General features: G+C 44.0%; 3 protein-coding genes across 5 annotated transcripts; 2 read left to right on the top strand and 1 right to left on the bottom strand.

Annotated features, from left to right (window-relative positions):
- Positions 1-105,562: 105,562 nt before the first annotated feature.
- LOC143172102 (protein fem-1 homolog C-like) lies at positions 105,563-127,530 on the bottom strand. Of its 3 annotated transcripts, none has more exons than XM_076361355.1 (3): positions 127,497-127,530; positions 125,742-126,465; positions 105,563-107,303 (listed from the first exon to the last, which is right to left on the bottom strand). In XM_076361355.1, the coding sequence occupies exons 2-3, from the start codon at positions 126,283-126,285 to the stop codon at positions 105,994-105,996; spliced, it is 1,854 nt and encodes a 617-aa protein (XP_076217470.1). In that variant the 5' UTR covers positions 126,286-126,465; positions 127,497-127,530; the 3' UTR covers positions 105,563-105,993. The 3 variants fall into 3 exon arrangements, with proteins under 3 accessions (XP_076217470.1, XP_076217468.1, XP_076217469.1); XM_076361353.1 differs by lacking the exon at positions 127,497-127,530 and adding an exon at positions 127,338-127,446; XM_076361354.1 differs by lacking the exon at positions 127,497-127,530 and having other exon boundaries at positions 125,742-126,476.
- Positions 127,531-152,128: 24,598 nt separating this feature from the next.
- Positions 152,129-206,322, top strand: LOC143172031 (geranylgeranyl transferase type-1 subunit beta-like). Its single transcript, XM_076361251.1, is given in 10 exon segments — positions 152,129-152,237; positions 153,117-153,840; positions 178,530-178,597; positions 188,758-188,909; positions 191,601-191,733; positions 193,576-193,621; positions 200,765-200,949; positions 201,223-201,331; positions 205,616-205,747; positions 205,750-206,322. Coding segments are annotated over 9 exon segments (1,416 nt in total). The 5' UTR covers positions 152,129-152,237; positions 153,117-153,296; the 3' UTR covers positions 205,797-206,322.
- Positions 206,323-214,753: 8,431 nt separating this feature from the next.
- LOC143172020 (geranylgeranyl transferase type-1 subunit beta-like) lies at positions 214,754-283,253 on the top strand. Its single transcript, XM_076361235.1, is given in 11 exon segments — positions 214,754-214,766; positions 214,856-214,905; positions 226,292-226,410; positions 255,482-255,549; positions 265,690-265,841; positions 268,533-268,665; positions 270,508-270,553; positions 277,697-277,881; positions 278,155-278,263; positions 282,547-282,678; positions 282,681-283,253. Coding segments are annotated over 9 exon segments (954 nt in total). The 5' UTR covers positions 214,754-214,766; positions 214,856-214,905; positions 226,292-226,328; the 3' UTR covers positions 282,728-283,253.
- Positions 283,254-288,358: the final 5,105 nt, after the last annotated feature.

Genomic DNA, 288,358 nt, shown 5'->3' with positions numbered 1-288,358 from the left:
ACAACTTATCATTAATGAAGCAAACTTATCAACAATATAACAGCAGATATACTTATGATAGATTACTTATACGAATTTATATAATATTGATATGAAGCAAATTAGACAGATTTCAGAAGGAGCCAAACCATCCCAAAAGGGGGACACACACAACAAACCTATCACTGAGGGGGTCCCAACCATCCCCAAAAGAGGGGAGGACAGACTGAACCAACAAGATAACAAACAATCTCACTTCAAAAATGATCCATGTCACAGAATCTGGAGTCAGCCAGGCATCCCTGGTGAGAGTCCAAGATCTTGTAGACAGTTCGTGCAGAATTCAACTGTGAAGTTCTGAGAGAGAGAGAGACTCCATTTTGGATAAAAATTAAGTCCTTTTTCTAAGAGACATAAGAGCACATAGGACATCCTACTTCGAGCAGCCAATAGATGCTGTTAATTTCCATTTTTCACCTGGAACAGACAATAGATGATGATGTTTTCTGTTCTTTCAGAGCAATTTTATTTTTCCAGACTGTTTTCCACCTTCTCAGATGATAAGTTGCTGTTACAGTCCCTTGTTTTTGCACTTATCGGTGGTATCTCAGGATGTCTCCTGTTTCTAGGTACCCCGGCTGCATTTCAAAGAGGCCATCTGCACTTTTCAAGGATATTTCTGGTTCACAGGCCTTTCTCTGTCAGTATTTTTCAGCAGACAATTTCTTCTGTTCAGTACCTTTCCCCTTCTAACCTGGCCGCCTTTATGGCTGCTTACATCACCCTCTCAGAATCCAGGTACCATCTCAGCAGGGCAGTGTGAAAGAATGAACCATGAAAGTATAATGGCAGTCAGGATGTAGCAGCACTGTCAGAGCTCAGTAAGTCAACTGATTTCCCAAGTATGGCCTCTATAAAATGTAAATACAATTAAATAATTTTTAAAAACATATGTATATTGAAGTATGAAAGGAAAGTATGCACTGGAGCGAAGGATGGCAGCAGGGCACTTGAAGTATAATTGCTGTCAAATTTTATTTAATAATTTATTTCTCTGTTTAATTCACAGATAGCTGCACATAGCGATTCTAAGGTAGGTTTCTGAAAGATCAAGGCAGATCTATTATTTGCCACAAAGTACTCAGATTTTATTTAAAGAAGGCTTGTGGCCCTATAGGCTGTGTCTAAACTCACCAGTCAGTGTGCCTTATATCTGTATGCCAGAGTTGATCTTTCTCAGTTGTCCAGATGAGGGAATCTGTGCAGAAGGCGTTCCCACTTCTGTCTGGCTTGCCTGCCCAATTTTCCTTCTGTGGACCCTGTCCCGGGATCTCAACTTAATTCAGAGCCAGGAGGTAGTGGGAACATGCCTATGTTTGATGTTCTTGGAAGTGCTGCTGCATTCACCAATTTATAAGTAACCATAAAGTCCTGCAGTTTGTAGGTCAATCAGCACTGAATTTGCTGCCTACTGCCAGTGCTTCAGCAGGGCTATTCCTGTTGGTGATTATGTTGGTGCAGCCTCCCAAGGAGCTGAATGCAGGGGCTGAGAGCTACACAAGCATCATACATTGCTGCCTTGGGGGCCTGTGCACAGTGGGAGATGTTTGAAGGACCTGGCCCGCATTTCCCTGGAGAAAATGCACTGAAAACTCTCCAGACTGAAGGGAAAAGGTGTTTTAGGTTCTCATATCTATATTCCCTCCAGTACAGAACTGTTCCCTTCAGTATGTTAGTTATATATGATATGATTTGACCAATCCAGTTTTAAATGACTCTGTCAATGAGCTTCCACAAGTTATAAATTATTATCCCAGCTTAACAGAGCTTCCCTAACAGGATATTATTCTTGATGTTAAGCATGCATTTTCCTTTGTTCATTTTCCTTCCCATTTACCGCTGTCTAAATCTTGTGAAATTCTTCAATTCCTCTATTCCATTCACATACCTTTAAAAAGTTCACTATTCTCCTTACCCCCCCCGCTTAGTTCTAATTTTGCATTTATACATATTTAGGTCTTTTAATCTTTCTTCAAAAAAATAATACTAGCAGTTAGTTAATAATTTTGATTGCTCTTCTCTAAATCCCCTTCAGTTTGTTTTCATCTTTCCGTCTCTGAGGTTTGCAGAAACATAATCGGCAGCCTGTGTGCAGTCTTGCCAGTGCTGTATACAAAGGGACAAACAGCAGCCCAGGTTGTGATATATTGTTTCTGTATGTACAACCACAAATTGCATCGGTTTTTCTTTCTTGTTACTAAAGGACTGTGGTGGTTTGACCTTGGCTGGCTGCCACAGCCCCACCCAGTCACGCTCTCACTCCCCCTCCTCAACAGGACCCAGTGAATATGTTTTCTTACCAAAATTCATTCTAAGTATTTGATGCAAACTACAGGACTTTTCAAATGTTCTCACAGTTTTGAGAAAATTCAGAATCTTCCCTAATGAATTATTATATTCATGCAATGCCAAGGAGGTTAAACAGGAGGTCTACTATGTTCTGTGTAGTGGTATCAGTGTGTCTGATATGGCTATGTCCCTTCCCAACCTCTTGCCCACCCCCAGCCTACTGGCCTTTTGGGGGGGCAGGGGTTGGAGAGACAGCCTTGATGCTGTGCAAGCACTGCTCAGCAATAGCCAAAACATTGGTGTGTTATCAACACTCCTTTAGCCACAAATGCAAAGCACAGCACCATATGGGCTTCGATGAGTTATCTCCATCCCAGCCAGACACGGTACAGCTCTGAGTGTTTACATTTTTGTTAAATGCATCTTGCTACTGGGATGCTACAAGTAGGAAGTAACTAACAGTCTTCCCTTTTAGTGTTTAATAGTCTTCCTTTTTAGTGTTTCACTTACCGTCAAAAGAGCAATGATTTCATGCAACTAATTACTGCAGTAGAGAGCCAAGTAAATTAAACCAACACATTACATAAATAAAGGACTAGCTTTTCTTATCCTGAATAATTTTATTCTCATACATTCCTTTTTGGAACTGATCAGTAGAAACTTACTGAAGCTCTTTTGTGCCAAAAGGATGGATTTCTTTTATGAAGACGCTGTAGGTTATTATTTCATCAAGAGTACAGATCTCCTGTTATTCAAAAGAAAAGTACTCATCAATAATTAGAGTCTGTTGTATAAAGATATCACTGGTGCTGACAGAAAGCGAGTGTCCTCCAAGACAACTTCATGGGAAGAAGTGACACTTCACCGTGTGACTAATTTCCTAATTAGCAGCTGACAATTTTTTAATTAACTGATCAACATATGCCCATTCTAAAATAAGCGACTGCTTATCACTAATATCATTAATATCACTAGAGATAAGCCTGGGGGCAGCACGCCAATGTTTGAGGGATGGCGTGCTAGCGAGATCCTTCAGTCTGCCATCTCAGTGGAGGTAGGGGATGGAGATCCATGCGGCAGCAAAGACGCAAGGGTTATTGATGTGTTAGAAACCACAGAAGTGCCTGAGAACGGTCACATTAGGGCTTCTCCCCCAAAACAGGAGGAGTTGGAAGCCACTGTGCAGCTGGAAAACTATGATATAGTTGCAATCACGGAAACATGGTAGGATGACTCACACAACTGAAGTGCTGCAATGGATGGCTATAAACTCTTCGGAAGGGTGTCATGGTTTAACCCCAGCCAGCAACTAAGCACCACACAGCCACTCACTCTATTCTATAACCAGCTGGGAGAAGTCTCACAATCACTAGTCCTTGTTCTCATGGGGGACTTCAACTTACCAGATGTCTGCTGGAAATACAATACAGCAGAGAGGAAACAGTCTAGGAGGTTCCTGGAGTGTGTGGAAGATAACTTCCTGACACAGCTGGTGAGTGAGCCAACTAGAGAAGGCGCCCTGCTGGACCTGTTGTTTGCAAACAGAGAAGGACTTGTGGGTGATGTGATGGTTGGAGGCTGTCTTGGGCATAGCAATCACGAAATTATAGAGATTTCGATTCTCGGAGAAGTAAGGAGGGGGGTCAGCAGAACTGCGACCTTGGACTTCCAGAGGGCAGACTTTGGCTTGTTTAGGGGCCTGGTTGACAGAGTCCCTTGGGAGGCAGTCCTGAAGGGCAAAGGAGTCCAGGAAGGCTGGACATTCTTCAAGAAGGAAATCTTAAAGGCGCAGGAGCAGGCCATCCCCATGTGCCGAAAGACGAGCCGGCAGGGAAGAAGACCGGCCTGGCTGAACAGAGAGCTTTGGCTGGAACTCAAGAAAAAAAAAGAGAGTTTATGACCTTTGGAAGAAGGGGCAGGCAACTCAGAAGGACTACAAGGATGTCGTGAGGTTATGCAGGGAGGAAATTAGAAGGGCCAAAGCCCAACTAGAATTGAATCTGGCTGCTGCCATAAAAGACAATAAAAAATGTTTCTATAAATACATTCACAACAAAAGGAGGGCTAAGGAGACTCTCCACCCTTTATTGCATGCGGGGGGAAACATAGTGACAAAGGCTGAGGAAAAGGCTGAGGTACTTAATGCCGCCTTTGCCTCAGTCTTTAATAGTAAGACCAATTGTTCTTGGGGTACCCAGCCCCCTGAGCTGGAAGACAGGGACGGGGAGCAGAATGAAGCCCCCATAATCCAAGGGGAAATGGTTAGCGACCTGCTACACTATTTGGACACACACAAGTCTATGGGGTCAGATGGGATCCACCCGAGGGTACTGAGGGAGCTGGCGGAAGTGCTCACCAAGCCACTTTCAATCCTTTGTCAGCAGTCCTGGCTAACCGGGGAGGTCCCAGTTGACTGAAGGGTAGCAAATGTGACGCCCATCTATGAGAAGGGCCGGAAGGAGGATCCGGGGAACTACAGGCCTGTCAGTCTGACCTCGGTGCCAGGGAAGGTTACAGAGCAGATCATCTTGAGCACCATCATGCAGCACATACAGGACAACCAGGTGATCAGGCCCAGTCAGCATGGGTTTATGAAAGGCAGGTCCTGCTTGACTAACCTGATCTCCTTCTAGGACAAGGTGACCCGCCTAGTGGATGAGGGAAAGGCTGTGGATGTTGTTTACGTGGACTTTAGTAAAGCCTTTGACACCATTTCCCACAGCATTCTCCAGGAGAAACTGGCAGCTCATGGCTTGGACGGGCCTACTCTTTGCTGGGTAAAGAACTGGCTGGATGGCCGGGCCCAGAGAGTTGTGGTGAATGGAGTCAAATCCAGTTGGCGGCCGGTCACAAGTGGCGTTCCCCAGGGCTCAGTATTGGGGCCAGTTCTGTTTAATATATTAATGATCTGGACGAGGGGATGGAGTGCACCCTCAGAAAGTTTGCAGGCGACACCAAGTTGGGCGGGAGTGTTGATCTGCTCGAGGGTAGGAAGGCTCTGCAGAGGGACCTGGACAGGCTGGATCGATGGGCCCAGACCAATTGTATGAGGTTCAACAAGGCCAAGTGCCGGGTCCTGCACTTGGGTCACAACAACCCCATGCAACGCTACAGGCTTGGGGAAGAGTGGCTGGAAAGCTGCCTGTCGGCAAAGGACCTGGGGGTGCTGGTTGACAGCCGGCTGAACATGAGCCAGCAGTGTGCCCAGGCGGCCAAGAAGGCCAATGGCATCCTGGCCTGTATCAGAAATAGTGTGGCCAGCAGGAGTAGGGAAGTGATCGTGCCCCTGTACTCGGCCCTGGTGAGGCCACACCTCGAATACTGTGTTCAGTTTTGGGCCCCTCACTACAAGAAGGACGTCGAGGTGCTGGAGCGTGTCCAGAGAAGGGCAATGAAGCTGGTGAGGGGTCTGGAGAACAAGTCCTATGAGGAGCGGCTGAGGGAACTGGGGTTGTTTAGCCTGGAGAAAAGGAGGCTGAGGGGAGACCTCATCGCTCTCTGCAACTACCTGAAAGGAGGTTGTAGCGAGGTGGGTGTCGGTCTCTTCTCCCAAGTAGCAAGTGATAGGACAAGAGGAAACAGCCTCAAGGTGTGCCAGGGGAGGTTTAGATTGGATATTGGGAAATATTTCTTCACTGAAAGGGTTGTCAAGCATCGGAACAGGCTGCCCAGGGAAGTGGTTGAGTCCCCATCCCTGGAGGTATTTAAAAGACGTGTAGATGTGGTTCTTCATGACATGGTTTAGTGGTGGACTTGGTAGCGTTAGGTTTACGGTTGGGGTCGATGATCTTAGAGGTCTTTTCCAACCTAAATGATTCTATGATTCTATAATATAAAAGTTGGATCCTGATATTTATAGGTTACTCCCAGTTAATATAAAAGGGAAGCCCTATGAGAGCTGTAGAAAGCTTGTGCAAGACTGATCACCTACATTTGCACACAAGTGTTTGTCACTGTGTGTGCAAGTCTCATATTTCCATGTGCCTTTGTACCCTGGCCTGCACATGTACCCGATTACTATGTGCATTTTTCAGTGTGGCTTTCAGCTGATGTTTTTTCTGAATATTCCATTCAGGTTGTTCAGTATCTATGTAGGTATAAATCAAGCTATGTGTGTAGTTTTACCCAGGAATGCCCATATATTTATCTGTATATTAAATGTAAAACACGCTAAGGTAAGTTTTGCTTTATGCCACATGAACAATAGTCTGTATAAACAAGCATGTTCTGATTTAAAAGTAGACTGAAGAGCTTGGTTGAATTCAGTCAGTCAATCCTAACAGACTCTCTTTATGCAGCTGTGGCTTTTTACAAACTTTCTGCATCATTTAAGTACCATATAAATATAATTTACTGAGAAGTATGAGGGGCCATAAGCCATGGAACAACTGAGGAGATATAAATAGAAAACTGGTCTTCAGAAGCCCAAGCTATATTAGACTGGCTTCTTCTCTTCCTGAAGCTTGGCAAGTGGAAACTCTCCCAGAGATTTATTCCCATGGGGGAAAGGGAGGTGGGGAGGAGGGGCAGAACTGAGTCCCTTATCAGGAAGAAAAATACTTGAGAAGGAGCCACAAGAGCCAGAAAACTAGACCTACACACCAGCCCTGTCTGCTGCTTCTTTCATTTCCTCTGGCCTTTTCACAGTGCGGACACTTCCCGTGGCTGCTGGGGAGAACTTGGTCTGTACTGCTGCCACATCTGCAAGCAAGTCACAGGTGCTCATGGGGTGAAGGTGCGGGAAGGTGAAGGTGCCGCCAGCACCGTCTCCTGCAGAGTGCCCTGCGAGGCCAGGGAGACCCAGTGCCCTCCTCCAGAGAGCCAGAAACCAACCAGAGGAGAGGACTGGGTGACTGACAGAGACATCTTTTCCGGCTAACCTCTGAAATCCTGCCCTCCCTTGTCTGCCCCTCTCCACCACTGCATCTGGCACTCAGACCCCAGTCGACGGGGTTGGGCAAGGTGCCACTGTTGGTTCAGTCAGGTCCCAAAAAATGCGTGGGGCTTCCCAGTGCCACCAGAGTATAAAGCAGCCTCGAAAACATACAAAAGCAGCTAGTGCTGGCTTTGAGGGAGAGTTTATTAATTGTGGGCTAAAGCTTGCAGTTTTTAATTCTGAGGAGTTGTAACTGGTGGGCCAGGGAGTCACCCTGAGCAAGGTCCGGTTAGAAAGGTAACCATGAGCAATAGTTTGAGCCCACCATATATGAACCTAGCTCCAAGCTAAGCCATATATATGGTCTGTCCTAAAACTCTGGATGTTTTCCATTTGTAACAGAAAGATAGTGTGTTGGGCAATGCTAAGGTACCCCTGTCCAACATAAAAAGTTGGGACTTAGATAATATCAAATTCAGCTTTCTGCAGAGACAACTTCACAGAAAACTTGGGGAATCATTAACCTCTGAGACATCAGTCATCTTCCTTACAGCTAGCTAATGGTGCTGTTGTAAGATCGTGACTTGAAAAGAGGAAGCAGTTGAGACTGAACCACTATGCCAAGTGGTAGTGACACTGTGCTTATTAATTCCACATGTGGAAAAAGCATTTCTGCCCCTCCCACCTCCTCAGGAAACGCTGCATAAGGGATTTTACTTCTACCCAAAGTACTCAATGTGATATGAGTGGGTCATTAACATCTGCTTGCTCAGTCCACCCCCCAGTGGGATGAGAGAGAGAATCAGAAGGGAAAAAGTGAGAAAACTTGTGGGTTGAGATAAAGACAGTTTAATAGGTAAAACAAAGCTGCACACGCAAGCAAAGCAAAATAAGGAATTCATTCACTACTTCCCATTGGCAGGCAGGTGTTCAGCCATTTCCAGGAAAGCAGGGCTTCATCATGCATAATGGTTACTTGGGAAGACAAATGGCGGGAAGGGGACGGTATCAGCAACAGCAGCAGCTGTCTAGTGCTGAGAGGACTGCGAGGCTTGTGAGGCACCCGGGGGCAGGAGGGGGCGTGTCTGAGGGGGTTTCTGGGCCCCCAACACTCTTGGGCTGTCTGTGGGGGAAGGACTGGGTGGCAGGCGACAGGTCTCACTAGAGGGATGGGTGAGAGATGGGTGGTGCCAGCTTGTCCCTGCGGCCAGTTCAAACCGCGAGAAGCCGCATATAACCGGCCCCTAGGGAGCGCCAGTGAACAGGGAGTGGTGTTGGCAGGGTGCATGGGAACAGCTGCGCACTCTGCCCGTTATTGAGCTGCTGCCTGCTCTGCTCACCTTCCGGCTTAGGCTGCAGCCCTGATGGTCACCCCAGCTAGCTGGTGGCTGTGCAAGCATACCCAGCAGCTTGAGGTCTCCAGGGAATTAGAAAGCCTTATTAGGCAGTGCTTTGAGGTTGTCAGAAGCATGGTGGTAGAGGCTAGGCAAGGATTGTGCTCTGCAGCAGCCAGGAATCAGCTACCTAGCCAGGCTAGCCTGGGATGAGTGGAGGCAGCCACCCAGACAGGGCTTCCTATTAGGGAAGCTGCTGTCCAGATGGAGGGCTGCAAAGACTGCACCCCCCCACCTCCTGGGTGGAGGAGGATACAAGCTCCATCTGTGTAAGGTGTGCTCAGGTGGAGTCACTCAGGAAGCAGGTGGAGTAGCTGCAGGAGGAAGTTAGCAGGCTATGCTGTATCAGGGAGGGTGAACAAGAAATAGATAGGGTATTATTTGAGACTTTGCAAGAAGAAATACTAGGTCCCCGTGACACTGACCTCCAAGGACTACCAGACAAAGAGCTTTAACAGTGAACAGACGGCACGTTGGAGAAGGAGGTGCCGTGGTCTCTGGTAACCCGTGGGAACAGGATGTCACTTCACTCCCCTTCCTCATATGTATCAACCAGCAACAAATATGAAGTCTTGGCAGTGGACGAAGCCAATGAGCAAGATTCACAGGGAGAAACTGCACCAGCAGCACATACTAAAAGCTGCAAAAGACATACTAAAAGCCGCAAAAGGAAGCGGCGAGTGCTAGTAGTGGGTGACTGCTGAAAGGCACTGAGGCACCCATCTGCTGGCCTGATATACAGTCAAGGGAAGTTTGCTGCTTGCCAGGAGCCAAGATCTGGGATGTCCCAGAGAGACTGCCACAACTGGTTAAAAGCACAGGCTACTATCCCCTACTTCTTTTCCACATGGGCACCAATGACACGGTAAAGCATAGCCTGGGTAAGATCAAGCAGGACTTCAGAGCCCTGGGGGCCCAAGTGATCTTCTCTGTCTTGCCAGTCAGGGATAGAGGTGCAGGGATAGTCGACGCATCATGCAGATCAATACCTGTCTTTGTAGCTGGTGACATCGCCAGGGCTTTGGTTTCTATGATCATGGGGCATTCTTTGATGAATACAGCCTATTGGGGAGAAATGGGATCCACCTATCTAGAAGAGGCAGGAGAATCTTTGCTAGCAGATTGGCTGACTTAGTGAATCGTGCTTTAAACTAACAAACTTGGGGAGGGGGAGTGTCCAAAACTGACACACCTGCATATTCATAAGCAACAGGTTGGATGAGCGCACCTAACAAGAGTAGTGAGGAATGCTCCCCAACCCTCTCCAAAGGCAAGAACCCTAAGTCCAGCCACCTCAAGTGCATGTACAGCAATGCACATAGTCTGGGAAAGAAACAGGAGGAACTGGAGCTCTGTGCCCAGCCTGAGAGTTATGATGTCATAGGAATCACAGAAACTTGGTGGGAAAACTCACATGACTGGAAGACCGCAATGGATGGCTACAAACTCTTTTGGAAAGATAGGAAGGGAAGAAGAGGAGGTGCAGTTGCACTTTATGTAAAAGAGAAATTTTAGTGTATGGAGGTCAGCTATGGAGACCGCGAAAGTTCTACTGAATGCCTTTGGATCAAGATTAGAGGGACCGTCACTAAGGGGGATCTTATGGTAGGTATCTGTTACTGACCTCCCAGTCAGGACGACGAGGCTGACGAAACCTTACTTCAGCTGCTCAAGGAAGTCTCAGGCCAACAGAACCTGGTCCTCATGGGAGACTTCAATTGCCCAGACATTTGTTGTGAAAACAACGCAGCAGTGCACCAGTCATCCATCAGGTTCCTGGAATGCATTGAGGACTGCTTCCTGCTACAGATGCTGGACATGCCAACTAGGAATGGTGCATTGCTAGATTTACTGCTCACAAACCGAGAAGACTTACTTGACATCATAACTACCAATGGTAGCCTTGGATGCAGCGACCACAACATTGTGGAGTTTAAGATCCTGCTGAGCACACTGAAGACCAGCAGTAGGACAAAGACCCTGGATTTTAGAAGAGCCAACTTCAAGATGCTCAGAGCCCAGCTGCGTGGGATTCCATGGGAAGCATCCATGGAGGGCAAAGGAGCTTGTGAGTGCTGGGAGTTATTCAAGAACAGCCTCCTGGAAGCACAAGAACATCTCCGTCCCCTACAAAGGGAAAGGAAGAAGGCGGAACAAGAGACCACCCTGGCTTAACAAAGAGAATTTGGGTGTGCTTAAAAGCAAATAAAGAAGCATACCGGCTATGGAAAGGCGTCCAAATAGACATCAAGGACTACAAGAACCTTGCTAGGGCATGCAGAGATGCAGTCAGGAAGGCTAAGGCTCAGCTAGAACTGAAATTGGCCAAAGATGTCAAGTACAACAAGAAAGAGTTCTTCAGGTACATAAGCAATAAGCAGAAGCACAGGGAAGACAGAGGCCCATTGCTAAACAGGGCAGGGAAAATAGTCACTAATAATGCTGACAAGGCAGATGTTCTCAATACCTTCTTTGCCTCTGTCTTTACCGGCGTAGCTGGACCCCAGATCACAGGATCAAGTAGCTACAGCAACGCATGTGTTGACCCACCAGTAGTGGAGGAAGGGCTGGTCTGCGGCCTCTTGCAAGGGCTCAACCCACATAAATCTATGGGCCCAGACGGAATCCACCCCAGGGTGTTAAGAGAAGTGGCTGACGTTCTTGCCCAAGACCACTGTCTATAATCTTTGAGAAGTCGTGGAGATCAGGGGATATCCCTGATGGCTGGAAGAGGGCAAATGTCATACCCATCTACAAGAAGGGCCCAAAAGAAGGCCCGGGAAACTACAGGCCCATTAGTCTTACTTCAGTCCCTGAGAAAGTAATGGAACGAGTCCTCCTAGAAATTGTCACAAACCAAATGAAGCAGGTGACTGGGAAAAGCCAGCCCGGATTTACCAAAGGCAAATCATGCCAGACTAACCTGATCACCTTCTACAACAAAGTAACGTTTTCTGTTGACATGGGGAGAGAAGTGGATGTTGTTTATCTGGATGTCCTGGTTTCGGCAGGGATAGAGTTAATTTCCTTTCTAGTAGCTGGTACAGTGTTTTGGATTTAGGATGAGAACAAAGTTGATAACGCACCGATGTTTTAGTTGTTGCTAGGTAATGCTTACACTAGCCAAGGACTTTTCAGCTTCCCATGCTCTACCGACTGAGAAGGCTGGAGGTGCACAAGAAGCTGGGAGGGGGCACAGCCAAACTGGCCAAAGGGACATTCCATACCATGTGACGTCATGCTCAGTACATAAACTGGGGAAAGCTGGCCGGGGGGGCCGCTGCTCGGGGACTGGCTGGGCATCGGTCAGCGGGTGGTGAGCAATTGTACTGTGCATCACTTGCTTTGTGTATTATTATTATTATTATCATATTATTATTATTATCATTTTATTTCAATTATTAAACTGTTTTTATCTCAACCCACGAGTTTTTCTAACTTGTGCTCTTCCAATTCTCTCCCCCATCCCACCGGGGGTGGGGGGAGTGAGCGAGCGGCTGCGTGGTGCTTAGTTGCCGACTGAAATTAAACCACGACAGTCCTCTTCTGGCGCCCAACGTGGGGCACAAAGGGTTTGAGATAATAACAGGTTAACCGGAGTGTATTAAAGAACTTATATCTGTTAGTAGTTGTGGGTCACAATGTTGGTTTCTCTGTTCTCGATATTGATTTGTATAATCTGCATCGCGCTCTTTTTCCTGCTGTACATGTTAAAGATTGGTGTTGGGTTTTGCAGTTTGCTGTGGTCTGCAGTGAATAGTAATGTCTCGCTTGTGAGGTTTGTTTTTAGAACATTGACCTTGACGTTAGTGTGGTATGTAAACTTCGCAATGAAGCCATTACTGTACCATGGATACCATTTTGTGGAGACAACTAGCAATTGCATAACTTTTCTGAGAGCTTTTTACAGAGGAAATACAGAATGGCAGGGTCACTACCTTCTTCTATAATGTTTCCTCCTTCATTACAGTAATTTTTCAGTATTTTGAACAGCCTTGGGCAGTTAAGATACTTCTGTTAATACTTCTTGGGAATATTGTTTTGGTTTTGTCTAAAGTTGGTAAGCAATTTAAGAATATCATCCAGAGATCTGCCCCAAGGCTGAATAATTATGAGTGGCAGGGTGTGTGGGACAAGATGGGCAAGTACCTAGGCCAATGGGCACCCCCAGTGTTTTGGAACTTCACCCCTGAGCAAGTGCAGAATCCTGAAAAGTTAGTAGAATATTTGGAAAAAGTATGCTGTCACCCTGGCAACTCCAGAGAGATGCAGATCATTGCAACGTGCTGGGGCCTAGCCCATGCCTACCGAGCCCTGTTCAACACCATTCAGTACCCTCAAAGGGAAGAGAAGGTCTCTGGCTCTGACAGTAAAACGACACGCACTGCGGCCACTCAGACCTGGGCAACGCGCCCTGCGGCCACTCCGACCCCAGCGACATGCCGTGCAGGCACTCAGACCCCGGCAACAGGCCCTGCAGCCACTCCGACCCCAGCAACATGCACTGCAGCTACTCAGACGCCGGCAACAGGCTCTGCGGCCACTCAAACCCGGGCAACACGCACTACGGCCACTCCAACCCCGGCGACAGGCTCTGCGGCCACTCAGACCCCGGCGACATGCACTGCAGACACTCAGATCCCGGCGACAGGCCCTGCGGCCACTCCAACCCCGGCGACATGCACTGCGGCCACTCCAACCCCAGCGACATGTACTGCGGCCACTCCAACCCCGGCAACAGGCCCTGCGGCCACTCAGACTCCGGTGACATGCACTTGCACTGCGGCCACTCCAACCCCGGCAACAGGCCCTGCGGCCACTCAGACTCCGGTGACATGCACTTGCACTGCGGCCACTCCAACCCCGGTGACACGCACTGCGGCCACTCAGACCTGGGCAACGCGCCCTGCGGCCACTCCGACCCCAGCGACATGCCGTGCAGCCACTCAGACCCCGGCAACAGGCCCTGCAGCCACTCCGACCCCAGCAACATGCACTGCAGCTACTCAGACGCCGGCAACAGGCTCTGCGGCCACTCAAACCCGGGCAACACACACTACGGCCACTCCAACCCCGGCGACAGGCTCTGCGGCCACTCCAACCCCGGCGACATGTACTACGGCCACTCCAACCCCAGCAACACGCCCTGTGGCTGAACCAAAGAACCAGCCTGTGCCGGTATCAGTCGCCCCTGTACACAAGAAGAAATTTTGGAAGCGGAAGTCGGCTCGTTTAGTAAGGGAGGAAGAAGCTTCTTCTCAAAGGGAGCCAGAGGAAGAAGTATACGAGACAGATGACCCTAGAGAAGGGCCATCACGAGAACAGGAGGAGGAAAGCCGGCCGCTGATCGGGGAGGAGGAAGAGGAAGAACTCATAAACGAGGCAGTGACCACCCGATCTCTATCCCTGAGTGAGCTGCGAGATATACGAAAAGATTTCAGCCGTCGTCCAGGTGAGCATATTGTCACCTGGCTGCTCCGATGCTGGGATAATGGGGCCAGTAGCCTGGAATTAGAGGGTAGGGAAGCCAAGCAGCTGGGATCCCTTTCTAGGGAAGGGGGCATTGATAAAGCAATTGGAAAAGGGACACGTATCCTCAGCCTTTGGAGGCGACTCTTGTCAAGCGTGAAGGAAAGGTATCCCTTTAAGGAAGATGTCATATGTCGCCCAAGCAAGTGGGCCACCATGGAGAAGGGTATCCAGTTTCTGAGAGAATTAGCTGTGCTGGAGGTGATTTATGATGACCTGAACAATAAACAACTATCCAAAGATCCAGACGAAGTCAAGTGCACACGACCCATGTGGCGGAATTTTATAAGGAGCTCACCATCGTCATACGCCAATTCATTGGCAGTGATAACCTGGAAAGATGGAGAGGAACAAACAGTGGATGAATTGGCTAGTCAACTCCGGCAATACGAGGAAAGTCTTTCTTCCTCCCTCGTCTCGGCTGTGGAGAAACTGTCCGAAAAACTGTCCCGGGAGATCCAGCAACTCAGAGAGGATAGGTCCTACTCCTCACCTGTACGGACCAGTATCTCGGCTATTAGAAGTAAGCGTTCTTTTGCTCAAGAGAGAGAATATAAAGGGTACACACCACGGGGCACCCTATGGTTTTATCTGCGTGACCACGGAGAGGACATGAGGAAGTGGGATGGGAAACCTACTGCAGCCCTAGGGGCACGGGTACGCGAATTGCAAGGGAAAACAATCACAGAAAGAGGTTCTTCCAGGAAAATTGCTGCTCCAGTTTCCAGCGGGCAGTTCCCCAGACAGGGTAGAAGGGCTGATCTTACTCTTGATCTTAATGAAGAAACTTCTGACTCGTACGTACAAGAAATGAGAAATGAGTACTGTGATGAGGATTAGAGGGGCCCTGCCTCCAGCCAGGGGGAGGAAAGGGACAACCGGGTTTACTGGACTGTGTGGATTCGGTGGCCTGGCACATCAGACCCACAGAAGTATAAGGCTCTGGTAGACACGGGTGCACAGTGTACCCTAATGCCATCAAGATATATAGGGGCAGAACCCATCTGTATTTCTGGGGTGACAGGGGGATCCCAACAGCTAACTGTATTGGAAGCCAAAGTGAGTCTAACTGGGAACGGGTGGCAGAAGCACCCCATTGTGACTGGCCCAGAGGCTCCGTGCATCCTTGGCATAGACTACCTCAGGAGAGGGTATTTCAAGGACCCAAAAGGGTACCGGTGGGCTTTTGGTATAGCTGCCTTGGAGATGGAGGAAATTAAACAGCTGTCCACCTTGCCTGGTCTCTCGGAGGACCCCTCTGTTGTGGGGTTGCTGAAGGTCGAAGACCAACAAGTGCCAATTGCTACCACCACAGTGCACCGGCGGCAATATCGCACCAACCGAGACTCCCTGATTCCCATCCATAAGCTGATTCGTCGACTGGAGAGCCAAGGAGTGATCAGCAAGACCCGCTCACCCTTTAACAGTCCCATATGGCCAGTGCGGAAGTCTAATGGAGAGTGGAGACTAACAGTAGACTATCGTGGCCTAAATGAAGTCACGCCACCGCTGAGTGCTGCTGTGCCAGACATGCTAGAACTTCAATACGAACTGGAGTCAAAGGCAGCCAAGTGGTATGCCACAATTGATATTGCTAATGCGTTTTTCTCAATCCCTTTGGCAGCGGAGTGCAGGCCACAGTTTGCTTTCACTTGGAGGGGCGTCCAGTACACCTGGAACCGACTGCCCCAGGGGTGGAAACACAGCCCCACCATTTCCCATGGACTGATCCAGACTGCACTAGAACAGGGTGGAGCTCCAGAACACCTGCAATACATTGATGATATCATCGTGTGGGGCAACACAGCAGGAGAAGTTTTTGAAAAAGGGAAGGAAATAGTCCAAATCCTGCTGAAGGCCGGTTTTGCCATAAAACAAAGTAAGGTCAAGGGACCTGCACAGGAGATCCAATTTTTAGGAATAAAATGGCAAGATGGACGTCGTCAGATCCCAATGGATGTGATCAACAAAATAACAGCCATGTCTCCACCAACTAGCAAAAAGGAAACACAAGCTTTCTTAGGCGTCGTGGGTTTTTGGAGAATGCACATTCCAAATTACAGTCTAATTGTAAACCCTCTCTATCAAGTGACCCGGAAGAAGAACGATTTCAAATGGGGCCCTGAGCAACGACAAGCTTTTGAACAAATTAAACGGGAGATAGTTCATGCAGTAGCCCTGGGGCCAGTCCAGGCAGGGCAAGAGGTAAAAAATGTGCTCTACACCGCAGCCGGGGAGAATGGCCCTACCTGGAGCCTCTGGCAGAAAGCACCAGGGGAGACTCGAGGTCGACCCCTAGGGTTTTGGAGTCGGGGATACAGAGGATCCGAGGCCCGCTATACTCCAACTGAAAAAGAGATATTAGCAGCATATGAAGGGGTTCGAGCTGCTTCAGAAGTGATCGGCACTGAAGCACAGCTCCTCCTGGCACCCCGACTGCCGGTGCTAGGCTGGATGTTCAGAGGGAGGGTCCCCTGTACACATCATGCAACTGATGCTACATGGAGTAAGTGGGTCGCACTGATCACACAATGGGCTCGAATAGGAAACCCCAGTCGCCCAGGAATCCTGGAAGTGATCATGGATTGGCCAGAGGGCAAAGATTTTGGAATATTGCCAGAGGAGGAGGTAACGCGTGCTGAAGAGGCCCCAATGTATAATGAACTACCAGAAAATGAGAAGCAATATGCCCTGTTCACTGATGGGTCCTGTCGTCTTGTGGGAAAGCATCAGAGGTGGAAAGCTGCTGTATGGAGTCCTATGCGACAAGTTGTAGAAACTGCTGAAGGAGAAGGTGAATCGAGCCAATTTGCAGAAGTAAAGGCCATCCAGCTGGCTTTAGACATTGCTGACCGAGAAAAGTGGCCAGTGCTCTATCTCTGTACTGACTCATGGATGGTGGCAAATGCCCTGTGGGGGTGGTTGCAGCAATGGAAGCAGAGCAACTGGCAGCGCAGAGGCAAACCCATCTGGGCTGCCGCATTGTGGCAAGATATTGCTGCCCGGGTGGAGAACCTGGTTGTAAAAGTCCGTCACGTAGATGCTCACGTACCCAAGAGTCGGGCCACTGAAGAACATCAAAATAACCAGCAGGTGGATCAGGCTGCTAAGATTGAAGTGGCTCAGGTGGATCTGGACTGGCAACATAAGGGTGAATTATTTCTAGCTCGGTGGGCCCATGACACCTCAGGCCACCAAGGAAGAGATGCAACATATAGATGGGCTCGTGATCGAGGGGTGGACTTGACCATGGACACTATAGCACAGGTTATCCATGAATGCGAAACATGTGCTGCAATCAAACAAGCCAAGCGGTTAAAGCCTTTTTGGTATGGAGGACGATGGTTGAAATATCAATATGGGGAGGCCTGGCAGATCGATTATATCACACTCCCACAAACCCGCCAAGGCAAGCGCCACGTGCTTACAATGGTGGAGGCAACCACCGGATGGCTGGAAACATATCCCGTGCCCCATGCCACCGCCCGGAACACTATCCTGGGCCTTGAAAAGCAAGTCCTATGGCGACATGGCACCCCAGAAAGAATTGAGTCAGACAACGGGACTCATTTCCGAAACAACCTCATAGACACCTGAGCCAAAGAGCACGGCATTGAGTGGGTGTATCACATCCCCTATCATGCACCAGCCTCTGGGAAAATTGAACGATACAATGGGCTGTTAAAGACTACACTGAGAGCAATGGGTGGCGGGACGTTCAAACATTGGGATACGCATTTAGCAAAGGCCACCTGGTTAGTCAACACTAGGGGATCTGCCAATCGAGCAGGCCCTGCCCAGTCAGAACTTTTACGTATTGTAGATGGGAATAAAGTCCCTGTAGTGCACATAAAAAATATGCTGGGGAAGACAGTCTGGGTTATTCCTGCCTCAGGCAGAGGCAGACCCATCCATGGGATTGCTTTTGCTCAAGGACCTGGGTGCACTTGGTGGATAATGCGGGAGGATGGGGAAGTCCGATGTGTACCTCAAGGGGATTTGATTTTGGGTGAGAATAGCCAATGATTTGAATTATGTGATGTTAAGTACTACTTATAGTTATAATAGTTATACTAATAATACACAGATATACTAATCATACTAATAATATTATATGCCATACTAATGTTATTACAATAAGAATCACCCAGACTAATGAAGAATAACTTCAGTGAAACCAAGCAAAGCACAGTGATGATGGTACCAGAACTGACTTCAACATGGAACAATCCAACACCACATACCATCTCCATTTTTCCTGCCCTGGAAGATTATTATGACAGATGGAGCCCGAAGTCATGGACTAAATGAACTCACCGAACGTTTTAGAGGGATGGCCCACAGACGAAGGGAATGATATCTCTGTGTGTGTGTGTGTGTGTGTATATATATATTAAAAAGGGGGTGGTGATTAATGAAAATGTACTGGAAAATATGAGACGAGCATGACGCAGATGGTATAGAATAAGGGGTGGATATTGTCCTGGTTTCGGCAGGGACAGAGTTAATTTCCTTTCTAGTAGCTGGTACAGTGTTTTGGATTTAGGATGAGAACAAAGTTGATAACACACCGATGTCTTAGTTGTTGCTAGGTAATGCTTACACTAGCCAAGGACTTTTTAGTTTCCCATGCTCTACCGACTGAGAAGGCTGAAGGTGCACAAGAAGCTGGGAGGGGGCACAGCCAAACTGGCCAAAGGGACATTCCATACCATGTGATGTCATGCTCAGTACATAAACTGGGGAAAGCTGGCCGGGGGGGCCGCTGCTCGGGGACTGGCTGGGCATCGGTCGGCGGGTGGTGAGCAATTGTACTGTGCATCACTTGTTTTGTGTATTATTATCATATTATTATTATCATTTTATTTCAATTATTAAACTGTTTTTATCTCAACCCACGAGTTTTTCTAACTTGTGCTCTTCCAATTCTCTCCCCCATCCCACCGGGTGGGGGGGAGTGAGCGAGCGGCTGCGTGGTGCTTAGTTGCCGACTGAAATTAAACCACAACACTGGACTTCAGCAAAGCATTCGACACTGTTTCCCACAGCCTTGTCCTGGACAAACTGGCAAGATACAGACTGGATGGGTGGTCTGCGAGGTGGGTAGGAATTGGCTAACAGGCCACACTCAGAGGGTGGTGATCAATGGTTTTTACTCAGGCTGGCAGCCTGTCACAAGTGGGGTCCCCCAGGGAGCAATACTGGGCCCCACGCTGTTCAACGTCTTCATAAATGATCTGGATGATAGGATTGAAAGCACCCTCGCCAAGTTTGCTGATGACACCAAACTGGGTGGTGTGGTGGACACTCCAAAAGGGAGAGCCATCTTACAGAGAGACCTGGACAGGCTGGAAGAGTGGGCTAGCAAGAACAGTATGAAGTTTCACAAAGACAAGTGCAAAGTCCTGCACCTGGGTCAGAATAACCAAAGAGCCCAGTGTTGTCCCACAAGCGGGGTCCGGTATCCGGTGTGCAATAAGCCAATCTTACACACAGAGCCGAGATATTTATTTAGCTCATGTTTGCGCAAAGATGGATGCTAGGTGGTAATTCCACAAAGCTAGCACACCACACAAAAGAACTACAGCATATTTATATTGTTACATGATTAGTAAAAGCCTGCCTAAGTTCATGCTCATTGGTTAGTTGTGTTCAAATTAGCCTCGCTTGCCATGTAAATTAGCACGCATGCTCCTTGCAGGTGTGGGGGGGCAAGTCTTTCCAGTCTTGAATTGAGTCGGTGGTCGCGATCTCCCCCTGCCACCTTTACCTTTCCCCTAGTTACCACAGTTTTTTGCTGACTTCTTGTTTCTTTGGCAATCATCTAGCCTCTGATGCCTTCTAGGGCAGGATGTTCCCCTTTTATCAGTCTTCTAGTTCTTCTTCAAGGGCATAGTTGTTGTAAGGCATGCATTGTTTATACAAGGTAATCAGGCTAGTACAATGAAGACTACAGTCTAGGTATTAACCCAAACATATGGCTACACCAGTACAGGCTAGGATCTGTGCGGCTGGGGAGCAGCCTTGCTGAAAGGGACCTGGAGGTCCTGGTGGACAACAAGCTGAACATGAGTCAGCAGTGCACCGCTGCAGCAACAAAGGCAAATCGCATCCTGGGCTGCATCCGCAGGGGCGTTACTAGCAGAGATAGAGATGGGATCATCCCACTCTGCTCAGCGCTTCTCAGGCCGCACCTGGAGTACTGTGTCCAGTTCTGGTCCCCACAATTCAAGTAAGATGCAGACAGACTGGAGAGGGTCCAAAGGAGGGCCATGAAAATGATCAAAGGGCTGGAGAACCTGCCCTATGAGGAAAGGCTGAAGGAGTTAGGTCTTCTCTCCCTGGAGAAGAGAAGGCCCGGGGGGACCTCATCACAGTATTCCAGTACTTAAAGGGTGGTTACAAAGAGGACGGAGGCTCTCTCTTCACAAGGAGCCACATGGAGAAGACAAGGGGCAAGGGGTACCAGTTGCACCAGGAGGGGTTTCATCTCGACATAAGAAAGAAATTTTTTACAGTGAGAACAATTATTCAGTGGAACAACCTCCCCAGGGATGTGGTAGAGTCCCCCATCTCTGGAGGTTTCTAAGATGTGATTGGACAGGGTGCTAGATAATCTCATCTAGGCTCCCTTTCCCATGACAGTTTTGATGAGATGATCTTTCAAGGTCCCTTCCAACCTGGGCTATTCTATGTTTCTATGAAATGCTATAACCCTGAATGCCCCCCGCTTCCTCCTTCTTTCCCCCAGCTTTTATTGCTGAGCGTGATGTCATATGGTATGGAATATCATATGTTGAAGCAAGGAAGATGTACCCTTGGTGGAAGAGGATCAGGTCAGGGAATACTTAAGCAAACTGGACATACATATGTCCATGGGCCCTGACGGGTTGCACCCACAAGTGCTGTTATAGAAATATCAGATTCTTTAGTGGCTGAGAAGACAGTAAATTTTTCTTTGTTCTGATACCAAAAATACCAGAAGGCATTCAAAATTTCCGTGGATCAATAGAACAAAAGATTTTTTTTTCCTGTTTTTTTTTTTTGTTTATTTCAAACTAATGTCCCAAATCTTCCAGCCTAACCCAGTGTCCTGGATTCAGCTGGAATAGAGTTAATTTTCTTCCTAGTAGCTGGTACAGTGCTGTGTTTTGGATTAAGGATGAGAATAATGTTGATAACACACCGATGTTTTAGTTGTTGCTAAGTAGCGCTCACACTAGTCAAGGACTTTTCAGCTTCCCATGCTCTACCGACTGAGAAGGCTGGAGGTGCACAAGAAGCTGGGAGGGGGCACAGTCAGGACAGCTAACCCAAACTGGCCAAAGGGATATTCCATACCATGTGACGTCATGCTCAGTATATAAACTGGGGGAAAGCTGGCTGGGGGGGCTGCTGCTCAGGGACTGGCTGGGCATCAGTCGGCAGGTGGTGAGCAATTGCATCGTGCATCACTTGCTTTGTATATTCTTTTATTATTATTATTACTATTATTTTATTTCAATTATTAAACTGTTCTTATCTCAACCCACAAGTTTTCTCACTTCTACTCTTCTGATTCTCTCCCCCATCCCACTGGTGTGGGGGGAGAGTGAGCGAGCGGCTGTGTGGTGCTCAGTTGCCAGCTGAGGTTAAACCACGACACCCAGCTTTTGACCTGTATATATTTTGTATTAATAAAATAAAATAAAATAAAATATCCCTAAGTCTATTAACTTTAATCAAAATCAGAATATGTATTGGCATTGGGGTGGTACTCCATTTTTCTCCTTCTCTAGACACAGACACCTGTTCAATTAGTTGACGCATCATATACTTCATAAGCAGTGTGCTCTGAACAACAGAGCAAAATGCATTTCTAACAACTAACCACTTCTACAAAAAGTTATAATCAATCAAGATTGACAGAAAGAAACAAAGTTAAGCCATATTTATGTCACTTACAATGACAGTGTTGTCTATTTCACTTTAGCACTCATTTTAAAACTGGCAGCATGGTTTGCGATTCATACCCATACTCCTGTCACATAATCACATAGAATCATAGAATGGTTTGAGTTGGAAGGGACCTCTAAAGATCATCTAGTCCAATTCCCCTGCTCTGGGCAGGGACATCTTTCACTAGAACAGGTTGCTCAAAGGCCCATCCAACCTGACCTTGAACACTTCCAATGATGGGGCGTCCACAACTTCTCTGGGCAACCTGTTCCAGTGTCTCACCACCCTCAGCGTAAAAAATTTCTTCCTTATATCCAGTCTAAAACCTTCTTTCAGTTTAAAACTGTTGCCCCCTGTCCTGTCACTACAGGCCTTGGTAAAAAGCCTCTCTCTGTCTTTCTTAGAAGCCCCCTTTCTATATTGAAAGACCACAATAACATCTCCCCAGAGCCTTCTCTTCTCTAGGCTGAACAACCCCAACTCTCTCAGCCTTTCCTCATAGGAGAGGTGTTCCAGCCCTCTGACCGTTTTCATGGCCCTCCTCTGGACCCGCTCTAACAGGTCCATGTCTTTCTTATGCTGAGGGCTCCAGAGCTGAATGCAGTACTCCAGGTAAGGTCTCACGAGAGCAGAGTAGAGGGGCAGAATCACTTCCCTCGACCTGCTGGCCACGCTGCTTTTGATGCAGCCCAGGATATGGTTGGCCTTCTGGGCTGCAAGCGCACATTGCCAGCTCATGTCCAATTTTTCATCCACCAGTATCCCCAAGTCCTTCTCTGCAGGGCTGCTCTCAATCAATTCAGCAGCCAGTCTGTACTGATACTGGGGATTGCCCTGACCCAGGTGCAGGGCCTTGCACTTGGCCTTGTTGAACTTCATGAGGTTCGCATGGGCCCACTCCTCAAGCCTGTCAAGGACCCTCTGGATGGCATCCCTTCCCTCTAGCGAATCAGCTGCACCACTCAGCTTGGTGTCATCTGCAGACTTGCTGAGGGTGCACTCAATCCCACTGTCTATGTCATTAAAGAAGATATTAAGAAGATATTAAGATATTAAGAAGATACAGGCTTGGGGAAGAGTGGCTGGAAAGCTGCCCAGCAGAGAAGGACCTGGGGGTGTTGGTCGACAGCCGGCTGAACATGAGCCAGCAGTGTGCCCAGGCGGCCAAGAAGGCCAATGGCATCCTGGCCTGTATCAGAAATAGTGTGGCCAGCAGGAGTAGGGAAGTGATCGTGCCCCTGTACTCGGCAGTGGTGAGGCCGCACCTCGAATACTGTGTTCAGTTTTGGGCCCCTCACTACAAGAAGGACGTCGAGGTGCTGGAGCGTGTCCAGAGAAGGGCAACGAAGCTGGTGAGGGGTCTGGAGAACAAGTCTTATGAGGAGCGGCTGAGGGAACTGGGGTTGTTGAGCCTGGAGAAAAGGAGGCTGAGGGGAGACCTCATCGCTCTCTACAACTACCTGAAAGGAGGTTGTAGCGAGGTGGGTGTCGGTCTCTTCTCCCAAGTAACTAGCGATAGGACGAGAGGAAATGGCCTCAAGTGGTGCCAGGGGAGGTTTAGATTGGATGTAAGGAAAAATTTCTTTACTGAAAGAGTGGTTAATCATTGGAACAGGCTGCCCAGGGAAGTGGTTGAGTCCCCATCCCTGGAGGTATTTAAAAGACGTGTAGATGAGGCGCTTAGGGACATGGTTTAGTGGACATGGTGGTGTTGGGTTGACGGTTGGACTCGATGATCTTAGAGGTCTTTTCCAACCTCAGTGATTCTATGAAATAGTACTAGTCCCAGTACGGACCCTTGAAGGACACCAGTCGTTACTGGTTTCCACTTGGACATTGAGCCATTGACTGTGACTCTTTGGATGTGGCCATCCAGCCAATTCCTTATCCATCTAACAGTCCATCCATCAAACCCATATCTTTCCAATTTAGTGACAAGAATGTTGTGGGGGAACACACCAAAGGCTTTACAGAAGTTCAGGTAAATGACATCCGTAGCTCTTCCCTTGTCCACTGATGCAGTCACTCCATAATAGAAGACCACCAGATTAGTCAGGCATGATTTGCCCTTGGTGAAGCCATGTTGGCTATCTCTAATCACCTCCCCGTCCCGCATATGTTTCAACATGTCTTCCAGGAGGATCTGTTCCATGATCTTACCAGGCACGGAGGTGAGGCTGACTGGTCGGTAGTTCCCAGGGTCCTCCTTATTACCCTTTTTAAAAAAATGGGCATGATGTTTCCCTTTTTCCAGTCACTGGGGACTTTGCCCGACTGCCATGATTTTTCAAATATGATGGAGAGTGGCTTGGCAAGTGTGTGTGTGTGTACATTTTCTTTAATCTTCCTTTTCTGACCAATGTACTTGTAGGAGTCCTTCTTATTGTTCTTTGCATCCCTTGCCAAATTCAGCTCCAACTGTGCCTTAGCTTTCCTGATCCCATCCCTACACATCTGGGAAGTGTCCCTATATTCTTTCCAGGATACATGTCCCTGCTTCCATTGCCTATGCATTTCCTTCTTACACTTTAGTTTGACTCAGCCATGCTGGTCTTCTGCCTTCCTTGCCTGATTTCTTACACATGGGAATTGAGAGCTCTTGTGTTCTAAGAAAAATGTCCTTAAAGAGCTGCCAGCTCTCTTTTGCTCCTTTGTCCCTGAGGGCAGTTTCCCAGGGGGTACCATCCATTAACTCCTTAAACAACTGAAAGTTTGCTCTCCTAAAATTCAGGGTCTTGACTCTACTCTTCACCTGGCCCATATCCCTCAAGACTGTGAAACCCACCAGGGCATGAACACTGCAGCCCAGGCTGCCACCAATCTTGACCTCTCCAATAAGTTAATCTGTGTTGGTAAGCAACAGGTCTAAGTAATGCTTCTCCTCTGGTCAGGCTGTCTATCACCTGGATTAAGAAATTATCCTGGAGGCGCTCCAAGAGTCTCCTGGACTGCTTACAGCTTGCTGTGCTGCTTTTCCAGCAGATGTCAGGGTAATTGAAGTCCCCCAGCAGGATCAGAGCCTGCGAGTGTGATGCTTCCTGTAGTTAAAGTAAGAACGCTTCGTCAACAGGCTCCCCTTGATCAGGCGGCCTGTAGTAAACACCAACCACAAGGTTTCCTTTGTTGGCTTGGCCCCTAATTTTTACCCATAAGCTCTCAACCTGTTCATCACTGTTTTTCAAAGACAGCTCTATGCAATCAATCCATTCTTTTACATAGAGGGCAACCCCCCCCTTGCCTGTCCCTTCTGAACAATTTATAGCCATCAATTTCAGCACTCCAGTCATGTGATTCATCCCACTGTGTTTCAGCAATAGCTATTAGTTCGTAGCTTTCTAGCTGCACAATGGCTTCCAGCTCTTCCTGCTTGTTACCCATACTGCGTGCATTGGTATAGAGGCACTTCAGCTGGTCTGTCAACCATGACACCTTTTTAGAGGAACACACCCTAATTCCTTTTAGGCATTTCACAGGTGTTTCTCTGTTGGTTCCTAATACATCAGAAGCCCCTGGCTCTTCTCTGTTGCTCAAAATTCACTCCCCTTTCCCCACTAAACTTAGTTTAAAGCTCTCCTTATAAGTCTGGCCAGCTCGTTGGCAAAGACCCTCTTGCCTCTCTTGGTCAGGTGAATCCCATCACATTTAATTCTATTTAACCACCTACATACAGTGACTTAGTTTTCCCTTTTTTTGTTTGCTCTTTCATGCCTCACCTAGGCTCGTGTGGTCCTAGAGCTTTTTTAAAATGGCAACAAGATACATTTGATTTATTTACTTATTTATAAATCACATTTATAGACTGCCAATTGTTCCTCAAGTTCAATTCACAGGCATTTAACTTTACATTGTTAGCCTGGTAATATGCTGTCAGAAAAATCTAACTCTGCTGAAAGTATAGCAAACATGTCAAACAGGAGGGATATATTTCACAGAAGCCGCACAGAAAACAACACAGAGAAAGTTTGGATGTACTCACTTTTTATTCATCTCCTAGCACATGGGGCCCTGCACCTACAGCGAGGTCATTCACGTGGTAAATCCCAGGTCTGGAACTCCATCTCAGAACTACCTAAATTACTTATTCACATCATTCTGCGTCAGTAGTTACCGGTGTTTCTGCTATGACATAGCATATACTCTGAAAACCATCTACTGTCTCCTTAGCTGAGACAAGTCAAAACGTAAGCTCTAAGTATTCTCCCTTCACCTCGCCTGCAGAGCCTAAGGCAGTCAGCATCCTTGGAGCAGCACCCTACAGCTGTGTGTCAGGGGTGTGGGACATCCTGACCAGAGACCAGACTAGTGCACTGAATGGTAGCATTTCCATGCCTCATCTTTCATCATCCACCAGGTTCTTCCATTCTCTGCTTTGTACAGAAGACTTTTCTAGTCAAAGAACTTCAATGGAAAGTGTCAAGAACTTGTGAGCTTGTCAGCTTTTCTGTCCCTAAAATGTAAGAATGTAGGAGTATTTACTTAATTGAAGGGAGCCTTACCATAAGATTGCTCAATTAGTTTGGCTTTCATATGCAGATGAGATTCAAAAGTTGGTTTATGTGAATACTCTGTCATGGAAGATCAAGATCACAATGAACAAGTCCTATAGACCAGGCACCGGGAAAAGGTTATTATCCAAACCCAGGCGATCAGATATTTTCACTAGCAATTTCAGCCCCTCCAACAGCTCAAGCCAAACCACGTAGGCCTTGGACATCTAGACTAGGACCTTTAGTTTTAAACAGTATGAGAAATTAGAGCACTAGTCTGATTTTGCCTTGAATAGCTGAAATCAGAGAATGCTGCACAATGCACCATCCAGTCACTATGGTTTCATTTCCAGATGCAAGGCATTGCAAGCAGCAAGCCCATGGGACACAAAAGCACGGACCTTTGTGGCATAGCTGTGTATCCAGCAGGAAGGGAAGCCATCTTTTAGGTCCCTGAAAGGAATGACAGGAAGCGCTTGTGCAGCTTTGAGATTTATGTATCCAGTATGAGTAAGGAATTGAGAAGGACAATATATGATGTTACTTAGAGATTTGCCCAAAGAAAGGTGGAAAAAAAGCCAGATCCAGACATGACCGTTTGATCTACAAGCTGAAAAGTATTGCAGAGCCACAATAAGTTTAACAGATAATTCCAGAATATAACTAAGATACCTACTTAAACATATTGCCTTATTTTTAAGCAGCCAATGACGAAACAAAAACAAAAACAACCTTTCAATACTACAAAGAATTCATAAGACAAATAATTTTAGGGCTAATCTTGTATGGAAGAAGGTGCCAAAATGTTAAAAAAATATAAAAATTACAGATAAGAGAGCAGCCCAGGAGATTGGCAGAACAGGTTTCAGCAAGCCGATCTGGACTGCTCTGCTACAAAAATAATGCTGGAGATTTCTCTCCACTAACAGACATATCCTATTTGAGTGACTGACTTGTTTATACCTTGACTAATGAATTGAGATGTTGTCCCAACTGAAGACTTAAGAATTAATTCTTAGTCCCCCCAGCAGCCAGCACCAGTCACATGGGCTGTGACCTGCAGTCTTGCTCCAGCCGCCAGTGCGGAGCCCCTCACTCACTTCACTCATGCTCGTCCCTCCAGTAGCTGTTTTTTTGGGACACCCCATTCCCACCCCAGTGGCTGGCAGCTGAGACCTCACTCGCTCCAGTAGCTTACATCATAGGCCAGGGGCCCCTACACCCCCGATCTGACTCCAGTAGCTGGCACCAAATCCACTCACGCCAGTCCCCCTAGTAGCTGGCACTTAGTCCTTGCAGCACACATACACACAGGATAGACAGTGCAATTATGCAGTGAGATAGTTAAAGGATTTAATAAAAAGATAGAACAGACTGCGGTGATCAGGTGCAGGGCTCAGTCAGACAAGTGTATTGACTGGCCCCATTTTACACACAACCAGTCCCTTTTATATCCTTTTCTGTCTGTTCCTCCTTTGTTCCTTCCCTTATTCCTTTCCCCTGCACATTCCCTCATCTGTTTGCACAGTTCCACCGACCCCCTCCTCTCCAACATCCTGGACCCTCAGGTTTGCGTCCTTATCAGTTGCAAACTCCCATTTTGCCTGTGGTTTCTTGATAGCTCATCAATTAGTGTGACTGACCAGGTTTGTTTCCTATCTTTGTGCCCATTATGTTTGCCTGTCAGGTTTGTGTGCCTGTATGGTTTTTTTATGGCTTCCCCCCTTTCCTTAGTATCCCATTTGACAAGGTCCTTGATCAGATAATCTTACTGAAATAAACATGACCACATGCCACATATCCTTACCAATTAGTGTGACTGACTTGGTTTGGTTCTCTGCCTCCCTTATTGTTTGTCGGTCAGGTTTGTGTCTCTGTATGTTCCTGTTTATGGCTTCCTCCTTTTTCTTATCTCCTTTTGCATTGAAAAGGCCCTTCACCAGATACCCTTAAAGGAGCAGACATTCTCTCTTTCCACATACCCTTACAGATTATACAGCAGTTAGAGGAATTGAGGAGAGGTTAGAGGAACTAGAGTAAATCTATGCTCTGTAACAGGTCAGAGAAGATAGTAAGTAGCTGAGAAGCTAACAAAAGTTTGAGCGTTACAATTCTAACAGCATGATATAATTAAGTAAGGCAAAATATTTTAAAGAGAAATGCAAAACCACCATCCATAAGTATAGAAACACCTAAACTCTGCTCAGATTCTGTCCAGCAGGGACCCATTCAGGACACAAAGACACTCCAGTGCTTTGGGTGTCAAAAAGAACATTGTGGCACTAGGAACTTCGGTACACACCAAATCTGCACATTGCATGTGAACTCACCAGTTGTCTCTCAGGTTTTGTGAGCCATCTCCTGACTGAGGATTTTATATGAGCTCTACCTGGTATTCCTGCTCATACCATGACATTCAGCAAAATCTGTCTGCTTCTGCTCATTTATAATAGACCTCTGACGTTCTCATCATTACTGCCTGCAATACTGGTACTAGATGGGTTTCATGAGATCTTGCACGTAGAGAGGAAAAGGCTTCATTGAAAGCAGAAAGACAAAAAAATCCCCCAACAGATAAGCTCCGTTTCAGTACTATACTATGGAGATGGTACTAGAAAACTGTATAGACTAGAAAACGTGTGTGACAGGCACCTTATTATAAAAAGAGCTTTCCTAAAGCACCCAGAAATAATAGGTGGAAAGGTGCTCCTTCCAGCCTGGTGAAGCAGCTAGAAAATGTGCTCAGTTACGAGAGCATGTAATGGAAGTGTGTGAAGCTTTTGACTCTTGGGCTGCACAAGGACTTGAAGCCCTGTTCACCATGTTGAAATATTTACAGAGATACAGCAGACAGTGAACTGTTCTGTGCATGTAACCTAGGGCCCCCATTTGTTTGGTATGAAACAGGTACGGTGGCATCCTCTAGCAGTCAGAACAGTTCATTTGCCTTCAGGAAGTATCTGGCCTTGACCTTCTTTGCCCTGCTACAAAAGTGAGACTTTACAGTGGATCAAAGAAGCCTTAAGAAAATCTCCAAGAGGCATCCATTCTGATTTTACCTCATCATTACAATATGATCCACTGCTATATGAAGTAAATACCCAGTTGATATAATTTTAGGGTACCATCTTGTTATCCTGCACGTGCCTGTAAGCCACATGATATTATTATACTACCCAGGTGATAGAAAAAGACAGAACACATACAGAAGATTTTTTTTCTCCCCTAAGTCCAATTTCTCAATACAGTTGCTGCAGTTGTATTTCAGCTCCCACTGAAGAGAGGAGACTCTAAGTGAAATAATTACAGACCTTCTCTGAGTAAGCCAACCTTCTAAAGCACAGAAAATACAGCAGAGCATTCACTGATTTATCTGTAGTGAAGAGAAGAAGCTGAGAATATACTCAGGCAAACCCCTATCTGTTTCCTTCTCTATAGTCACTTGGAGGAAATTTTTTTCCCCCACTCTATTTTTCTGTGGTTTATGTTAGCATTGCTAAACATATGGTGACCCAGTATTTATCTCAGTAAGTAGCTCTGAGACCTTTGTGATTTTTACCACTTCCCTCTAGGAATTTTATAGATCAAAACAGATTGTTACAACCCCAGTGGATTTCAGTTATATCAGAGGCCCATTGCATTCCTCCCTCTCACTTGCAACCACTAATTTGATTAACAAGAAACGCTCTGTCATAAAATAGCCTGAAGAGTAACATTGTACTTTTGCAAAAGTAGGAATTTGACATACTGTTTTGTATAAAAGAACTTCCCAATGTCACACTAGCTTTAGTAAGAAAAAAATCATAATCTATCAGTCCCTTCTGAAAAGAAAGCTTGTATGCCTATATAAAATTCATTAAAATTAACTGATGACTCTTTACACACTTTGTGTGACACGTATACATACATGTGGCCATCCAACTAAGCAGTGTGTGGGAGGCTTATCCTTTGCTCAGCCCCCAAGTTTACCACAACAGTTTGTGTTAGGTATGCTCTATGCAAAGAAGAAATATTCAACTCAGTACGAGGGTGGCTGGGTGAAATTCCCAAACTTGAGTTACCCAGAGGTTGTATGAAGTTACCAAATGGATGATCTGGCTTCCATCTTATTTTCTCCCCCTGTCCTGTTGAGGAGGGGGAGTGAGTGAGCAGCTGGGTGGATGTTTGGCCCTTAGCCAAGGTTAACCCACCATAGTCACCTAAGGAACTTTCATACCCTTTGTCTAGTCTACAGAGAAAAAAAATCAGTGTTTCTGAACTTGTGTGTTGGGATAGCAAGTTAGCTCTTTTAGCACAGGTGGAACCACAATCTTTTTTAAAAAGTACTTTAGTTGATCCAAGTAGGTTCTCAACTTCCCTGGACACCCTTCAGGATGGTGTTGGGGAATTTTTTTGTACCCCTCGAGGCGAATTAAACACACGTTTGTGCTTAAATATAAAAAGATTTAATGAACAATGCATTGGACAGAGTCCTACTGCCATAAGCGGTTCTACAAGGAGTCTGCAAAGATGTGGCATGAGCCAATTTCTTATATACACTTACACCTGCACTTATCATGTGAGCGTCAGCATGAGGCACCTTAACCCGGTGTTTGGTTCTGTTTACCAAAAGTGGCCCCATAGCACTCAAGACAATACTACGGCATTTCTTATCTCATCAGCAAGGGAAACTTCACTCCCTTGCAGGGAATCATTCTGTCTCTGGCATTCCTGCTTCCAGCCAGTTTAATCCCTTCTGCAGTTGGGCCTTCTTGCTCTCCATGCCAGATCATTCCTTGGTCAGGAATTACCACTGCTGAGCAGTTACAATTCGAATTTCCCCTTCACCCATCACCAACAGGCTTTTGTGGATGCCAGCTTCGCGGGACTGGTCGTTGCTGCCCTGCCGCTTCTGTACCTGGAGAAGCTAGCCTCCTTGGCCAGCCACTGCGGGAAAGGTGAACACTCAGAAATAGCTCCCAAAAGCTGCCTAAAGTGTAAAGCTTGCCAGATGAAACTTTGAAGCTTCCAGACAAAACTTCCTACTCCGTTCTAGAAGAGACAAATGACAACAATAATGCAATATAATCAACTCCATACTCCTCCTAGCTCTGTGCTGTGCAGGGCTGGTAGAGAAGGGTTTAAAGTGTTGTTCAGCCTTCTTCTCTACTCAGCATGCAACCTTTTTGCTGAAGTGACGAGCCAGAGTACCAGTTATGGCAGCTTATGACATGAAATGGCAAGTACTCTGTTGGAGCTTAAATCGACCCATCATTAAATCATCTCTCTCATTAGCAACTGAGTAATTTCACAGAAGTCTCTAACTGTCCTTTGAAAGGGATAAAGCACTCATTAATATTAATCATAGCAGGATTAAGGTAGTGACATAGAGGTGAAAGTCTTGGAACCCAAATTCCAGCTGCTGGAACTTCCACTACTCCCATGTGCTCCACAAGCAATAGTGCTATTTCATGTTCATGCTCTTTACAATTGCTCTTTAATATCTGTTCATTAAGATATATTAAGTAACCCTGAAACAGCTGCAGTACGAGTTGTGCTGCTTCAAACATGAAGTCTATTACTGAAATTGTTCTAAGTTTTGATTAGGTTTTTGACACTGGATCAGCTAATTAATGAAAAAAAGAAAAGAAGCACATTTGATGTTAGCTTAACAATACCAGTCCATTTTTTCCATCCTCCTATTATTCCATTACTTTTTCCTCTCCAACACATGCGCAGTTCTTTTATTTGGGAGGAATTAATTTGTGAACAAAAATGCTCAATAAAAAGAGCGTTATTATTCAATTATTTGAAAGAGCATTATTTATTATTCAATAAAATGAACCCACCACAACTGATTTCTTGAAGTCCTTTACTGTTGCTTGCTGTGAAAATCCTCTTACCATGCTATTATGTGAAACTACAGAACAAAATACCCAACTTTCTAGTACTATTATTTTTTGTCTCACTGCCTACAAACCCCCTTGTAGGAAATGTCTCTTCCTTGAGGTAAAATGCTCTCTGTAACAGTTTCACAGCAGTATAAACAACCTTTTTAAGATGCAGTTCTTAACACAACTGATATTACATACAAAAAGGAAGTTTACTTTTTGCAATTTCAATGACTTCAGTAAAGCTCAAGTTTTTTTTCTTTCATATAAAGTATTGCATGTACATATGCATGCATGTATATCTGTCTTGTTATATTCACATACACTCACAATACAAATATACTGTGGCCCAGATTTCCCATTGCATATGTTTGAGATGATCACTTTGCTCAGACCCTAAACAGAAAAAAAAATTGCACACACCCACCACTGTATCCTGTTAGTCACCTACACAAAAGACTTTTTACTTGTTGATCACATCAGCTGTCTTCTAACCATTAATCCCTCTCCCAGGAAAACTACTGAAAGACATAAAACTCTATATTAGCTTCAGATGATAAGAAACCAGAGCAAAAAGTCAACCATAAAATAACAACAGCTAGAGAAACACACCCAAGTTCTTGGGGGAGGAGGGGGAGAAATGAAGACATACTTTGAGACTGATTTTAAAGCTGGAGTTTAAGAGGGGCAAGAGACCTTTTAAAAGGCTTTCCTGGACACGGGATGCCATGGCAACATCATCTGCTGTGGCTGAAGAAAGTTTTGACTCTTACAGTGGGCCTGGGCCCCCTCCTCTACCAGAGGGGTAAAACTGCCACTGTTGGTGTCCCAGGCACCAGTGATCTCAGGGTCAACAGCACTGTCATAGAGGTGAGTCGGTGCTCCCTGTTACTTCGTCCACACAACCTCCGCAACCATAAGTAGCCCAGGGATAATATCCCACAGGAGTGGTCTTGCCTATTGCTAAGGAGTCTGGGTATCACAGCAAATACACAGAAGTATGTCAGTTTGAAAGAGAAATGAATTACATTTCTCCAGCTGGTTTTGGTTGTTTTATTAATCTCCGGTTTGTTAGGGTTTAAAGACTATATTTTAGGAATTTCTATAGGCTCCTTAGAGAGGGACCGGTGGACAGAGGAGAGCTAAGTTGGTCAAAAGTGTATAACGAGTCCTTGCAGTACCTGCTGGAATAGCCCTTCTATATTGGAGTATTAACTATACATGACCACCTATGTGCGAGTATACTCATGCTGGTCCTTAAACGATACATTTTGGTTTGTGTTTGAATTCAGAGCTTTCCTAGTTGAGACCACTGCCGGGAATAAACACATCAGCAGCTTTGTGCCAGCATACAGATCCTGCTGGAAAATAATTTCAAGATTGGTCAGATTTGTAAAACAACTGAGCCACAAACTCTGGAATGAGCTTGTAGGAAGTGGAGATGCCCCAGCCACTGGCCCCTGCAGCAGCAGTTCTGGAATTAAGCCATGAATGCCAGCAACTGCACATCCCATTTGGCAAATGTATACTGTAGCTTGTGAAAACGTGAAAAACATGTTAGCCTCAGACATAGCTGCATGTGAAGAAATTGCAGGCAAAGAGCTTTTGATGCAGCAGTTTTTAAGTTATCATTAATACAATAACATTTATTCTGTCTCCATTATATCCAGAGCTCATATTACAAGGAAGCTTTTGAAATGCATTTAGGCTGTTAAATTGTTACATTAAAAAGCAATGCACTAATAAAATGCTTATTCCAGTACTCTGTACATTAATGCTTTTTTTAAATAAGGATTTGCTGTGTGCTCAGCACTGATGCTGTATAAAATGTCTAGAAAAGGATTTAGTAACTGGTTCCCAAGGAGTTGTGGTAATTTTCTTTTTTTCTGCTGTCACCTTCCTATCATTCCACCAGTTGAGTCCTCTCTAAAAAGTAGGACTATATTGTATCCAAACTGCACTGCAGGAAAAAGATAAGCAGCTGCTTTGGTTAATAAGAACTGAAATGCATGGGATTTTCTGTTGATATAGAAGATTTTCTTTCTCATCTTTTTCTGGGCAAAAAGAACCTTCCTAGGTATATGACTTATATTGCAGGCAAGAAGGAGTGGTTTATGGTCAGTAGTCCCCAGGAAAATAACGATGACCCCACCATTCACAGGGTTGTCCATCATGGAACAAAGTAGAAACATGAAATTACCACCCCTGGTTTCTTAAAAGAGTGCAAATGGAATCAGGACTCAGATGAGCTGATGATACTCCCAGTTGTATCTGGGCCTCGAATACAGCAATGCATAAAATTAAATAGAAGTTAAGCTGAGAAAGAAGGAGAATGAGAATAACTATTTATGCAACCATTAAGGAATATTACTATGATACAACTAATCAGATGCACCTCTCTATTTCAGCAGGAGGAGTATTTAAAAAGGAACTAAAAAATGCTGTAGAAGATATGGAGAGTAGGATATGTGCTGCATATTTGATAAGCACAGAGAGTAGAATCAGACTGAAAACCCATCTAATCTTTCATTTTCCTTGAACCAGAACTAAACCAGGCACTATTATTTTAAGGTCTTTTTTAACTCAAATTATTACTGAATAAACGTATTTTTAAACAACATGGTGTAACTATAAAACTGGCATCTCCTATGAGGAATGACTTAAACATGCAGGCACAACCTCTTCCACTCTTCCTTTGTCCACTGCTGCTCCACTCTCCTCCTGACCCAGTGATTTACCAGCACATGCCACATACACCCTCCTGTCTTACACTGTAATACAGTGTCCCCCTGAGACATTAGCACAGACCTGATCAGAATGAGCATTTTTCTGTACTGGCCAAAGATTAGCCCCAGCTAAAGTTCTTGGGTTTGGAGAGGCCCTGCCATGTCTGGCTCTCGCACTCCTACTGCAGACCACTGCACACAGTTAACCTCAATATCCCACACACACCTGACTCCCCTCCGGCTGCCCCCAACACTGCCCCGCTGCTAGCACATGAATGGCCTGAGCTGGCTTCCCCCCAGCTATTCTGTGTAAGGTTTAGGAAGGTGGGGAAAAGCTACTGTGCTGGAAATGTGATGGGGCCTCAGCATTGGTGGCTCACGGCTTAGACAGGTGTACTCTTCGCTGGGTCAAAAACTGGCTGGACGGCCGGGCCCAGAGAGTTGTGGTGAATGGAGTTACATCCAGTTGGCAGCCGGTCACGAGCGGTGTTCCCCAGGGCTCAGTTTTGGGGCCGGTCTTGTTCAATATCTTTATCGATGATCTGGATGAGGGGATCGAGTGCTCCCTCAGGAAGTTTGCAGACGACACCAAGTTGGGCAGGGGTGTTGATCTGCTCGAGGGTAGGAAGGCTCTGCAGAGGGACCTGGACAGGCTGGATCGATGGGCCGAGGCCAACTGTATGAGATTCAACAAGGCCAAGTGCCGGGTCCTGCACTTGGCTCACAACAACCCCATGCAATGCTACAGGCTTGGGGAAGAGTGGCTGGAAAGCTGCCTGTTGGAAAAGGACCTGGGGGTGCTGGTTGACAGCCGGCTGAACGTGAGCCGGCAGCGTGCCCAGGCGGCCAAGAAGGCCAATGGCATCCTGGCCTGTATCAGAAATAGTGTGGCCAGCAGGAGTAGGGAAGTGATCGTGCCCCTGTACTCGGCAGTGGTGAGGCCGCACCTCGAATACTGTGTTCAGTTTTGGGCCCCTCACTACAAGAAGGACGTTGAGGTGCTGGAGCGTGTCCAGAGAAGGGCAACGAAGCTGGTGAGGGGTCTGGAGAACAAGTCTTATGAGGAGCGGCTGAGGGAACTGGGGTTGTTTAGCCTGGAGAAAAGGAGGCTCAGGGGAGACCTCATCGCTCCCTACAACTACCTGAAAGGAGGTTGTAGCGAGGTGGGTGTCGGTCTCTTCTCCCAAGTAACTAGCGATAGGATGAGAGGAAATGGCCTCAAGTTGCGCCAGGGGAGGTTTAGATTGGACGTGAGGAAAAATTTCTTTACTGAAAGAGTGGTTAAACATTGGAACAGGCTGCCCAGGGAAGTGGTGGAGTCACCATCCCTGGAAGTATTTAAAAGACGTGTAGATGAGGCACTTAGGGACATGGTTTAGTGGGCATGGTGGTGTTGGGTTGATGGTTGGACTCGATGATCTTAGAGGTCTTTTCCAACCTTAATGATTCTATGATTCTATGATTCTATGATTGGGGCAAGGGAGGGGGAAAATGGCTCTGAAACCCCAATGTGGCTGGAGCATTGTGCTCCGTGCCTGCCCCCATTGCAGCACCCTTTCCAGTTTTAGGAGTTTGTGTTTTCCCATGTGAACCACTTCAGGGTTCCCAGACTGGTTACCACACTGCTATTAATTTGCCAGAGCTGAAATAATTTCAGTCTCAGCTGACCCAAAAACTTCACTGAAAATGTTTCTGTTCAGACTCTGTCCTTGGTAGAGAATGTGCGCAACAGGCTGGGGGGTGTGTGTGGAGAATTTTATAAGTAACCAAAGTGAAGCTCCCACAGAAGCCATAGATACTTTCTGGGATACATTACAGAGTATACTCAATGAGGATGAGGAACCCAGTGCTAAATATAACAACAAATTACTACTCATTTGGCAGAAAAGGTTCCTCCACCAGTTTTACTGGCATAAATACTAAAGATGTAGGAACCCATTTGTCCTGATTTCGGCAGGGATAGAGTTAATTTCCTTTCTAGTAGCTGGTACAGTGTTTTGGATTTAGGATGAGAACAAAGTTGATAACACACCCATGTCTTAGTTGTTGCTAGGTAATGCTTACACTAGCCAAGGACTTTTTAGTTTCCCATGCTCTACCGACTGAGAAGGCTGGAGGTGCACAAGAAGCTGGGAGGGGGCACAGTCAAACTGGCCAAAGGGGCATTCCATACCATGTGACGTCATGCGCAGTACATAAACTGGGGAAAGCTGGCCGGGGGGGGCCGCTGCTCGGGGACTGGCTGGGCATCGGTCGGTGGGTGGTGAGCAATTGTACTGTGCATCACTTGCTTTGTGTATTATTATTATTATCATATTATTATTATCATTTTATTTCAATCATTAAACTGTTTTTATCTCAACCCACGAGTTTTTCTAACTTGTGCTCTTCCAATTCTCTCCCCCATCCCACCGGAGGTGGGGGGAGTGAGCGAGCGGCTGCGTGGTGCTTAGTTGCCGACTGAAATTAAACCACGACAGTCCTCTTCTGGCGCCCAACGTGGGGCACGAAGGGTTTGAGATAATAACAGATTAACCGGAGTGTATTAAGGAACTTATATCTGTTAGTAGTTGTGGGTCACAATGTTGGTTTCTCTGTTCTCGATATTGATTTGTATAATCTGCATCGCGCTCTTTTTCCTGCTGTACATGTTAAAGATTGGTGTTGGGTTTTGCAGTTTGCTGTGGTCTGCAGTGAATAGTAATGTCTCGCTTGTGAGGTTTGTTTTTAGAACATTGACCTTGACGTTAGTGTGGTATGTAAACTTCGCAATGAAGCCGTTACTGTACCACGGAGATCATTTCGTGGAGACAACTAGCAATTGCAGTAACTTTTCTGAGAGTTTTTTTACAGAGGAAATACAGAATGGCAGTGTCACTACCTTCTTCTATGATGTTTCCTCCTTCATTACAGTAATTTTTCAGTATTTTGAACAGCCTTGGGCAGTTAAGATACTTCTATTAATACTTCTTTGGAATATTGTTTTGGTTTTGTCTAAAGTTGGTAAGCAATTTAAGAATATCATCCAGGGATCTGCCCCAAGGCTGAATAATTATGAGTGGCAGGGTGTGTGGGACAAGATGGGCAAGTACCTAGGCCAATGGGCACCCCCAGTGTTTTGGAACTTCACCCCTGAGCAAGTGCAGAATCCTGAAAAGTTAGTAGAATATTTGGAAAAAGTATGCTGTCACCCTGGCAACTCCAGAGAGATGCAGATCATTGCAACGTGCTGGGGCCTGGCCCATGCCTACCGAGCCCTGTTCAACATCATTCAGTGCCCTCAAAGGGAAGAGAAGGTCTCTGGCTCTGACAGTAAAACGACACGCCCTGCGGCCACTCAGACCCGGGCAACGCGCCCTGCGGCCACTCCGACCCCAGCGACATGCCGTGCAGCCACTCAGACCCCGGCAACAGGCCCTGCGGCCACTCCGACCCCAGCAACATGCACTGCAGCTACTCAGACGCCGGCAACAGGCCCTGCGGCCACTCAAACCCGGGCAACACGCACTATGGCCACTCCAACCCCGGCGACAGGCTCTGCGGCCACTCAGACCCCGGCGACATGCACTGCAGCCACTCAGACCCCAGCGACACGCCCTGTGGCTGAACCAAAGAACCAGCCTGTGCTGGTATCAGTCGCCCCGGTACACAAGAAGAAATTTTGGAAGCGGAAGTCGGCTCGTTTAGTAAGGGAGGAAGAAGCTTCTTCTAAAAGGGAAGCGGAGGAAGAAATGTACGAGGCAGATGACCCTAGACAAGGGCCATCACGAGAACGGGAGGAGGAAAGCTGGCCGCTGATTGGGGAGGAGGAAGAGGAAGAACTCATAAACGAGGCAGTGACCACCCGATCTCTATCCCTGAGTGAGCTGCGAGATATACGAAAAGATTTCAGCCGTCGTCCAGGCGAGCATATTGTCACCTGGCTGCTCCGATGCTGGGATAATGGGGCCAGTAGCCTGGAATTAGAGGGTAGGGAAGCCAAGCAGCTGGGATCCCTTTCTAGGGAAGGGGGCATTGATAAAGCAATTGGAAAAGGGACACGTATCCTCAGCCTTTGGAGGCGACTCTTGTCAAGCGTGAAGGAAAGGTATCCCTTTAAGGAAGATGTCATATGTCGCCCAAGCAAGTGGGCCACCATGGAGAAGGGTATCCAGTTTCTGAGAGAATTAGCTGTGCTGGAGGTGATTTATGATGACCTGAACAATGAACAGCTATCCAAAGATCCAGACGAAGTCAAGTGCACACGACCCATGTGGCGGAAGTTTATAAGGAGCTCACCATCGTCATACGCCAATTCATTGGCAGTGATAACCTGGAAAGATGGAGAGGAACAAACAGTGGATGAATTGGCTAGTCAACTCCGGCAATACGAGGAAAGTCTTTCTTCCTCCCTCATCTCGGCTGTGGAGAAACTGTCCGAAAAACTGTCCCGGGAGATCCAGCAACTCAGAGAGGATAGGTCCTACTCCTCACCTGTACAGACCAGTATCTCGGCTATTAGAAGTAAGCGTTCTTTTGCTCAAGAGAGAGAATATAAAGGGTACACACCACGGGGCACCCTATGGTTTTATCTGCGTGACCACGGAGAGGACATGAGGAAGTGGGATGGGAAACCTACTGCAGCCCTAGGGGCACGGGTACGTGAATTGCCAGGAAGAGATGCAACGTACAGATGGGCTCGTGATCGAGGGGTGGACTTGACCATGGACACTATTGCGCAGGTTATCCATGAATGCGAAACATGCGCTGCAATCAAGCAAGCCAAGCGGTTCAAGCCTCTTTGGTATGGAGGACGATGGCTGAAATATCAATATGGGGAGGCCTGGCAGATCGATTATATCACACTCCCACAAACCCGCCAAGGCAAGCGCCACGTGCTTACAATGGTGGAGGCAACCACCGGATGGCTGGAAACATATCCCGTGCCCCATGCCACTGCCCGGAACACTATCCTGGGCCTTGAGAAGCAAGTCCTATGGCGACATGGCACCCCAGAAAGAATTGAGTCAGACAATGGGACTCATTTCTGAAACAACCTCATAGACACCTGGGCCAAAGAGCACGGCATTGAGTGGGTGTATCACATCCCCTATCATGCACCAGCCTCTGGGAAAATTGAACGATACAATGGGCTGTTAAAGACTACACTGAGAGCAATGGGTGGCGGGATGTTCAAACATTGGGATACGCATTTAGCAAAGGCCACCTGGTTAGTCAACACTCGGGGATCTGCCAATCGAGCAGGCCCTGCCCAGTCAGAACTTGTACGTACTGTAGATGGGAATAAAGTCCCTGTAGTGCACATAAAAAATATGCTGGGGAAGACAGTCTGGGTTATTCCTGCCTCGGGCAGAGGCAAACCCATCCGTGGGATTGCTTTTGCTCAAGGACCTGGGTGCACTTGGTGGATAATGCGGGAGGATGGGGAAGTCCGATGTGTACCTCAAGGGGATTTGATTTTGGGTGAGAATAGCCAATGATCTGAATTATGTGATGTTAAGTACTAATTATAGTTATAATAGTCATACTAATAATACACAGATATACTAATAATACTAATAATATTATATGCCATACTAATGTTATTACAATAAGAATCACCCAGACTAATGAAGAATAACTTCAGTGAAACCAAGCAAAGCACAGTGATGATGGTACCAGAACTGACTTCAACATGAAACAATCCAACACCACATACCATCTCCATTTTTCCTGCCCTGGAAGATTATTATGACAGGTGGAGCCCGAAGTCATGGACTAAATGAACTCACCGAACATTTTAGAGGGATGGCCCACAGACGAAGGGAATGATATCTCTGTGTGTGTGTGTGTGTGTGTGTATATATATATATATAAAAAAAAGGGGGGTGGTGATTAATGAAAATGTACTGGAAAATATGAGCCTTGAGCATGACGCAGATGGTATAGAATAAGGGGTGGATATTGTCCTGGTTTCGGCAGGGATAGAGTTAATTTCCTTCCTAGTAGCTGGTACAGTGTTTTGGATTTAGGATGAGAACAAAGTTGATAATGCACCCATGTTTTAGTTGTTGCTAGGTAATGCTTATACTAGCCAAGGACTTTTTAGTTTCCCATGCTCTACCGATTGAGAAGGCTGGAGGTGCACAAGAAGCTGGGAGGGGGCACAGTCAAACTGACCAAAGGGACATTCCATACCATGTGATGTCATGCTCAGTACATAAACTGGGGAAAGCTGGCCGGGGGGGGCCGCTGCTCGGGGACTGGCTGGGCATCGGTCGGCGGGTGGTGAGCAATTGTACTGTGCATCACTTGCTTTGTGTATTATTATTATTATCATATTATTATTATTCTTTTATTTCAATTATTAAACTGTTTTTATCTCAACCCATGAGTTTTTCTAACTTGTGCTCTTCCAATTCTCTCCCCCATCCCACCGGAGGTGGGGGGAGTGAGCGAGCGGCTGCGTGGTGCTTAGTTGCCGACTGAGATTAAACCACGACACCATTGTAATGGGGAGGACAGTGGGAGGGGGGGGTAATTAATTTAGGATCAAGCAGATCCTTCAGCATCTTCAGAGTCTGAACAAAATCATGCTTTTTCACACTAAGACAGGAAAATGCCCAAGCCTCAGACAGTCTTTTCAATGTAAAAAATGCAGAGGGAAAAAAGAAATTATTTATGGCAAATGATTCTTAGAAGAAATAGATGCATTTCTATAGAAATAAAATGTTATTGCTAATGATTCCTACAGGAAAGCATATATACAGCAACTGGTTATGAATGGCATGATTTACTGAAGGAAAAAAGCTTAAAGAGGAAAAAGTTTCCAGGACATCTTGTGTCAGAAAGATGGAGTATCTTTTTGCAATTGGAAAACAAATCCTGAAGATGAAACTAAATCACTAGTACTGGTATTTGTAATGTAGTTGGCCAATGGCTTAAGAAACCTCAATTCTTGCAGTGGGATTGGAGGAAAAAATATGCAGAAAACATTGTGCAAAAATGTCAATGGCTCCATGAAAACACGTGTACTTGGTTGAAGTTTTTAAGAATATTTGGCTGGCTCATATCCATGAGCCAGCAATGCACCCTCACAGCAAAGGCGGCTAATGGTATCCTGGGCTACATTAGGAAGAGCATCACCAGCAGGTCGAGGGAGGTGATCCTTCCCCTCTACTCAGCACTGGTGAGGCCACACCTGGAGTACCGTGTCCAGTTCTGGGCTCCCCAGTACAAGAGAGACATGGAGTTACTGGAGCAAGTCCAGTGCAGGGCCACAAAGATGATTAAGGGACTGGAGCTTCTTTCATATGAGGAAAAGCTGAGAGAGCTGGGGCTCTTTAGCCTAGAGAAGAGAAGGCTCAGGGGGGAACTTATCAATGCGTATAAATATCTGATAGGAGGGAATGATGAAGAGGGAGCCAGACTCTTCTTAGTAGTGCACACTGACAGGAAAAGAGTCAATGGGCACAAACTGAAACACATGAATTCCATCTGAACACAAGAAAACACTTGTTCTACTGTGAGGGTTGTTAAGCACTGGAACAGATTGCCCAGAGAGGTTGTGGAGTCTCCATCCTTGGAGATATTCAAAATCTGATTGGACATGGTCCTGGGCAGCCTGCTCTAGGTGACCCTGCTTGAGCAGGGGGATTGGACCAGATGATCTCAGGAGGTCCCTTCCAACCTCAACCATTCTGTGATTCTGTCTTGTTTGAAAAAAGTAATTTTCAGCTCATTTATGTTAATGATGAAAAAAGGGAAGACTTGAATATACACTTACATGGTTTCACTGCTACTTCTCTGCCTTCCAGTGACATATTGCTCTCCTTGTTTAACAGCCATTTTGTTCAAAGGAGAGATATATGTATCACATCCTTTCATGGAGGCCTTGTTTCTGCTCCTTCATATTCTTGATTTTAGAACTTCTAAAATTAAACTTCTAATGGAAGTTTTGGAAGTACATGTAGAAGTTATATGAAAATATGCATATTTTATTCACTGTTCAAAGATCCAGAAGGGCCAAAGTTTAATTTTCTTTCATGAGAACTCTTCAGTGGGGAAGATTGTGCAGAAAAGATGAAGTTATGTGTCTGCTCTATTCCATAGTGCCTGAGAGTCTCACAAAGCTTCACTACTCTCTCTCAGGAAGTTTGCTCTGTTTGCCTTCTGTCAACATGCAATGCAAATTGGCAATGCTTATTCCTAGTCTGTGTATAGTTGTAGGCTAAAATAATAGCATGCAGGCCTGAAAAACAGGAAACCTAATTACTAGAATGATGTGATTAAAATAATAAGGTGATTGAGAGTGCAACTAGTAAACAACTAGATAATAGACCAATGAGAAGGATGTCTGGAGTCCATCAAAGGACTAAAAGAGGCCTCTACAAGACACCTGTGGTATTGTATGATAAATACATCCAAACATAGTACTCAAAGATGTATGGCATGAACTGAACACATGGTGCTGCTAATGACAGGTGCTTGAGTACATGCTTAGAACAAGGATAAAATAATTACCCAGTTAAAAATGTGTGCTAAATGCACAATAGAAGATAACAACCAAAAGGCATGATGTAAAGCATAAGGGATTGATCAAACATAAGTCCTAGTGAGCCAATGATGTGAGGCTCCTTCAGTAGCTTTCATGTCATTGTATCAACACCTGGATGCTGTTAGTGAGCTCTGACTAAGAAGAACTTGAGGAGAAATGGTTAATTGTAAAGTGCAATACATTATACTTAGTATGTCACTGTTCTTTCTGAGCAAGATGCCCTTTATGAGAGGAATAAAGTTAACATAATTTATATTAAAAATTATTATTATTATGGAAGAGAAATCAGGGCAATTATTTTTATTCATGCCCATATTCTGGCAATGACAATTTAGTTTTCTAATGCCTGTGGGACCCTGCTGAAGAGCTCTAAATGGTATTATCAATCATGCCTCAGAAAATCAGTACAGCTCACACACCAGTAGCATGCTGGCAGGGCAGCAGCAGAAAGAGAAACAGGGAAGAGCCACTTTAAATCATACACCCTTGTATGTTGCTTTTCCTGTTCCAGGGTAGTTATCAGTGTGCTAAAGTCAATGGGGTTAACTCAGAGATTAATTTAGCCTATTATCTGCAGAACTTTTCAATAACCTTGTTGTTGCTATCACTTTATCGCCACTTGAAGACATTCATGGCATATGGGATGTACTAAACACACAAATCCTTCAATTACTCACCAAATGCTGTGAAACTTGTAGGTGGCTTGGCACTCAAGCACTTGCAGCTCCTGATTACTAGCAGAATGCCATGTATGAGCCCACAGTGTACTTGAGAAATTTGTAGCATAATTAGCATGGATTGAGAGAGTTGAAATATTTCAGATTTTTCCATAGGTCTATCACTAAATGTATATTAGGATCTGAGTGCATAATAGCTAGTTCTGAGTGTGTTTATAATATCAGGTCTTCAGCTCTTTAAGGCAGAGCCCATCTCTTACAGTGTGCTTATATAGCTCCTAACAAAAACAGACTCCAGACACATATGGGCTCCCAAGTCTCTAGCTATTGTAAAGGAAATAAATCAATTCATAAAACACAAGACTGTCTTGTCAGAGGAGGCTTTAAATAGATATATTAACCTCTGAATAAAATATTATATTGATTTAAAAATGTGTAAACAGAAGCTTATTTAGATTTCATGTTGAGAAATCACCTTTGGTAAGATATACAAAGAGGAATATAGTGTATGTTAGAACTCATGTCAAAGAATTATTTAGGAAGTCCTGACGGGAAAAGAGATCATATGAACAACTGGGAAAGTGTCATAAGAAAGCAAGGGGAATATCCTGCAATATAGGTTATGACAGCTGGGACCGAGTATATTATTTCAGATCTACTTAAATTGGCTCAAGATAGCTTTGCCTCAGACTGAACTAGAAAAATAAATTGGGAAGGAGCTGCTTCCCCAGCTCAGAAGAGGGTGGGAAAAGCCAGGTGGCTTGGAATGTGCAGAAGGTATTTTGGGAGTTATGGATTAGAAGCATATAGAATTCTTGCTGCTGTGTCATATTGCAGGGGCAGTTGCCATAGTACCATTTGCTGCTAAGAACATATTTCTATAACGTAGCGGCAGGTCAAAACATTTATAAGAGGATTTTTCAGAGCCAGTTCAAACATAACAGTACCCTGCACACAACTGCTGAGAAGCATGAGATGTAACTCACATATGCCAGCCCCAAACTAGAATTAGGTTCGGTAATTTTGATGCAGCCATATGGTGTTAGACATGAGGTTCTATAAAAATCAAAAAGTAGTTTGCAACATTTAGTCCATCTCACCTGTACCTTATTTTGGGAGACAAAGAAAACAGAATTTGGACTGTGAAGCACCCTGTTTTAAAACAGAAGCTTTTGCTTGTTAGATTTTGTAGAATAGTAGAACAATTAAGACAAAACAACGACCTGAAACTATTTTCCCCTCGCCCACCAATTTTTCTGTCTTAGGGAACCTGGCAGCTTTCTGTGCTCCCTCCAATGCAGAAAAGAGATTTCAGAGTCCCAAAGCAGGACCTCTGCCCTCTCCACAGCTGTCTTCCAAACTTGACTGGCAATTCAGCTGCCAGGCTGAAACCAGCAAGGCCACGATCAGAAACAGGACAAAAGCACTGTGACAAAACTGCCCCTTTCGGGCACAGAAATAACTTGCCCCAAAACAGAGCTTTGGAAGTAGCTGAAAGTAGTTTGCCTAACTGAACTTGCATTGTGCATTAGTGCATCGTGGGAACTACTATTACTCCCTCAGTAATTATCAGGTAGAGTTACAGAGATGTTGATCAGCACAAAACTGTTCCCAACACTGCAGGGAACCAGAACCTGATCAGGGAAACACACTGCTAATATTTCATCCTCTGCAATGCAATGGGCCCACCTTCACTGCCTCACCTATGTTTGGCTGTGCAGCCCAGACTGTCAGGGGGAATTCTGCACAACCATTTGGCCTGATTTGGAATGGGGTTGAAAAATGAAATTCAGGCAATTCTTCAGGAAGAAAAAAAAGGAAGAAAGAAAGAAAAAAAAAGATGATGACAGACTCCATAAAAATGACCTCTTTGTGTCACTTAGGACACTTGTGACATGAGACAGTATTCATTAATGAGAATTGCAGTGTAATCCCTCATCATACATTTGATTAAATCCAAGTGACTTACTCTGGTGACAGGCAACCTGTAGGCAGAGGATACTCGCTCTTGTAACTGTTCACTCAACTCCTGCTGAGATTTTGGCTAACACACAGCTCATGCTAAGGCCTGATGTATGCTGGGAGCAGCGCCATTAGGTCAAAGCAAAGGCAACACATAGGCAGGACAGGTGGCCAGAAAGAGCTAAAAGGCCATTATGCAGCCATTATCACCTGCAGCTTGCTGTCTCCTGCAGCCATCATCCTTGCATATTGGTTGTCTGGCAGTTTCTTCAGAATCCACTAACTCATGGAAATGGTATAGACCAAACTTCCAAGCTGGAAGGTATAAATACTTCAGCTTACCCAAAAAGCTTTTGAAGTGGATCCAACAGCAGCTGGACTGCTGAGGCTTTGGTGCTTCCCGGTGTGATACAGGGGACGCCCGCACCGTGACAGAGGAGGAAGGATGAGCACTCTCACCGTCGGCTAGGTAACTAATTCTCTCTCTTTTATTTTTTCTTATAAGTGCATGGATTAAGAGTTACGGGTTATAAGTTTTGAAACCTTATGACTTGAGTGGTGAATAAGTGAATTCATGTGATAGACTAGTCTGGGCAAAGGTGATTGAGCCCGTTTGTCCTGTTTGTTGTATTTCTTAATGAGCTCATGAAATAAAGTTTAAATCACATAGTACGTTGTCCTGTAAATTTGAGAGATCCAAACAGACTGCGACAGCTCTTTCTTAGCAATTCTGGGGGATTATTGTGTTTTAAAGAAAATATCAAAGAATGGGGGAACAGAGTGAGGAAGAAGGAAAAGGTAACCACAACAGTTTGTCATCTTTAGGGGATATCAACTAACCACACTGACTCTCTGGAAAAATGCTAATCCACTTTCTACCTCTTAGCACTACTACAGAACAAGTAACTTGTTCTGTGCAGGGTATCTGCTCTCACTAAAAATCAGCATTTTGAAACTTGGGTGCATAAAATAAATGAGATGGACAGGGGCTTAATACTGACCCCCCAAAAAACAACAGGGAATTTTTAAAAGTCACCAATGCATAAATATCTTCCTCTTATTCCTTTCTTCCGTGCTTGAACCACACACAGCTTCCCACAGCATTAAGCACAATCAAAACCTTTTTCTACTTCCTCACTGACATTCACATGAAGATGTTTGATGACTGTATGCATTAATTCCATGAACATCTGTATGCTGCCTTCTCTTTCTATTTCTGTTCCACCCACACTTTTCTATACCAGCTAATCTTGGATTCAATTTAATCTCTTCATTTTAGAGATGGATTTAAGCTGGACTGCAGTACCAGCCATCTATGTTCCTAAAAAATTTCCCATAAAGATGTATGAGAAGCCAAAGTGGGATCTAAACAGGTCCTTAAGCATTTGTGACGTAGTGCTACTAATACTGGAGTGAACAGTTATCAGCTTATTGAATGAGATGCTCAGGAGGAAATCAGAGTATGCCATTGGCAAAAAATACAGCGTGACTTCCTCTTACCACAGTCTAACTTATCAGCCCAATAAACAAGCATGATTCTGCTTGTGCTGACCAATAACTAGGATGCTTTTGATGGCACAGCTCAAAAATAGAAGTCAGTCAACACAGTCAATGTGGGGATTTCTTATTATTTGGAATGCCCCATAAAAAGTTAATCTTTGAAGTCATGTAGGAGGAATGTGAAGAAACATGGATCCCCTCAGGATATGAAGCCCTTTGCCACTGTGCAATAGTATGAAGGTTTAAGCAAGCTGGGAGCAAGCATACAGGAAGTGGGTAGGAGTAGAACACTAAAAAAAGTAGTAGGAATAGGATGAATCCAATTGGGTCATTTCTCCCATCATGTTTGATTTGGGCCAAAACCAGTGCATTATCTAGAGCACACACTTGTAGGAGGGAGGACTGTAGGCAGAAAGGAGACACCTGCTAATCGGAAACATGCATGTAATTTATAACTGAAAAAATCAGTTTCAGCTATTTGTGAGATAGGATCAGGAACCTGGAAAGCCACACTTCAGCTATTAGTACGCTGGGTTATTTACAGTACTTCCTGCATACAGGTATGCTAGATGTCACAGTGTTAAAACGCTTTAGTATAAAGGCAGACAGCATCCCCATACTGAGCTGGTAAAGTTCAAACACTTTGCAAAACTTTACTACTTCCTGGCTCTGAGGGCAGTTCAGCTGGCACAAGGGTACCCTGGAGGCCTTGGGCAAAGCCTCCTCCTAGGCCCAGCACTCTGATTCCTGCAGGAACTGCCTAACATCGCCTCTCAGCGATGTTCAGTCAGGAGCCCCAGACAGAGCTGGCAGGGCTCGGTCACTGCTTGGGCACCAATCCTGTTCTGCGTGAAAAGTCAGCATAAAGCTGTTCTTTGCTAGATGTGCTCGTGGATCCTGGAAATCTGCTGCATATCAATGAAAAAGTGTAAGGAGACATGAGAAATGCAGCCAGGAGGAGACCAAGAAACAAAATAGTAGGTAGCTTTATAAACCTCCTGCTGTGGTGGGTTGACCTTGGCTAGCCGCCAGGTGCCCACCAAGCTGCTCTATCACTCCCCCTCCTCAGCTGGACAGGGGAGAGAAAATATGACGAAAGGCTCGTGGGTCGAGATAAGGACAGGGAGATCACTCAGCAATTACCATTATGGACAAAACAGGGTCGACTCGAGGAAATTAATTTAATTTCTTGCAAATCAAATCAGAGTAGGGTAATGAGAAATGAAACCAAATCTTAAAACACCTTCCCCCCACCCCTCCCTTCTTCCCGGCCTCAACTTCACTCCCGAATTCTCTACCTCCTCCCCTCAAGCAGCACAGGGGGATGGGGGAATGGGGGTTGCGGTCAGTTCAACACACGTTGTCTCTGCTACTTCTTCCTCCTCACGCTCTTCCGGTGCTCCAGCGTGGGGTCCCACCCATGGGATACAGTCCTCCACGAACTGCTCCAACGTGGGTCCTTCCCACGGGGTGCAGTCCTTCAGGAATGGACTGCTCCAGTGTGGGTCCCCTGCGGGGCCACAGATCCTGCCAGAAAACCTGCTCCTCCATGGGCTCCTCTCCACGGGGCCACAGGTCTTGCCAAAGCTTGCTCCAGCACAGGCTCTTCACAGGGTCACAGCTTCCTTTGGGCGCATCCACCTGCTCCAGCGTGGGGTCCTCCACAAGCTGCAGGGTGGATATCTGCTCCACCATGGACCTCCATGGGCTGCAGGGGGACAACCTGCATCACTATGGTCTACCACAGGCAAGAGGGGAATCTGCTCTGGTGCCTGGAGCACCTCCTCCCCCTCCCTCTCCACTGACCTTGGTGTCTGCATAGTTGTTTCTCTCACATATTCTCACTCCTCTCTCCCAGCTGCTGTTGCGCAGCGTTTTTTCCCCCTTTCTTAAATATGTTATCACAGAGGCGCTACCACTGTCGCTCATTGGCTCAGCTTTGGCCAGTGGCGGGTCCATCTTGGAGCCAGCTGGAACTGGCTCTATCGGACATGGGGGAAGCTTCTGGCATCTTCTCACAGAAGCCACCCCTGCAGCCCCCCACTACCAAAACCTTGCCACACAAACCCAATACACCTGAAAAGACTCATTTTGAGGTAAGGTTTAGCTTAGATTTCCTTTTAGGCAGACCTGTCCATCAATACCATGTTTGAGAGTATTTTAATAGCCTGGGACTGATTTGACTTATAGATTGATATTAAACCTGCAGCTATTCTGCACAAACAGAATTCTCCAGTAAATGTTCTGTCTTTCTTAGGGACACAAGATTTGCTATATCTCCTCCTTTCCCCCAGCAAGCCTGGGAACATACCTGCTCTCATGGTTGCAACAAGATGGGAGGAGAGAAGGGCCCCGGCACTATCCCCAGCCCTTCTGGTGGGGGCATCCTAACACAGAGTTGAAGAGCCTCTCCTGCATCCTTTGGGTTGGTGGGCTTTTTGCTTCTCAGCTGGTACCTTTACTATAGTTTACTAATAATATTTCTTTATACAACTAAGGTACTGTGAAATTTAATGCTCATGTTGCAGGAAATTTAGTGATAATGCTACAAATTATCAATATATATATTCTGAGTCATTGCCTCTTGTTGTGGGTTAACCCCGGTGGGCAGCTAAGCACCACACAGCTGCTCGCTCACTTCCCTCACACAGCCCCGGTGGGACAGGGGAAGAGGAAAGGAAGAGTAAAAGAAAGAAAACTTGGGGGTCAAGATAAAAAAAAAAGTTTAATAAGTGAAGGATAAGTGGAAGTAGAGAGAAAGAAAACAAAACAAGTGATGCAAAGGCAATCACTCACCACCTCCCATGTGTAGACCGATGCCCAGGCAGTTCCCAAGCAAATGATGGCTAACCTCCCTAAACCCCCCCTCTTTTCCCTTTTTATTGCTGAGCATGACATTATATGGCATGGAATATCTCTTTGGTTAGTTTGGGTCATCTGCCTGGTTGTGTGCCCTCCTAATCTCTTGTGCACCCCTAATCTATTTACTGTGGGAGCAGAGTGAGAAACAAAGAAACAAAGGCCTTGATGCTGTGCAAACACTGTTCAGCAATAGCTAGAACATTAGTGTGTTATCAGTATTGTTTTGGTCACAAATCTAAAACAGCACAATAAGAGCTGCTATGAAGAAAGTTAACTCCATCCCAGCCAGGCCCAGTACACCTCTCTAGAAATGAAAGGGTCATAATGAAATTTGGGTCATAATACGACAGAAACTTTTTTTTTCCCCTGATGTCTGAGATCAACTGAATGTATACACATGCAGAAAAAATAATCTTCCAGATTAAGTAACCAACACCCCTCATTCCACTGTAACATCAACTACTAAAATACTTTGCCCCTTACTGGGGTGCCATACTTCCTACCTCTTCAGTCTTTGCCATTGATTCCTCATCCAGTTTTCTCCCCACGCTTTTGCTGTTTGTTGTTTTTTCTTCCACCTGTCCTCCCTTGTCACTTTCAAGCTTTCTGTACTACTCAGAAATGTCGAAAGTTAACAGCTCCATCCCTATCAGTTGTCACTGTCTCTTTTTCCAGTCACCTGTCCCAGTTTCTGTGTATACCTCATATTGAATTAGTAGTGGGGGGGAGATATTAATCTTGGAGATAGCAATGGTGGAAGCAATTGAATTTGCAGCCATTCCCTTGGCAGACCAAACTCTGTGATACGATGCTTTTTTGCCTGATCTATGTAAGGCAATTAAAAAAAAAAAAATCCCAAAAGTCATGTCTGTGAAAGAGTACCTTGTGCATTTCTTCTTTGAAGGACTGTCCACGAGCCTTATCTTCTCAAAATCTCTAACTGTGAAGTGAATCCTGGAAATGTGAAAGCAAAGCACCAGGAAAATAAATGTTTAATAGACATAAACAACATCTAAGCTGTCACTTTTCAGCTTTGGATGAAATCACATTTGGACCTAAGTGCCCAAGGCCCTCCAAAAGCCAGAAGCCAACCAAAGGGAAACACTCAAACAGGGAGGAGATTAGGGCAGCTGCCTCCACAGGCAGCTTGCTCAGAGAGACATGAGATAGAAACAAGGACAGACAGGTAGGCAGGAGCTTGCCATCCAGGTCAAAACCAACCTGGATTAGCAAGCATATTTCTCAAATCACACAAGATGATCTTGATTTTGTTCCTTTTCAGGAACAAAACAGGAGGATTGCCAGAGCATGATACAAAACCTGTCTGCCAAGACTGGCATTTGAAATAAAAAGTGTACTTCTTAATTTTTTTTATTCTGTCAAAAAAAAAAACCAAACAAAAAAAAACCAAAAACCCAGCCACCATACATGACAACAAACAAGAAAACACAAACTTCTGTTTCAGTTCAGTTTTTCCCATTTCTTTTCAAGCTGGTTATTGGAGGCAGTGCCGTTAATGTGGCTCTGCTCCTGACACCCTTGCGCAAGAATGGAGTTTTCCAGCCTCTCCTCTCACCATAACACACTACTGAGTGGCACAAGAGCCATTGCCCTGGATCAGTCTGAGACAGTAGGTAGTTTTAACCTTGATTACCCAAATCCTAAATAGAGCCTTAAATACAAGGTTTGAGGGTTTTTCACTGAAAAAAAAAAAGTGTAGTATGGTAAGAGAAAAAGCCTAGAATATAACCACTTCTTTATAAATTATAAGAATACATAGATAAAAACGTAGTAGAGGACAATAGCCTTCTTAGAGTATTCTATAATATGGTTTTGAAAGTACAAATAAGACTCCCTATTAAGGCTGAATGGAAATAGTATAGACACGTTCTCTTTATGTTTGCTTGGTAGGAGTTGAAAAAACTAAGATTCCTAGCATTTTTCATAGTAGCCCTTTTCACATTTTTATGGAGTTTTGCTTGGTTAATGGGCCCAAATCAGGCCCAGAGCGCAAATTAAGTTGACCAGAATTTCAGTCACTATGCTGGCTGGTGGGCCCTGGGCAAATGCTCTTTTCAAAGAGCCTTCAAAAGCAATGAGAGTCATATCCTGGCAGCACAGAGACTCCATAAGCAAACACAGCAGTTATGCACTTAACAATTGCTCACACACAGCCTTGGACATTAGAATCCAACTTACTGAAGTGGCCCTAAGGTCATCCCCTATGCTTTTTTTTATATATATATATATATATATATATAAAAAAAAATAAGATTTAAAAAAAAAACAAACAACTTTCCAGCTGGATAGGCACCAGCAGCTTCCATTTCACACGTCACCTCATGAAAGCACCACCATCCATGCAGTCATTCCCCCTTACTCCTCTGAAGAAGAGGCCGGGGCACTCCCGGGACAGCATTATGAGCTGCTTAGATGTGAATCCATCAGCGGTCCTTAGCAAGAGGACTTGCCATAAGATGGCTGCATGCTGATCACAGGATCTTCCAAGATGGCCCAAACATGAGGCCTTGGTTTGGCTCAGTGCCTCCATGCAGAGACTTGGGCTCAGATGAGCATGGAGACAGCAGGAGATTTCCTGGCAAGTGCCCTGGCCCTTGCCCTCTCTCAGCCGCTTCCCAAGGCAGCTGACACTTGAATCTCGCTGTCTTTGCCCATCAGCCAGGATACTTCCCCTTGCAGCCCCTGCGCATTTCTGGGATGTCACCAAGCCTTTCATGTGTGCCTTGCGATCCCATCACATAGGGGAACCTTTGCTTAAAGCTCTGGCGATCCTCGATTTAAAACGGTCTGCTGGCAAAGAGGACAGCTATCACACATGCATGAGTCCCTCTGGGATTTAACCTACAGGGTCCTCAGATACTCAGAAAGCTCACCATCTTAGGACAAAGGACACCATTCCCTTTGGCGACAGCCCAGAGAAGAAGCAACTGTCAGCAGCAAACTTTTGTTTTCTAACTTGGGCTGGAAAGAAACACAGTTTTGGCCGCAGCAGTCCCCAGCACAGCCATTGGCATACTTGCTGAGATGGCAGACATCACAATGCTGATTATAGACCTACTTGCATGATGGGATTCAGCCCTGCTGAAATGTAGATGCTAAAGCTTATTAGCTTTAGTAAATAAGCTTATCATAGAATCATAGAATAGTTTGGGTTGGAAGGGACTTCTAAAGGTCATCTAGTCCAACCCCCCTGCCATGGGCAGGGACATCTTCAACTAGATCAGGTTGCTCAGAGCCCCGTCCAACCTGACCTTGAATGTTTCCAGGGATGGGGCATCCACCACCTCTCTGGGCAACCTGTTCCAGTGTTTCACCATCCTCAGCGTAAAAAATTTCTTCCTTATATCTAGTCTAAATCTACCCCCCTTTAGTTTAAAACCATTCCCCCTTGTCCTGTCGCAACAGGCCCTGCTAAAAAGTTTGCCGCCATCTTTTTTGTAAGCCCCCTTTAAGTACTGATAGGCTGCAATAAGGTCTCCCCAAAGCCTTCTCTTCTCTAGGCTGAACAACCCCAACTCTCTCAGCCTTTCCTCATAGGAGAGGTGTTCCATCCCCCTGATCATTTTCGTGGCCCTCTTCTGGACCCGCTTCCAACAGGTCCATGTCTTTCTTATGCTGAGGGCTCCAGAGCTGGACGCAGTACTCCAGGTGGGGACTCACCAGAGCAGAGTAGAGGGGCAGAATCACTTCCCTCGACCTGCTGGCCACGCTGCTTTTGATGCAGCCCAGGATACGATTGGCCTTCTGGGCTGCGAGCGCACATTGCTGGCTCATGTCCAGCTTTTCATCCACCAGTACCCCCAAGTCCTTCTCGGCAGGGCTGCTCTCAATCCCTTCATCCCCCAGCCTGTACTGATACTGGGGGTTGCCCTGACCCAGGTGCAGGACCTTGCACTTGGCCTTGTTAAACCTCACAAGGTTCACATGGGCCCACTTCTCGAGCTTGTCCAAGTCCCTCTGGATGGCATCCTGTCCCTCTGGTGTGTTGACCACACCACTCAGCTTGGTGTCATCTGCAAACTTGCTGAGGGTGCACTCGATCCCGCTGTCTATGGCATGGATGAAGATATTAAACAGTACCAGTCCCAATATGGACCCCTGCGGGACACCACTCGTCACCAACCTCCATCTGGACATTGAGCCGTTGACCACTACCCTCTGGATGCGACCAACTAACCAGTTCCTCACCCACCGGACAGTCCACCCATCAAATCCATACCTCTCCAGTTTAGAGAGAAGGATGTTGTGGGGGACCGTGTCAAAGGCCTTACAGAGGTCCAGATAGACGACATCCATAGCCCTTCCCGTGTCCACTGATGTAATCACTCCATCACAGAAGGCCACTAGGTTCGTCAGGCAGGACTTGCCCTTGGTGAAGCCATGCTGGCTGTCTCGAATCACCTCCCTGTCCCCCATGTGCCTTAGCATAGCTTCCAGGAGGATCTGTTCCATGATCTTCCCAGGCACAGACGTGAGACTGACTGGCCTGTAGTTCCCCAGGTCTTCCTTTTTTCCCTTTTTAAAAATGAGGGTTATGTTTCCCCTTTTCCAGTCAGTGAGAACTTCTCCGGACTGCCACGACTTCTCAAATACGATGGATAGTGGCTTAGCAACTTCATCCGCCAGTTCCTTCGGGACCCGCAGATGGATCTCATCAGGTCCCATGGACTTAGAATCATAGAATAGAATCATAGAATCATTAACGTTGGAAAAGACCTCTAAGATCATCAAGTCCAACCGTCAACCCAACACCACCATGCCCACTAAACCATGTCCCTAAGCGCCTCATCTACATGTCTGTTAAATACTTCCAGGGACGGTGACTCAACCACTTCCCTGGGCAGCCTGTTCCAATGTTTCACCACTCTTTCAGTAAAGAAATTTTTCCTCATGTCCAATCTAAACCTCCCCTGGCACAACTTGAGGCCATTTCCTCTCATCCTATCGCTAGTTACTTGGGAGAAGAGACCGACACCCACCTCGCTACAACCTCCTTTCAGGTAGTTGTAGAGAGCGATGAGGTCTCCCCTCAGCCTCCTTTTCTCCAGGCTAAACAACCCCAGTTCCCTCAGCCGCTCCTCATAGGACTTGTTCTCCAGACCCCTCACCAGCTTCATTGCCCTTCTCTGGACACGCTCCAGCACCTCAATGTCCTTCTTGTAGTGAGGGGCCCAAAACTGAACACAGTAGTCGAGGTGCGGCCTCACCAGTGCTGAGTACAGGGGCACGATCACTTCCCTACTCCTGCTGGCCACACTATTTCTGATACAGGCCAGGATGCCATTGGCCTTCTTGGCCGCCTGGGCACACTGCCGGCTCATGGTCAGCCAGCTGTCAACCAGCACCCCCAGGTCCTTTTCCAACAGGCAGCTTTCCAGCCACTCTTCCCCAAGCCTGTAGCACTGCATGGGGTTGTTGTGACCCAAGTGCAGGACCTGGCACTTGGCCTTGTTGAACCTCATACAGTTGGCCTCGGCCCATCGATCCAGCCTGTCCAGGTCCCTCTGCAGAGCCTTCCTACCCTCAGGCAGATCAACACTCCTGCCCAACTTGGTGTCGTCTGCAAACTTCCTGAGGGTGCACTTAATCCCCTCATCCAGATCATTGATAAAGATATTGAACAAGACCGGCCCCAACACTGAGCCCTGGGGAACATCGCTCGTGACCGGCTGCCAACTGGATTTAACTCCATTCACCACAACTCTCTGGGCCCGGCCATCCAGCCAGTTTTTGACCCAGCGAAGAGTACACCTGTCTAAGCCGTGAGCTGCCAGCTTCTCTAGGAGAATGCTGTGGGAGACGGTGTCAAAGGCCTTACTGAAGTCCAGGTAGACCACATCCACAGCCTTTCCCTCATCCACTAGGCGGGTCACCTGGTCATAGAAGGAGATCAGGTTGGTCAAGCAGGACCAGTGCTGGCTGGGCCTGATCCCCTGGTTGTCCCACTCATGCCTTGTGAGCGCCCACAAGATGAACTGCTCCATAATCTTCCCCGGCACCGAGATCAGGCTGACAGGCCTGTAGTTCCCCGGATCCTCCTTCCGGCCCTTCTTGTAGATGGGCGTCACATTGGCAAGCCTCCAGTCGTCCGGGACCTCCCCCGTTAACCAGGACTGCTGATAAATGATGGAGAGCGGCTTGGCGAGCTCCTCCACCAGCTCCCTCAGCACTCTCGGGTGGATCCCATCCGGACCCATAGACTTGTGAGCGTCCAGGAGGCGTAGCAGGTCGTTGACTGCTTCCTCTTGGATTATGGAGGGTTCATCCTGCTCGCCATCCCTGTCTTCCAGCTCGGGGGGCTGAGTACCCTGAGGATAACTGGTCTGCCTGTTAAAGACTGAGGCAAAGAAGGCTTTAAGTACCTCAGCCTTTTCCTCATCTTCGGTGACAATGTTCCCCCCCGCATCCAATAAAGGATGGAGATTCTCCTTGGCTCTCTTCTTGTCATTAATATATTTGTAAAAACATTTTTTGTTGTCTCTAACGACAGCGGCCAGATTGCGTTCTAGCTGGGCTTTTGCCTTTCTCATTTCCTCTCTGCATGACCTAACGAGATCCCTGTACTCTTCTTGAGTTGCCTGCCCCTTCTTCCACAAGCGGTAAACTCTCCTTTTTTTCCCTGAGTCCCAGCAAGAGCTCCCCGTTCAGCCAGGCCGGTCGTCTTCCCCGCCCGTTCTTCTTACGGCGTATGGGGACAGCCTGCTCCTGCGCCTTTAAGACTTCCTTCTTGAAGAAGGTCCAGCCTTCCTGGACCCCTTTGCCCTTCAGGACTGTCTCCCAAGGGACTCTCTCAACCAGCGTCCTGAACAGGCCAAAGTCCGCCCTCCGGAAGTCCGTGGTTGCGGTTTTGCTGGCCCCCCTCCTTACTTCACCAAGAATCGAGAATTCTACCATTTCATGGTCGCTAAGCCCAAGACGGCCTCCGACCACCACATCTCCCACCAGTCCTTCTCTGTTTGTAAACAGCAGGTCGAGCGAGGCACCTCCCCTGGTAGGCTCACTTACCAGCTGTGTCAGGAAGTTGTCTTCCACACACTCCAGGAACCTCCTAGACTGCTTCCTCTCTGCCGTGTTGGATTTCCAGCAGACGCCCGGGAAGTTGAAGTCCCCCACGAGAACAAGGGCTAGCGATTGAGAGACTTCTGCCAGCCGCTTGTAGAATGCTTCATCCGCCTCTTCATCCTGGTTGGGTGGTCTATAACAGACTCCCAGCAGGATATCTGCCTCGTTGGCATTCCCCCTCATCCTTACCCATAAACACTCGACCGTATCATCATCACAATCATTGAGCTCTAGACAATCGAAACACTCCCTAACATACAGGGCCACCCCACCGCCTCTCCTTCCTCGCCTGTCCCTTCTGAAGAGTCTATAGCCATCCATTGCAGCACCCCAGTCATGAGAGTCACCCCACCATGTTTCTGTGATGGCGACTAAGTCATATCTCTCCCGCTGCACAATGGCTTCCAGCTCCTCCTGTTTGCCGCCCATGCTGCGTGCATTGGTGTAGATGCACTTGAGCTGGGCTATCCATTCCGCCCCCAGCATTGGCATGCCACCCCAGGCTCATCTCTAGTGAGCCTGGTTTTATCCCCTTCCCCCTTCAAACCTAGTTTAAAGCCCTCTCAATGAGCCCTGCCAATTCATGAGCAATGATCCCCTGTGAGATAGCTGGACTCCATCTGTCGCCAGCAGGCCCGGTGCCGTGTAAACCTCCCCATGATCAAAAAAGCCAAAATTCCTCCGATGGCACCAGCCCCTGAGCCACGTGTTGATCAGGTGCGTTTTCCTGTTCCTTTCAGTATTCTTCCCTGCCACTGTAGGGATTGAGGAAAACACTACCTGTGCTCCTCATCCTTCAGCCAGTCGCCCCAGTGCCCTGAAGTCCCTTTTGATCACTGCAGGACTTCTCTCTGGAACCTCATCACTGCCAGCCTGTATAACCAACAGTGGGTAGTAGTCGGAAGGCCGTACCAGACCAGGGAGCTTCCTAGTAATGTCTCTGACCCGGGCCCCAGGGAGGCAGCAGACTTCGCTGTGGGATGGGTCCAGTCGGCATATTGGGCCCTCAACTTGTGCACCTTCAGGTGCCTTAGATGGTCTCGAACCTGATGTTCTCCCACAGTGGGCGGCTCTTCATTCTCCCAGTCCTTATTAGCTTATTAGCTTAGACTAAAGATTATCTCAGTTAATGATTTGCAGAAAGAAGGGCAGCCTTGATCTCCCTCAGGAACACAGCAGGAATCATTAAGTTGGAAATAGCAGCATAGATGCAGTAAACAAGCACATTAAGTGCTCTTCCTCTTATCGCCAGTGCTACCTACCCAGCAGAAGGGGTGTTTCAGGCACCTGACATCCATGCAAGCTCTAGACACTCAGTTTCCCCTCTTGCAGCATCATATCACCACCTGTGCTCACAAGGCCAGCACAGACTCTGTGTAAACCCAGTTTTACAGATTCTGACCAGGAGGGAGAAGAACAAGCAAGCGAACAAATGGGCAAGGTTGCTATTGTAAATATGAATGCTGTGCACTGCTATTATGTCCTTGCAGTGTGATTTCTCTGTTTCTATGCAGAACATATCTTATGCTATTGTAGTCACAGAAGTTTGTAAAAAGCTTTGTACCAGCACATGCTGTATACTGGCAGCTAGCAACTTTGGAAAGTTGAAATTGTCTGCAGCAATCAGCTGCTGTTTCAGGGAAGAGAACAGGTTGTCCTGGCTTTGACCAGAAGTTTTATTGGACTCTTAATGATCAGCACTCATTCTCAGATGCTTTCATTACTTACTGAAATAACCAATTATAACCTGCTCTTGCTGCTTTAATTTAGCAGTGAAGTGACTTAGGAGAAGCTGGTTTTTTGCTGGGTTCTGTAAAGTAGATTTAACTACTTTAAATTACATTAAAGAGCACTAAAGGAACTTGATTCTCATCAGCTCGAGCAGAGGTTCACTGCTGGCTGGGCTTTTGTGCAGGCTGCATCAGATCAGACTTCTCCAGCCTGTCCTGTCAACGTGCTTTGCTCACAACAGATCAGCACAGTTCAGCTGCTGACCATGGATGAGTCAGTGTTAACCTAAAGCAAACCCAGTGTTATCTGCTAGGGTGGCTTATGTGATCTGAATGGGGGACCTTTGCAGTGTCCAAATCAGAGGATTACGTAAATCAGCGGAAAGAAGTTTCTGCACTAGGCACTAAGGTAACAAACAAATCAAGCCATGCAACTCAAAACCATACATTTTGCACAGCCCAGAAGATACAAGTGCCAGGGCAGTCTCCTTCCTAAGGGGAGCTTTAATGCTAATATGGGTGTGAATAGAGAATTTAGGTATCCCTGCACCTCATGACAGGCGATGGCCTGATTTGGCAGTGCTCTGCCATCCCTCCCATCACCCTGTCCCAGACAGAGGCTAGCCTACTCTTGACTCAGGCTGCTTACATACACTTGGCTGAAGTTGAGCCTCTCACATGGCCACAAAGATTACATTTGGGTTTGTACTGCTAAGATTTTAAACCTTTTAAGGCTTGTTTGACAAAAGAGCCAATCCTCAGAGCTGGGCCAGTTCTACAAGCCTCTGAATCCCACACTGACCAGCTAGCTCCACAACACAAATTAGAAAGAACTGAATGTATTATGCCCTCTCTTTCTTCACACACTTGTTAGCACTCAGCTGTTGGTGACAGCTCTGCAGAGCATGGCAGGCTCCCAAGAAGGGAACAGAGCAAGCATTGTCTCCCCTCGCCCATGTTGGGGAATTTTTATGGTACCCCTCGAGGTGAATTGAACACATGCTTGTGCTTAAATATATATAAAAAAAAAAAGAACAATGCATTGGGCAGAGTCCTACCACCATAAGCAGTTCTACAAGGAGTCTGCAAAGATGCGTCATGAGCTGATTCCTTATATACACTATATATACAGTATACACTTATATACACTTATATACACTCGCACCAGCACCAATCCTGTGAGCGGTTGCAAGGGCACCTCATCCCAGCCTTGGGTCCATCCCCCAGCACCAGCTCTGCTGCCCAAAGGTGGCCCCTAGCACTTGCATTCCAGGATGGCTACAAGACAATGCTGAGGCTGTTTCTTATCTCATCACCCAGGGAAACCTCGCTCCCTTTAAGAATTAATTCTTGGCCCCCCCAGCAGCCAGCACCAGTCACATGGGCTGCAGTCTTGCTCCAGCCGCCAGTGCGGAGCCCCTCACTCACTTCACGAGCAATTGCATCGTGCATCACTTGCTTTGTATATTCTTTTATTATTATTATTACTATTATTTTATTTCAATTATTAAACTGTTCTTATCTCAACCCACAAGTTTTCTCACTTCTACTCTTCTGATTCTCTCCCCCATCCCACTGGTGTGGGGGGAGAGTGAGCGAGCGGCTGTGTGGTGCTCAGTTGCCAGCTGAGGTTAAACCACGACACCCAGCTTTTGACCTGTATATATTTTGTATTAATAAAATAAAATAAAATAAAATATCCCTAAGTCTATTAACTTTAATCAAAATCAGAATATGTATTGGCATTGGGGTGGTACTCCATTTTTCTCCTTCTCTAGACACAGACACCTGTTCAATTAGTTGACGCATCATATACTTCATAAGCAGTGTGCTCTGAACAACAGAGCAAAATGCATTTCTAACAACTAACCACTTCTACAAAAAGTTATAATCAATCAAGATTGACAGAAAGAAACAAAGTTAAGCCATATTTATGTCACTTACAATGACAGTGTTGTCTATTTCACTTTAGCACTCATTTTAAAACTGGCAGCATGGTTTGCGATTCATACCCATACTCCTGTCACATAATCACATAGAATCATAGAATGGTTTGAGTTGGAAGGGACCTCTAAAGATCATCTAGTCCAATTCCCCTGCTCTGGGCAGGGACATCTTTCACTAGAACAGGTTGCTCAAAGGCCCATCCAACCTGACCTTGAACACTTCCAATGATGGGGCGTCCACAACTTCTCTGGGCAACCTGTTCCAGTGTCTCACCACCCTCAGCGTAAAAAATTTCTTCCTTATATCCAGTCTAAAACCTTCTTTCAGTTTAAAACTGTTGCCCCCTGTCCTGTCACTACAGGCCTTGGTAAAAAGCCTCTCTCTGTCTTTCTTAGAAGCCCCCTTTCTATATTGAAAGACCACAATAACATCTCCCCAGAGCCTTCTCTTCTCTAGGCTGAACAACCCCAACTCTCTCAGCCTTTCCTCATAGGAGAGGTGTTCCAGCCCTCTGACCGTTTTCATGGCCCTCCTCTGGACCCGCTCTAACAGGTCCATGTCTTTCTTATGCTGAGGGCTCCAGAGCTGAATGCAGTACTCCAGGTAAGGTCTCACGAGAGCAGAGTAGAGGGGCAGAATCACTTCCCTCGACCTGCTGGCCACGCTGCTTTTGATGCAGCCCAGGATATGGTTGGCCTTCTGGGCTGCAAGCGCACATTGCCAGCTCATGTCCAATTTTTCATCCACCAGTATCCCCAAGTCCTTCTCTGCAGGGCTGCTCTCAATCAATTCAGCAGCCAGTCTGTACTGATACTGGGGATTGCCCTGACCCAGGTGCAGGGCCTTGCACTTGGCCTTGTTGAACTTCATGAGGTTCGCATGGGCCCACTCCTCAAGCCTGTCAAGGACCCTCTGGATGGCATCCCTTCCCTCTAGCGAATCAGCTGCACCACTCAGCTTGGTGTCATCTGCAGACTTGCTGAGGGTGCACTCAATCCCACTGTCTATGTCATTAAAGAAGATATTAAGAAGATATTAAGATATTAAGAAGATACAGGCTTGGGGAAGAGTGGCTGGAAAGCTGCCCAGCAGAGAAGGACCTGGGGGTGTTGGTCGACAGCCGGCTGAACATGAGCCAGCAGTGTGCCCAGGCGGCCAAGAAGGCCAATGGCATCCTGGCCTGTATCAGAAATAGTGTGGCCAGCAGGAGTAGGGAAGTGATCGTGCCCCTGTACTCGGCAGTGGTGAGGCCGCACCTCGAATACTGTGTTCAGTTTTGGGCCCCTCACTACAAGAAGGACGTCGAGGTGCTGGAGCGTGTCCAGAGAAGGGCAACGAAGCTGGTGAGGGGTCTGGAGAACAAGTCTTATGAGGAGCGGCTGAGGGAACTGGGGTTGTTGAGCCTGGAGAAAAGGAGGCTGAGGGGAGACCTCATCGCTCTCTACAACTACCTGAAAGGAGGTTGTAGCGAGGTGGGTGTCGGTCTCTTCTCCCAAGTAACTAGCGATAGGACGAGAGGAAATGGCCTCAAGTGGTGCCAGGGGAGGTTTAGATTGGATGTAAGGAAAAATTTCTTTACTGAAAGAGTGGTTAATCATTGGAACAGGCTGCCCAGGGAAGTGGTTGAGTCCCCATCCCTGGAGGTATTTAAAAGACGTGTAGATGAGGCGCTTAGGGACATGGTTTAGTGGACATGGTGGTGTTGGGTTGACGGTTGGACTCGATGATCTTAGAGGTCTTTTCCAACCTCAGTGATTCTATGAAATAGTACTAGTCCCAGTACGGACCCTTGAAGGACACCAGTCGTTACTGGTTTCCACTTGGACATTGAGCCATTGACTGTGACTCTTTGGATGTGGCCATCCAGCCAATTCCTTATCCATCTAACAGTCCATCCATCAAACCCATATCTTTCCAATTTAGTGACAAGAATGTTGTGGGGGAACACACCAAAGGCTTTACAGAAGTTCAGGTAAATGACATCCGTAGCTCTTCCCTTGTCCACTGATGCAGTCACTCCATAATAGAAGACCACCAGATTAGTCAGGCATGATTTGCCCTTGGTGAAGCCATGTTGGCTATCTCTAATCACCTCCCCGTCCCGCATATGTTTCAACATGTCTTCCAGGAGGATCTGTTCCATGATCTTACCAGGCACGGAGGTGAGGCTGACTGGTCGGTAGTTCCCAGGGTCCTCCTTATTACCCTTTTTAAAAAAATGGGCATGATGTTTCCCTTTTTCCAGTCACTGGGGACTTTGCCCGACTGCCATGATTTTTCAAATATGATGGAGAGTGGCTTGGCAAGTGTGTGTGTGTGTACATTTTCTTTAATCTTCCTTTTCTGACCAATGTACTTGTAGGAGTCCTTCTTATTGTTCTTTGCATCCCTTGCCAAATTCAGCTCCAACTGTGCCTTAGCTTTCCTGATCCCATCCCTACACATCTGGGAAGTGTCCCTATATTCTTTCCAGGATACATGTCCCTGCTTCCATTGCCTATGCATTTCCTTCTTACACTTTAGTTTGACTCAGCCATGCTGGTCTTCTGCCTTCCTTGCCTGATTTCTTACACATGGGAATTGAGAGCTCTTGTGTTCTAAGAAAAATGTCCTTAAAGAGCTGCCAGCTCTCTTTTGCTCCTTTGTCCCTGAGGGCAGTTTCCCAGGGGGTACCATCCATTAACTCCTTAAACAACTGAAAGTTTGCTCTCCTAAAATTCAGGGTCTTGACTCTACTCTTCACCTGGCCCATATCCCTCAAGACTGTGAAACCCACCAGGGCATGAACACTGCAGCCCAGGCTGCCACCAATCTTGACCTCTCCAATAAGTTAATCTGTGTTGGTAAGCAACAGGTCTAAGTAATGCTTCTCCTCTGGTCAGGCTGTCTATCACCTGGATTAAGAAATTATCCTGGAGGCGCTCCAAGAGTCTCCTGGACTGCTTACAGCTTGCTGTGCTGCTTTTCCAGCAGATGTCAGGGTAATTGAAGTCCCCCAGCAGGATCAGAGCCTGCGAGTGTGATGCTTCCTGTAGTTAAAGTAAGAACGCTTCGTCAACAGGCTCCCCTTGATCAGGCGGCCTGTAGTAAACACCAACCACAAGGTTTCCTTTGTTGGCTTGGCCCCTAATTTTTACCCATAAGCTCTCAACCTGTTCATCACTGTTTTTCAAAGACAGCTCTATGCAATCAATCCATTCTTTTACATAGAGGGCAACCCCCCCCTTGCCTGTCCCTTCTGAACAATTTATAGCCATCAATTTCAGCACTCCAGTCATGTGATTCATCCCACTGTGTTTCAGCAATAGCTATTAGTTCGTAGCTTTCTAGCTGCACAATGGCTTCCAGCTCTTCCTGCTTGTTACCCATACTGCGTGCATTGGTATAGAGGCACTTCAGCTGGTCTGTCAACCATGACACCTTTTTAGAGGAACACACCCTAATTCCTTTTAGGCATTTCACAGGTGTTTCTCTGTTGGTTCCTAATACATCAGAAGCCCCTGGCTCTTCTCTGTTGCTCAAAATTCACTCCCCTTTCCCCACTAAACTTAGTTTAAAGCTCTCCTTATAAGTCTGGCCAGCTCGTTGGCAAAGACCCTCTTGCCTCTCTTGGTCAGGTGAATCCCATCACATTTAATTCTATTTAACCACCTACATACAGTGACTTAGTTTTCCCTTTTTTTGTTTGCTCTTTCATGCCTCACCTAGGCTCGTGTGGTCCTAGAGCTTTTTTAAAATGGCAACAAGATACATTTGATTTATTTACTTATTTATAAATCACATTTATAGACTGCCAATTGTTCCTCAAGTTCAATTCACAGGCATTTAACTTTACATTGTTAGCCTGGTAATATGCTGTCAGAAAAATCTAACTCTGCTGAAAGTATAGCAAACATGTCAAACAGGAGGGATATATTTCACAGAAGCCGCACAGAAAACAACACAGAGAAAGTTTGGATGTACTCACTTTTTATTCATCTCCTAGCACATGGGGCCCTGCACCTACAGCGAGGTCATTCACGTGGTAAATCCCAGGTCTGGAACTCCATCTCAGAACTACCTAAATTACTTATTCACATCATTCTGCGTCAGTAGTTACCGGTGTTTCTGCTATGACATAGCATATACTCTGAAAACCATCTACTGTCTCCTTAGCTGAGACAAGTCAAAACGTAAGCTCTAAGTATTCTCCCTTCACCTCGCCTGCAGAGCCTAAGGCAGTCAGCATCCTTGGAGCAGCACCCTACAGCTGTGTGTCAGGGGTGTGGGACATCCTGACCAGAGACCAGACTAGTGCACTGAATGGTAGCATTTCCATGCCTCATCTTTCATCATCCACCAGGTTCTTCCATTCTCTGCTTTGTACAGAAGACTTTTCTAGTCAAAGAACTTCAATGGAAAGTGTCAAGAACTTGTGAGCTTGTCAGCTTTTCTGTCCCTAAAATGTAAGAATGTAGGAGTATTTACTTAATTGAAGGGAGCCTTACCATAAGATTGCTCAATTAGTTTGGCTTTCATATGCAGATGAGATTCAAAAGTTGGTTTATGTGAATACTCTGTCATGGAAGATCAAGATCACAATGAACAAGTCCTATAGACCAGGCACCGGGAAAAGGTTATTATCCAAACCCAGGCGATCAGATATTTTCACTAGCAATTTCAGCCCCTCCAACAGCTCAAGCCAAACCACGTAGGCCTTGGACATCTAGACTAGGACCTTTAGTTTTAAACAGTATGAGAAATTAGAGCACTAGTCTGATTTTGCCTTGAATAGCTGAAATCAGAGAATGCTGCACAATGCACCATCCAGTCACTATGGTTTCATTTCCAGATGCAAGGCATTGCAAGCAGCAAGCCCATGGGACACAAAAGCACGGACCTTTGTGGCATAGCTGTGTATCCAGCAGGAAGGGAAGCCATCTTTTAGGTCCCTGAAAGGAATGACAGGAAGCGCTTGTGCAGCTTTGAGATTTATGTATCCAGTATGAGTAAGGAATTGAGAAGGACAATATATGATGTTACTTAGAGATTTGCCCAAAGAAAGGTGGAAAAAAAGCCAGATCCAGACATGACCGTTTGATCTACAAGCTGAAAAGTATTGCAGAGCCACAATAAGTTTAACAGATAATTCCAGAATATAACTAAGATACCTACTTAAACATATTGCCTTATTTTTAAGCAGCCAATGACGAAACAAAAACAAAAACAACCTTTCAATACTACAAAGAATTCATAAGACAAATAATTTTAGGGCTAATCTTGTATGGAAGAAGGTGCCAAAATGTTAAAAAAATATAAAAATTACAGATAAGAGAGCAGCCCAGGAGATTGGCAGAACAGGTTTCAGCAAGCCGATCTGGACTGCTCTGCTACAAAAATAATGCTGGAGATTTCTCTCCACTAACAGACATATCCTATTTGAGTGACTGACTTGTTTATACCTTGACTAATGAATTGAGATGTTGTCCCAACTGAAGACTTAAGAATTAATTCTTAGTCCCCCCAGCAGCCAGCACCAGTCACATGGGCTGTGACCTGCAGTCTTGCTCCAGCCGCCAGTGCGGAGCCCCTCACTCACTTCACTCATGCTCGTCCCTCCAGTAGCTGTTTTTTTGGGACACCCCATTCCCACCCCAGTGGCTGGCAGCTGAGACCTCACTCGCTCCAGTAGCTTACATCATAGGCCAGGGGCCCCTACACCCCCGATCTGACTCCAGTAGCTGGCACCAAATCCACTCACGCCAGTCCCCCTAGTAGCTGGCACTTAGTCCTTGCAGCACACATACACACAGGATAGACAGTGCAATTATGCAGTGAGATAGTTAAAGGATTTAATAAAAAGATAGAACAGACTGCGGTGATCAGGTGCAGGGCTCAGTCAGACAAGTGTATTGACTGGCCCCATTTTACACACAACCAGTCCCTTTTATATCCTTTTCTGTCTGTTCCTCCTTTGTTCCTTCCCTTATTCCTTTCCCCTGCACATTCCCTCATCTGTTTGCACAGTTCCACCGACCCCCTCCTCTCCAACATCCTGGACCCTCAGGTTTGCGTCCTTATCAGTTGCAAACTCCCATTTTGCCTGTGGTTTCTTGATAGCTCATCAATTAGTGTGACTGACCAGGTTTGTTTCCTATCTTTGTGCCCATTATGTTTGCCTGTCAGGTTTGTGTGCCTGTATGGTTTTTTTATGGCTTCCCCCCTTTCCTTAGTATCCCATTTGACAAGGTCCTTGATCAGATAATCTTACTGAAATAAACATGACCACATGCCACATATCCTTACCAATTAGTGTGACTGACTTGGTTTGGTTCTCTGCCTCCCTTATTGTTTGTCGGTCAGGTTTGTGTCTCTGTATGTTCCTGTTTATGGCTTCCTCCTTTTTCTTATCTCCTTTTGCATTGAAAAGGCCCTTCACCAGATACCCTTAAAGGAGCAGACATTCTCTCTTTCCACATACCCTTACAGATTATACAGCAGTTAGAGGAATTGAGGAGAGGTTAGAGGAACTAGAGTAAATCTATGCTCTGTAACAGGTCAGAGAAGATAGTAAGTAGCTGAGAAGCTAACAAAAGTTTGAGCGTTACAATTCTAACAGCATGATATAATTAAGTAAGGCAAAATATTTTAAAGAGAAATGCAAAACCACCATCCATAAGTATAGAAACACCTAAACTCTGCTCAGATTCTGTCCAGCAGGGACCCATTCAGGACACAAAGACACTCCAGTGCTTTGGGTGTCAAAAAGAACATTGTGGCACTAGGAACTTCGGTACACACCAAATCTGCACATTGCATGTGAACTCACCAGTTGTCTCTCAGGTTTTGTGAGCCATCTCCTGACTGAGGATTTTATATGAGCTCTACCTGGTATTCCTGCTCATACCATGACATTCAGCAAAATCTGTCTGCTTCTGCTCATTTATAATAGACCTCTGACGTTCTCATCATTACTGCCTGCAATACTGGTACTAGATGGGTTTCATGAGATCTTGCACGTAGAGAGGAAAAGGCTTCATTGAAAGCAGAAAGACAAAAAAATCCCCCAACAGATAAGCTCCGTTTCAGTACTATACTATGGAGATGGTACTAGAAAACTGTATAGACTAGAAAACGTGTGTGACAGGCACCTTATTATAAAAAGAGCTTTCCTAAAGCACCCAGAAATAATAGGTGGAAAGGTGCTCCTTCCAGCCTGGTGAAGCAGCTAGAAAATGTGCTCAGTTACGAGAGCATGTAATGGAAGTGTGTGAAGCTTTTGACTCTTGGGCTGCACAAGGACTTGAAGCCCTGTTCACCATGTTGAAATATTTACAGAGATACAGCAGACAGTGAACTGTTCTGTGCATGTAACCTAGGGCCCCCATTTGTTTGGTATGAAACAGGTACGGTGGCATCCTCTAGCAGTCAGAACAGTTCATTTGCCTTCAGGAAGTATCTGGCCTTGACCTTCTTTGCCCTGCTACAAAAGTGAGACTTTACAGTGGATCAAAGAAGCCTTAAGAAAATCTCCAAGAGGCATCCATTCTGATTTTACCTCATCATTACAATATGATCCACTGCTATATGAAGTAAATACCCAGTTGATATAATTTTAGGGTACCATCTTGTTATCCTGCACGTGCCTGTAAGCCACATGATATTATTATACTACCCAGGTGATAGAAAAAGACAGAACACATACAGAAGATTTTTTTTCTCCCCTAAGTCCAATTTCTCAATACAGTTGCTGCAGTTGTATTTCAGCTCCCACTGAAGAGAGGAGACTCTAAGTGAAATAATTACAGACCTTCTCTGAGTAAGCCAACCTTCTAAAGCACAGAAAATACAGCAGAGCATTCACTGATTTATCTGTAGTGAAGAGAAGAAGCTGAGAATATACTCAGGCAAACCCCTATCTGTTTCCTTCTCTATAGTCACTTGGAGGAAATTTTTTTCCCCCACTCTATTTTTCTGTGGTTTATGTTAGCATTGCTAAACATATGGTGACCCAGTATTTATCTCAGTAAGTAGCTCTGAGACCTTTGTGATTTTTACCACTTCCCTCTAGGAATTTTATAGATCAAAACAGATTGTTACAACCCCAGTGGATTTCAGTTATATCAGAGGCCCATTGCATTCCTCCCTCTCACTTGCAACCACTAATTTGATTAACAAGAAACGCTCTGTCATAAAATAGCCTGAAGAGTAACATTGTACTTTTGCAAAAGTAGGAATTTGACATACTGTTTTGTATAAAAGAACTTCCCAATGTCACACTAGCTTTAGTAAGAAAAAAATCATAATCTATCAGTCCCTTCTGAAAAGAAAGCTTGTATGCCTATATAAAATTCATTAAAATTAACTGATGACTCTTTACACACTTTGTGTGACACGTATACATACATGTGGCCATCCAACTAAGCAGTGTGTGGGAGGCTTATCCTTTGCTCAGCCCCCAAGTTTACCACAACAGTTTGTGTTAGGTATGCTCTATGCAAAGAAGAAATATTCAACTCAGTACGAGGGTGGCTGGGTGAAATTCCCAAACTTGAGTTACCCAGAGGTTGTATGAAGTTACCAAATGGATGATCTGGCTTCCATCTTATTTTCTCCCCCTGTCCTGTTGAGGAGGGGGAGTGAGTGAGCAGCTGGGTGGATGTTTGGCCCTTAGCCAAGGTTAACCCACCATAGTCACCTAAGGAACTTTCATACCCTTTGTCTAGTCTACAGAGAAAAAAAATCAGTGTTTCTGAACTTGTGTGTTGGGATAGCAAGTTAGCTCTTTTAGCACAGGTGGAACCACAATCTTTTTTAAAAAGTACTTTAGTTGATCCAAGTAGGTTCTCAACTTCCCTGGACACCCTTCAGGATGGTGTTGGGGAATTTTTTTGTACCCCTCGAGGCGAATTAAACACACGTTTGTGCTTAAATATAAAAAGATTTAATGAACAATGCATTGGACAGAGTCCTACTGCCATAAGCGGTTCTACAAGGAGTCTGCAAAGATGTGGCATGAGCCAATTTCTTATATACACTTACACCTGCACTTATCATGTGAGCGTCAGCATGAGGCACCTTAACCCGGTGTTTGGTTCTGTTTACCAAAAGTGGCCCCATAGCACTCAAGACAATACTACGGCATTTCTTATCTCATCAGCAAGGGAAACTTCACTCCCTTGCAGGGAATCATTCTGTCTCTGGCATTCCTGCTTCCAGCCAGTTTAATCCCTTCTGCAGTTGGGCCTTCTTGCTCTCCATGCCAGATCATTCCTTGGTCAGGAATTACCACTGCTGAGCAGTTACAATTCGAATTTCCCCTTCACCCATCACCAACAGGCTTTTGTGGATGCCAGCTTCGCGGGACTGGTCGTTGCTGCCCTGCCGCTTCTGTACCTGGAGAAGCTAGCCTCCTTGGCCAGCCACTGCGGGAAAGGTGAACACTCAGAAATAGCTCCCAAAAGCTGCCTAAAGTGTAAAGCTTGCCAGATGAAACTTTGAAGCTTCCAGACAAAACTTCCTACTCCGTTCTAGAAGAGACAAATGACAACAATAATGCAATATAATCAACTCCATACTCCTCCTAGCTCTGTGCTGTGCAGGGCTGGTAGAGAAGGGTTTAAAGTGTTGTTCAGCCTTCTTCTCTACTCAGCATGCAACCTTTTTGCTGAAGTGACGAGCCAGAGTACCAGTTATGGCAGCTTATGACATGAAATGGCAAGTACTCTGTTGGAGCTTAAATCGACCCATCATTAAATCATCTCTCTCATTAGCAACTGAGTAATTTCACAGAAGTCTCTAACTGTCCTTTGAAAGGGATAAAGCACTCATTAATATTAATCATAGCAGGATTAAGGTAGTGACATAGAGGTGAAAGTCTTGGAACCCAAATTCCAGCTGCTGGAACTTCCACTACTCCCATGTGCTCCACAAGCAATAGTGCTATTTCATGTTCATGCTCTTTACAATTGCTCTTTAATATCTGTTCATTAAGATATATTAAGTAACCCTGAAACAGCTGCAGTACGAGTTGTGCTGCTTCAAACATGAAGTCTATTACTGAAATTGTTCTAAGTTTTGATTAGGTTTTTGACACTGGATCAGCTAATTAATGAAAAAAAGAAAAGAAGCACATTTGATGTTAGCTTAACAATACCAGTCCATTTTTTCCATCCTCCTATTATTCCATTACTTTTTCCTCTCCAACACATGCGCAGTTCTTTTATTTGGGAGGAATTAATTTGTGAACAAAAATGCTCAATAAAAAGAGCGTTATTATTCAATTATTTGAAAGAGCATTATTTATTATTCAATAAAATGAACCCACCACAACTGATTTCTTGAAGTCCTTTACTGTTGCTTGCTGTGAAAATCCTCTTACCATGCTATTATGTGAAACTACAGAACAAAATACCCAACTTTCTAGTACTATTATTTTTTGTCTCACTGCCTACAAACCCCCTTGTAGGAAATGTCTCTTCCTTGAGGTAAAATGCTCTCTGTAACAGTTTCACAGCAGTATAAACAACCTTTTTAAGATGCAGTTCTTAACACAACTGATATTACATACAAAAAGGAAGTTTACTTTTTGCAATTTCAATGACTTCAGTAAAGCTCAAGTTTTTTTTCTTTCATATAAAGTATTGCATGTACATATGCATGCATGTATATCTGTCTTGTTATATTCACATACACTCACAATACAAATATACTGTGGCCCAGATTTCCCATTGCATATGTTTGAGATGATCACTTTGCTCAGACCCTAAACAGAAAAAAAAATTGCACACACCCACCACTGTATCCTGTTAGTCACCTACACAAAAGACTTTTTACTTGTTGATCACATCAGCTGTCTTCTAACCATTAATCCCTCTCCCAGGAAAACTACTGAAAGACATAAAACTCTATATTAGCTTCAGATGATAAGAAACCAGAGCAAAAAGTCAACCATAAAATAACAACAGCTAGAGAAACACACCCAAGTTCTTGGGGGAGGAGGGGGAGAAATGAAGACATACTTTGAGACTGATTTTAAAGCTGGAGTTTAAGAGGGGCAAGAGACCTTTTAAAAGGCTTTCCTGGACACGGGATGCCATGGCAACATCATCTGCTGTGGCTGAAGAAAGTTTTGACTCTTACAGTGGGCCTGGGCCCCCTCCTCTACCAGAGGGGTAAAACTGCCACTGTTGGTGTCCCAGGCACCAGTGATCTCAGGGTCAACAGCACTGTCATAGAGGTGAGTCGGTGCTCCCTGTTACTTCGTCCACACAACCTCCGCAACCATAAGTAGCCCAGGGATAATATCCCACAGGAGTGGTCTTGCCTATTGCTAAGGAGTCTGGGTATCACAGCAAATACACAGAAGTATGTCAGTTTGAAAGAGAAATGAATTACATTTCTCCAGCTGGTTTTGGTTGTTTTATTAATCTCCGGTTTGTTAGGGTTTAAAGACTATATTTTAGGAATTTCTATAGGCTCCTTAGAGAGGGACCGGTGGACAGAGGAGAGCTAAGTTGGTCAAAAGTGTATAACGAGTCCTTGCAGTACCTGCTGGAATAGCCCTTCTATATTGGAGTATTAACTATACATGACCACCTATGTGCGAGTATACTCATGCTGGTCCTTAAACGATACATTAGCTTCAACAAGAGATGCAAATCCATGCCCAAGAATATTTTGCATTCTATATGGATTAGCAGTTTTAACATGCTTCATTGTGCATGAAGATGAAAAAAAAAGAAGTTTTTAATCTAATAGAATTTGATTATACAGTGTCGTGGTTTAATTTCAGTCGGCAACTAAGCACCACGCAGCCGCTCGCTCACTCCCCCCACCCCCGGTGGGATGGGGGAGAGAATTGGAAGAGCACAAGTTAGAAAAACTCGTGGGTTGAGATAAAAACAGTTTAATAATTGAAATAAAATGATAATAATAATATGATAATAATAATAATGCACAAAACAAGTGATGCACAGTACAATTGCTCACCACCCACCGACCGATGCCCAGCCAGTCCCTGAGCAGCGGCCCCCCCGGCCAGCTTTCCCCAGTTTATGTACTGAGCATGACGTCACATGGTATGGAATGTCCCTTTGGCCAGTTTGGCTGTGCCCCCTCCCAGCTTCTTGTGCACCTCCAGCCTTCTCAGTCAGTAGAGCATGGGAAGCTGAAAAAGTCCTTGGCTAGTGTAAGCATTACCTAGCAACAACTAAAACATCGGTGCGTTATCAACTTTGTTCTCATCCTAAATCCAAAACACTGTACCAGCTACTAGAAAGGAAATTAACTCTATCCCTGCCGAAACCAGGACAATATCCACCCCTTATTCTATACCATCTGCGTCATGCTCAAGGCTCATATTTTCCAGTACATTTTCATTAATCACCACCCCTTTATATATATATATATATATACACACACACACACACACACACAGAAATATCATTCCCTTAGTCTTTGGGCCATCCCTCTAAAATGTTCGGTGAGTTCATTTAGTCCATGACTTTGGGCTCCATCTGTCATAATAATCTTTCAGGGCAGGAAAAATGGAGATGGTATGTGGTGTTGGATTGTTCCATGTTGAAGTCAGTTCTGGTACCATCATCACTGTGCTTTGCTTGGTTTCACTGAAGTTATTCTTCATTAGTCTGGGTGATTCTTATTGTAATAACATTAGTATGGCATATAATATTATTAGTATTATTAGTATATCTGTGTATTATTAGTATGACTATTATAACTATAATTAGTACTTAACATCACATAATTCAGATCACTGGCTATTCTCACCCAAAATCAAATCCCCTTGAGGTACACATCGGACTTCCCCATCCTTCCGCATTATCCACCAAGTGCACCCAGGTCCTTGAGCAAAAGCAATCCCATGGATGGGTCTGCCTCTGCCCGAGGCAGGAATAACCCAGACTGTCTTCCCCAGCATATTTTTTATGTGCACTACAGGGACTTTATTCCCATCTACAGTACGTAAAAGTTCTGACTGGGCAGGGCCTGCTCGATTGGCAGATCCCCTAGTGTTGACTAACCAGGTGGCCTTTGCTAAATGCGTATCCCAATGTTTGAACGTCCCGCCACCCATTGCTCTCAGTGTAGTCTTTAACAGTCCATTGTATCGTTCAATTTTCCCGGAGGCTGGTGCATGATAGGGGATGTGGTACACCCACTCAATGCCATCCTCTTTGGCCCAGGTGTCTATGAGGTTGTTTCGGAAAGGAGTCCCGTTGTCTGACTCAATTCTTTCTGGGGTGCCATGTCGCCATAGGACTTGCTTCTCAAGGCCCAGGATAGTGTTCCGGGCAGTGGCATGGGGCACGGGATATGTTTCCAGCCATCCGGTGGTTGCCTCCACCATTGTAAGCACGTGGCGCTTGCCTTGGCGGGTTTGTGGGAGTGTGATATAATCAGTCTGCCAGGCCTCCCCATATTGATATTTCAACCATCGTCCTCCATACCAAAGAGGCTTTAACCGCTTGGCTTGCTTGATTGCAGCGCCTGTTTCGCATTCATGGATAACCTGCGCAACAGTGTCCATGGTCAAGTCCACCCCTCGATCACGAGCCCATCTGTATGTTGCATCGCTTCCTTGGTGACCTGAGGTGTCATGGGCCCACCGAGCTATAAATAATTCACCCTTCTGTTGCCAGTCCAGATCCGCCTGAGCCACTTCAATCTTAGCAGCCTGATCCACCTGCTGGTTGTTTTGATGTTCTTCAGTGGCCCGACTCTTGGGTACGTGAGCATCTACGTGACGGACTTTTACAACCAGGTTCTCCACCCGGGCAGCAATATCTTGCCACAATGTGGCAGCCCAGATGGGTTTGCCTCTGCGCTGCCAGTTGCTCTGCTTCCATTGCTGCAACCACCCCCACAGGGCATTTGCCACCATCCATGAGTCAGTACAGAGATAGAGCACTGGCCACTTTTCTCGGTCAGCAATGTCTAAAGCCAGCTGGATGGCCTTTACTTCTGCAAATTGGCTCGATTCACCTTCTCCTTCAGCAGTTTCTACAACTTGTCGCATAGGACTCCATACAGCAGCTTTCCACCTCCGATGCTTTCCCACAAGACGACAGGACCCATCAGTGAACAGGGCATATTGCTTCTCATTTTCTGGTAGTTCATTATACATTGGGGCCTCTTCAGCACGCGTTACCTCCTCCTCTGGCAATATTCCAAAATCTTTGCCCTCTGGCCAATCCATGATCACTTCCAGGATTCCTGGGCGACTGGGGTTTCCTATTCGAGCCCGTTGTGTGATCAGTGCGACCCACTTACTCCATGTAGCATCAGTTGCATGATGTGTACAGGGGACCCTCCCTCTGAACATCCAGCCCAGCACCGGCAGTCGGGGTGCCAGGAGGAGCTGTGCTTCAGTGCCGATCACTTCTGAAGCAGCTCGAACCCCTTCATATGCTGCTAATATCTCTTTTTCTGTTGGAGTATAGCGGGCCTCGGATCCTCTGTATCCCCGACTCCAAAACCCTAGGGGTCGACCTCGAGTCTCCCCTGGTGCTTTCTGCCAGAGGCTCCAGGTAGGGCCATTCTCCCCGGCTGCGGTGTAGAGCACATTTTTTACATCTTGCCCTGCCCGGACTGGCCCAAGGGCTACTGCATGAACTATCTCCCGTTTAATTTGTTCAAAAGCTTGTCGTTGCTCAGGGCCCCATTTGAAATCGTTCTTCTTCCGGGTCGCTTGATAGAGAGGGTTTACAATCAGACTGTAATTTGGAATGTGCATTCTCCAAAAACCCACAACGCCTAAGAAAGCTTGTGTTTCCTTTTTGCTAGTTGGTGGAGACATGGCTGTTATTTTGTTGATCACATCCATTGGGATCTGACGACGTCCATCTTGCCATTTTATTCCTAAAAATTGGATCTCCTGTGCAGGTCCCTTGACCTTACTTTGTTTTATGGCAAAACCGGCCTTCAGCAGGATTTGGACTATTTCCTTCCCTTTTTCAAAAACTTCTCCTGCTGTGTTGCCCCGCACGATGATGTCATCAATGTATTGCAGGTGTTCCGGAGCTCCACCCTGTTCCAGTGCAGTCTGGATCAGTCCATGGCAAATGGTGGGGCTGTGTTTCCACCCCTGGGGCAGTCGGTTCCAGGTGTACTGAACACCCCTCCAAGTGAAAGCAAACTGTGGCCTGCACTCCGCTGCCAAAGGGATTGAGAAAAACGCATTAGCAATATCAACTGTGGCATACCACTTGGCTGCCTTTGATTCCAGTTCGTATTGAAGTTCTAGCATGTCTGGCACAGCAGCACTCAGCGGTGGCGTGACTTCATTTAGGCCACGATAGTCTACTGTTAGTCTCCACTCTCCATTAGACTTCCGCACTGGCCATATGGGACTGTTAAAGGGTGAGCGAGTCTTGCTGATCACTCCTTGGCTCTCCAGTCGACGAATCAGCTTATGGATGGGAATCAGGGAGTCTCGGTTGGTGCGATATTGCCGCCGGTGCACTGTGGTGGTAGCAATTGGCACTTGTTGGTCTTCGACCTTCAGCAACCCCACAACAGAGGGGTCCTCCGAGAGACCAGGCAAGGTGGACAGCTGTTTAATTTCTTCCGTCTCCAAGGCAGCTATACCAAAAGCCCACCGGTACCCTTTTGGGTCCTTGAAATACCCTCTCCTGAGGTAGTCTATGCCAAGGATGCACGGAGCATCTGGGCCAGTCACAATGGGGTGCTTCTGCCACCCGTTCCCAGTTAAACTCACTTCGGCTTCCAATACAGTTAGCTGTTGGGATCCCCCCGACACCCCAGAAATACAGATAGGTTCTGTCCCTATATATCTTGATGGCATTAGGGTACACTGTGCACCGGTGTCTACCAGAGCCTTATACTTCTGTGGGTCTGATGTGCCAGGCCACCGAATCCACACAGTCCAGTAAACCCGGTTGTCCCTTTCCTCCCCCTGGCTGGAGGCAGGGCCCCTCTAATCCTCATCACAGTACTCATTTCTCATTTCTTGTACATACGAGTCAGAAGTTTCTTCATTAAGATCAAGAGTAAGATCAGCCCTTCTACCCTGTCTGGGGAACTGCCCGCTGGAAACTGGAGCAGCAATTTTCCTGGAAGAACCTCTTTCTTTGATTGTTTTCCCTTGCAATTCGCATACCCGTGCCCCTAGGGCTGCGGTAGGTTTCCCATCCCACTTCCTCATGTCCTCTCCGTGGTCACGCAGATAAAACCATAGGGTGCCCCGTGGTGTGTACCCTTTATATTCTCTCTCTTGAGCAAAAGAACGCTTACTTCTAATAGCCGAGATACTGGTCCGTACAGGTGAGGAGTAGGACCTATCCTCTCTGAGTTGCTGGATCTCCCGGGACAGTTTTTCGGACAGTTTCTCCACAGCCGAGACGAGGGAGGAAGAAAGACTTTCCTCGTATTGCCAGAGTTGACTAGCCAATTCATCCACTGTTTGTTCCTCTCCATCTTTCCAGGTTATCACTGCCAATGAATTGGCGTATGACGATGGTGAGCTCCTTATAAACTTCCGCCACATGGGTCGTGTGCACTTGACTTCGTCTGGATCTTTGGATAGCTGTTCATTGTTCAGGTCATCATAAATCACCTCTAATTCTCTCAGACACTGGATACCCTTCTCCATGGTGGCCCACTTGCTTGGGCGACATATGACATCTTCCTTAAAGGGATACCTTTCCTTCACGCTTGACAAGAGTCGCCTCCAAAGGCTGAGGATACGTGTCCCTTTTCCAATTGCTTTATCAATGCCCCCTTCCCTAGAAAGGGATCCCAGCTGCTTGGCTTCCCTACCCTCTAATTTCAGGCTACTGGCCCCATTATCCCAGCATCGGAGCAGCCAGGTGACAATATGCTCACCTGGACGACGGCTGAAATCTTTTCGTATATCTCGCAGCTCACTCAGGGATAGAGATCGGGTGGTCACTGCCTCGTTTATGAGTTCTTCCTCTTCCTCCTCCCCGATCAGCGGCCGGGTCTCCTCCTCCCGTTCTCGTGATGGCCCTTCTCCAGGGTCATCTCTCTCGTATACTTCTTCCTCTGGCTCCCTTTTAGAAGAAGCTTCTTCCTCCCTTACTAAACGAGCCGACTTCCGCTTCCAAGATTTCTTCTTGTGTACAGGGGCGACTGATACCGGCACAGGCTGGTTCTTTGGTTCAGCCACAGGGCGTGTTGCTGGGGTTGGAGTGGCCGCAGTGCAAGTGCATGTCACTGGAGTCTGAGTGGCCGCAGGGCCTGTCGATGGGGTTGGAGTGGCCGCAGTGCAAGTGCATGTCACCGGAGTCTGAGTGGCCCCAGGGCCTGTTGCCGGGGTTGGAGTGGCCGCAGTGCATGTCGCCGGGGTTGGAGTGGCCGCAGGGCCTGTCGCCGGGGTCTGAGTGGCCACAGGGCCTGTCGCCGGGATCTGAGTGTCTGCAGTGTATGTCGCCGGGGTCTGAGTGGCCGCAGAGCCTGTTGCCGGGGTTGGATTGGCCGTAGTGCGTGTTGCCCGGGTTTGAGTGGCCGCAGAGCCTGTTGCCGGCGTCTGAGTAGCTGCAGTGCATGTTGCTGGGGTCGGAGTGGCCGCAGGGCCTGTTGCTGGGGTCTGAGTGGCTGCACGGCATGTCGCTGGGGTCGGAGTGGCCACAGGGCGCGTTGCCCGGGTCTGAGTGGCCGCAGTGCGTGTCGTTTTACTGTCAGAGCCAGAGACCTTCTCTTCCCTTTGAGGGCACTGAATGGTGTTGAACAGGGCTCGGTAGGCATGGGCTAGGCCACAGCACGTTGCAATGAGCTGCATCTCTCTGGAGTTGCCAGGGTGACAGCATACTTTTTCCAAATATTCTACTAACTTTTCAGGATTCTGCACTTGCTCAGGGGTGAAGTTCCAAAACACTGGGGGTGCCCATTGGCCTAGGTACTTGCCCATCTTGTCCCACACACCCTGCCACTCATAATTATTCAGCCTTGGGGCAGATCCCTGGATGATATTCTTAAATTGCTTACCAACTTTAGACAAAACCGAAACAATATTCCCAAGAAGTATTAATAGAAGTATCTTAACTGCCCAAGGATGTTCAAAATACTGAAAAGTTACTGTAATGAAGGAGGAAACATCATAGAAGAAGGTAGTGACCCTGCCATTCTGTATTTCCTCTGTAAAAAAACTCTCAGAAAAGTTACTGCAATTGCTAGTTGTCTCCACAAAATGGTCTCCGTGGTACAGTAACGGCTTCATTGCGAAGTTTACATACCACACTAACGTCAAGGTCAATGTTCTAAAAACAAACCTCACAAGCGAGACATTACTATTCACTGCAGACCACAGCAAACTGCAAAACCCAACACCAATCTTTAACATGTACAGCAGGAAAAAGAGCGCGATGCAGATTATACAAATCAATATCGAGAACAGAGAAACCAACATTGTGACCCACAACTATTAACAGATATAAGTTCCTTAATACACTCCGGTTAATCTGTTATTATCTCAAACCCTTCGAGCCCCACGTTGGGCGCCAAAAAGGACTGTCGTGGTTTAATCTCAGTCGGCAACTAAGCACCACGCAGCCGCTCGCTCACTCCCCCCACCCCCGGTGGGATGGGGGAGAGAATTGGAAGAGCACAAGTGAGAAAAACTCGTGGGTTGAGATAAAAACAGTTTAATAATTGAAATAAAATGATAATAATAATAATATGATAATAATAATAATAATACACAAAACAAGTGATGCACAGTACAATTGCTCACCACCCGCCGACCGATGCCCAGCCAGTCCCCGAGCAGCGGCCCCCCCGGCCAGCTTTCCCCAGTTTATGTACTGAGCATGACGTCACATGGTATGGAATGTCCCTTTGGCCAGTTTGGCCGTGCCCCCTCCCAGCTTCTTGTGCACCTCCAGCCTTCTCAGTCAGTAGAGCATGGGAAGCTGAAAAGTCCTTGGCTAGTGTAAGCATTACCTAGCAACAACTAAAACATCGGTGCGTTATCAACTTTGTTCTCATCCTAAATCCAAAACACTGTACCAGCTACTAGAAAGGAAATTAACTCTATCCCTGCCGAAACCAGGACATACAGATAGGAGGGGCCTATATTTGGTCCTTCCATTAGAAGAAGCATTTTGGAGATGGATCTGACCAACAAGGGGGAACCTTGCATTTTGAGAAAGTCTAATTTTGGTTAAAAATTAGCCTGCTTTAAGATCCACTCCATTAAATTCCACCCCAAACTGTTAAACAAACATGGATGTGCTGTTTGCAAAGTAACAGTGCAGTCATATCGTTTGAAGCGCAGCAGTGTATCTACGTGAAATAACTCTAAGTCAAGATGCAGCAGACTGGTTCTTAGAAATAGAAGCAATTAGATAGTTCAGTGAAGCTGAGAATCACAGTAGAGGGAAGTTGCAGGGAAGCTCAGCACAAGGACAGAATGATTTTTTTTTTTTTTTTTACAGTCTCTCATTTAGCTTGATTGAATGCCATGTTAGAGGAGGTCTTCTGCAGACCACAGCTCTCTGAACATTACTGAAACTTTTTTTTTTTTGTAATTTCCATGAGAGAGACAGGGATAATGCAAAATTTTATTATTCAGAAGTGTCAACATGCCTTTATTTATGGGTAACTTCATTTGGGATGGCAAGTTGTGCGCTCCAGCAGTTGGAGCTAGCAATATGTTGACTTTGGTTATAACTGTGAGTACCATTAAACAGAACAGAAGGAACTGTGCTGTGACCTTGCCCGATGTTCTTTGCACTCCTTTCAAAATTTCCCCACCCATAACTTGGCATGATTTTATGCTGCTGGGAAGTTTTCCTCTTCATGCATCCCCTGTTGGAAAGAAAACCATTTATCTTACAAGCTGCATGAATCATTTTCTTCAGACACATGGCCTTATACAATATAGATATTGACAGAAAGAAAATATCCACCAATGTTTACTCTGGGATAGACTTCACCATTAGCATGTTATTCAGCACAAATCACATGGAAGGAAGTATTTATACCCTCTCCCTTAAAATGCAATCCAGTCATGGAGAGAAGCATGTGTCACAGGGACAGGAGGGAGAATTTATTGCATCTAAGTTGGAAGCATTTAAATAAACATCATGAATAGCTCTGTACCCAATGTCATATATATTCTTGTAAATGTGCTGTTTTGTATGAATTGCTATAGAATTGTAACTTGATAAACCTTGGTAGCACAGCTCTGGTCTTAGTGTAGAGCAAAGCAGCACCCCCACATGCAGTGACATAGAATATACATGCCACACTGGCTGGTACTAATGTGGGGGTAAGGAGGCCCAAAGCTGCTTTTGGCTCACAGTAAATACATGGGTACAATGACTCATCTGACATTTATCAGGTTCACCATTGCACATGTAGATCTATAGCTGAAAAATAAAACAAAAAGTTGAGATCAGAAGTTGTGCCCCCAGTACCAAACAGGTTACACAACTTGCATCTTTATGAATATGCATTGCTATGAATAATTGTCATGTGCATACTGAATGCTGTTCTTGATATGTCTTCCATTTAAAGTTGGTGGTGTTTGAGATTAGGAAGGAATGACCAAAATTCCCTGTATTGACTACCAAAGACAGTCCTACCAAGTACTGGCTTACATAAAAAGAACAGTTGTTTATTTTCTCAGCAAAAAATGTCTTTGAAGAGAAGCAAAGGCACATAGCCAGGAGACATCCATGTTTCAGTTTAAGTTCTTTCTAGTTAACCTAAATTTTATAGATGGCAACCAAGAGACTAAGAATAGACTGCTAGGGCACGCACAAAGCTTTGAGTATATGTCACTCCCTGTGTATTAATGATTCATTTATTTTGATGAGGCTCTTTAGTTTGGGGGGTGGTGGTGTTTGTTTATTTGTTTTGTAAATCCTATATATTTACAGCAGGCCAAAGACTTAGCAGTGCCCTGCGAGGTGTGTACTACTGCTCCTAGGATGCAAGAACCTGTTCAAGGCCAAGAGCCTCCTCTACTGAGAGGGTAGGCTCTATCCACCCCAGGAGCTGTTGTTCTCAAACTTGGAAATGAAGATATTAATAGCAATTTCTTCTCCCCCTACCCCCCCGCTTAAATTAACTTGGAGAAAAAGTGAGTTGATCAGATCTGCTACTTAAAAACCCTTCACGATAATCCATGTCACCCTGTTACTGCCCAGTTGCTACACTTCCATTTTATAGCAAGAACATTTTTATAGCAACCAACCTAGTAGTTTCAGGACTCTGCATATTCCAGGTTCCACGCTAGCAGACCCCTCCTATCACTATAAATCACCTCTGCACTGCAGGCTCCCATCACCTACCTATTCACTTCATAAAAATGAATCAAGGTCCTCATCTGCAAAGCTCTCGGTGCCTTAAGATATCACTCACTTGAGGTCAAACTCATCTCTTTACAGCAGCTCTTGCCAGGGACTACACACCTACAAACACACAAATTTAAGCTTTCAAAGGGCTGAACAAGAAGTTCTCCCAGGAACAGAATCCAAACTTTGGATTTTCTTCCAAGGAAGGCCTGTTTCTGTCCCAGTATGGTTGTCATCACATCAGAGTGAAACACATGCCCCTTCAATAAAGCTAAATGATACTCAGTAAAATCCCCTGCGGAACTACATACACATTATTAATGGGGAACACATTAAAAAAAACCCTCCATTTTGTCTTGGACTCCTTCACAATTCTGAGTGGTACTTCAATTCTGCAGATAGACACCTTGAAATGGGGGGCAGGGGGAAGAACTTTCTATTGAACTAGGCGAGGATGATTTTCCCCTGTCTTTTATTCAGCACTTCTGAGAGATTTTTTTAAAGGCAGGCATAATCCTTTGATGCACCGATTTGAAATATCATGCAGAATGCTTATTTACTGTTTCAATTACTTTAATTTCCAAATCATTCTCCATTAACATGCTTGCTCTATAATATATAACTGAAGGTGACCCCTCCTCAGGTTGCTGTAATTTCCTTTCCTTACTGCTTCATAGCTCCTTACACTGAATTTCATTAGTATCTAGTAACCCAGTACACTTGGTCTAAGTAGGTCATCCTGAATTTAGTTACTGCCCTCCTTTTGTATAAACCCAACCTCTTTATATGTCTGTAGCTATGCTGAGCTGCACTCATCAAGGGAGGACCAGAGTAGGATCTAAACTTGAGATCACAGCCCTTACACCGGGGCTCTGTACAGACCTCATAGCAAGCTACAGACACTGTCACAAAGGCCTTAAAATCTAAATAAACAGCAAGTGAAAGGTGATCCTCATTTTACAAATAGGAAAAATGAGGCACTAAAAGATGATACATCTATCCCAAGTCCGTGGCAGAGCACAGAAAGGACAGCGGATCTGCTCTAGTCCTGTAATAGTTTTACCACTCAGCTGTCAGTATAATTGTCTAACATAGATTTTGTTTTCCCAGCCAAATCTTTAGCCAACGGATTTGTACTTGAAACATATTTGCTCTCTCTGTGCAGAATGATAACATTATACATTCAGATTTTTGCAGGCACTCTTAGTGCTAGACAAATTAATTGATTTAACTTCCTACTCTGTGTGCAACACACAACCAATTCACACGTGCAGAAACCCCAGCATAACTAATAATTATACCACTATTAGGTTTTGTGATTAAAGCTCATCTGCACACCCACAAAGGAGCTCAGAGAGACAATGGCAGGAGGGGGAACCCAAATAACACACTCCCAGGCTCCTCCCAGGTGGCCATCAGCTCATCACAGGCCCATCTCCAGAAGCCTAGAGGAGCACAGGGGCACAACAGCCAGCAGGAACCCAAATCAAAGACGCCCAAGGAACAAACACCTTGTCCAGGCCCCTCCCAGGGCTAGCCCAGCAGAGCCATCAGCCCCACAGTCCAGGCATGAAACCCATCACCATGAGTCATCAGGAGCAGCTCTCTGGATCTCCTTTCAAACTAAGGGGGTCACTGCCTAGGGGTGTGGGACACACTATGGGATGCAGTAGAAAAGCAGCTCTTACGGGACCTTTAGGGGAAGAACCAAAGGCGGGAAAAGGGAGGGGTTTAGGTGATTTGGGGTGGAACAAGAGTGGGAAAATAGAGGGATAAGGGGATAAAAAGGGCCAGTCGCATGTAAATAGTTGGCTGGTCAGTATGCTTGTCTGGCTATGCCCTGCACCTGATCAGCACAGTCTGTCCTGTCTTCTTATTAAATTCCTTTCTAACTCTTTCCTGGGTGGGTGGCTCTCTATTCTGTGTGCATGCGTGCGTATGGGGGTCTGAGCGCCACCAACTGGAGTCAGACCACAGGTCGGAGTGCCCACATATCCCTGGTGCTGGCAACTAGAGCAAGTGTGGTTGTGTGAGTGAGCGTGATCACTAATAAAGATCAAGCCAGACTAGCCGATGAATAAATGAAGCAGCCTGGGAACAAGGGGGTAAGTGGGTCTTTAAGGACCAGCTCTAGGTGTGAGAGCACCTGTGTGTCTTCTAAGGGTGAGAGCATAGGGGGCAGGCAGAGGGTCAGCTATGGGACCAGAGAAGTCCTGGCCAGCTGTGTGTAGAGCAAGGCTGGGGCCTCAGGTGCTCATACAGCCAGGTGCCAGCAACAGGGGAGACCGAGATCCAGGGCCAGCTACTGGGCAGACTGAGTGCCTGAGCCTAGGTGCTGGAGGGATCTACCTTGAACATATGAGAGCGTGTGCATATTCTCACTCGCAGACCTCCATCCTGCTCAGCCAGAGTGCTGTTTGTGTGAGTGCTCTGAGTGTCTATGATCAGACAGATCACAGGGGATGTAAGCCTTCCCCTCTACTCAGCACTGGTGAGGCCACACCTGGAGTACTGTGTCCAGTCATGGACTCCCCAGTACAAGAGAGACATGGACATACTGAAGACAGTCCAGCAAAGGGCCACAAAGATGATTAAGGGACTAGAGCATCTCTCCTATGAGGAAAGGCTGAGACACCTGGAACTGTTTAGCCTGGAGAAGAGAAGGCTCAGGGGTGTTGAAGATGATCTTAAGTTTTACTGAATCTTTAGATTATGAAATAATCAACTATAAGAACACTTTGATTCTAATAAGTTAGCCTCTATGGTAGTGTTATGTATAGGATGCTGTGTTACTTATTATTTGAGGCTGTGTTGCTTGAAGTCCCTATTCCCTATTCTCTGGACTCTCTAGACCATAACCAGAGCCCCTAGGTTCTATTGTATATGGGATGAGTTATGGGATGAGTTATTTGACAGCCTGGCAAGGTAGATATCCAGCTGGCCAACTTGGCAACAAAACCTACTTTTAAGGTGTCCTGAAGTGAACTGCCTTCATTATAATACTAAAAAACACACCCACAGGTCAAGAAGACCCTTCCCCTGCGCAAGCGTAGTAACAGAAGAGAATGACATAACCGATATTATAATTATATGTAAATCACTAACCAATCACTGTAATTGGGAGTGTATTACCTTGTAATTGTTGTGTATAAACGTAACGGTGATCTAACCTTAGGTGTGCTTGATATGTGGAAATTCTACCTTGCACCCAGCGCCGCAATAAAGAATGCCTGCTTTCTAAAACTCCAAATTGAGTCTTAGAGAGTTCTTCATCTGCCGATTTACAGTAACAGTTTTGGCAACCCAGATGGGACCCTGCTCTTGAGCCTCGACGGATCCTGGGATCGCGGAACCTCAGCCAGCACCGAGGGATTCTCGGAGAGGATCTTCCAATCCCTGGACCGAAGAGCCCCTGAGCGAAGAACATTGTGAGCATTAAGGCATTCTTAGAAACTTGAAACCCGGGAAGGGAGTGAATTCCCCTGCTTGCTTGTTTGGCGGGGTCAGAGACTGCCGCAAGCCTGCCTGTAAGGCGCGGTGAAAGCTGCGCAGGGTTGGGGCTTAGAGGGTACCCGCTTGCATTGGAAGCCTAGGCGTCTGCCCATAAGTCATAAGCGAAAGCTATTGCTGGGTTGGACACTTGTTTGGACTTTTGAACTCTATTCATTACTTTTGAACTCTATTCACCATTCATTTCTTTTGAACTTTATTAACTCTTTGTTACTTCTAAACTCTATCTGAAACACTATTTGCCTGAACTCTATTTATTATTTCTAAACTCTGTTATCTATTATCCTTTAGACATAAACCGTTGACCAAGTCTGGGACTAGGATTGGATCCAGCCGCACCTAAACTCCTCTCTGAGAAGTTTAGAAAGCAAGGGGGTCCTTTCTGAACCTCATGACTCAACGGGAGGGTCTCCCTGACAATTTTGTCTGACCCTGTCCTCTATCCAGTAAAGTACTTTAGCCATTGAAATCTGTTAAACCACAGTCACCTTTAAATTTTACTTAACATCTTTGAATGTATTGTGGGGAGGATGGCAACCGGATTTGTAAAACTGTTTAAAAGTGTTGGGAATTTGGCAGCGGATGAAAAGATACCAAAAACCTCACTGTTGGGGTGTTTGTTAGCACATTGGGGCGAATTACATGATGATTTATGAAAGAGTCAGATGATTGAGTATTGTAACCACTGGTGGCCTTTGTATGTTTTGGAGGATAAGGAAAAGTGGCCAAAGAACGGAACTTTGAGTTATAATACTATCTTGCAGTTAATGTTGTTTTGTAGAAGGGAAGGCAAGTGGAACGAAGTGCCATATGTAGATTTGTTTTTTTTTATTTGAGGCAGCGAGTGGATTGGCAGAATGAATGTAAACTAATTAGTAGAGATAATATGGTAATGGCGTTGACTTCGGAAAATAAGACGACAAGGAGTTGTTGTTCAGCTTGTGATACTGGAAGGAGGTGCATTAGGTGTACAATACCAAAAGAGGATGAAATGGAGTTGGAATTAGAAGTGGCACCCCCGCAGGAGGGACACCCCCTCCCACGTATAAGGGAAAGAAGTGTTGAAGAACCGGATAGTAGTGGAATGGAGGAGATAGGAGTATGAGCCTCTACCTCTTCTGTTTCTTGGAGGACGAGACAACAAACCCAATTGTTAGCTCCTTTAAGACAGGGAGTGGGACAGAATGGCCCAGTATATGTAAAAGTGCCATTCTCAATCACAGATTTGATGGCGTGGAAACAGGCAGCAGGGGTATATAGAGAAGATCCAGAGAGGGTGGGAAGAATCGTAGAGACAATTATTAGAACTCAGGACCCTGATTGGAATGATTTACAAGTGATACTAGACACTTTGTTGGATAGTACTGAGAAACAAATGGTGTTAAAAAAGGCAAGAGTGCAAGCAGAGACGGTAGCTCTCCCTGGAACTTTGGAGCAGAATTTCCCATCGGGAGACCCCCAATGGGACCCAAATAATGTGGAACACTAAAGAAGGTTAAACCGGTACCAAACTTGGTTATTGTATGGAGTAAGGCATGCAATGCCAAGAGCTCTAAATTGGTCTAAAATATACGAGGTAAAACAAGACAAAAATGAATCTCCCTCTGTGTTCCTAGAAAAATTAAAGGAGATTGCCAGAAAATATACAGATTTAAAAATGGAAACAAGCAGAAAGACAACAATTGGCTTTGATTTTTATGGGGCAATCGGCACCTGATATAAAAAGGAAACTCCAAAAGTTGGAGGGAGAAGATTCCAGAGATTTAAATAAAATGCTCGAAGTGCATGGAGAGTCTATAATAATCGGGAGAAGGAAGAACAACAAAGAAAAGAAAAGAAAGAGAGAGGTAGGGAAAGTAGATTGATGACTTTGTTAACAGGCAATTGAGAACAGGTCGGCGGGAAGCAGCAAGGATGATGACCTTAGACGACTGAAGAGGACCGGAGGGGAACCCAGCTGAGCCTCTGGTTATAATTAAGCTGGGAGATGATAAAGTTGAATTTTTAGTAGATACGGGTGCAACATATTCTGTTTTAAACACTTGCAAAGGGAAATTAGGAAATAAAATGGCTAGTATAATTGGAGCGACCGGGAAGCAGGAAAACAGGCCATTCCTTCAACCCCTAGATTTGAAATTTGGAAATAAGGTAATTACACATGAATTTTTGTATGTGCCAGACTGTCCGATACCCTTGCTAGGGCGAGATCTATTGTCCAAATTAAATGCGCAAATAGTGTTCGAAGAAGGAGAAATTCTTTTAAGAATACCAGAATCAAAGACAGGGGAAATATTGATGACACAGGAGACGGTTAAGGAACAAATACCACAAGAAGAAGATCAGGCTGTTATACCTATAGTCTAGAATACAGACGTACCTGGTAACTCAAAAACAGCACAACCTGTAAAAATAGAGTTAAAAGAACAGGCAAAACCAGTAAGAATTAAGCAATATCCAGTTAAGCCGGAGGTGAGACTACGGATCAAGAAATTGATTGATAAATTTTTAAAATTTGGAATTCTTGAAGAATGTGAATCAGAATATAACACTCCAATTTTACCAGTAAGAAAACCTTCAGGGGAATACAGATTAGTACAGGATTTAAGGACTATAAATCAGATAGTTAATGACATACATCCTGTAGTCGCAAATCCATATACACTTTTAACAGCATTAAGAGAGGTTCATCAGTGGTTTACAGCACTTGATTTAAAGGATGCTTTCTTTTGTATACCTCTGGAGAAGGAAAGCCGAAAGTTGTTTGCTTTCGAGGGGGAAAATCTACAAACAGGACGAAAAGACACAATTAACATGGACAAGACTGCCGCAAGGATTCAAGAATAGTCCAACGATCTTCGGTAATCAGTTGGCGAAAGACCTGGAACGGTGGAAACAAAGTGATACAGGACCTAAACTTGCACATTTGCTTCTACAATACATGGATGACATCTTGATTGCTACAGAAGAAAGAGTGACCAGCATCAAGGTAACAATAGACCTTTTAAACTTTCTTGGACTGAATGGGTACAAAGCGTCTAGGAACAAGGCTCAGATAGCGAGCCAAACTGTAATATATCTGGGCTTCGAGATTTCGAAAGGGAAACGATGATTGGGAACAGACCGTAAGGAAGCAATTTGCAGTATTCCTGAACCGAAAAATGTTCATGAATTAAGAGCATTTCTGGGAATGGCTGGATGGTGTCACCTTTGGATAATGAATTATGGTCTGATAGCAAAACCACTTTATGAGGCCCTGTCCTGGTTTCGGTAGGGATAGTTTTAATTTCCTTTCTAGTAGCTGGTACAGTGTTTTGGATTTAGGATGAGAACAAAGTTGATAACGCACCGATGTTTTAGTTGTTGCTAGGTAATGCTTACACTAGCCAAGGACTTTTTAGTTTCCCATGCTCTACCGACTGAGAAGGCTGGAGGTGCACAAGAAGCTGGGAGGGGGCACAGCCAAACTGGCCAAAGGGACATTCCATACCATGTGACGTCATGCGCAGTACATAAACTGGGGAAAGCTGGCCGGGGGGGGCTGCTGCTCGGGGACTGGCTGGGCATCGGTCGGCAGGTGGTGAGCAATTGCACTGTGCATCACTTGCTTTGTGTATTATTATTATCATATTATTATTATCATATTATTTCAATTATTAAACTGTTTTTATCTCAACCCACGAGTTTTTTCTCACTTGTGCTCTTCCAATTCTCTCCCCCATCCCACCGGGTGGGGGGGAGTGAGCAAGCAGCTGCGTGGTGCTTAGTTGCCGACTGAGATTAAACCACGACAGGCCCAAAAGCATGTACCATTTGTGTGGTGTCCACAACAGCAAAAAGCCTTTTTGAACTTAAAACAGGCTTTAATGACTGCACCAGCATTGGGGCTTCCAGATCTAACCAAAGATTTTCAGTTATTTGTTCATGAAAGGCAACGTCTTGCCCTCGGGGTGCTGACTCAGAAAATGGGAAGCTGGAAAAGACCAGTTGGGTATTTCTCCAAACAACTGGACACTGTAAGTAAAGGTTGGCCTACATGTCTCCGAGCAGTCGCCGCTACAGTGATGTTAGTACAAGAAGCCTGGAAATTAACTCTGGGAAGGACAATAACAGTATATGTACCACACATGGTAATCACTGTTCTAGAACAAGAAGGGGGTCACTGGTTATCCCCTAGCAGAATGATGGAATATCAAGTGATTTTGACAGAACAGGATGATGTCATACTGAAAACTACTAACTTGATTAACCCTGCAGTCTTTTTGAACTCCGTGCAGGAAGAAGGACAAATAGAACATGACTGTTTGGTGACCATTGAACATGTCTATTCCGGTCGAGAAGACTTAAAGGATAGTCCGTTGGAGGATCCTGATTGGGAATTATACACGGACGGTAGCAGCTTTGTGGAGGACGGGATCTGATATGCAGGCTATGCAGTGACTACTGAGAATGCTGTTGTAGAAGCAAATTCTTTACCCTGCACAACTTCAGCCCAAAAGGCAGAATTGATAGCCTTGACGAGGGCATTGGAGTTAAGTGAGGGGAAGAAAGTGAACATTTGGACTGATTCAAAGTATGCCTTTGGCGTGGTATATGTTCGTGGAGCCCTGTGGAAAGAAAGAGTATTATTATCCTCTCAGGGGACGAGTATTAAATACAAAGAAGAAATCTTAAAATTAACACAGGCAGTCCAAAAACCGATTAAGGTGGCAATCATGCACTGTAAAGCACATCAATGAGGAAATACAAAAGAAATTATAGGAAACAAATTGGCAGACAGGACAGCTAGGAGAATTGCAAAAAGAGATGCCTTTCAAATGGCATTGATCCCTACTAAAACCATTGCTCTACCAAGGGAGAAACCTAAGTATTCAGAGGAAGGTAAGAAATTAGGTAAGTTGTTAAATGCAAAAAAGAACTTGGCAGGATGGTGGATAACATCACAAGGCCTAGTAGTCCCACCACTAGTAATGAGGGAAATAATACAGACAAAACATAAGGAATGTCATTGGGGAGTAGAAGCATTGGTGGCACTTTTAAGGAAACAAATAGTATCAGTAAAGATGCTAGAAATGGCTAAAATGATAACTGCAAAATGCGAGATATGTTTGAAAAACAATCCAGTAGTAAAAAGAAAGGTTCAAGTGGGAACATTAAAATCGGGAATGGAACTAGGAGATTATTGGCAAATTGATTTTTCAGAATTACCTCGCCAAAATGGGTATCGGTACATTTTGGTAGGGGTTGATACCTGTACAGGATGGCCCGAAGCTTTTCCCTGTCGGACCAATCAAGCAAAAGAAGTTATTAAGTGGCTATTGCAGGAAATTATCCCGAGATTTGGAGTACCGATTGGGATATCCTCAGATAGAGGTCCACATTTTGTCGCAGAAGTGGTACAGGGTGTTAGTAAAATGTCAGGAATTACTTGGAATTTGCATACACCTTGGAGACCACAATCTAGCGGTAAAGTAGAAAGAATGAATCAAACACTGAAAAGACAGATTAGTAAAATATGTCAGGAAACTAATCTGAAGTGGCCTCAGGCACTCCCCATTGGCTCTTTTGCGAATTCGGGTACAACCTAAGAGTGGAACCTCAATTAGTCCATATGAGTTGTTGTACGGGAAACCGTATGAATCTCCAGAACCGAATTTGAATGTACACATAAAAGGAAAACAAGACATATATAAATATCTACTTCCCCTAGGAAAAGCTTTAACTGCGCTTCGGAGTGTAGTTGTTTGGAACAGGCCTCTGTCTTTGGAGAATCCAGTACATGATTTCCAACCAGGAGATTATGTTTACGTGGAAACATGGACTTCCGAACCCCTTCAGGAACGTTGGAAAGGACCTTTCCAAGTACTGTTGACTACCTTCACCGCCATCAAGATAGCTGAATCAGAAGCGTGGATACACTACACCAGAGTGAAGAAAACCCCACCATCGTGGAAAATTGTCAATAAGGAAGATAAGACCTCAAAATTGACTCTGAAATATGTCTAATTTTGTGTATTCTTTTCAGAAATGGGAATGGATATTGGTTTGGATGTTAGTGGGAACCAATTTTCTAGCGAAATTTAAACCAGCTGGAGAATTAGTAAAACATGGAAATTTATTAAAATTGGGATGTAATTCTACTCAAATTCCAAACTTTAATCCTGAGGAGATGAAAATCTTCAAGGGACTAGGATGGAATTTGAGTTCATGGATAAAGTCACAGATTAGCACTGCATTAGTAACAATTATTTTGATTTACTATTGTTTAAAAAGGCAAACAGCAAGACTGCATTTAATCAAATGATCATCCAAGCAGTGGCTAGACAACAGGATGAATCAAATACAATTTCAAAGATTCCCACTAAGATCACTGAAACATAGTGATTAGCACATCACTAAAATAAATATTAAAATGAAAGTATTGAAATGATTTTCAAAACTTTCAAAGGGGGGAAATGTTGAAGATGATCTTAAGTTTTATTGAATCTTTAGGTTGTGAAATAATCAACTATAAGAACATTTTGATTCCAATAAGTTAGCCCCTATGGTAGCGTTATGTATAGGATGCTGTGTTACTTATTATTTGAGGCTGTGTTGCTTGAAGTCCCTATTCCCTATTCTCTGGACTCTCTAGACCATAACCAGAGCCCCTAGGTTCTATTGTATATGGGATGAGTTATTTGACAACCTGGCAAGGTAGATATCCAGCTGGCCAACTTGGCAACAAAACCTACTTTTAAGGTGTCCTGAAGTGAACTGCCTTCTTTATAATACTAAAAAACACACCCACAGGTCAAGAAGACCCTTGCCCAGGTGAAGACCCTTCCCCCGCGCAAGCGTAGTAACAGAAGAGAATGACATAACCGATATTATAATTATATGTAAATCACTAACCAATCACTGTAATTGGGAGTGTATTACCTTGTAATTGTTGTGTATAAACGTAACGGTGATCTAACCTTAGGTGTGCTTGATATGTGGAAATTCTACCTTGCACCCAGCACTGCAATAAAGAATGCCTGCTTTCTAAAACTCCAAATTGAGTCTTAGGGAGTTCTTCATCTGCCGATTTACGGTAACAGGGGGAACAATGTATACATACATTCAATACATGAATGGTGGGTGCAAAGAAGATGGAGCCAGGCTCTTTTCAGTGGTGCCCAGTGACAGGACAAGAGGCAATGGGCACAAACTGAAACACAGGCAGTTCCATCTGAACATCAGGAAACACTTTTTTCCTGTGAGGGTGACTGAGCACTGGGAGGGGTTGCCCAGAAGGGTTGTGGAGTCTCCCTCCTTGGAGATATTCAAAAGCCATCTGGACATGGTCCTGGGCAACCAGCTCTAGGTGGCCCTGCTTGAGCGGGGGGGTTGGACAAGATGATCTCCAGAGGTCCCTTCCAACCTCAACCTTTCTGTGATCTGTATGGCCGGCCATGTACATATGCAGTGTATATGTGTGTGCGGTGCGTACCTGCTGGGAATACACCTTCAGTCTCACTACTGGGGGGATCTGGAGACATGGAGCAGCAGTAGCCTCACCTCTCTCAGGCTGTTGGATCCAGCATGATATATTTTCCTCTAACAGCTGATGCACTGAGCAAGCCAAAACAAAAAGACTGTGGTTATGTGACACTTGCTAACTCTAGTAAAACACACAAACAATTCTACACTGAATAGCAGAAATTAGAAATATTTCTTTCCAATTATTCAACAAAGAGTTTAGACGATTCTTTAAGAAATGCGTACCACCAAGATTTTCAAGACCTAACTGGATAAAGCCTTGAGGTAACCTGATCCGAGTTCATAGCTGGAGGTTGGACTAGAGACCTCTTGAAGTCCCTTCCAACCTGAATTATCCTATTAAGGTCTGACTAACGGAACCAACAGCTAGAAAACATGCAGTGTCTCACTTTTTAATTGGCTGACAGTCAGATCCTGCAACACTTGCACTCAACGTACATTTCCAGTCTCCCTTAACAGCAGGCATTAAAGCAATCTGAAAAGGCTGAGACCATCAAAACCAGGAATCTGCCAAGGCAAATTTAGAACAGTCATATTGCAAATACATTTTGAAAGGCTTTTGAAAACACAACTACAGTTAGTTTAATCACAAGTTCCCTGTAATCTGTGACAGTCTAGATCTTATACTATTAAATGGCTTAACATGTCCATGCCTGACAAAATTCCACTTCACATGTCACTGTACACAGTGCATTCTTATCTCCATACGAATGATTTAATCCTATTTTAACATATTGTGGCTTGGTAAGTGAGCACACCAACAATTCAGAACCTCACTTTCAGTACCAAAATCCCCCCAAGACAACAAGAGGAGTAAGATAATCATAGAATAGTTTGAGTTGAAAGGGACCTCTAAAGATCATCTAGTCCAACCCCCCCGCTCTGGGCAGGGACATCTTTCACTAGATCAGGTTGCTCAAAGTCCCGTCCAACCTGGTCTTGAACACTTCCAATGATGGGGCATCCACAACTTCTCTGGGCAACCCATTCCAGTGTCTCACCACCCTCAGCGTAAAAAATTTCTTCCTTATGTCCTATTTATCTATACCTACCCTCTCTCAGTTTAAAACCCTTGCCCCCTGTCCTGTCACTACAGGCCCTGGTAAAAAGCCTCTCTCTGTCTTTCTTAGAAGCCCCCTTTCTATATTGAAAGGCCACAATAAGGTCTCCCCAGAGCCTTCTCTTCTCCAGGCTGAACAACCTCAACTCTCACAGTCTTTCTTCAGCGGAAAGGTGTTCCAGCCCTCTGACCATTTTCATGGCCCTCCTCTGGACCCACTCTAACAGTTTGTCTTGTGCTGGGGACCCCAGAGCTGGATGCAGTGCTCCAGGTGGGGTCTCACAAGAGTGGAGTAGAGGGGGAGAATCACCTCCCTTGACCCACTGGCCACGCTTCTTTTGATGCGGCCCAGGATACGATTGGCTTTCTGGACTGCAAGTGCACGTTGCCAGCTCATGTCCAGTTTTTCATCCATCAGTATACCCAAAATCCCACAGCCTCACCCCTGTACACTTCACAAGAACATCCTTCAGGACTGGGGAACATGCGAGCCACTACAGGAAGCAGCCCTCCTCAGAAACATTTCCCCCATTTTCCATGTCCACAGTGATGCTATTACTGGATCTCCCCTTTTGCTGTGCACCTTCCTCATACATGAGTTGCCAAAGCTATATTCGGGGGGGGGATAAATTAAAAAAAAAAAAAAAAATAGTAATTCACCTGCTTCCAGCTCTTAATTCCACTGATGGAAGACAGAAGCATAACCTACAGCTGAGCCACTGCATCTCTTTCCTCCCTGCGTCCTTCACCAATTTGAATGTGTTCTTACAGCTTTGTATGTTATCCGTACTGTAGTTGGGAATAATCTAGTGAACTTGACTCCAGAGTACTCTGAAACATTAAGAAATATCTTGAATTCCTGGAGGACAGGGGAAATCCCAAGTAGTCTGCCACTGAACTTTTCTGTGTTGGCAAGTCCTTACATAACACAGACTTCCTTCCAGAGAAGAGTCATGACCTCAGAGGACAGTTAAATTGCTATTTTAGCTGGCACAGCACATTGCCACCAGTGAATTAGTTGTTTCTGCAAGAGGGAAGAAGAAAGCAGCACAGGTACTTTGCTAAAGGAGGAATTCCGCACACAGTTCATCTTTAGTGGTGCAAGCTAAAAGAAGCCCACAGAAGTGCTGTAGAGGGAGTACATGAGCCAAACATAGATTCTTAGTGGAACTGCATTTGGATACATGCACAGTGTAAGCATGAGACAACATTCTGGATTAACCATGGCTGGGAATCAGGAAAAAACAAACAAATGCAGTTGCACTCTCCTAAGTTTCACTCAATCCTGGAAGCCAATATAACAATATTAGTAATCCTGACATTTCTTTGCCCTTTGTAGAAGCTTTAGGTGGCATTTAAATAGTTAACAATGTTGTCATATCATTGTGAGCTTTCACCATCATTACCATTAATGAATGGATGATTGGAAAACAACTCATTTGTGAATGCTTTGCTTCAGGCTGTCAGCAAACATGAGATCTCTAGTTTATAGAATAGAATCATAGAATAGTTTGGGTTGGAAGGGACCTCTAAAGGTCATCTAGTCCAACCCCCCTGCCGTGGGCAGGGACATCTGCAACTAGATCAGGTTGCTCAGAGCCCCGTCCAACCTGACCTTGAATGTTTCCAGGGATGGGGCATCCACCACCTCTCTGGGCAACCTGTTCCAGTGTCTCACCACCCTCAGCGTAAAAAAATGTCTTCCTTATATCTAGTCTAAATCTACCCCCCTTTAGTTTAAAGCCATTCCCCCTTGTCCTGTCGCAACAGGCCCTGCTAAAAAGTCTGCCGCCATCTTTTTTATAAGCCCCCTTTAAGTACTGACAGGCTGCAATAAGGTCTCCCCGGAGCCTTCTCTTCTCCAGGCTGAACAACCCCAACTCTCTCAGCCTTTCTTCATAGGAGAGGTGTCCCATCCCCCTGATCATTTTTGTGGCCCTCTTCTGGACCCGCTTCCAACAGGTCTGTGTCTTTCTTATGCTGAGGGCTCCAGAGCTGGACACAGTACTCCAGGTGGGGTCTCACCAGAGCAGAGTAGAGGGGCAAAACAGTTTACCACTGTTTCACTTCTGAATGTTAACATTACAGCCATAAACATTAGTCTTCATTTCCTTTTATAAAACAGAAGTCTAAAATTAGGGAACAGTCAAAATGAAAGACGTTCTGCAAGCTGCTGTCTCTGTTCCTTCCTATTAATACTCACACCTGTATTTTCCCCTACTTCAGAGGTGTCTCTTACCAGTACATGTTCTCCAGCATAAACCATACCTAATGACATATTTTAGTAATAGTAATCACATACTGAGGTGCCCACTAACTAAACTACATTTTTCACTGGGCATGATGGAGAATTACTATAAACTTTCTCAGACACTGGAGATAAACCAAAGAGATTACCAATCTTCATTTCTGTGAAAAAATAGGCAAGTTCTCAGTTAAGTTGTTTTGCCAGTGAGCCATTTCATCAAACCACACTCCTACTTTGCAGGTAATATGATCATTTTCAGATAAAAGATAGAGTAATTTTGTTGCAGTTCTCTTTTACATGCAGTTATTCCAAAACTAAATGAGTTTATAAACAAAATAATCAAAAAAAAACCACAGTCTACAGAACTTAAGTCTCTAGGTGTTCCTCTTCAAAAGGTCACATTTTTATCAATATTGGAACAGTCTTGTTTCTCTTTCCGCTTAATGAGCGGCCTCAATGGCAGTGTTCTGTACATACCTATCAGATTTCATTCAAGCGATAACTGCAGGGCCAAAATACATGAGGTGACTTGCAATCAGATTGTAAAACACTCACAGCAGGAAAGGAAACAAAGGTAGGTTTAGATTTCTTTTCCCTGCTATATTAGGTTGTCACACATTTATATAAATTGTGCCAGACCAAAAAAATAGCGTCTACTTACCCAGATATGCAGTTGCACCATATGCCATTGAATATATAAAACCCAATAATCTTTCTGAAGTTTTCTGCTTAGCGAATATCTCTGTCCAAGTGCACAGATTCTTCTCTTCCCTGCAGCCAGCATCTAATAGCCAGGCAAATAATAAAACAATGATGTCTAATACTTCTGCTTCTCTTAATGCCTTGATATCTCTGAATTTGCTTCTTTGTGATTTTCAGTCACTCTGCTTTGCCTCTGCTACTTGAGGCAAATGAAAAAAGAACAGACTTTGAGAGCAGTTAATTACTAAGAATGGTTCACAGCTCTTGCAGCAAATAGTGTTATTTCCCTGTAAGTACGTGTATGCATATACACATATATTTATGCAATGAACTATATACACACATTTTGATTTAATACAGGCACACTTGCTGGGCCCTGCCTTGTTAGCTGCAATGGAACGTCTTAAGAGGCTTAAGTTGTTGCTTGGTACCCAACACGCGTTCAACTTCAGCTGCTAAGTCCAAGAGGATACCTTTCAGTAGTCTGCACTGTTTTAAGTGCTTGGGCAGGAGACAGAGACTACAAATTCTAGGAAGGTTTTTGTTTAAGTCTTTTTTTTTTTAATATCCTTGATTAATAAAATACCCACCTCCATCCAAAAGCAGCTAACTTCCTCAATTTGAATAGTAACAGCAACATTACCAGAACTCAACCATCTGGACAATTACTGAATTGCCTCTCATTGAGCTAAGAAATCCTTTATTGGAAGAAGCATCATCAGCCATCTTTCAAAGAACATATAATAATAATAAAAGATCTGGACAATGTCACTTAAATTGAATAAAGACCTCAAGAAGAAAAGGTTTTTACAGATAAAGGAAACGGGTTGTTTCAGTTGTCAAGAAAGAATTCCCGAGTTAAAAAAAAAAAGGATGTGCATTCCTTCCCAGTTTCTGAAATTACGTTCTTGAACAAGTATTTATTCAGCATCAAGTTGCTCTTTAGTTTTCTGATATTGTTGCACAATGCCTAGAACATTTTTTGTTTGTTTCTGTCCCTGCTGGAGTATTTCCTCACTTCAAGAGTTCTCTTTTATCCGAGTAGATTGCTGAAGAGTGGACAGTGCAGATTAACTCTGCCTAGAAGATACAAAGTTTGTACTGAGAGGCCTTTTATAGAACACACTTCAGTGACTTCACATCAAGCACAGAAGATCACAGAAATTTTTAGCACCATGTCAGAGAATACTTCAATGACTATCCATAAATTCTTAACTAGTAGGAAGACACAAAGCTACCATCTCTACTTTTGTTTCTTTTCCTGGGGTTGAAGTTTGCTAACATTACTCAAGTGTTATTTCAGATTTCTTTTCCAACCTGGGAGTTTATGATATGTGAGTACAGACACTGATGCTTTATCTATAATAGTTGCCTTGCACTGCTTTTTGCCACCAATATAGTAAGGCTACTTCGTTTTCCCACTGAGTATTCTTCTAACATATTCTCATCACCACCATCACCCCCCAAATAAAATTTACCATTGCCTTGTAAATGAGCCTGGTTTTGCAGTAGCAGCATGCCCTTCTTTCATCACTGAGAACTTTTCTTCCTGGCTATTTTCTGCCAGCGTAGAAAAACATCACACTGTTGAAGACTAAATGGAGCAGTGTTCAAGGAGTTATTAAGAAAGAGTGGCACCCCACCAGCTTGTCTCTGTACCATTTATGATTAGAACAATACATTCAGGCACCTAGACTGGTGCTCATCCTAGCTCCTGATCATAGCCCAACTCAAAGTAGGCAGCTACCTAGATCAACACACTGCTTCTCACTTCTGGAGAACAGGAACACCTATTGCATTCTATATAGCTTGCTCACCACATTCACTGCCCCCTGCCCTTATTGATACTGTTGACAGACTGATCAAGGTGTGCAGGAGGGTGATGGCTGCTGTGTACAGGGGAAGGAAGGGGTCTTCTAGCAGCAGCACGAAACAGCAACCTGGTGGATAAACTAGTGGAACTTGGGAACACACTGGGGAAGTGACACATTAAAGGCAGATTTTTCAGAAGCCACAAACTGCAAAATCAGCATGTTTGAAAGAACCAAAGCATATGAGAAGGCACTTAAACAGGTGCAAAGCTTTTAAGTACCTTCTGCATGGGAGGAAATCTAGTGTTACTGATTATATGACGAGATTTGCTTTGACTTATAACAGCTTACACCAACAACTGCATAGTACTCATCCACAACCTCACCTAAGACAAAATACATTGCGCAGAGTGAATAGGGAAGCCTAAATTTCACATTAACGAGGAGACCAAGCAACAACGTAAGCACCCTTACCTTGTTTGAAGAACCAGGCAGATGAATAATAGACAAGCTGAACCCTGCATTTCTTCTAATCCTCTCACTTCCTAACTAATACCATTTAGAAACAGCACAAACTGCTTAAGGCATGGCAAGGGCCAAATCTTCCCAAGTGCTTCCCATTTCAACATGGGCTTGGAGTCAACCACAGCTGTGGCAGAGGAAGATTGGGAAACAGGAAACACATGGGAGCAATCGGGAACAGTACACAACATGAAACAATGGAATGGCTAGAAAAGGGTCATCAGAGGGGGTGGGAAATTTGAACTCGTAGGTTTTTACATTTGAATAGCCATCATTCCTCATCATCTGCACTAGACTTTCACAAAGAACTGCACATCACTGGCAGAAAGGGGCTGACTTGTTTGGCAGCTGATTCCAACTAGCAGTGCAACACAAGGGCAGATGGGAGAGGCAGAGTGGACAGCTGAGTTCAGTGGGGGTGAAGGCAAGTCATCACAGCTGGAGAAACACTTCTGCACAAAGAATCAGAGTTGGAAAATTAATCCCAGGCATGGACAGAGATGACAGATTTTGCATAGGCATAGTTTAGATAGCCAGCAGACACTTCTGGACTAAACATCTATCATCTGCAACTGCAGAGAGATGAATAATGATGTGATTCTTTTCAGTTCTTTGTTTCCTAATTAAGAGAATCTATACTTGATTCAGTAAGTCATCTATGTAACAATTATCTTACTGTGAAAGCTCTGGGCCAATTTTCCTCATTCAGTGCCTCATCTTCTTGATGCTGTTTGTTACCAATTAAGAATAAATCTAAGTAAACTCTGAAATGAAGTGTACACTGCCTTTTAAGTATATGACTACTGTGCATAACTATAAAGATCTCAAAATTCTGATGGTAATGTTCTACAGAACAGAAGACTTCTGAAGACCCCTAATAAGGATCCTGCCATAATTCTCTCATCCTTGGAGTATTTTTTTTTTTCCCCTCTTTTTAAATTATGGAAGCAATAGGGAAGAGACTTCAAAAGCTTTTAAAAAAAAATAATTTGTGCAACTTTCTTGGAAAAGTGTCTGTTGCTTATTTATTACAAGATCTTGCTAGTTACTTTTGTTTATGCTATAAACAAACACTACTATGTTTTAACAGAGTTAATAGCATGACCAATTGTATTTTCTAGAAAAACTGTGAAAGCATCTCCTGTATCCTCCAGTTTAAGCCTTTTCCTTACTACTGCCCATCACTAGAATTCAAAGGTTTGGCTGGACCACCATTTCATAGTAAGAGAATGAAACATGATAGTCTGTTTAAGATATAATAAACAACATCATTATCAAAGTCTAAAGCTGCAGCATTCACATTTAACTATTCATACTCAACTGAAAAAGAGGTTTAGCAACCGGTATTAGAGTAACCCTAAAGAAAACAGATATATAGACTCAGACAGGTGTTATCCAAAACATATTTTTAATGTAATCTGCATTTGGAGCCTAAAGAGAGTAAGAGCAAAGAAATATATTTGTTATTCCTTTTTTTACATTATCATTGAAGCTAAATTAAAAAAGAAAATGCAGTATTTCAATAAATACAATTGATATATTTGAATTTATGATTGAAGTATTTCAATTACATGGAATTTCCCTGCACAGGAAGTCTTTGTGATAGAATGGAACACAAATACAGAGTTAGTTAAAACCAAATGCACAATAACTTTTCATTCTGCTCACTGAGGGTTCAACAGTTACTTTCACACCCAAAGCAGATATTTGAACAACGTAAAACAAACTATATTTAAGTCTAATACGTCTTCATCATATTCCTCAAAGTTACTTTGAAGCATTAAATACCACTTCACTGAATTCACAGAACACAGAAATTAGTGTTAAGTCTTTGTACTCACATTTGTCAATATTTTAAGAGTATAGCAGGCATTCCACTCTATAATTCAAAGCACGAGGAAGCTATTTCCAGAGTAGTCATATCCTGCCACTATTAACTTGCAGTTGATGTAAAACTGAGAAGAGACACGTCTTTCCTGTTAAGGTTTTTATCCTTTAATAAAAATTTTGCTATAGCATTCCATTCCTTCTATAAGATAGTGTTTTATAAAAGTGGAAAGAGTTTAATTTCAACCAGTTTCAAAACAGTTGTTAAAAGAGAACTTTTGGTATTTAGGTAATATATAAAAATACCTCCTATCAAAGGACTGTTGCAGAGTATACATGGAAAAAAATAACCACACTGTTGCCTTGCATTTTAAAAAGTGCCTTTATACTGTGTGCTTAATCAGAACCTCAGAGACACCACAGACAGCTGGAATCTTGTTACTGACATAAGCAATATAAAAATAGGAATTTTTGGCAAGAACAGCTTTTTTTTTTTATTTTAAACCACAATACTTTTCATCTTCCTGGCTGAAGTATTTCAGCGGAAGCCCAAAAAGATTAGAAGAAAGAGTGCTTTGAGTATTTACTAAAAAAAATAAATCCAACTTCAGGGGTCTCAACAAGCAAGGGGGTATCAGTATCCTTGTCTTTAAAAATACATACCTGCAAATTATTTAATCAATTTTTAAATCTATTTCACCCCCACAGGGCATACAATTTTTTCCTCAATGTTCTCAATATCTTTATGGGTTGGCAGCTCTGAAAAAGTACTTTTAATCAGAAAAAAAACAAATGGGAAGATAAGAACAGAAAAAGAATGAGTTGTTAATATGACAAAAAAGAATAACAGTTCTGTGTTCTGGAAGTTCTTTAGTTCCTTGTCCTTACTATAGTTTGTGTTCAGCTAGCAACACTATTGCATTTAGCATCAACATGTTTCAGTAAAATAATCTTATTCCCATGTCTGAATGGGTAATAAGACTAAGAATTAAAAAAAAAAAAAAAAAAAAAAGCCCACAAAACAAAACACCAAAACCAACCAAACAAAAAAAACCTGGCCCAGAAAGTTGGTATCTATACTTAAGTGGAGACATTCCTGGTTTGAATTAGGGGCTGAGGGGGCAAAACTGCTACTACCCATTAGCGCTGGCCATAGTGGCACAGACATCTCATACAGCGCCTACTGTCCTTACCCTCCTTCCCAAGCAGTAAATCCTTAACTAATCCCTAACACATTACCCAACGTGGGCTCTGTACAGATTTCTTTTAAAATGAAGTAAAAATTAAATGGGGGTAATGTACATATACAGGGTTAAATAGAAAGTGGAATTAAGTGCATTAACTTATCCATCTGGTCACCTAAGCTTGAATATCTGACATCATCACAGTTAAGAATTCAGCAGATAGCCTCATGACCTTGCAAAATTAAATTCTGAATATAGGTGATAATCTTTATCTACCAATACACATCAATCCTATTTAGACAGAATTACATACAGTAGATCAGTACTTCATAAGTTAAAAACAAACAAAACACCCCAAAACCCAAGTAGCTAACTATAAGCCCTGTAAGGCCTGGCAATTTTCACTAGATTTACACATATTAGATAGTGATATGCTTTCTCTTCTGGGGCGTTTTCCATTCAAAAAACTTGGCTATCAATAGCAGCACATACTACCATAACTTTTTAGTTCTATTTCTGGACTAATAATCTCTAATTTTAAACAGGATATTATACAGTTATAAAGACAAATCCAAATCGCAAACACTAAAGAGCAGTACAGATTCCAGAGTATAAAACAGTGATCTAAAAATCCCTTTCTCTCTGACCTATAGAAAGACGACTATTTTTTATTACTTGAAGTATAATGCTTTTTATGGCTTGAAGTATAATGTGGATTATTTCTAGCGTGGTATGATTTGTTGATTACACCAACTTACAGAGTAATAGAGAAGCATATCAAAAATAAGAAATACAAAATCAAACTACTTGTTCTCACAACTGACAACTTGGGTGGCATGTAGTTTAATCATTACAAATCAGAAAAAAAAGTCAGCCAATTTAATAGAAGTTTACTGCTGCACATTTGCAAGAGAAACAAATAGGATTTCCTTATACTCAGAATTTCATACAATATAGGTATGCCATGGGACAAACAGGTGAAAGTTGTTTCAACATAAGAGTTTGAAAGTGGCAATATACAAACAGCACTACTTTCAATATATCTTTGTTTTTAAGTATCCCAATATTTTCCCCAAGAATGGCTAAGCTTGTTGGCTCCACACTGTACACTAAGAGAAAACCTGAAACAGCCAAGAAGCAAGGATGAACTTTTTTTTTTAATATATATACACTCTTTTATACTCGAGACATTCTTCATCAACTTAATTCACAAAAGAAATATACTCCAACATCAAATTTTAAAAAACCCTCCTAAATATTTCCCCCCCCTTTGTCTACTTAATTTGTCTTTTAAATATCTCTATCACCAACAAAAGCCTAAATCAACTTGTTGAATTTCTGAAGCAAGAAACCTATTTACTGCCCAACACTGAAATGAAACATCAAGTCAACAATATCCAATATGCTAGAAGACTAAATTTGCAGGTAAACTGTATTCTACTCGACACAAATTAATTTCACTTAGACATTTGCAGGGCTAATGTGCCGTAATAAATTCTACTATTAATCAACAGTAAAGTGCTGAATTATATTAAATACCTGAATCTCACTCTCCTTAATGAAATTCTTTTATAGATTTCTTCTCAAGTCAAAAGAGCCCTTTCTGTTGTAAAAGTTAAGCTATTATGCAAATATAAAAATAGGTAAGTTTAATTAGCAGCTATATATACACAACAGAACTGCTTTTTCTTTAAGTACAGCTGACAGATAATAGAGATTGAAAAAACCCATGCATTTATAAAGATATTTAAAAAGAAGAAGAGGAGACTGCTATAGAATTTCTATTACTCTGGCATACAGCCATTTACTATGTTATAATGATACTAGATGATGCCAATATTTCTGGACTGATAAGCATCACACCACCAACGTGCTTTAGTTTCTTTTATAGCTAAAGAACTTGATTCGTAAATTTAAAATATGGCATACATTTCATCTATTTCTCATTAGAGTGTATCATTAAGTTTGAGGTTCAACTTTGAACAAACTTTACATCTAGTTCACATAACCAACACAAGCAAGACATTAGTGCAAAAGGGAAGCTGTCAGTTGTACATGAGGACTCTTCCCCTAACTGCATGATGTGAGAGAACGATTATCAGATTAAAAGTTCAAGTGGATAACCATGAGAACAAGAGAGATTTTCTTCTCCCAAATTTAGCACAGATTTCCAGAGGATCAAGAGAAAAGCAACCTCAGTTACAGCTAGAATAAAAAAGTTAAACCCCAGCTCAGAAAGGTGATATGTAGCTCCAAAATTTGTCATGCTACAAAGGCAGCATTCTCAAAAAGAGCTCCAAACAAAACTGCAAATCAAAATGGACATTTAAGTTGAAATTGGCCAACTGCTGCATAGAAATATGTTCACACACAACAGTCACATTTAAGTCAGTGCATAGAGAAGATAAAAAGCACTTATGGTAGTTGCAAGTGTTAACAAGTCTATACAACTTGCACAGTTTAATAAGTCCATAGAAAAAGAATAGAGTAAGAGTAGAAATGCTCAAGCAAAACCAAAAAAGATGACCCTCCAACTGTATAAAATCTACACAACAGTTGTAGTAAAAAGGCATCAGTGGAAAATATTCAACTCAGTCCTAAACACCCAACAGGCAAATAAGACCAGAACAGACAAGCCTTTGGCAAACAATTTCAAGAGTCTAAATATGGCACTACATTTCTAAATAATCCACAAAATATAATATATGGCATATTCAAATATTGGTTAACCAACTCTGCAGATGCGATGCTAACAACGCTTTAGCCAATGACAGCAAGATGAAGCAAACTAAGGGAATACTGGTATATTACAACAGTGCTCAAGAAAAACATTGTCACCAAGTCACGCTTCAACAACAGCACTCTGGGACTGCACACTATTATCTATGGAGCAAAACAAATTTCTCTAGTTTTTCAGGGATGTGCCCTGCATAACATATGTTATGATTCACTATAACACGAGCAGCAAGACACTGCAACGTAGTATGATTTATAGGCTGGATTAAGTTTTTTGCTATTTTCTTCTCATCCAGCAAATCACTAGCAGTTTGTTTATGTGAGTTTGTGGCATCAAAGTGTGAACCTGACTTGATAAGAAAATTCATGATGCCTGGATGGTTGTTCAGTGCAGCAATATGTAAAGGACTGTTGTTATCAGAGTCTCTGACATTTATATTAGCACCACATTCCACCAGGATAGTAGTAACTTGTAGAGAGGGGAATTTACAAACTGGGTAGCGACCCACACATGTAGTATTCTTGTCAACAGCAAGGTGAAGTGGACTGAAGTTATTCTTCCCTCTAGGCTGAAGCTTAAGAAACTTGTAAATAGTCTGTTTCTTAAAATGCTCCTGTTCTGAGCTGCACGGTACTTTTTCCAACAAGCAAATGAAATGCAAAATGATAGAAAGGGCTTTGTTCAGCTGTATTGGATCAGGAGGGTACTGGATTTGTTTCATGGCCCGCTCTATTTCGAGAACACTTTTGTACAGTATACCCATGAGATCATCAAATGTAATAGTAGTGCCTAGCAGGCCTTTTGCCCTGTCCTGCAGCATGAAGGAGAAGAGTTCAGCAAATGATAGTAAACTGCTGGCTGTCATAGGGCTCAGTGGATCTAGATTGCTCTGCTGCATGTCCAAAGCATATTTCCATAAGTTGATGCATCGCTTAAAGTTTCCAGAGTCTGCATAGACAGCACCTCTATATCTAATATAGTAGGATGTATCTGGGTGAGAAGGACCAAGAATACGTTCTCTAATTAATAGTGCTTGCATTCTCATCTCATCAGGATCTGCAATAAGATTTTCTAGCTCTTCTGAGCTGTTTACCTCTTTAGCATAATCATAGGCCATAATTAGTGTTTGTGGCACAGGTTTGTTCAGAATACTAGTCCTATCATTGTATCTCATGTCCATAGCTCGCTTCCAGTATTTCAAAGCGCCAAGCAGATCTCTCTTTTTGTCCACGAATGTTGCTCCTAGAAGTTCCAGAGCATTTATACATTCTATTTTACTGGTCTGTTCATGTTGGGTCAGAAAGTCCACAATATTTGTGTGGCCTGTCACACTGGCTGACAGAAGGGGAGTCATTCCATAGCCATCCTTTTCCATCTTAGCACAATACTTGAGAAGCATCTTCATGATCTCTAAACTTCCAGATTCTGCACAGTCATGTAACGCAGTGTTTCCTAGCAAAAGGAGAAAAACAATTACATAAATCGTAATCAAATTATAGTCCAAATATCACCACACTAATAGTTAAAAAAATAAAAATAAAATCTGTTTTGACATCTACAGACTATGAAAGGCTTAAATAACAAGTTAAAACATTCAAAACCTGATTAAAACATCAAGGCTACCAGGCAGTTATACAACTCAAAATGCTTGACATTATTACCCAAAAGAATTAAACAGATAAGGACACTTATGTCTCATTATTCAAAACTTAAACCAGAATTCTCTACTACATGAGCAATTTTGTATCTGCTTTCAAGTATAAAACAGAAACCTAAGCTTGCCATCTTAAGTGGTTATATTTTCCCCTCTTACCTTGTCAAATTTCCTTCCTTCCTCCCTATCTCCATCCACGATAAAAAAAAAAAAATCTGTATAAAAATTAAAGCTGTGCTAACTCAACATTGGCATTGCTCACCTCTACACTGTACCTCTTTCCTCTCTCTTTCATCCAAAGCCTTTGATTAAAGTGTTCCAAGTTAATAGTTGTACACAAAGGTAAATACAACTCATCACAACAGGCCCTTCATCTCAGCTGGGGCCTCAGAGACTGCCAGAATATTCTGAGGGACCTGCTTATTTTGTCAAGCCTATGTATACACACAGACAAGCTATTCTTAGTACTTTATTAGGTCTTTATTCTGAAGTCCCACATTAACCCCTCTGCTCAGGATTCCCAAAAGCAAAAAAAAAAAGACAACCCAAACAAAAAACAAACATGACAAAACAAACCAAACAAACAAAAAGAAAACAAAACCACACAAACAATGCCTTCAATGCACAGCATGCAGCCATTTGTCTTATAAGTCTTACTTACATTAAGATTATTTCTCATTAAGAGAACATACAATGTCATGCTAAAGGCATTCAGGTGGCACTCACACTACATGGTAAAATTTCCAGCAAGCACTAGTGCCACCTGACTGAAAAAACATATTTGCAGCAAATCAAAAAGAAAACACTGAACACCACAGTTAAATATTTAACTACTATGCTTCAAGTAGAAGAAAGTTTTGCTTAAGATCATATATGAGTATTTCACTGGGGGAGACAGGAAGATGGACAACCAATAACTCCCCCCCAACATAATAAAGCCTCTTGTGTGGTTGATTGCTTTTAAAACTACACAATTTAAATCTAGCTTCTTTTTCATATATACTACAGATTCAGGCATACCAACTTTTCAGCCTCCCACTACATTAACATGAAAATAATTAACAGAAAACCCATGTAAGAATTCTACCCCCCCAACTAAAGTGTCTTATACCACTAGCCTTGCAAATTCTGGTTTACTGGCCATCAGATCATCAGTATCTGTTACACCATCAGCAAGTTTCCACATTCTCAAGCGAGACCTCCTTTTCCAAGGATTCTGTACATTCATAGTCATCTGATTTGGCTTTTTAAAAGTTCAGAAAGCTTCCTAAAACTTCCTCATTTGCATTTTTGGCAGGCTTTTTTCTATGCCAACAGGACACTGATTTGTAGTGGGCTTTGCTGCTGTATTTCTAGATCTATAACAGAACTGAAGTAGGTAGAGAAGCAAAGCAGTAGTCTTGAAATCTTCATCTGATGTTTGGGAAAAGTGCATTTTTGTAGGTATACAACCTCCTGATCTCAACAACTTAAGAAAACGTATGAAGGTAAATCTAATGTACTCCCCCCCTCCCCCAGGCTCTGATCTCTAGAATGTGCAGTTCACTCTTTATATTAGAGTGTTTAGCCAGTAAAACTCAAATCAGTCCCTAAAGCATGCCTGAGGTTTGTCTAAAAAGCTGACCATTGCATTGAAATACACTGAAAATAAGATGGAGGTAAAGGCTTACCATTAACAAATTCTTTCTGCCCAGAAAGTATTGTTCATGCTGTCTTAAATAGGCTAAATTCAAATACAAAAATATTTGAAGTTGGTACATGTATAAATCTACCTACAAGAAAAAAAAAAAAAAAGACTCTATCCTATCTTTTGAGTCAAGTAAGACAGCTATCTAGAGAAGACCTATTTTGCAACGGTAGAAAACAGGTTTAGAATCTGAGTGGATTTAACCAGCACAACTTCCCCATGGACACAAACTGAACACATAAGTTTAACTTGGCTTTAAAAAAATAATAAGAAAAAAAACCCCTAAATTGATACCACTGTATCATCTAAAACTCTTAGTTCAGCTTTCACGTCTTGTTAGTTCTTGGCATCTTTGCTGACAGTTTAAGAAATAAGATAATGGTTTTTTTTATGGTATAGACACTGAAAAAATGAAGTCAGATGCATTTTATGTATCATCATAAAGCCCTCAGCTAGGAAGAGATCTTCAACCGGAGCTCCACACAAGGTAGTGGAGCACTGCAGAATGGGTCTTTCAGTGCCCATTTCCCAAGAGGTTCAAAACATCCAAACTGAAAAAGCTGTTTAAGCATTTCCAAGAGAATATTCCAACTTACACTTCAAGCCACCTGGATGGCTAGAAATGAACTCCCCATAGACCCTGCTCTGTGACCTCTTGAACTGCATTAAAATATTAACTTTATTTTACACAGGCCAAAGACTGACATATAGAAAATACCTGACTCTCAACATCCTGAATAAACAAATCCACACCACTTCTAAGAGAGAATAGAAGCTGCTACTTCCACCGAGAACTGCAAGAACCTTTACCCTTTCTTACATTCCTCCCTTCTTACATCCCCCTTCCCAGATTCCTGGAAAAGCAGACAGACTGAAGGAGTATTCCAAGTCTGCAGGAGAAGCACAAGCACAATTATATTAAAAAAAAAAAAAATCTGTCTATAAGGGAAATAGTATACAGCAGAAGGATGTAGAAACTCAAGGTCTATTTAGATGGAAGTGTTCTAATGGGCACAGAACATTTTGCCTCTGTTCCCCTGCCAGTATTCCAACCACTCCCCTCCTCACTTTCTCTTCCTGAAACTTTACGTGTAAATTAATCTGCTGCTTCTTCCTCAAACTTGCTTGTGGACCATCAGAGGAAGAATTGACAGCACATTTCAAGACTCGCTTATTGCTCTCAATTCCAGTAACCAGAAAGACAGTGGTAAGAAAGAACAGTAGTTATTCAAGACAAACCGAGTCTCAATCCAAGCACACTGGATAATAAGAATTTAGCTACCACACTAATCAAATTCATACCAAAGGTGTGCAAAAAGCTATTTTCAAAAGATTATGACTAAAGGTTAACAGGTTTTTACAATTATAGTAGAACAGGAGCTGTGATCACATTTTGTCCCCTCAAACAATTTAAGTGCAAGTTCCAAACATTTAAAAAAAAAAAAAACAAAAACCCCAAAAAACCAAACCACAACCAACCCACAAAAAACACCCCAAAAACCAACCCACAGGAAAAAAACCCAACCCACAAAACATTAGATTGTTTATTAACATACAGTGAGCTTAACTTGCTAAATGTTCTTTTTCCAATACATTTTTGAATAGTGGCCAACTACTTTACTATCACTTGCAAAAAAAGTAAGCTGAGGAAGACACCCCACACAAAGTGGCACCCAAAATTATCTGTTAGATCAAGACTCATGAAACTAAAACCAGGTCTTAATAGGAAGTGATTTTCAGTCTCAAATACCCTAGGCAATCTTTGTCACTAATGGAGCGTTAAGTCAGTGACAGGAGCTTCGCCTATAAACTGGGCTGGTCACACTGCAGCTTCTACCGAGACCAATAAAATTTCCAATCACAGGAACAGATATTTTTCCAAATTTAGGTGGATTAAAAGTTTGGTTTGTCAACTGTAGTTTATTAACTATAATTCCTTCTTTCTTTATTATGGAAAACTGTTCATACCTCCAGATTGACAAGCACGAGACCTTTAAATTCCTAAGATGGAAAGAGATCAAAAGCAGACAAATACACAAAACCAGCTTGCCAATACACAGACACATTATAAAAGTCATCTTGCTGTGCTGGAGAAAGTCTAGTTAAAACTTAACTATAGCTGTCAAACCAGAAGTAAATACCGACTGGCTCCTCGGGCCATCTGCACTTCTAGAACACTCAGTGATGAAGCCAAAACCAGATCCATCTGGGTTTAGGCTGAGCCACCAGTTGATGTAGCCAGTTTAGGGTGTATTCAAGTCCATACTGCCTCACTCAAAGCAGAGCTCTGAAACACTAGAAAGGTCTTTTGGAGGGTGCCAATTCCAATGCCAATCTAGACATGGCCTGGGATGAAAAAGATTCAGAACTACAAGTGTTTGCACCAATGTATGTCAGAATCTTGTGTTAGCTGGGCAAATTTAACTTTAACATTTAAATTTCAAAATATTACTGTACATAGATTAAGTTATATTTGAGGTGTTAGTTGATTTAAAAAATAAAACATTTTTGAGAGGTTTTTTTTTTTTTATTACAGACCATACTGTACTCGTTAAAATACTAGAGTCATCCTTAGGTCACAACTATTTCATCTTTAGATGTTATCATTCACAATCCTCTATTTTCTACCTTCAAGTCAATATTTTCAAGGTATTAAAAAAAGTCATAACATAAAAGCATATTAAAGACAAATCAAAATGCACTAGTAACACCAAAGTTCTTACAGTTGCTTCACAACTATAGCAGGAAGGAAATATTATAAGAATACAAGCTTCCATAAACTAAAAGTGGACATGGGCTGATAGATGGATATAGAGCTGCCAACTTAAAACAAACAAAAAACCCCACCACCCACACACATAAAACCCAACCTTAAGAAATAACAAGAATTCCAGCCATCTACCTAGCAATTATCAAGTGTTAAATTTGAAGAAGAATTTAAGAGGACGTGGCAGTTAGACCTTGAGTTAGATATCAAGGCTATGTTCCACATGTTACTCATAAATTCAACTGTTCAAATATAAGGATGGCAAATCAACTATTATCCACTTCAAAAACACTCTATCGTCTACAGTGACAGGAATAAACAGTGCCTGAACACTATCTATGCAATTCTGCAGTTAAGTCAATCCAATTTTTGTAACAAATTCTTTCTTTAGTAAGAAATTAAAATCAGCGTTACATCTACTGCTGTATTAAAGAGGAAACAGGCTGAAAAGCAAACGCCCTTTGAAAGTAATTCTCTTTGATAAGCAGCTAAGAGAAACACAGAGAGAGATGTTGGTCAAATTTTTTAAGCATTCTTTAAGTTAAGGATGATTATTTCAAAGCAGACTTCATTAAGTTTTCTTAATCCATTTCTAATTCTTAAGTGAGCTGCTGGAATTTGATCACATGTAGAAGCTAGCTAATATTACAACACTGTGAGAAACTTCTCAATCTTGCACAAGAACAAAATTGGACTGGAAATATTATGCTAGTCATAGCACTTCTCTGCTAGAGAAGTAGGTACTGTTATATTGCAGTATATTGCATTGTTAATACTGTTTTCTATCTATATAAAACTCTACTATTCGTACTACCTAATAATGTTCTCTAATTAAAAACAGGAACAAAATGGAATAATCCAAAACTCAAAGACATGTTAGGGAAAAAAAAAAATGTTAAACTGATGTCATAGTTTCATGTTTCATTCTTTCATTATAGTCCTACTTTAACAGGGGTAGTATGAACATTACACAAATGCTTCATGTATCACAGAACTGATTCCCTAACTATTCAGTCTTACAAAAAAAAAAAAAAAAAGCAGCTCATCTAGGGAGATTCACATTTATAATGAGGTTGTGTCTTTCTATGTCAGAAGCAAATTATTCTCAAAATAGGCTGGTAGCTTGTGACATGGGGAGGAAAGAAAGTGAAGCAGCGACACAAAGAGATTTGGCTTGATTTGCAACCGATATTAACTACATCGACTTCCTAAGATTTGCAAAATGCTTAATCAAATTTCTGGAGAGCAAAACTTTTTAAATTTAAAATTTGATTTTTAAAATATGATAGCAGTGTGATATCATACCAAAGATCTCTTCCTGAAAATACACACTCAGCTGCTGGAATTTACACACTGGTCAATCCTTGAAATTAAATAATTTTTTCTTCATATGTTTAAAATAAACCACATGCATATATTTTTGCAGCCTCACAGATGAAATTAATCACCTTCATAAAGTGAAGTTGTTCATAAAACACTGAATTTTTTAATATTTTTTTTATGCAGAGCACTTGAAGAAAATAAGTCTTCTAGCAGCTTATTGATACATACATACAAATATAGGCAGCGCAAAAGAAAACTGTTTTACATCTCTACACTTAGTACACATGACAAAGGAAAACTAAAGGTATGCCTTCCTTTTAAAGACAGATTAAGTAAAAATTGCAAAGAACTATTAACCTCCATAAGTAGTTCCATGTTCTGTAACGGAATAATTGTTCCCTTGGTCACAAAAGTACTTAATGATAACTCATATTATCAAGATTAATAATACAAAGTGGCAATGATGTATAAAATTTTGTGAATCATTTAATTTCAACAGGAACTATTTTTTGCATCTGAAATTCAATAATTTATTCCTTTAAACTGTACCTTCTTTCGTTATTTTATTTACAGACATTCGTACTGAAGTTCAGTTTCACATAACATCACACACAAAATATCTACAAATTGCAGTGCAGAGCATTATGTAATATCATCCAAAAAAAGGAAAAAAACCCCAAACAATCCAAACAAAACAGACACAAAACACTTTTAGAACAAGGCCTTTATTCACAAGGGAAGAGTGTTTAGAATTTTTTAAAAAAAATTTTTTTTCTTGTTTTTTCCAAAATGAATCTTGGCAAGCAGACAAGAAAAAAAAAAAAAACAACACACACCTCAGAAGAGAACAAATCTGTCAGATTCCTTGATGTTTACTGCAAGGGAAGCTTAATTATGTTTCATGTATACTAAACCACACTGGTGTCCTGGTTTCGGCAGGGATAGAGTTAATTTCTTTTCTAGTAGCTGGTACAGTGTTTTGGATTTAGGATGAGAACAAAGTTGATAACGCACCCATGTTTTAGTTGTTGCTAGGTAATGCTTACACTAGCCAAGGACTTTTCAGCTTCCCATGTTCTACCGACTGAGAAGGCTGAAGGTGCACAAGAAGCTGGGAGGGGGCACAGCCAAACTGGCCAAAGGGACATTCCATACCATGTGACGTCATGCTCAGTACATAAACTGGGGAAAGCTGGCCGGGGGGGCCGCTGCTCGGGGACTGGCTGGGCATCGGTCGGCGGGTGGTGAGCAATTGTACTGTGCATCACTTGCTTTGTGTATTATTATCATATTATTATTATTATCATTTTATTTCAATTATTAAACTGTTTTTATCTCAACCCACGAGTTTTTCTAACTTGTGCTCTTCCAATTCTCTCCCCCATCCCACCGGGTGGGGGGGAGTGAGCGAGCGGCTGCGTGGTGCTTAGTTGCCGACTGAAGTTAAACCACGACAGTCCTTTTTGGCGCCCAACGTGGGGCTCGAAGGGTTTGAGATAATAACAGGTTAACCGGAGTGTATTAAAGAACTTATATCTGTTAGTAGTTGTGGGTCACAATGTTGGTTTCTCTGTTCTCGATATTGATTTGTATAATCTGCATCGCGCTCTTTTTCCTGCTGTACATGTTAAAGATTGGTGTTGGGTTTTGCAGTTTGCTGTGGTCTGCAGTGAATAGTAATGTCTCGCTTGTGAGGTTTGTTTTCAGAACATTGACCTTGACGTTAGTGTGGTATGTAAACTTCGCAATGAAGCCGTTACTGTACCACGGAGATCATTTCGTGGAGACAACTAGCAATTGCAGTAACTTTTCTGAGAGTTTTTTTACGGAGGAAATACAGAATGGCAGGGTCACTACCTTCTTCTATAATGTTTCCTCCTTCATTACAGTAATTTTTCAGTATTTTGAACATCCTTGGGCAGTTAAGATACTTCTATTAATACTTCTTGGGAATACTGTTTCGGTTTTGTCTAAAGTTGGTAAGCAATTTAAGAATATCATCCAGAGATCTGCCCCAAGGCTGAATAATTATGAGTGGCAGGGTGTGTGGGACAAGATGGGCAAGTACCTAGGCCAATGGGCACCCCCAGTGTTTTGGAACTTCACCCCTGAGCAAGTGCAGAATCCTGAAAAGTTAGTAGAATATTTGGAAAAAGTATGCTGTCACCCTGGCAACTCCAGAGAGATGCAGCTCATTGCAACGTGCTGGGGCCTGGCCCATGCCTACCGAGCCCTGTTCAACACCATTCAGTGCCCTCAAAGGGAAGGGAAGGTCTCTGGCTCTGACAGTAAAACGACGCGCCCTGCGGCCACTCCGACCCCAGCGACAGGCTGTGCAGCCACTCAGACCCCAGCAACAGGCCCTGCGGCTACTCGGACTCCGGTGACATGCACTTGCACTGCGGCCACTCCAACCCCGGCAACAGGCCCTGTGGCTGAACCAAAGAACCAGCCTGTGCTGGTATCAGTCGCCCCTGTACACAAGAAGAAATTTTGGAAGCGGAAGTCGGCTCGTTTAGTAAGGGAGGAAGAAGCTTCTTCTAAAAGGGAACCGGAGGAAGAACTGTACGACTACCCTGGAGAAGGGCCATCACGAGAACGGGAGGAGGAGAGCCGGCCGCTGATCGGGGAGGAGGAAGAGGAAGAACTCATAAACGAGGCAGTGACCACCCGATCTCTATCCCTGAGTGAGCTGCGAGATATACGAAAAGATTTCAGCCGTCGTGCAGGTGAGCATATTGTCACCTGGCTGCTCCGATGCTGGGATAATGGGGCCAGTAGCCTGGAATTAGAGGGTAGGGAAGCCAAGCAGCTGGGATCCCTTTCTAGGGAAGGGGGCATTGATAAAGCAATTGGAAAAGGGACACGTATCCTCAGCCTTTGGAGGCGACTCTTGTCAAGCGTGAAGGAAAGGTATCCCTTTAAGGAAGATGTCATATGTCGCCCAAGCAAGTGGGCCACCATGGAGAAGGGTATCCAGTTTCTGAGAGAATTAGCTGTGCTGGAGGTGATTTATGATGACCTGAACAATGAACAACTATCCAAAGATCCAGACGAAGTCAAGTGCACACGACCCATGTGGCGGAAGTTTATAAGGAGCTCACCATCGTCATACGCCAATTCATTGGCAGTGATGACCTGGAAAGATGGAGAGGAACAAACAGTGGATGAATTGGCTAGTCAACTCCGGCAATACGAGGAAAGTCTTTCTTCCTCCCTCGTCTCGGCTGTGGAGAAACTGTCCGAAAAACTGTCCCGGGAGATCCAGCAACTCAGAGAGGATAGGTCCTACTCCCCACCTGTATGGACCAGTATCTCGGCTATTAGAAGTAAGCGTTCTTTTGCTCAAGAGAGAGAATATAAAGGGTACACGCCACGGGGCACCCTATGGTTTTATCTGCGTGACCACGGAGAGGACATGAGGAAGTGGGATGGGAAACCTACCGCAGCCCTAGGGGCACGGGTATGCGAATTGCAAGGGAAAACAATCACAGAAAGAGGTTCTTCCAGGAAAATTGCTGCTCCAGTTTCCAGCGGGCAGTTCCCCAGACAGGGTAGAAGGGCTGATCTTACTCTTGATCTTAATGAAGAAACTTCTGACCCGTACGTACAAGAAATGAGAAATGAGTACTGTGATGAGGATTAGAGGGGCCCTGCCTCCAGCCAGGGGGAGGAAAGGGACAACCGGGTTTACTGGACTGTGTGGATTCGGTGGCCTGGCACGTCAGACCCACAGAAGTATAAGGCTCTGGTAGACACCGGTGCACAGTGTACCCTAATGCCATCAAGATATATAGGGGCAGAACCCATCTGTATTTCTGGGGTGACGGGGGGATCCCAACAGCTAACTGTATTGGAAGCCGAAGTGAGTTTAACTGGGAACGGGTGGCAGAAGCACCCCATTGTGACTGGCCCAGAGGCTCCGTGCATCCTTGGCATAGACTACCTCAGGAGAGGGTATTTCAAGGACCCAAAAGGGTACCGGTGGGCTTTTGGTATAGCTGCCTTGGAGATGGAGGAAATTAAACAGCTGTCCACCTTGCCTGGTCTTTCGGAGGACCCCTCTGTTGTGGGGTTGCTGAAGGTCGAAGACCAACAAGTGCCAATTGCTACCACCACAGTGCACCGGCGGCAATATCGCACCAACCGAGACTCCCTGATTCCCATCCATAAGCTGATTCGTCGACTGGAGAGCCAAGGAGTGATCAGCAAGACCCGCTCACCCTTTAACAGTCCCATATGGCCAGTGCGGAAGTCTAATGGAGAGTGGAGACTAACAGTAGACTATCGTGGCCTAAATGAAGTCACGCCACCGCTGAGTGCTGCTGTGCCAGACATGCTAGAACTTCAATACGAACTGGAATCAAAGGCAGCCAAGTGGTATGCCACAGTTGATATTGCTAATGCGTTTTTCTCCATCCCTTTGGCAGCAGAGTACAGGCCACAGTTTGCTTTCACTTGGAGGGGCGTTCAGTACACCTGGAACCGACTGCCCCAGGGGTGGAAACACAGCCCTACCATTTGCCATGGACTAATCCAGACTGCACTGGAACAGGGTGGAGCTCCGGAACACCTGCAGTACATTGATGACATCATCGTGTGGGGCAGCACAGCAGGAGAAGTTTTTGAAAAAGGGAAGGAAATAGTCCAAATCCTGCTGAAGGCCGGTTTTGCCATAAAACAAAGTAAGGTCAAGGGACCTGCACAGGAGATCCAATTTTTAGGAATAAAATGGCAAGATGGACGTCGTCAGATCCCAATGGATGTGATCAACAAAATAACAGCCATGTCTCCACCAAGTAGCAAAAAGGAAACACAAGCTTTCTTAGGCGTCGTGGGTTTTTGGAGAATGCACATTCCAAATTACAGTCTGATTGTAAACCCTCTCTATCAAGTGACCCGGAAGAAGAACGATTTCAAATGGGGCCCTGAGCAACGACAAGCTTTTGAACAAATTAAACGGGAGATAGTTCATGCAGTAGCCCTGGGGCCAGTCCGGGCAGGGCAAGAGGTAAAAAATGTGCTCTATACCGCAGCCGGGGAGAATGGCCCTACCTGGAGCCTCTGGCAGAAAGCACCAGGGGAGACTTGAGGTCGACCCCTAGGGTTTTGGAGTCGGGGATACAGAGGATCCGAGGCCCGCTATACTCCAACTGAAAAAGAGATATTAGCAGCATATGAAGGGGTTCGAGCTGCTTCAGAAGTGACCGGCACTGAAGCACAGCTCCTCCTGGCACCCCGACTGCCAGTGCTAGGCTGGATGTTCAGAGGGAGGGTCCCCTGTACACATCATGCAACTGATGCTACATGGAGTAAGTGGGTCGCACTGATCACACAATGGGCTCGAATAGGAAACCCCAGTCGCCCAGGAATCCTGGAAGTGATCATGGATTGGCCAGAGGGCAAAGATTTTGGAATATTGCCAGAGGAGGAGGTAACGCGTGCTGAAGAGGCCCCAATGTATAATGAACTGCCAGAAAATGAGAAGCAATATGCCCTGTTCACTGATGGGTCCTGTTGTCTTGTGGGAAAGCATCGGAGGTGGAAAGCTGCTGTATGGAGTCCTATGCGACAAGTTGTAGAAACTGCTGAAGGAGAAGGTGAATCGAGCCAATTTGCAGAAGTAAAGGCCATCCAGCTGGCTTTAGACATTGCTGACCGAGAAAAGTGGCCAGTGCTCTATCTCTGTACTGACTCATGGATGGTGGCAAATGCCCTGTGGGGGTGGTTGCAGCAATGGAAGCAGAGCAACTGGCAGCGCAGAGGCAAACCCATCTGGGCTGCCGCATTGTGGCAAGATATTGCTGCCCGGGTGGAGAACCTGGTTGTAAAAGTCCGTCACGTAGATGCTCACGTACCCAAGAGTCGGGCCACTGAAGAACATCAAAATAACCAGCAGGTGGATCAGGCTGCTAAGATTGAAGTGGCTCAGGTGGATCTGGACTGGCAACAAAAGGGTGAATTATTTCTAGCTCGGTGGGCCCATGACACCTCAGGCCACCAAGGAAGAGATGCAACATACAGATGGGCTCGTGATCGAGGGGTGGACTTGACCATGGACACTATAGCCCAGGTTATCCATGAATGCAAAACATGCGCTGCAATCAAACAAGCCAAGCGGTTAAAGCCTTTTTGGTATGGAGGACGATGGCTGAAATATAAATATGGGGAGGCCTGGCAGATCGATTATATCACACTCCCACAAACCCGCCAAGGCAAGCGCCACGTGCTTACAATGGTGGAGGCAACCACCGGATGGCTGGAAACATATCCCGTGCCCCATGCCACCGCCCGGAACACTATCCTGGGCCTTGAAAAGCAAGTCCTATGGCGACATGGCACCCCAGAAAGAATTGAGTCAGACAATGGGACTCATTTCCGAAACAACCTCATAGACACCTGGGCCAAAGAGCACGGCATTGAGTGGGTGTATCACATCCCCTATCATGCACCAGCCTCTGGGAAAATTGAACGATACAATGGACTGTTAAAGACTATGCTGAGAGCAATGGGTGGCGGGACGTTCAAACATTGGGATACGCATTTAGCAAAGGCCACCTGGTTAGTCAACACTAGGGGATCTGCCAATCGAGCAGGCCCTGCCCAGTCAGAACTTTTACGTACTGTAGATGGGAATAAAGTCCCTGTAGTGCACATAAAAAATATGCTGGGGAAGACAGTCTGGGTTATTCCTGCCTCAGGCAGAGGCAGACCCATCCATGGGATTGCTTTTGCTCAAGGACCTGGGTGCACTTGGTGGATAATGCGGGAGGATGGGGAAGTCCGATGTGTACCTCAAGGGGATTTGATTTTGGGTGAGAATAGCCAATGATCTGAATTATGTGATGTTAAGTACTAATTATAGTTATAATAGTTATACTAATAATACACAGATATACTAATAATATTATATGCCATACTAATGTTATTACAATAAGAATCACCCAGACTAATGAAGAATAACTTCAGTGAAACCAAGCAAAGCACAGTGATGATGGTACCAGAACTGACTTCAACATGGAACAATCCAACACCACATACCATCTCCATTTTTCCTGCCCTGAAAGATTATTATGACAGATGGAGCCCAAAGTCATGGACTAAATGAACTCACCAAACATTTTAGAGGGATGGCCCAAAGACTAAGGGAATGACATCTCTGTGTGTGTGTGTGTGTGTATATATATATATAAAGGGGTGGTGATTAATGAAAATGTACTGGAAAATATGAGACTTGAGCATGACGCAGATGGTATAGAATAAGGGGTGGATATTGTCCTGGTTTCGGCAGGGATAGAGTTAATTTCCTTCCTAGTAGCTGGTACAGTGTTTTGGATTTAGGATGAGAACAAAGTTGATAACGCACCCATGTTTTAGTTGTTGCTAGGTAATGCTTACACTAGCCAAGGACTTTTCAGCTTCCCATGTTCTACCGACTGAGAAGGCTGAAGGTGCACAAGAAGCTGGGAGGGGGCACAGCCAAACTGGCCAAAGGGACATTCCATACCATGTGACGTCATGCTCAGTACATAAACTGGGGAAAGCTGGCCGGGGGGGCCGCTGCTCGGGGACTGGCTGGGCATCGGTCGGCGGGTGGTGAGCAATTGTACTGTGCATCACTTGCTTTGTGTATTATTATCATATTATTATTATCATTTTATTTCAATTATTAAACTGTTTTTATCTCAACCCACGAGTTTTTCTAACTTGTGCTCTTCCAATTCTCTCCCCCATCCCACCGGGTGGGGGGGAGTGAGCGAGCAGCTGCGTGGTGCTTAGTTGCCGACTGAAGTTAAACCACGACAACTGGTCATACAGCAAAGAGCACGCATCCATATAATCCCCCTACTTCTGGGTCTGCCAAGTCTGTAAAAAAAAAAAAAAATTTACACACACACACACACCCCCACCGCAGGTTTGAGTATTATGCTTTTCAGTCTCCCACATAAATGATAACACTGAAATAGTGCTAGTCCTTGATATAGTACTACTATGTGTATAACCTTGATAAGGTACTCGGAGACTGAGGTCTGTATACTTCTAAACTTTCCAAAACGAGCAAGTAAACTGAACAAGCCTCATCCTCCACATTATTTTACAAAGCCATTATGATCAAATAAATACCATTAGCTATGGTGCAGTAAGAACAACAAGACTTGAAGTCATAGCATTATTTTGCATTTTCAAAATACATGATTCCCTCTAACTTTTATGGCAGTATGGAGTATGATAGACAACAAAAAAATAGGGTTTCCAACCAAACGTTCCTGTGCAGATCTCAAGAGATACCTAAATGAATGCCTAATCCAGCAGTTCTTAAATTTTCTAATACTTGGAAGGGGGGGAAAATTAGTCTTTTGGCTAGCAGATGTGTCTGTTAACAACTGAAAGGAGACAGAGGTAGTAAAGACCATCAGTGAAACCCAGGAATATCATCTTGATGAGAAAGAGACCACATTCCAAGCAACTCAGCAACGGAAAGAGTTACAAGCCACATTCAGAAAAAAAAAAAAAAATCTGCCTTTCAAGTAATTATTTTTGGAAAAAAAGAGTCCTTATTCCCTACGCCATTATGTACACACCATCCAGGCTATCAGAGCTTGCGTACTTTATCTATAGTTTAACTTCTTAATTACAGAAAGGAAGGGAATGAACCGCCATTATTAGAGCAGGTCCGATGGAGAAGGGATAAAGCATAACACAAAGTATCAAAACATGCATTGCAGTTTCTCAAAGTGCAAGATCCAAGTATTCTGTCTGGAGTTAGACTAGAGGTGTAACATCCCTTTAAAATGGTTTGCATGCGAAACATCTCTGTTGTGGAAATTAAATGAATTTTAAGTAGAAAATCCAATTCCAACAAATACAGCCCCAGGTAGATCACCAACAAAGCCCAAATCCATAATTTCGAGGCCCAGCAAAGACTGCTATCACTTGAATTACAAGAGCAAGCATCTCCCCCACCCCCACACAAACACTGACTAGCCAAAAGAAGACTGCACAGAAACACATCAGCAAAACACTGCCCAAGACTCCAGAAGTCTATTAACACTGTAAGGGAGCACTATCCTTTAACTACAAATCATTGGCAGGCTTCACAATGCAGCAGAATAGAAAACTGCATGCAGCCAAAACGCAGAATGTTCCTCCTGATCCGAGCACATGGGTAGGTGGTCTGTACCTCATTCTAGGGTTCTTCCTCCTCATGAAAAAACTCAGGTTTCTGCTACTACAGTATTATCCGTACTATTCCTTATTTTAAGAGCAAATTAAGAAAAGCTTTTTTTTTTTTTGCTCTTATTTAAAAAAAAAAAACCACCAAACTAATTTGCTATTCAAGACCTGTTTCATACCAGTGAAATATATCAAGCCCTGTTAGTTTTAACCTGCACCTTCTCAAACCAGGAGTAACGTACTGGAAAAGCCTCCGAATTAGGAAGACAATGCCGAATTAACTCACACTGGAAGCATCGCTTTACCTACTTTCTGCTTTTCTAAAAAAGTCTTTAATTCTACAGGTATCTTTGCTGTTTTCCACAATTCTAAAAGAAAAAAAGAAGAGTTTTCTTATCCTGTTTATCACTTTTTTTCCTCACTTGCACTGTTCATGTGACAAAGTATTAAGAAAATCCTTTGTTTCCATTTCTGTGGCTCATATGTTCTTCATAAAAGTTTGGGGAAACTGTAAAAGTCAGATCTGTAAAACAGTGGCAAGAACAGAGACGACTAAACACTCATATTTTAAATTCAAAACTATTGACCATCTTTTGCAGTATAGCACTTGTCTAACCCCAAACATCTTGTTACCTCCTCCTTCACTATCATCTCCTGATAGATGGTGCTAGACCCATACTTTACCCCAGCGTAGTATCCTACCTGAATCAGACTCAGAAATCATATCCTAGCTGTACTTTTGCACTTCCACAACTCTCCTTCCAGAACATCTGCATTCTGAGTTTTAGTAGTCCAAAACACAGTTGCTGGATTATGTCTGTATTTTAGAAGCAGGACTTAATTGCATGTTTCTAAACTACTCTTTTATACCCCTGCCTCAGTTGTCATCCTGGCTTTTAGATCTCTGTGAACTTACCTATTTTGTCATCTCCAAGTATTTGGATTTCTCCCTGGAACTGTCAATACCTGAAAACATGTTTTCACATTTTTCCCAGCTCTAGAATTCTCCCCATTTTTTAAATGTGAATAAAGTCCTATCTTACAATAAGAAAATCTACTGGAAAAGCCTAAGAGATAGTTCGAGTAATTTTACCCTCTCACTCTTTCCCTGGTTTCAAGAATACCTGGAAGAGAACCTCTAGTAGTCTCCCATAACAGCATTTTTCCAAACGTAGTAAAACTACATTAGTTTTGTTCTTATGAAAAGCTTTATATTTTAAAATGCAGCAAAATTGACAGTAGCTAAAGCTTTTGCATCTTTCACAGAGCAGTAGGCTTCTCCATGAATGGCCCAGAAAGGGGTCTAGTTTAGATACAAGGATAGCAACAACTTTAACTACTCGAGCAGAGCGCTTTTAAGTTCTCTTCATCTCCCTACCACAAGCACCCCTACTCTGTCAAGAGAGTTGTTAGACAACAGGGAGGAGTAGAAACTGAAAGTAATAGACAGAGACTTTGAGGTGGAATATGACGCTGTAGAATGAATCCTATTAGAAACATTCGTTTTTAAATTAATAGCTAGTGAGCATTCTTGCAAAACAAAGTTCAGAAGGTTAGTTGTTGAGCCTCAGCCACTGCAACACCCATACTGTTGTAATATTTAAGGCTACCAGTTTTGCTCAGTTCTTCTGCCTTTCCACAGCTGACTTTCAGGGTTTATAGCACTTTCTTTCTCTCCTCCTTTAGTTTGTCACTGCTTATTTAATAACTTCAGAGACCAGACTGCTTTGTGATGCCAAAAAAGTACGCTCATGTCATATCAGAGAGGAGCATTTGTTTCCAAACACAAAAAGGCAGTCCATACTTGACCAATAGATATATGCACACACATGCATTTGTACACACTGTAGTCCAAAAGATAAAATGAATTTTTATGAGCTAAAACATATCCAATCCAACATTTTATTATTATTATTAAAAAATAAGCATCAGTTAATACCTTAGGAAGTTTTGCTCATATGCCTAAGTTGCAAGTCACACAAACTGAAGGAAGCAGAGAGAGGAAGGAATTAAGATGATAATAAAAAAAAAAACAAAACAAAACCACCACACAAAACCACCTGAGAGCAGCGAGGAAACCCTCAGGAGTGCGCGGCTGCCATTCAGTCATTTAAACAATAAATAAAAATAAAATAAATGCACTAGTAAAGTGAATAATAAGGATGAGTAAATTAAAGCCTACTCCACTGACACAAAAATGAGGAATAAGAGATCCACAGATTTATTTTTTTTCCTGTTACATCAGATATTTAGCAGCTCTGCTCTGTTCACACCTACCATATAAAGGGATGACTTTTAAACCAGAAATAATGTATATTTTATATTTAGCTTGTTATTCCAAGAACCCAGTCTAGAAACATGACATTTTTATCTTATCACAAGTCAGTCCATGATTCATAGGCAACCTTAAATCCTTAAAGATTTATTTTACTCTGCCCACCTCTATGACAAATTTTTAGTTTAGCTTTCTTTAATATTAAACCCATGTAACTCCATGACTTGCAGAAAAAAAGGCATATTTAACTGAACAGCTTTTTCAGAGATTACTCTCATATTTGACATTTAACAATATTGCGCAGTAAGCTAGGCACTACAGGTTTTTCTGTCAAAATATACTTGAAGTATATTATACTGTTAAAATTTTAATTAGCCAGAAGAGGGAAGCTGAAGTATTATGCTACAGAAAGATTTATTAGCAGATTTATTATTAATAAACATATATAAAAAAATAAGCTGCCGAGACACAATCCTGGCTCAATGAGCTAAAAAGTTAACCATAACCTGCAATAATCAATATGCTTTTTAGGCCAATATCATATTCACATACAAGTTTGAGATGTAACAAAAGCCAGCAATTAGAATAAGAGGTCCACCTAATTCTAGTCTTAGTGGCACAGGCAAATTTTATGTACAGCATATTTGGTTTGTTAAGAAACAGCATGAAAAACATCCTAAATTTTACACAATATATGCTCATATATTGTGTAACTACACAAACCTGCTACAAATAGGAGTTCTCAGCAAAAGTCAATTAGCTTTTTGCACATGCATAAATGCAAAGTCTTTAGATTAAAACGTATCAATTTAGAATTACATTTTATAGCCAGTATTAAATGAGTATGCTGAAAAAACTTGTAAAAACATAGCTAAATACACTTCATCTCTTACTGGAAAACACATTCAACATTATGAGACTAGAGGAATATTTTTGGATGTCAGTCTCCTAAAGAACACGAGTAACTTCACCCCTATTTACTACAAGGAAAAATGAAACTATGAACTTACCTTTAACACTTTTTCTGTTAACATCAGCTCCTTTTTCAAGTAAATACTGAGCAATTTCTTTGTGGCCTTTGTAACATGATATCATCAAGCATGTATGCCCATGACGGTTTGATACTTCCAAGTCTGCTTTGTGCTCCACGAGATATTTTACTATTTCCAGGTGACCATCAAAACAGGCAGCTCTAAGCGGAGTTGAATTTGTTAGAGTTGTGTTGTTGACAGATGCACCGTGGTCTAACAGACACTGAACCACCTTCAAGTGGCCAGCGGCTGATGCTGCCCATAATGGCGGAGCTCCCTCAATAGTCTCACCATCAAAATTAACCGAACCACCAATTTCTATAGAAGCAGAGCAATAGTCCAACAAGTATTCCACCATGTCAACGTGCCCATAACGGGCTGCCATCAAAAGTGGTGTGGCACCATTGGTTTTTTCTGACATTAGTAAGGCCACCTCTTCTCTGGTTTTGCTTGCCAGTAACTTGGAAAGGAGCCGCAGCTTGCCATCACGAGCTGCATTGAACGCTGCTGTCTTTAGATCCATTTATCCTTCAAGAAATAGAGGTACAGACTACACACCTGCCTTTTTCAGTCACAAACAAAAGCTTATTAGAAACACACAGCCCAAACAGAGTGTCCCCAACTTTTTCTCAGATCAGGCAGATGGGACAACATGGAGACTCTGAACGAGGTCCTGACAAAGCACAGGCTGCACTTGATAACTCTGCAAAAGAAAATAATTCTGAATGTTTTTACCTTCTACTTCTCAAATAAGTATATACAATTATATTTTTCTACAGCTATACTCAAACAAAACACTGGTTGTGGTGCACCAACATCCAGCTGCCTTCCGTGGGACTTCCCTGGACTGCACAGTGTCCCTTAAGGGAAGATGTTGAGCAGGAAGCCTGATCCTAGCAGTGCGTTATCCATACCATTTGCAGGAAAACACTTTCCCCTCACAACATAACAAACCGTACACTTGTATCAAATTCTGCTTTTAAGCACAGCCTAAGCAAAGAACCATTAGCCCCCCCCCCAGTCCCCTCAGGTCCTCTGCGGAGCCCCACGCTCACAGACACACGCGCCCCTGTGCTACCTCCACCCTACTGGCAAGGGAGCAAATTCAGAGCCTGACCGGAAAGACAAAACACGTCCTTGCCACAGTCGTTTGATTTAGTATCAGACACCGCCGAAACCCTAAACTTGCCCTTCCACCACAACCACCCTCAGCCTGCCCAAAGGCCCCCCCGACCTACAAATCTCCTCCTTCAAGACCACGCTATATTTGCCTCCCACCCCAAAGCCGCCTACCCCCCCAGGATTATCACCCGATGCCTCCCTTCAGATCGCCCCCCTCTTTTCCACCCCAGTCCAACAACCACCCGCCCCCCACCTCTGGGCAACCCCCCCATACCACCCCAGGGTCCCCCAAAACCCCTTCCCAGCTCCTTCAGAGCCGCTCCCCACACGACCGCTGCGACAGGGCGGCCTCCACCGCCTGCCCGGAGCCGGAGAGGCGGCAGCAGCAGCAGCAGCACCGCCGCCGCCCACAGAGAACACGTCGGTGAGGAAGGACCCGAGGGTGCGGGCTACCTTCCCAGGACGCCACCGGCTCTCTCCCGCCGAAGCCACCCTCACACGGAAGCGCCCGCCGCCGCCTCCCGCACTCCATCCAGCTCCTCCGCGACAGACCGGTCCCCACAGCGACTAGCCTCCACCACCAGCCCTGCACCCGGGCACAGCAGAACCTACCAAGCATATCCTGGCCGCCGCCAGGCCCAATGAGAAACACGCCTGAGCGCCGCCAGCCACTCGGAGCAGGGCGAGGGGTGGGACTACGCCGCCGCTCAAGCTACGCTGAGAGCGGGGCGGTGCTGGCGGGCGGTGGCGATGCGGTAGCTGTCCGCTAGGGGGGCGGGCGAGCCCCCCCGCACCGCCCTCCGCTACAGCGCGGGTGGGCTGGCAGAACGCAGCGGGGAGGTAGGTTTTGTTTAGCTGTGGTGTGTGGGGACCAGGTAGGGGATTTCCTTTTCCCCAGCCCGTGCCTTATTTTCCTTTATCTAGAATAAAACAAAGGGCGGAGCAGCGCTACAACGGTGCGTGCACCGGCGGGGAGGGATGTCGTAGGGGTGAGGGGACAGCGGGGGCGCTCGGTACCGGGGGAGGGGCGCTTCCGTGGAGAGCAGCAAAACCCCGCAGGGCTGCAGGAGGAAAACCCTCATGGCCGGCCATGTGTGGAACTGCTCAGCAGCTCCGGGCAATAAACCCATCCCTTGCAGAGGGATGCAAAAACTGCCCAGTCTGGAGAAAGAAAAGTGGGTGTTTCCTCCTCAGAAATAGATCGGTTTCCTGCTGAATTGAAGGGGGTAATTAGATGCTCCTTCATTTAGTGGGAGGGGCGGCCATGAAGGCCTGCAGCGCCTGCAGCTCGTAGGCAGACCTTCCCTGCTCACCCGTGATGTAGGCCAGGGTGAGGGGCTGGCGTGGGGGCTCCAGTGCCTTGCTGTGCCTGTGGGGAGGGATGGGAGCCCCAATGCCCTTGTGTCCTGGTTTTGGCTGGGATAGAGTTAATTTTCTTCCTAGTAGCTGGTACAGTGCTGTGTTTTGGATTAAGGATGAGAATAATGTTGATAACACACCGATGTTTTAGTTGTTGCTAAGTAGCGCTCACACTAGTCAAGGACTTTTCAGCTTCCCATGCTCTACCGACTGAGAAGGCTGGAGGTGCACAAGAAGCTGGGAGGGGGCACAGCCAGGACAGCTGACCCAAACTGGCCAAAGGGGCATTCCATACCATGTGACGTCATGCTCAGTATACAAACTGGGGGGAGTTGGCCGGGGGAGGGGTGTGACCGCTGCTCAGGAACTGGCTGGGCATCGGTCGGCGGGTGGTGAGCAATTGCATTGTGCATCACTTGTTTTGTATATTCTTTTATCATCATTATTATTATTATTATTTTCCCTTCCTTTTCTGTCCTGTTAAACTGTCTTTATCTCAACCCACGAATTTTACTTTTCCCCCCCCCCCCCCATTCTCTCCCCCATCCCACTGGGGGTGGAGGGGGAGTGAGCGAACAGCTGTGTGGTGTTTACCTGCCTGCCGGGTTAAACCACAACAGTCCTTTTGGCGCCCAACGTGGGGCACGAAGGGTTGAGATAACGACAGATCTGACCAGAGCGTGTTAAGGCAAATTTGTTATAAGCATTCATCGTATTGGTTTAACAGTCGCTGGTCACAATGTTGATTAATTTACTCTCAAAGTTGTCGTACTTGCTCTCAAAGTTGTCGTGCTTGCTCTCAAAGTTGTGTTATGTAACACCTTGCTTGCTGTATATGTTCCCTGTTGTGCTGTCTATCACCTCTGGCAGCTGGATCAAGGATATCATTTTGCTGCACTGTGTAACACTGCTGGTTTATGATGTGATAAAATTATTGGTCGTGAGAATAATTTTTGTATTTGTACTTCTGTATTTGTACTCAGCATTGCCGTCATCTCCGTACCTCGGGAGCCACTCTTTGGAAACTATTAATAATTACACCTTTTACCTTTTCTCCTCGGGGAACCAATCTATGGGGGAGATGGGGGGGGCACTTTCATAGAATCATAGAGTCATAGAATCATTAAGGTTGGAAAAGACCTCTAAGATCATCGAGTCCAACCGTCAACCCAACACCACCATGCCCACTAAACCATGTCCCTAAGCGCCTCATCTACACGTCTTTTAAATACTTCCAGGGATGGGGACTCAACCACTTCCCTGGGCAGCCTGTTCCAATGTTTAACCGCTCTTTCAGTAAAGACATTTTTCCTCACGTCCAATCTAAACTTCCCCTGGCGCAACTTGAGGCCATTTCCTCTCATCCTATCGCTAGTTACTTGGGAGAAGAGACCGACACCCACCTCGCTACAACCTCCTTTCAGGTAGTTGTAGAGAGCGATGAGGTCTCCCCTCAGCCTCCTTTTCTCCAGGCTCAACAACCCCAGTTCCCTCAGCCGCTCCTCATAAGACTTGTTCTCCAGACCCCTCACCAGCCTCGTTGCCCTTCTCTGGACACGCTCCAGCACCTCAACATCCTTCTTGTAGTGAGGGGCCCAAAACTGAACACAGTATTCGAGGTGCGGCCTCACCACTGCCGAGTACAGGGGCACGATCACTTCCCTACTCCTGCTGGCCACACTATTTCTGATACAGGCCAGGATGCCATTGGCCTTCTTGGCCGCCTGGGCACACTGCCGGCTCATGTTCAGCCGGCTGTCGACCAATACCCCCAGGTCCTTTTCCGCCAGGCAGCTCCTTCACCTTTCCCCCGTTCCTTCACCTTCCCTTTCTCCTTCAGGCGAGTTACAACAGCTCTTGAGAATTTTGAATATCCTTGGGATGTTCAAACCAGCATGGTCCTATTGCTCTGTCTCCTGAATGTGGTTCAGGTCGTGATCTTGTTTAAGGTTAAACAATTATTTAAGAATACCATGCAGAGATCAATCCCGGCGACAGGCACTGCGGCTACTCCAACCCCCACGACAGGCACTGCGGCTACTCCAACCCCCACGACAGGCATTGTGGCTACTCAAACCCCAGCGACAGGCACTGTGGCTGAACCAGAGAACCATCCCGTGCCGGTATCAGTCGCCCCTATACACAAGAAGAAATACACAAGAAAATCAAGTCGTTTAGTAAGGGATGAAGATGAACCAGGGCCATCATGAGAACAGGAGCAGGAAGAGGCAGAACCCATAAATGAGATGGTAACCACCCGATCCCTATCCCTGAGTGAGCCGCGAGATATAGGAAAAGATTTCAGTCGTCGTCCAGGCGAGCACATTGTCACGTGGCTGCTCCGATGCTGGGATAACGGGGCCAGTAGCCTGGAATTAGAGGGTAGGGAAGCCAAGCAGCTGGGATCCCTTTCCAGGGAAGGGGGCATTGACAAAGCGATTGGAAAAGGGGCAAAAGCCCTCAGCCTCTGGAGGCGACTCCTGTCAGGGGTGACGGAAAGCTATCCCTTCAAGGAAGATGTTATATCTCACCCAGGCAAGTGGACCACCGTGGAGAGAGGTATCCAGTACCTGAGGGAATTAGCCGTGCTGGAGGTGATTTATGATGACCTGAACAATGAGCAGTTATCCAAAGATCCAGATGAAGTCAAGTGCACACGACCCATGTGGCGGAAGTTTGTATGGAGCGCACCATCGTCATGCGCCAACTCATTGGCAGTGATGACCTGGAAAGACGGAGAGGAACAAACGGTGGATGAATTGGCTGGCCAACCCCGGCAACATGAAGAAAGTCTCTCTTCCTCCCTCATCTCGGCTGTGGAGAAACTGTCCCGGGAGGTCCAGCAACTCAAAGAGGATATGTTCTACTCCCCACCTGTATGGACTAGTATCTCAGCCATTAGGAGTAAGCATCCCTCTGCTCAAGAGAGAGGATATAGTGGATATACACCACGGGCCACCCTGTGGTTTTACCTGCGTGACCACAGAGAGGACATGAGGAAGTGGGATGGAAACTCTACCTCGACCCTAGAGGCACGGGTACGTGAGTTGCAAGGAAAAAAAAAATCACAAAAGGGGGTTCTTCCAGGAAAATTGCTGCTCCAGTTTCCAGCGGGCAGTTCCCCAGACAGAGTAGAAGGGCTGATTTTACTTCCGATCTTAATAAGGGACTTCTGATTCACATTTACAAGAAGTGAGTAAACGGATACTAAGACCAGGACTAGAGGGGCCCTGCCACCAGCCAGGTGGAGGAAGGGGACAACCGGGTTTACTGGACTGTGTGGATTCGATGGCCTGGCACATCAGACCCACAGGAGTACAAGGCTCTAGTGGACACCGGTGCACAGTGTACCTTAATGCCATCAAGCTACAAAGGGACAGAACCCATCTGTATTTCTGGGGTGATGAGGGGATCCCAACAGCTAACTGTGTTGGAGGCTGAAGTGAACCTAACTGGGAATGAGTGGCAGAAGCACTCCATTGTGACTGGCCCAGAGGCTCCGTGCATCCTTGGCATAGACTACCTCAGGAGAGGGTATTTCAAGGACCCAAAAGGGTACCGGTGGGCTTTTGGTATAGCTGCCTTGGAGACGGAAGAAATTAAACAGCTGTCCACCTTGCCCGGTCTCTTGGAGGACCCCTCTGTTGTGGGGTTGCTGAAGGTCAAAGAACAACGGGTGCCAATCGCCACCACAATGGTGCACCGGCGGCAATATCGCACCAACCGAGACTCCCTGATTCCCATTCATGAGCTGATTCATCGACCGGAGAGCCAAGGAGTGATCAGCAAGACTCGCTCACCCTTTAACAGTCCCATATGGCCAGTGCGAAAATCTAATGGAGAGTGGAGACTAACAGTGGAGAGTAGACTATCGTGGCCTGAACGAAGTCACGCCGCCGCTGAGTGCTGCCGTGCCGGACATGCTAGTACTTCAATACGAACTGGAGTCAAAGGCAGCCAAGTGGTATGCCACAACTGATATCGCTAATGCGTTTTTCTCAATCCCTTTGGCAGCAGAGTGCAGGCCACAGTTTGCTTTCACTTGGAGGGGCGTCCAGTGCACCTGGAACCGACTGCCCCAGGGGTGGAAGCACAGCCCCACCATTTGCCATGGACTGATCCAGACTGCACTGGAACAGGGTGAGGCTCCGGAACACCTGCAATACATTGATGACATCATCGTGTGGGGCAGCACAGCAGGAGAAGTTTTTGAGAAAGGGAAGAAAATAGTCCAAATCCTGCTGAAGGCCAGATTTGCCATAAAACAAAGTAAGGCCAAGGGACCTGCACAGGAGATCCAGTTTTTAGGAATAAAATGGCAAGATGGACGTCGTCAGATCCCAATGGATGTGATCAACAAAATAACAGCCATGTCTCCACCAAGTAGCAAAAAGGAAACACAAGCTTTCTTAGGTGTCGTGGGTTTCTGGACAACGCATATTCCGAAATACAGTCTGATCGTAAGCCTTCTCTATCAAGTGACCCGGAAGAAGAACGATTTCAAATGGGGCCCTGAGCAACGACAAGCTTTTGAACAAATTAAATGGGAGCTAGTTCATGCAGTAGCCCTTGGGCCAGTCTGGGCAGGGGAAGATGTAAAAAATGTGCTCTACACCGCAGCCGGGGAGAATGGCCCTACCTGGAGCCTCTGGCAGAAAGCACCAGGGGAGACTTGAGGTCGACCCCTAGGGTTTTGGAGTCGGGGATACAGAGGATCCGAGGCCCGCTATACTCCAACTGAAAAAGAGATATTAGCAGCATATGAAGGGGTTCGAGCTGCTTCAGAAGTGATCGGCACTGAAGCACAGCTCCTCCTGGCACCCCGACTGCCAGTGCTAGGCTGGATGTTCAGAGGGAGGGTCCCCTGTACACATCATGCAACTGATGCTACATGGAGTAAGTGGGTCACACTGATCACACAACGGGCTCGAATAGGAAACCCCAGTCGCCCAGGAATCCTGGAAGTGATCATGGATTGGCCAGAGGGCAAAGATTTTGGAATATCGCCAGAGGAGGAGGTGACGCGTGCTGAGGAGGCTCCAATGTATAATGAACTACCAGAAAATGAGAAACAATATGCCCTGTTCACTGATGGGTCCTGTCATATTGTGGGAAAGCATCGGAGGTGGAAAGCTGCTGTGTGGAGTCCTATACGACAAGTGGCAGAAACTGCTGAAGGAAAAGGTGAATCGAGTCACTTTGCAGAGGTGAAAGGCCATCCAGCTGGCTTTAGATATTGCTGACCGAGAAAAGTGGCCAGTGCTCTATCTCTGTACTGACTCATGGATGGTGGCAAATGCCCTGTGGGGGTGGTTACAGCAATCGAAGCAGAGCAACTGGCAGCGCAGAGGCCAACCCGTCTGGGCTGCCACATTGTGGCAAGATATTGCTGCCCGGGTGGAGAACCTGGTTGTAAAAGTCCGTCACGTAGATGCTCACGTACCCAAGAGTCAGGCCACTGAAGAACATCAAAACAACCAGCAGGTGGATCAGGCTGCTAAGGTTGAAGTGGCTCAGGTGGATCTGGACTGGCAACATAAGGGTGAATTATTTCTAGCTCGGTGGGCCCATGACACCTCAGGGTGCCATCAAGGAAGAGATGCAACATACAGATGGGCTCGTGATCGAGGGGTGGACTTGACCATGGACACTATTGCGTAGGTTATCCATGAATGTGAAACATATGCTGCGATCAAGCAAGCCAAGCGGTTAAAGCCCCTCTGGTATGGAGGACGATGGCTGAAATATCAATATGGGGAGGCCTGGCAGATCGATTATATCACACTCCCACAAACCTGCCAAGGCAAGCGCCACGTGCTTACAATGGTGGAGGCAACCACCGGATGGCTGGAAACATATCCCGTGCCCCATGCCACTGCCCGGAACACTATCCTGGGCCTTGAAAAGCAAGTCCTATGGCGACATGGCACCCCAGAAAGAATTGAGTCAGACAACGGGACTCATTTCCAAAACAACCTCATGGACACCTGGGCCAAAGAGCACGGCATTGAGTGGGTATATCACATCCCCCTATCACGCACCAGCCTCCGGGAAAATCGAACGATACAATGGACTGTTAAAGACTACGCTGAGAGCAATGGGTGGCGGGACATTCAAACATTGGGATACACATTTAGCAAAGGCCACCTGGTTAGTCAACACTAGGGGATCTGCCAATCGAGCAGGCCCTGCCCAGTCAGAACTTTTACGTACTGTAGAAGGGGATAAAGTCCCTGTAGTGCATGTGAAAAATATGCTGGGGAAGACAGTCTGGGTTATTCCTGCCTCAGGCAAAGGCAAACCCATCCATGGGATTGCTTTTGCTCAAGCACCTGGGTGCACTTGGTGGATAATGCAGGAGGATGGGGAAGTCCGATGTGTACCTCAAGGGGATTTGATTTTGGGTGAGAATAGCCAATGAATTAAATTGTATGATGTTAATTGCTATATAATACTGTAATATCATCACTACTATGGTTGCTATATTCCGTATCAACAGTATTACAGTAAGAATCACCCAGATTAATGAAGAATGAACTTTGATGAAACCGAGCAAAGTGCAGCGATGATAGAACTGGACAAGCGCAGCGGTGATGTTGTCCCGAATGCGGGCTCGTTGCCCGGTGCGCAATGCCAATTCACACACCGAGATGAGGTATTTCCATTTCTTTATTCTAGTTTGCGCAAAGTAGGGAGCTAGGTGGTAGCCCACAAAAGACTAGCTCCCCGATTATCAAAACCTTTCACTATTTATAGTCTCTGTCAAATGGTCTTCTCGCCTCTTATGCTAATTAGTTTGCATGCTCAGTCTTTCTCCGCATTTGGGTCGGAGGGTTTCTTGAGTCGGTGGGCCGTGAGTCGGTGGTCGTGATCTCCCCCTGCCGGAATTACCTCTTCTTCACCTTTAGCTTCATGTTTCAGCCGCTGCTGCTCAGTTCCTGCAGCTGTCTTGGTAAATTGGTTATTTCAGGCTTGGATCGCCACCATCCATTCTTTGAGGTTTCGCTTGACAGAGATTTCACTTAGCAAAACAGATTATTGTGTCACAGTTTTCTTAGATCCCACGTTAAACATTCACTTGAATACTTAACAAAAGCATTGGGCAAACTAATTGCACATTAATCAATGACAGCCTCCTGCAAACTTACATCATTTCCCCCCTTTGAGGCTACAAGACTCGTTTTTCTGACGAGACTCGTAAGCCTCACTCTGCTTCTTTGCTACCATCACATAAGTCCCCACTGTTGATTGTACAATTAACCTTTTGATACAACTTAAAGCAATGCAAATAATGATCAGAATTATAATTAATACAATTATAGTCTGAAGCAAACTTGCTAACCACCCCGTGAGGGAGAATCCAAATCCATGCAGTAACTTGTTTAGCCACCCCTCAGCAATTGAATCCTGTAATTCCCTGCTAGCTTTGGCAACCAACTTAATCTTGTCTAAGTGTTGGTTTAGATCATTTGTTACGTTGGGAATATGGACGCAACATTCTTCATTTCCCAGCTTTAAATATCCAAACACTCCATGTTCTCTTAGTAACATCAAATCTAAGGCTAACCTTTTATGTAATGCCATCCTTGATGTGGCCTGTAGCTGAGTATTCAGCTGGGCTAACCCAGTTCGGGTGGCATTTGCCAGGACTTCCACTTGCCCAGTCAAATTATATAGCCACATACGATTTTGTAAAGAATTTATGTGGGGGGAAAAGATTGACTCCAATACCCAACCGACTACTGTCCCAGTAGATGGATGTCTCCAGGGATCTACATCATTACATTTTGTTCTTCCCCACCATTTAACATCTAGTGGTCTTTGTCTTCATAAAGGGCAGAGAGTCAGCATTCCCAGAGTCCACCTTTTTGTGTTACCTGTCAAAGGTAATCTGGATGTCCAGGTACCATCTTCACTTACCCAAACAAGGTGACCCATAGTAGGTAGGGAATCATGTTCACAATAGAATTTTTTATTTCCGATAGTCATTCCCGTCCAGGTGTCATTAATTCCACTTGAAAAGTTCCTACAGATACACCCGAATCTCAGAGCCCTAGCTATCGGAGCCATGACTTCTACCGACTTTTCCATTGAATTGCAATCAAATATCTGAGAACAATTCCATTGTGGATGTACATTTTCATTCTCCTGCCTTACCTCGGTTAAATTAGAGAAAATTATTACTCTTTCAGGTTCGTTCATTGCAGGCTTTCCTTTCCACACAAAACACCATGAAGTAGGTTGCATGTGTGTCCATTTTCCTTCTACTTCTTCTTTCCAGATGGTAGGTAGGGTAGTTCCCCACGGGAACTTTTCACAACCTTCTGACACTCCTATTGTTAAGGTTCGAGTATCCCGATTTTCTCTATTACAGTTTCCCATCTGCCTTGGTGACCAATAACCTTGTCCAACAATCTTTGTATTGTTATAGTGCGTAAAAAGTATGCCCTTTTGTTTTACCATGGATGCAAAGGTTTCATTTAACTTTATTGTTAAAATCCCCCAGTCTAAAGGATTCTCTGCTGACTTTGGTAGGGGAAGGCATGCCATTATACTACTAGAATTATGGATTCTCCCAAATGATTGAATCAGTTTTAACACTAAATTAGTGTTCTACATGGGGCCCTGGGATTAAGGCTCCTTCCAAAATTGGGTCCTTTAATGCAGCCTCCTTGGCTATCTGCAGGGTTGATGGTAGAGGTGAGAGAAAGCGTTACGTCATCCTGTTCTAGCAACACAGCTTGCTATTTGGCCAAGCGGCTTGGAGATATCCAGTGATGTTCCTTATTCTCTAAGAGGGAAGTTACAGCATGAGGTACATATACAGTGATGGGTTGGCCCAATGTTAACTTTCAAGATTCCTCAATCAGTGTCACGGTCGCAGCCACCGCTCTCAAGCAGGCAGGCCAGCCCTTACTTACTTCATCCGGTTGCTTAGAAAAATACTCCACCGGTCTTTTCCAACTCCCTAATTTCTGAGTGAGTACTCCTAAAGCCACTTGTTGTCTTTCATGTACATACAGTTGGAATGACTTTTTGTAAGTTAGGAAGTCCTAAAGCGGGAGCTTCCATTAGTTTTCTTTTGATCTCATGGAATGCCTTTCGGCATTCTGGAGTCCATTCCAGCACCATCTCTGGTCCTTTCGTAGCATCATATAAAGGCTTAGCAATTAGACCAAAATTAGGGATCCACAATCGGCACCACCCTGCCATTCCTAAAAATCCTCGTAACTGCTTCTTTGAGGTGGGCACAGCAATTCTGCAAATAGCTTCCTTCCTTTCAGCACTTAGCTCTCTTTGTCCCTTCATTACTTCAAACCCCATATACTGGACCTTTTCCTTTCCAATTTGGGCCTTCTTTCTCAACACTCGATATCCAGCCAGACCCAAAAAATTTAGTAGACTTATAGTTGCTTCCAAACATTCCTCAAGCGTGTCAGAACCAATCAATGTATCATCTACATATTGTAACATTGTCACAGTCTCATACTCACGATGCCACCGTTCCAGTTCTTTTGCCAATATATTACCAAAGGTCGTAGGACTGTTCTTGAATCCTTGTGGAAGGACTGTCCAGCACAATTGCATCTTTCTTCCTGTGGTTGGGTTTTCCCCCTCGAAAGCAAATATGGTTTGGCTCTGCTTGTCCACGGGTATACAAAAGAAGGCGTCCTTTAGATCTATCACTGTAAAATAGGCATTAGTATCGAGAATCGATATGGGTTAGGGACTACAGGGTGCACATCCTCACATTGACCTCCCGCAAATCTTGTACTAACCGATATTCCTGTGAATGGGGCTTCTTTACGGGTAAGATAGGGGTATTAAAGTCTGATTGGCATTCTCGCAACAACCCATGTTCCAGGAAAGAATTTATTAAAGGTTCCAGTCCTTTCCGGGCTTCCAATTTAATAGGGTATTGTCTTTTTCTTACCGGCGCGGCTCCGGGTTTCAGTTCAATTTTTACCGGAATTACATTCCTAGCCCGTCCCGGCACCTTTGAGGCCCAAACCAATGGGATTACAGCATCTGAGACTTCTTCTGGGATGTCTGCTCCTTCTGTCATCTTTTTCTCCGTTAATAGACAAATCTGAGCTTTCCAAGCATTTTCTGGGGGAATATGTAACTGAACAGAATCCTCAGAGAAGGTCAGTTGTGCATTTAATTTGCAAAGCAGATCTTGTCCAAGCAAAGGTAGGGGGCACTCTGGCATATAGAGAAATTCATGCGTCAATTTAGTATTTCCAATTAGAAGTTCCATTGGTTGTAAAAAAGGTCTGAGAGTTCTCTTCCCTGTTGCACCAACATCATCTACCTTGGTTTTACTCAAAGGCCCTTTACAACTAGTTATCACAGAATAAGTAGCCCCGGTATCAATTAAAAAGTTTATCGTCTCGTTCCCTAGCTTTACTGGAACCAGAGGATCGGCTGGGGAAACTTTAATAGATGCCTCCGGTCCACTTCAATCTAATCCAATTTCTGTCATTACTCCTACAGTTTCTCTGGTCTCTTCCCTCGGCTTCTTAGAGAGTAGTGGGCATTCTCTCTTCCAATGGCCCTCCTGCCTACAGTATGCACATTGCGTTGTTCGCAAGGTGGTGTCTGCGCCTCCCTTTCCTCGGCCTCAGCCCCAAAATTCCTCTCACTTAACATTAGAACCTCTTCCTCTTCCCAAACCGTTAGTTGGTGCTAGTAGGGAGGCTTGTAGTCTCGCCCGATTTCTCTTCTCTTTTTCCTCTACCTCTTCCCTGTTGTTATATACCTTAAAAGCAATCGACATCAACTGCGAGATCATCATTCCATCAGCCCCTTCTACCTTTTGTAGTTTCCTCCTAATATCTGGTGCTGATTGTGCAATGAAAAGCATATTAAACAACATCCTATTACTTTCGTCCTCTGGGTTCAGATCAGTCCACTTGCAGGCTACTTCACACAATCTTTCATAGAAGGCAGATGGGGCTTCCTTTTCTCCTTGTTTTACCTCGTATAATTTTGTCAAATTCTTAGGTTTCTCAACCCCATTCTGTATTCCATACAAAATCAACATCTGACATATTTTTACTTTCTCCAACCCCGCACTTCTATTTGGATCCCATCCTGGATCTTCTTTTGGGAGGAGGTCATCAGGACTCAATACCCCCCCCATCTTTTGATGTAGGCCTTCTATTTTCCCATTCAGTCCTTCTCTTGGTTTTTCCAATACCGCCCTTCTTTCCTCATACGTAAACAAATATTCCAATAAGGCTTGGATATCTCCCCAGTTGGGATTATGTGTCATCATTACCGTCTTAATCATACTGTACATTCCATCTGGGTTACTATGATAAGATCCAACACTGTTTCCAGTTTAGTAAATCAGAGGTAGTAAATGGCACATGCACATATACCGGTTCCCCCGTAGGTCCTATGGCTTGCCTTAAGGGAGCCTGCAACACCGGCCTATTAGATTTATTCCTCCCCCTAGTTCTTCCAGAGATCGGGCTACCCTTTGAGTTCCCTTCATCATCTGAGTCTGAATCCTTAGGTTTCTCAGGCGGAGCTACTAACAGCTGTACATTTTCTTCAGTATCATCAGCCCGTATACAACAAGATTTTTCATTTTTCCTTTTTTTATCCTTCTGTACTGAGTAGATCCCCACTTGATGTTTGGAATCTATTAACCCACATTTCTTTCTCGGATCCCAATTATTTCTTAAATCAAAAAATGCATCTACATCCCATCAGTGATGGGACCAAAACTGGCTTCAGCATGCAACAACGCAACACCACACACCATCTCTCCTGCCCTGAAGGACTGTTATGACAGATGGAGCCCAAAGTCATGGACTAAATGAATTCAACGAACATTTTAGAGGGATGGCCCACAGACTAAGGGAATGATATCTGTGTGTATATATCAAAAGACAGGAAAGGTGGTGGTGATTAATTGGGATGTATTGGAAAGTGTGGGACCTGGGCATGACATAGATGGTATACAATAAGGGGTGGATACTGTCCTGGTTTCATCTGGGACAGAGTTAATTTTCTTCCTAGTAGCTGGTATAGTGCTGTGTTTTGGATTAAGGATGAGAATAATGTTGATAACACACTGATGTTTTAGTTGTTGCTGAGCAGTGCTTACACAGAGTCAAGGCCGCCTCTGCTTCTCACACTGCCCTGCCAGCAAGTAGGCTGGAGGTGCACAAGAAGTTGAGAGGGGACACAGCTGGGACAGCTGACCCAAACTGACCAAAGGGATATTCCATACCATGTGACGTCATGCTCAGCATATAAAGCTGGGGGAAGAAGGAGGAAGGGGGGGATGTTCGGAGTGATGGCGTTTGTCTTCCCAAGTAACCGTTACGCGTGATGGAGCCCTGCTTTCCTGGAGATGGCTGAACACCTGCCTGCCGATGGGAAGTAGTGAATGAATTCCTTGTTGTGCTTTGCTTGCACGCGCGGCTTTTGCTTTACCTATTAAACTGTTTTTATCTCAACCCATGAGTTTTCTCACTTTTTCCCTTCTGATTCTCTCCCCCATCCCACCAAGGGGGGAGTGAGTGAGCAGCTGCGTGGTATTTAGCTGCCTGCCGGGTTAAACCACAACAGCTGGCTTCAACACACATATTCCTTCACAGCAACTGGGGAGACCCAGCATCATGATGGTGCACATATAGAGACTGGTAATAGGAATCAAGTTTGTATTGTGATCCAGTTGTATATCGCAATTGCTATATTGTGCTTGTGTTGTGATTTCCGTATATTGCTGTATCACTTTTCTAAATCAAAATCCCATGTAACGTCAAATATCTTCAAATAAATAAGTTTAGCATTAAATCATTAAACCCTCCTTGTGTGAAATATCTAAAAGAACCTGGTCAGAGAGCATTTGACTCTGACAAACATTCATTGGTTATTTTTAAGCAGACAACAACACAGTGCAGAGATAACGAACAACAACATGACTTCAGTTTTATACTTGCATAATTCAATTCAAATAATTTTAGGTCACTCGTATAAAACTGGAGTGATGACATGGTGTCGTGGTTTAATCTCAGTCGGCAACTAAGCACCACGCAGCCGCTCGCTCACTCCCCCCACCCCCGGTGGGATGGGGAAGAGAACTGGAAGAGCACAAGTTAGAAAAAACTCGTGGGTTGAGATAAAAAAACAGTTTAATAATTGAAATAAAATGATAATAATAATAATATGATAATAATAATAATACTACACAAAGCAAGTGATGCACAGTACAATTGCTCACCACCTGCCGACCGATGCCCAGCCAGTCCCTGAGCAGCGGCCCCCCCGGCCAGCTTTCCCCAGTTTATGTACTGAGCATGACGTCACATGGTATGGAATGTCCCTTTGGCCAGTTTGGCTGTGCCCCCTCCCAGCTTCTTGTGCACCTCCAGCCTTCTCAGTTGGTAGAGCATGGGAAGCTGAAAAGTCCTTGGCTAGTGTAAGCATTACCTAGCAACAACTAAAACATCGGTGCGTTATCAACTTTGTTCTCATCCTAAATCCAAAACACTGTACCAGCTACTAGGAAGGAAATTAACTCTATCCCTACCGAAACCAGGACACATGGTATATAAAAATGCATTCCTCAAGAGAAAAACGCAACATCAGCTTGCTTTAGCAGAGGCTGGTTATCACAGTATAATACTAAATCAAGCCTGACTGTCTTGCCTCTGATGACAATTAATAGCTGAAGATTCAGAGGAAACTAACTACCTGACTATAAGCATGTAATCTATATTTGGCAGATGTTTTGCAGCGGGGGGTGCTGGTCCACCTGTAAGAGACAATAATAGAGATAATCTTATGTCCCTTTAGATGCTGGGACCCTTAGCTGTACAGCATTGAACAGGACTCTGATCCATATACAGCACGCTGTGCAGACCCCATCTGTAGAAAGGATTACCCCACTGTGGTCATTTGAGCTATTATAGGATTTTTCTTAAAAGAAAACAACTCTATTCATAATTTCTACAGTCAAAACAGAAGGACATTCTCATGAGAACGTCTTGCTGCACTTTTAGATAAAGGCAAGGCCACGCAGGTGGTGTAATCACCGGTACCAAGTGGGAGCTGCCTGCAGGCTCCTCTGTTATAATGAGCTGGCTGAGTTTATCCTACGGCCAAGGAATTTGTGCAGCACAATATAGGCCTGAAGGCCATGCTGTGCTCTGCAACGCAGCACAGCACAGGCCTGAGCCTACTCAGGTTAACTGTTATATGGATCCTCAGGTTAACTGTTATATGGATCACTAACTCCTTGATGTACAGTGGTCTCCCTGTCAGGATCACTACAGCAGATTACCCCCGTTTCATCTTGCTTTTCAAGAAAAGGACCAGCTGAAATCCCGAAATATGCTTAATATCCCTTCCAAACTGTTTGTTGTTATTCATAGCAACTCTGAACATTCTTAATGTAGGTAGTGCTAGGATTACTAATGAATAAGGATCATGAAACTGCCCATTCAATTTATGAAACTAGTATTTTGGGATCAATTAGGCAAGTCAGTACTGCTTCACTGTTTCCTATCAATTTCTTTTTAATGTTTACCCCTATACCTTTTATGTGACTGAAACTCCTCAATGAGAAACACTTTATTAGCTTGCATTTGGGAAGCACCTGTGAAATGCCACAAAGGAATTAGGACATGTTCCTCCAAACAGGTGACACAGCCAACAGCCCAGCTGAAGTGCCTCTATACCAATGCACGCAGCATGGGTAACAAGCAGGAGTTGGAAGCCACTGTGCAGCTAGAAAGCTATGAACTAATTGCTGTCACTGAAACATGGTGGGACAAATCACAACTGGAGTGCTGCAATTGATGGCTATAAACTGTTCAGAAGGGACAGGCAAGGGGGGGGGGGGTGCGCCCGCTATGTAAAACAATGGATTGACTGCACAGAGCTGTCTTTGAAAAATGGTGATGAACAAGTTGAGAGCTTATGGGTAACCTGACAGAGGGTAGATTTAGATTGGACATAAGGAAGACATTTTTTACAATGAGGGTGGTGAGACACTGGAACAGGTTTGCCCAGAGAAGTTGTGGATGCCCCCTCCCTGAAAGTGTTCAAGGTCAGGTTGGATGGGGCTTTGAGCAACCTGATCTAGTGAAAGATATCCCTGCCCATGGCAGGGAGGTTAGAACTAGTTGATCTTTAAAGGTCCCTTCCAACTCAAACCATTCTATGATTCGTCCAGTAGCTGGCAAAGCTGGCTGATTTGAGACTCAGTCACCACTCCAATACAAACATTAAACATATTGAGCTAATGGATGAAAGGACAGCAAAGTAAACAGTTCCAGTAAGTGAGATAAGTAAGAACAGATACAGGTTTAGAAGACTCTAGCACATGCACAGAAGGTGAGAATTCACTTACAATCTATCATCAGCTTACTTTCCTTCATTTGCAAATGCCCAACTTCTCCCCCATTTGCTTTGCTCAGGGTAAAAGCTTTTGGAGAAGGAAACCTGTTCCTATATTAGACTATTAGGAGCTTTCTGCGCTACTTTGAGCTACAAAAATAAAACGTATCATGAATGAACCCTTTGAATACTGGGAGGACTTCCCAATACAGGATGACAACGCACCCGAATGAGCGGGGGGGGGTACGGGAGAGACTCCACGCCGCTGGTCTGAAAAAAGAAAAGGGTGCCTCCTTCCTCCGCACCTCCAAGTCCTGAGCCGTCAACACCGCTGCAAACCTTGCCACCTGCGCGGCAGCTTTTCCTCACCCCCGTACCGCATGGCTTCGCAGCTTCAGTCCCTGCGGGGCACAGTTCCCCCAGGGGCAGCGGCCTTCCGGCCCCACACCCGAGGCGAAGGCGGGCCTGCCGCCACCACCTCACCCCGCCGAAACGCGCTGCGGGGCACCCGACGAGTCCAAAGAGATGGGCTTTCCCCGGCCAGAGCAACTGGGAGACATCCCGCTCCGCTCTCCCCGCCCGCTGGAGGAAAAGCCGACAGGAGAGGAAGAAGCCTGTACCTGTTGCTGCCTAGCGGCAGCCACCACAACAACAACCGTTGCTAAGGCAGCCATGTTGGCCGCAGCCAACGACTCCCCGTCTTGTTCCACCCTACCGACAGCGCTTGGAGGGCGGCAGCCGGGTCCGCGCAGAGAGGTCAAACGCTTTTTTCGCGTCTGTATGTGTGGGGGGTGTTATTATGTTTATCTGGATCAGTTTTGTGGCCCTAAGGATGCCCTACATTATTTTTTACATCAGAACTTCAGCTTTGTCTGTGCTAATGTATTTGAGAATATTTAATCTTCCCAGTAAGGACTGCAGGGACCAGTCCTCAGGTTAACAAAACTAATGCCAGTATTTTGCAGAATAGCTGCCCCTCAGAAATACTCCTTGTTATAAGTCAACTTTTGCAAAAAGAGATTTATTCTTGCACATATACCTGTGGGGTTATCCCAGGCCTGCCAGGGCATTGGCACAGAGGGCTGAAGTTTGGGACAGCAGGGAACGGGTTGCTGCTGCACGCAGGGGCACTTTGGCTGCTGCCCCATGGCTTTGGTTTTGCAGCGGTACATAACAGAGAAATGCTTCTTTAGAATAATTATAATTTAGCCCAGGTCTGAGAATGCTCTGGGAGCTCATCTCTTAATGCTTGGTGTGTGGGAGGTGAGCTGTACCATCCTTTGGAGATCTCCACACTGTGGTGCCTGCTATTATTTCCCACCTGTAATTCAAATTGCAGGTGATAAAATTACTGTTAATTGTTAAGTGAAGTAAGAAGCAAGGCTGTCTCCTCCAGCTGCTCTAGCCCAGCCACTGGAGCCTGGACCTGGGGGGCCTTTGCCCAGGCTGAAGAATGTGGCTGCCGCTTTCTCATGTGGGGGTTCAACCAGTAATGAAGCTGTGCATGGATCCCAGAGAAATGCAGACAGACACAGGACACTGATATGACTGGTCACACAGACTGGCACTGACAAGGTGCTGCCTTCAACAGCACCCATATACACAGGACTGTCCTGGTTTCGGCTGGGATAGAGTTAATTTTCTTCCTAGTAGCTGGTATAGTGCTGTGTTTTGGATTTAGGATGAGAATAATGTTGATAACACACCGATGTTTTAGTTGTTGCTAAGCAGTGTTCACACTAGTCAAGGACTTTTCAGCTTCCCATGCCCTGCCAGCGAGAAGCTGGGAGGGGGCACAGCCAGGACAGCTGACCCAAACTGGCCAAAGGGGCATTCCATACCATGTGACGTCATGCTCAGTATACAAACTGGGGGGAGTTGGCCGGGGGAGGGGTGTGACCGCTGCTCAGGAACTGGCTGGGCATCGGTCGGCGGGTGGTGAGCAATTGCATTGTGCATCACTTGTTTTGTATATTCTTTTATCATCATTATTATTATTATTATTTTCCCTTCCTTTTCTGTCCTGTTAAACTGTCTTTATCTCAACCCACGAATTTTACTTCCCCCCCCCCCCCCCCCATTCTCTCCCCCATCCCACTGGGGGTGGAGGGGGAGTGAGCGAACAGCTGTGTGGTGTTTACCTGCCTGCCGGGTTAAACCACAACAGTCCTTTTGGCGCCCAACGTGGGGCACGAAGGGTTGAGATAACGACAGATCTGACCAGAGCGTGTTAAGGCAAATTTGTTATAAGCATTCATCGTATTGGTTTAACAGTCGCTGGTCACAATGTTGATTAATTTACTCTCAAAGTTGTCGTGCTTGCTCTCAAAGTTGTGTTATGTAACACCTTGCTTGCTGTATATGTTCCCTGTTGTGCTGTCTATCACCTCTGGCAGCTGGATCAAGGATATCATTTTGCTGCACTGTGTAACACTGCTGGTTTATGATGTGATAAAATTATTGGTCGTGAGAATAATTTTTGTATTTGTACTTCTGTATTTGTACTCAGCATTGCCGTCATCTCCGTACCTCGGGAGCCACTCTTTGGAAACTATTAATAATTACACCTTTTACTTTTTCTCCTTGGGGAAACCAATCTATGGGGGAGATGGGGGGGACACTTTCCCTTTCTCCTTCAGGTGAGTTACAACAGCTCTTGAGAATTTTGAATATCCTTGGGATGTTCAAACCAGCATGGTCCTATTGCTCTGTCTCCTGAATGTGGTTCAGGTCTTGTTTAAGGTTAAACAATTATTTAAGAATACCATCCAGAGATCAACCCCCGTCGACAGGCACCGCAACTACTTCAGCCCCCGCGACAGGCACTGCAGCTACTCAAATCATGGCGACAGGCACTGTGGCTGAACCAGAGAACCAACCTGTGCCAGTATCAGTCGCCCCTATACACAAGAAGAAATACACAAGAAAATCAACTCGTTTAGTAAGGGATGAAGATGAACCAGGGCCATCACGAGAACAGGAGCAGGAAGAGGCGGAACCCATAAATGAGATGGTAACCACCCGATCCCTATCCCTGAGTGAGCTGTGAGATACAGGAAAAGATTTCAGTCGTTGTCCAGGCGAGCATGTTGTCACCTGGCTGCTCCGGTGCTGGAATAGCGGGGCCAGTAGCCTGGAATTAGAGGGTAGGGAAGCCAAGCAGCTGGGATCCCTTTCCAGGGAAGGGGGCATTGACAAAGCGATTGGAAAAGGGACACGAGTCCTCAGCCTCTGGAGGCGACTCCTGTCATAAAATAACAGCAACTGATGCTACGTGGAGTAAGTGGGTCGCACTGATCACACAACAGGCTCGAATAGGAAACCCCAGTCACCCAGGAATCCTGGAAGTGATCATGGCTGTTATTTTATTGATCACATCCATTGGGATCTGATGACGTCCATCTTGCCATTTTATTCCTAAAAACTGGATCTCCTGTGCAGGTCCCTTGGCCTTACTTTGTTTTATGGCAAATCTGGCCTTCAGCAGGATTTGGACTATTTTCTTCCCTTTCTCAAAAACTTCTCCTGCTGTGCTGCCCCACACGATGATGTCATCAATGTATTGCAGGTGTTCCGGAGCCTCACCCTGTTCCAGTGCAGTCTGGATCAGTCCATGGCAAATGGTGGGGCTGTGCTTCCACCCCTGGGGCAGTCGGTTCCAGGTGCACTGGACGCCCCTCCAAGTGAAAGCAAACTGTGGCCTGCACTCTGCTGCCAAAGGGATTGAGAAAAACGCATTAGCGATATCAGTTGTGGCATACCACTTGGCTGCCTTTGACTCCAGTTCGTATTGAAGTACTAGCATGTCCGGCACGGCAGCACTCAGCGGCGGCGTGACTTCGTTCAGGCCACGATAGTCTACTCTCCACTGTTAGTCTCCACTCTCCATTAGATTTTCGCACTGGCCATATGGGACTGTTAAAGGGTGAGCGAGTCTTGCTGATCACTCCTTGGCTCTCCGGTCGATGAATCAGCTCATGAATGGGAATCAGGGAGTCTCGGTTGGTGCGATATTGCCGCCGGTGCACCATTGTGGTGGCGATTGGCACCCGTTGTTCTTTGACCTTCAGCAACCCCACAACAGAGGGGTCCTCCAAGAGACCGGGCAAGGTGGACAGCTGTTTAATTTCTTCCGTCTCCAAGGCAGCTATACCAAAAGCCCACCGGTACCCTTTTGGGTCCTTGAAATACCCTCTCCTGAGGTAGTCTATGCCAAGGATGCACGGAGCCTCTGGGCCAGTCACAATGGAGTGCTTCTGCCACTCATTCCCAGTTAGGTTCACTTCAGCCTCCAACACAGTTAGCTGTTGGGATCCCCTCATCACCCCAGAAATACAGATGGGTTCTGTCCCTTTGTAGCTTGATGGCATTAAGGTACACTGTGCACCGGTGTCCACTAGAGCCTTGTACTCCTGTGGGTCTGATGTGCCAGGCCATCGAATCCACACAGTCCAGTAAACCCGGTTGTCCCCTTCCTCCACCTGGCTGGTGGCAGGGCCCCTCTAGTCCTGGTCTTAGTATCCGTTTACTCACTTCTTGTAAATGTGAATCAGAAGTCCCTTATTAAGATCGGAAGTAAAATCAGCCCTTCTACTCTGTCTGGGGAACTGCCCGCTGGAAACTGGAGCAGCAATTTTCCTGGAAGAACCCCCTTTTGTGATTTTTTTTTTCCTTGCAACTCACGTACCCGTGCCTCTAGGGTCGAGGTAGAGTTTCCATCCCACTTCCTCATGTCCTCTCTGTGGTCACGCAGGTAAAACCACAGGGTGGCCCGTGGTGTATATCCACTATATCCTCTCTCTTGAGCAGAGGGATGCTTACTCCTAATGGCTGAGATACTAGTCCATACAGGTGGGGAGTAGAACATATCCTCTTTGAGTTGCTGGACCTCCCGGGACAGTTTCTCCACAGCCGAGATGAGGGAGGAAGAGAGACTTTCTTCATGTTGCCGGGGTTGGCCAGCCAATTCATCCACCGTTTGTTCCTCTCCGTCTTTCCAGGTCATCACTGCCAATGAGTTGGCGCATGACGATGGTGCGCTCCATACAAACTTCCGCCACATGGGTCGTGTGCACTTGACTTCATCTGGATCTTTGGATAACTGCTCATTGTTCAGGTCATCATAAATCACCTCCAGCACGGCTAATTCCCTCAGGTACTGGATACCTCTCTCCACGGTGGTCCACTTGCCTGGGTGAGATATAACATCTTCCTTGAAGGGATAGCTTTCCGTCACCCCTGACAGGAGTCGCCTCCAGAGGCTGAGGGCTTTTGCCCCTTTTCCAATCGCTTTGTCAATGCCCCCTTCCCTGGAAAGGGATCCCAGCTGCTTGGCTTCCCTACCCTCTAATTCCAGGCTACTGGCCCCGTTATCCCAGCATCGGAGCAGCCACGTGACAATGTGCTCGCCTGGACGACGACTGAAATCTTTTCCTATATCTCGCGGCTCACTCAGGGATAGGGATCGGGTGGTTACCATCTCATTTATGGGTTCTGCCTCTTCCTGCTCCTGTTCTCATGATGGCCCTGGTTCATCTTCATCCCTTACTAAACGACTTGATTTTCTTGTGTATTTCTTCTTGTGTATAGGGGCGACTGATACCGGCACGGGATGGTTCTCTGGTTCAGCCACAGTGCCTGTCGCTGGGGTTTGAGTAGCCACAATGCCTGTCGTGGGGGTTGGAGTAGCCGCAGTGCCTGTCGTGGGGGTTGGAGTAGCCGCAGTGCCTGTCGCCGGGATTGATCTCTGCATGGTATTCTTAAATAATTGTTTAACCTTAAACAAGATCACGACCTGAACCACATTCAGGAGACAGAGCAATAGGACCATGCTGGTTTGAACATCCCAAGGATATTCAAAATTCTCAAGAGCTGTTGTAACTCGCCTGAAGGAGAAAGGGAAGGTGAAGGAACGGGGGAAAGGTGAAGGAGCTGCCTGGCGGAAAAGGACCTGGGGGTATTGGTCGACAGCCGGCTGAACATGAGCCGGCAGTGTGCCCAGGCGGCCAAGAAGGCCAATGGCATCCTGGCCTGTATCAGAAATAGTGTGGCCAGCAGGAGTAGGGAAGTGATCGTGCCCCTGTACTCGGCAGTGGTGAGGCCGCACCTCGAATACTGTGTTCAGTTTTGGGCCCCTCACTACAAGAAGGATGTTGAGGTGCTGGAGCGTGTCCAGAGAAGGGCAACGAGGCTGGTGAGGGGTCTGGAGAACAAGTCTTATGAGGAGCGGCTGAGGGAACTGGGGTTGTTGAGCCTGGAGAAAAGGAGGCTGAGGGGAGACCTCATCGCTCTCTACAACTACCTGAAAGGAGGTTGTAGCGAGGTGGGTGTCGGTCTCTTCTCCCAAGTAACTAGCGATAGGATGAGAGGAAATGGCCTCAAGTTGCGCCAGGGGAGGTTTAGATTGGACGTGAGGAAAAATGTCTTTACTGAAAGAGCGGTTAAACATTGGAACAGGCTGCCCAGGGAAGTGGTTGAGTCCCCATCCCTGGAAGTATTTAAAAGACGTGTAGATGAGGCGCTTAGGGACATGGTTTAGTGGGCATGGTGGTGTTGGGTTGACGGTTGGACTCGATGATCTTAGAGGTCTTTTCCAACCTTAATGATTCTATGACTCTATGATTCTATGAAAGTGCCCCCCCCATCTCCCCCATAGATTGGTTCCCCGAGGAGAAAAGGTAAAAGGTGTAATTATTAATAGTTTCCAAAGAGTGGCTCCCGAGGTACGGAGATGACGGCAATGCTGAGTACAAATACAGAAGTACAAATACAAAAATTATTCTCACGACCAATAATTTTATCACATCATAAACCAGCAGTGTTACACAGTGCAGCAAAATGATATCCTTGATCCAGCTGCCAGAGGTGATAGACAGCACAACAGGGAACATATACAGCAAGCAAGGTGTTACATAACACAACTTTGAGAGCAAGCACGACAACTTTGAGAGCAAGTACGACAACTTTGAGAGTAAATTAATCAACATTGTGACCAGCGACTGTTAAACCAATACGATGAATGCTTATAACAAATTTGCCTTAACACGCTCTGGTCAGATCTGTCGTTATCTCAACCCTTCGTGCCCCACGTTGGGCGCCAAAAGGACTGTTGTGGTTTAACCCGGCAGGCAGGTAAACACCACACAGCTGTTCGCTCACTCCCCCTCCACCCCCAGTGGGATGGGGGAGAGAATGGGGGGGGGGGGGGAAAAGTAAAATTCGTGGGTTGAGATAAAGACAGTTTAACAGGACAGAAAAGGAAGGGAAAATAATAATAATAATAATGATGATAAAAGAATATACAAAACAAGTGATGCACAATGCAATTGCTCACCACCCGCCGACCGATGCCCAGCCAGTTCCTGAGCAGCGGTCACACCCCTCCCCCGGCCAACTCCCCCCAGTTTGTATACTGAGCATGACGTCACATGGTATGGAATGCCCCTTTGGCCAGTTTGGGTCAGCTGTCCTGGCTGTGCCCCCTCCCAGCTTCTTGTGCACCTCCAGCCTTCTCAGTCGGTAGAGCATGGGAAGCTGAAAAGTCCTTGACTAGTGTGAGCGCTACTTAGCAACAACTAAAACATCGGTGTGTTATCAACATTATTCTCATCCTTAATCCAAAACACAGCACTGTACCAGCTACTAGGAAGAAAATTAACTCTATCCCAGCCAAAACCAGGACACAAGGGCATTGGGGCTCCCATCCCTCCCCACAGGCACAGCAAGGCACTGGAGCCCCCACGCCAGCCCCTCACCCTGGCCTACATCACGGGTGAGCAGGGAAGGTCTGCCTACGAGCTGCAGGCGCTGCAGGCCTTCATGGCCGCCCCTCCCACTAAATGAAGGAGCATCTAATTACCCCCTTCAATTCAGCAGGAAACCGATCTATTTCTGAGGAGGAAACACCCACTTTTCTTTCTCCAGACTGGGCAGTTTTTGCATCCCTCTGCAAGGGATGGGTTTATTGCCCGGAGCTGCTGAGCAGTTCCACACATGGCCGGCCATGAGGGTTTTCCTCCTGCAGCCCTGCGGGGTTTTGCTGCTCTCCACGGAAGCGCCCCTCCCCCGGTACCGAGCGCCCCCGCTGTCCCCTCACCCCTACGACATCCCTCCCCGCCGGTGCACGCACCGTTGTAGCGCTGCTCCGCCCTTTGTTTTATTCTAGATAAAGGAAAATAAGGCACGGGCTGGGGAAAAGGAAATCCCCTACCTGGTCCCCACACACCACAGCTAAACAAAACCTACCTCCCCGCTGCGTTCTGCCAGCCCACCCGCGCTGTAGCGGAGGGCGGTGCGGGGGGGCTCGCCCGCCCCCCTAGCGGACAGCTACCGCATCGCCACCGCCCGCCAGCACCGCCCCGCTCTCAGCGTAGCTTGAGCGGCGGCGTAGTCCCACCCCTCGCCCTGCTCCGAGTGGCTGGCGGCGCTCAGGCGTGTTTCTCATTGGGCCTGGCGGCGGCCAGGATATGCTTGGTAGGTTCTGCTGTGCCCGGGTGCAGGGCTGGTGGTGGAGGCTAGTCGCTGTGGGGACCGGTCTGTCGCGGAGGAGCTGGATGGAGTGCGGGAGGCGGCGGCGGGCGCTTCCGTGTGAGGGTGGCTTCGGCGGGAGAGAGCCGGTGGCGTCCTGGGAAGGTAGCCCGCACCCTCGGGTCCTTCCTCACCGACGTGTTCTCTGTGGGCGGCGGCGGTGCTGCTGCTGCTGCTGCCGCCTCTCCGGCTCCGGGCAGGCGGTGGAGGCCGCCCTGTCGCAGCGGTCGTGTGGGGAGCGGCTCTGAAGGAGCTGGGAAGGGGTTTTGGGGGACCCTGGGGTGGTATGGGGGGGTTGCCCAGAGGTGGGGGGCGGGTGGTTGTTGGACTGGGGTGGAAAAGAGGGGGGCGATCTGAAGGGAGGCATCGGGTGATAATCCTGGGGGGGTAGGCGGCTTTGGGGTGGGAGGCAAATATAGCGTGGTCTTGAAGGAGGAGATTTGTAGGTCGGGGGGGCCTTTGGGCAGGCTGAGGGTGGTTGTGGTGGAAGGGCAAGTTTAGGGTTTCGGCGGTGTCTGATACTAAATCAAACGACTGTGGCAAGGACGTGTTTTGTCTTTCCGGTCAGGCTCTGAATTTGCTCCCTTGCCAGTAGGGTGGAGGTAGCACAGGGGCGCGTGTGTCTGTGAGCGTGGGGCTCCGCAGAGGACCTGAGGGGACTGGGGGGGGGGGGGGGGGCTAATGGTTCTTTGCTTAGGCTGTGCTTAAAAGCAGAATTTGATACAAGTGTACGGTTTGTTATGTTGTGAGGGGAAAGTGTTTTCCTGCAAATGGTATGGATAACGCACTGCTAGGATCAGGCTTCCTGCTCAACATCTTCCCTTAAGGGACACTGTGCAGTCCAGGGAAGTCCCACGGAAGGCAGCTGGATGTTGGTGCACCACAACCAGTGTTTTGTTTGAGTATAGCTGTAGAAAAATATAATTGTATATACTTATTTGAGAAGTAGAAGGTAAAAACATTCAGAATTATTTTCTTTTGCAGAGTTATCAAGTGCAGCCTGTGCTTTGTCAGGACCTCGTTCAGAGTCTCCATGTTGTCCCATCTGCCTGATCTGAGAAAAAGTTGGGGACACTCTGTTTGGGCTGTGTGTTTCTAATAAGCTTTTGTTTGTGACTGAAAAAGGCAGGTGTGTAGTCTGTACCTCTATTTCTTGAAGGATAAATGGATCTAAAGACAGCAGCGTTCAATGCAGCTCGTGATGGCAAGCTGCGGCTCCTTTCCAAGTTACTGGCAAGCAAAACCAGAGAAGAGGTGGCCTTACTAATGTCAGAAAAAACCAATGGTGCCACACCACTTTTGATGGCAGCCCGTTATGGGCACGTTGACATGGTGGAATACTTGTTGGACTATTGCTCTGCTTCTATAGAAATTGGTGGTTCGGTTAATTTTGATGGTGAGACTATTGAGGGAGCTCCGCCATTATGGGCAGCATCAGCCGCTGGCCACTTGAAGGTGGTTCAGTGTCTGTTAGACCACGGTGCATCTGTCAACAACACAACTCTAACAAATTCAACTCCGCTTAGAGCTGCCTGTTTTGATGGTCACCTGGAAATAGTAAAATATCTCGTGGAGCACAAAGCAGACTTGGAAGTATCAAACCGTCATGGGCATACATGCTTGATGATATCATGTTACAAAGGCCACAAAGAAATTGCTCAGTATTTACTTGAAAAAGGAGCTGATGTTAACAGAAAAAGTGTTAAAGGTAAGTTCATAGTTTCATTTTTCCTTGTAGTAAATAGGGGTGAAGTTACTCGTGTTCTTTAGGAGACTGACATCCAAAAATATTCCTCTAGTCTCATAATGTTGAATGTGTTTTCCAGTAAGAGATGAAGTGTATTTAGCTATGTTTTTACAAGTTTTTTCAGCATACTCATTTAATACTGGCTATAAAATGTAATTCTAAATTGATACGTTTTAATCTAAAGACTTTGCATTTATGCATGTGCAAAAAGCTAATTGACTTTTGCTGAGAACTCCTATTTGTAGCAGGTTTGTGTAGTTACACAATATATGAGCATATATTGTGTAAAATTTAGGATGTTTTTCATGCTGTTTCTTAACAAACCAAATATGCTGTACATAAAATTTGCCTGTGCCACTAAGACTAGAATTAGGTGGACCTCTTATTCTAATTGCTGGCTTTTGTTACATCTCAAACTTGTATGTGAATATGATATTGGCCTAAAAAGCATATTGATTATTGCAGGTTATGGTTAACTTTTTAGCTCATTGAGCCAGGATTGTGTCTCGGCAGCTTATTTTTTTATATATGTTTATTAATAATAAATCTGCTAATAAATCTTTCTGTAGCATAATACTTCAGCTTCCCTCTTCTGGCTAATTAAAATTTTAACAGTATAATATACTTCAAGTATATTTTGACAGAAAAACCTGTAGTGCCTAGCTTACTGCGCAATATTGTTAAATGTCAAATATGAGAGTAATCTCTGAAAAAGCTGTTCAGTTAAATATGCCTTTTTTTCTGCAAGTCATGGAGTTACATGGGTTTAATATTAAAGAAAGCTAAACTAAAAATTTGTCATAGAGGTGGGCAGAGTAAAATAAATCTTTAAGGATTTAAGGTTGCCTATGAATCATGGACTGACTTGTGATAAGATAAAAATGTCATGTTTCTAGACTGGGTTCTTGGAATAACAAGCTAAATATAAAATATACATTATTTCTGGTTTAAAAGTCATCCCTTTATATGGTAGGTGTGAACAGAGCAGAGCTGCTAAATATCTGATGTAACAGGAAAAAAAATAAATCTGTGGATCTCTTATTCCTCATTTTTGTGTCAGTGGAGTAGGCTTTAATTTACTCATCCTTATTATTCACTTTACTAGTGCATTTATTTTATTTTTATTTATTGTTTAAATGACTGAATGGCAGCCGCGCACTCCTGAGGGTTTCCTCGCTGCTCTCAGGTGGTTTTGTGTGGTGGTTTTGTTTTGTTTTTTTTTTTATTATCATCTTAATTCCTTCCTCTCTCTGCTTCCTTCAGTTTGTGTGACTTGCAACTTAGGCATATGAGCAAAACTTCCTAAGGTATTAACTGATGCTTATTTTTTAATAATAATAATAAAATGTTGGATTGGATATGTTTTAGCTCATAAAAATTCATTTTATCTTTTGGACTACAGTGTGTACAAATGCATGTGTGTGCATATATCTATTGGTCAAGTATGGACTGCCTTTTTGTGTTTGGAAACAAATGCTCCTCTCTGATATGACATGAGCGTACTTTTTTGGCATCACAAAGCAGTCTGGTCTCTGAAGTTATTAAATAAGCAGTGACAAACTAAAGGAGGAGAGAAAGAAAGTGCTATAAACCCTGAAAGTCAGCTGTGGAAAGGCAGAAGAACTGAGCAAAACTGGTAGCCTTAAATATTACAACAGTATGGGTGTTGCAGTGGCTGAGGCTCAACAACTAACCTTCTGAACTTTGTTTTGCAAGAATGCTCACTAGCTATTAATTTAAAAACGAATGTTTCTAATAGGATTCATTCTACAGCGTCATATTCCACCTCAAAGTCTCTGTCTATTACTTTCAGTTTCTACTCCTCCCTGTTGTCTAACAACTCTCTTGACAGAGTAGGGGTGCTTGTGGTAGGGAGATGAAGAGAACTTAAAAGCGCTCTGCTCGAGTAGTTAAAGTTGTTGCTATCCTTGTATCTAAACTAGACCCCTTTCTGGGCCATTCATGGAGAAGCCTACTGCTCTGTGAAAGATGCAAAAGCTTTAGCTACTGTCAATTTTGCTGCATTTTAAAATATAAAGCTTTTCATAAGAACAAAACTAATGTAGTTTTACTACGTTTGGAAAAATGCTGTTATGGGAGACTACTAGAGGTTCTCTTCCAGGTATTCTTGAAACCAGGGAAAGAGTGAGAGGGTAAAATTACTCGAACTATCTCTTAGGCTTTTCCAGTAGATTTTCTTATTGTAAGATAGGACTTTATTCACATTTAAAAAATGGGGAGAATTCTAGAGCTGGGAAAAATGTGAAAACATGTTTTCAGGTATTGACAGTTCCAGGGAGAAATCCAAATACTTGGAGATGACAAAATAGGTAAGTTCACAGAGATCTAAAAGCCAGGATGACAACTGAGGCAGGGGTATAAAAGAGTAGTTTAGAAACATGCAATTAAGTCCTGCTTCTAAAATACAGACATAATCCAGCAACTGTGTTTTGGACTACTAAAACTCAGAATGCAGATGTTCTGGAAGGAGAGTTGTGGAAGTGCAAAAGTACAGCTAGGATATGATTTCTGAGTCTGATTCAGGTAGGATACTACGCTGGGGTAAAGTATGGGTCTAGCACCATCTATCAGGAGATGATAGTGAAGGAGGAGGTAACAAGATGTTTGGGGTTAGACAAGTGCTATACTGCAAAAGATGGTCAATAGTTTTGAATTTAAAATATGAGTGTTTAGTCGTCTCTGTTCTTGCCACTGTTTTACAGATCTGACTTTTACAGTTTCCCCAAACTTTTATGAAGAACATATGAGCCACAGAAATGGAAACAAAGGATTTTCTTAATACTTTGTCACATGAACAGTGCAAGTGAGGAAAAAAAGTGATAAACAGGATAAGAAAACTCTTCTTTTTTTCTTTTAGAATTGTGGAAAACAGCAAAGATACCTGTAGAATTAAAGACTTTTTTAGAAAAGCAGAAAGTAGGTAAAGCGATGCTTCCAGTGTGAGTTAATTCGGCATTGTCTTCCTAATTCGGAGGCTTTTCCAGTACGTTACTCCTGGTTTGAGAAGGTGCAGGTTAAAACTAACAGGGCTTGATATATTTCACTGGTATGAAACAGGTCTTGAATAGCAAATTAGTTTGGTGGTTTTTTTTTTTTAAATAAGAGCAAAAAAAAAAAAAGCTTTTCTTAATTTGCTCTTAAAATAAGGAATAGTACGGATAATACTGTAGTAGCAGAAACCTGAGTTTTTTCATGAGGAGGAAGAACCCTAGAATGAGGTACAGACCACCTACCCATGTGCTCGGATCAGGAGGAACATTCTGCGTTTTGGCTGCATGCAGTTTTCTATTCTGCTGCATTGTGAAGCCTGCCAATGATTTGTAGTTAAAGGATAGTGCTCCCTTACAGTGTTAATAGACTTCTGGAGTCTTGGGCAGTGTTTTGCTGATGTGTTTCTGTGCAGTCTTCTTTTGGCTAGTCAGTGTTTGTGTGGGGGTGGGGGAGATGCTTGCTCTTGTAATTCAAGTGATAGCAGTCTTTGCTGGGCCTCGAAATTATGGATTTGGGCTTTGTTGGTGATCTACCTGGGGCTGTATTTGTTGGAATTGGATTTTCTACTTAAAATTCATTTAATTTCCACAACAGAGATGTTTCGCATGCAAACCATTTTAAAGGGATGTTACACCTCTAGTCTAACTCCAGACAGAATACTTGGATCTTGCACTTTGAGAAACTGCAATGCATGTTTTGATACTTTGTGTTATGCTTTATCCCTTCTCCATCGGACCTGCTCTAATAATGGCGGTTCATTCCCTTCCTTTCTGTAATTAAGAAGTTAAACTATAGATAAAGTACGCAAGCTCTGATAGCCTGGATGGTGTGTACATAATGGCGTAGGGAATAAGGACTCTTTTTTTCCAAAAATAATTACTTGAAAGGCAGATTTTTTTTTTTTTTTCTGAATGTGGCTTGTAACTCTTTCCGTTGCTGAGTTGCTTGGAATGTGGTCTCTTTCTCATCAAGATGATATTCCTGGGTTTCACTGATGGTCTTTACTACCTCTGTCTCCTTTCAGTTGTTAACAGACACATCTGCTAGCCAAAAGACTAATTTTCCCCCCCTTCCAAGTATTAGAAAATTTAAGAACTGCTGGATTAGGCATTCATTTAGGTATCTCTTGAGATCTGCACAGGAACGTTTGGTTGGAAACCCTATTTTTTTGTTGTCTATCATACTCCATACTGCCATAAAAGTTAGAGGGAATCATGTATTTTGAAAATGCAAAATAATGCTATGACTTCAAGTCTTGTTGTTCTTACTGCACCATAGCTAATGGTATTTATTTGATCATAATGGCTTTGTAAAATAATGTGGAGGATGAGGCTTGTTCAGTTTACTTGCTCGTTTTGGAAAGTTTAGAAGTATACAGACCTCAGTCTCCGAGTACCTTATCAAGGTTATACACATAGTAGTACTATATCAAGGACTAGCACTATTTCAGTGTTATCATTTATGTGGGAGACTGAAAAGCATAATACTCAAACCTGCGGTGGGGGTGTGTGTGTGTGTGTAAATTTTTTTTTTTTTTTACAGACTTGGCAGACCCAGAAGTAGGGGGATTATATGGATGCGTGCTCTTTGCTGTATGACCAGTTGTCGTGGTTTAACTTCAGTCGGCAACTAAGCACCACGCAGCTGCTCGCTCACTCCCCCCCACCCGGTGGGATGGGGGAGAGAATTGGAAGAGCACAAGTTAGAAAAACTCGTGGGTTGAGATAAAAACAGTTTAATAATTGAAATAAAATGATAATAATAATATGATAATAATACACAAAGCAAGTGATGCACAGTACAATTGCTCACCACCCGCCGACCGATGCCCAGCCAGTCCCCGAGCAGCGGCCCCCCCGGCCAGCTTTCCCCAGTTTATGTACTGAGCATGACGTCACATGGTATGGAATGTCCCTTTGGCCAGTTTGGCTGTGCCCCCTCCCAGCTTCTTGTGCACCTTCAGCCTTCTCAGTCGGTAGAACATGGGAAGCTGAAAAGTCCTTGGCTAGTGTAAGCATTACCTAGCAACAACTAAAACATGGGTGCATTATCAACTTTGTTCTCATCCTAAATCCAAAACACTGTACCAGCTACTAGAAAAGAAATTAACTCTATCCCTGCCGAAACCAGGACAATATCCACCCCTTATTCTATACCATCTGCGTCATGCTCAAGTCTCATATTTTCCAGTACATTTTCATTAATCACCACCCCTTTCTATATATATATATACACACACACACACACACAGAGATGTCATTCCCTTAGTCTTTGGGCCATCCCTCTAAAATGTTTGGTGAGTTCATTTAGTCCATGACTTTGGGCTCCATCTGTCATAATAATCTTTCAGGGCAGGAAAAATGGAGATGGTATGTGGTGTTGGATTGTTCCATGTTGAAGTCAGTTCTGGTACCATCATCACTGTGCTTTGCTTGGTTTCACTGAAGTTATTCTTCATTAGTCTGGGTGATTCTTATTGTAATAACATTAGTATGGCATATAATATTATTAGTATATCTGTGTATTATTAGTATAACTATTATAACTATAATTAGTACTTAACATCACATAATTCAGATCATTGGCTATTCTCACCCAAAATCAAATCCCCTTGAGGTACACATCGGACTTCCCCATCCTCCCGCATTATCCACCAAGTGCACCCAGGTCCTTGAGCAAAAGCAATCCCATGGATGGGTCTGCCTCTGCCTGAGGCAGGAATAACCCAGACTGTCTTCCCCAGCATATTTTTTATGTGCACTACAGGAACTTTATTCCCATCTACAGTTCGTAAAAGTTCTGACTGGGCAGGGCCTGCTCGATTGGCAGATCCCCTAGTGTTGACTAACCAGGTGGCCTTTGCTAAATGCGTATCCCAATGTTTGAACGTCCCGCCACCCATTGCTCTCAGCATAGTCTTTAACAGTCCATTGTATCGTTCAATTTTCCCAGAGGCTGGTGCATGATACGGGATGTGATACACCCACTCAATGCCATGCTCTTTGGCCCAGGTGTCTATGAGGTTGTTTCGGAAATGAGTCCCGTTGTCTGACTCAATTCTTTCTGGGGTGCCATGTCGCCATAGGACTTGCTTTTCAAGGCCCAGGATAGTGTTCCGGGCGGTGGTATGGGGCACGGGATATGTTTCCAGCCATCCGGTGGTTGCCTCCACCATTGTAAGCACGTGGCGCTTGCCTTGGCGGGTTTGTGGGAGTGTGATATACTCAATCTGCCAGGCCTCCCCATATATATATTTCAGCCATCGTCCTCCATACCAAAAAGGCTTTAACCGCTTGGCTTGTTTGATTGCAGCGCATGTTTTGCATTCATGGATAACCTGGGCTATAGTGTCCATGGTCAAGTCCACCCCTCGATCACGAGCCCATCTGTATGTTGCATCTCTTCCTTGGTGGCCTGAGGTGTCATGGGCCCACGGAGCTAGAATTAATTCACCCTTTTGTTGCCAGTCCAGATCCACCTGAGCCACTTCAATCTTAGCAGCCTGATCCACCTGCTGGTTATTTTGATGTTCTTCAGTGGCCCGACTCTTGGGTACGTGAGCATCTACGTGACGGACTTTTACAACCAGGTTCTCCACCCGGGCAGCAATATCTTGCCACAATGCGGCAGCCCAGATGGGTTTGCCTCTGCGCTGCCAGTTGCTCTGCTTCCATTGCTGCAACCACCCCCACAGGGCATTTGTCACCATCCATGAGTCAGTACAGAGATAGAGCACTGGCCACTTTTCTCGGTCAGCAATGTCTAAAGCCAGCTGGATGGCCTTTACTTCTGCAAATTGGCTCGATTCACCTTCTCCTTCAGCAGTCTCTGCAACTTGTCGCATAGGACTCCATACAGCAGCTTTCCACCTCCGATGCTTTCCCACAAGACAACAGGACCCATCAGTGAACAGGGCATATTGCTTCTCATTTTCTGGCAGTTCATTATACATTGGGGCCTCTTCAGCACGCGTTACCTCCTCCTCTGGCAATATTCCAAAATCTTTGCCCTCTGGCCAATCCATGATCACTTCCAGGATTCCTGGGCGACTGGGGTTTCCTATTCGAGCCCGTTGTGTGATCAGTGCGACCCACTTACTCCATGTAGCATCAGTTGCATGATGTGTACAGGGGACCCTCCCTCTGAACATCCAGTCTAGCACCGGCAGTCGGGGTGCCAGGAGGAGCTGTGCTTCAGTGCCGATCACTTCTGAAGCAGCTCGAACCCCTTCATATGCTGCTAATATCTCTTTTTCAGTTGGAGTATAGCGGGCCTCGGATCCTCTGTATCCCCGACTCCAAAACCCTAGGGGTCGACCTCAAGTCTCCCCTGGTGCTTTCTGCCAGAGGCTCCAGGTAGGGCCATTCTCCCCGGCTGCGGTATAGAGCACATTTTTTACCTCTTGCCCTGCCCGGACTGGCCCCAGGGCTACTGCATGAACTATCTCCCGTTTAATTTGTTCAAAAGCTTGTCGTTGCTCAGGGCCCCATTTGAAATCGTTCTTCTTCCGGGTCACTTGATAGAGAAGGCTTACGATCAGACTGTATTTCGGAATATGCGTTGTCCAGAAACCCACGACACCTAAGAAAGCTTGTGTTTCCTTTTTGCTACTTGGTGGAGACATGGCTGTTATTTTGTTGATCACATCCATTGGGATCTGACAACATCCATCTTCCCATTTTATTCCTAAAAATTGGATCTCCTGTGCAGGTCTCTTGACCTTATTTTGTTTTATGGCAAATCTGGCCTTCAGCAGGATTTGGACTATTTCCTTCCCTTTTTCAAAAACAACTTCTGCTGTGCTGCCCCACACGATGATGTCATCAATGTACTGCAGGTGTTCCGGAGCTCCACCCTGTTCCAGTGCAGTCTGGATTAGTCCATGGCAAATGGTAGGGCTGTGTTTCCACCCCTGGGGCAGTCGGTTCCAGGTGTACTGAACACCCCTCCAAGTGAAAGCAAACTGTGGCCTGCACTCTGCTGCCAAAGGGATTGAGAAAAATGCATTAGCAATATCAACTGTGGCATACCACTTGGCTGCCTTTGATTCCAGTTCATATTGAAGTTCTAGCATGTCTGGCACAGCAGCACTCAGCGGTGGCGTGACTTCATTTAGGCCACGATAGTCTACTGTTAGTCTCCACTCTCCATTAGACTTCCGCACTGGCCATATGGGACTGTTAAAGGGTGAGCGAGTCTTGCTGATCACTCCTTGGCTCTCCAGTCGACGAATCAGCTTATGGATGGGAATCAGGGAGTCTCAGTTGGTGCGATATTGCCGCCGGTGCACTGTGGTGGTAGCAATTGGCACTTGTTGGTCTTCGACCTTCAGCAACCCCACAACAGAGGGGTCCTCCGAAAGACCAGGCAAGGTGGACAGCTGTTTAATTTCCTCCATCTCCAAGGCAGCTATACCAAAAGCCCACCGGTACCCTTTTGGGTCCTTGAAATACCCTCTCCTGAGGTAGTCTATGCCAAGGATGCACGGAGCATCTGGGCCAGTCACAATGGGGTGCTTCTGCCACCCGTTCCCAGTTAAACTCACTTCGGCTTCCAATACAGTTAGCTGTTGGGATCCCCCCGTCACCCCAGAAATACAGATGGGTTCTGCCCCTATATATCTTGATGGCATTAGGGTACACTGTGCACCGGTGTCTACCAGAGCCTTATACTTCTGTGGGTCTGATGTGCCAGGCCACCGAATCCACACAGTCCAGGAAACCCGGTTGTCCCTTTCCTCCCCCTGGCTGGAGGCAGGGCCCCTCTAATCCTCATCACAGTACTCATTTCTCATTTCTTGTACGTACGGGTCAGAAGTTTCTTCATTAAGATCAAGAGTAAGATCAGCCCTTCTACCCTGTCTGGGGAACTGCCCGCTGGAAACTGGAGCAGCAATTTTCCTGGAAGAACCTCTTTCTGTGATTGTTTTCCCTTGCAATTCGCGTACCCGTGCCCCTAGGGCTGCGGTAGGTTTCCCATCCCACTTCCTCATGTCCTCTCCGTGGTCACGCAGATAAAACCATAGGGTGCCCCGTGGTGTGTACCCTTTATATTCTCTCTCTTGAGCAAGAGAACGCTTACTTCTAATAGCCGAGATACTGGTCCGTACAGGTGGGGAGTAGGACCTATCCTCTCTGAGTTGCTGAATCTCCCGGGACAGTTTTTCGGACAGTTTCTCCACAGCCGAGACGATGGAGGAAGAAAGACTTTCCTCGTATTGCCGGAGTTGACTAGCCAATTCATCCACTGTTTGTTCCTCTCCATCTTTCCAGGTTATCACTGCCAATGAATTGGCGTATGACGATGGTGAGCTCCTTATAAACTTCCGCCACATGGGTCGTGTGCACTTGACTTCGTCTGGATCTTTGGATAGTTGTTTATTGTTCAGGTCATCATAAATCACCTCCAGCACAGCTAATTCTCTCAGAAACTGGATACCCTTCTCCATGGTGGCCCACTTGCTTGGGCGACATATGACATCTTCCTTAAAGGGATACCTTTCCTTCACGCTTGACAAGAGTCGCCTCCAAAGGCTGAGGATACGTGTCCCTTTTCCAATTGCTTTATCAATGCCCCCTTCCCTAGAAAGGGATCCCAGCTGCTTGGCTTCCCTACCCTCTAATTCCAGGCTACTGGCCCCATTATCCCAGCATCGGAGCAGCCAGGTGACAATATGCTCGCCTGGACGACGGCTGAAATCTTTTCGTATATCTCGCAGCTCACTCAGGGATAGAGATCGGGTGGTCACTGCCTCGTTTATGAGTTCTTCCTCTTCCTCCTCCCCGATCAGCGGCCGGGTCTCCTCCTCCCGTTCTCGTGATGGCCCTTCTCCAGGGTAGTCGTACAGTTCTTCCTCCGGTTCCCTTTTAGAAGAAGCTTCTTCCTCCCTTACTAAACGAGCCGACTTCCGCTTCCAAAATTTCTTCTTGTGTACCGGGGCGACTGATACCAGCACAGGCTGGTTCTTTGGTTCAGCCACAGGGCGTGTTGCCGGGGTTGGAGTGGTCGCAGTGCATGTCGCCGGGGTTGGAGTGGCCGCAGTGCAAGTGCATGTCACCGGAGTCTGAGTGGCCGCAGGGCCTGTTGCCGGGGTTGGAGTGGCCTCAGTGCATGTCGCCGGGGTTTGAGTGGCCTCAGTGTATGTCGCCAGGGTCTGAGTGGCCGCAGTGCATGTCACTGGAGTCTGAGTGGCTGCAGTGCATGTCGCCGGGGTCTGAGTGGCCGCAGTGCATGTCGCCGGGATTGGAGTGGCCGCAGTGCATGTCGCCAGGGTCTGAGTGGCCGCAGTGCATGTTCCCGGGGTCTGAGTGGCCGCAGGGCCTGTTGCCGGGGTCTGAGTGGCTGCAGTGCATGTCGCTGGGGTTGGAGTGGCCATAGTGCGTGTTGCCCGGGTTTGAGTGGCCGCAGGGCCTGTTGTCCGGGTCTGAGTGGCTGCACGGCCTGTCGCTGGGGTCGGAGTGGCCGCAGGGCGCGTCGTTTTACTGTCAGAGCCAGAGACCTTCCCTTCCCTTTGAGGGCACTGAATGGTGTTGAACAGGGCTCGGTAGGCATGGGCCAGGCCCCAGCACGTTGCAATGAGCTGCATCTCTCTGGAGTTGCCAGGGTGACAGCATACTTTTTCCAAATATTCTACTAACTTTTCAGGATTCTGCACTTGCTCAGGGGTGAAGTTCCAAAACACTGGGGGTGCCCATTGGCCTAGGTACTTGCCCATCTTGTCCCACACACCCTGCCACTCATAATTATTCAGCCTTGGGGCAGATCTCTGGATGATATTCTTAAATTGCTTACCAACTTTAGACAAAACCGAAACAGTATTCCCAAGAAGTATTAATAGAAGTATCTTAACTGCCCAAGGATGTTCAAAATACTGAAAAATTACTGTAATGAAGGAGGAAACATCATAGAAGAAGGTAGTGACCCTGCCATTCTGTATTTCCTCCGTAAAAAAACTCTCAGAAAAGTTACTGCAATTGCTAGTTGTCTCCACGAAATGATCTCCGTGGTACAGTAACGGCTTCATTGCGAAGTTTACATACCACACTAACGTCAAGGTCAATGTTCTAAAAACAAACCTCACAAGCGAGACATTACTATTCACTGCAGACCACAGCAAACTGCAAAACCCAACACCAATCTTTAACATGTACAGCAGGAAAAAGAGCGCGATGCAGATTATACAAATCAATATCGAGAACAGAGAAACCAACATTGTGACCCACAACTACTAACAGATATAAGTTCTTTAATACACTCCGGTTAACCTGTTATTATCTCAAACCCTTCGAGCCCCACGTTGGGCGCCAAAAAGGACTGTCGTGGTTTAACTTCAGTCGGCAACTAAGCACCACGCAGCCGCTCGCTCACTCCCCCCCACCCGGTGGGATGGGGGAGAGAATTGGAAGAGCACAAGTTAGAAAAACTCGTGGGTTGAGATAAAAACAGTTTAATAATTGAAATAAAATGATAATAATAATAATATGATAATAATAATAATAATACACAAAGCAAGTGATGCACAGTACAATTGCTCACCACCCGCCGACCGATGCCCAGCCAGTCCCCGAGCAGCGGCCCCCCCGGCCAGCTTTCCCCAGTTTATGTACTGAGCATGACGTCACATGGTATGGAATGTCCCTTTGGCCAGTTTGGCTGTGCCCCCTCCCAGCTTCTTGTGCACCTCCAGCCTTCTCAGTCGGTAGAACATGGGAAGCTGAAAAGTCCTTGGCTAGTGTAAGCATTACCTAGCAACAACTAAAACATGGGTGCGTTATCAACTTTGTTCTCATCCTAAATCCAAAACACTGTACCAGCTACTAGAAAAGAAATTAACTCTATCCCTGCCGAAACCAGGACACCAGTGTGGTTTAGTATACATGAAACATAATTAAGCTTCCCTTGCAGTAAACATCAAGGAATCTGACAGATTTGTTCTCTTCTGAGGTGTGTGTTGTTTTTTTTTTTTTGTCTTGTCTGCTTGCCAAGATTCATTTTGGAAAAAACAAGAAAAAAAATTTTTTTAAAAAATTCTAAACACTCTTCCCTTGTGAATAAAGGCCTTGTTCTAAAAGTGTTTTGTGTCTGTTTTGTTTGGATTGTTTGGGGTTTTTTTCCTTTTTTTGGATGATATTACATAATGCTCTGCACTGCAATTTGTAGATATTTTGTGTGTGATGTTATGTGAAACTGAACTTCAGTACGAATGTCTGTAAATAAAATAACGAAAGAAGGTACAGTTTAAAGGAATAAATTATTGAATTTCAGATGCAAAAAATAGTTCCTGTTGAAATTAAATGATTCACAAAATTTTATACATCATTGCCACTTTGTATTATTAATCTTGATAATATGAGTTATCATTAAGTACTTTTGTGACCAAGGGAACAATTATTCCGTTACAGAACATGGAACTACTTATGGAGGTTAATAGTTCTTTGCAATTTTTACTTAATCTGTCTTTAAAAGGAAGGCATACCTTTAGTTTTCCTTTGTCATGTGTACTAAGTGTAGAGATGTAAAACAGTTTTCTTTTGCGCTGCCTATATTTGTATGTATGTATCAATAAGCTGCTAGAAGACTTATTTTCTTCAAGTGCTCTGCATAAAAAAAAATATTAAAAAATTCAGTGTTTTATGAACAACTTCACTTTATGAAGGTGATTAATTTCATCTGTGAGGCTGCAAAAATATATGCATGTGGTTTATTTTAAACATATGAAGAAAAAATTATTTAATTTCAAGGATTGACCAGTGTGTAAATTCCAGCAGCTGAGTGTGTATTTTCAGGAAGAGATCTTTGGTATGATATCACACTGCTATCATATTTTAAAAATCAAATTTTAAATTTAAAAAGTTTTGCTCTCCAGAAATTTGATTAAGCATTTTGCAAATCTTAGGAAGTCGATGTAGTTAATATCGGTTGCAAATCAAGCCAAATCTCTTTGTGTCGCTGCTTCACTTTCTTTCCTCCCCATGTCACAAGCTACCAGCCTATTTTGAGAATAATTTGCTTCTGACGTAGAAAGACACAACCTCATTATAAATGTGAATCTCCCTAGATGAGCTGCTTTTTTTTTTTTTTTTGTAAGACTGAATAGTTAGGGAATCAGTTCTGTGATACATGAAGCATTTGTGTAATGTTCATACTACCCCTGTTAAAGTAGGACTATAATGAAAGAATGAAACATGAAACTATGACATCAGTTTAACATTTTTTTTTTTCCCTAACATGTCTTTGAGTTTTGGATTATTCCATTTTGTTCCTGTTTTTAATTAGAGAACATTATTAGGTAGTACGAATAGTAGAGTTTTATATAGATAGAAAACAGTATTAACAATGCAATATACTGCAATATAACAGTACCTACTTCTCTAGCAGAGAAGTGCTATGACTAGCATAATATTTCCAGTCCAATTTTGTTCTTGTGCAAGATTGAGAAGTTTCTCACAGTGTTGTAATATTAGCTAGCTTCTACATGTGATCAAATTCCAGCAGCTCACTTAAGAATTAGAAATGGATTAAGAAAACTTAATGAAGTCTGCTTTGAAATAATCATCCTTAACTTAAAGAATGCTTAAAAAATTTGACCAACATCTCTCTCTGTGTTTCTCTTAGCTGCTTATCAAAGAGAATTACTTTCAAAGGGCGTTTGCTTTTCAGCCTGTTTCCTCTTTAATACAGCAGTAGATGTAACGCTGATTTTAATTTCTTACTAAAGAAAGAATTTGTTACAAAAATTGGATTGACTTAACTGCAGAATTGCATAGATAGTGTTCAGGCACTGTTTATTCCTGTCACTGTAGACGATAGAGTGTTTTTGAAGTGGATAATAGTTGATTTGCCATCCTTATATTTGAACAGTTGAATTTATGAGTAACATGTGGAACATAGCCTTGATATCTAACTCAAGGTCTAACTGCCACGTCCTCTTAAATTCTTCTTCAAATTTAACACTTGATAATTGCTAGGTAGATGGCTGGAATTCTTGTTATTTCTTAAGGTTGGGTTTTATGTGTGTGGGTGGTGGGGTTTTTTGTTTGTTTTAAGTTGGCAGCTCTATATCCATCTATCAGCCCATGTCCACTTTTAGTTTATGGAAGCTTGTATTCTTATAATATTTCCTTCCTGCTATAGTTGTGAAGCAACTGTAAGAACTTTGGTGTTACTAGTGCATTTTGATTTGTCTTTAATATGCTTTTATGTTATGACTTTTTTTAATACCTTGAAAATATTGACTTGAAGGTAGAAAATAGAGGATTGTGAATGATAACATCTAAAGATGAAATAGTTGTGACCTAAGGATGACTCTAGTATTTTAACGAGTACAGTATGGTCTGTAATAAAAAAAAAAAAACCTCTCAAAAATGTTTTATTTTTTAAATCAACTAACACCTCAAATATAACTTAATCTATGTACAGTAATATTTTGAAATTTAAATGTTAAAGTTAAATTTGCCCAGCTAACACAAGATTCTGACATACATTGGTGCAAACACTTGTAGTTCTGAATCTTTTTCATCCCAGGCCATGTCTAGATTGGCATTGGAATTGGCACCCTCCAAAAGACCTTTCTAGTGTTTCAGAGCTCTGCTTTGAGTGAGGCAGTATGGACTTGAATACACCCTAAACTGGCTACATCAACTGGTGGCTCAGCCTAAACCCAGATGGATCTGGTTTTGGCTTCATCACTGAGTGTTCTAGAAGTGCAGATGGCCCGAGGAGCCAGTCGGTATTTACTTCTGGTTTGACAGCTATAGTTAAGTTTTAACTAGACTTTCTCCAGCACAGCAAGATGACTTTTATAATGTGTCTGTGTATTGGCAAGCTGGTTTTGTGTATTTGTCTGCTTTTGATCTCTTTCCATCTTAGGAATTTAAAGGTCTCGTGCTTGTCAATCTGGAGGTATGAACAGTTTTCCATAATAAAGAAAGAAGGAATTATAGTTAATAAACTACAGTTGACAAACCAAACTTTTAATCCACCTAAATTTGGAAAAATATCTGTTCCTGTGATTGGAAATTTTATTGGTCTCGGTAGAAGCTGCAGTGTGACCAGCCCAGTTTATAGGCGAAGCTCCTGTCACTGACTTAACGCTCCATTAGTGACAAAGATTGCCTAGGGTATTTGAGACTGAAAATCACTTCCTATTAAGACCTGGTTTTAGTTTCATGAGTCTTGATCTAACAGATAATTTTGGGTGCCACTTTGTGTGGGGTGTCTTCCTCAGCTTACTTTTTTTGCAAGTGATAGTAAAGTAGTTGGCCACTATTCAAAAATGTATTGGAAAAAGAACATTTAGCAAGTTAAGCTCACTGTATGTTAATAAACAATCTAATGTTTTGTGGGTTGGGTTTTTTTCCTGTGGGTTGGTTTTTGGGGTGTTTTTTGTGGGTTGGTTGTGGTTTGGTTTTTTGGGGTTTTTGTTTTTTTTTTTTTTTTTTAAATGTTTGGAACTTGCACTTAAATTGTTTGAGAGGACAAAATGTGATCACAGCTCCTGTTCTACTATAATTGTAAAAACCTGTTAACCTTTAGTCATAATCTTTTGAAAATAGCTTTTTGCACACCTTTGGTATGAATTTGATTAGTGTGGTAGCTAAATTCTTATTATCCAGTGTGCTTGGATTGAGACTCGGTTTGTCTTGAATAACTACTGTTCTTTCTTACCACTGTCTTTCTGGTTACTGGAATTGAGAGCAATAAGCGAGTCTTGAAATGTGCTGTCAATTCTTCCTCTGATGGTCCACAAGCAAGTTTGAGGAAGAAGCAGCAGATTAATTTACACGTAAAGTTTCAGGAAGAGAAAGTGAGGAGGGGAGTGGTTGGAATACTGGCAGGGGAACAGAGGCAAAATGTTCTGTGCCCATTAGAACACTTCCATCTAAATAGACCTTGAGTTTCTACATCCTTCTGCTGTATACTATTTCCCTTATAGACAGATTTTTTTTTTTTTAATATAATTGTGCTTGTGCTTCTCCTGCAGACTTGGAATACTCCTTCAGTCTGTCTGCTTTTCCAGGAATCTGGGAAGGGGGATGTAAGAAGGGAGGAATGTAAGAAAGGGTAAAGGTTCTTGCAGTTCTCGGTGGAAGTAGCAGCTTCTATTCTCTCTTAGAAGTGGTGTGGATTTGTTTATTCAGGATGTTGAGAGTCAGGTATTTTCTATATGTCAGTCTTTGGCCTGTGTAAAATAAAGTTAATATTTTAATGCAGTTCAAGAGGTCACAGAGCAGGGTCTATGGGGAGTTCATTTCTAGCCATCCAGGTGGCTTGAAGTGTAAGTTGGAATATTCTCTTGGAAATGCTTAAACAGCTTTTTCAGTTTGGATGTTTTGAACCTCTTGGGAAATGGGCACTGAAAGACCCATTCTGCAGTGCTCCGCTACCTTGTGTGGAGCTCCGGTTGAAGATCTCTTCCTAGCTGAGGGCTTTATGATGATACATAAAATGCATCTGACTTCATTTTTTCAGTGTCTATACCATAAAAAAAACCATTATCTTATTTCTTAAACTGTCAGCAAAGATGCCAAGAACTAACAAGACGTGAAAGCTGAACTAAGAGTTTTAGATGATACAGTGGTATCAATTTAGGGGTTTTTTTTCTTATTATTTTTTTAAAGCCAAGTTAAACTTATGTGTTCAGTTTGTGTCCATGGGGAAGTTGTGCTGGTTAAATCCACTCAGATTCTAAACCTGTTTTCTACCGTTGCAAAATAGGTTTTCTCTAGATAGCTGTCTTTCTTACTTGACTTTGTGCAGAACATGACTGAAGCACACTAACAGGACTGTATACAAAAATCTTACTTTGATGTTTCTTTGTAGGCCCAACTTTGTAGAAATTAGGGAGCCGTAGGTTAAATTGGATTGATACAGCCTAGTGTAAACCAAAGATTTGAATGAGCTTCTTAAGTCACTGTAATTGTATTAGAATCATAGAATCATTTAGGTTGGAAAAGACCTTTAAGATCGAGTCCAACTGTAAACCTAACACTGCCAAGTCTACCACTAAACCATATCCCTAAGTGCCACATCTACATGTCTTTTAAACATTGTTGAAATAAATTTTAAATATTGTTGAAAAAAAAAACAAAAACAACAAAGGTGGAAACTCTGTAGGATAAGGTTGTTTTATTCTGTGAATCAGTTTGAGCTTACCCAGAATGAGTCACTTCTTTAATTGAAATAAATGTTTAATACTGGGATTTGTATCTAGTTAGCTAAATCACAGTGAAATCACACCTTGTGACTAAATGAGTGTCTTTCTTTTAAGACTGTTTGAGATGGAAATGCAGGCTTGTTTTTGTACACTGCATCCCAGAATTCTCTGCAAGCATGTGTGTTTCTGGATAGTGCTGAGTTACTGGTGACTACTTGAAACTTAAGTGATATGTTCTGTTCTTTTCTTTAGGTGGTTTTGTTGTTGTTGCTGACAAGTTCAGGGAAACGATGGAAGAAGTTGAAAATGCAATCTGTGCTTTTAAAGAGGAATAGAGGCAAATTTTTTTAGCTGAAGCACGTATAGACATAAAAAGTGCTTTCATATGACTTAAAGTAGTTAGACAATGAAAACTTAACATTAATCATGTAAACTATTCTCTTGATTTCTCTCTTTTGCTGTGGTATGTAAATCAAAACTCAAACGATTAGAATCGTGATAAACAGCCTTTGTGACAGGCTGTTTATATAGCTGCTGCAGTGATCAAGTGCCTAGGAACCAGAGGAATGCATACGTACCCTGAAGGGGAAGAAGTAGTGGTAGAAGAAGTTACCACTCTTCCCATCAAAGGTTAATCATAAAAGTCACATAACAGAAATGTCCTTTCTCTAACATAAGAGATCCTAGGATAAACCTTCTGTGATCATCACTTGGAGCTCTGTTACACATCATGAGGACTTTTTGATCTACGCTTAAGTAATGTGACTTCCTTCAAGGTAAAGTTTCAACTCTTGATGTAAATGTGGAGTCTTTTGACTTGGGAAAAGGGTCACATTTATTTAGTTCTGTTGTCAAATAAGACAAGTTTTCCCAGTTTTTTTTTTTTTTTTTGTTCTGCTTTCAGCAGTCATACAGTGATTGATAAAATGTTTATTACTTTTTGTTGTATATTAAGCTCTTTCAGAAAGTGGTTAAATATGCTTAACTCTGAAAGTGAATGCTAGGTGATACCATTTCAGAACTGCATTTATATGTGATGCTTCAACTGACTATGCAGGTGCTGAACTTGTCACTTCGTCAATTTTTTACAAGGGACATCAGTATCCTTTTAATTGGGGTATGTTTCTGGAATTCACTTAATTTTTAAAGTTATTTCTCATTCTGACTAGCTGTTTGCAATTCAAGAAAGTAGGGAAGAGCACTACTAAGCTATTACATGAGATAAGAAGTACAAGTAGCCTGCAATAAAAGAGTAAAACCAACTTCACCGAAAGTGAGATGATGCGCATAAACTGAAAGATGAAAGATGGGTCTTTTTCATTAAATAAATGTTTCCCCTTTAGATTTGAACTTGTATGTACGCAGGAAGCTTTAAAAAAAAAAAAAAATAGAGAGAGAGAGAGACATGACATCAATGTGTTAGAATCATCTGGTTAGAAATGAGCTGTTTTCACTTCCCATTTAGGATTTCAGATGAGCATTCTATTTTTAAATTCAAGAATTGCAGCTATAACTTTAGCAATCTGCTTCTAATCCTGAAGCTCTAGGGAGCATTTATTGCATGCACGTTAACAACAAAGTTCTTTTATTTGGAGAAGGAGATAAAGCTTCCCTTTGGAGATTATGTAGTAGTGAGGACACTGAAGAGTCATGTTGTTCTTTGTGGACCTGAGACTGTGTTTCTCCTAGGAGCCAGTGTGTAAACTCTGGGATTAAAGACCAGAAGTCATGTAAATAAATAGACAAAATAAGTCTTAAATCAGTTATAGCAATACAGTTAAAAATCCAGCATTTGAAAATTACCGATGATGAGATTTGGTTGATAAGAGTTCAGTAGTACAAGAAAAGTTTTAAAACATTACACAAAAATTGAGCAGCTAAAGGGAATAATAGATTCTGATTTCATTGAAGTACTTTATTTTTAATCACACTTTTTAATGGTAGCTGTCATGTAAGAAGGGAATTGAGGTAACCCACTAACAGCATACCTGCACTTGGGTCTCGTACTGCCATTTCTACTTTGGTAATGAATTGTAAACTACAGTCTAAAAGGCAGATGCTGGGGATGAATCCTTCCATCTAGCAACGAGAAGCTGAGTTCTGCTTAACTGAAGAGCTGTCCTCATTGTAGCACATTTTTATTTGCAGCAGGCCATAACAGCTATGTACCAGTAGGCTTACAACTGTTTTATGGGTGAAGGATTTCCACATCTGTGCCTTTTTTTAAAATTTATTTTGTAGTTTGCATAAGCACATTTGACACAGATTAAATTGTGCCCATTGCCTCGTCCTGTCACTGGACACGATTGAAAAGAGCCTGGCTCCGTCGTCTTTGCACCCTCCCTTCAGGTATTTGCACACATTGATGAGATTCCCCCTGAGCCTTCTCTTCTCTAGGCTAAACAGTCCAAGCAATCTCAGCCTTCCCTCATAGGAGAGATGCTCCAGTCCCTTAATCATCTTCGTGGCCCTGTGCTGGTCTCTCTCCATTATGTCCATGTCTCTCTTGTACTGGGGAGCCCAGAACTGGACACGGTACTCCAGGTGTGGCCTCACCAGTGCTGAGTAGAGGGGAAGGATCACCTCCCTTGACCAGCTGGCAACAAACCCAGGAATGTGAAAGCACAAAAGTATCTGAAATTAGTAAGCAGGATCCGAGACTGAAAAGAAATCTTCAAGAAAAGCCAGAGGGCAAAGAGGATGAGGCGAAAGAAAGGAGAAATACAGAGAAAAAAGACAAAGAGGAACATAAGACATACATTGGTGCCTGGGGTTGTGTCGCAGGAGAAGAGTCAGAGACACTCAGACAGATCTGATCTAGTAGTTAGTTTATTGGATTTTAATAAGTAAATTTAGGTATGTAAAATATTTAATAAGTACAGATGGATTGGCAGTCAATACTCTACTATTTACTACACTTAAAGTTAGGATATGTATGGGATACAAAGATCATCGCTTAAGCTTACTGTACATATCTTAAATGTTACATGCATGCAAAAAATGTCACTTACCAACCCATCGATGTCTGGTGTCAGGTAAGGGATCTCTCAGCCTCGAGGGGTAACCTTGAGAGGCGTCCCTACTCAAGGGGAGATCACCGCCACGCAGCCAGCTGCTACGGAGGGAGAGCTCAACGGACCCTGATGGCTGCAGATATTTATAGCGTAAAGCAGTTGATTCGTAGTCAGATTTTCTGCTGTGTTAATGCAGTTTCAGCCGTTTATCAGCTCCGTCTCCAGCCAAACCATTCTTTTGGGGTTTGGTGCTGAGTTCTCACTGATAGCCTCACACAATAGGATTAACTTAACTTTGGTTAGGCCTACTTGCTGAGCCTCTGCCTGGACCAAAGTTCAGTTAGTTCAAACAGGAGGAGTGCATCTGTCACAGGTTGTTCCTCCCCAGGTGCAGGACTTGGCACTTCCCCTTGTTGAACTGCATGAGGTTCCTGTCAGCCCATTTCTCCAGCCTGTTGAGGTCTCTCTGGATGGCAGCACGACCCTCTGGCATATCAGCCACTCCTCTCAGTTTTGTGTCATCAGCAAACTTGCTGAGGGTACATTCTGCCCCATCATTCAGATCATTGATGAAGATGTTAAACAGGATTGGTCCCAGTATTGACCCCTGGGGTACACCACTAGTTACTGGCCTCCAACTAGACTTCCATGGTTTCCAGAATTAGCTACTCCATCACCTTCCCAGGGATCAAGGTAAGGCTGACCGACCTGTAGTTCCCTGGGTCCTCCTTCCTGCCCTTTTTGAAGATAGGAGGGACATTTGCTTTCCTCCAGTCTTCAGGCACTTCTCCCAGTCACCATGATCATTCAAAGATTATCGAGAGTGTCCTTGCGACAACATCTTCCAGCTCCCTCAGCACTCGTGGGTGCATCCCATCAGGGCCCGTGGACTTATTATGTCCAGTTTGCTTAAGTATTCCCTGACCTGATCCTCTTCCACCAAGGGTACGTCTTCCTTGCTCCAGCCTTTCCCCCTGGTCTCTGGGACCTGGGATTCCTGAAGGCCGGTCTTGCTAGTGAAGACTGAGGCAAAGGCGGCATTCAGTACCTCAGCCTTTTCCATGACCTGTGTCACCAGGTGCCCTGCCTCATTCAGCAGTGGGCCCACGTTTTCCCTAGTCTTCCTTTTGTCACCTATGTACGTACAGAAGCCCTTCTTGTTGCCCTTGACATCACTTGCCAGATTTAACTCCAGGTGGTCTTTGGCTTTCCTAACCTCATCCTTGGATGCTTGGACAATGCTTCTGTATTCCTCCCAGGTTACCCGTCCTTGCTTCCACCCTCTGTATGCTTTTCGTGCTTGAGTTTGGCTAGGAGCTCCTTGTTCATCTACACAGGCCTCCTGGCGTTTTTGCCTGACTTTGTATTTGTTGGGATGGACTGCTTTTGAGCTTGGAGCAAGTGACCCTTGAATATTAACCAGCTTTCTTGGGCCCCCCTTCCCTCCAGGGCCTTATCCCATGGGACTCTTCCAAGAAGATCTTTGAAGAGGACAAAGTCTGCTCTCCTGAAGTCCAGGGTTGTGAGCTTGCTTTTTGCCCTGTTCCTTCCCCTCAGGATCCTGAACTCTAGCATCTCATGGTCACTGCAGCCAAGGCTGCCTTTGACCTTCACATCCCCAGTGAGCCCCTCGTTGTTGGTGAGTAATGAGGTCCAGCATAACACCTCTCCTCATTGGCTCCTCTATCACTTGGGTCAGGAAGTTGTCATCGATGCCCTCCAGGAACCTCCTGGATTGCTTATGTCCTGCTGTGTTGTTCCTCCAGCAGATATTGGGGTGGTTCAAGTCCCCCATGAGGACCAGGGCCTGTGAAAGTGAGGTTGCTCCTGTCTGCCTGCAGAGGGCCTCATCTGCTTGTTCTTCCTGGTCAGGTGGCCTGTAGCAGACACCTGCTACAATGCCACCCGTATTGGTCTGCTCTTTAATCCTTACCCATAAGCTCTCAGGTGTCTCCTCATCCATCCCCAGGCAGAGCTCCGTGCACTCCAACTGCTCTCTTACATAAAGGGCAACTCCCCCTCCTCATCTTCCCAGCCTGTCCTTCCTAAAGAGCCTGTATCCCTCCATTGCAGCACTCCAGTCATGGGAGCCATCCCACCACGTCTCCGTGATCCCAACAAGATCATAGCCCTGCAGCTGCACGCAGATCTCTAGCTCCTCATGTTTATTCCCCATACTGCGTGCGTTAGTGTACAGGCACTTCAGAGAGGCACCCCAGCATGTTGACTTCCTAGAAAGGGTTTTGGGGATTTCTCCATAATGGTGCCTTGTAGGCACTTCCTTGCTTACATGCAAATGCTGGAGGTGACCCTGCTTAAGCCCTGTTTTGTTGATTTTTGTGGTCCCTTCCTGTCACATCACCCCAGGCCCTTTGCTCGTCGACCCTGTCCGTCACTCCCTCACAGGGCTGTTGGTTACTCTCTCCCTCCCCCATCATTCTTAGTTTAAAGCCCTCCTTATGAGGTCAGCCCTCCTGTTGGCGAAAATAGCTTTGCCGTGCTTAGTGAGGTGGATCCTGTCTTTCCCAAGCAGACATTGATCTGCAAACAGGGTCCCATGGTCATAGAACCCCAAACCTTGTTGCCAACACCAGCTCCGCAGCCAACTATTTACCTGCATTATCAGCGCCCTGCTCCTCACACCCTTTCCCCTCACCGGCAGGAGGGAGGAGAACACCGCCTGGGCTCCCATGCCTCTGACTACCACCCCCAGAGCTCTGTAGTCGCTTTTGATACTGTCCAGGTTGCCCCTGGCTGTATCATTTGCGCCCACATGGAAGAACAGCAGGGGGTAGTAGTCAGAGGGTCAGATGAGCTTCGGCAGTCCCTCCACAACATCCTGGATCTGGGTCCCCGGCAGGCAGCAAACCTCTCTAGATGACAGGTCGGGTTGACAGATGGGTGCCTCTGTCCCCCTCAGCAGGGATGACTCGCTGCTTCTTCCTGGTGGTCTCGCATGGTTTGGGGTCAGGTGGCCCAGATCCTTTGCTTGAAGGCACATCTGGCTCCTCTTCAATTTTGCAGCCTAGGGCTTGGAGGGCTACCTCTGCCATCTGAAGCTCCACCTGCACTGAAGCCTCTACCCTAGCAGGGACAGCTGCTCCAACACGTGCTGGGGAAAACTGCCCTGTGGCGAGTCACCACCATACCTGAGACTGTTTACGCTGGTACGAATTCAGCTGAGGTCCCCTTCTTTGAGCCTTTTTCACTTTGTTGGTATGACTATAAGATAGCAGTTTTTAATGCATGACGAACTGACTTCATTACACTTGTCATTAAAAAAAACCACTTTTGGTTGAAAGGTGGATGATGGAGGAAGTGGAGAATTGCAGGTGTTTTCTTCTGTTAAATGATAGTTCATTCCATGGAAGTTAGATTCAAAGACTTGTCTGATAGAAAAATTGCACACTGTAATTACATAGAAGCTTGTATCAGTCAAAGTACTTCAAATTTAGATGTTGCATATATGCAGAATGTATTTAAAGTTAGAAGTTAATGTGTTGATAAATTAACACTACAGTTGATGTACCACATTGCTTAGTGATCTTTTTTAGGGCTTTCAACATTATAACTATTTTTCTTCACTTAGTCTGGTGCAAATTTCCCTAATTTCCATGAGGATTTTTAGATTTGAAGCTGAAGCTGGGGGGAGGGGGAGAGAATTTAAGAACACCCTGGTGCTGATGAATTAGAGCACTCATTAGGCTTTTACCTTTGGATGTTGAGGAGTGAAGCAGTTGAGTTTTTGCAGTGCAGAAGCAGATTTGAGCCCTGGAAACCTGTACTTAGCTCTAGACAGTATGCGGTACACACTTCTCTGTACTACATGCTCAGATACCATGACACATTTAAAACAGGTCACATCTGAATCACTGAAATAAATGTTTGATTGGTAAAATAGTTTTGTACCTGAATTTTAGGTGGGAGAGGAATAGCTCCGTTAAAAATTTGCCTTTCATATTGTTTTAAGTATTTCATTCTGACTGTATTGAGTTAAATCAGTACTAGCTTAAAACTGTAAATTGTTTGTCCTTGTACATGTTGCAAAGTATTTTAAAACAATTCTATTTAGGAACAGATAGTATTACCAGGCAGGAATCTAGAGAGGAGAAAAAAAATCTGTTAACTCTGAGCACTTTTCCAGGGGAGTCATTTTTTTAAGATTTTTGAGAGCATGGAAGACAATTGTATGCTGGTATGAACAATATATTTCCACCAAATAAAAAATGGGTTGCTTTGTCATTACACCAGGACCCAGTTTGCTTGTGGTTTTCTTATTATTTTTTTTTCCTTTTCATTATGATAACAGGCTGAGGTTGGGAATATACTGAAAGGACACATACAAGTGCTGGTAATACTGCAAATGGTGTTGAATTAACAGGTTTTGATCTTGACTGGAGAATTATGATTTATAATGAATGTTTCAGCAAAGCAAATTAGTTGACTCTCTATTTTTCTTCCTTTTCCAGGCTCAAATTTGAATCGCTGTGGATTCAGAGGCTCTTCATATTTAGGGATGCCATTCAATCCATCCAAGGTTAGTTAAGTGTGCGTGGGGGAAAGATTTTCAATTAGGCAGTAAATGATTGTGTGTCTTTTTTATACTATTAACTACAGAATTGTGGAAAATCTGGGAAACAGGGTTTTTTGCACTGTTAGTATACTGAAACAATAGCAGAGATTTTAAAAAAACGTGCAGTACTCTTAAAATGGTACTGCTTGTGTTTCTGGGAGCAGTGACATACAAACTGTGGCTTGTCTCAGTGCACTTCTCTGATCTATAACTGGGGAGGGGAAACTTCTTCAGGTCAACAACTGTCTGTGGACCTGGAAGTGAAGGGCAGAACAGCTCTGTATCAGGTGGTACAGCACATGCTGTTCTTCAGTGTTCCTCTTCCTTTGATGAAACACGGGGTGTTTGATTGTACCTGGTATCCATTCAAACATAGGCAAGGCTCTGCTCATCCCAGTCTGTGGTGGAAGACCATAAGAGAGGATGCTTTTAAGCCCATGGAACTGAGGTTCAAGAGAATTAAGTCTGTATAGGAAAAGAAATTTCCCTTAATACAGGGGAGAAAGGAGGTGAACAGAGGCTGCTAAAGATGATACAGAAGGCCTGATAGGGTTGGAAGATGGAAATAGGGGCCAGTGTGCAGGAAGGATTGTGAAAAAGGTGCAGAAGTTCTGTGCTGTGTTTGAGAATGAAAAGGCAGATCTCCTCACTAAAGAGTGGATGAAACATCTGAAAGAGCCCTAAATTATGACCAAGTATTTGATTTTTCTAGAGGACAGATAACAAGAAAATTTTAGATATGAGTTTATGAATACTGGGATATGAAATTGAAAGCGAGGATGGATATCTGATATGGTTATGACTGTAGATGAGTGTAAAAATGCTTGAACTAGCTTGATTATGAAGGTAGTACAGCATCTTGTTTTGACCTCATTTTTATTTACTCTAACAGCACAGCTTTATGTTTCTGAGTAGCTTGTGGGAATGTTAATCTACACTAGAGTAATAACCGCTTACTGCCCGTCCTGGTTTTGGCAGGGACAGAGTTAATTTCCTTCCTAGTAGCTGGTACAGTGCTGTGTTTTGGATTTAGGATGAGAACAATGTTGATAACACACAGATGTTTTAGTTGTTGCTAGGTAGTGCTTACACTAGTCAAGGACTTTTCAGCTTCCCATGCTCTACCGACTGTGAGAAGGCTGGAGGTGCACAAGAAGCTGGGAGGGGGGCACAGCCAAACTGGCCAAAGGGACATTCCATACCATGTGACGTCATGCTCAGTACATAAACTGGGGAAAGCTGGCCGGGGGGGGGGGGGGCCGCTGCTCAGGGACTGGCTGGGCATCGGTCGGCGGGTGGTGAGCAATTGCACTGTGCATCACTTGCTTTGTGTATTATCGTTATTATTATTATTATTGCATTATTATTTTTGTTATTTTATTTCAATTATTAAACTTTTTATCTCAACCCACGAGTTTTTCTCACTTCTACTCTTCCAACTCTCTCCCCCATCCCACCGGGGGGGAGTGGGGGGAGTGAGCGAGTGGCTGTGTGGTACTCAGTTGCCAACTGAGGTTAAACCACAACAATCCTTTTTTTGGTGCCCAACGTGGTGCTCGAAGGGTTTGAGATAATAACAGATTAACAGGAGCGTATTAAGGAATTTATATCTGTTAACAGTTGTGGGTCACAGTGTTGGTTCCTCTGTTCTCGATATTGATTTGTCTAATCTGCATCGTGCTCGTTTTTTTGCTCTACATGTTAACGATTGGTGTTGGTTTTTGCAGTTTGCTGTGCTCTGCAGTGATTGGTGATGTTCCGCTTGGGAGGTTTATTTTTAAAACATTGACCTTGGTCTTAATTTGGTATGTGAATTTCGCAATGAAGCCATTACTGTACTACGGATACCACTTTGTGGAGACAACTAGCAATTACAGTAACTTTTCTGAGAGTTTTTTTACAGAGGAAATAGAAGAAGGTAGTGACACTGCCATTCTCTATGATGTTTCCTCCTTCATTACAGTAACTTCTCAGTATTTTGAACATCCTTGGGTAGTTAAGATACTTCTATCAGTATTTCTTTGGAATATTGTTTCGGTTTTGTCTAAAGTTGATAAGCAATTTAAGAATATCATCCAGGGATCTGCCCCAAGGCCGAATAGTTATGAGTGGCAGGGTGTGTGGGACAAGATGGGCAAGTACCTAGGCCAATGGGCACCCCCAGTGTTTTGGAACTTCACCCCTGAGCAAGTGCAGAATCCTGAAGAGTTAGTAGAATATTTGGACAAAGTATGCTGTCGCCCTGGCAACTCCAGAGAGATGCAGATCATTGCAACGTGCTGGGGCCTGGCCCATGCCTACCGAGCCCTGTTCAACACCATTCAGTACCCTCAAAGGGAAGAGAAGGTCTCTGGCTCTGACAGTAAAACGACAGGCCCTGCGGCCACTCAGACCCCGGCGACACGCCCTGTGGCTGAACCAAAAAGCCAACCTGTGCCGGTATCAGTTGCCCCTGTACACAAGAAGAAATCTTGGAAGCGGAAGTCGGCTCGTTTAGTAAGGGAGGAAGAAGCTTCTTCTCAAAGGGAGCCAGAGGAAGAAGTGGATGAGGCAGACTACCCTGGAGAAGGGCCATCACGAGAACAGGAGGAGGAGGGCCGGCAACTGCTCGGGGAGGAAGAAGAGGAAGAATTCATGAAAGGGGCAGTAACCACCCGATCTCTATCCCTGAGTGAGCTGCGAGATATACGAAAAGATTTCAGCCGTCGTCCAGGCGAACATATTGTCACCTGGCTGCTCCGATGCTGGGATAATGGGGCCAGTAGCCTGAAATTAGAGGGTAGGGAAGCCAAGCAGCTGGGATCCCTTTCTAGGGAAGGGGGCATTGACAAAGCGATTGGAAAAGGGACACGAGTCCTCAGCCTCTGGAGGCGACTCCTGTCGGGGTGACGGAAAGGTATCCCTTCAAGGAAGATGTTATATCTCACCCAGGCAAGTGGACCACCGTGGAAAGAGGTATTCAGTTCCTGAGAGAATTAGCTGTGCTGGAGGTGATTTATGGTGACCTGAGCAATGAACAGCTATCCAAAGATCCAGACGAAGTCAAGTACACACGACCCATGTGGCGGAAGTTTGTAAGGAGCGCACCATCGTCAAACGCCAATTCATTGGCAGTGATGACCTGGAAAGATGGAGAGGAACAAACAGTGGATGAATTGGCTGGTCAACTCCGGCAATACGAAGAAAGTCTCTCTTCCTCCCTCATCTCGGCTGTGGAGAAACTGTCCCGGGAGATCCAGCAACTCAGAGAGGATAGGTCCTACTCCCCACCTGTATGGACCAATATCTCGGCTATTAGGAGTCAGCGTTCTTTTGCTCAAGAGAGAGAATATAAAGGGTACACACCACGGGCCACCCTATGGTTTTACCTGCGTGACCACGGAGAGGACATGAGGAAGTGGGATGGGAACCCTACCTCAGGCCTAGGGGCATGGGTACGTGAGTTGCAAGGGAAAACAATCACAGAAAGAGGTTCTTCCAGGAAAATTGCTGCTCCAGTTTCCAGTGGGCAGTTCCCCAGAGAGAGTAGAAGGGCTGATGTTACTCCTGATGTTAACGAAGAAACTTCTGACTCGTATGTACAAGAAGTGAGAAATGAGTACTGTGATGAGGATTAGAGGGGCCCTGCCTCCAGCCAGGGGGAGGAAAGGGACAACCGGGTTTCCTGGACTGTGTGGATTCGGTGGCCTGGCACGTCAGACCCACAGAAGTATAAGGCTCTGGTAGACACCGGTGCACAGTGTACCCTAATGCCATCAAGCTATATAGGGGCAGAACCCATCTGTATTTCTGGGGTGATGGGGGGATCCCAACAGCTAACTGTATTGGAGGCTGAAGTGAGCCAAAGTGGGAATGAGTGGCAGAAGCACTCCATTGTGACTGGCCCAGAGGCTCCGTGCATCCTTGGCGTAGACTACCTCAGGAGAGGGTATTTCAAGGACCCAAAAGGGTACCAGTGGGCTTTTGGTATAGCTGCCTTGCAGACGGAAGAAATTAAACAGCTGTCCACCTTGCCTGGTCTCTCGGAGGACCCCTCTGTTGTGGGGTTGCTGAAGGTCGAAGACCAACAGGTGCCAATCGCTACCCCCATGGTGCACCGGCGGTAATATCGCACCAACTGAGACTCCCTGATTCCCATTCATGAGCTAATTCGTCGACTGGAGAGCCAAGGAGTGATCAGCAAGACTCGCTCACCCTTTAACAGTCCCATATGGCCAGTGCGGAAGTCTAATGGAGAGTGGAGGCTAACAGTAGACTATCGTGGCCTAAATGAAGTCACGCCGCCGCTGAGTGCTGCTGTGCCGGTCATGTTAGAACTTCAATACGAACTGGAGTCAAAGGCAGCCAAGTGGTATGCCACAACTGATATCGCTAATGAGTTTTTCTCAATCCCTTTGGCAGCAGAGTGCAGGCCACAGTTTGCTTTCACTTGGAGGGGCGTCCAGTACACCTGGAACCGACTGCCCCAGGGGTGGAAACACAGCCCCACCATTTGCCATGGACTGATCCAGACTGCACTGGAACAGGGTGGTGCTCCAGAACACCTGCAATACATTGATGACATCATCGTGTGGGGCAACACAGCAGGAGAAGTTTTTGAGAAAGGGAAGGAAATAGTCCAAATCGTGCTGAAGGCCAGTTTTGCCATAAAACAAAGTAAGGTCAAGGGACCTGCACAGGAGATCCAGTTTTTAGGAATAAAATGGCAAGATGGACGTCGTCAGATCCCAAAGGATGTGATCAGCATCACGTCACGTAGATGCTCACGTACCCAAGAGTCAGGCCACTGAAGAACATCAAAACAACCAGCAGGTGGATCAGGCTGCTAAGATTGAAGTGGCTCAGGTGGATCTGGACTGGCAACAGAAGGGTGAATTATTTCTAGCTCGGTGGGCCCATGCCACCTCAGGTCACCAAGGAAGAGATGCAACATACAGATGGGCTCGTGATCGAGGGGTGGACTTGACCATGGACACTATTGCGCAGGTTATCCATGAATGTGAAACATATCCCGTGCCCCATGCCACTGCCCGGAACACTCTCCTGGGCCTTGAAAAGCAAGTCCTATGGCGACATGGCACCCCAGAAAGAATTGAGTCAGACAATGGGACTCATTTCCAAAACAACCTCATAGACACCTGGGCCAAAGAGCACGGCATTGAGTGGGTATATCACATTCCCTATCATGCACCAGCCTCTGGGGAAATTGAACGATACAATGGACTGTTAAAGACTACGCTGAGAGCAATGGGTGGTGGGACGTTCAGACATTGGGATACACATTTAGCAAAGGCCACCTGGTTAGTCAACACGAGGGGATCTGCCAATCGAGCTGGCCCTGCCCAGTCAGAACTTTTACGTACTGTAGATGGGAATAAAGTCCCTGTAGTGCACATAAAAAATATGCTGGGGAAGACAGTTTGGGTTATTCCTGCCTCGGGCAAAGGCAAACCCATCCGTGGGATTGCTTTTGCTCAAGGACCTGGGTGCACTTGGTGGATAATGCGGAAGGATGGGGAAGTCCGATGTGTACCTCAAGGGGATTTGATTTTGGGTGAGAATAGCCAATGATCTGTATTATGTGATGTTAAGTGCTACATAATATTATATGCCTTACTAATGATATTGCAATAAGAATCCCCCAGATTAATGAGGAATGAACTTCGATGAAACCAAGCAAAGCACAGCGATGATGGTACCAGAACTGACTTCTACGTGAAACAATCCAACACCACATACCATCTCCATTTTTCCTGCCCTGGAAGATTATTACGACAGATGGAGCCCAAGTCATGGACTAAATGAACTCACCGAATATTTTAGAGGGATGGCCCATAGACTAAGGGAATGATATCTCTGTGTGTGTGTGTATATTTTTTTTTATATGTATATATATATATATATAAAAAAAGGAAAAGGGGTGGTGATTAATGGAAAGGTATTGGAAAATAAGGGACTTGGGCATGACGTAGATGGTATAGAATAAGGGTTGGATACTGTCCTGGTTTTGGCAGGGATAGAGTTAATTTCCTTCCTAGTAGCTGGTACAGGGCTGTGGTTTGGATTTAGGATGAGAACAATGTTGATAACACACGGATGTTTTAGTTGTTGCTAGGTAGTGCTTACGCTAGCCAAGGACTTTTTCAGCTTCCCATGCTCTACTGACTGAGAAGGCTGGAGGTGCACAAGAAGCTGGGAGGGGGCACAGCCAAACTGGCCAAAGGGACATTCCATACCATGTGACGTCATGCTCAGTACATAAACTGGGGAAAGCTGGCCGGGGCGGGGGGGGGCGCGGGCGCTGCTCGGGGACTGGCTGGGCATCGGTCGGTGGGTGGTGAGCAATTGCACTGTGCATCACTTTGTGTATTATTATTATTATATTATTATTATTATTATTATATTATTACTGTTGTTATTATTCTATTTCAGTTAATAACTGTTTTTGTCTCAACCCACGAGTTTTCTCACTTCTACTCTTCGAATTCTCTCCCCCATCCCACCGGGGGGGGTGGGGGGAGTGAGCGAGCGGCTGTGTGGTACTCAGTTGCCGAGTGAGGTTAAAACTACGACAACAAATTTAATGACTTCCCATTTAATTTTTTACCTCTTTATATGCAAAAAAAAGTATTTTTTTTCTTTTTTTGTCTGGAATGTCTAGTTCTTCTAAATGATGTCCCGTCAAAGAAACCCTGTTATTCAGGCCCAGGTGTGTTAGTTGAATTAGCGTGTGAAGTATATATTGTTATGTGTAGGTAAAACATAATATGTGATGAGTTGTATCATGACAAGCTTGAAATAATTCCATGGAGCTTAGAGCAGACTAGGAGATAAAGTGAATTCTAGTGCACTTAAAATTTGAACAAATTATATTTGTTTTACAGTAAAAAAAAAATAAAAAAGCATGTATGGTGAACAAAGATCTGTTAGGCCCTCAAAAACTCCCATGTGAAACTGCATCTCGGCCTTTGTGAGTATGCCTTGTAATAATTTGTTTATATGATCTCATACTTGATTCTGAATCTTCTGTGTTTAATTTAATTGTATTGAAATATTTTGTAGTTTGCTAGTCGGGTAGAGCACAAAGTTTTATACACCTCTGGGGTTGCTGAAATCCTGTATTTGGAAAAACAGTATGCTACCCACACATGTTGAAATGTTTGCATGGAAAAGGAAGAGGAGATAAAATTTGTACATTGTCTAGATACTGTAGTGATTGATACTGTTTGTTGGGGGGCTGTTATTTTGTATCATGAGCATACAGTATATGTGCTTATAACACTTCTGCAATCTGTTTTTATTGCAGCGAATGATAGTGTAAAAGAAATACCTGCATTCACACAAAAAATAAAGACCCAGTTATTTTAATATGTTTATAGGCTACCAAAGCTTTGCAGACAATATGGATGTGTGTGTATATAGAAAAGTATAATTTAAAGAAAGCAGGAATTTTCAGTTACTTTGTGTTGACACGGTGTGAAAAATTGCCACTTAAAGGGGAATATTCTTTTGAGATTTACAGATGCCTTAGAAAATTTATTGAATATCCAAGCACCTTCGTAGTAGTTAAGACCTTTGGATAGAATTTCTGTAACCATGGTTTTAAAAACTCAAGCCTGAATTTCCTTAGCGTAATTCTCATTTGCTTAGTAAATATAATCTTCCTCTGGAAATAGAATTTTCAAAATTAAAATTGAACTGTTTCACTATATCTACTCCGCTCTTGTGAGACCCCACCTGGAGTACTGCATCCAGCTCTGGGGGTCCCCAGAGCATCAAGAAAAAGAAGAAATCTTCAAGGAGAAAGAGAATTCAGAAAAAATGCTCAAGAAAAAGTCTTTGTCGTGAAGAAGCTCAGAAGCAAAAAGCAGAAGAAAGGAAAAGACCTTATTGTGGCCTTTCGATACTTAAAGGGGGCTTATAAGGAAGATGGAGAAAGACTTTTTACCAGAGCCTGTAGCGACAGGACAAGGAGCAACGGTTTTAAATTGACAGAGGGTAGATTTAGATTGGACATAAGGAAGACATTTTTTACAATGAGGGTGGTGAGACACTGGAACAGGTTGCCCAGAGAAGTTGTGGACGCCCCATTCTTGGAAGTGTTCAAGGTCAGGTTGGATGGGGCTTTGAGCAACCTGATCTAGTGATCATCTAGGTTGGACCTGGATGATCTTTAAAGGTCCCTTCTGACCCAAACCATTCTATGATTCTCTGTTTGGAAACTTAGTTTTCTTCATAGTTGCTGATTGACCTACTGTGACTTTTTGTAGGCAGTTGGTACTAAATGTCGAAGAACCTTTCCAGATTTTTTTGATCTGCTAATGTGTGTCGTGTATTTCATTTGACAAAATATGTGAGAAGAAGTTTTAGCTACTGAGCTGGGACGCTGAGAATCCTTTTAGAGCCAGAATTGGATTTTCAGGAGAGACTCGCTTTGTTTAAAAGTAAATTAATTGATTACATGAAACTGAATACTTTTCTGTGACAGAGCAAGTTTGTATCACTCTCTCTCTCTCTCTCTCTATATATATATATATGGTTTTTTAGAGTGAAAATCTACATTTCAAATGTGTTGATACATCACAAGGGTTAAGCTGCTTATAATAAAATTATGGTATGATAGGCCAAGTTGTTCCTTCAGAGATTAGAGCCTGTCATCCACCCAAGAAAAACTTGTTTCACGACTGCAATAGTTCTCCAACCCATTTGAGTATGCAGTTGTCCTCCATCTATGGGGTGCCCCATGGGGAAGTGTGTCTGGGACCAGGGAGCATGCAGGGGAAGAGAGAGTGATGGGAGCACTGGGCTCAGGGACAGGAGTGGGAGCCAGCTATGACTGCTGAGATTTTTGCCCCGCTTCTTGACAGAGACCCTGGGGCCAGAAATGAGGGAGAGGAGGGGCAGCTCTCAGCACTCCCCTGTTCCCCTTCTCTGTTGCGTAGCTAGAGCTTTTTCAGTGCTGTTGCAGCCACTTTCACCTTGTTTTGTGCCTGCCTACCGCAATGTGATTCCCTAGTGTGAGAACAGTGGGCAATAGGTATTTTTATCCTAGCTTCTTATTTCAAATAATGTTTTCTGGCTTGGGAAACAAGCATGATTTGGCCTGAAAAATACTGTGTATCCATAACATAATCTCATTTAACTTGTTTTTGTACTGCTTTTTGCATGTGTTTTTAGTATGAATCGCAAAATAAAAATGGCGATTGACATAATCCTAGTAAAATGTGCTTTAAAAACTTGTCCGTCTTTGCTGCTCAGTACAGAAATAGCTCTTTTATCCTCTTTAAAAGAAAAAAAAAAGTCATCTTCCAGTTGCTCCAAATTGATCCATCCTAAGTACCATCCTAAGTATCCAAAGTCATCTTGTTACATGTGGTTTGTGTTGTCATGCATTGGTACAGTCCAGGATGTACCTATAAAATATCACAAGGAAAAATAATAATTTTAGGACAGCTGTATCAATCTCCCTCCTTTTTGTGTTTTGTACCATGTAACTAGTCAACATTTAACTCTCATTTTAGCTTCCTAGTTGACTTTATTTGTTATGCAAATAGTTTGTTTAAACTCTGATTATTTTTTATAATATAGATGAAAGTAGATGAGGGGCTAATTTGTTTTCCCTTTAACTGACAGAGAGATTGCCAATAATCCCTCACAGTACTTTCTACTTGTAGATCATTAGGTTCTAAAATCTTTGCGGGAGGAACCTGTAGAGGTATGGCTATTTAACAGAGAGTTCCCCCAGCTGCCAGAGAACTAATGCCCAGTAGTGTGTCAGGATAAACTTAGATATGGTTCAGCACATTTGATTCTTTTTGCTGAACTCTTGCATGAATATCAGTGTTGGCATAGTTCTGTTCCAAAGCTTCCTACTGATGAGCTGTTTACAAGGGTAGCAGAGCTGTGCAGTAATTTACTTTCATCCAGAAAAGTTGAGTGGGATGCGTTCAGTCTAACCATAATTAGTGAAGGGAAATGAACTTTGCTTACCTCTTTAATAATAAAAAATGAATACGTGATTGTAATATAAGTTCTTATGATGTGGGTTTTTTTCTTTCTTTCTTTCTTTCTTTCTTTCTTTCTTTCTTTCTTTCTTTCTTTCTTTCTTTTTTTTTCCCCTTAAGGGTCCTGGTATGTCTCATCCCTATGATAGTGGGCACATAGCAATGACTTACACAGGTCTTTCGTGTCTGGTTATTCTTGGAGATGATTTAAGTCGAGTAAATAAAGATGCCTTACTGGCAGGACTGAGAGCTCTCCAGCTGGAGGATGGAAGGTAAAAGATATAAAATATCTTACAACTCTCTGGAAGGTTAATAGAAAACCCAAGTGTAGAATTAAACATAATACACACTTTTATGAAAATAGTTGTATAATATTTTCTTTCTGTCAGAAAATATTTTGGTGGGGATAAGCAATAGAACAACATGCTAGTTTACAGGACCAAAGAACACTTTATGTCCAGAGTTGCTTTCATACTGGAGAATGATGATTGCTTACAGCTGTAAAAACATACTATTAGAAAGTTAATGGTTTGGCTTGTGTCTTGGGGATAGTTGTTTTGTTTGTTTCTTATATCTTTCAGATAAGTGAGTTTTTCTCTATTTGTATTCTCTGGTTTTGCAAGGCCCTGGTGGAGCACTAGTAAACGATGATGTTTGCTCTGCTTTGTGGGAGGGTGAGCTTTATTTAGTTTTGAGAGATTTAATCCATTAATATACAGGATTAATTAACCTATAACTTATAATAGGAATATAATATTAAAATTCATTGTGAGATTCATCCTTTTTGCATGCATTTTTTTAAAAGATGGTATATACCCTTTGAACTACATCTGTTTGGTTTTTATGTAGGCTGGAGCTGGTAGCTAATGAAAACTTCTGCTAGGTTGCATGATCTGTCTGTGTACTTAGATTTTACTGAATATCATTTTTTAAAGAGTACTTTAAGAAATGCATAACTATAGAAGTCTTATTCCTGAAGAAATTATGTTTCACTTCATAATGAAATTGCTGTCCCCATTTACTAGCTACAAAAGCCTTTGTTTTGGTCAAATGGCTTTGTATTGCCTAGAAGTCTCCTATAATTAAAACTTTTTTTAAAATGGAGCATAACTATTAAAATGCAGTGTTACATGTGTAGGTTTAAAAAAAACCACCAAAACCAAACAAACACCTCCCCCCTCTAGAATGTTCTAAATGTAAGTAGTGAATATGAACTATATGATCTACAATTTCCTGTTACTTAGAGCAACAGACTGACCTTAATGGGCTAAATTCTAATGTATGTATACATGGATTTGTTGGTCTACTTCCATTTGCAGCATCTTCTAGCATGTGGGGGTGCTTCTACCACTGCTGTATGCATTCCTATTATATGTTGTACCATTTTTGTTGTTAAAGTTTATTCAAGAGGAAGGAGTCAGGGATGAGTTGCTCCAAACCCGCTAGCATCTTGAAGTGGTTGCTTGTCATCATGCCTGATTACAATAATAAACTGCACACAGTTAACCTGTTCTACATGTTTGTATCATGTATGGTTTTAATGTACAGACTGATACCTCTTATACTTGATCCTGTATTTTGTATTCCCTGCTGAAGAGTGCCAGCTAGCCACCAGAGGGAAAGGAGAGTGCTTTGCACCTCTCTGGGGTAGAATTGCTACTTGGGCGGAAGTCAACTTCTAGTACGACAGACATTTTCATACCTATTAAAACAACTTTTACTGCACCAAAGGGGAAGGATGCACAAAAGCCGGAACCTGACCTAACATCTTGTCCAGATGGAAACAGCAAGCGAGCTGAATGAGGGAAAGAGAAACTTTTCTGGTGTTACCCTAGTATAAGTATACTAGACTTAGTTTTTATTTCTTCACCCATATCTTTTATTAACTAAAAAAAATGTAATTATATTGTCTCTTTTTAAATGTCATGAATAAATGTGTGTATTTGCATTTCTACTTTACCTTGGCTTAATGTAATTTGAAGTATCTAGATAACATACAAGGCACTTGTTACCTAAGGATGGGATGAAGTTGTAAACCACAGCATGGGCACGTCTTAAGTGTCCTGGTTCCCAAGAATATCCTTTGCTATATCCAAAGAGTAATGGAGTGGATCCCCATTTGAGCTGCCGAGAGCAGGAGCTGGCAACCTTGAGGTTAGGAGAGATGAAACTATCTCCCAGTAGGTGTTGGAGGCTTTTGTACGCAACAAGATGGAGTACATGTCTGAATCCCAGGGTCAAAGGGGGAGTGTCACAGTGGCGCTTGAAAGACTGTCCTATGTAAAAAATATTCTAACTAGCTCTTTGAACCAAATGGAGGCTTATCAGGAAGCAAATCACAGCATCAGTCATCTTTTTAAGGGTCTCTGAGAGAACACCAGATTGTATCTAGATAGCCTAGATATAACAACTTTAAAATCTTTTCAGAGTTTGGAAAGAATCTAACCATTAGAAACAAAAAAAAAATGATTGCAAGTAATTTTCACCATTTATATTAGAAATTGTAATGATAACAATTACATTTATACATACATGGGAATCTGATCCTAAAGTTGGACAGGAAAGCTGTGTGAGCTATGAAGATTTCTAGGGAGGAAAAGAATTCTACTCAGAATAGTAGATTCTACAATGGTAACTCATACATCAGTGTATACAGTGATATGTGAAAGAACGTAAACATTAACATATTTGGATAAATAAAGACCACTGTCATGACATTACTGGAAATAAGGTTATCCAAGCCCCTAAATGCTAATAGTTCTATTCATTTTGCTTAGCTTGGTTAGAATCACATCTTCTGAAAAGAAAATCTAATGTAGGTTTGGGTTACATTCATGTGAATACTATAAATAGAAGTAACTAACTTATTTTAAAAGGAAAAATAATGCAATTCCTAAAATGCTTTTCGTATTTTCTAATGTAACAGGCTATAAAACGTATAATGAAAGAAACCTTTCTTTCAGTTTCTGTGCTGTGCTGGAAGGAAGTGAGAATGATATGAGGTTTGTGTACTGTGCTTCCTGCATCTGCTACATGCTTGATAACTGGTCAGGCATGGATACAAAAAAAGCAGTAGACTACATTAGAAGAAGTATGGTGAGTATTCCCAAAGTGTTATTTCTCAATGCATTTTCAAGTTAATAGCTTTAGTTCTTTACTACGACTAAAAATCTATCCATCCAAATAGAAATATTACAGTAATTTGTTTCTTTTCTATTCCTACTTCAATGAGTTGAAAATGAAAAGTACATTCCTTTTTGTATTTATATTTTCATTGTAATGTTTGTACTAGCAAAGTAACTATTGGTTGCGTATGTTTGCTGCAAGTTAAATTAAATCTGATCTTTTTTCTTTAAAATTTGATTTAAAATTGAAAGCAAGTTTTTAAAAATTGAGGCCTGAAGTTCCTATAACTTTAAAAAATGCATAAGTAAAACATTGCATCACTGAAATCCTCAAATGTCAATGAGCTCTAGTCCTGCTTTTTTAAATCATATACAGAATCAATGGAAAAACTAATTTTTGAAATCAAGTCAAGCTTATTAAATGTTCCCAGTCCAGTACATCCCCTTACAGTACAGTAAGGATGTACATCTTCTCTGTAATTACATCTTTATTACATCTTCTCTGTAAAAAAGATGAAGAAGTGTTCTCAGAATACTTTTAATGCTTTGTTTGTCAGTGAAGCTCCTCCTTTTTATTTCACTTTACAAAGCATTTTTTTCCAGCATTTTAAAAATAATTTTTAACAGCAGTTATTTTATAGGGCAGGTAAAGTTCAATGCCAAATAGTATGCTTAGTATGTTGTTGCTTCTGCCCCCCCCCCCCCCCTCGCCCTGCCAGTCTTCAGTTTTTGAAAGGCTAATGCTCTTGCTCCATACTAAAGCATTTCTTGTGCTTCAGCATTGTACATACAGTAGTACCCTACATTATGCCTTCATGTACATTAACCATCTTTAGGGTTAGAGACAGATTTCATTTATGTACTTCAATTTTGTTTGGAATTATGTATCCATTTTCCCTTTTTAGAAAGGCCCAAAAATTGCAGGGCTTTTTCAGTGGTTATCTACACTGCTGTTGTGGATACCCGGCAGGCAGCTAAACACCACACAGCCGTTCGCTCACTCCCCCCAGTGGGATGGGGGAGAGAACCAGAAAAAAGGTAAAACTCGTGGGTTGAGATAAAGACAACTTAATAGGACAGAAAGGGAAGGGAAAATAATAATAATGATAAAAGAATTACAAAACAAGTGATGCACAATGCAATTGCTCACCACCTGCTGACCAATGCCCAGCCAGTTCCCGAGCAGCGGCCGCGCCCTCACCACCCCCCCACCCCCCCCCCAGCCAACTCCCCCCCAGTTTTTTTGTTCAGCATGATGTCATATGGTATGGAATATCCCTTTGGCCAGTTTGGATCAGCTGTCCTGGCTGTGTCCCCTCCCAACTTCTTGTGCACCCCCAGCCTACTCGCTGGCAGGGCAGTACGAGAAGTTGAAAAGTCCTTGACTAGTGTAAGCACTGCTCAGCAACAACTAAAACATCGGTGTGTTATCAACATTATTCTCATCCTAAATCCAAAACACAGCACTGTACCAGCTACTAGGAAGGAAATTAACTCTATCCCAGCCGAAACCAGGACAACTGCATGTTTTCCCTTTTTGGCAAAGAAATGTTTATCTAATTCCAGACTTTTAACATATATCACAACTGAAATGAACTCCATGCTCTTTGATTGAAGAAAAAAGTCATAAAAACTGCCTGTATTGAAGCAACACTGATTTGTGCCAAGAGCTTTTTGAGACGTAGGTTCAGAATTTAACTAGATTAAAATGGTGGAATGGTCTGATAATAATTTTGCTAATAAACTGATAAATTGTAATGTCTGTAAAAGTGATTTCACTCTAAAGTAACTGGTTTGTGGATTTTTTCTTTAGTCTTATGATAATGGCCTGGCACAAGGAGCTGGACTGGAATCTCATGGTAAGAATGTTAACATGTTCTATACCCATTTTTAAGACGAATTGAGAAATGCTGTAAGAAGTGCAGGGTATGTCATGCTTTTCCTTCTTTTCTGGTTCTAAGGAAGTGGGAAGAAGAGGAGCAAATCCAAAACATGCCTCAGAATATGATGTCGTCTTCTCTTAGTTCCAGCTTAATGTCGGACCAGATGGGCTCTTGATATATCAACTCTGTTATTCTTACCTCGTGAATGTTTTGTTGAAAGGTGTTGGCTGTAGTTCTTGTCTCTTGCTGACAGAGCAACCTATTTCTGCATGTACCATTGGTATTCTGTGGATTTATCTGAAGAGATCTTGTGCAATGCACTTGATAATTTCCAGTTTCAGCAGATATCAGTAAAGCCTAGAAACATTTACTCTGCTAGATTACAGCACCCATTGGGGGCTCAAATCTTGAAGCTGCAGTTAATTTTTGTAAATAGGTGGTAAGGGATTTTAGGAGCAGTCACCTCCTCGAGTAGCTCCGGCCCAGGACTTCCTCCTGCCTGGTTGCTGCAGCCCAGCCCGGTGTGCCCAGGGACCCAGGGTCTCTGCCCAGGCTGAGAGACAGGGCTGCTGCTTTCCTGCTTGCAGGTTCAACCAGTAGCAAAGTTGAGCACCTATCCAAGAGACGCGCACACACAGGACACACACACATCTTCTCTGTAAAAAAGATGAAGAAGTGTTCTCAGTCCAGTTAATGTACATCACAGGAAGCTTTCTGGCAGACCACTATATACTGGTTAGGAACATAGTTTTCTTCAAATGTTCTTTTTCATAGTTTTAAAGTCAGTCTGAATCATACGCTGTTCATTGATGATATAAGCCTGCATATTGGAATGAAGAGTATGAACAAAATTTTATACTATCACACTTGTATTGCTTTTAATGCCTGAGCTAACCTGTTTAATGTTAGCTAATATGTTACTATTCTGCCCTGTGGTATAGCCATACTTTCAGGCCTAAGTTACTATAGGATATGGTCAGTTTATATATTGTGTAGTTCTAAACAATATTCAGTGTTTAGAATGCCCTACACATGCAGTGTTGATTGTTAAGGGATGTTAGGAGCAGTCACCTCCGCCAGCAGCTCTGGCCCAGGACTCCTGCCTGCCTGGTTGCTGAAGTCCAGCCCAGGGACCCGGGGTCTCTGCCCAGGCTGAGGGACACAGCTGCCGCTTTCCTGTTTGCAAGTTCAACCAGTAGCAAAGCTGAGCACGTATCCCAGAGACACACACACAGAGGACACTGACATGGCCAGCTACACAGACTGCCACAGACAAGGTGCTGCCTTCAACAGCACCTACATACAAGACACACATAAACATAAGCGTAGGCAGCCAAGTCCCCTTCCTCCTCTTTGGCTGGTGTGGTGGGTTGACCTTGGCTGGCTGTCAGACCCCCACCCAACCGCTCTCTCCCTCCCGCTCCTCAGCAGGACAGGGGGAGGAAAATAAGATGGAAAAGCTCATGGGTCAAGATAAGGCAGGGAGATAACTTACTGTATTGGGTTCACATTGCAAGGTTTTGGTAGCAGGGGGGCTGCAGGGGTGGCTTCTGTGAGAAGACATCAGGAGCTGTCCCCATGTTGGACAAAGCCAGTTCCAGCCAGCTCCAAGACAGACCCGCTGCTGCCCAAAGCTGAGCCAATCAGCAATGTTGGTAGCATCTCTGTGATAACATATTTAAGAAAGGGTAAAAAAATGCTTCACAACAGCAGCTGGGAGAGAGGAGTGAGAAAATGTGAGAAAGACAACCCTGCAGACACCAAGGTCAGTGGAGAAGGAGGGGGAGGAGGTGCTCCAAGTGCCGGAGCAGAGATTCCCCTGCAGCCCATGGAGGACACCATGCCGGAGCAGGTAGATGTGCCCTGAAGGAAGCTGCATCCTGTGGAGACCCCATGCTGGAGCAGGCTCCTGGCAGGAACTGCAGCCTGTGGGGCGGAGCCCACGCCAGAGCAGGTTTTCTGGCAGGACCTGTGACCCCGCAGGGGACCCATGCTGGAGCAGTCCGTTCCTGAAGGACTACACCCTGTGGAAAGGACCCATGTTGGAGAAGTTTGTGAAGGACTGTATCCCGTGGGAGGGACCCCACGCAGGGGGAGTAGGGGAAGAGCGTGAGGAGGAAGGAGTGGGAGAGACGAAGCGTTATGAACTGACTGTAACCCCCATTCTCTATTCCCCTGCGCTGCTCGGGGCGGGGGAGGAGGTAAAAGAGTTGGGAGTGAAGTTGAGCCTGGGAAGAAGGGAGGGGTGGGGGAAGGTGTTTTTAGATTTGTTCTTATTTCTCACTATCCTACTCTGTTTAACTGGCAATAAATTAAATTAATTTCCCCAAGTCGAGTCTGTTTTGCCCATGATGGTAATTGGTGAGTGATCTCCCTGTCCTTATCTCGACCCATGAGCTTTTCATCTTATTTCCTCACCTTGTCCTGTTGAGGAGGGGGGTATGATAGAGCGGCTTGGTGGGCACCTGGCGGCCAGCCAAGGTCAACCCACCCCACTTACCAGTTACTGTCATGGGCAAAACAGACTTGACTTAGGGAAGATTCATTTAATTTCTTGCCAATTGTTGTGGTTTAACCCTGGTAGGCAGCTAAGCACCACATAGCTGCTCACTCACTCCCCTCTGGTAGGATGGGGGAGAGAATCGGAAGGGAAAAAGTGAGAAAACTCGTGGATTGAGATAAAGACAGTTTAATAGGGAAAGCAAAAGCCGCACACGCAAGCAAAGCAAAACAAGGAATTCATTCACTACTTCCCATCGGCAGGCAGATGTTCAGCCATCTCCAGGAAAGCAGGGCTCCATCATGCATAACGGTGACTTGGGAAGACAAATGCCATAACTCCGAACATCCCCGTCATCCTTCTTCTTCCCCCAGCTTTATATGCTGAGCATGATGTCATATGGTATGGAATATCCCTTTGGCCAGTTTGGGTCAGCTGTCCCAGCTGTGTCCCCTCCCAACTTCTTGTGCACCTCCAGCCTCCTCGCTCGAGGGGGCAGTGTGAGAAACAGAGGCGGCCTTGACTCTCTGTAAGCACTGCTCAGCAATAATTAAAACATGGGTGTGTTATCAACACCATTTTGGTCACAAATCCAAAACGCAGCACTGTACCAGCTACTAGGAAGGAAATTAACTCTATCCCTGCTGAAACCAGTACACCAATTAAAATAGATCTGGGTGGTGAGAAACAAAGACAAAAACTAAAACAGCTTTCCCTCACCCCCCTCCCTCCTTCTTCCCAGGCACAACTTCCCCCCTTCATTCCAGACTCCTCTTCCCCACCCCCACCCCCAATCCCACCACAGCGGCTCAGGGGGGATGGGGAGTGGGGGGTTATGGACAGTTCATATCACTTTGTCTCTGCTGCTCCTTCCTCCTCACGCCTTTTCCCTGATCCAGCATTGGTCCTTCCCATGGGCTGCAGTCCTTGAGGATAAGACTGCTCCAGTGTGGGTCCTCCACGGGCTGCAGTTCCTGCCAGGAGCATGCTCCAGCACAGGCTCTCCACAGGCTGCAGCTTCCTTCAGAGCATATCCACATCTGCTCTGGCATGGTCCTTTCCACTGGCTGCAGGGGGACAACCTGCTTCACCATGGTCTTTTCCACGGGCTGCAGGGGAATCTCTGCTCCGGCACTTGGAGCACCTCCTCCCCCTCCTTCTTCACCGACCTTAGTGTCTGCAGGGTTGTTTCTCATGCTTTTTTTTTTTTTTCCTTCCTCCTCTCTCACAACTACTGTGCAGCATTTTTTATCCTTTCTTAAATATGTTATCACAGAGGTGCCACCAGCTTCACTGTGATTGGCTCAGCTTTGACCAGTGGTGGGTCCGTTACAGAGCTGGCTGGAACCGATTCTGTCCAGCACAGGGGCGGCCCCTGGTCTCTTCTCACGGAGGCCACCCCTGCAGCCCCCCTGCTACCAAGACCTTGCCACATACAACCAATATACCTGGTAGAGATAGTTCACTAGTGAAGGCACACACACGACATTCTTTAAATTCACAAACACATGCACATTTGCGGATTCCCCAAGTACCAGCACAGCCCCTCTGTCCATCTGTGTCACCCCACGCTACGGGGACAGGCAGGTTCTTTTAAGGATCCTTGGTAGAATGAGAATCGGCCACAGGGTTGTAGTTATATTTAGAGCTTTATTATTATATAATGATTTTAGTAATCAGCATAGCTTATCATTACACAGAATTTCTAGCAATTAGCATAGCTTTCCTATTACCTAAAATTTCAATTACCTAGACTTTTCAGTCACCTGGGCCCTCTGCAGATCAGGTCAAATTCTTAATAATCAGCACGTAATACAATAATCATAATCTAGACTCTGACTTTAAAAAAGTACACGAGTCATTCACTCAGTCCTCGGAGGAAGAAGAACGATGGAGGCGGTGTCACGGTACTCTAGCCAACAGTGAGGGTCCCCTTTCCTCCTCCGTCACAGTGCAGGTGTCCCCTGTATCACACTGGGAAGCATGAAGGCCTTAGCAGACTGGCTGCTGTTGGATCTCCTTCAAAAGCCTTTTGGATAAGCTGATATATTTATACCTCAGTCTGGGAGTTTAGTCTTTACCACTTCCATAAGTTAGTGGATTCTGAAGAGGCTGCCAGACAATCAATATGCAAGAATTTTGTCTGCAGGAGACAGCAAGCTGCAGGTGGCAATGGCTGCATAATGATCTTTATCTCTTCCTGTCCGTTGTGTCCTGCCTACCTGTTGCTCTCCCTTTGACCTAATGGCGCTGCTCCCAGCATACATCAGGCCTTAGCATGAGCTGTGTGTTAGCCAAAATCTGAGCAAGAGTTGAGTGAACAGTCACAGGAAGCATCCCTGTCCACAGGGGTTTTGCCATCCAGAATATCTCATGTGCTGTTACGCTTCCCTGTTCCGTAACGGATGTCACCATATCCTGGCAACATTTCTGTATCAGGTGTCAGGAGCAGGGGGTACTGGTCACACCCTGGTAGCACTGCCCAGGCCCTCTTACTTGATTCATGGGTCCCCTACTCGCCGGCTCATCCAGCTTGATGCTTGCTAGCAAACATGCACGTACTCACACACTTGTCCCGCAGGCACTCCACATTCGCAAGTTCCCCTTGAATACCAGCACAGTCCCTCTGCCCGATACCCCTGCCCAGACCCAGGGCTTCCTACTTGCCGGCTAGTCCAGCTTGAAGTTTGCTAATGAATACATACGCACACCCCATGCACCACCAGATTTGGGGAAATCCAGGCACTCAGCCCCCCCAGCAGCCAGCACCAGGCACGTGGACTGTGACCTGCAGTCCTGCTCCAGCTGCTGGCACTGAGCCCCTCACTTGCCTCACTAAGTCTGGTCCCTCCCAGTAGCTGCTTTTTTGGGATACACCTCATTCCCGCCCCAGTGGCTGGTGGCCAAGACCCCCACCTGCTCCAGTAGCTGACACCATAGCCCAGGGGCACCTACAGCCCTGGTCTGACTCCTCCAGTAGCTGGCACCAAATCCACTCACACGGGTCTCCCCAGTAGCTGACACTTAGTCCTTGCAGCACACATGCACATGGGATACAGAGAGAGTTTATGCAGCGAGATAGTTAAGAAAGGATTTAATAAGAAGATAGGACAGACTGCAGTGATCAGGTGCAGGACTCAGCCAGACAAGTGTATTGACCGGTGCCGTTTTAGATGTGACCAGTCCTTTTTATACCCTTTTCTGGCTACTCCCATTTTGTTCCTCCCTGCTCCCCCTTCCCCTGCACGTTCCCTCATCTGTTTGCACAGTTCCACTGACCTCCCCTCCAACATCCTGGACCCTCAGGTTTGCATCCTTATCAGTTGCAAAGTCCAAGTTTGCCTGTGGTTTCTTGATAGCCCATCAATTAGTGTGACTGACCAGGTTTGTTTCCTGTCTTTGTCTCCATTATGTTTGCCTGTCAGGTTTGTGTCTCTATGTTTTGTTTATGGCTTCCCCTTTTTCATTATTTGACAAGGTCCTTGATCAGATAATCTTAATGAAATAAATATTCCCACACTCCATATATCCTTACCAATTAGTGTGACTGACCTGGTTTGGTCACTGCCTCCCTTATTGTTTGTTGGTCAGGTTTGTGTCTCTGTATATTTTCTTGTTTATGGCTTCCCCCTTTTTCTTAATATCCCCTTTTGCTTTGAAAAGGCCTTTGACCAGATACCCTTAAAGGAACAGACTCTCTTTCCTTCCACATACTGTTACAATACCGGCACTCACACAGATATGAACAGCACAGACAACCTGATGCTGTTCCTCATCTCCAGTTGATCAAGATAGTCAGTCCATCCAGCAGCTGGCCCCTAGACCCCTGGCAAAGTTGAAAAACTTAAATTATACCCCTACATATTTTAAAATGTAGTTAAATAAGTTGCTGCAGAATGCTAGCGATAACAAATATCATTACTTCGGTATCCTTCCTGCATTTCAACATCAGAATGAAAAATAATCCTAGATTTCATGGGGTTTTTTAGTGCCATAATAGTGTAACAGTGGATCTTGGTCCCCATGTCTTGTATCAACAGCTTACTTCCAGGCTGTAATTATATAATTACAGGTAATAGACTCAGAATGAGCTTTGATGGATTTTTAAAAGTGATGGCAATGATACCCAGACAAAGAATATGAGTTTCTCTTCTAATTTCAAATTTTACCTTGCAGTTTCCTTGACAGTAAAAAAAAATCCTTAGAAGCATAATTTGTGTCTTTGCTACAACCATGGGAATCCTCCAGTTTTTTCATAGCATTAACCATGTCTTTTGGGTTTTGTGGTTTTTTTGTTGGTTTTTTTTTGCTTACTGCTTGTCAGACACTTACCCTTCAGTTTATTTTTCTTCTCTGGGGAGTTGTGCTGTGACTGCCTTTGGCATCTCTGCTTCAGTCTGATAGTCTGATTGCTGGTTTCCCATTAGCTTTCTTGTGCAAGTAACATATCAAGAAATGTCTTCTGTTGCATTACCATTTACTCATTCCTGTTGTACTCTTTTTAGAAATCCATTGGTTTAATTGATATTACCCTAGTTAAAATTCTGATCGAGATCATACAGGCTTCAGTGAATATCTGAGTATCTTAAAACATTGCATAAACATCTGTTTCCTCATAGGTGGCTCTACATTTTGTGGTATTGCATCGCTGTGTTTGATGGGTAAACTGGAGGAAGTTTTTTCAGAAAAAGAACTGAACAGGATAAGAAGGTGGTGTATAATGAGACAACAGAATGGCTACCATGGACGACCCAACAAACCTGTAGACACCTGCTATTCCTTTTGGGTGGGAGCAACTTTGAAGGTAGTATACAGAAAACCTACAGGATAGTTATTGACTTGTTCTGATTTCTTTAACCATCTTGTTTTACCTGGAAGAATTACATATTTGGTGCAAGTACAAGAATATGCAAAGATCACTATAAAGGTTTTTCATCTTGAAAAAATGCAGGATAAAGAGGTTTAACAGATTAGTGCTATATTGCACTACTTATCTATGTAAATAGACATTATATTTTAATATTTTAAAATGTACTCAAGTTTAGTATATTGCTGTAACATTCTAACTTCTTTTCAGCTCTTGAACATATTCCAATACACAAATTTTGAGAGAAACCGAAATTACATCCTGTCAACTCAAGATCGTCTTGTTGGTGGATTTGCCAAGTGGCCAGATAGCCATCCAGGTAAATTTACTTCTCAAAATTATGGTGAGTGTCTTTTAAGCTACAAATATATTCCAGCAGTCAAACATCTGAGAGGTGTAAGAGAGGGTTTTTTTTCCCCCAGTCTCCTTCAAATAATGGAAAAAAATAAACCTTAAAATATGAGATTTTCATGATTCAGAGGGAAAGGGATAGTTTTTCCTTGTTCAGCATCAGAGCAAGTGAGCTGCTGTTGTTTAGACTGTCACCAAAACAGTATCACTGTCTGTTTAGAGCTGGACAAGCTTTTCCATATGTGTTTAACCATTCTAATTAAAAATCATACTGTGCAGTGGGTATCTTTGTAAAGGGTCTGAGTAAAATATTTCAGAATGTTTATTTCCTTAAGAAATGAATCCTTTGAGCTTATTCAGAAATCTTTGATGTATTTAAAAATACTCAACTCAAAGTTTAGATAGTTACATATTATGATTTACAGATTGTAATTACACATATAAATTATACATAGTATATCTGAAATAGTTATTGGTTGCATTTTGGAAGTGGAAACTGATAATTTGAAAAGATGCTAGAATTCAAAGGAGATACTGTAAAGATATGAAAACAAACTTTGTGCCAGTAGTAATGTTCAGTGGCATTTTGTACAGAGAAGATAAACAGTCCATAAACTCACCAAACAAGATAAAAACATAGTTATAATAAAGGAGGAGACTGTTCTGAATCTGCACAGAGATATTTCAGCACGGCATCATTTCATTTTGAAGAACAGTTGACAATTTGTCAGAGTGGACCCACACTGATAATATAGTGCTCATGACATGCTTCCCCCCCCCCCCCCCCCCCGAAAACCAGTTTAGGATTCCTGATGACTAGCTATATTTGGTGTACATTATGTAGACCAATCAGTATCACTTCGAGGAAATATTTCTGTTTATCTTGATGAACTGTTTACTTAGGAGGTCAGGAAGAAAAACAGTATGTTTAAAATCCCAATCGTGTAAAAAGTTCCTCAACCTGTCTTTTAAGATAGTTTGAGATAAGATTTGAGGAAGGCAAGACTACTAATAAAGCTGTTTGCTTTGATTTGTATGGTGTTCCTGCCCATACACTACTGTTTCCTATAAAGCAAGCTTTTCCTGTCTCTTAAACTTTCTTTTGAGAGTAAGCTACTTTTTAACTTGAATGCTCTAGCTGGCCACAGAAATGGAACAAGAAGATTGAACTAGAGTACAAAGGATTAACTAGATATTGTTGCTTTATGAATGTACAGAAGTTTTGCTGGTATGCCAGATTTTTTCTAGCTTTGACAATTTATAGAATACGTCTTATAAGATTGCATATCTTCTGGGAAAAACTTGTTTGGTGTTTCCTTTGGTACTGTTGAATTTTAACGGTGTAGGATTTTTGCAGAAAAAACAATTCAGTTTATACTTTTGTGATAGGTGGGTTTATTGCAGCGTTCTTTCCTCAGGCAGATGGTGACATAAGTCTGTGTTCATGTTTTGAAGAAAAATAGTAAAAAAGTTAATGCAGTTCTAATCTGAAGAATGACTGTAAATGCAGCATCATTTTTTTCTTTTATGGCTCTGTAGTTTCAATGCCATATATACACAGCTGAGCTTCCTACAAGATCAGTCTACTATCTGAAAGCCAGGCTGTCTTTTTGAACACAGTATCAATTTCCCACTTTATTAATGTTGAAGTGTCTGTGCAGCTCCATTGTTTTCAGAAGCCTACTGATGGTTAAATGTACACAGTCCTCTTGACTTCCGTGTAAATGCAAAATATGAAGATAACAAGACTGGTATGGGTCATCTCACAAATGAGTTAATAGTTTTGTTGAGGTCGAATAAAGACAGAAATGATTCATTCTCCTTGAAGCATTTAGCTTTTGTAAAGCTGAGAATAGTGGCCTCAGTTTGGTTTTGTTGCAAAACTCGGATGTGACAGAATATGCCAGGAAAAAGTTGCAAAATAAGCATATGCAATTTTTTCATAGGTGCTTTCTAAAATAGATTCAGAATTTGAACTTCTGTAGCTCCTACTTTATGCAAAAAGCTCTGTTTAAATATTACATGGACTACCAAAATTGCAAGTAACTTTTCACAGCTGATGATTCAGGAAAATATTATTTTGTAGTCCTGATGTTCCCATGCTAACAGATGTTAATACGTTGTTAGTTTTAGAGGTAGCAGTGTTTCTTGATTTAAAATAGTGAGAGTTTGGACCAGTGTGCTTGTCGAGCAGTGATCTTAGAAAACTATTTCTTGCCTTTGAAAATCAATCTGAAAAGTCAAAGGCCTTTTAAATGCTAGTAATCCTCTGAAATCATGACCATACCAAAGTGAATCGCGAAAAGGCTATTGTTTAGTTTTTAGTAGTCTCTACAGGTAAGCATCCTCATAGGGTTGTCAAACGCAGGAAAGGCTATCAGAAGTTTCCTGAAAAAAAGCAGTTAGATCTGCTATCTTATGTTAATGCTACTTATTACAAATATTAAAACCCCAAACATTAGGGTTCTACAGAGCTGGGGATTTTGTTAGAACACATACCTAAGTAAGTCATTCATTTTTTTCTAGATTTGAGCATAAATCATGATAAGATTTAAATAAATTTAAATAAATTTATCTTAAACTACTAGATGTACTGCTGATGCATCTCACTTGATATCTTTAAATGATATACAATACAAAAGAATTGGAAACGTGAATTACAGGTGATGCAAAGGAAAGATTAAAAGATCTAACATGATAAAAAGAGAGGGAGAGGATGAAAATGAGTGTGCACATTTACTAAATGTAAAACACTGAAGTGAGATTTGCACTAGTATAAGTATAAATCCACCTTGTATTTTTGTTTAAGACAGCTGCTCAGTAGTTGTGAGATTGTGTACTGCCATGTATTTGTGAGTTGCTCATGAAGCAAAACATTCGGACCTATGTTTTTCAGCCTTGAAAAGCCTTGCATTTTTTATAGCTTTAAAGAGAGGAGTACACAGGCTGCATAGGTGTGTTATGGCTACAATGGAGTTGTGTATTAAGTTGATATGGATTTGCACGTGTAGAACTTAATGGTTAAACTCACCAAATATCCCTATATAGGTAATTAGGTTTGTATATGGATTTTAGTGAGTATCAATGCAGCTTTCCACAGGAGTTAATATACTATATTTCCTGAAGTTGAGCTTTCCTTGCCTGACACTTTCTGCAAGGTCAATAGGGGCTATATCTACCAAATGTGCTTTTGTCTGCATGTTAATGCTGATAAGCAGAAGCCATCTTTCAGAGAAGGTATCTGGCTAGCGAGACTCTAGCCATACAACTTCTTGTAATATCATTTTAGTCAGACGTGAAATTAGTGATACCTCCAAAAGATTACCAAGTGTTGAGAATTTGGAAGGGACACATTAAGGTCACATCCTCTTTCCGTCTTTAGGCTGTGATTTCTTGAGCAGATAATCCAACCTAATGGATTATTGTTGTCCAGAGGGGGCAGGCTCACTCCTCTTCCTCCCAGCTTCCTTAAGTACAGCTGCATGTCCTTTCCCCTTTTTGCACTAGATTTGGTGTATATTGAATATTTCTGCAAACCAGTTTGATTTGCTAAAATGTCAGAAAGCTGTCCGGTTTTTCCTGCTCGGGTTAGTTTTCTTCCATGTTTTCTGAATTACTTTTAAGTCACGGAGGGTGTTGAGCAAGCTCTAGTGCTGGTATAAGATAGGCAGCAGGAGAGCTGTGGGATGGGGAAATAAGAGCATCTCATCTCTGCTGATCAAGCTACTTCATGAATTCATATCCTTCGGGTATTTTCTCTGGAAGGGGGCAGATTAGGGAAAGTAATGATTTTTTTCATACTTCTAAATCTTGCTGTTTGGCTACTGGTGCTAATTTTGGTGTTTCAATAGTCAGCTGTCCACTAAGTAGCCAGCTATCCACCTGACTTTTCATTTGCAAAAAAAGTTCCTTCACGTTGCGGGGGGGGAAGATTTACTCTGTTGAAGGAAATGTATTTACAGCTCCTCAAATGATTTTGCTGTTTGGCCTGAGAAGTCAGAAGAAATTAAGTAGTGGGCAAGAACTGTCATAAAATAAAACAGACTCTAGTCTTAGAGATTGCACACCATCATTTCATGCTGGAGGGTTTGGGCAGAAATTCTTTTCTTGTTTCAAATCCTAAGTTTAAAATGTAGCATCTGTTTGTTTTCCTTGGTTGTAATTATTCAGGGGTTTGGGAATCCAGGAACAGTTGGCTGTTACAGCCTGACAGAAACATAATTTTCTTTTTAATTTTCCATCCTGCTTTCAGATGCTTTACATGCCTACTTTGGGATTTGTGGCTTGTCGTTAATTGGAGAAACTGGTATTTGCAAAGTTCATCCTGCCCTGAATATAAGCACAAGAACCTCAGAGCACCTTCACCACCTCCATCAGATCTGGAAAACAAGGACTCTAAACAGTGTTCAGATGACACACACATCTCTACATGAATGATTTAGACTTGATTTTAGTTCTGATAGCATAATTGTAGCCTAAGGTTAAAAGCCATGTATAACCAGCGTGCTCTTTTAAGTGCTGAAGTCATACAATCAGATCTGTGTTGCTGGCATCATTTTGATAGGTAATTGCCTCCAGACAGTTATTCTGCACTGGGGAAAAGCGAAATATTTTGGATATATAGAAGTTTTTCACCACAGATGGTAAATAGATCTTCAAATGGCTTTACTTCTAAGTAATTACCTTGAGGCAGTTGAATTTAATTTTTAATTTTTATTTTTAAAATTCGTACATACTGTGTCAAAATATATAATGGGAAAGTATTGTCAAAATCTGTTTACATATCATACAGTATAGCACAGAACCTTGAAGTTCTTTATGACCTTAATGTTTGACATATTTTGGGGTAAAGAATCTCCCATATTAAGGCTCAGTTAAAAGTTACCTTTTATCATCTACTTTCAGATTCCATAAACTTTGTTTGTTTTTTTTAAAGTAGATACAAATAAAATTATTTTATTCAATATACTGGACTTTTAAAGTTGTGTGGCCTTACTAAATGGATTTCATAATTCTACTGAGTAGCTTCTACACAGATGCAGTGAATCATTAGCCAGACACAGTGTTTTGGACTGAAATATTCTCTTCATGGGATATTAATGAGGGTGCAGTGTATTGATGTATAGCATTAAGAGATATTCAGCACAGAATAGCTGTGTGTGAGAGAAGCATTAGAACCTGTTTCTGAAGTCAAGCCTTTGCAATACATTAAAATTATACAACTGTACTTTGATTTTTTTTTATATTTTTCTCTTTTAGTGTGAAAGAATTCTGAGTTTCTTAATGCTTCTGTGTAAAGAATGAAACATTGGGCTTTAAGATAAGTTGGTAGCGGTTTACTCAGAGAGAGATGATGAACATTCTCGGCTTATTTAGTAGTAGTGCCTTACTTTGTGTGCTTGAAATGCTGCTGTGGTGGGTTGACCTTGGCTGACCACCAGGTGCCCACCAAGCCGCTCTCTCACTCCCCCTCCTCAGTGGGACAGGGGAGAAAATAAGATTAAAAACTTGTGGGTCGAGATAAAGGCAGTTTAATGAAAAAGAAGCAAAGGCCATACACAGAAGCAAAGCAAGAAGAAGGAGATTTATTCTCTACTTGCCATCAGCAGGCAATCCTGGGAAGTAGGGCTTCAGTATGTGTAGCAACTGCTCCAGAAGACAAATGCCTTAACCACGAATGCCCCCCCCCAGCTCCTCCTTTCTCTCAGCTTTTATTGCTGAGCACGACATCATATGGTATGGAATATCCCTTTGGTCAGTTGGGATCAGCTGTCCTGGCTATGTCCCCTCCCAACCTCTTGCCCACCCCCAGCCTACTGGCCTTTGGGAGTGAGGGGGTGCGTGTGTGGTGTTGGAGAGACAGCCTTGATGCTGTAGGAGCTCTGCTCAGCAATAACCAAAACACTGGTGTGTTATCAACAACTTTCTAGCTACCAATACAAAGCACAGCACTATGAGGGCTGCTATGGGGAAAGTTAACTCCATCCCAGACAGTCCCAATACAATCTCCACCCCTTATTCCATACCATTTGTGTCACGCTCAGGTCCCACATAATGTGATACATTTATATATCTTCTAACCATCCCCTTGTATCTATTTCTCATTCCTGAAATCCCCTCTTACCAACACTTACAACTTATACTACATACTTAAACCCAACATACCCAACATAAAGATTTATACATTCTCATTAACTACTATCCCCTGTCCCTTAACAGATAGATAGATATTATTTCCCCATTCTGTGGGCCTCTGCCACTCCCCAAAATGTCCATAAGAACAGGCTATGACTTGGGCCCCATCTGTCAAGGTGATCGCTCAGGACAGAAGCAGCATGTTCGATTGTTGGGCACCAACACCAGCTTGGTTTGGGTCATCGCTGCACTCGCCCGGTTCTTTGCGAAGCTTACTCTTTGTCGGTTCAGGTCGTTCCTGCTACATTCCTTCCTACAACATACAACTCACATCACAGATTATTTTTCCCTCAAGGTTAAATCTCCTTGAGGTACACACCGGATCTCCCCATCCTTCCACATTACTCACCAAGTACACCCAGGTCCTTGAGCGAAGACAGTCCCATGAATGGGCTTGCCTTTTCCCAAGGGAGGAGCAATCCACAATGCCTTCCCCAGCCACTTCCCTATGTGCACGACAGGGACCTTATCTCCTCCCACAGTATGTAGGGGCTTTGTTTGGGCAGGACCAGGATGGTTAGCAGATCCTCTGGTGTTAACCAGCCAAGTGGCTTCTGTTAAATTTATCCCAGTGCTTCCATGCCCCATTGCCCAACGCTCTCAGCAAAGTCTTTAACAGTCCATTATATCTCTCAATCTTTCCAGAAGCTTGTGGGCGATAGCGAATGTGATACATTCAATCAATGCTATGTTTCTAGGCCGAGGAGTTTATGAGGTTATTTCGGAAATGAGTCCTATTGTCTGATTGAATTCTTTCTGGGGTACCATGTTGCCATAAAACTTGCCTTTCAAGTCCCAAGATGGTGTTTCGGGCAGTGGCATGGTTTACAGGGTATGCTTCTAGCCAACCAGTAGTTGCTTCCACCATGGTGAGTATGTAGCGCTTGCCTTGGCATGTTCATGGCAGTGGTCCAATATAGTCAATTTGCCAGACCTCACCATATCAAAAACCCAGCCACCACCCTCTATTCCATGGAGACTTTACTCGTGTGGCTCACTTGATTGCAGCACATTTCACATTCATGGGTGACCTGCGTGATGGCCTCCATGGTCAGGTCCACCCTTCGATCACGAGCCCATCTGTATGTTGCATCTCTCCCTAGATGTCCCAATGTTTCATGGGCCCACCAAGCTACAAATAGCTCACCCTTACGCTCCCAGTCCAGGTCCACCTGAGCTACTTCAATTTTGACAGCCTTGCCTACCTGTTTATTGTTTCAAAGTTCTTCAGTGGCACGGTTCTTGGGCATGTGAGCATCTACATGACGTACCTTTAGAGCGATGTTTTCTACCCAGGCAGCAATGCCTTGCCACAACGCAGAAGCCCAGATGAGTTTACCTCTGCACTGCCAATTGGTCTGCTTCTACTGCTGTAGCCACTCCCACAGGGCATTTGCCACCATCCATGAGTCAGTATATAGAGAGAGTACTGGCCACTTTTCTTGTTCAGCACTCTCCAGGGCCAGCTGGATGGCTTTTACTTCTGCAAACTGACTTGACTCACCTCCTTCAATGGCTTCAACAACTTGTTGTGTGGGACTTCACACAGCAGCTTTCCGCTTCCAATGGTTTCCTACAACATGACAGAATCCATCAGTAAACAGACCATAACGCCTTTCATCTTCTGATATCTAATTATATGGTGCTGCCTCTTGGGCACGAGCCACCTCCTCAGGTGATGCTCCGAAATCTCTGCCTTCTGGCCAGTCCATGATCTCTTCCAGGATTCCTGGGCGGTTGGGGTTCTCCATTTGAGCCCGTTGCTTACTCCATGTAGCGCTGGTTGCGTGATGTGTAGAGGTGATGTTCCCTTTGAACATCCAGTGTAGCATGGGCAATCGCGGTGCCAAGAGGAGCTGTGCTTCTGTACCAACAACTTCTGAAGTGGCTCAACCCCCTTCATTTGCTGCTAGTATCTCTTTTTCAGTCGGGGTGTAGTGTGCCTCGGATCCTCGATACCCCCGGCTCCAAAACCCTAGAGGTCGACCTCGATTTTCTCCTGGTGTTTTCTGCCAGAGGCTCCAGGTGAGACCATGCTCCCTGTCTGCAGCGCAGAGCACATTTTGCACAGCTGGTCCTGTACGGACAGGCCCAAGAGCTACCGCACGAGCTATCTCCTGTGTGATCTGCTCAAAGGCTTGTTGTTGCTCAAGGCCCCACTCAAAATAGTTCTTCTTTTGGGTTACTCGATAGAGAGGGCTCACAAGCTGACTATAACCTGGAATATGCCTCCTCTAGAATCCCACAAGGCCTAGGAAAGCTTGGGTTTCTTTCTTGTTAGCTGGTGGGGACATAGTTGTTATCTCGTTGATCACATCCATAGAGATGTGACAACATCCATCCTGCCATTTTACTCCCAAGAACTGGATCTCCTGTGCAGGTCCTTTGACCTTGCTTCATTTCATGGCGAAACCAGCTTTCAGAAGGATCTGGATTAATCTTTTCCCTTCTGAAACACTTCTTCTGCTTTGTTGCCCCACACGATGATGTCATCAATGTATTGTAGATGTTCAGGGGCATCACCCTGTTCCAGTGCAGTCTGGATCAGTCCATGACAAATGGTAGGGCTATGCTTCCACCCCTGGGGAAGTCAATTCCAAGTGTATTGGACACCCCTCCACATGAAAGCAAACTGTGCATTCTGCTGCCAAAGGGATTGAGAAAAGAAGCATTGGCAATGTCAATTGTTGCATACTACTTGGCTGCCTTTGACTCCAGTTCATATTGGAGCTCTAGCATGTCCGGTATGGCAGCACTCAGTGGTGGCGTGACTTCATTCAGGCCACGATAGTCCACTGTTAGCCTCCACCCTCCGTCAGACTTTTGCGCTGGCCGTATGGAACTATTAAAGGGTGAGTGAGTTTTGCTGATCACTCCTTGGCTCTCCAAGTGATGAATCAGCTCATGGATGGGAATCAGGGAGTCTCGGTTGGTGCGATATTGCCGCCAGTGCACCGTCATGGTAGCAATCGGCACCTGCTGTTCTTTGACCTGCAGCAATCCCACAACAGAGGGATTCTCCGAGAGGCCGGACAGGGTAGATAGATGTTTAATCTTCTCTGTATTCATGGTGGCTACACCAAAAGCCCATCGATACCCTTTTGTGTCCTTGAAGTACCCTCTCCTGAGGTAGTCTATGCCAAGGATACACAGGGCCTCCGGGCCAGTCACAATAGTGTGCTTTTGCCACTTGTCCCCTCAGCCTCCAATAGAGACAACTGTTGGGATCCCCCCGTCACTCCAGAGATCCAGATGGGTTCCATGCCCCTATACCCTAATGGCATTAGGGTACACTATGCACCAGTGTCTACCAAACCTTATACTTCTGTGAGTCCAATATGCCAGGCCATCGAATCCACATAGTCCAGTAAACCCGTTTGGCCCTTTCCTCCTCCTGGCTGAAGGCAGGGACCCTCTATTCCTGTTCCTGGTCAGAGTATTCACTGTCTGACCCTTGCAGTGCCAGACCAGAGGTCCCTTCACCAGAATCAAGGGAAGCGATCTCAGTCCTCCTTCTGCATCTGAGGGATCGCTGATTGCCTTCTTGTGTCTCTACAGCAACTAAGCTGACAGCCTTCTTGGGTGGCCCCTTCTTAGCAGCTGTCTTCCCCCTCTGTTGGCGTACACGGGCTTCCAGCTTAAAGGTGGGTTCACCATCCCACTTCCTCATGTCCTCCCCCTGGTCACGCAGGAACAACCAGAGAGTGCCACGCGGCATATGCCTGGGGCTCCCTTTCCCTCTGACCGGGGCAGGAGGGGACTGGCTCCATGAGGCGTCCCCAACAGCCGAGGCACTGGCCTGTGGGGACGAGGAGGGACAGAGATTTTCTTCAGAATTTTGGAGCCAGGAAGAGGCTCTCTCCACAGCTGGTGTATCCAAGTCTGGACAATACATTGTTGCCAAGCTGTTGGAATATGATGCTGGGGTATTTTGGACCACGTTCCTCTACATGGCCCATATACACAGGACGTCATCTGGATCTTTGGAGACCTTGTCATTGTCGAGGTCACTCTAGATGACTTCCAGCACCGCTAATTCTCTCAGGCATTGGATGCCTTCCTCAGCGGTAGTCCACTTCCCTTGGTAATTTGCAAGATCTTCCTTGAATGGATATCTTGCCCTCACACTTGACAGGAGCCACCTCCAGATACTGCGAATTGTTGTCTCTTTTCTAATTCCTCTGTCAATTCCCCGGTTTCTAGCAAGGGATCCCAGCTGTTGGGCTTCCTTACCTTCCAGTTGCTGACTGTTGGCCCCGCTGTCCCAGCATCGGAGCAGCCAGGCAGCAATTCACTCACCTGGCTGGCAGCTGTAATATTTCCGCAAGTCTCAAAGTTCACTATATCTACTCCGCTCTTGTGAGACCCCACCTGGAGTACTGCACCAGCTCTGGGGGTCCCCAGAGCATCAAGAAAAAGAAGAAATCTTCAAGGAGAAAGAGAATTCAGAAAAAATGCTTAAGAAAATGTCTTTGTCGTGAAGAAGCTCAGAAGCAAAAAGCAGAAGAAGGGAAAAGACCACAAGCAGGAATTGAAGCATGGAGAAAACGGAAAGCAATAGCATTTGCAATGTGATAAGCATCACGACTAAAAGTAGAAGAAGAGAAGGAGAAAAAGCAACAGAAACGCCAGCACCAATGCTATGTGAAGTTAGTGTTGGAAGGGTATACCTTTGTGACGGATGCACTCGACCCCTGACCAGACTGGCGGTGGTTTGGTGCAGGCTCCAGAAGGGGTAAAGGCCTGAGCCATAGCCAGGCGTGAACTCCCCTAGTTTCAATATGTTCTCTGAAAACCCACAAAGGAACGGAGTGATCCAGTGAGCATCGATGCATATGAGCTTGGAACACCGATCATGTGATTAACGCATGAATAGCGGGTGGCTTTTCCAAGACTCATTTATCAAGGAACAAAGAATGTTGTGGGTACAAGGAGTCTCATGCATATCTTTTCCATTGCATGTAATTTGACTACGAGCCAACCACTTTATCCCATAAATATGAGAGCCTAGGTGAGCCTTCTTTGAGCTCTCCCTGCTAGGCAGCATGGCTGCATGGTCGTGATCTGACCTTGAGCTGGGATACCTCTCAAGGTTGCTCCTTGAGGCAGAGAGACCTTTTACCAATGACAGATCTTTGGTAAGCGACCAATATTGCATGTAACCTTGTAGTGTGGTAACTTTGATTTTGTATTGGTAACTTTGATTGCGTGCTGAATTGATGCTAATGAAACATTGCATATACAATCCCTTAGACATAAACCATTGACCAAGTCTGAGACTGAGTTTGGACCTAGCTGCACCTAGACTCCTCTCTGAGAAGGAGTTTAGAAAGCAAGGGGGTCCACTCTGAACCTCGTGACTCAACGGGAGGGTCTTCCTTACCCTTTGTGTCTCCGGTCTCTCTGGGAATCATTCTTACTCGGGTGTAACTCAGTTTTCTTTTGTATGTTTCTTCCATGCAGTAATTAATAGAGTGAACCTTGGCATTGAACTTTGTTAAGTCACACTTTTACAACATCATATTAAAACCACTTTTGCTAATACCTTTGACGGTGATTCTTTAAGTGATCTAAATTACTCATTCCACGACAACCTTGCAGAAGAAAGAAAAGGAGGAACTTGAAAAGCTTGAAAAGGAGAAGAGAGAGGATGCTGAAAAAGAGGAAAGTATTAAGTTTCAAGAGCAAGTGCATAATTACCTCTCAATTCATGCATATATTTGTGTTAAATTTACCTGCTTCCTCCTGTAATATAATCTTATAAATATTTTTTAAATCCTTAATACCCTAGTTTTACTCACTTAAATCTATTTTGGATTCACTATGAATAACAATATCTGTCTATATCTAAGAAAGTGTATGAAACTTTATTCTAGACAAAGATGTTGCTTTTCCTCCTTATCTAAATTCTGTGGGTTTATTCAAGCCCATATTTCCTTCTAAATATAGAGGTGATTTTGTTTACTTCAGTGTGAAAACAGTTTGGGAAAAACACCTTAGGATGTATTTATTCTTCATGCTAAAGAAAAAGTTGAGAGACCTGATTGCTGTATGCAGATATGTAAGTAATGAAAGCAAGCAGTTGCTGCCCCTCTTAATTCCATGGAATAAAAGCTTCTGCTATATTTCCTGTGGTAGTGTGGGCAAAAGTCTCCTTCTCACTAGGTAGATTTGTTTTGTTTACTTTGCACTTATCTAAATGATAAAGATCTAATGAGCATATATAATTTATTCTGTGATTGATCAAAAAGAACAGATTTCTTTTGTCTGTTTCACTGTAAGGTTGAAATTCATGCAGCAGAGACCTGTCCAGGTTTTGCAGGCCTATCGAGCTGGGAGGAATGCAGAAAAGAGATTGGACCAACATGTTCAGAATCACTTTTACATATTCCTTATAGTTAAGGAGGAGAACAATGGACACATACCATTATAAAAATGGTTATTTATAAACACTTTTTTTATAGGCATCAGCCTATCATTTTTACAGGATGATGATTTCCTTGCATATGAAGTGGCCAGCTGTCTTCAGGAGTTTTCACAAAATTTGCTCGATCCAATGACATATATTACCTTTGTATTTTGTGGGTGTTGTATTTGAACTGTTTTTTGTTACATTATTAGTGTTTTCATCATGACATATATTTCAGTTTGTATTAAAAGTTCTTCATTATGATCGGCTTTTTTTTATACTCCTTCTTGAATTTCAGATTGGTATATGAGAAATAATAACCTGATTTTATTTGCTCCTATTAACCCTTATGAACATCGATGGAAGTCTTGTATGCAATTTGCTACACAGTAACTTGTTTCCTGAGACACGAATAATTAGTTCAAGTTACTGGATTTACCTGCAGGATATCACCAGCTGTAATAAAACAATATGTAGTCAATTTTACCTAATAGTATCTCGGGCACGTATTGAGCTGACTGGCAGCTCTTGCAGGCTGACAGCGTGCCGTTACGAAGCAAGCAGTTACTCCCTCCCCCTCCCCGTCCTACAGGGTTGAGGTGGACCCAGAGAGCCCCCGCGGGGGAGCTGAGCCACTGAGGGAGGTGCGGCTGTCTAGCCACGTCTGTGGATAGAGCTGGCAGACGATACTGGGGCAGTCCGCAAGAGAACTTCACGCCCAGCGGGCGGGACTGGCGGCTGATTGTGTCCCGCGGCAGCCGCGTGTGACGCAGGTTGTGCGCGCCGGCCACAGGCGGGGGTAAGATGGCGGTAGCGCGGCTGGCGCTGAACTTGGGGGAGGTGGAGCGGCTGGACTTCCTGAAAGAACGGCATGTGTGTTTTTTCCAGCGTTGTCTCCAGATCCTGCCCGAGCGGTACTCGTTCCTGGAGACCAGCAGGTATGCTCGGCGGGCCGGGCTGATGGAGCTTTGGCGCGTTTTCGTCGCCCTCGGGCCTCACGGTGGAAAGGCGGGACAGACCCTGTTTCCTTTTTTCCGGCGTCCTCCGCCAGCCTCAGAGAGTCGGGGGGGGAGTCTTTCCCAGGGGCGGTTGCGTTTGACGGGAAATCGTTCCTGGAGAGCTGTCTGCCCGCCCCGGCTTCCCTCGAGGTGGTAGCACTGGCGAAGCAGCTGTGGGCAGGATACAGGATCTCACTGTGTCGGTAGCCTTAACAGCCGGCGCAGCGGTGGTCAAAATGAACGCCTTCCCTAGAAAACTCTCCACCAGCAGATAGAAAACTCCACCAGCAGATAGTTCACAAAAATGTAAATTTATGTAGAAGTTTAGTCTGTGCTCAGTTAAACTCCCTGATATGCATGAGGAAAAAAACCCACTTGTTAATCCTTCTAATCTATTTTTAGTCCTGTGCTTCATTCTTTTAATCCATCCTGAAAGCCGATTTTAAAATAAATGACTTAAGTCGTCTGTAGTTCAAAGTCAGCATGCAGAATACTGTTATGTAACAGAAATCGTTTATATCTTCATTAGCTAGTACAAGCATTAAAACATGTTACTGGTAATAGTGAAATATGCCCCTTACTTTAAAGTAGAGGGACACTTGTCCATGTAATGGATTCAGAATGCATTTATTTCAGATTCATAATGTCTTCATGTAAGCTAATAAGTTATTTCTGATGCAACTTGACAGTTAAATTATTGACCATCTTGTGCATTTAATAAAAACTTGGAGATGTGTAAAGGATTCAATATTTTATTCAACCAATAAAATCACATTTTTTTCACTTTGTAATTTCTTGGAAGTCGTACATACATGACTTTGATCAAGTCCTCCTGTTAAATGAAGCTTTCCTTCAGTTGAAAGTACAGACACCTGGCAAAAACCATGTGTTTCTTCAGTTACGAAGATTAGTATGGATATAGTATTAAAGCAGTGTGTGAAATAACACATAGCTTTATGTTAAAAAAGTTATACATTTTGATCTTAAGTAATGCATTCATTCATTAAGCCTTAGCCTGTTTCAGTATACTTTGTTATTTTAAATGGCATAAAGAAGTTGTCTTAGCATGCTATACGCTAGCTTTATTTAGGCATTAAAGTTATAATAAATTTGATACACAAATCTATTAAAATCATAGCCAGGAGGGCTAAACATGGCCACGTAATATGAAGTGGAGAAAACATTCATAATTCTGATGCAGATAATCCAAACTAAAACAATATAAAATGATAAGAAGGCTAAATCGTTCTTGGAATCTTACAGCAGACTATTTTCTCCTCCATTTTAAATAAATATATATATAGGTGCCTGACATATTTATAAAGGCTGATCATAACCATTTTTTTCAGTGTACTTTCATAATTTTTCCAATACCTTGTTAAAGTTTTAGGAGGGTTCTTCTGTCGTGGTTTAACCTCAGCCGACAACTAAGCACCACACAGCCGCTCGCTCGCTCCCCCCACAGTGGGATGGGGGAGAGAATCAGAAGGGAAAAAGTGAGAAAACTCATGGGTTGAGATAAAGACAGTTTAATAGGTAAAGCAAAAGCTGCACACGCAAGCAAAGCAAAACAAGGAATTCATTCACTACTTCCCATCGGCAGGCAGATGTTCATCCATCTCCAGGAAAGCAGGGCTCCATCACACGTAAGAGTTACTTGGGAAGACAAACACCATCACTCCAAACATCCCCCCCCCTTCCTTCTTCTTCCCCCAGCTTTATATACTGAGCATGACGTCATATGGTATGAAATATCCCTTTGGCCAGTTGGGGTCAGCTGTCCCAGCTGTGCCCCCTCTCAGCTTCTTGTGCACCTGCAGCCTTCTCAGTCCGCAGAGCATGGGAAGCTGAAAAGTCCTTGACTAGTGTAAGCACTACCTAGCAACAACTAAAACATGGGTGTGTTATCAACATTATTCTCATCCTTAATCCAAACCACAGCCCTGTACCAGCTACTAGGAAGGAAATTAACTCTATCCCTGCTGAAACCAGGACATCTTCCAATCCTGTTATTTCACTACAGTTATGTTTGTTTAGGTGGTGAATAATGGAGATCCTTTCCAATCTCTAAACTGAAATACCAGACCAGATTACAAGTTCTTCACCATGAGAGCAGTTAATCACTGGAATAGGTTTCCCAGAGAAATGGTGGAGTCTCCCTTAAAGACTTGTCTGAATGGGGCCCTGGGTAACCTAATTTAAGACCCTGCTTTCAACAGATGATGGGACCAGGTGATCTCCAGAAGTCCCTGCCAGCCTAGACATTTCTATTCCATGATTTACATTACCAAGCTGTCACAGTTTGCCACTGAACTAAAGCAGAGGCTCTAGTTTACATGGCATCTTCCCTAATCTTATTAAATAATGCTAATAATACTAATTGTTTTCATATCTCTTTTGAAATTATCTGAGCTTAAATTTAATGTGTGGTCATAGTAGCCATGATACATTAAATAATCAGTGCCCAGTGAATTGTATATAATGGTTGTGCAACACTGAAAAAACCCTAAGTTTTCTGAAAATTGGAACTGTCAGTTTGAAGCTATTTCAGGACTCCTTAATTTTTGGCCAATCGGTATAGTCAAATTTAAATCTTCAATTAGAATAAAAATCATGGTCATCTAAATTCATGCATTTGTTTAAGTCATGACATTTTTACTCACCCAGAGATTCTTGAGTTCTAATATACTGATTTTTAGATCAATGTTCTGCAGATATACATATGTCTCTGTTAACAAATTCTAAGCAGGTGATTGCACCACAAAAGCGTCACCCCTAGTTTGACCTTGAGGGTACAAAGTTGGCCTTTTTTACAAGTTCAAGGTCACTGAGTTCAGCAAACCTCCTGACCTGGTATTGCTGCAGAAAGAAATGCTGTCATCCTTTTATTCTTACCTCCCTTGTTCCTCCATTTCTGTGGTTCCATGGTGACCCAGATTGGGGAACTCAACTAAATTACAGACAAACTTGTCATAATAATAAAAAAAAAATAATAATTTGTCAGTGTGATTGGTTTTGGTTCACTGCACTGCAGCAGAACCAACTGCATTTGTTGTAACAAGGCAAGGTGGCAGAGGATGAAATTTTTTTCAGCACAGTGCTGGTCCATTCTAACTGTAGTTTGTCAAACACTAAGGGAGTTGGTACAATTATAACAACAGCTGTCCTGGCTATGTTCCCTCACAACTTCTTACTCACACTACTTTCTGGGGAGGGAAAAAGAGTGAGGAAAAAGAGAAAGCCTTGATGCTGTGCAAGTACTGTTCAGCAATAGCTAAAACATTGGTGTGTTGTCAACACTGTTTTAGCCACAAACCCAAAACACAGCACCATACAGGTTGCTATGAAGAAAGTTAAGTCCATCCCAGACAGACCCAATGCAATCTTCTTTACTGAAATTATTGGTCCAAAGCCCTCAAGATTATTTTTATCTGTAGTTGCTGCATGCAACATCAGCGACAGTAGATTTTCGGTAATCTGGTCTGTAAAGTCTCATACACTATCAGTCATACTATGAGGTTTGGCAGGAGAACTCAACTCTCCTGGTCTCTAAAGTCTTTCAGATTGTGATATTTCATGATGCTCTTGGTAGCATGATTATTCAGCTTCTCAAATCAGTCACTTGAAAAGGTTTTTGAATTCTGAGAAACTATAGTCTTTGTATTTGGCTGAAGATCAAGAGCTCTGAATCTGTCATCAGAAATGTCTTTATTTGCTTATCTTGGAGGGGACCTTAAGAACCAGGATATCTGTTATGTAAGCTTTCAGTAGGTCAATTAAAAAATAAATTTCACATGTCAAACTTTGATGCTTGACTTCCTAAATTAATACATGTTGTTTTGGGTTAACCCTGGTAGGCAGCTAAGCCAAACACAGCCGTTCACTTATTCCCCCCCTCAGTGGGATGGGGAAGAGAATGAGAAAGGCAAAAGTGCAAAAACTCGTGGGTTGAGATAAAGACAGTTTAATAGGGAAAGCAAAAGCTGCGCACGCAAGCAAAGCAAAACAAGGAATTCATTCACTACTTCCCATCGGCAGGCAGATGTTTAGTCATTTCCAGGAAAGCAGGGCTCCATCACACATAACGGTTACTTGGGAAGACGGGCGCCATAACTCTGAACGTCCCCCCCTTCCTCCTCCTTCCCCCAGCTTTTACTGCTGAGCATGACGTCATATGGTATGGAATATCCCTTTGGTCAGTTGGGGTCAGCTGTCCCAGCTGTGTCCCCTCCCAACTTCTTGTGCACCTCCAGCCTACTCACTGGCAGGGCGGTGTGAGAAGCAGAAAAGGCCTTGACTCTGTGTGAGCACTGCTCAGCAATAACTGCAATATCCATGTGTTATCAACAGTTTTGGTCCCAAATTCAAAGCACAGCACCATACAGGCTGCTATGAAGAAAACTAACTCCCTCCCAGCCAGACCCAGTACACGCATGTAGTAACTATAGTTGTAGAAGGCATGAAGAAAAGGTACAGCAATAGTGATGCCAGACTTGGGGGTTGTATTAAAAAGGGCTGCTCTCTCTGAATTGTTCTATATGAAGTTTTTTAATTTCATAGAATCATAAAATAGGTTGGGTTGGAAGGGACCTTTAAAGGTCATCTAGTCCAACCCCCAGCAATGAGCAGGGACATCTTCAACTAGATCAGGTTGCTCAGAGCCCCGTCCAACCTGACCTTCAACGTTTCCAGGGATGGGGCATCTACCACCTCTCTGGGCAACCTGTTCCAGTGTCTCACCACCCTCATTGTAAAAAAATTTCTTCCTTATATCTAGTCTAAATCTATCCCCCTTTAGTTTGAAGCCATTCCCCCTTGTCCTGTCGCAACAGGCCCTACTAAAAAGTCTGTCCCCATCTTTCTTATAAGCCCCCTTTAAGTATTGAAAGGCCGCAATAAGGTCTCCCCAAAGCCTTCTCTTCTCTAGGCTGAACAACCCCAACTCTCTCAGCCTTTCTTCATAGGAGAGGTGTTCCATCCCCCTGATCATTTTCGTGGCCCTCCTCTGGACCCGCTTCCAACAGGTCCATGTCTTTCTTATGCTGAGGGCTCCAGAGCTGGATGCAGTACTCCAGGTGGGGACTCACCAGAGCAGAGTAGAGGGGCAGAATCACCTCCCTCGACCTGCTGGCCACGCTGCTTTTGATGCAGCCCAGGATACGATTGGCCTTCTGGGCTGCGAGCGCACATTGCTGGCTCATGTCCAGCTTTTCATCCACCAGTACCCCCAAGTCCTTCTCGGCAGGGCTGCTCTCAATCCCTTCATCCCCCAGCCTGTACTGATACTGGGGGTTGCCCTGACCCAGGTGCAGGATCTTGCACTTGGCCTTGTTAAACCTCATGAGGTTCACATGGGTCCACTTCTCAAGCTTGTCCAAGTCCCTCTGGATGGCATCCCGTCCCTCAGGCGTGTCAACCGCACCACTCAGCTTGGTGTCATCTGCAAACTTGCTGAGGGTGCACTCGATCCCACTGTCTATGGCATGGATGAAGATATTAAACAGTACCAGTCCCAATATGGACCCCTGCGGGACGCCACTCGTCACCAAACTCCATCTGGACATTGAGCTGTTGACCATTACCCTCTGGATGCGACCATCCAACCAATTCCTTATCCACCAAACAGTCCACCCATCAAGTCCATACCTCTCCAGTTTAGAGAGAAGGATGTTGTGGGGGACCATGTCAAAGGCCTTACAGAGGTCCAGATAGACGACATCTGTAGCCCTTCCCGTGTCCACTGATGTAGTCACTCCATCATAGAAACCCACTAGGTTGGTGAGGCAAGACTTGCCCTTGGTGAAGCCATGCTGACTGTCTCGAATCACCTCCCTGTCCTCCATGTGCCTTAGCATAGCTTCTAGGAGGATCTGTTCCATGATCTTCCCAGGCATGGAGGTGAGGCTGACAGGTCGGTAGTTCCCAGGGTCCTCCTTTCTCCCCTTTTTAAAAATGGGTGCAATGTTTCCCTTTTTCCAGTCACCAGGGACTTCACCTGACTGCCATGACTTTTCAAATATCATGGAGAGTGGCTTGGCAACTCCATCAGCCAATTCCCTCAGGACTCTGGGATGCATCTCGTCAGGTCCCATAGACTTATGTATGTTCAGGTTCTTCAGGTGGTCATGAACCTGATCTTCTCTTACAGTGGGAGGGACTTTGCTCTCCCAGTCCCTGTCTTTGGTTCATCCCCACTTGAGAGGTGTGGGAAGAGAGGATGCCAGTGAAGAGTGAGGCAAAAAAGTTGTTGAGTACCTCAGCCTTCTCCTCGTCCATCATTACCAGTTTGCCAGTCATGTTCATCGGGGGGGGTACGCTTTCTTTGACCTTCCTTTTCTGGCTGACATACCTGTAAGAAGCCATTCTTATTATTCTTTGCATCCCTTGCCAAGTTCAGCTCCAGCCGCATCTTGGCCTTCCTGACCCCATCCCTACACAACTGGGTAGCGTCCCTATACTCTTCCCAGGATACCTGTCCCTGCTTCCACCACCTGTGCATTTCCTTCTTGCCCTTTAGTTTGACCAGCAGGTCTTGACTCAGCCATGCTGGTATCTTGCCTTCCTTTCCTGATTTCTTACTGTCCTGGTTTCAGCTGGAATAGAGTTAATTTTCTTCCTAGTAGCTGGTACAGTGCTGTGTTTTGGATTTAGGATGAGAATAATGTTGATAACACACTGATGTTTTAGTTGTTGCTAAGTAGTGCTTACACTAGTCAAGGACTTTTCAGCTTCCCATGCTCTGCCAGATGCACAAGAAGCTGGGAGGGGGCACAGCCAGGACAGCTGACCCCAACTGGCCAAAGGGCTATTCCATACCATATGACGTCATGCTCAGTATATAAGCTGGGGGGAGTTGGCCGGGGGGCAGTGATCGCTGCTCGGGGACTGGCTGGGTGTCGGTTGGTGGGTGGTGAGTGGTTGCATCACTTATTTTTCCTGGGTTTTGTTCCTTTCTTTCTCTCTCTTGTTGTTTTCCTTTTCATTACAATTCATTGTTATTTTTTTTTTTAATTTCAATTATTAAACTGTTCTTATCTCAACCCACGAGTTTTCTTACTTTTGCTCTTCTGATTCTCTCCCCCATCCCACCACGGAGGGGGGGGGAGGGTGAGCGAGCGGCTGTGTGGTGCTTAGTTGCTGACTGGGGTTAAACCATGACACTTAGACATGGGGATCGAGAACCCTTGTGCTCTATGGAAAGCATCCTTAAAGGTCTGCCAGCTCTGTTCTGCTCCCTTGTCCCTGAGGGCAGTTTCCCAGGGGGTCCTATTGACTAACTCCTTGAACAGCTGGAAGTTTGCTTTCCTACAATTCAGGGTCCTGACTTTACTCTTCGCCTGACCCATATCCCTCAGGACTGCGAACTCCACCAGTGCATGATCACTGCAGCCCAGGCTGCCTCCAATCTTGATGTCTCCAATTAGCTCACTTGCATTGGTGACCAACAGATCCAGTAACACATCCCCTCTGGTAGGGCTGTCTATTACCTGGCCTAAGAAGTTATCCTCAATGCACTCCAGGAGTCTCCTGGATTGCCTACAGCTCGCAGTGTTACTTTTCCAGCAGATGTCGGGGTGGTTGAAGTCCCCCAGCAGGACTAGAGCCTGCGAGCACGATGCCTCCTGTAGCTGGAGTGTGAAGGCTTGGTCAATAGGCTCCCCTTGATCGGGCGGCCTGTAGTAGACGCCAACTACAAGGTTCCCTTTGTTGCCTCGGTCTCTAATTCTTACCCATAAGCTTTCAACCTGCTTGTGGCTATTCTTCAGAGACAGCTCTTCACACTCTATCCGTTTCTTGATGTAGAGGGCAATGCCTCCGCCCCTCCTTCCTCGCCTGTCCCTTCTGAACGGACTGTAGCCATCGATAGCTGCACTCCAGTCATGGGATTCATCCCACCAATTTCATGCTATGTGTCAGATAAGGTGCTGATAACAGTCTTTGTTAGTCTTAGAACACGTGTCTGTTAATTCTCTGTGAGGCAGGATAGCATATGAAGTAAAATGTAGTATGTAGACGGCTGTATGAGGAGTGTACTGTGTTCAGTGCTGCCTGGATGTTTCTGCCCATCCTATGTGAATTCCAGTACTCTGTGTCTAGTCAGTTTCTTAATGCTGCTGGTACAGTTAACACAGAGAATCAGCTTTGATTAAACTGAAACCTAATTATACATAAAACCATTTTCTACTTTCGTTTAACTGATGTATGTATTTTTCAGTATAGGTCAGGTATATTGTTTTGTCTTTTGTATGCACAGTCTTGTGGTTTTGGGCCTAGTTTACAGCAGTTCCTAGTGCTGAAATTGGCATGGTGTTTGCACCTCTTTGGAAGTAGCTTAGCTGGGTAACAGTGTGAAAATGCCTTTAAATATTTGCAGTCAAAGATTGTCAAACTTAGTATTTGTGAAAATTGGAACATATCATATGCAAGGTTTCAAAAATTAATTTACTGTAGCTGAACTATCTTTTAATTTTTTTTTCTTGTGTTTCTTAAAAAGTAGTGGTTTTGCTCAAAGTAGTGGGTTATTGTCCAGAGTCTGATTTTGGGTTATACATATCTGATCTATGGCAAAAGTTGATATAAGCCTTGAAGTGTTAAGCTTACACTTTAAAAAGACAATTTTGCAGCTATCAGATCATGCTTAAATAATATTTTTGGCTTAAATGATATTTTTGTTCCATGTAGAAATGTTTTCTGTGCAGCATACTTTTTTGGCTTTCTGTACTCAAAAACTTTATTTCTAATAATAATAATAGAGATTTTAGAATTAAGTGATTACAAAGTAAGTTTATACTTTTTTTTGACCATGAATACCTGCACTAGTGGAGATGCATGCTATTCTGTGTTTGAAATTTTTGACAAGGACCTGAGAGTTGCATGGAGCGTTTTTTTGAAGAGAGAATGTTAGTGTCAGAATCCATGCAGATTATAGATTAAAGTATTTTTTTGTAAGAATGGTACAAAGAAGCAATACAAAAACTCGGGGTTGAAGTAAAAGATACCATGAAATCAAATAACCTCAGTGTAACAAGTTACCATTTTTCAAATGAGTTGTGATCACTGTTTGTGGTATGTAATCCTAGGTGATATCAGCTGTGAAATAGAAGTTGGCTTAAAAAACTGCTTGTGACTGTTTGGCTACACAATTATTGTAACAGCAGGTCAGCCCACTGATAGGGATGTCATGCTGTGTAGGGTGTGCCATTGTGTTTGAGATAAGTGTCTGCTGCATCATTGTTTGGCTGCTGTGTTTTAATTAGCAGAATCATTTTAAGGTGTATTTTGGGCTGACTCACATCACCATTTTTTCTTGGCCTTAGTGTTTGTGGCTCTGGTGCAGAACCACAGGCAGAAATTAGATGTCTATAGAGGCTTCTGTCCACATCTGTCCTGAACTTCTTCAGAGGTTCCTACTCCTGATACCCAGGGTGGGTCAGGAGGCCTGTGAGGTAACTGCAAATTATAACTTAGTCTCCTAAGGAAAGCTGGCATTGACTTTTGGTTTTCCTTAGCATGCTAAGCTGTAGTTTCTGTCTATTCAACAGCTGTTTCACAATCAGTTTATCTGTTGGTCAAACAGAGCAAGAATTTAGAGAAGAAGGATAGGCAGATACAACTGTAAGTGGCAAAATGTACAGAAATTTTTTACGCTGAGGGTGGTAAAACATTGGAGCAGGTTGCCCAGAGAGGTGGTGGATACCCCATCCCTGGAAACATTCAAGGTCAGGTTGGACGGGGCTCTGAGCAACCTGATCTAGTTGAAGATGTCCCTGCCCATGGCAGGGGGGTTGGACTAGATGACCTTTAAAGGTCCCTTCCAACCCAAACTATTCTATGATTCTATGATTCAGCTAATTTTAATCTGAGTCAGAATTTCCAAGGTACCGTTGCATGAACGTTTTCCTACCCCAGTGCTGCTGTTTTGGTGCTTTTTCAGTGCAACTGATACAACTGTTTGAGGAGCTATGCTATAAGCCAGTTATAAAAACAACCCCCCCAAACTAAGGAGTTGGTTTACTGTGTAGCCTTATAAACAGTTACAATAGCACAAATTTAAGGAAGGAAATGAGCTATGAGCAAGAAAGAACTTCAGCATGTGTGGTAGGTTGACCCCGGCCAGCAGCCAAACACCCACCCTGCCTTTCACTCACTCCCCTCTCCTGGGGGATAGGGAGAAAAATGGAAGGCGAAAAGACTCATGGATCAAGATAATGACAGTTTAATAAGAAAAGCAAAAGCTGTGTGCACAAGCAAAGCAAAAAGAGGGATTAATTCCCTACTTCCCATCAGCAGGCAGATGTCCAGCCACTTCTTGGGAAGTAGGGCTTCAGCACACATAAGGGTTGCTTGGGAAGACAAATGCCATAACCACAAATGTCCCTGCATCCTCTTCCTTTCCCTGAGCTTTTATTGCTGAGCATGACATCATGTGGTATGGAATATCCTTTTGGTCAGTTGGGGTCAGCTGTCCTGGCAGTGTCCCATCCCAACCTCTTGTCCACCCCCAGCATACTGGCCTTTGAGGGTGGGGGGAGAGAAGGCCTTGACTGTTCAGCAGTAGCCAAAACACTGGTGTGTTATCAACACTGTTTTAGCCACAAATGCAAAACACAGCACCATATGGGCTGCTATGAAGAAAGTTAACTTCATAACTTCATCCCAGCCAGACCCAGTACAGCATGCTAGCTACTACAGACTTCACTTCCCATGTTGGATACTTAGATTTAACTTGCTTAATTTTAGATGTTTAATTAAGTTATTCATCTAGGCTCCTGTGTATCCAATGACAAGAAATAAGTACCTCTAGATGGTAATTCATCCTGTGTGCCTATTGATACATTGATTATTTATTAAAGGAAGCCTTGCTATTTGACACCTAACTTCTAAGCATCTGAAATTGGATTATAGGACACAGTGAGAGGCAGCTTACTTCAGTTCAGGGTTACCTTGCACTTACTGCATATTGATAAGATTATTTGTGTAAGAATTCATTACACAACTAGTGTTCCATATGTTAATAACCTAGTTTGCCTTGTACTGACTTTTTCAGGTAAGCAGGCTCTTAGGTTAATGTCTGAATTGGCATCTCATTACTATATAAAAGAAGGGATGGCTTATATTAAGAGCCTTGCTGAGATGGAGAAATACTTAAAGTATAAAGAACATAATTTTGTCCAGTAGATAAATTTAATGCTTTCTGAGCTAGGCTCAATATGATGTACCACTCTCAAAGGCTGAGAATTCATAGATATTTCTGTTTCTTCAACCATTTGTTAATCTCCCAATGATATTTATGGTGGGAAGTGTAAGTCTTATCTTTTTCTTTTAGGTTGACAATTGCATTTTTCGCACTCTCTGGTCTGGATATGTTGGATTCCTTAGATGTGGTGAACAAAGATGATATAATAGAATGGATTTATTCCCTGCAGGTCCTTCCCACAGAAGACAGTGAGTGAGTTTTTAGTTGTTTGTTTTTTTTTTTTTTTAATTATTATTAACATCTTTACTTTTGCTTTCTACTTGGGGAATAGTGTATTGCTCTTAGTTTTTATAAAATACAAGCTTGACCTTCCCGAGGTGGTTGTCCTGATAATTTCTGATAGCAGTATGTCTAGCAATTCCTAGAAATATACCCCTCTAAAGAAATAAGGCTAGAAGTGATTAGTTTAGCTTTTTTTACGTGTTCAAGGTGAAGCTATGAAATGAATTTGAAGACAAGACAATATAAAATACTGAAGAAGTTCCACCTTTGAGCATCTTCTCAGAGAATTTTTTTACCTGTTTCTAAAAGAAATGCATATGCCATACAGATATTACAAGTCTATTAATGATTATATTGACTTCTGCTAATTGTAGCTATGCCAGGAGCTATAAGCACAGGTGTGACTTTTGGAAAAAGGGAGGTGTAAGGTTAAGAAGCAAAAGGGATAAACACAGTTCCCACTTTATAATGAAAAAAATTATTCTTTAGATCTGTGAAGGTTAAATTTACCTAACGTTTTTAGAAGGAGTAATACTGTTGCTCTGTCCTAGCTGTCCTCAGATTGGAAGGTTCATAGTAGATTCAGGTTAGGGAGGGAGCACACAAAAAGTGGCCCTCTCCAGGTAACTTGACAGAAGTGGAGGGAGGTGCTATTTCTCCGGGCTAGTTGGTATTGGTGTATTTTTCTGTGGTGGCTCAGGTGAGTGGTTAATAGCAATAGGAGGAGTGGAAGTGAGGGAGATGTGGATGAGGCACTACCATTTTAAGGTGAGGTGCTGGCATGTTAAGTGCTGGTGTGGGGATAGCTCCAGGCTTGTCTTTAGAGAAGAGGTAATTCCAGGTGCCTGTCTATAAAATCATGAACATGTGAAGTACCTCGTATGTTGGATAGTTGTAGAAATAAAATTGTGTATTTCCTTATAATATCTAGTCTAATCATATACCACAAATTAGGTGTATTCCCTAAAGCAGTTTTATGAAATAAAAAGAGTTTTATGAAGCGAATGTATGGAAGTCAAGATTGCTGATGCTTGATTTTTGCAGTAATAAAAAGAAGCTGTTTCTTTTTCTGGCAACTTACAAACCATCAGATCTGTTCCAGACATTAGCTCTAATAGATTTTGATTTTTTGTGCTGTATTTCAGGACTGATTACAGAAAATTAAGGGGCTTGGATCACATAATTGTTCCTACAGGTCTTTTATTTATGAGAAGGTTCCTGTCACTTAGCATTGAGAAAATTTTCCAGGGTGTACATGCTTTTTTTCCAGGAGTTACATACTTTCTGATCTCTATCCCTGTCTTCAGGAGTGTATTCTGAAAGAACGGTCAACTTTGCAAGAAGAGAGATTAGAATAGGCATTTTTTTGTTTGTTTGTCTTTGATAGTATGCTGTAATTCTCAGTAAGTATCCTGTCACCCCACCTCCCAGCCAATATTTGGGATAGTCACATCATTATCAAGGGCCTTCTAGGGACGATGGTATAAATCTCAGCATGCAGCAGAGGCTAAAGATCCAGGGCACAGCTAGGACGTGCTATCTTTTTTTTGGTTGGTTTTTTTTTTCTTGGCTCTTATCCTATCATAAAATTACAGGACAGTAGTTTTAGGGAGGATGCCTATGGCAGTGCATTCTGTGCTTATAAATAATAAATCTCTCATTTCTCCAGCAGACCAACCTTCACTCCAGTCCTGTATCTTGATATCACATCATAAGAACTCTGTTTTTGTTAAGCTATCTTCCTTTTGGTATTAACACTACTCTTTATCAGGTCCCTTGACCCCTAAAATTTCAGCATTATTTTATTCCATTTTTACTTCATCTGATGGACAATAGATGACTTAAAATGTAAATGATACCAACAGCAACAAACTAGATGCTGGATGATTAAATGTTCAGAATGGAGTGCACAACCTCCTTTAATGTCTACTTTCAATAAAATGCACTGACTTTCTGTTTTTTAATTCTGGATGTGTGCAATATTTGCTATATGGCAGCCTCCCATCAGTAGAGCTCTGACTCTCTTTTGGCCTGTTTGAAGAAGTAGCTAAACTGTAGTAGGCTGCAGCACTTGAGGCTTTTTGGTTTCAACATGTTTGTACATATCTAGTTAAAGGGAATACTTGCTAGCTTGATGCATCAGAATCTTTCCTGGAAAAAATCTGACTACTTTTAAAGAAATATACTATTGAAACTTCTTTGACATGCATGCTGATATATCCCTCTTTCTGGGAAAATTGATTTTTAAGCATCTAAATTCTAACACTGTGTGTTAGAACATCTAAATTCAACATTGTGTAGTTTCTAGAATAAGGAAATTCCAATAATCTTGCCTTAAGTAACTGCATTGCACTTAATGTAAATCTTCATTACTTTTGGTTCTGTCATTGAAAAACAATGGACTTATATTTTAAATTGGAATATGTTTTTAGCTCATCTTGGTTCTTTGGTTTTGATTGCATCACTGGATGAATTACTAAAAGGAACAAAAAGACAATTCCTGTAATTCTTATTGGAAAATTTTCTCTGCTGTTCATGTTACTCTCTCCAAAGTTTCCATATCAGTAGTACTTCACTTGATTATTAGGCACTTTTAAAGGTGGCAAGTTCAAATTATTTTGAGAACTACTGCTACTTTACAATGGGCTTCCAATGGATGGGAGACAGAACAGTCGATACTCTCCAAAATTAATTTCTGTTTACTTTTACCAATAACTATTACAGTAGGGTATTATAGAACCTGGTAGAAAATTCAGAATTTGAATTTTTAGAATACTTATTTGTTATAATCTCAAAATATACTGTGATAGAATTAAGTAATATGTTTGTATATACTAATACGGGAAGATCTTGGTCTAGCTCAGTAAGAAAGCGTGCGCACACACACTTTGTGAACCTAATTGAAATGCACTAAAGGAAGCTAAAGCTTAAGGTCCATCAGGATGGACTATATTCTTCTGTGGTTTTACTGTAAATGTGAAATATAGGAGATTCAAAAAAGTAATACCATAATTAATTTCAGCTCAAGTGTTTTAGAGCCTGACTCAATACCCATTGTAATTTGGAGAGAATGGCATGTCACACATCAGCTGACTCTCACACAAAACTAACAGTTTTAGCTGGATGCTTGGTTTCCTTGGTGTCTTCTACTTATTTGAAAGGACTCTGTCTTCTGTAACTTTTGCAAAATAGTTTGGTTTTTACTTCCATAGCTTTTGGCCATTGCCACCTTTCCTTCATATTTAGTAAAAGCTCTGCCTCATTACATGGCTAATAGCATGTGTTTGTTTTGTTTATGTGTTGAAGGGGAAAGTAATTGTAGCTGCTCAGCAGTGGTAATTCCTGACCAAGGAATGATCTGGCATGGAGGGCAAGAAGGACCAACTGGAAGAAGGGGTTAAACTGGCTGGAAGCAGGAATGCCAGAGACAGAATGATTCCCTGCAAGGGAGTGAAGTTTCCCTTGCTGATGAGATAAGAAACAGCCTCAGCATTGTCTTGTAGCCATCCTGTAATGCAAGCACTCAGGGGCCACCTTTGGGCAGCAGAGCTGGTGCTGGGGGATGGAACCGGGCTGAGGTGCCCCATGCAACCGCTCACGGGATTGGTGCTGGTGCAGGTGTATATATGGAATCTGCTCATGACACATCTTTGCAGACTCCTTGTAGAACCGCTTATGGTGGTAGGACTCTGCTCAATGCATTGTTCATTATTTTTTTCTTTTATATTTAAGCACAAGCGCGTGTTTAATTCGCCTTGAGGGGTACCATAAAAATTCCCCAACAGTGTTCATTGTAGTAAGACCAAACTGTGTTTCCTTTTAGGTCACTGAAAATTTGAAAAGGCCTCCTTTTTTTTTCATTAGGAGGGGGGCTGTGCTCTTTTACAAGCCTTATTAGAAATTGTATCTTTGGAATAAGACATATTTCTCAGTGTTAGTGAAATTAGAAAAGGATTGACAAAAGACCCTGTTTCAACTCCTTGTTCTTCAGATTCTTGTCATGTTATAACTTTACTGTTTTCCCTCTCATAAAGCAGCTCCTAGACAGAATTTCAAATTTATTATAAGTATCTTAAAGTGCAACTCTTAGCAATGTAAGAAAGAGGTATCCCAGTTGTTCCTTTCAGGTCACATGTAAACCAACTTCAGCACTTTTAAAAGACTGTGAATCCAGAGCTCTGGGCTGAAGTAATGTAATTACAGACCTACAGTGGATGTAGGTTCCTTGGCCATTTTCATCTGCCATCCTCCCCTATAGCAACACTGGCACTTGTTTGACCCTGCTGGGAGCTGGTTTAGCTTGCTGAAGTGGCAGAAAAGCATGTATTTATTTATAGAATCATAGAATCATTGAGGTTGGAAAAGACCTCTAAGATCATCGAGTCCAACCGTCAACCCAACACCACCATGCCCACTAAACCATGTCCCTAAGCGCCTCATCTACACGTCTTTTAAATACCTCCAGGGATGGGGACTCCACCACTTCCCTGGGCAGCCTGTTCCAATGTTTAACCACTCTTTCAGTAAAGAAATTTTTCCTTACATCCAATCTAAACCTCCCCTGCCGCAACTTGAGGCCATTTCCTCTCGTCCTATCGCTTGTTACTTCGGAGAAAAGACCAACACCCACCTCGCTACAACCTCCTTTCAGGTAGTTGTAGAGAGCGATGAGGTCTCCCCTCAGCCTCCTTTTCTCCAGGCTGAACAACCCCAGTTCCCTCAGCCGCTCCTCATAAGACTTGTTCTCCAGACCCCTCACCAGCCTCGTTGCCCTTCTCTGGACACGCTCCAGCACCTCGACGTCCTTCTTGTAGTGAGGGGCCCAAAACTGAACACAGTATTCGAGGTGCGGCCTCACCAGTGCCGAGTACAGGGGCACGATCACTTCCCTACTCCTACTGGCCACACTATTTCTGATACAGGCCAGGATGCCATTGGCCTTCTTGGCCGCCTGAGCACACTGCCGGCTCATGTTCAGCCGGCTGTCGACCAACACCCCCAGGTCCTTCTCTGCTGGGCAGCTTTCCAGCCACTCTTCCCCAAGCCTGTAGCGCTGCATGGGGTTGTTGTGGCCGAAGTGCAGGACCCGGCACTTGTCCTTGTTGAACCTCATACAGTTGGCCTGGGCCCATCCATCCAGCCTGTCCAGGTCCCTCTGCAGAGCCTTCCTACCCTCGAGCAGATCAACACTCCCACCCAACTTGGTGTCGTCTGCAAACTTACTGAGGGTGCACTCAATCCCCTCATCCAGATCATTGATAAAGATATTAAACAAGACCGGCCCCAGTACTGAGCCCTGGGGAACACCGCTCGTGACCGGCCGCCAACTGGATGTAACTCCATTCACCACAACTCTCTGGGCCCGGCCATCCAGCCAGTTTTTGACCCAGCGCAGAGTCCACCTGTCTAAGCCGTGAGCCGCCAGCTTCTCGAGGAGAATGCTGTGGGAGACAGTGTCAAAGGCCTTGCTGAAGTCCAGGTAGACCACATCCACAGCCTGTCAGAAAGGTTAGCTTTGTGTTGCCTTTGTGAACTGAATTGTCTGGGAATGCTAGTGCCAGCCCAGTGGGGAAGAGGGAGCAAGATTACATACTTTGACAGCTGGATGTTTCACTGGCTTTGCTATACTAAGAAACTGCACCCTAAGTAAAGCTGAGACATCTTTCACTTTCTGGTCTGAACCCCCACGATCCATGCATTAGCAGGCTGAAAACCATTGCTCTAGACCAGGGACCTAAAACGTTTGTGGGTTGTGGTTTTTTTTGTTTTGTTTTGTTTGCAAAGATTGAATTTAGTTTTGTAATAATGCTGCTTTTTTTTTCTCCTTTGCTTGTGCACTAAAAAAACCTGGGGAAAACGTCATTGACTTTTTGAGATCCTGGTTACATTTGAACTTTCTGATCATCAATTTCTTGAGCATAAATATGAATTCTTCTCTAACTTAACCTTTTTTAATGGCTGGATTTGAAGTATTTATATGGATGTGTAGCGGATTGCTGTTTTAGAGAATGTAACTTTACATTTTACGATACATTCTAGTGCTTTGATTTATAAGAATAATCCATTTTTTAGCCCTAGTTCAGTAAGAATTGCTCATGTTTACTTTTATCTGGGTATACTATGTCAGCCTATGTTAATGTCGTGGTTTAACTTCAGTCGGCAACTAAGCACCACGCAGCCGCTCGCTCACTCCCCCAGCCCCCGGTGGGATGGGGGAGAGAATTGGAAGAGCACAAGTTAGAAAAACTCGTGGGTTGAGATAAAAACAGTTTAATAATTGAAATAAAATGATAATAATAATAATATGATAATAATAATAATAATACACAAAGCAAGTGATGCACAGTACAATTGCTCACCACCCGCCGACCGATGCCCAGCCAGTCCCCGAGCAGCGGCCCCCCCGGCCAGCTTTCCCCAGTTTATGTACTGAGCATGACGTCACATGGTATGGAATGTCCCTTTGGCCAGTTTGGCTGTGCCCCCTCCCAGCTTCTTGTGCACCTTCAGCCTTCTCAGTCGGTAGAACATGGGAAGCTGAAAAGTCCTTGGCTAGTGTAAGCATTACCTAGCAACAACTAAAACATCGGTGCATTATCAACTTTGTTCTCATCCTAAATCCAAAACACTGTACCAGCTACTAGAAAAGAAATTAACTCTATCCCTGCCGAAACCAGGACAATATCCACCCCTTATTCTATACCATCTGCGTCATGCTCAAGTCTCATATTTTCCAGTACATTTTCATTAATCACCACCCCTTTATATATATATATATATATATATACACACACAGAGATATCATTCCCTTCGTCTGTGGGCCATCCCTCTAAAATGTTCGGTGAGTTCATTTAGTCCATGACTTTGGGCTCCATCTGTCATAATAATCTTTCAGGGCAGGAAAAATGGAGATGGTATGTGGTGTTGGATTGTTCCATGTTGAAGTCAGTTCTGGTACCATCATCACTGTGCTTTGCTTGGTTTCACTGAAGTTATTCTTCATTAGTCTGGGTGATTCTTATTGTAATAACATTAGTATGGCATATAATATTATTAGTATTATTAGTATATCTGTGTATTATTAGTATAACTATTATAACTATAATTAGTACTTAACATCACATAATTCAGATCATTGGCTATTCTCACCCAAAATCAAATCCCCTTGAGGTACACATCGGACTTCCCCATCCTCCCGCATTATCCACCAAGTGCACCCAGGTCCTTGAGCAAAAGCAATCCCATGGATGGGTTTGCCTCTGCCTGAGGCAGGAATAACCCAGACTGTCTTCCCCAGCATATTTTTTATGTGCACTACAGGAACTTTATTCCCATCTACAGTACGTAAAAGTTCTGACTGGGCAGGGCCTGCTCGATTGGCAGATCCCCTAGTGTTGACTAACCAGGTGGCCTTTGCTAAATGCGTATTCCAATGTTTGAACGTCCCGCCACCCGTTGCTCTCAGTGTAGTCTTTAACAGTCCATTGTATCGTTCAATTTTCCCAGAGGCCGGTGCATGATAGGGGATGTGATACACCCACTCAATGCCGTGCTCTTTGGCCCAGGTGTCTATGAGGTTGTTTTGGAAATGAGTCCCGTTGTCTGACTCAATTCTTTCTGGGGTGCCATGTCGCCATAGGACTTGCTTTTCAAGGCCCAGGATAGTGTTCCGGGCGGTGGCATGGGGCACGGGATATGTTTCCAGCCATCCGGTGGTTGCCTCCACCATTGTAAGCACGTGGCGCTTGCCTTGGCGGGTTTGTGGGAGTGTGATATAATCGATCTGCCAGGCCTCCCCATATTTATATTTCAACCATCGTCCTCCATACCAGAAAGGCTTTAACCGCTTGGCTTGTTTGATTGCAGCACATGTTTCGCATTCATGGATAACCTGGGCTATAGTGTCCATGGCAAATGGTAGGGCTGTGTTTCCACCCCTGGGGCAGTCGGTTCCAGGTGTACTGAACACCCCTCCAAGTGAAAGCAAACTGTGGCTTGCACTCTGCTGCCAAAGGGATGGAGAAAAACGCATTAGCAATATCAACTGTGGCATACCACTTGGCTGCCTTTGACTCCAGTTCGTATTGAAGTTCTAGCATGTCTGGCACAGCAGCACTCAGCGGTGGCATGACTTCATTTAGGCCACGATAGTCTACTGTTAGTCTCCACTCTCCATTAGACTTCCGCACTGGCCATATGGGACTGTTAAAGGGTGAGCGGGTCTTGCTGATCACTCCTTGGCTCTCCAGTCGACGAATCAGCTTATGGATGGGAATCAGGGAGTCTCGGTTGGTGCGATATTGCCGCCGGTGCACTGTGGTGGTAGCAATTGGCACTTGTTGGTCTTCGACCTTCAGCAACCCCACAACAGAGGGGTCCTCCGAAAGACCAGGCAAGGTGGACAGCTGTTTAATTTCCTCCATCTCCAAGGCAGCTATACCAGAAGCCCACCGGTACCCTTTTGGGTCCTTGAAATACCCTCTCCTGAGGTAGTCTATGCCAAGGATGCACGGAGCATCTGGGCCAGTCACAATGGGGTGCTGTCGTGGTTTAACTTCAGTCGGCAACTAAGCACCACGCAGGCACTCGCTCACTCCCCCCCACCCGGTGGGATGGGGGAGAGAATTGGAAGAGCACAAGTGAGAAAAACTCGTGGGTTGAGATAAAAACAGTTTAATAATTGAAATAAAATGATAATAATAATAATATGATAATAATAATAATAATACACAAAGCAAGTGATGCACAGTACAATTGCTCACCACCCGCCGACCGATGCCCAGCCAGTCCCCGAGCAGCGGCCCCCCCGGCCAGCTTTCCCCAGTTTATGTACTGAGCATGACGTCACATGGTATGGAATGTCCCTTTGGCCAGTTTGGCTGTGCCCCCTCCCAGCTTCTTGTGCACCTCCAGCCTTCTCAGTCGGTAGAGCATGGGAAGCTGAAAAGTCCTTGGCTAGTGTAAGCATTACCTAGCAACAACTAAAACATCGGTGCATTATCAACTTTGTTCTCATCCTAAATCCAAAACACTGTACCAGCTACTAGGAAGGAAATTAACTCTATCCCTGCCGAAACCAGGACAATATCCACCCCTTATTCTATACCATCTGCGTCATGCTCAAGTCTCATATTTTCCAGTACATTTTCATTAATCACCACCCCTTTATATATATATATATATATACACACACACAGAGATATCATTCCCTTCGTCTGTGGGCCATCCCTCTAAAATGTTCGGTGAGTTCATTTAGTCCATGACTTCGGGCTCCATCTGTCATAATAATCTTTCAGGGCAGGAAAAATGGAGATGGTATGTGGTGTTGGATTGTTCCATGTTGAAGTCAGTTCTGGTACCATCATCACTGTGCTTTGCTTGGTTTCACTGAAGTTATTCTTCATTAGTCTGGGTGATTCTTATTGTAATAACATTAGTATGGCATATAATATTATTAGTATTATTAGTATATCTGTGTATTATTAGTATAACTATTATAACTATAATTAGTACTTAACATCACATAATTCAGATCATTGGCTATTCTCACCCAAAATCAAATCCCCTTGAGGTACACATCGGACTTCCCCATCCTCCCGCATTATCCACCAAGTGCACCCAGGTCCTTGAGCAAAAGCAATCCCATGGATGGGTTTGCCTCTGCCTGAGGCAGGAATAACCCAGACTGTCTTCCCCAGCATATTTTTTATGTGCACTACAGGAACTTTATTCCCATCTACAGTACGTAAAAGTTCTGACTGGGCAGGGCCTGCTCGATTGGCAGATCCCCTAGTGTTGACTAACCAGGTGGCCTTTGCTAAATGCGTATCCCAATGTTTGAACGTCCCGCCACCCATTGCTCTCAGTGTAGTCTTTAACAGTCCATTGTATCGTTCAATTTTCCCAGAGGCCGGTGCATGATAGGGGATGTGATACACCCACTCAATGCCGTGCTCTTTGGCCCAGGTGTCTATGAGGTTGTTTCGGAAATGAGTCCCATTGTCTGACTCAATTCTTTCTGGGGTGCCATGTCGCCATAGGACTTGCTTTTCAAGGCCCAGGATAGTGTTCCGGGCGGTGGCATGGGGCACAGGATATGTTTCCAGCCATCCGGTGGTTGCCTCCACCATTGTAAGCACGTGGCGCTTGCCTTGGCGGGTTTGTGGGAGTGTGATATAATCGATCTGCCAGGCCTCCCCATATTTATATTTCAACCATCGTCCTCCATACCAAAAAGGCTTTAACCGCTTGGCTTGTTTGATTGCAGCGCATGTTTTGCATTCATGGATAACCTGGGCTATAATGTCCATGGTCAAGTCCACCCCTCGATCACGAGCCCATCTATATGTTGCATCTCTTCCTTGGTGGCCTGAGGTGTCATGGGCCCACCGAGCTAGAAATAATTCACCCTTCTGTTGCCAGTCCAGATCCACCTGAGCCACTTCAATCTTAGCAGCCTGATCCACCTGCTGGTTATTTTGATGTTCTTCAGTGGCCCGACTCTTGGGTACGTGAGCATCTACGTGACGGACTTTTACAACCAGGTTCTCCACCCGGGCAGCAATATCTTGCCACAATGTGGCAGCCCAGATGGGTTTGCCTCTGCGCTGCCAGTTGCTCTGCTTCCATTGCTGCAACCACCCCCACAGGGCATTTGCCACCATCCAGGAGTCAGTATAGAGATAGAGCACTGGCCACTTTTCTCGGTCAGCAATGTCTAAAGCCAGCTGGATGGCCTTTACTTCTGCAAATTGGCTCGATTCACCTTCTCCTTCAGCAGTTTCTACAACTTGTCGCATAGGACTCCATACAGCAGCTTTCCACCTCCGATGTTTTCCCACAAGACGACAGGACCCATCAGTGAACAGGGCATATTGCTTCTCATTTTCTGGTAGTTCATTATACATTGGGGCCTCTTCAGCACGCGTTACCTCCTCCTCTGGCAATATTCCAAAATCTTTGCCCTCTGGCCAATCCATGATCACTTCCAGGATTCCTGGGCGACTGGGGTTTCCTATTCGAGCCCGTTGTGTGATCAGTGCGACCCACTTACTCCATGTAGCATCAGTTGCATGATGTGTACAGGGGACCCTCCCTCTGAACATCCAGCCTAGCACCGGCAGTCGTGGTGCCAGGAGGAGCTGTGCTTCAGTGCCGATCACTTCTGAAGCAGCTCGAACCCCTTCATATGCTGCTAATATCTCTTTTTCAGTTGGAGTATAGCGGGCCTCGGATCCTCTGTATCCCCGACTCCAAAACCCTAGGGGTCGACCTCGAGTCTCCCCTGGTGCTTTCTGCCAGAGGCTCCAGGTAGGGCCGTTCTCCCCGGCTGCGGTATAGAGCACATTTTTTACCTCTTGCCCTGCCCGGACTGGCCCCAGGGCTACTGCATGAACTATCTCCCGTTTAATTTGTTCAAAAGCTTGTCGTTGCTCAGGGCCCCATTTGAAATCGTTCTTCTTTCGGGTCACTTGATAGAGAGGGTTTACAATCAGACTGTAATTTGGAATGTGCATTCTCCAAAAACCCACGACGCCTAAGAAAGCTTGTGTTTCCTTTTTGCTAGTTGGTGGAGACATGGCTGTTATTTTGTTGATCACATCCATTGGGATCTGACGACGTCCATCTTGCCATTTTATTCCTAAAAACTGGATCTCCTGTGCAGGTCCCTTGACCTTACTTTGTTTTATGGCAAAACCGGCCTTCAGCAGGATTTGGACTATTTCCTTCCCTTTTTCAAAAACTTCTCCTGCTCTGTTGCCCCACACGATGATATCATCAATGTATTGCAGGTGTTCTGGAGCTCCACCCTGTTCCAGTGTAGTATGGATCAGTCCATGGCAAATGGTAGGGCTGTGTTTCCACCCCTGGGGCAGTCGGTTCCAGGTGTACTGAACGCCCCTCCAAGTGAAAGCAAACTGTGGCCTGCACTCTGCTGCCAAAGGGATTGAGAAAAACGCATTAGCAATATCAACTGTGGCATACCACTTGGCTGCCTTTGACTCCAGTTCGTATTGAAGTTCTAGCATGTCTGGCACAGCGGCACTCAGCGGTGGCGTGACTTCATTTAGGCCACGATAGTCTACTGTTAGTCTCCACTCTCCATTAGACTTCCGCACTGGCCATATGGGACTGTTAAAGGGTGAGCGGGTCTTGCTGATCACTCCTTGGCTCTCCAGTCGACGAATCAGCTTATGGATGGGAATCAGGGAGTCTCGGTTGGTGCGATATTGCCGCCGGTGCACTGTGGTGGTAGCAATTGGCACTTGTTGGTCTTCGACCTTCAGCAACCCCACAACAGAGGGGTCCTCCGAAAGACCAGGCAAGGTGGACAGCTGTTTAATTTCCTCCATCTCCAAGGCAGCTATACCAAAAGCCCACCGGTACCCTTTTGGGTCCTTGAAATACCCTCTCCTGAGGTAGTCTATGCCAAGGATGCACGGAGCCTCTGGGCCAGTCACAATGGGGTGCTTCTGCCACCCGTTCCCAGTTAAACTCACTTCGGCTTCCAATACAGTTAGCTGTTGGGATCCCCCCGTCACCCCAGAAATACAGATGGGTTCTGCCCCTATATAGCTTGATGGCATTAGGGTACACTGTGCACCGGTGTCTACCAGAGCCTTATACTTCTGTGGGTCTGACGTGCCAGGCCACTGAATCCACACAGTCCAGTAAACCCGGTTGTCCCTTTCCTCCCCCTGGCTGGAGGCAGGGCCCCTCTAATCCTCATCACAGTACTCATTTCTCATTTCTTGTACGTACGAGTCAGAAGTTTCTTCATTAAGATCAAGAGTAAGATCAGCCCTTCTACTCTCTCTGGGGAACTGCCCGCTGGAAACTGGAGCAGCAATTTTCCTGGAAGAACCTCTTTCTGTGATTGTTTTCCCTTGTAATTCACGTACCCGTGCCCCTAGGGCTGCGGTAGGTTTCCCATCCCACTTCCTCATGTCCTCTCCGTGGTCACGCAGATAAAACCATAGGGTGCCCCGTGGTGTGTACCCTTTATATTCTCTCTCTTGAGCAAAAGAACGCTTACTTCTAATAGCCGAGATACTGGTCCGTACAGGTGAGGAGTAGGACCTATCCTCTCTGAGTTGCTGGATCTCCCGGGACAGTTTTTCGGACAGTTTCTCCACAGCCGAGACGATGGAGGAAGAAAGACTTTCCTCGTATTGCCGGAGTTGACTAGCCAATTCATCCACTGTTTGTTCCTCTCCATCTTTCCAGGTCATCACTGCCAATGAATTGGCGTATGACGATGGTGAGCTCCTTATAAACTTCCGCCACATGGGTCGTGTGCACTTGACTTCGTCTGGATCTTTGGATAGTTGTTTATTGTTCAGGTCACCATAAATCACCTCCAGCACAGCTAATTCTCTCAGAAACTGGATACCCTTCTCCATGGTGGCCCACTTGCTTGGGCGACATATGACATCTTCCTTAAAGGGATACCTTTCCTTCACGCTTGACAAGAGTCGCCTCCAAAGGCTGAGGATACGTGTCCCTTTTCCAATTGCTTTATCAATGCCCCCTTCCCTAGAAAGGGATCCCAGCTGCTTGGCTTCCCTACCCTCTAATTCCAGGCTACTGGCCCCATTATCCCAGCATCGGAGCAGCCAGGTGACAATATGCTCACCTGGACGACGGCTGAAATCTTTTCGTATATCTCGCAGCTCACTCAGGGATAGAGATCGGGTGGTCACTGCCTCGTTTATGAGTTCTTCCTCTTCCTCCTCCCCGATCAGCGGCCGGGTCTCCTCCTCCCGTTCTCGTGATGGCCCTTCTCCAGGGTACTCGTACAGTTCTTCCTCCGGTTCCCTTTTAGAAGAAGCTTCTTCCTCCCTTACTAAACGAGCCGACTTCCGCTTCCAAAATTTCTTCTTGTGTACAGGGGCGACTGATACCGGCACAGGCTGGTTCTTTGGTTCAGCCACAGGGCCTGTTGCCGGGGTTGGAGTGGTCGCAGTGCATGTCGCCGGGGTTGGAGTGGCCGCAGTGCAAGTGCATGTCACCGGAGTCCGAGTAGCCGCAGGGCCTGTTGCCGGGGTCTGAGTGACTGCAGTGCAAGTGCATGTCACCGGAGTCTGAGTGGCCGCAGGGCCTGTCGCCGGGGTTGGAGTGGCCACAGTGCAAGTGCATGTCACCGGAGTCTGAGTGGCCGCAGGGCCTGTCGCCGGGGTTGGAGTGGCCACAGTGCAAGTGCATGTCACCGGAGTCTGAGTGGCCGCAGGGCCTGTCGCCGGGGTTGGAGTGGCCACAGTGCAAGTGCATGTCACTGGAGTCTGAGTGGCCGCAGGGCCTGTTGCCGGGGTTGGAGTGGCCACAGTGCACGTGCATGTCACCGGAGTCTGAGTGGCCGCAGGGCCTGTTGCCGGGGTCTGAGTGACCGCAGTGCATGTCGCCGGGGTCTGAGTGGCCTCAGTGCATGTCGCCGGGATTGGAGTGGCCGCAGTGCATGTCGCCAGGGTCTGAGTGGCCGCAGTGCATGTCGCCAGGGTCTGAGTGGCTGCAGTGCATGTCGCCGGGATTGGAGTGGCCGCAGTGCATGTCGCTGGGGTCTGAGTGGCCGCAGTGCATGTCACCGGGGTCTGAGTGGCTGCAGTGCATGTCGCCGGGATTGGAGTGGCCGCAGTGCATGTCGCCAGGGTCTGAGTGGCCGCAGTGCATGTCGCCGGGGTCTGAGTGGCCGCAGTGCATGTCGCCGGGGTCTGAGTGGCTGCAGTGCATGTCGCTGGGGTTGGAGTGGCCGTAGTGCGTGTTGCCCGGGTTTGAGTGGCCGCAGGGCCTGTTGCCGGGGTCTGAGTGGCTGCATGGCCTGTCGCTGGGATCGGAGTGGTCGCAGGGCGCGTTGCCCGGGTCTGAGTGGCCGCAGTGCGTGTCGTTTTACTGTCAGAGCCAGAGACCTTCCCTTCCCTTTGAGGGCACTGAATGGTGTTGAACAGGGCTCGGTAGGCATGGGCCAGGCCCCAGCACGTTGCAATGAGCTGCATCTCTCTGGAGTTGCCAGGGTGACAGCATACTTTTTCCAAATATTCTACTAACTTTTCAGGATTCTGCACTTGCTCAGGGGTGAAGTTCCAAAACACTGGGGGTGCCCATTGGCCTAGGTACTTGCCCATCTTGTCCCACACACCCTGCCACTCATAATTATTCAGCCTTGGGGCAGATCTCTGGATGATATTCTTAAATTGCTTACCAACTTTAGACAAAACCGAAACAGTATTCCCAAGAAGTATTAATAGAAGTATCTTAACTGCCCAAGGATGTTCAAAATACTGAAAAATTACTGTAATGAAGGAGGAAACATCATAGAAGAAGGTAGTGACCCTGCCATTCTGTATTTCCTCCGTAAAAAAACTCTCAGAAAAGTTACTGCAATTGCTAGTTGTCTCCACGAAATGATCTCCGTGGTACAGTAACGGCTTCATTGCGAAGTTTACATACCACACTAACGTCAAGGTCAATGTTCTAAAAACAAACCTCACAAGCGAGACATTACTATTCACTGCAGACCACAGCAAACTGCAAAACCCAACACCAATCTTTAACATGTACAGCAGGAAAAAGAGCGCGATGCAGATTATACAAATCAATATCGAGAACAGAGAAACCAACATTGTGACCCACAACTACTAACAGATATAAGTTCTTTAATACACTCCGGTTAACCTGTTATTATCTCAAACCCTTCGAGCCCCACGTTGGGCGCCAAAAAGGACTGTCGTGGTTTAACTTCAGTCGGCAACTAAGCACCACGCAGCCGCTCGCTCACTCCCCCCCACCCGGTGGGATGGGGGAGAGAATTGGAAGAGCACAAGTTAGAAAAACTCGTGGGTTGAGATAAAAACAGTTTAATAATTGAAATAAAATGATAATAATAATAATATGATAATAATAATAATAATACACAAAGCAAGTGATGCACAGTACAATTGCTCACCACCCGCCGACCGATGCCCAGCCAGTCCCCGAGCAGCGGCCCCCCCGGCCAGCTTTCCCCAGTTTATGTACTGAGCATGACGTCACATGGTATGGAATGTCCCTTTGGCCAGTTTGGCTGTGCCCCCTCCCAGCTTCTTGTGCACCTCCAGCCTTCTCAGTCGGTAGAACATGGGAAGCTGAAAAGTCCTTGGCTAGTGTAAGCATTACCTAGCAACAACTAAAACATGGGTGCGTTATCAACTTTGTTCTCATCCTAAATCCAAAACACTGTACCAGCTACTAGAAAAGAAATTAACTCTATCCCTGCCGAAACCAGGACACCAGTGTGGTTTAGTATACATGAAACATAATTAAGCTTCCCTTGCAGTAAACATCAAGGAATCTGACAGATTTGTTCTCTTCTGAGGTGTGTGTTGTTTTTTTTTTTTTGTCTTGTCTGCTTGCCAAGATTCATTTTGGAAAAAACAAGAAAAAAAATTTTTTTAAAAAATTCTAAACACTCTTCCCTTGTGAATAAAGGCCTTGTTCTAAAAGTGTTTTGTGTCTGTTTTGTTTGGATTGTTTGGGGTTTTTTTCCTTTTTTTGGATGATATTACATAATGCTCTGCACTGCAATTTGTAGATATTTTGTGTGTGATGTTATGTGAAACTGAACTTCAGTACGAATGTCTGTAAATAAAATAACGAAAGAAGGTACAGTTTAAAGGAATAAATTATTGAATTTCAGATGCAAAAAATAGTTCCTGTTGAAATTAAATGATTCACAAAATTTTATACATCATTGCCACTTTGTATTATTAATCTTGATAATATGAGTTATCATTAAGTACTTTTGTGACCAAGGGAACAATTATTCCGTTACAGAACATGGAACTACTTATGGAGGTTAATAGTTCTTTGCAATTTTTACTTAATCTGTCTTTAAAAGGAAGGCATACCTTTAGTTTTCCTTTGTCATGTGTACTAAGTGTAGAGATGTAAAACAGTTTTCTTTTGCGCTGCCTATATTTGTATGTATGTATCAATAAGCTGCTAGAAGACTTATTTTCTTCAAGTGCTCTGCATAAAAAAAAATATTAAAAAATTCAGTGTTTTATGAACAACTTCACTTTATGAAGGTGATTAATTTCATCTGTGAGGCTGCAAAAATATATGCATGTGGTTTATTTTAAACATATGAAGAAAAAATTATTTAATTTCAAGGATTGACCAGTGTGTAAATTCCAGCAGCTGAGTGTGTATTTTCAGGAAGAGATCTTTGGTATGATATCACACTGCTATCATATTTTAAAAATCAAATTTTAAATTTAAAAAGTTTTGCTCTCCAGAAATTTGATTAAGCATTTTGCAAATCTTAGGAAGTCGATGTAGTTAATATCGGTTGCAAATCAAGCCAAATCTCTTTGTGTCGCTGCTTCACTTTCTTTCCTCCCCATGTCACAAGCTACCAGCCTATTTTGAGAATAATTTGCTTCTGACATAGAAAGACACAACCTCATTATAAATGTGAATCTCCCTAGATGAGCTGCTTTTTTTTTTTTTTTTTGTAAGACTGAATAGTTAGGGAATCAGTTCTGTGATACATGAAGCATTTGTGTAATGTTCATACTACCCCTGTTAAAGTAGGACTATAATGAAAGAATGAAACATGAAACTATGACATCAGTTTAACATTTTTTTTTTTCCCTAACATGTCTTTGAGTTTTGGATTATTCCATTTTGTTCCTGTTTTTAATTAGAGAACATTATTAGGTAGTACGAATAGTAGAGTTTTATATAGATAGAAAACAGTATTAACAATGCAATATACTGCAATATAACAGTACCTACTTCTCTAGCAGAGAAGTGCTATGACTAGCATAATATTTCCAGTCCAATTTTGTTCTTGTGCAAGATTGAGAAGTTTCTCACAGTGTTGTAATATTAGCTAGCTTCTACATGTGATCAAATTCCAGCAGCTCACTTAAGAATTAGAAATGGATTAAGAAAACTTAATGAAGTCTGCTTTGAAATAATCATCCTTAACTTAAAGAATGCTTAAAAAATTTGACCAACATCTCTCTCTGTGTTTCTCTTAGCTGCTTATCAAAGAGAATTACTTTCAAAGGGCGTTTGCTTTTCAGCCTGTTTCCTCTTTAATACAGCAGTAGATGTAACGCTGATTTTAATTTCTTACTAAAGAAAGAATTTGTTACAAAAATTGGATTGACTTAACTGCAGAATTGCATAGATAGTGTTCAGGCACTGTTTATTCCTGTCACTGTAGACGATAGAGTGTTTTTGAAGTGGATAATAGTTGATTTGCCATCCTTATATTTGAACAGTTGAATTTATGAGTAACATGTGGAACATAGCCTTGATATCTAACTCAAGGTCTAACTGCCACGTCCTCTTAAATTCTTCTTCAAATTTAACACTTGATAATTGCTAGGTAGATGGCTGGAATTCTTGTTATTTCTTAAGGTTGGGTTTTATGTGTGTGGGTGGTGGGGTTTTTTGTTTGTTTTAAGTTGGCAGCTCTATATCCATCTATCAGCCCATGTCCACTTTTAGTTTATGGAAGCTTGTATTCTTATAATATTTCCTTCCTGCTATAGTTGTGAAGCAACTGTAAGAACTTTGGTGTTACTAGTGCATTTTGATTTGTCTTTAATATGCTTTTGTTATGACTTTTTTTAATACCTTGAAAATATTGACTTGAAGGTAGAAAATAGAGGATTGTGAATGATAACATCTAAAGATGAAATAGTTGTGACCTAAGGATGACTCTAGTATTTTAACGAGTACAGTATGGTCTGTAATAAAAAAAAAAAAACCTCTCAAAAATGTTTTATTTTTTAAATCAACTAACACCTCAAATATAACTTAATCTATGTACAGTAATATTTTGAAATTTAAATGTTAAAGTTAAATTTGCCCAGCTAACACAAGATTCTGACATACATTGGTGCAAACACTTGTAGTTCTGAATCTTTTTCATCCCAGGCCATGTCTAGATTGGCATTGGAATTGGCACCCTCCAAAAGACCTTTCTAGTGTTTCAGAGCTCTGCTTTGAGTGAGGCAGTATGGACTTGAATACACCCTAAACTGGCTACATCAACTGGTGGCTCAGCCTAAACCCAGATGGATCTGGTTTTGGCTTCATCACTGAGTGTTCTAGAAGTGCAGATGGCCCGAGGAGCCAGTCGGTATTTACTTCTGGTTTGACAGCTATAGTTAAGTTTTAACTAGACTTTCTCCAGCACAGCAAGATGACTTTTATAATGTGTCTGTGTATTGGCAAGCTGGTTTTGTGTATTTGTCTGCTTTTGATCTCTTTCCATCTTAGGAATTTAAAGGTCTCGTGCTTGTCAATCTGGAGGTATGAACAGTTTTCCATAATAAAGAAAGAAGGAATTATAGTTAATAAACTACAGTTGACAAACCAAACTTTTAATCCACCTAAATTTGGAAAAATATCTGTTCCTGTGATTGGAAATTTTATTGGTCTCGGTAGAAGCTGCAGTGTGACCAGCCCAGTTTATAGGCGAAGCTCCTGTCACTGACTTAACGCTCCATTAGTGACAAAGATTGCCTAGGGTATTTGAGACTGAAAATCACTTCCTATTAAGACCTGGTTTTAGTTTCATGAGTCTTGATCTAACAGATAATTTTGGGTGCCACTTTGTGTGGGGTGTCTTCCTCAGCTTACTTTTTTTGCAAGTGATAGTAAAGTAGTTGGCCACTATTCAAAAATGTATTGGAAAAAGAACATTTAGCAAGTTAAGCTCACTGTATGTTAATAAACAATCTAATGTTTTGTGGGTTGGGTTTTTTTCCTGTGGGTTGGTTTTTGGGGTGTTTTTTGTGGGTTGGTTGTGGTTTGGTTTTTTGGGGTTTTTGTTTTTTTTTTTTTTTTAAATGTTTGGAACTTGCACTTAAATTGTTTGAGAGGACAAAATGTGATCACAGCTCCTGTTCTACTATAATTGTAAAAACCTGTTAACCTTTAGTCATAATCTTTTGAAAATAGCTTTTTGCACACCTTTGGTATGAATTTGATTAGTGTGGTAGCTAAATTCTTATTATCCAGTGTGCTTGGATTGAGACTCGGTTTGTCTTGAATAACTACTGTTCTTTCTTACCACTGTCTTTCTGGTTACTGGAATTGAGAGCAATAAGCGAGTCTTGAAATGTGCTGTCAATTCTTCCTCTGATGGTCCACAAGCAAGTTTGAGGAAGAAGCAGCAGATTAATTTACACGTAAAGTTTCAGGAAGAGAAAGTGAGGAGGGGAGTGGTTGGAATACTGGCAGGGGAACAGAGGCAAAATGTTCTGTGCCCATTAGAACACTTCCATCTAAATAGACCTTGAGTTTCTACATCCTTCTGCTGTATACTATTTCCCTTATAGACAGATTTTTTTTTTTTTAATATAATTGTGCTTGTGCTTCTCCTGCAGACTTGGAATACTCCTTCAGTCTGTCTGCTTTTCCAGGAATCTGGGAAGGGGGATGTAAGAAGGGAGGAATGTAAGAAAGGGTAAAGGTTCTTGCAGTTCTCGGTGGAAGTAGCAGCTTCTATTCTCTCTTAGAAGTGGTGTGGATTTGTTTATTCAGGATGTTGAGAGTCAGGTATTTTCTATATGTCAGTCTTTGGCCTGTGTAAAATAAAGTTAATATTTTAATGCAGTTCAAGAGGTCACAGAGCAGGGTCTATGGGGAGTTCATTTCTAGCCATCCAGGTGGCTTGAAGTGTAAGTTGGAATATTCTCTTGGAAATGCTTAAACAGCTTTTTCAGTTTGGATGTTTTGAACCTCTTGGGAAATGGGCACTGAAAGACCCATTCTGCAGTGCTCCGCTACCTTGTGTGGAGCTCCGGTTGAAGATCTCTTCCTAGCTGAGGGCTTTATGATGATACATAAAATGCATCTGACTTCATTTTTTCAGTGTCTATACCATAAAAAAAACCATTATCTTATTTCTTAAACTGTCAGCAAAGATGCCAAGAACTAACAAGACGTGAAAGCTGAACTAAGAGTTTTAGATGATACAGTGGTATCAATTTAGGGGTTTTTTTTCTTATTATTTTTTTAAAGCCAAGTTAAACTTATGTGTTCAGTTTGTGTCCATGGGGAAGTTGTGCTGGTTAAATCCACTCAGATTCTAAACCTGTTTTCTACCGTTGCAAAATAGGTTTTCTCTAGATAGCTGTCTTTCTTACTTGACTTTGTGCAGAACATGACTGAAGCACACTAACAGGACTGTATACAAAAATCTTACTTTGATGTTTCTTTGTAGGCCCAACTTTGTAGAAATTAGGGAGCCGTAGGTTAAATTGGATTGATACAGCCTAGTGTAAACCAAAGATTTGAATGAGCTTCTTAAGTCACTGTAATTGTATTAGAATCATAGAATCATTTAGGTTGGAAAAGACCTTTAAGATCGAGTCCAACTGTAAACCTAACACTGCCAAGTCTACCACTAAACCATATCCCTAAGTGCCACATCTACATGTCTTTTAAACATTGTTGAAATAAATTTTAAATATTGTTGAAAAAAAAAACAAAAACAACAAAGGTGGAAACTCTGTAGGATAAGGTTGTTTTATTCTGTGAATCAGTTTGAGCTTACCCAGAATGAGTCACTTCTTTAATTGAAATAAATGTTTAATACTGGGATTTGTATCTAGTTAGCTAAATCACAGTGAAATCACACCTTGTGACTAAATGAGTGTCTTTCTTTTAAGACTGTTTGAGATGGAAATGCAGGCTTGTTTTTGTACACTGCATCCCAGAATTCTCTGCAAGCATGTGTGTTTCTGGATAGTGCTGAGTTACTGGTGACTACTTGAAACTTAAGTGATATGTTCTGTTCTTTTCTTTAGGTGGTTTTGTTGTTGTTGCTGACAAGTTCAGGGAAACGATGGAAGAAGTTGAAAATGCAATCTGTGCTTTTAAAGAGGAATAGAGGCAAATTTTTTTAGCTGAAGCACGTATAGACATAAAAAGTGCTTTCATATGACTTAAAGTAGTTAGACAATGAAAACTTAACATTAATCATGTAAACTATTCTCTTGATTTCTCTCTTTTGCTGTGGTATGTAAATCAAAACTCAAACGATTAGAATCGTGATAAACAGCCTTTGTGACAGGCTGTTTATATAGCTGCTGCAGTGATCAAGTGCCTAGGAACCAGAGGAATGCATACGTACCCTGAAGGGGAAGAAGTAGTGGTAGAAGAAGTTACCACTCTTCCCATCAAAGGTTAATCATAAAAGTCACATAACAGAAATGTCCTTTCTCTAACATAAGAGATCCTAGGATAAACCTTCTGTGATCATCACTTGGAGCTCTGTTACACATCATGAGGACTTTTTGATCTACGCTTAAGTAATGTGACTTCCTTCAAGGTAAAGTTTCAACTCTTGATGTAAATGTGGAGTCTTTTGACTTGGGAAAAGGGTCACATTTATTTAGTTCTGTTGTCAAATAAGACAAGTTTTCCCAGTTTTTTTTTTTTTTTTTGTTCTGCTTTCAGCAGTCATACAGTGATTGATAAAATGTTTATTACTTTTTGTTGTATATTAAGCTCTTTCAGAAAGTGGTTAAATATGCTTAACTCTGAAAGTGAATGCTAGGTGATACCATTTCAGAACTGCATTTATATGTGATGCTTCAACTGACTATGCAGGTGCTGAACTTGTCACTTCGTCAATTTTTTACAAGGGACATCAGTATCCTTTTAATTGGGGTATGTTTCTGGAATTCACTTAATTTTTAAAGTTATTTCTCATTCTGACTAGCTGTTTGCAATTCAAGAAAGTAGGGAAGAGCACTACTAAGCTATTACATGAGATAAGAAGTACAAGTAGCCTGCAATAAAAGAGTAAAACCAACTTCACCGAAAGTGAGATGATGCGCATAAACTGAAAGATGAAAGATGGGTCTTTTTCATTAAATAAATGTTTCCCCTTTAGATTTGAACTTGTATGTACGCAGGAAGCTTTAAAAAAAAAAAAAATAGAGAGAGAGAGACATGACATCAATGTGTTAGAATCATCTGGTTAGAAATGAGCTGTTTTCACTTCCCATTTAGGATTTCAGATGAGCATTCTATTTTTAAATTCAAGAATTGCAGCTATAACTTTAGCAATCTGCTTCTAATCCTGAAGCTCTAGGGAGCATTTATTGCATGCACGTTAACAACAAAGTTCTTTTATTTGGAGAAGGAGATAAAGCTTCCCTTTGGAGATTATGTAGTAGTGAGGACACTGAAGAGTCATGTTGTTCTTTGTGGACCTGAGACTGTGTTTCTCCTAGGAGCCAGTGTGTAAACTCTGGGATTAAAGACCAGAAGTCATGTAAATAAATAGACAAAATAAGTCTTAAATCAGTTATAGCAATACAGTTAAAAATCCAGCATTTGAAAATTACCGATGATGAGATTTGGTTGATAAGAGTTCAGTAGTACAAGAAAAGTTTTAAAACATTACACAAAAATTGAGCAGCTAAAGGGAATAATAGATTCTGATTTCATTGAAGTACTTTATTTTTAATCACACTTTTTAATGGTAGCTGTCATGTAAGAAGGGAATTGAGGTAACCCACTAACAGCATACCTGCACTTGGGTCTCGTACTGCCATTTCTACTTTGGTAATGAATTGTAAACTACAGTCTAAAAGGCAGATGCTGGGGATGAATCCTTCCATCTAGCAACGAGAAGCTGAGTTCTGCTTAACTGAAGAGCTGTCCTCATTGTAGCACATTTTTATTTGCAGCAGGCCATAACAGCTATGTACCAGTAGGCTTACAACTGTTTTATGGGTGAAGGATTTCCACATCTGTGCCTTTTTTTAAAATTTATTTTGTAGTTTGCATAAGCACATTTGACACAGATTAAATTGTGCCCATTGCCTCGTCCTGTCACTGGACACGATTGAAAAGAGCCTGGCTCCGTCGTCTTTGCACCCTCCCTTCAGGTATTTGCACACATTGATGAGATTCCCCCTGAGCCTTCTCTTCTCTAAGCTAAACAGTCCAAGCAATCTCAGCCTTCCCTCATAGGAAAGATGCTCCAGTCCCTTAATCATCTTCGTGGCCCTGTGCTGGTCTCTCTCCATTATGTCCATGTCTCTCTTGTACTGGGAAGCCCAGAACTGGACACGGTACTCCAGGTGTGGCCTCACCAGTGCTGAGTAGAGGGGAAGGATCACCTCCCTTGACCAGCTGGCAACAAACCCAGGAATGTGAAAGCACAAAAGTATCTGAAATTAGTAAGCAGGATCCGAGACTGAAAAGAAATCTTCAAGAAAAGCCAGAGGGCAAAGAGGATGAGGCGAAAGAAAGGAGAAATACAGAGAAAAAAGACAAAGAGGAACATAAGACATACATTGGTGCCTGGGGTTGTGTCGCAGGAGAAGAGTCAGAGACACTCAGACAGATCTGATCTAGTAGTTAGTTTATTGGATTTTAATAAGTAAATTTAGGTATGTAAAATATTTAATAAGTACAGATGGATTGGCAGTCAATACTCTACTATTTACTACACTTAAAGTTAGGATATGTATGGGATACAAAGATCATCGCTTAAGCTTACTGTACATATCTTAAATGTTACATGCATGCAAAAAATGTCACTTACCAACCCATCGATGTCTGGTGTCAGGTAAGGGATCTCTCAGCCTCGAGGGGTAACCTTGAGAGGCGTCCCTACTCAAGGGGAGATCACCGCCACGCAGCCAGCTGCTACGGAGGGAGAGCTCAACGGACCCTGATGGCTGCAGATATTTATAGCGTAAAGCAGTTGATTCGTAGTCAGATTTTCTGCTGTGTTAATGCAGTTTCAGCCGTTTATCAGCTCCGTCTCCAGCCAAACCATTCTTTTGGGGTTTGGTGCTGAGTTCTCACTGATAGCCTCACACAATAGGATTAACTTAACTTTGGTTAGGCCTACTTGCTGAGCCTCTGCCTGGACCAAAGTTCAGTTAGTTCAAACAGGAGGAGTGCATCTGTCACAGGTTGTTCCTCCCCAGGTGCAGGACTTGGCACTTCCCCTTGTTGAACTGCATGAGGTTCCTGTCAGCCCATTTCTCCAGCCTGTTGAGGTCTCTCTGGATGGCAGCACGACCCTCTGGCATATCAGCCACTCCTCTCAGTTTTGTGTCATCAGCAAACTTGCTGAGGGTACATTCTGCCCCATCATTCAGATCATTGATGAAGATGTTAAACAGGATTGGTCCCAGTATTGACCCCTGGGGTACACCACTAGTTACTGGCCTCCAACTAGACTTCCATGGTTTCCAGAATTAGCTACTCCATCACCTTCCCAGGGATCAAGGTAAGGCTGACCGACCTGTAGTTCCCTGGGTCCTCCTTCCTGCCCTTTTTGAAGATAGGAGGGACATTTGCTTTCCTCCAGTCTTCAGGCACTTCTCCCAGTCACCATGATCATTCAAAGATTATCGAGAGTGTCCTTGCGACAACATCTTCCAGCTCCCTCAGCACTCGTGGGTGCATCCCATCAGGGCCCGTGGACTTATTATGTCCAGTTTGCTTAAGTATTCCCTGACCTGATCCTCTTCCACCAAGGGTACGTCTTCCTTGCTCCAGCCTTTCCCCCTGGTCTCTGGGACCTGGGATTCCTGAAGGCCGGTCTTGCTAGTGAAGACTGAGGCAAAGGCGGCATTCAGTACCTCAGCCTTTTCCATGACCTGTGTCACCAGGTGCCCTGCCTCATTCAGCAGTGGGCCCACGTTTTCCCTAGTCTTCCTTTTGTCACCTATGTACGTACAGAAGCCCTTCTTGTTGCCCTTGACATCACTTGCCAGATTTAACTCCAGGTGGTCTTTGGCTTTCCTAACCTCATCCTTGGATGCTTGGACAATGCTTCTGTATTCCTCCCAGGTTACCCGTCCTTGCTTCCACCCTCTGTATGCTTTTCGTGCTTGAGTTTGGCTAGGAGCTCCTTGTTCATCTACACAGGCCTCCTGGCGTTTTTGCCTGACTTTGTATTTGTTGGGATGGACTGCTTTTGAGCTTGGAGCAAGTGACCCTTGAATATTAACCAGCTTTCTTGGGCCCCCCTTCCCTCCAGGGCCTTATCCCATGGGACTCTTCCAAGAAGATCTTTGAAGAGGACAAAGTCTGCTCTCCTGAAGTCCAGGGTTGTGAGCTTGCTTTTTGCCCTGTTCCTTCCCCTCAGGATCCTGAACTCTAGCATCTCATGGTCACTGCAGCCAAGGCTGCCTTTGACCTTCACATCCCCAGTGAGCCCCTCGTTGTTGGTGAGTAATGAGGTCCAGCATAACACCTCTCCTCATTGGCTCCTCTATCACTTGGGTCAGGAAGTTGTCATCGATGCCCTCCAGGAACCTCCTGGATTGCTTATGTCCTGCTGTGTTGTTCCTCCAGCAGATATTGGGGTGGTTCAAGTCCCCCATGAGGACCAGGGCCTGTGAAAGTGAGGTTGCTCCTGTCTGCCTGCAGAGGGCCTCATCTGCTTGTTCTTCCTGGTCAGGTGGCCTGTAGCAGACACCTGCTACAATGCCACCCGTATTGGTCTGCTCTTTAATCCTTACCCATAAGCTCTCAGGTGTCTCCTCATCCATCCCCAGGCAGAGCTCCGTGCACTCCAACTGCTCTCTTACATAAAGGGCAACTCCCCCTCCTCATCTTCCCAGCCTGTCCTTCCTAAAGAGCCTGTATCCCTCCATTGCAGCACTCCAGTCATGGGAGCCATCCCACCACGTCTCCGTGATCCCAACAAGATCATAGCCCTGCAGCTGCACGCAGATCTCTAGCTCCTCATGTTTATTCCCCATACTGCGTGCGTTAGTGTACAGGCACTTCAGAGAGGCACCCCAGCATGTTGACTTCCTAGAAAGGGTTTTGGGGATTTCTCCATAATGGTGCCTTGTAGGCACTTCCTTGCTTACATGCAAATGCTGGAGGTGACCCTGCTTAAGCCCTGTTTTGTTGATTTTTGTGGTCCCTTCCTGTCACATCACCCCAGGCCCTTTGCTCGTCGACCCTGTCCGTCACTCCCTCACAGGGCTGTTGGTTACTCTCTCCCTCCCCCATCATTCTTAGTTTAAAGCCCTCCTTATGAGGTCAGCCCTCCTGTTGGCGAAAATAGCTTTGCCGTGCTTAGTGAGGTGGATCCTGTCTTTCCCAAGCAGACATTGATCTGCAAACAGGGTCCCATGGTCATAGAACCCCAAACCTTGTTGCCAACACCAGCTCCGCAGCCAACTATTTACCTGCATTATCAGCGCCCTGCTCCTCACACCCTTTCCCCTCACCGGCAGGAGGGAGGAGAACACCGCCTGGGCTCCCATGCCTCTGACTACCACCCCCAGAGCTCTGTAGTCGCTTTTGATACTGTCCAGGTTGCCCCTGGCTGTATCATTTGCGCCCACATGGAAGAACAGCAGGGGGTAGTAGTCAGAGGGTCAGATGAGCTTCGGCAGTCCCTCCACAACATCCTGGATCTGGGTCCCCGGCAGGCAGCAAACCTCTCTAGATGACAGGTCGGGTTGACAGATGGGTGCCTCTGTCCCCCTCAGCAGGGATGACTCGCTGCTTCTTCCTGGTGGTCTCGCATGGTTTGGGGTCAGGTGGCCCAGATCCTTTGCTTGAAGGCACATCTGGCTCCTCTTCAATTTTGCAGCCTAGGGCTTGGAGGGCTGCCTCTGCCATCTGAAGCTCCACCTGCACTGAAGCCTCTACCCTAGCAGGGACAGCTGCTCCAACACGTGCTGGGGAAAACTGCCCTGTGGCGAGTCACCACCATACCTGAGACTGTTTACGCTGGTACGAATTCAGCTGAGGTCCCCTTCTTTGAGCCTTTTTCACTTTGTTGGTATGACTATAAGATAGCAGTTTTTAATGCATGACGAACTGACTTCATTACACTTGTCATTAAAAAAAACCACTTTTGGTTGAAAGGTGGATGATGGAGGAAGTGGAGAATTGCAGGTGTTTTCTTCTGTTAAATGATAGTTCATTCCATGGAAGTTAGATTCAAAGACTTGTCTGATAGAAAAATTGCACACTGTAATTACATAGAAGCTTGTATCAGTCAAAGTACTTCAAATTTAGATGTTGCATATATGCAGAATGTATTTAAAGTTAGAAGTTAATGTGTTGATAAATTAACACTACAGTTGATGTACCACATTGCTTAGTGATCTTTTTTAGGGCTTTCAACATTATAACTATTTTTCTTCACTTAGTCTGGTGCAAATTTCCCTAATTTCCATGAGGATTTTTAGATTTGAAGCTGAAGCTGGGGGGAGGGGGAGAGAATTTAAGAACACCCTGGTGCTGATGAATTAGAGCACTCATTAGGCTTTTACCTTTGGATGTTGAGGAGTGAAGCAGTTGAGTTTTTGCAGTGCAGAAGCAGATTTGAGCCCTGGAAACCTGTACTTAGCTCTAGACAGTATGCGGTACACACTTCTCTGTACTACATGCTCAGATACCATGACACATTTAAAACAGGTCACATCTGAATCACTGAAATAAATGTTTGATTGGTAAAATAGTTTTGTACCTGAATTTTAGGTGGGAGAGGAATAGCTCCGTTAAAAATTTGCCTTTCATATTGTTTTAAGTATTTCATTCTGACTGTATTGAGTTAAATCAGTACTAGCTTAAAACTGTAAATTGTTTGTCCTTGTACATGTTGCAAAGTATTTTAAAACAATTCTATTTAGGAACAGATAGTATTACCAGGCAGGAATCTAGAGAGGAGAAAAAAAATCTGTTAACTCTGAGCACTTTTCCAGGGGAGTCATTTTTTTAAGATTTTTGAGAGCATGGAAGACAATTGTATGCTGGTATGAACAATATATTTCCACCAAATAAAAAATGGGTTGCTTTGTCATTACACCAGGACCCAGTTTGCTTGTGGTTTTCTTATTATTTTTTTTTCCTTTTCATTATGATAACAGGCTGAGGTTGGGAATATACTGAAAGGACACATACAAGTGCTGGTAATACTGCAAATGGTGTTGAATTAACAGGTTTTGATCTTGACTGGAGAATTATGATTTATAATGAATGTTTCAGCAAAGCAAATTAGTTGACTCTCTATTTTTCTTCCTTTTCCAGGCTCAAATTTGAATCGCTGTGGATTCAGAGGCTCTTCATATTTAGGGATGCCATTCAATCCATCCAAGGTTAGTTAAGTGTGCGTGGGGGAAAGATTTTCAATTAGGCAGTAAATGATTGTGTGTCTTTTTTATACTATTAACTACAGAATTGTGGAAAATCTGGGAAACAGGGTTTTTTGCACTGTTAGTATACTGAAACAATAGCAGAGATTTTAAAAAAACGTGCAGTACTCTTAAAATGGTACTGCTTGTGTTTCTGGGAGCAGTGACATACAAACTGTGGCTTGTCTCAGTGCACTTCTCTGATCTATAACTGGGGAGGGGAAACTTCTTCAGGTCAACAACTGTCTGTGGACCTGGAAGTGAAGGGCAGAACAGCTCTGTATCAGGTGGTACAGCACATGCTGTTCTTCAGTGTTCCTCTTCCTTTGATGAAACACGGGGTGTTTGATTGTACCTGGTATCCATTCAAACATAGGCAAGGCTCTGCTCATCCCAGTCTGTGGTGGAAGACCATAAGAGAGGATGCTTTTAAGCCCATGGAACTGAGGTTCAAGAGAATTAAGTCTGTATAGGAAAAGAAATTTCCCTTAATACAGGGGAGAAAGGAGGTGAACAGAGGCTGCTAAAGATGATACAGAAGGCCTGATAGGGTTGGAAGATGGAAATAGGGGCCAGTGTGCAGGAAGGATTGTGAAAAAGGTGCAGAAGTTCTGTGCTGTGTTTGAGAATGAAAAGGCAGATCTCCTCACTAAAGAGTGGATGAAACATCTGAAAGAGCCCTAAATTATGACCAAGTATTTGATTTTTCTAGAGGACAGATAACAAGAAAATTTTAGATATGAGTTTATGAATACTGGGATATGAAATTGAAAGCGAGGATGGATATCTGATATGGTTATGACTGTAGATGAGTGTAAAAATGCTTGAACTAGCTTGATTATGAAGGTAGTACAGCATCTTGTTTTGACCTCATTTTTATTTACTCTAACAGCACAGCTTTATGTTTCTGAGTAGCTTGTGGGAATGTTAATCTACACTAGAGTAATAACCGCTTACTGCCCGTCCTGGTTTTGGCAGGGACAGAGTTAATTTCCTTCCTAGTAGCTGGTACAGTGCTGTGTTTTGGATTTAGGATGAGAACAATGTTGATAACACACAGATGTTTTAGTTGTTGCTAGGTAGTGCTTACACTAGTCAAGGACTTTTCAGCTTCCCATGCTCTACCGACTGTGAGAAGGCTGGAGGTGCACAAGAAGCTGGGAGGGGGGCACAGCCAAACTGGCCAAAGGGACATTCCATACCATGTGACGTCATGCTCAGTACATAAACTGGGGAAAGCTGGCCGGGGGGGGGGGGGGCCGCTGCTCGGGGACTGGCTGGGCATCGGTCGGCGGGTGGTGAGCAATTGCACTGTGCATCACTTGCTTTGTGTATTATCGTTATTATTATTATTATTGCATTATTATTTTTGTTATTTTATTTCAATTATTAAACTTTTTATCTCAACCCACGAGTTTTTCTCACTTCTACTCTTCCAACTCTCTCCCCCATCCCACCGGGGGGGAGTGGGGGGAGTGAGCGAGTGGCTGTGTGGTACTCAGTTGCCAACTGAGGTTAAACCACAACAATCCTTTTTTTGGTGCCCAACGTGGTGCTCGAAGGGTTTGAGATAATAACAGATTAACAGGAGCGTATTAAGGAATTTATATCTGTTAACAGTTGTGGGTCACAGTGTTGGTTCCTCTGTTCTCGATATTGATTTGTCTAATCTGCATCGTGCTCGTTTTTTTGCTCTACATGTTAACGATTGGTGTTGGTTTTTGCAGTTTGCTGTGCTCTGCAGTGATTGGTGATGTTCCGCTTGGGAGGTTTATTTTTAAAACATTGACCTTGGTCTTAATTTGGTATGTGAATTTCGCAATGAAGCCATTACTGTACTACGGATACCACTTTGTGGAGACAACTAGCAATTACAGTAACTTTTCTGAGAGTTTTTTTACAGAGGAAATAGAAGAAGGTAGTGACACTGCCATTCTCTATGATGTTTCCTCCTTCATTACAGTAACTTCTCAGTATTTTGAACATCCTTGGGCAGTTAAGATACTTCTATCAGTATTTCTTTGGAATATTGTTTTGGTTTTGTCTAAAGTTGATAAGCAATTTAAGAATATCATCCAGGGATCTGCCCCAAGGCCGAATAGTTATGAGTGGCAGGGTGTGTGGGACAAGATGGGCAAGTACCTAGGCCAATGGGCACCCCCAGTGTTTTGGAACTTCACCCCTGAGCAAGTGCAGAATCCTGAAGAGTTAGTAGAATATTTGGACAAAGTATGCTGTCACCCTGGCAACTCCAGAGAGATGCAGATCATTGCAACGTGCTGGGGCCTGGCCCATGCCTACCGAGCCCTGTTCAACACCATTCAGTACCCTCAAAGGAAGAGAAGGTCTCTGGCTCTGACAGTAAAACGACAGGCCCTGCGGCCACTCAGACCCCGGCAACACGCCCTGTGGCTGAACCAAAAAGCCAACCTGTGCCGGTATCAGTTGCCCCTGTACACAAGAAGAAATCTTGGAAGCGGAAGTCGGCTCGTTTAGTAAGGGAGGAAGAAGCTTCTTCTCAAAGGGAGCCAGAGGAAGAAGTGGATGAGGCAGACTACCCTGGAGAAGGGCCATCACGAGAACAGGAGGAGGAGGGCCGGCAACTGCTCGGGGAGGAAGAAGAGGAAGAATTCATGAAAGAGGCAGTGACCACCCGATCTCTATCCCTGAGTGAGCTGCGAGATATACGAAAAGATTTCAGCCGTCGTCCAGGCGAACATATTGTCACCTGGCTGCTCCGATGCTGGGATAATGGAGCCAGTAGCCTGGAATTAGAGGGTAGGGAAGCCAAGCAGCTGGGATCCCTTTCTAGGGAAGGGGGCATTGACAAAGCGATTGGAAAAGGGACACGAGTCCTCAGCCTCTGGAGGCGACTCCTGTCAGGGGTGACGGAAAGGTATCCCTTCAAGGAAGATGTTATATCTCACCCAGGCAAGTGGACCACCGTGGAGAGAGGTATTCAGTTCCTGAGAGAATTAGCTGTGCTGGAGGTGATTTATGGTGACCTGAGCAATGAACAGCTATCCAAAGATCCAGACGAAGTCAAGTACACACGACCCATGTGGCGGAAGTTTGTAAGGAGCGCACCATCGTCAAACGCCAATTCATTGGCAGTGATGACCTGGAAAGATGGAGAGGAACAAACAGTGGATGAATTGGCTGGTCAACTCCGGCAATACGAGGAAAGTCTCTCTTCCTCCCTCATCTCGGCTGTGGAGAAACTGTCCCGGGAGATCCAGCAACTCAGAGAGGATAGGTCCTACTCCCCACCTGTATGGACCAATATCTCGGCTATTAGGAGTCAGCGTTCTTTTGCTCAAGAGAGAGAATATAAAGGGTACACACCACGGGCCACCCTATGGTTTTACCTGCGTGACCACGGAGAGGACATGAGGAAGTGGGATGGGAACCCTACCTCAGCCCTAGGGGCATGGGTACGTGAGTTGCAAGGGAAAACAATCACAGAAAGAAGTTCTTCCAGGAAAATTGCTGCTCCAGTTTCCAGCGGGCAGTTCCCCAGAGAGAGTAGAAGGGCTGATGTTATTCCTGATGTTAACGAAGAAACTTCTGACTCGTATGTACAAGAAGTGAGAAATGAGTACTGTGATGAGGATTAGAGGGACCCTGCCTCCAGCCAGGGGGAGGAAAGGGACAACCGGGTTTCCTGGACTGTGTGGATTCGGTGGCCTGGCACATCGGACCCACAGGAGTACAAGGCTATGGTAGACACCGGTGCACAGTGTACCCTAATGCCATCAAGCTATATAGGGGCAGAACCCATCTGTATTTCTGGGGTGATGGGGGGATCCCAACAGCTAACTGTATTGGAGGCTGAAGTGAGCCAAAGTGGGAATGAGTGGCAGAAGCACTCCATTGTGACTGGCCCAGATGCTTCGTGCATCCTTGGCGTAGACTACCTCAGGAGAGGGTATTTCAAGGACCCAAAAGGGTACCGGTGGGCTTTTGGTATAGCTGCCTTGGAGACGGAAGAAATTAAACAGCTGTCCACCTTGCCTGGTCTCTCGGAGGACCCCTCTGTTGTGGGGTTGCTGAAGGTCGAAGACCAACAGGTGCCAATCGCTACCCCCATGGTGCACCGGCGGTAATATCGCACCAACTGAGACTCCCTGATTCCCATTCATGAGCTAATTCGTCGACTAGAGCCAAGGAGTGATCAGCAAGACTCGCTCACCCTTTAACAGTCCCATATGGCCAGTGCGGAAGTCTAATGGAGAGTGGAGACTAACAGTAGACTATCGTGGCCTAAATGAAGTCACGCCACCGCTGAGTGCTGCTGTGCCGGTCATGTTAGAACTTCAATACGAACTGGAGTCAAAGGCAGCCAAGTGGTATGCCACAATTGATATCGCTAATGCGTTTTTCTCAATCCCTTTGGCAGCAGAGTGCAGGCCACAGTTTGCTTTCACTTGGAGGGGCGTCCAATACACCTGGAACTGACTGCCCCAGGGGTGGAAACACAGCCCCACCATTTGCCATGGACTGATCCAGACTGCACTGGAACAGGGTGAGGCTCCGGAACACCTGCAATACATTGATGACATCATCGTGTGGGGCAACACAGCAGGAGAAGTTTTTGAGAAAGGGAAGAAAATAGTCCAAATCGTGCTGAAGGCCAGTTTTGCCATAAAACAAAGTAAGGTCAAGGGACCTGCACAGGAGATCCAGTTTTTAGGAATAAAATGGCAAGATGGACGTCGTCAGATCCCAAAGGATGTGATCAGCATCACGTCACGTAGATGCTCACGTACCCAAGAGTCAGGCCACTGAAGAACATCAAAACAACCAGCAGGTGGATCAGGCTGCTAAGATTGAAGTGGCTCAGGTGGATCTGGACTGGCAACAGAAGGGTGAATTATTTCTAGCTCGGTGGGCCCATGCCACCTCAGGTCACCAAGGAAGAGATGCAACATACAGATGGGCTCGTGATCGAGGGGTGGACTTGACCATGGACACTATTGCGCAGGTTATCCATGAATGTGAAACATATCCCGTGCCCCATGCCACTGCCCGGAACACTCTCCTGGGCCTTGAAAAGCAAGTCCTATGGCGACATGGCACCCCAGAAAGAATTGAGTCAGACAATGGGACTCTTTTCCAAAACAACCTCATAGACACCTGGGCCAAAGAGCACGGCATTGAGTGGGTATATCACATTCCCTATCATGCACCAGCCTCTGGGGAAATTGAACGATACAATGGACTGTTAAAGACTACGCTGAGAGCAATGGGTGGTGGGACGTTCAGACATTGGGATACACATTTAGCAAAGGCCACCTGGTTAGTCAACACGAGGGGATCTGCCAATCGAGCTGGCCCTGCCCAGTCAGAACTTTTACGTACTGTAGATGGGAATAAAGTCCCTGTAGTGCACATAAAAAATATGCTGGGGAAGACAGTTTGGGTTATTCCTGCCTCGGGCAAAGGCAAACCCATCCGTGGGATTGCTTTTGCTCAAGGACCTGGGTGCACTTGGTGGATAATGCGGAAGGATGGGGAAGTCCGATGTGTACCTCAAGGGGATTTGATTTTGGGTGAGAATAGCCAATGATCTGTATTATGTGATGTTAAGTGCTACATAATATTATATGCCATACTAATGATATTGCAATAAGAATCCCCCAGATTAATGAGGAATGAACTTCGATGAAACCAAGCAAAGCACAGCGATGATGGTACCAGAACTGACTTCTACGTGAAACAATCCAACACCACATACCATCTCCATTTTTCCTGCCCTGGAAGATTATTACGACAGATGGAGCCCAAGTCATGGACTAAATGAACTCACCGAATATTTTAGAGGGATGGCCCATAGACTAAGGGAATGATATCTCTGTGTGTGTGTGTATATTTTTTTTTATATATATATATATATATATATATAAAAAAAGGAAAAGGGGTGGTGATTAATGGAAAGGTATTGGAAAATAAGGGACTTGGGCATGACGTAGATGGTATAGAATAAGGGTTGGATACTGTCGTGGTTTTGGCAGGGATAGAGTTAATTTCCTTCCTAGTAGCTGGTACAGGGCTGTGGTTTGGATTTAGGATGAGAACAATGTTGATAACACACGGATGTTTTAGTTGTTGCTAGGTAGTGCTTACGCTAGCCAAGGACTTTTTCAGCTTCCCATGCTCTACTGACTGAGAAGGCTGGAGGTGCACAAGAAGCTGGGAGGGGGCACAGCCAAACTGGCCAAAGGGACATTCCATACCATGTGACGTCATGCTCAGTACATAAACTGGGGAAAGCTGGCCGGGGCGGGGGGGGGGCGGGGGCGCTGCTCGGGGACTGGCTGGGCATCGGTCGGTGGGTGGTGAGCAATTGCACTGTGCATCACTTTGTTTATTATTATTATTATATTATTACTGTTGTTATTATTCTATTTCAGTTAATAACTGTTTTTGTCTCAACCCACAAGTTTTCTCACTTCTACTCTTCCAATTCTCTCCCCCATCCCACCGGGGGGGGTGGGGGGAGTGAGCGAGCGGCTGTGTGGTACTCAGTTGCCGAGTGAGGTTAAACTACGACAACAAATTTAATGACTTCCCATTTAATTTTTTACCTCTTTATATGCAAAAAAAAGTATTTTTTTTCTTTTTTTGTCTGGAATGTCTAGTTCTTCTAAATGATGTCCCGTCAAAGAAACCCTGTTATTCAGGCCCAGGTGTGTTAGTTGAATTAGCGTGTGAAGTATATATTGTTATGTGTAGGTAAAACATAATATGTGATGAGTTGTATCATGACAAGCTTGAAATAATTCCATGGAGCTTAGAGCAGACTAGGAGATAAAGTGAATTCTAGTGCACTTAAAATTTGAACAAATTATATTTGTTTTACAGTAAAAAAAAAATAAAAAAGCATGTATGGTGAACAAAGATCTGTTAGGCCCTCAAAAACTCCCATGTGAAACTGCATCTCGGCCTTTGTGAGTATGCCTTGTAATAATTTGTTTATATGATCTCATACTTGATTCTGAATCTTCTGTGTTTAATTTAATTGTATTGAAATATTTTGTAGTTTGCTAGTCGGGTAGAGCACAAAGTTTTATACACCTCTGGGGTTGCTGAAATCCTGTATTTGGAAAAACAGTATGCTACCCACACATGTTGAAATGTTTGCATGGAAAAGGAAGAGGAGATAAAATTTGTACATTGTCTAGATACTGTAGTGATTGATACTGTTTGTTGGGGGGCTGTTATTTTGTATCATGAGCATACAGTATATGTGCTTATAACACTTCTGCAATCTGTTTTTATTGCAGCGAATGATAGTGTAAAAGAAATACCTGCATTCACACAAAAAATAAAGACCCAGTTATTTTAATATGTTTATAGGCTACCAAAGCTTTGCAGACAATATGGATGTGTGTGTATATAGAAAAGTATAATTTAAAGAAAGCAGGAATTTTCAGTTACTTTGTGTTGACACGGTGTGAAAAATTGCCACTTAAAGGGGAATATTCTTTTGAGATTTACAGATGCCTTAGAAAATTTATTGAATATCCAAGCACCTTCGTAGTAGTTAAGACCTTTGGATAGAATTTCTGTAACCATGGTTTTAAAAACTCAAGCCTGAATTTCCTTAGCGTAATTCTCATTTGCTTAGTAAATATAATCTTCCTCTGGAAATAGAATTTTCAAAATTAAAATTGAACTGTTTCACTATATCTACTCCGCTCTTGTGAGACCCCACCTGGAGTACTGCATCCAGCTCTGGGGGTCCCCAGAGCATCAAGAAAAAGAAGAAATCTTCAAGGAGAAAGAGAATTCAGAAAAAATGCTCAAGAAAAAGTCTTTGTCGTGAAGAAGCTCAGAAGCAAAAAGCAGAAGAAAGGAAAAGACCTTATTGTGGCCTTTCGATACTTAAAGGGGGCTTATAAGGAAGATGGAGAAAGACTTTTTACCAGAGCCTGTAGCGACAGGACAAGGAGCAACGGTTTTAAATTGACAGAGGGTAGATTTAGATTGGACATAAGGAAGACATTTTTTACAATGAGGGTGGTGAGACACTGGAACAGGTTGCCCAGAGAAGTTGTGGACGCCCCATTCTTGGAAGTGTTCAAGGTCAGGTTGGATGGGGCTTTGAGCAACCTGATCTAGTGATCATCTAGGTTGGACCTGGATGATCTTTAAAGGTCCCTTCTGACCCAAACCATTCTATGATTCTCTGTTTGGAAACTTAGTTTTCTTCATAGTTGCTGATTGACCTACTGTGACTTTTTGTAGGCAGTTGGTACTAAATGTCGAAGAACCTTTCCAGATTTTTTTGATCTGCTAATGTGTGTCGTGTATTTCATTTGACAAAATATGTGAGAAGAAGTTTTAGCTACTGAGCTGGGACGCTGAGAATCCTTTTAGAGCCAGAATTGGATTTTCAGGAGAGACTCGCTTTGTTTAAAAGTAAATTAATTGATTACATGAAACTGAATACTTTTCTGTGACAGAGCAAGTTTGTATCACTCTCTCTCTCTCTCTCTCTATATATATATATATGGTTTTTTAGAGTGAAAATCTACATTTCAAATGTGTTGATACATCACAAGGGTTAAGCTGCTTATAATAAAATTATGGTATGATAGGCCAAGTTGTTCCTTCAGAGATTAGAGCCTGTCATCCACCCAAGAAAAACTTGTTTCACGACTGCAATAGTTCTCCAACCCATTTGAGTATGCAGTTGTCCTCCATCTATGGGGTGCCCCATGGGGAAGTGTGTCTGGGACCAGGGAGCATGCAGGGGAAGAGAGAGTGATGGGAGCACTGGGCTCAGGGACAGGAGTGGGAGCCAGCTATGACTGCTGAGATTTTTGCCCCGCTTCTTGACAGAGACCCTGGGGCCAGAAATGAGGGAGAGGAGGGGCAGCTCTCAGCACTCCCCTGTTCCCCTTCTCTGTTGCGTAGCTAGAGCTTTTTCAGTGCTGTTGCAGCCACTTTCACCTTGTTTTGTGCCTGCCTACCGCAATGTGATTCCCTAGTGTGAGAACAGTGGGCAATAGGTATTTTTATCCTAGCTTCTTATTTCAAATAATGTTTTCTGGCTTGGGAAACAAGCATGATTTGGCCTGAAAAATACTGTGTATCCATAACATAATCTCATTTAACTTGTTTTTGTACTGCTTTTTGCATGTGTTTTTAGTATGAATCGCAAAATAAAAATGGCGATTGACATAATCCTAGTAAAATGTGCTTTAAAAACTTGTCCGTCTTTGCTGCTCAGTACAGAAATAGCTCTTTTATCCTCTTTAAAAGAAAAAAAAAAGTCATCTTCCAGTTGCTCCAAATTGATCCATCCTAAGTACCATCCTAAGTATCCAAAGTCATCTTGTTACATGTGGTTTGTGTTGTCATGCATTGGTACAGTCCAGGATGTACCTATAAAATATCACAAGGAAAAATAATAATTTTAGGACAGCTGTATCAATCTCCCTCCTTTTTGTGTTTTGTACCATGTAACTAGTCAACATTTAACTCTCATTTTAGCTTCCTAGTTGACTTTATTTGTTATGCAAATAGTTTGTTTAAACTCTGATTATTTTTTATAATATAGATGAAAGTAGATGAGGGGCTAATTTGTTTTCCCTTTAACTGACAGAGAGATTGCCAATAATCCCTCACAGTACTTTCTACTTGTAGATCATTAGGTTCTAAAATCTTTGCGGGAGGAACCTGTAGAGGTATGGCTATTTAACAGAGAGTTCCCCCAGCTGCCAGAGAACTAATGCCCAGTAGTGTGTCAGGATAAACTTAGATATGGTTCAGCACATTTGATTCTTTTTGCTGAACTCTTGCATGAATATCAGTGTTGGCATAGTTCTGTTCCAAAGCTTCCTACTGATGAGCTGTTTACAAGGGTAGCAGAGCTGTGCAGTAATTTACTTTCATCCAGAAAAGTTGAGTGGGATGCGTTCAGTCTAACCATAATTAGTGAAGGGAAATGAACTTTGCTTACCTCTTTAATAATAAAAAATGAATACGTGATTGTAATATAAGTTCTTATGATGTGGGTTTTTTTCTTTCTTTCTTTCTTTCTTTCTTTCTTTCTTTCTTTCTTTCTTTCTTTCTTTCTTTTTTTTTCCCCTTAAGGGTCCTGGTATGTCTCATCCCTATGATAGTGGGCACATAGCAATGACTTACACAGGTCTTTCGTGTCTGGTTATTCTTGGAGATGATTTAAGTCGAGTAAATAAAGATGCCTTACTGGCAGGACTGAGAGCTCTCCAGCTGGAGGATGGAAGGTAAAAGATATAAAATATCTTACAACTCTCTGGAAGGTTAATAGAAAACCCAAGTGTAGAATTAAACATAATACACACTTTTATGAAAATAGTTGTATAATATTTTCTTTCTGTCAGAAAATATTTTGGTGGGGATAAGCAATAGAACAACATGCTAGTTTACAGGACCAAAGAACACTTTATGTCCAGAGTTGCTTTCATACTGGAGAATGATGATTGCTTACAGCTGTAAAAACATACTATTAGAAAGTTAATGGTTTGGCTTGTGTCTTGGGGATAGTTGTTTTGTTTGTTTCTTATATCTTTCAGATAAGTGAGTTTTTCTCTATTTGTATTCTCTGGTTTTGCAAGGCCCTGGTGGAGCACTAGTAAACGATGATGTTTGCTCTGCTTTGTGGGAGGGTGAGCTTTATTTAGTTTTGAGAGATTTAATCCATTAATATACAGGATTAATTAACCTATAACTTATAATAGGAATATAATATTAAAATTCATTGTGAGATTCATCCTTTTTGCATGCATTTTTTTAAAAGATGGTATATACCCTTTGAACTACATCTGTTTGGTTTTTATGTAGGCTGGAGCTGGTAGCTAATGAAAACTTCTGCTAGGTTGCATGATCTGTCTGTGTACTTAGATTTTACTGAATATCATTTTTTAAAGAGTACTTTAAGAAATGCATAACTATAGAAGTCTTATTCCTGAAGAAATTATGTTTCACTTCATAATGAAATTGCTGTCCCCATTTACTAGCTACAAAAGCCTTTGTTTTGGTCAAATGGCTTTGTATTGCCTAGAAGTCTCCTATAATTAAAACTTTTTTTAAAATGGAGCATAACTATTAAAATGCAGTGTTACATGTGTAGGTTTAAAAAAAACCACCAAAACCAAACAAACACCTCCCCCCTCTAGAATGTTCTAAATGTAAGTAGTGAATATGAACTATATGATCTACAATTTCCTGTTACTTAGAGCAACAGACTGACCTTAATGGGCTAAATTCTAATGTATGTATACATGGATTTGTTGGTCTACTTCCATTTGCAGCATCTTCTAGCATGTGGGGGTGCTTCTACCACTGCTGTATGCATTCCTATTATATGTTGTACCATTTTTGTTGTTAAAGTTTATTCAAGAGGAAGGAGTCAGGGATGAGTTGCTCCAAACCCGCTAGCATCTTGAAGTGGTTGCTTGTCATCATGCCTGATTACAATAATAAACTGCACACAGTTAACCTGTTCTACATGTTTGTATCATGTATGGTTTTAATGTACAGACTGATACCTCTTATACTTGATCCTGTATTTTGTATTCCCTGCTGAAGAGTGCCAGCTAGCCACCAGAGGGAAAGGAGAGTGCTTTGCACCTCTCTGGGGTAGAATTGCTACTTGGGCGGAAGTCAACTTCTAGTACGACAGACATTTTCATACCTATTAAAACAACTTTTACTGCACCAAAGGGGAAGGATGCACAAAAGCCGGAACCTGACCTAACATCTTGTCCAGATGGAAACAGCAAGCGAGCTGAATGAGGGAAAGAGAAACTTTTCTGGTGTTACCCTAGTATAAGTATACTAGACTTAGTTTTTATTTCTTCACCCATATCTTTTATTAACTAAAAAAAATGTAATTATATTGTCTCTTTTTAAATGTCATGAATAAATGTGTGTATTTGCATTTCTACTTTACCTTGGCTTAATGTAATTTGAAGTATCTAGATAACATACAAGGCACTTGTTACCTAAGGATGGGATGAAGTTGTAAACCACAGCATGGGCACGTCTTAAGTGTCCTGGTTCCCAAGAATATCCTTTGCTATATCCAAAGAGTAATGGAGTGGATCCCCATTTGAGCTGCCGAGAGCAGGAGCTGGCAACCTTGAGGTTAGGAGAGATGAAACTATCTCCCAGTAGGTGTTGGAGGCTTTTGTACGCAACAAGATGGAGTACATGTCTGAATCCCAGGGTCAAAGGGGGAGTGTCACAGTGGCGCTTGAAAGACTGTCCTATGTAAAAAATATTCTAACTAGCTCTTTGAACCAAATGGAGGCTTATCAGGAAGCAAATCACAGCATCAGTCATCTTTTTAAGGGTCTCTGAGAGAACACCAGATTGTATCTAGATAGCCTAGATATAACAACTTTAAAATCTTTTCAGAGTTTGGAAAGAATCTAACCATTAGAAACAAAAAAAAAATGATTGCAAGTAATTTTCACCATTTATATTAGAAATTGTAATGATAACAATTACATTTATACATACATGGGAATCTGATCCTAAAGTTGGACAGGAAAGCTGTGTGAGCTATGAAGATTTCTAGGGAGGAAAAGAATTCTACTCAGAATAGTAGATTCTACAATGGTAACTCATACATCAGTGTATACAGTGATATGTGAAAGAACGTAAACATTAACATATTTGGATAAATAAAGACCACTGTCATGACATTACTGGAAATAAGGTTATCCAAGCCCCTAAATGCTAATAGTTCTATTCATTTTGCTTAGCTTGGTTAGAATCACATCTTCTGAAAAGAAAATCTAATGTAGGTTTGGGTTACATTCATGTGAATACTATAAATAGAAGTAACTAACTTATTTTAAAAGGAAAAATAATGCAATTCCTAAAATGCTTTTCGTATTTTCTAATGTAACAGGCTATAAAACGTATAATGAAAGAAACCTTTCTTTCAGTTTCTGTGCTGTGCTGGAAGGAAGTGAGAATGATATGAGGTTTGTGTACTGTGCTTCCTGCATCTGCTACATGCTTGATAACTGGTCAGGCATGGATACAAAAAAAGCAGTAGACTACATTAGAAGAAGTATGGTGAGTATTCCCAAAGTGTTATTTCTCAATGCATTTTCAAGTTAATAGCTTTAGTTCTTTACTACGACTAAAAATCTATCCATCCAAATAGAAATATTACAGTAATTTGTTTCTTTTCTATTCCTACTTCAATGAGTTGAAAATGAAAAGTACATTCCTTTTTGTATTTATATTTTCATTGTAATGTTTGTACTAGCAAAGTAACTATTGGTTGCGTATGTTTGCTGCAAGTTAAATTAAATCTGATCTTTTTTCTTTAAAATTTGATTTAAAATTGAAAGCAAGTTTTTAAAAATTGAGGCCTGAAGTTCCTATAACTTTAAAAAATGCATAAGTAAAACATTGCATCACTGAAATCCTCAAATGTCAATGAGCTCTAGTCCTGCTTTTTTAAATCATATACAGAATCAATGGAAAAACTAATTTTTGAAATCAAGTCAAGCTTATTAAATGTTCCCAGTCCAGTACATCCCCTTACAGTACAGTAAGGATGTACATCTTCTCTGTAATTACATCTTTATTACATCTTCTCTGTAAAAAAGATGAAGAAGTGTTCTCAGAATACTTTTAATGCTTTGTTTGTCAGTGAAGCTCCTCCTTTTTATTTCACTTTACAAAGCATTTTTTTCCAGCATTTTAAAAATAATTTTTAACAGCAGTTATTTTATAGGGCAGGTAAAGTTCAATGCCAAATAGTATGCTTAGTATGTTGTTGCTTCTGCCCCCCCCCCCCCCCTCGCCCTGCCAGTCTTCAGTTTTTGAAAGGCTAATGCTCTTGCTCCATACTAAAGCATTTCTTGTGCTTCAGCATTGTACATACAGTAGTACCCTACATTATGCCTTCATGTACATTAACCATCTTTAGGGTTAGAGACAGATTTCATTTATGTACTTCAATTTTGTTTGGAATTATGTATCCATTTTCCCTTTTTAGAAAGGCCCAAAAATTGCAGGGCTTTTTCAGTGGTTATCTACACTGCTGTTGTGGATACCCGGCAGGCAGCTAAACACCACACAGCCGTTCGCTCACTCCCCCCAGTGGGATGGGGGAGAGAACCAGAAAAAAGGTAAAACTCGTGGGTTGAGATAAAGACAACTTAATAGGACAGAAAGGGAAGGGAAAATAATAATAATGATAAAAGAATTACAAAACAAGTGATGCACAATGCAATTGCTCACCACCTGCTGACCAATGCCCAGCCAGTTCCCGAGCAGCGGCCGCGCCCTCACCACCCCCCCACCCCCCCCCCAGCCAACTCCCCCCCAGTTTTTTTGTTCAGCATGATGTCATATGGTATGGAATATCCCTTTGGCCAGTTTGGATCAGCTGTCCTGGCTGTGTCCCCTCCCAACTTCTTGTGCACCCCCAGCCTACTCGCTGGCAGGGCAGTACGAGAAGTTGAAAAGTCCTTGACTAGTGTAAGCACTGCTCAGCAACAACTAAAACATCGGTGTGTTATCAACATTATTCTCATCCTAAATCCAAAACACAGCACTGTACCAGCTACTAGGAAGGAAATTAACTCTATCCCAGCCGAAACCAGGACAACTGCATGTTTTCCCTTTTTGGCAAAGAAATGTTTATCTAATTCCAGACTTTTAACATATATCACAACTGAAATGAACTCCATGCTCTTTGATTGAAGAAAAAAGTCATAAAAACTGCCTGTATTGAAGCAACACTGATTTGTGCCAAGAGCTTTTTGAGACGTAGGTTCAGAATTTAACTAGATTAAAATGGTGGAATGGTCTGATAATAATTTTGCTAATAAACTGATAAATTGTAATGTCTGTAAAAGTGATTTCACTCTAAAGTAACTGGTTTGTGGATTTTTTCTTTAGTCTTATGATAATGGCCTGGCACAAGGAGCTGGACTGGAATCTCATGGTAAGAATGTTAACATGTTCTATACCCATTTTTAAGACGAATTGAGAAATGCTGTAAGAAGTGCAGGGTATGTCATGCTTTTCCTTCTTTTCTGGTTCTAAGGAAGTGGGAAGAAGAGGAGCAAATCCAAAACATGCCTCAGAATATGATGTCGTCTTCTCTTAGTTCCAGCTTAATGTCGGACCAGATGGGCTCTTGATATATCAACTCTGTTATTCTTACCTCGTGAATGTTTTGTTGAAAGGTGTTGGCTGTAGTTCTTGTCTCTTGCTGACAGAGCAACCTATTTCTGCATGTACCATTGGTATTCTGTGGATTTATCTGAAGAGATCTTGTGCAATGCACTTGATAATTTCCAGTTTCAGCAGATATCAGTAAAGCCTAGAAACATTTACTCTGCTAGATTACAGCACCCATTGGGGGCTCAAATCTTGAAGCTGCAGTTAATTTTTGTAAATAGGTGGTAAGGGATTTTAGGAGCAGTCACCTCCTCGAGTAGCTCCGGCCCAGGACTTCCTCCTGCCTGGTTGCTGCAGCCCAGCCCGGTGTGCCCAGGGACCCAGGGTCTCTGCCCAGGCTGAGAGACAGGGCTGCTGCTTTCCTGCTTGCAGGTTCAACCAGTAGCAAAGTTGAGCACCTATCCAAGAGACGCGCACACACAGGACACACACACATCTTCTCTGTAAAAAAGATGAAGAAGTGTTCTCAGTCCAGTTAATGTACATCACAGGAAGCTTTCTGGCAGACCACTATATACTGGTTAGGAACATAGTTTTCTTCAAATGTTCTTTTTCATAGTTTTAAAGTCAGTCTGAATCATACGCTGTTCATTGATGATATAAGCCTGCATATTGGAATGAAGAGTATGAACAAAATTTTATACTATCACACTTGTATTGCTTTTAATGCCTGAGCTAACCTGTTTAATGTTAGCTAATATGTTACTATTCTGCCCTGTGGTATAGCCATACTTTCAGGCCTAAGTTACTATAGGATATGGTCAGTTTATATATTGTGTAGTTCTAAACAATATTCAGTGTTTAGAATGCCCTACACATGCAGTGTTGATTGTTAAGGGATGTTAGGAGCAGTCACCTCCGCCAGCAGCTCTGGCCCAGGACTCCTGCCTGCCTGGTTGCTGAAGTCCAGCCCAGGGACCCGGGGTCTCTGCCCAGGCTGAGGGACACAGCTGCCGCTTTCCTGTTTGCAAGTTCAACCAGTAGCAAAGCTGAGCACGTATCCCAGAGACACACACACAGAGGACACTGACATGGCCAGCTACACAGACTGCCACAGACAAGGTGCTGCCTTCAACAGCACCTACATACAAGACACACATAAACATAAGCGTAGGCAGCCAAGTCCCCTTCCTCCTCTTTGGCTGGTGTGGTGGGTTGACCTTGGCTGGCTGTCAGACCCCCACCCAACCGCTCTCTCCCTCCCGCTCCTCAGCAGGACAGGGGGAGGAAAATAAGATGGAAAAGCTCATGGGTCAAGATAAGGCAGGGAGATAACTTACTGTATTGGGTTCACATTGCAAGGTTTTGGTAGCAGGGGGGCTGCAGGGGTGGCTTCTGTGAGAAGACATCAGGAGCTGTCCCCATGTTGGACAAAGCCAGTTCCAGCCAGCTCCAAGACAGACCCGCTGCTGCCCAAAGCTGAGCCAATCAGCAATGTTGGTAGCATCTCTGTGATAACATATTTAAGAAAGGGTAAAAAAATGCTTCACAACAGCAGCTGGGAGAGAGGAGTGAGAAAATGTGAGAAAGACAACCCTGCAGACACCAAGGTCAGTGGAGAAGGAGGGGGAGGAGGTGCTCCAAGTGCCGGAGCAGAGATTCCCCTGCAGCCCATGGAGGACACCATGCCGGAGCAGGTAGATGTGCCCTGAAGGAAGCTGCATCCTGTGGAGACCCCATGCTGGAGCAGGCTCCTGGCAGGAACTGCAGCCTGTGGGGCGGAGCCCACGCCAGAGCAGGTTTTCTGGCAGGACCTGTGACCCCGCAGGGGACCCATGCTGGAGCAGTCCGTTCCTGAAGGACTACACCCTGTGGAAAGGACCCATGTTGGAGAAGTTTGTGAAGGACTGTATCCCGTGGGAGGGACCCCACGCAGGGGGAGTAGGGGAAGAGCGTGAGGAGGAAGGAGTGGGAGAGACGAAGCGTTATGAACTGACTGTAACCCCCATTCTCTATTCCCCTGCGCTGCTCGGGGCGGGGGAGGAGGTAAAAGAGTTGGGAGTGAAGTTGAGCCTGGGAAGAAGGGAGGGGTGGGGGAAGGTGTTTTTAGATTTGTTCTTATTTCTCACTATCCTACTCTGTTTAACTGGCAATAAATTAAATTAATTTCCCCAAGTCGAGTCTGTTTTGCCCATGATGGTAATTGGTGAGTGATCTCCCTGTCCTTATCTCGACCCATGAGCTTTTCATCTTATTTCCTCACCTTGTCCTGTTGAGGAGGGGGGTATGATAGAGCGGCTTGGTGGGCACCTGGCGGCCAGCCAAGGTCAACCCACCCCACTTACCAGTTACTGTCATGGGCAAAACAGACTTGACTTAGGGAAGATTCATTTAATTTCTTGCCAATTGTTGTGGTTTAACCCTGGTAGGCAGCTAAGCACCACATAGCTGCTCACTCACTCCCCTCTGGTAGGATGGGGGAGAGAATCGGAAGGGAAAAAGTGAGAAAACTCGTGGATTGAGATAAAGACAGTTTAATAGGGAAAGCAAAAGCCGCACACGCAAGCAAAGCAAAACAAGGAATTCATTCACTACTTCCCATCGGCAGGCAGATGTTCAGCCATCTCCAGGAAAGCAGGGCTCCATCATGCATAACGGTGACTTGGGAAGACAAATGCCATAACTCCGAACATCCCCGTCATCCTTCTTCTTCCCCCAGCTTTATATGCTGAGCATGATGTCATATGGTATGGAATATCCCTTTGGCCAGTTTGGGTCAGCTGTCCCAGCTGTGTCCCCTCCCAACTTCTTGTGCACCTCCAGCCTCCTCGCTCGAGGGGGCAGTGTGAGAAACAGAGGCGGCCTTGACTCTCTGTAAGCACTGCTCAGCAATAATTAAAACATGGGTGTGTTATCAACACCATTTTGGTCACAAATCCAAAACGCAGCACTGTACCAGCTACTAGGAAGGAAATTAACTCTATCCCTGCTGAAACCAGTACACCAATTAAAATAGATCTGGGTGGTGAGAAACAAAGACAAAAACTAAAACAGCTTTCCCTCACCCCCCTCCCTCCTTCTTCCCAGGCACAACTTCCCCCCTTCATTCCAGACTCCTCTTCCCCACCCCCACCCCCAATCCCACCACAGCGGCTCAGGGGGGATGGGGAGTGGGGGGTTATGGACAGTTCATATCACTTTGTCTCTGCTGCTCCTTCCTCCTCACGCCTTTTCCCTGATCCAGCATTGGTCCTTCCCATGGGCTGCAGTCCTTGAGGATAAGACTGCTCCAGTGTGGGTCCTCCACGGGCTGCAGTTCCTGCCAGGAGCATGCTCCAGCACAGGCTCTCCACAGGCTGCAGCTTCCTTCAGAGCATATCCACATCTGCTCTGGCATGGTCCTTTCCACTGGCTGCAGGGGGACAACCTGCTTCACCATGGTCTTTTCCACGGGCTGCAGGGGAATCTCTGCTCCGGCACTTGGAGCACCTCCTCCCCCTCCTTCTTCACCGACCTTAGTGTCTGCAGGGTTGTTTCTCATGCTTTTTTTTTTTTTTCCTTCCTCCTCTCTCACAACTACTGTGCAGCATTTTTTATCCTTTCTTAAATATGTTATCACAGAGGTGCCACCAGCTTCACTGTGATTGGCTCAGCTTTGACCAGTGGTGGGTCCGTTACAGAGCTGGCTGGAACCGATTCTGTCCAGCACAGGGGCGGCCCCTGGTCTCTTCTCACGGAGGCCACCCCTGCAGCCCCCCTGCTACCAAGACCTTGCCACATACAACCAATATACCTGGTAGAGATAGTTCACTAGTGAAGGCACACACACGACATTCTTTAAATTCACAAACACATGCACATTTGCGGATTCCCCAAGTACCAGCACAGCCCCTCTGTCCATCTGTGTCACCCCACGCTACGGGGACAGGCAGGTTCTTTTAAGGATCCTTGGTAGAATGAGAATCGGCCACAGGGTTGTAGTTATATTTAGAGCTTTATTATTATATAATGATTTTAGTAATCAGCATAGCTTATCATTACACAGAATTTCTAGCAATTAGCATAGCTTTCCTATTACCTAAAATTTCAATTACCTAGACTTTTCAGTCACCTGGGCCCTCTGCAGATCAGGTCAAATTCTTAATAATCAGCACGTAATACAATAATCATAATCTAGACTCTGACTTTAAAAAAGTACACGAGTCATTCACTCAGTCCTCGGAGGAAGAAGAACGATGGAGGCGGTGTCACGGTACTCTAGCCAACAGTGAGGGTCCCCTTTCCTCCTCCGTCACAGTGCAGGTGTCCCCTGTATCACACTGGGAAGCATGAAGGCCTTAGCAGACTGGCTGCTGTTGGATCTCCTTCAAAAGCCTTTTGGATAAGCTGATATATTTATACCTCAGTCTGGGAGTTTAGTCTTTACCACTTCCATAAGTTAGTGGATTCTGAAGAGGCTGCCAGACAATCAATATGCAAGAATTTTGTCTGCAGGAGACAGCAAGCTGCAGGTGGCAATGGCTGCATAATGATCTTTATCTCTTCCTGTCCGTTGTGTCCTGCCTACCTGTTGCTCTCCCTTTGACCTAATGGCGCTGCTCCCAGCATACATCAGGCCTTAGCATGAGCTGTGTGTTAGCCAAAATCTGAGCAAGAGTTGAGTGAACAGTCACAGGAAGCATCCCTGTCCACAGGGGTTTTGCCATCCAGAATATCTCATGTGCTGTTACGCTTCCCTGTTCCGTAACGGATGTCACCATATCCTGGCAACATTTCTGTATCAGGTGTCAGGAGCAGGGGGTACTGGTCACACCCTGGTAGCACTGCCCAGGCCCTCTTACTTGATTCATGGGTCCCCTACTCGCCGGCTCATCCAGCTTGATGCTTGCTAGCAAACATGCACGTACTCACACACTTGTCCCGCAGGCACTCCACATTCGCAAGTTCCCCTTGAATACCAGCACAGTCCCTCTGCCCGATACCCCTGCCCAGACCCAGGGCTTCCTACTTGCCGGCTAGTCCAGCTTGAAGTTTGCTAATGAATACATACGCACACCCCATGCACCACCAGATTTGGGGAAATCCAGGCACTCAGCCCCCCCAGCAGCCAGCACCAGGCACGTGGACTGTGACCTGCAGTCCTGCTCCAGCTGCTGGCACTGAGCCCCTCACTTGCCTCACTAAGTCTGGTCCCTCCCAGTAGCTGCTTTTTTGGGATACACCTCATTCCCGCCCCAGTGGCTGGTGGCCAAGACCCCCACCTGCTCCAGTAGCTGACACCATAGCCCAGGGGCACCTACAGCCCTGGTCTGACTCCTCCAGTAGCTGGCACCAAATCCACTCACACGGGTCTCCCCAGTAGCTGACACTTAGTCCTTGCAGCACACATGCACATGGGATACAGAGAGAGTTTATGCAGCGAGATAGTTAAGAAAGGATTTAATAAGAAGATAGGACAGACTGCAGTGATCAGGTGCAGGACTCAGCCAGACAAGTGTATTGACCGGTGCCGTTTTAGATGTGACCAGTCCTTTTTATACCCTTTTCTGGCTACTCCCATTTTGTTCCTCCCTGCTCCCCCTTCCCCTGCACGTTCCCTCATCTGTTTGCACAGTTCCACTGACCTCCCCTCCAACATCCTGGACCCTCAGGTTTGCATCCTTATCAGTTGCAAAGTCCAAGTTTGCCTGTGGTTTCTTGATAGCCCATCAATTAGTGTGACTGACCAGGTTTGTTTCCTGTCTTTGTCTCCATTATGTTTGCCTGTCAGGTTTGTGTCTCTATGTTTTGTTTATGGCTTCCCCTTTTTCATTATTTGACAAGGTCCTTGATCAGATAATCTTAATGAAATAAATATTCCCACACTCCATATATCCTTACCAATTAGTGTGACTGACCTGGTTTGGTCACTGCCTCCCTTATTGTTTGTTGGTCAGGTTTGTGTCTCTGTATATTTTCTTGTTTATGGCTTCCCCCTTTTTCTTAATATCCCCTTTTGCTTTGAAAAGGCCTTTGACCAGATACCCTTAAAGGAACAGACTCTCTTTCCTTCCACATACTGTTACAATACCGGCACTCACACAGATATGAACAGCACAGACAACCTGATGCTGTTCCTCATCTCCAGTTGATCAAGATAGTCAGTCCATCCAGCAGCTGGCCCCTAGACCCCTGGCAAAGTTGAAAAACTTAAATTATACCCCTACATATTTTAAAATGTAGTTAAATAAGTTGCTGCAGAATGCTAGCGATAACAAATATCATTACTTCGGTATCCTTCCTGCATTTCAACATCAGAATGAAAAATAATCCTAGATTTCATGGGGTTTTTTAGTGCCATAATAGTGTAACAGTGGATCTTGGTCCCCATGTCTTGTATCAACAGCTTACTTCCAGGCTGTAATTATATAATTACAGGTAATAGACTCAGAATGAGCTTTGATGGATTTTTAAAAGTGATGGCAATGATACCCAGACAAAGAATATGAGTTTCTCTTCTAATTTCAAATTTTACCTTGCAGTTTCCTTGACAGTAAAAAAAAATCCTTAGAAGCATAATTTGTGTCTTTGCTACAACCATGGGAATCCTCCAGTTTTTTCATAGCATTAACCATGTCTTTTGGGTTTTGTGGTTTTTTTGTTGGTTTTTTTTTGCTTACTGCTTGTCAGACACTTACCCTTCAGTTTATTTTTCTTCTCTGGGGAGTTGTGCTGTGACTGCCTTTGGCATCTCTGCTTCAGTCTGATAGTCTGATTGCTGGTTTCCCATTAGCTTTCTTGTGCAAGTAACATATCAAGAAATGTCTTCTGTTGCATTACCATTTACTCATTCCTGTTGTACTCTTTTTAGAAATCCATTGGTTTAATTGATATTACCCTAGTTAAAATTCTGATCGAGATCATACAGGCTTCAGTGAATATCTGAGTATCTTAAAACATTGCATAAACATCTGTTTCCTCATAGGTGGCTCTACATTTTGTGGTATTGCATCGCTGTGTTTGATGGGTAAACTGGAGGAAGTTTTTTCAGAAAAAGAACTGAACAGGATAAGAAGGTGGTGTATAATGAGACAACAGAATGGCTACCATGGACGACCCAACAAACCTGTAGACACCTGCTATTCCTTTTGGGTGGGAGCAACTTTGAAGGTAGTATACAGAAAACCTACAGGATAGTTATTGACTTGTTCTGATTTCTTTAACCATCTTGTTTTACCTGGAAGAATTACATATTTGGTGCAAGTACAAGAATATGCAAAGATCACTATAAAGGTTTTTCATCTTGAAAAAATGCAGGATAAAGAGGTTTAACAGATTAGTGCTATATTGCACTACTTATCTATGTAAATAGACATTATATTTTAATATTTTAAAATGTACTCAAGTTTAGTATATTGCTGTAACATTCTAACTTCTTTTCAGCTCTTGAACATATTCCAATACACAAATTTTGAGAGAAACCGAAATTACATCCTGTCAACTCAAGATCGTCTTGTTGGTGGATTTGCCAAGTGGCCAGATAGCCATCCAGGTAAATTTACTTCTCAAAATTATGGTGAGTGTCTTTTAAGCTACAAATATATTCCAGCAGTCAAACATCTGAGAGGTGTAAGAGAGGGTTTTTTTTCCCCCAGTCTCCTTCAAATAATGGAAAAAAATAAACCTTAAAATATGAGATTTTCATGATTCAGAGGGAAAGGGATAGTTTTTCCTTGTTCAGCATCAGAGCAAGTGAGCTGCTGTTGTTTAGACTGTCACCAAAACAGTATCACTGTCTGTTTAGAGCTGGACAAGCTTTTCCATATGTGTTTAACCATTCTAATTAAAAATCATACTGTGCAGTGGGTATCTTTGTAAAGGGTCTGAGTAAAATATTTCAGAATGTTTATTTCCTTAAGAAATGAATCCTTTGAGCTTATTCAGAAATCTTTGATGTATTTAAAAATACTCAACTCAAAGTTTAGATAGTTACATATTATGATTTACAGATTGTAATTACACATATAAATTATACATAGTATATCTGAAATAGTTATTGGTTGCATTTTGGAAGTGGAAACTGATAATTTGAAAAGATGCTAGAATTCAAAGGAGATACTGTAAAGATATGAAAACAAACTTTGTGCCAGTAGTAATGTTCAGTGGCATTTTGTACAGAGAAGATAAACAGTCCATAAACTCACCAAACAAGATAAAAACATAGTTATAATAAAGGAGGAGACTGTTCTGAATCTGCACAGAGATATTTCAGCACGGCATCATTTCATTTTGAAGAACAGTTGACAATTTGTCAGAGTGGACCCACACTGATAATATAGTGCTCATGACATGCTTCCCCCCCCCCCCCCCCCCGAAAACCAGTTTAGGATTCCTGATGACTAGCTATATTTGGTGTACATTATGTAGACCAATCAGTATCACTTCGAGGAAATATTTCTGTTTATCTTGATGAACTGTTTACTTAGGAGGTCAGGAAGAAAAACAGTATGTTTAAAATCCCAATCGTGTAAAAAGTTCCTCAACCTGTCTTTTAAGATAGTTTGAGATAAGATTTGAGGAAGGCAAGACTACTAATAAAGCTGTTTGCTTTGATTTGTATGGTGTTCCTGCCCATACACTACTGTTTCCTATAAAGCAAGCTTTTCCTGTCTCTTAAACTTTCTTTTGAGAGTAAGCTACTTTTTAACTTGAATGCTCTAGCTGGCCACAGAAATGGAACAAGAAGATTGAACTAGAGTACAAAGGATTAACTAGATATTGTTGCTTTATGAATGTACAGAAGTTTTGCTGGTATGCCAGATTTTTTCTAGCTTTGACAATTTATAGAATACGTCTTATAAGATTGCATATCTTCTGGGAAAAACTTGTTTGGTGTTTCCTTTGGTACTGTTGAATTTTAACGGTGTAGGATTTTTGCAGAAAAAACAATTCAGTTTATACTTTTGTGATAGGTGGGTTTATTGCAGCGTTCTTTCCTCAGGCAGATGGTGACATAAGTCTGTGTTCATGTTTTGAAGAAAAATAGTAAAAAAGTTAATGCAGTTCTAATCTGAAGAATGACTGTAAATGCAGCATCATTTTTTTCTTTTATGGCTCTGTAGTTTCAATGCCATATATACACAGCTGAGCTTCCTACAAGATCAGTCTACTATCTGAAAGCCAGGCTGTCTTTTTGAACACAGTATCAATTTCCCACTTTATTAATGTTGAAGTGTCTGTGCAGCTCCATTGTTTTCAGAAGCCTACTGATGGTTAAATGTACACAGTCCTCTTGACTTCCGTGTAAATGCAAAATATGAAGATAACAAGACTGGTATGGGTCATCTCACAAATGAGTTAATAGTTTTGTTGAGGTCGAATAAAGACAGAAATGATTCATTCTCCTTGAAGCATTTAGCTTTTGTAAAGCTGAGAATAGTGGCCTCAGTTTGGTTTTGTTGCAAAACTCGGATGTGACAGAATATGCCAGGAAAAAGTTGCAAAATAAGCATATGCAATTTTTTCATAGGTGCTTTCTAAAATAGATTCAGAATTTGAACTTCTGTAGCTCCTACTTTATGCAAAAAGCTCTGTTTAAATATTACATGGACTACCAAAATTGCAAGTAACTTTTCACAGCTGATGATTCAGGAAAATATTATTTTGTAGTCCTGATGTTCCCATGCTAACAGATGTTAATACGTTGTTAGTTTTAGAGGTAGCAGTGTTTCTTGATTTAAAATAGTGAGAGTTTGGACCAGTGTGCTTGTCGAGCAGTGATCTTAGAAAACTATTTCTTGCCTTTGAAAATCAATCTGAAAAGTCAAAGGCCTTTTAAATGCTAGTAATCCTCTGAAATCATGACCATACCAAAGTGAATCGCGAAAAGGCTATTGTTTAGTTTTTAGTAGTCTCTACAGGTAAGCATCCTCATAGGGTTGTCAAACGCAGGAAAGGCTATCAGAAGTTTCCTGAAAAAAAGCAGTTAGATCTGCTATCTTATGTTAATGCTACTTATTACAAATATTAAAACCCCAAACATTAGGGTTCTACAGAGCTGGGGATTTTGTTAGAACACATACCTAAGTAAGTCATTCATTTTTTTCTAGATTTGAGCATAAATCATGATAAGATTTAAATAAATTTAAATAAATTTATCTTAAACTACTAGATGTACTGCTGATGCATCTCACTTGATATCTTTAAATGATATACAATACAAAAGAATTGGAAACGTGAATTACAGGTGATGCAAAGGAAAGATTAAAAGATCTAACATGATAAAAAGAGAGGGAGAGGATGAAAATGAGTGTGCACATTTACTAAATGTAAAACACTGAAGTGAGATTTGCACTAGTATAAGTATAAATCCACCTTGTATTTTTGTTTAAGACAGCTGCTCAGTAGTTGTGAGATTGTGTACTGCCATGTATTTGTGAGTTGCTCATGAAGCAAAACATTCGGACCTATGTTTTTCAGCCTTGAAAAGCCTTGCATTTTTTATAGCTTTAAAGAGAGGAGTACACAGGCTGCATAGGTGTGTTATGGCTACAATGGAGTTGTGTATTAAGTTGATATGGATTTGCACGTGTAGAACTTAATGGTTAAACTCACCAAATATCCCTATATAGGTAATTAGGTTTGTATATGGATTTTAGTGAGTATCAATGCAGCTTTCCACAGGAGTTAATATACTATATTTCCTGAAGTTGAGCTTTCCTTGCCTGACACTTTCTGCAAGGTCAATAGGGGCTATATCTACCAAATGTGCTTTTGTCTGCATGTTAATGCTGATAAGCAGAAGCCATCTTTCAGAGAAGGTATCTGGCTAGCGAGACTCTAGCCATACAACTTCTTGTAATATCATTTTAGTCAGACGTGAAATTAGTGATACCTCCAAAAGATTACCAAGTGTTGAGAATTTGGAAGGGACACATTAAGGTCACATCCTCTTTCCGTCTTTAGGCTGTGATTTCTTGAGCAGATAATCCAACCTAATGGATTATTGTTGTCCAGAGGGGGCAGGCTCACTCCTCTTCCTCCCAGCTTCCTTAAGTACAGCTGCATGTCCTTTCCCCTTTTTGCACTAGATTTGGTGTATATTGAATATTTCTGCAAACCAGTTTAATTTGCTAAAATGTCAGAAAGCTGTCCGGTTTTTCCTGCTCGGGTTAGTTTTCTTCCATGTTTTCTGAATTACTTTTAAGTCACGGAGGGTGTTGAGCAAGCTCTAGTGCTGGTATAAGATAGGCAGCAGGAGAGCTGTGGGATGGGGAAATAAGAGCATCTCATCTCTGCTGATCAAGCTACTTCATGAATTCATATCCTTCGGGTATTTTCTCTGGAAGGGGGCAGATTAGGGAAAGTAATGATTTTTTTCATACTTCTAAATCTTGCTGTTTGGCTACTGGTGCTAATTTTGGTGTTTCAATAGTCAGCTGTCCACTAAGTAGCCAGCTATCCACCTGACTTTTCATTTGCAAAAAAAGTTCCTTCACGTTGCGGGGGGGGAAGATTTACTCTGTTGAAGGAAATGTATTTACAGCTCCTCAAATGATTTTGCTGTTTGGCCTGAGAAGTCAGAAGAAATTAAGTAGTGGGCAAGAACTGTCATAAAATAAAACAGACTCTAGTCTTAGAGATTGCACACCATCATTTCATGCTGGAGGGTTTGGGCAGAAATTCTTTTCTTGTTTCAAATCCTAAGTTTAAAATGTAGCATCTGTTTGTTTTCCTTGGTTGTAATTATTCAGGGGTTTGGGAATCCAGGAACAGTTGGCTGTTACAGCCTGACAGAAACATAATTTTCTTTTTAATTTTCCATCCTGCTTTCAGATGCTTTACATGCCTACTTTGGGATTTGTGGCTTGTCGTTAATTGGAGAAACTGGTATTTGCAAAGTTCATCCTGCCCTGAATATAAGCACAAGAACCTCAGAGCACCTTCACCACCTCCATCAGATCTGGAAAACAAGGACTCTAAACAGTGTTCAGATGACACACACATCTCTACATGAATGATTTAGACTTGATTTTAGTTCTGATAGCATAATTGTAGCCTAAGGTTAAAAGCCATGTATAACCAGCGTGCTCTTTTAAGTGCTGAAGTCATACAATCAGATCTGTGTTGCTGGCATCATTTTGATAGGTAATTGCCTCCAGACAGTTATTCTGCACTGGGGAAAAGCGAAATATTTTGGATATATAGAAGTTTTTCACCACAGATGGTAAATAGATCTTCAAATGGCTTTACTTCTAAGTAATTACCTTGAGGCAGTTGAATTTAATTTTTAATTTTTATTTTTAAAATTCGTACATACTGTGTCAAAATATATAATGGGAAAGTATTGTCAAAATCTGTTTACATATCATACAGTATAGCACAGAACCTTGAAGTTCTTTATGACCTTAATGTTTGACATATTTTGGGGTAAAGAATCTCCCATATTAAGGCTCAGTTAAAAGTTACCTTTTATCATCTACTTTCAGATTCCATAAACTTTGTTTGTTTTTTTTAAAGTAGATACAAATAAAATTATTTTATTCAATATACTGGACTTTTAAAGTTGTGTGGCCTTACTAAATGGATTTCATAATTCTACTGAGTAGCTTCTACACAGATGCAGTGAATCATTAGCCAGACACAGTGTTTTGGACTGAAATATTCTCTTCATGGGATATTAATGAGGGTGCAGTGTATTGATGTATAGCATTAAGAGATATTCAGCACAGAATAGCTGTGTGTGAGAGAAGCATTAGAACCTGTTTCTGAAGTCAAGCCTTTGCAATACATTAAAATTATACAACTGTACTTTGATTTTTTTTTATATTTTTCTCTTTTAGTGTGAAAGAATTCTGAGTTTCTTAATGCTTCTGTGTAAAGAATGAAACATTGGGCTTTAAGATAAGTTGGTAGCGGTTTACTCAGAGAGAGATGATGAACATTCTCGGCTTATTTAGTAGTAGTGCCTTACTTTGTGTGCTTGAAATGCTGCTGTGGTGGGTTGACCTTGGCTGACCACCAGGTGCCCACCAAGCCGCTCTCTCACTCCCCCTCCTCAGTGGGACAGGGGAGAAAATAAGATTAAAAACTTGTGGGTCGAGATAAAGGCAGTTTAATGAAAAAGAAGCAAAGGCCATACACAGAAGCAAAGCAAGAAGAAGGAGATTTATTCTCTACTTGCCATCAGCAGGCAATCCTGGGAAGTAGGGCTTCAGTATGTGTAGCAACTGCTCCAGAAGACAAATGCCTTAACCACGAATGCCCCCCCCCAGCTCCTCCTTTCTCTCAGCTTTTATTGCTGAGCACGACATCATATGGTATGGAATATCCCTTTGGTCAGTTGGGATCAGCTGTCCTGGCTATGTCCCCTCCCAACCTCTTGCCCACCCCCAGCCTACTGGCCTTTGGGAGTGAGGGGGTGCGTGTGTGGTGTTGGAGAGACAGCCTTGATGCTGTAGGAGCTCTGCTCAGCAATAACCAAAACACTGGTGTGTTATCAACAACTTTCTAGCTACCAATACAAAGCACAGCACTATGAGGGCTGCTATGGGGAAAGTTAACTCCATCCCAGACAGTCCCAATACAATCTCCACCCCTTATTCCATACCATTTGTGTCACGCTCAGGTCCCACATAATGTGATACATTTATATATCTTCTAACCATCCCCTTGTATCTATTTCTCATTCCTGAAATCCCCTCTTACCAACACTTACAACTTATACTACATACTTAAACCCAACATACCCAACATAAAGATTTATACATTCTCATTAACTACTATCCCCTGTCCCTTAACAGATAGATAGATATTATTTCCCCATTCTGTGGGCCTCTGCCACTCCCCAAAATGTCCATAAGAACAGGCTATGACTTGGGCCCCATCTGTCAAGGTGATCGCTCAGGACAGAAGCAGCATGTTCGATTGTTGGGCACCAACACCAGCTTGGTTTGGGTCATCGCTGCACTCGCCCGGTTCTTTGCGAAGCTTACTCTTTGTCGGTTCAGGTCGTTCCTGCTACATTCCTTCCTACAACATACAACTCACATCACAGATTATTTTTCCCTCAAGGTTAAATCTCCTTGAGGTACACACCGGATCTCCCCATCCTTCCACATTACTCACCAAGTACACCCAGGTCCTTGAGCGAAGACAGTCCCATGAATGGGCTTGCCTTTTCCCAAGGGAGGAGCAATCCACAATGCCTTCCCCAGCCACTTCCCTATGTGCACGACAGGGACCTTATCTCCTCCCACAGTATGTAGGGGCTTTGTTTGGGCAGGACCAGGATGGTTAGCAGATCCTCTGGTGTTAACCAGCCAAGTGGCTTCTGTTAAATTTATCCCAGTGCTTCCATGCCCCATTGCCCAACGCTCTCAGCAAAGTCTTTAACAGTCCATTATATCTCTCAATCTTTCCAGAAGCTTGTGGGCGATAGCGAATGTGATACATTCAATCAATGCTATGTTTCTAGGCCGAGGAGTTTATGAGGTTATTTCGGAAATGAGTCCTATTGTCTGATTGAATTCTTTCTGGGGTACCATGTTGCCATAAAACTTGCCTTTCAAGTCCCAAGATGGTGTTTCGGGCAGTGGCATGGTTTACAGGGTATGCTTCTAGCCAACCAGTAGTTGCTTCCACCATGGTGAGTATGTAGCGCTTGCCTTGGCATGTTCATGGCAGTGGTCCAATATAGTCAATTTGCCAGACCTCACCATATCAAAAACCCAGCCACCACCCTCTATTCCATGGAGACTTTACTCGTGTGGCTCACTTGATTGCAGCACATTTCACATTCATGGGTGACCTGCGTGATGGCCTCCATGGTCAGGTCCACCCTTCGATCACGAGCCCATCTGTATGTTGCATCTCTCCCTAGATGTCCCAATGTTTCGTGGGCCCACCAAGCTACAAATAGCTCACCCTTACGCTCCCAGTCCAGGTCCACCTGAGCTACTTCAATTTTGACAGCCTTGCCTACCTGTTTATTGTTTCAAAGTTCTTCAGTGGCACGGTTCTTGGGCATGTGAGCATCTGCATGATGTACCTTTAGAGCGATGTTTTCTACCCAGGCAGCAATGCCTTGCCACAACGCAGAAGCCCAGATGAGTTTACCTCTGCACTGCCAATTGGTCTGCTTCTACTGCTGTAGCCACTCCCACAGGGCATTTGCCACCATCCATGAGTCAGTATATAGAGAGAGTACTGGCCACTTTTCTTGTTCAGCACTCTCCAGGGCCAGCTGGATGGCTTTTACTTCTGCAAACTGACTTGACTCACCTCCTTCAATGGCTTCAACAACTTGTTGTGTGGGACTTCACACAGCAGCTTTCCGCTTCCAATGGTTTCCTACAACATGACAGAATCCATCAGTAAACAGACCATAACGCCTTTCATCTTCTGATATCTAATTATATGGTGCTGCCTCTTGGGCACGAGCCACCTCCTCAGGTGATGCTCCGAAATCTCTGCCTTCTGGCCAGTCCATGATCTCTTCCAGGATTCCTGGGCGGTTGGGGTTCTCCATTTGAGCCCGTTGCTTACTCCATGTAGCGCTGGTTGCGTGATGTGTAGAGGTGATGTTCCCTTTGAACATCCAGTGTAGCATGGGCAATCGCGGTGCCAAGAGGAGCTGTGCTTCTGTACCAACAACTTCTGAAGTGGCTCAACCCCCTTCATTTGCTGCTAGTATCTCTTTTTCAGTCGGGGTGTAGTGTGCCTCGGATCCTCGATACCCCCGGCTCCAAAACCCTAGAGGTCGACCTCGATTTTCTCCTGGTGTTTTCTGCCAGAGGCTCCAGGTGAGACCATGCTCCCTGTCTGCAGCGCAGAGCACATTTTGCACAGCTGGTCCTGTACGGACAGGCCCAAGAGCTACCGCACGAGCTATCTCCTGTGTGATCTGCTCAAAGGCTTGTTGTTGCTCAAGGCCCCACTCAAAATAGTTCTTCTTTTGGGTTACTCGATAGAGAGGGCTCACAAGCTGACTATAACCTGGAATATGCCTCCTCTAGAATCCCACAAGGCCTAGGAAAGCTTGGGTTTCTTTCTTGTTAGCTGGTGGGGACATAGTTGTTATCTCGTTGATCACATCCATAGAGATGTGACAACATCCATCCTGCCATTTTACTCCCAAGAACTGGATCTCCTGTGCAGGTCCTTTGACCTTGCTTCATTTCATGGCGAAACCAGCTTTCAGAAGGATCTGGATTAATCTTTTCCCTTCTGAAACACTTCTTCTGCTTTGTTGCCCCACACGATGATGTCATCAATGTATTGTAGATGTTCAGGGGCATCACCCTGTTCCAGTGCAGTCTGGATCAGTCCATGACAAATGGTAGGGCTATGCTTCCACCCCTGGGGAAGTCAATTCCAAGTGTATTGGACACCCCTCCACATGAAAGCAAACTGTGCATTCTGCTGCCAAAGGGATTGAGAAAAGAAGCATTGGCAATGTCAGTTGTTGCATACTACTTGGCTGCCTTTGACTCCAGTTCATATTGGAGCTCTAGCATGTCCGGTATGGCAGCACTCAGTGGTGGCGTGACTTCATTCAGGCCACGATAGTCCACTGTTAGCCTCCACCCTCCGTCAGACTTTTGCGCTGGCCGTATGGAACTATTAAAGGGTGAGTGAGTTTTGCTGATCACTCCTTGGCTCTCCAAGTGATGAATCAGCTCATGGATGGGAATCAGGGAGTCTCGGTTGGTGCGATATTGCCGCCAGTGCACCGTCATGGTAGCAATCGGCACCTGCTGTTCTTTGACCTGCAGCAATCCCACAACAGAGGGATTCTCCGAGAGGCCGGACAGGGTAGATAGATGTTTAATCTTCTCTGTATTCATGGTGGCTACACCAAAAGCCCATCGATACCCTTTTGTGTCCTTGAAGTACCCTCTCCTGAGGTAGTCTATGCCAAGGATACACAGGGCCTCCGGGCCAGTCACAATAGTGTGCTTTTGCCACTTGTCCCCTCAGCCTCCAATAGAGACAACTGTTGGGATCCCCCCGTCACTCCAGAGATCCAGATGGGTTCCATGCCCCTATACCCTAATGGCATTAGGGTACACTATGCACCAGTGTCTACCAAACCTTATACTTCTGTGAGTCCAATATGCCAGGCCATCGAATCCACATAGTCCAGTAAACCCGTTTGGCCCTTTCCTCCTCCTGGCTGAAGGCAGGGACCCTCTATTCCTGTTCCTGGTCAGAGTATTCACTGTCTGACCCTTGCAGTGCCAGACCAGAGGTCCCTTCACCAGAATCAAGGGAAGCGATCTCAGTCCTCCTTCTGCATCTGAGGGATCGCTGATTGCCTTCTTGTGTCTCTACAGCAACTAAGCTGACAGCCTTCTTGGGTGGCCCCTTCTTAGCAGCTGTCTTCCCCCTCTGTTGGCGTACACGGGCTTCCAGCTTAAAGGTGGGTTCACCATCCCACTTCCTCATGTCCTCCCCCTGGTCACGCAGGAACAACCAGAGAGTGCCACGCGGCATATGCCTGGGGCTCCCTTTCCCTCTGACCGGGGCAGGAGGGGACTGGCTCCATGAGGCGTCCCCAACAGCCGAGGCACTGGCCTGTGGGGACGAGGAGGGACAGAGATTTTCTTCAGAATTTTGGAGCCAGGAAGAGGCTCTCTCCACAGCT

This window comes from Aptenodytes patagonicus, chromosome W, assembly GCF_965638725.1.
Source record: "Aptenodytes patagonicus chromosome W, bAptPat1.pri.cur, whole genome shotgun sequence".
Classification (NCBI taxonomy): Eukaryota; Metazoa; Chordata; class Aves; order Sphenisciformes; family Spheniscidae; genus Aptenodytes; species Aptenodytes patagonicus.
Note: the sequence above shows the minus strand (reverse complement) of the source record. Positions and strands in the feature narration are given on the sequence as shown.

Coding starts and splice junctions, on each gene's coding strand:
- LOC143172102 (XM_076361355.1), bottom strand. CDS start 126,285: ATGGATCTAAAGACAGCAGCGTTCAATGCAGCTCGTGATGGCAAGCTG. Junction 107,304..125,741: donor TAACAGAAAAAGTGTTAAAG/GTAAGTTCATAG, acceptor TCCTTTTGCTAG/GAAACACTGCGTTACATGAC.